The 207361-nt window shown below is 58.1% G+C and overlaps 54 protein-coding genes across 54 annotated transcripts; all 54 read left to right on the top strand.

The window, feature by feature from the left end:
• Positions 1 to 7344: 7344 nt before the first annotated feature.
• On the top strand, positions 7345 to 9342 carry LINJ_36_5720 (conserved hypothetical protein; the record flags this gene model as incomplete). Its single annotated transcript, XM_001469894.1, has 1 exon — positions 7345 to 9342. The coding sequence occupies one exon, from the start codon at positions 7345 to 7347 to the stop codon at positions 9340 to 9342; it is 1998 nt and encodes a 665-aa protein (XP_001469931.1).
• Positions 9343 to 15349: 6007 nt separating this feature from the next.
• Positions 15350 to 18262, top strand: LINJ_36_5710 (conserved hypothetical protein; the record flags this gene model as incomplete). Its single annotated transcript, XM_001469893.1, has 1 exon — positions 15350 to 18262. One exon carries the CDS (start codon positions 15350 to 15352, stop codon positions 18260 to 18262), a length of 2913 nt encoding a protein of 970 aa, XP_001469930.1.
• A 1102-nt stretch (positions 18263 to 19364) lies between these two features.
• Positions 19365 to 20933, top strand: LINJ_36_5700 (conserved hypothetical protein; the record flags this gene model as incomplete). The annotated part of the gene is made up of 1 exon (XM_001469892.1): positions 19365 to 20933. One exon carries the CDS (start codon positions 19365 to 19367, stop codon positions 20931 to 20933), a length of 1569 nt encoding a protein of 522 aa, XP_001469929.1.
• A 962-nt stretch (positions 20934 to 21895) lies between these two features.
• On the top strand, positions 21896 to 23173 carry LINJ_36_5690 (conserved hypothetical protein; the record flags this gene model as incomplete). Its single annotated transcript, XM_001469891.1, has 1 exon — positions 21896 to 23173. The coding sequence occupies one exon, from the start codon at positions 21896 to 21898 to the stop codon at positions 23171 to 23173; it is 1278 nt and encodes a 425-aa protein (XP_001469928.1).
• Positions 23174 to 23917: 744 nt separating this feature from the next.
• On the top strand, positions 23918 to 25765 carry LINJ_36_5680 (conserved hypothetical protein; the record flags this gene model as incomplete). Its single annotated transcript, XM_001469890.1, has 1 exon — positions 23918 to 25765. The coding sequence occupies one exon, from the start codon at positions 23918 to 23920 to the stop codon at positions 25763 to 25765; it is 1848 nt and encodes a 615-aa protein (XP_001469927.1).
• A 795-nt stretch (positions 25766 to 26560) lies between these two features.
• On the top strand, positions 26561 to 27721 carry LINJ_36_5670 (conserved hypothetical protein; the record flags this gene model as incomplete). Its single annotated transcript, XM_001469889.1, has 1 exon — positions 26561 to 27721. One exon carries the CDS (start codon positions 26561 to 26563, stop codon positions 27719 to 27721), a length of 1161 nt encoding a protein of 386 aa, XP_001469926.1.
• Positions 27722 to 28210: 489 nt separating this feature from the next.
• Positions 28211 to 29080, top strand: LINJ_36_5660 (putative branch point binding protein; the record flags this gene model as incomplete). Its single annotated transcript, XM_001469888.1, has 1 exon — positions 28211 to 29080. The coding sequence occupies one exon, from the start codon at positions 28211 to 28213 to the stop codon at positions 29078 to 29080; it is 870 nt and encodes a 289-aa protein (XP_001469925.1).
• A 501-nt stretch (positions 29081 to 29581) lies between these two features.
• LINJ_36_5650 (putative selenophosphate synthetase) lies at positions 29582 to 30778 on the top strand (the record flags this gene model as incomplete). The annotated part of the gene is made up of 1 exon (XM_001469887.1): positions 29582 to 30778. One exon carries the CDS (start codon positions 29582 to 29584, stop codon positions 30776 to 30778), a length of 1197 nt encoding a protein of 398 aa, XP_001469924.1.
• A 325-nt stretch (positions 30779 to 31103) lies between these two features.
• Positions 31104 to 32858, top strand: LINJ_36_5640 (conserved hypothetical protein; the record flags this gene model as incomplete). The annotated part of the gene is made up of 1 exon (XM_001469886.1): positions 31104 to 32858. The coding sequence occupies one exon, from the start codon at positions 31104 to 31106 to the stop codon at positions 32856 to 32858; it is 1755 nt and encodes a 584-aa protein (XP_001469923.1).
• Positions 32859 to 33993: 1135 nt separating this feature from the next.
• Positions 33994 to 35070, top strand: LINJ_36_5630 (putative phosphoribosylpyrophosphate synthetase; the record flags this gene model as incomplete). Its single annotated transcript, XM_001469885.1, has 1 exon — positions 33994 to 35070. One exon carries the CDS (start codon positions 33994 to 33996, stop codon positions 35068 to 35070), a length of 1077 nt encoding a protein of 358 aa, XP_001469922.1.
• A 1694-nt stretch (positions 35071 to 36764) lies between these two features.
• Positions 36765 to 38348, top strand: LINJ_36_5620 (putative NADH dehydrogenase; the record flags this gene model as incomplete). The annotated part of the gene is made up of 1 exon (XM_001469884.1): positions 36765 to 38348. The coding sequence occupies one exon, from the start codon at positions 36765 to 36767 to the stop codon at positions 38346 to 38348; it is 1584 nt and encodes a 527-aa protein (XP_001469921.1).
• A 2575-nt stretch (positions 38349 to 40923) lies between these two features.
• On the top strand, positions 40924 to 42405 carry LINJ_36_5610 (putative tyrosine specific protein phosphatase; the record flags this gene model as incomplete). Its single annotated transcript, XM_001469883.1, has 1 exon — positions 40924 to 42405. One exon carries the CDS (start codon positions 40924 to 40926, stop codon positions 42403 to 42405), a length of 1482 nt encoding a protein of 493 aa, XP_001469920.1.
• Positions 42406 to 46307: 3902 nt separating this feature from the next.
• On the top strand, positions 46308 to 47945 carry LINJ_36_5600 (conserved hypothetical protein; the record flags this gene model as incomplete). The annotated part of the gene is made up of 1 exon (XM_001469311.1): positions 46308 to 47945. The coding sequence occupies one exon, from the start codon at positions 46308 to 46310 to the stop codon at positions 47943 to 47945; it is 1638 nt and encodes a 545-aa protein (XP_001469348.1).
• A 457-nt stretch (positions 47946 to 48402) lies between these two features.
• LINJ_36_5590 (putative ubiquinone biosynthesis methyltransferase) lies at positions 48403 to 49269 on the top strand (the record flags this gene model as incomplete). Its single annotated transcript, XM_001469310.1, has 1 exon — positions 48403 to 49269. The coding sequence occupies one exon, from the start codon at positions 48403 to 48405 to the stop codon at positions 49267 to 49269; it is 867 nt and encodes a 288-aa protein (XP_001469347.1).
• An 897-nt stretch (positions 49270 to 50166) lies between these two features.
• LINJ_36_5580 (putative protein kinase) lies at positions 50167 to 53934 on the top strand (the record flags this gene model as incomplete). Its single annotated transcript, XM_001469309.1, has 1 exon — positions 50167 to 53934. One exon carries the CDS (start codon positions 50167 to 50169, stop codon positions 53932 to 53934), a length of 3768 nt encoding a protein of 1255 aa, XP_001469346.1.
• A 1768-nt stretch (positions 53935 to 55702) lies between these two features.
• On the top strand, positions 55703 to 58294 carry LINJ_36_5570 (conserved hypothetical protein; the record flags this gene model as incomplete). Its single annotated transcript, XM_001469308.1, has 1 exon — positions 55703 to 58294. One exon carries the CDS (start codon positions 55703 to 55705, stop codon positions 58292 to 58294), a length of 2592 nt encoding a protein of 863 aa, XP_001469345.1.
• Positions 58295 to 60384: 2090 nt separating this feature from the next.
• On the top strand, positions 60385 to 63606 carry LINJ_36_5560 (conserved hypothetical protein; the record flags this gene model as incomplete). The annotated part of the gene is made up of 1 exon (XM_001469307.2): positions 60385 to 63606. The coding sequence occupies one exon, from the start codon at positions 60385 to 60387 to the stop codon at positions 63604 to 63606; it is 3222 nt and encodes a 1073-aa protein (XP_001469344.2).
• Positions 63607 to 65178: 1572 nt separating this feature from the next.
• LINJ_36_5550 (conserved hypothetical protein) lies at positions 65179 to 67119 on the top strand (the record flags this gene model as incomplete). Its single annotated transcript, XM_001469314.1, has 1 exon — positions 65179 to 67119. One exon carries the CDS (start codon positions 65179 to 65181, stop codon positions 67117 to 67119), a length of 1941 nt encoding a protein of 646 aa, XP_001469351.1.
• Positions 67120 to 67955: 836 nt separating this feature from the next.
• On the top strand, positions 67956 to 69071 carry LINJ_36_5540 (conserved hypothetical protein; the record flags this gene model as incomplete). Its single annotated transcript, XM_001469313.1, has 1 exon — positions 67956 to 69071. The coding sequence occupies one exon, from the start codon at positions 67956 to 67958 to the stop codon at positions 69069 to 69071; it is 1116 nt and encodes a 371-aa protein (XP_001469350.1).
• A 2217-nt stretch (positions 69072 to 71288) lies between these two features.
• Positions 71289 to 74639, top strand: LINJ_36_5530 (conserved hypothetical protein; the record flags this gene model as incomplete). Its single annotated transcript, XM_001469312.1, has 1 exon — positions 71289 to 74639. The coding sequence occupies one exon, from the start codon at positions 71289 to 71291 to the stop codon at positions 74637 to 74639; it is 3351 nt and encodes a 1116-aa protein (XP_001469349.1).
• A 3128-nt stretch (positions 74640 to 77767) lies between these two features.
• LINJ_36_5520 (conserved hypothetical protein) lies at positions 77768 to 78355 on the top strand (the record flags this gene model as incomplete). The annotated part of the gene is made up of 1 exon (XM_001469882.1): positions 77768 to 78355. The coding sequence occupies one exon, from the start codon at positions 77768 to 77770 to the stop codon at positions 78353 to 78355; it is 588 nt and encodes a 195-aa protein (XP_001469919.1).
• A 1579-nt stretch (positions 78356 to 79934) lies between these two features.
• LINJ_36_5510 (conserved hypothetical protein) lies at positions 79935 to 83093 on the top strand (the record flags this gene model as incomplete). The annotated part of the gene is made up of 1 exon (XM_001469881.1): positions 79935 to 83093. One exon carries the CDS (start codon positions 79935 to 79937, stop codon positions 83091 to 83093), a length of 3159 nt encoding a protein of 1052 aa, XP_001469918.1.
• An 809-nt stretch (positions 83094 to 83902) lies between these two features.
• Positions 83903 to 86101, top strand: LINJ_36_5500 (endonuclease/exonuclease protein-like protein; the record flags this gene model as incomplete). Its single annotated transcript, XM_001469880.1, has 1 exon — positions 83903 to 86101. The coding sequence occupies one exon, from the start codon at positions 83903 to 83905 to the stop codon at positions 86099 to 86101; it is 2199 nt and encodes a 732-aa protein (XP_001469917.1).
• Positions 86102 to 87430: 1329 nt separating this feature from the next.
• On the top strand, positions 87431 to 89968 carry LINJ_36_5490 (putative adaptin; the record flags this gene model as incomplete). Its single annotated transcript, XM_001469879.1, has 1 exon — positions 87431 to 89968. The coding sequence occupies one exon, from the start codon at positions 87431 to 87433 to the stop codon at positions 89966 to 89968; it is 2538 nt and encodes an 845-aa protein (XP_001469916.1).
• A 2915-nt stretch (positions 89969 to 92883) lies between these two features.
• Positions 92884 to 103029, top strand: LINJ_36_5480 (conserved hypothetical protein; the record flags this gene model as incomplete). The annotated part of the gene is made up of 1 exon (XM_001469878.1): positions 92884 to 103029. The coding sequence occupies one exon, from the start codon at positions 92884 to 92886 to the stop codon at positions 103027 to 103029; it is 10146 nt and encodes a 3381-aa protein (XP_001469915.1).
• Positions 103030 to 104144: 1115 nt separating this feature from the next.
• Positions 104145 to 107609, top strand: LINJ_36_5470 (putative glycosyl hydrolase; the record flags this gene model as incomplete). Its single annotated transcript, XM_001469877.1, has 1 exon — positions 104145 to 107609. The coding sequence occupies one exon, from the start codon at positions 104145 to 104147 to the stop codon at positions 107607 to 107609; it is 3465 nt and encodes a 1154-aa protein (XP_001469914.1).
• Positions 107610 to 109437: 1828 nt separating this feature from the next.
• On the top strand, positions 109438 to 110901 carry LINJ_36_5460 (conserved hypothetical protein; the record flags this gene model as incomplete). Its single annotated transcript, XM_001469876.1, has 1 exon — positions 109438 to 110901. One exon carries the CDS (start codon positions 109438 to 109440, stop codon positions 110899 to 110901), a length of 1464 nt encoding a protein of 487 aa, XP_001469913.1.
• A 1044-nt stretch (positions 110902 to 111945) lies between these two features.
• Positions 111946 to 112683, top strand: LINJ_36_5450 (conserved hypothetical protein; the record flags this gene model as incomplete). Its single annotated transcript, XM_001469875.1, has 1 exon — positions 111946 to 112683. One exon carries the CDS (start codon positions 111946 to 111948, stop codon positions 112681 to 112683), a length of 738 nt encoding a protein of 245 aa, XP_001469912.1.
• Positions 112684 to 113847: 1164 nt separating this feature from the next.
• On the top strand, positions 113848 to 118455 carry LINJ_36_5440 (conserved hypothetical protein; the record flags this gene model as incomplete). Its single annotated transcript, XM_001469874.1, has 1 exon — positions 113848 to 118455. The coding sequence occupies one exon, from the start codon at positions 113848 to 113850 to the stop codon at positions 118453 to 118455; it is 4608 nt and encodes a 1535-aa protein (XP_001469911.1).
• Positions 118456 to 119308: 853 nt separating this feature from the next.
• On the top strand, positions 119309 to 122272 carry LINJ_36_5430 (conserved hypothetical protein; the record flags this gene model as incomplete). Its single annotated transcript, XM_003392786.1, has 1 exon — positions 119309 to 122272. One exon carries the CDS (start codon positions 119309 to 119311, stop codon positions 122270 to 122272), a length of 2964 nt encoding a protein of 987 aa, XP_003392834.1.
• A 708-nt stretch (positions 122273 to 122980) lies between these two features.
• On the top strand, positions 122981 to 126838 carry LINJ_36_5420 (putative helicase; the record flags this gene model as incomplete). Its single annotated transcript, XM_001469873.1, has 1 exon — positions 122981 to 126838. The coding sequence occupies one exon, from the start codon at positions 122981 to 122983 to the stop codon at positions 126836 to 126838; it is 3858 nt and encodes a 1285-aa protein (XP_001469910.1).
• Positions 126839 to 127957: 1119 nt separating this feature from the next.
• Positions 127958 to 129556, top strand: LINJ_36_5410 (putative aldehyde dehydrogenase; the record flags this gene model as incomplete). The annotated part of the gene is made up of 1 exon (XM_001469872.1): positions 127958 to 129556. One exon carries the CDS (start codon positions 127958 to 127960, stop codon positions 129554 to 129556), a length of 1599 nt encoding a protein of 532 aa, XP_001469909.1.
• A 1642-nt stretch (positions 129557 to 131198) lies between these two features.
• On the top strand, positions 131199 to 131828 carry LINJ_36_5400 (vacuolar protein sorting-associated protein-like protein; the record flags this gene model as incomplete). The annotated part of the gene is made up of 1 exon (XM_001469871.1): positions 131199 to 131828. The coding sequence occupies one exon, from the start codon at positions 131199 to 131201 to the stop codon at positions 131826 to 131828; it is 630 nt and encodes a 209-aa protein (XP_001469908.1).
• A 1204-nt stretch (positions 131829 to 133032) lies between these two features.
• LINJ_36_5390 (conserved hypothetical protein) lies at positions 133033 to 134730 on the top strand (the record flags this gene model as incomplete). Its single annotated transcript, XM_001469870.1, has 1 exon — positions 133033 to 134730. One exon carries the CDS (start codon positions 133033 to 133035, stop codon positions 134728 to 134730), a length of 1698 nt encoding a protein of 565 aa, XP_001469907.1.
• A 795-nt stretch (positions 134731 to 135525) lies between these two features.
• Positions 135526 to 137403, top strand: LINJ_36_5380 (conserved hypothetical protein; the record flags this gene model as incomplete). Its single annotated transcript, XM_001469869.1, has 1 exon — positions 135526 to 137403. The coding sequence occupies one exon, from the start codon at positions 135526 to 135528 to the stop codon at positions 137401 to 137403; it is 1878 nt and encodes a 625-aa protein (XP_001469906.1).
• Positions 137404 to 140051: 2648 nt separating this feature from the next.
• LINJ_36_5370 (conserved hypothetical protein) lies at positions 140052 to 141608 on the top strand (the record flags this gene model as incomplete). The annotated part of the gene is made up of 1 exon (XM_001469868.1): positions 140052 to 141608. The coding sequence occupies one exon, from the start codon at positions 140052 to 140054 to the stop codon at positions 141606 to 141608; it is 1557 nt and encodes a 518-aa protein (XP_001469905.1).
• A 4026-nt stretch (positions 141609 to 145634) lies between these two features.
• LINJ_36_5360 (conserved hypothetical protein) lies at positions 145635 to 146471 on the top strand (the record flags this gene model as incomplete). Its single annotated transcript, XM_001469867.1, has 1 exon — positions 145635 to 146471. The coding sequence occupies one exon, from the start codon at positions 145635 to 145637 to the stop codon at positions 146469 to 146471; it is 837 nt and encodes a 278-aa protein (XP_001469904.1).
• A 2723-nt stretch (positions 146472 to 149194) lies between these two features.
• LINJ_36_5350 (putative 40S ribosomal protein SA) lies at positions 149195 to 149935 on the top strand (the record flags this gene model as incomplete). Its single annotated transcript, XM_001469866.1, has 1 exon — positions 149195 to 149935. One exon carries the CDS (start codon positions 149195 to 149197, stop codon positions 149933 to 149935), a length of 741 nt encoding a protein of 246 aa, XP_001469903.1.
• Positions 149936 to 150933: 998 nt separating this feature from the next.
• LINJ_36_5340 (conserved hypothetical protein) lies at positions 150934 to 151728 on the top strand (the record flags this gene model as incomplete). Its single annotated transcript, XM_001469865.1, has 1 exon — positions 150934 to 151728. One exon carries the CDS (start codon positions 150934 to 150936, stop codon positions 151726 to 151728), a length of 795 nt encoding a protein of 264 aa, XP_001469902.1.
• Positions 151729 to 152877: 1149 nt separating this feature from the next.
• Positions 152878 to 155766, top strand: LINJ_36_5330 (conserved hypothetical protein; the record flags this gene model as incomplete). The annotated part of the gene is made up of 1 exon (XM_001469864.1): positions 152878 to 155766. The coding sequence occupies one exon, from the start codon at positions 152878 to 152880 to the stop codon at positions 155764 to 155766; it is 2889 nt and encodes a 962-aa protein (XP_001469901.1).
• Positions 155767 to 158759: 2993 nt separating this feature from the next.
• Positions 158760 to 159587, top strand: LINJ_36_5320 (putative protein kinase ck2 regulatory subunit; the record flags this gene model as incomplete). Its single annotated transcript, XM_001469863.1, has 1 exon — positions 158760 to 159587. One exon carries the CDS (start codon positions 158760 to 158762, stop codon positions 159585 to 159587), a length of 828 nt encoding a protein of 275 aa, XP_001469900.1.
• Positions 159588 to 161133: 1546 nt separating this feature from the next.
• On the top strand, positions 161134 to 162996 carry LINJ_36_5310 (conserved hypothetical protein; the record flags this gene model as incomplete). The annotated part of the gene is made up of 1 exon (XM_003392785.1): positions 161134 to 162996. The coding sequence occupies one exon, from the start codon at positions 161134 to 161136 to the stop codon at positions 162994 to 162996; it is 1863 nt and encodes a 620-aa protein (XP_003392833.1).
• A 1122-nt stretch (positions 162997 to 164118) lies between these two features.
• LINJ_36_5300 (conserved hypothetical protein) lies at positions 164119 to 165300 on the top strand (the record flags this gene model as incomplete). Its single annotated transcript, XM_001469862.1, has 1 exon — positions 164119 to 165300. One exon carries the CDS (start codon positions 164119 to 164121, stop codon positions 165298 to 165300), a length of 1182 nt encoding a protein of 393 aa, XP_001469899.1.
• Positions 165301 to 166239: 939 nt separating this feature from the next.
• Positions 166240 to 167562, top strand: LINJ_36_5290 (conserved hypothetical protein; the record flags this gene model as incomplete). The annotated part of the gene is made up of 1 exon (XM_001469861.1): positions 166240 to 167562. One exon carries the CDS (start codon positions 166240 to 166242, stop codon positions 167560 to 167562), a length of 1323 nt encoding a protein of 440 aa, XP_001469898.1.
• Positions 167563 to 168859: 1297 nt separating this feature from the next.
• On the top strand, positions 168860 to 169663 carry LINJ_36_5280 (conserved hypothetical protein; the record flags this gene model as incomplete). The annotated part of the gene is made up of 1 exon (XM_001469860.1): positions 168860 to 169663. One exon carries the CDS (start codon positions 168860 to 168862, stop codon positions 169661 to 169663), a length of 804 nt encoding a protein of 267 aa, XP_001469897.1.
• A 2177-nt stretch (positions 169664 to 171840) lies between these two features.
• On the top strand, positions 171841 to 173136 carry LINJ_36_5270 (conserved hypothetical protein; the record flags this gene model as incomplete). The annotated part of the gene is made up of 1 exon (XM_001469859.1): positions 171841 to 173136. One exon carries the CDS (start codon positions 171841 to 171843, stop codon positions 173134 to 173136), a length of 1296 nt encoding a protein of 431 aa, XP_001469896.1.
• A 1779-nt stretch (positions 173137 to 174915) lies between these two features.
• On the top strand, positions 174916 to 176082 carry LINJ_36_5260 (conserved hypothetical protein; the record flags this gene model as incomplete). The annotated part of the gene is made up of 1 exon (XM_001469858.1): positions 174916 to 176082. The coding sequence occupies one exon, from the start codon at positions 174916 to 174918 to the stop codon at positions 176080 to 176082; it is 1167 nt and encodes a 388-aa protein (XP_001469895.1).
• A 942-nt stretch (positions 176083 to 177024) lies between these two features.
• Positions 177025 to 179562, top strand: LINJ_36_5250 (conserved hypothetical protein; the record flags this gene model as incomplete). The annotated part of the gene is made up of 1 exon (XM_001469857.1): positions 177025 to 179562. One exon carries the CDS (start codon positions 177025 to 177027, stop codon positions 179560 to 179562), a length of 2538 nt encoding a protein of 845 aa, XP_001469894.1.
• A 976-nt stretch (positions 179563 to 180538) lies between these two features.
• Positions 180539 to 181279, top strand: LINJ_36_5240 (putative 40S ribosomal protein SA; the record flags this gene model as incomplete). Its single annotated transcript, XM_001469856.1, has 1 exon — positions 180539 to 181279. The coding sequence occupies one exon, from the start codon at positions 180539 to 180541 to the stop codon at positions 181277 to 181279; it is 741 nt and encodes a 246-aa protein (XP_001469893.1).
• A 2040-nt stretch (positions 181280 to 183319) lies between these two features.
• On the top strand, positions 183320 to 184378 carry LINJ_36_5230 (conserved hypothetical protein; the record flags this gene model as incomplete). The annotated part of the gene is made up of 1 exon (XM_001469855.1): positions 183320 to 184378. The coding sequence occupies one exon, from the start codon at positions 183320 to 183322 to the stop codon at positions 184376 to 184378; it is 1059 nt and encodes a 352-aa protein (XP_001469892.1).
• A 2514-nt stretch (positions 184379 to 186892) lies between these two features.
• Positions 186893 to 188581, top strand: LINJ_36_5220 (putative delta tubulin; the record flags this gene model as incomplete). Its single annotated transcript, XM_001469854.1, has 1 exon — positions 186893 to 188581. One exon carries the CDS (start codon positions 186893 to 186895, stop codon positions 188579 to 188581), a length of 1689 nt encoding a protein of 562 aa, XP_001469891.1.
• A 1605-nt stretch (positions 188582 to 190186) lies between these two features.
• On the top strand, positions 190187 to 191182 carry LINJ_36_5210 (conserved hypothetical protein; the record flags this gene model as incomplete). The annotated part of the gene is made up of 1 exon (XM_001469853.1): positions 190187 to 191182. The coding sequence occupies one exon, from the start codon at positions 190187 to 190189 to the stop codon at positions 191180 to 191182; it is 996 nt and encodes a 331-aa protein (XP_001469890.1).
• An 8756-nt stretch (positions 191183 to 199938) lies between these two features.
• Positions 199939 to 200979, top strand: LINJ_36_5200 (conserved hypothetical protein; the record flags this gene model as incomplete). Its single annotated transcript, XM_001469376.2, has 1 exon — positions 199939 to 200979. The coding sequence occupies one exon, from the start codon at positions 199939 to 199941 to the stop codon at positions 200977 to 200979; it is 1041 nt and encodes a 346-aa protein (XP_001469413.2).
• A 3438-nt stretch (positions 200980 to 204417) lies between these two features.
• On the top strand, positions 204418 to 207348 carry LINJ_36_5190 (hypothetical protein, unknown function; the record flags this gene model as incomplete). The annotated part of the gene is made up of 1 exon (XM_001469380.1): positions 204418 to 207348. One exon carries the CDS (start codon positions 204418 to 204420, stop codon positions 207346 to 207348), a length of 2931 nt encoding a protein of 976 aa, XP_001469417.1.
• Between the last annotated feature and the right edge of the window lie 13 nt (positions 207349 to 207361).

Genomic DNA, 207361 nt, shown 5'->3' with positions numbered 1-207361 from the left:
CTTCACGCGCTCTTCTGACGCATTTACCCTGTGTTTTTTTTGTTCTTTTTTTGTTTTTCAGTCTTCTTCATTTTCGTTTGAACCTCTTCTGGTGCTTCCACGCTCGCGCAGCCCTTTCTTTTTTGTGTGTTTCTTACTCGGTGGGAAAAGGGGCTCTCGTTCTCTCTCGTACGTTGCTACCGAGGTTGTTGTTTTTTTCATTTGTTGTTTTGTTATCCGTTTTTCCCGCTGCCTTGTGTGGGCACAGAATAAGAAATAAAAAAAAGGACTGCAGGGCACGAGAAGTACAAGGACAAAAGAAAACAACAAGTAGCACGACGAAGCTGAGCAGTAGCGACAAGAAACTCTGGATAACAACAAAGAAAGAAACCGAACAGAGAAGCGAAGGGATTTCGACCTCTGGACCAATATATGGGCACGCGGTGTGCGTGTGCGTGTAGCATCATTCAGCTCCTACGAAGCAAACACTTCTCTTCACTTCTCCCTTTATATAGCCAAGTACTCGTTTCTCGACTTGCTCTTCTTTGCTTTTTTGGTCTGTTTTTTTTTTTGTTGTTGTTGTTTTCTGTGGGTTTCCTTCCCTCCTCTTCCCCCCCCCCCTCTATGTGTGTAGTAGTCGTGTGAATGTATGTGCACAAGACGTTGGTCGTTCATTTTGAAGCACCCAAATCAAATCAGGTTCTAGAAGCTGGTGAAAGTGAAACGCAATCGGCAAAGCCGCGGAGAAACCTCGACGGCCACAAGCGCATACGTCACTTCAGCACAGCTACCTCCTTCCTGAAAGTCGCCTTCACCCGCCCCCCCCCTCCCCGTCTCTCTCAACGTTCCATACAAACACGCAAAAGGCAGGAGCACCACCCCTTCCAACACTGCCGCGCAAACTCCACGTCATAGGCATCCCTCTCACTCTCTTCCGCGTTGGTGTGCCGCCGCCACTCTCCCCCTCTTTGCGCGAGCACTTGTGTGTGTGTGTGTGTGTGCGTGGGCGCGCGTGTTTTTCCCTCCCCCGTGCGCTCTGCAAATTGTTTCTTGTTTCCCGCGTGAGCGTGTGTACCGCCATTTTTTGCCCTTTTTCGCTCTTCGGCCCCTATTCCTTTGCTTTTTTTGTTTCACTTTACTTCTCTCTCCTTGCTTGGCTTGTGTCTTGTCGTTTCTATCGTGTTTTTCTTTTTTTTGCTTCTGTTGTGTTCCGTTTTCTTTTTTTTTGTACTATTTCGTTTTCAGGTTTTGCGCCGCTTATTCGTCCTCTTTTTTTCTTTGCGTTGTGGTTGCTTCATCTTCCCTTTTTTTCGCCACCCGTGTCGTTCCTCGCGCCACACCGCCCAAACCTCCCTTCCCCACCGACTGTCCGTTTTCTTTTTTTTTCGAATTTTGAAGCCGAGATCAGGAAATACGCAGCCACTAAAAAAATAGAGGGCTGACAATTAAACGAGGCTAAAGAGCGGGAGGGCGAAAAAAAAGACTAGTAGCGTTTCTCACGTGCTCTTCTTGTTTGTTTCGTTCCTCGTGGGTGTGCACCTCGTGTCTTCTGTGTTGCTTCGCCTCCTCCTCTCTTATTCTTCTTTTGTTGCCCCGTTCATTTCCTTCTTTGTGCTGTTTTCCATCGTTTCGCTTCGTGCTTCCGTGCGCGCGCACTTTCCCTGTGAGAAGCTGTGTTCCTTATTGTCACCCCCGCCCCCAACGCCTCCCCCTTCTCGTCCTCTATTCCTCTCCCCTCTCCTGTACACATTTCTCCCCGTTGTTTTCTCCTTGAGCCGTTTCTGTGTGTGTGTGCGTGTGTGTGTGTTGCATGCCGTCCTTTGATGCAGAGAGAGCAGTGATCGTGGTACCAGATAGGCATCTTTTGTTTCTATGCATACGTGCGATCACGTGTGATTTACCTTCATCACCGCCGTTGTTTTGCTCGCCCCTCCCGTCTCCTTCTCCTTTGCCCCACCCACCCCCACCTCCCAATACGTCGGCGACTTGATCGCGTTGTCACGCTGCGACTGACGCCATCTTGGGCGTTTTTATTTCATCGAGGAAGCGCTAGCGTGTGTTCCACTGCACCCCTCTATCACCATCATCTACGAGTCTTTTTTTTTTTCGCGTTTGTGTGTGTGTGTGTACGCGGGGGATAGCATACGCTTCGTGCACTGCTTTGCACCTTCGCTCAAATTTCTCGCCGAGGAAAGGAAAGGAAGCAAAAAGGGGTCAGGTGGCGGCGGGTGAAGACAAAACACCGCCATTGGAGAAGTGGGAGCCTGAAAGGCGAACAGCAGGCAACAAGCGGCCACGCAACCTCGCTCAAGCCCCTTCCCACGGAGAAGCATCCGGAAAGAACAAGGACGTAGCGAAGGGGAAGACACGTAAAGTGGAACAGGTGAATGCGATTGTGTTTTGTCTTGTGCGCCTCGTTTGATCTTCCCTTTTTTCTGGTCTTCTTCTCGTTCTCCCCTCCGTTGGATAACAAAGGAAGAGACGAATTCAGCAGGCAACACGAGAGGGAGGCAAGCTCGATCAACCCCCCCCCAAGGAAGCGCTTGTTTTCGGCCCTGCTTTGTCATTCCTCTATCGATTTTTCAGCCCCCCCCCTCCACGTTCTCTGCAGTGCGGCGTTCCTTCTTTTTTTTTTCAATCTCAGAGCCTTTCTTTTTATTGTTGTCCCGTTCTTTGTGTTGCCGCTGTCTCTTTTTACTCGTGCCATTCTTTGAGGCACCGCCGTCTTCTTGCCTGTGTGCATGAATGTGCACGAGTTTCTTGATTTCCGCTATAGCACACTCCAGCCTCTCCCCCTTCTCTCTCCTCCACTCACTCTCCTACTTTTCCTTCAGCTCCTCAGCGATCCTAGCGGATCAAAGAGAAACAAAGGGTGAAGAACGTAGACCAGGAGGCAAGAGAGTGACGAAATCACGAGCACGGTTTTTTTTTCACTTACGTTGACGTGTCAAACCAAAAGAGGGTAACGCGCGCGCACGCTATCAAGCAAAAGAAACAAGCCACGGCAATCCAAGAATCAACTTTTTCTTCTTGTTTTATTGATTCATTTTTGGCTGTATGCACATTGAAAAACTCATTGCAGTCGTTTTTTCTTTTTTATTGTCCACCCTTTTGAAAGCCTGCGGACGTCCGTTTATTTGTGGATTTTCATGATCTCTGCCCTCTCCTTTCTAACGCCACCATCTCCGTTTTGCTCTCTCTCTGTCTCGCGATTCTCTTGCTTCTCACCAGACACGAGCGCTTTCTGCTCCCTTTCCTCACTCCCTGCGCCACCTTGCAGTCGATCGAGCAGCCACAGATCCTTTCTTTTTTACCCCTCCCGCACTTCCTTGCTCTGCCCCCTGTCCTTTCTGCCTCCGCAATCCCTTCGTCGCAGCATCGTGACACTTCTCAGCGGTGCACGGAGCCACGCCCCTTCCTTCTGCTTTTCCCCCGTGTTCTCCCCTGCCTTCTCTCTGCCTTTTTTGTACTGGCCCTTAAGACCATCGTCGTTGGCAGGCAGAATCCGCTGTCGTGGCTGCGTCGCACTCCAAACGAAAACGAGGTGAGGCATCGTCCCTTTCTTCTTTGTAGTTCCACCTCTCTGGGTCTCTCTGCGTGCGTGCATTCGTGTATACAGGAGACCGACGCTCTCCGTTTTTTTTCTTGGCTTTCTTTTTTGGCCGAGCTCTCTGTTACTCGGCACAAGGTAACTCTCCAAAGAGAGATCGGTAGAGGAGGAAAAAGAGCAACAAACGAAAGAAGAGGGCGAACTATCGAGGGAGATTCAAGTGCGCCCGACCATCCCCTCCCCCACACACACAAAAGCACACACAAACAGACCCTCATCAAACCCTCTGCATCTCACATTGCCTGCTGCTGCGCGCGGCACCATCACTGCCAGCAGCGCCACAGATCAATTCGAGAACGTGAAACTCATTTTAATCTGTTTTCGCGTGTTTTTCGTTTTGTATTTTCAGTTATTTTTCCAGTTTTTCTCCGTTTTTGTTCCCTTGTTTTTTTTTCTTATCATCCTTCTCGACCCTCAGCTCCCCCTTCCTCCTTCAGTGTGACTGTGTCTTTCTCTGCAGTACCAGCCACACCCATCCCTTATCACTGGACTCCCCGTTGTGTTCGAGAAAAAAGCAGGATAGGCTGTTTCGGTTCCTTTTTTCTTTCTTCCGCATTTTTTTACCTCTCCCTCGCTTGCTTCTTTTTGTTTTTTCCTTCAACGTTTTTCTCTTGTGTGTGCACTTTTTTGGTTGCTAGCTACGTTCTTCGTCGTATTGGTGTTTTTCGTTTCTCATATGTTTTTTTTTTTTTGCTTCTCTCTCACATTTACAAGGGAAAAGGTGATTAGAGAGGCACGCTGGTGCATTTTTATCGCTCTCGGCTTTGTGTGTGTGTGTGTGTTTGTCTTTGCTTATCCCCCCCCCCCTCTCTCTCCCTGCATTTTGCTCGCGGGACCTGGCTGTCTCTCACACTCGCTTCTCCCTTACCTGCTACCAAGTCCCGCGCACTCCCTTTCCTTCGTGTTTATGTAGTGGTGTGCGTGCGTGACGGTGCATTTTTTCTTTGAACAAACGTTTCTCGACTTCGTTTTGTACCGCCTCAACCGCTTTCTTTGTACAGCACTCCTTTCTTCTTCTTTTCAGTGTATCATCGATTTCTGTGTTTGGTTTGTTTTTCGTTTTTTGATTTCCTCGGGGCTTCTCGTTCGCCGATAGTGTGTGTACGTGTTCCACACCCACCCCCGCCCTTGTGCGTGTTCTCTGCAGCGCTGCATCGCTGTTTGGCTGACACACCACCCTTTTCCCTCCCTCTCCTCTCTTCCTGTGCAGAGCACCAGGACCCAGCTTTGCGCCCCTGCTGCTGCTGCTTCTCCCCCCCCTGTCCCGGCTGCGATCTTCTCCTATTGCACCACATTAGAGAAGAAAACACGAAGAGACACACGCCGGCACCGCGTCACTGTCCGCGTCTGCTTGATTCCGCTCTTCTTGCATGGATTGTTTTTATGATTATTATTCGCTGGTACCGTTCGTGTGCACTCAAGCGTCTTGTACGAGTTCCTCCCCCCACCTGACCGAGGAAAGCGAACAAGCAAGCGAATACGAAACCCCATTTAGTTTGGCTCGTTTTTTTTTGGTTGTTTCTTGTCGTTATTGGTTGCAGCAGTCGAGCAGGAGCGAAAAGTGAAAAAAAGAGAAAACTTGTCTTCGGTTGAATTCCCTTTTTTTTATCTCTTTTTCGGGGATAACTCGTCTTCTTTTTGTTGTTTGTCATCGCTTCTGGGTTGTTAATTTCCTTCCTTGCGTATTCGGTCAGCACACACCTTCTGCCTCCCCTCCCCACCCCACCATCGCTGCTTTGCACTGCTGCTTTCGCGTGCGTAAGTGCGTGTGCGCGTGGGCGGCGGCGTCTGATTGTGTGTGCAGTCTGTTGTTTTGACTAAATTGTTTTTTTTATCGTGATTCCTTTTCCCTTTCGTTTTCCCCCTTGTAAACAAAACCTTTGCAGTATATCATTGGTGACGTGTGTGTGTGTGTGTACGCGCCTCCTTGTGAGACGCTTGCACGCTCGCAGCTCGCTTCGATCCCCTTTTCCAGGGTCTTCCTCGTTCGCTCCTCCGATTCTCTCTTTCACTCTCTTCCTCTGTCCCTCCGGTGACTTCTTTTTTGCTTTTGCGTTGTTGTTTGCCCTCCCCCACCACCCCGCCATTTGGTCGTCATTCACCTACTTTGGTTTGTCTCATCGTTTTCACTCGATTGGTTCTAGGTATTCTGTTTTTTTTTTTGCCAGCGGCCTTGTACGCGTGCGGTCGTTGTTGTTGCTGTTGTTGCTGCCCTCTTTACAACCTACAGCGCACCTTTCGCTTACTCTTTCCTTTACGTAGCGCTCGCTTTTCTGCACGTCTTGTCGGGAAAAGTCCCTCTTGGTGTGGCGCGTCTCTCTCCATTTTCCTGTTTTTGTTTTCTTTCTGGTCGCGGTTGTTTGTTTTGTTTTCACGGAGAACAGATTCTTTTTTGTTGTTTCTTCGAAGAAAACACGCGTAAAGGGACGTCAGAGGCATCCGTGACGCAACGGTGACTCTCTCCATCTGGAAACCAAAAAAGAAGATAGGAAATATCTTACCTTTTCGGTTGTTGTTGTGCGCGAGAAAAAAGGCAAAAGGAAGGAAAGGGGAAGCGCGACTTCTTTTTCGTATCACTGATTGTACGTATAAGTTTATACGTACACACAAGATAAGCCGACGCCGTCTGCGTCGCACAGTGTGGCACGCATCACAGAAAAGACGAGACGAAGCAAAGAGGAGCTAGTTGGAAAAGTCACCCCTCCTTTGTTTGTTGTGCGTGTCTTTATCCGTGTGTGCAGTCTCGCTGTGTTTCACTCCGTGCTTGTGCCTCTCTGCCTCTGTGCAATCACCACCATCCCTTCCAGCATCGCCTCCTGCAGTTGTGAGTGTGTGCCGGTCTCTAAGCGTGTTTTCTCTCTTCTTCCCCCCTCCACGCTTATCATCCCGTTTTTTATTCGCGGCTGTCGTTGTCCTTGTCATCGTCACCTTTCGATCCTTTTTTTTGTCTTTCTTTACTCTTCGCGCCAACAATCTACTCTTCTCCCTTACAGCTTGCTCGTTTTTTTTTCGCTTCGCATTTTTTTCTGAATTCGTGGTGAGTGACGAAAGTGTAATTGCAGGTATCCCTCTGCGCGCACGCGGCTTTCTCTCTCTCTCGCGCTCTCGCACGTCTTCATTTTCTCCCGCTTTCATCGTTTTGTCTGTTCCCTCTCCTACCATTGTGTAGCGTATCAACGCTTACTTTACGGTTGCCTCTCTCACTCTCTGTGTTCGCTCATCTCTTACGTTTCGGTCTGCGGTTGTCCTTTGGTTTGGTTTACGTATGGTAGACAGTCGTTCAAAAACACTTACTGTTGTCTCGTTTTTTTTTTCTAGCTCCCCCCTTCCCTCCCTTCACGTATCATCTCCCGTCTTGATCCGTGCTCTCGTGGTTGTCGTTTTTTTTCGCTGCCTTTTATCTTCTCAATCCTACGATCGCTGGAATTGTCGTTTGACTAGCCGCGCCCTTGTCTACCACTGTTGTACCCTACTTTTTGTCATTTTCTGTTTTGTTTCTGTCTGTGTGTGTGTGTTTGTGTGTGTGTGTGTGTCTGTGCGGGCGTGCGTGTGGCAAACATCTGTGTCACGGTCAACAGCCGATTGAGTGCCGGCATTGGACTTGTCTTCTTCCGTGTGTTGTGGTCGTTGCTGCTGCCCTCTTTTCCTCTTCACGGCCGTCGAGCCAGGCAAGAGCGTACGGCGGAAAGTACACACAAACCTCTACCAAAGAGATATAAAAAAAACGTTCATACCTAAACACACACATCAGCAACATGGACTCTTCTTTGATAGACGTGGAATGCGAGCGGGGAATTATCGGCGCACCCATGTCCTTCTCTCTGCCCCAAGTATTCCAGAGTTGCCCCCCGGACACGTCGGTCACCGTCTCTCTCAACGCGTCGGCTGGACAGCACCAGCAGCAGCAACTGCAACAGCAGCCTCCATACCCCCAGCAGCCGCTAGGGCACCTTCACAAGACGCCGCTTCAGCTAGCGCCGCAATACGGAACCGCCAGGTCCCCATCAAAGGAGGGGGATGTGCGCATTGAAGGGTGGAGCAATAGCGGCTCCTCCGGGGTGCAGCCCAATGTCCCGGTCTCGGCAGCGCAAACCACGGAAGAGGCGAGCGGTGCCGTGACATCCGCAGACGCTCTGGTTGCCGCTAGTCACGTGCCGCAACCCGATGCTCTCCATCGCAATCCCATCGTTAGCGTCACCGCATCAGAGTCTCCTGCCGCCGCGGCACCGGAAAAAGAGGAATCGTCAGAGCGCGTCCACGTTTTAGTTGTCTTCGACAAGGTGTTCTGCGTTTGCTTTGTGCCGTCGGCACTGCGCGCGACACTCAAGGTTGGCGAACTGGTTCTCTGCGAGTACACCCACGGCGAGAATATCGGCACGATCGTCGCGGACGTGAGCACCCTCGTTGCCAAGGTGATGCAGCAGCACCAAAGCACCATGAGCTTGGCAGCGGTTGAGCAGGCCTTCACTCCGCCGTGTGAGCGCGTCGTCCGCACTGCCGGCACCCCCGTGTCCTCCGTGGTTGAGGGGCACTCGAGTGGTTTGTTTGTCGCGACCACGGCCATGTGCACCGAAAAGGCTCACAGCGGCTTGCCGGCGGATCAACGGCTGCGCCGTCTTCCGTGCGTCCTTCGGCGCGGCACGAACCGAGACAAGAAACGTATGTACTTCGCGCGACTTCGCAGCAATGACGCACTGGCTGCTGTGCTCCGCGTTCTCCGCAGCGAGCCGTTGGTCGCGCAGTCCGCCGAGTATCAGGTGAACTTCGCGTGCGTCACCATCTATCTCGGTGGTGAGCGCAGTCAGTGCGGCTGGTCGGCACATCAGTTTCAGCAACTCGGCAACACGCTGGTCGACCCTTTGCGCTCAGAGACGGTAGAGTTCCGCTTCGTGTGCGACCAGCACCATGAGGAACTCGACCTGACGCGCGCCATCACTGGATTGGGGCTGAGTGAGATTCTGTACGCTGTCGTGGCGGACCACCACAAACGTCAAAGCGGCAAAGGCGGGCAAGGCAGCCGTGGTGGAGCCGCACACGGAGCCGCCGTCAACCGGCCGGGTCCGTTGATTCAGCACTCGCAGCAGCAGCAGCAAGCCGGGCAGCTGTTTGGTGGTCAGTCGAGTACCGTGACGACCTACACAAGCTCTTCGATGTGGCCTCAGTCAGCGACAGCTCTTACCCCACGCAGCTGCGTTACTCCCGCCTCGCAGCAGCAGCAACGGCAGCAGAAACATGCAATGGGCTACACGCTTGCCCCCTGTGTGTACGTGCCCCAGCAGCAGCAGCAGCAGACGACGAATGTGCACACCATTACTCTCCCTAGCCACGCCGTCACGAATACACAGCCAGCCACACAGTCTCTTTCCTTGTTGCAGGTGCACTACCCGCCCATAAGCCAAGTGAACCCAGCACCGGGCATATACTGGGCAAACGTCTCGACGCAGCCTCAACCGCAGCGACTGGAGGCACCGCAGCAGCAGCAGCAGCAGCAGCTTTCTATCGCACACAGTGGAGTGTCGGAGCCGGCTTACTACTATGTAGTAAGCTCGTCACAGCAGCAGCAGCAGTCCGTCGCACCGCAACCCTCGTCGGCACCGCAAAGGGGACCAACGCTACTGCAGGCAAGAGCACTCGCTGCCCCTCCCCATGTTCACCCACCAACGTTTGTCGAAGTACCTGTTATGAACACAGAGGGCTACCAGGCAGTCTCCTACCCGTTCGTGTTGCCCTCAAGCACTACCCCTTACTCGTAGTATGCCTATTTACGTTTTCTCGCGCAGTGTGGTGGTGGTGGTGGTTCTTCTTTTTTTGCGTTGGCATCCGGGGTAAGGGGGATGCAGCACGCAAAACAGGTCATGTCACCTCTACACCACACCCCCTCTTGAGACCGTTGGGAAAGGAAGAGGTGTGGCCGCACCGAAAAAAAAAGGGCATGAGCTGTGTAGATCTCTGTCGCTTTTTGGAGCAAGCACCGCCCCTCACGTGCACCCGGCACACACTGACGAATGCGGCCCGAGTCCAGCACCCCTCCACCAGACCTCCATGTGATACTCCTTTTCTTGTTATGATCTTCCTTCATCTAACACTTCCCTGTAGATTCTCTGGTACTGCCTGCTTTCGCTCTTTCCGTTCGGCCACCACACCTTCCCCTTCTTCCTCCCCCTCCCTCCTCACTACTTCCACCCCTGGCTCTCTCCCTTCCTCACAAGCAAAGTACAGCGCCCCCTTTTCTTGTGTCGTCCGCCACATCTCGCTCTTTTTTTCCGCTCTTCAAGACAGTATGCATGTTTTGTTATGCATTTGTTCCTCTCTCGTTGTGCATGCGTGCAGTCTTCACACCACTGTTCAGCTCCCTTCCTCCCCCTCTTTGTTTCGCGTTCCTCGTGGCGCGACGCGCTTGCATCGCGGCGGCTGGTAGCCCTCAGCGGAGAAAAAAAGAAGGTTACGCACGTACACTGTACGCGAAGCTGTGGTAGACACGTTTTCTGAGCACCAGTAAAACAAAACGAAAATCATGAAAAACGAACATTTTCGTGCTTTCCATTTTCTGTCTCGCTCACAAAACGAAAAAGGATACGGCTCCTGCGAAGAGAGGCTGAGCGCGATGCATTTTGCCGTGGAGTAGCAGTGAATGGTGGTGCGGCAGAAGTTACGTTGAGGGTGTCGAACAAACAAAGACCGTCGTTCGCGCATCTTTTTTATCACCGTTGTTGTCTATCTCTCTTGTTTGTTTTCGATGCTCTCGTGATGATCTTTGCTCACACCCCATGTATGCGTGTCCTTGTCGACGTGTTCGTGGTAGGACAGGCACGGTGAGGAAAAGAAGCAAACAACAACAAAAAGGAACCTCTGCATGTGTTCTTCCGTATTTCGTGTGTTTTTTGTACGTGTCTGTGCGTATGATTAGATTTACGTTTGTTTGCTTGCTTGCTTGTTTGTTTTTGCTTTACTTCTCTCTCTCTCTGTTTGCTCTTTTTTTTTTATTTTTCGATTTCGTGTGTGCGTGTGTGTCTCACTCTTTACCTTTCACCTTTGTTCGTGCTGGTGTGTCTGTGCGTTTTTTTTTTGCGGTTTTGGTCTCTTCTCTCTAGTCCCTCTCTCTATATATGTTTCTCATTCAGTGTGTGTGTGTGTGTGTGTACTTCTCCTTTTTTTTGTCCTGTGTTCTTCTGATTCCACCGGCACTTTATGGTTTTTGCTACTGGCATGGTCTCTGCGCATGGCAGCAGGGTCGGGAAAAGACAAGGGGTTGTTGGTGTGTCGTCATCACCGCACCCGTGTTTTCTGTCTGTTGATTGTTGTTGTGCTTTCCGCACTCCCCTTTTCCTTCTTTGACAGTGCGATGGTGTTGTCGGTGTTTTTTTTTTCCAATGAACACGTCGATGTGTGTATGTAGATATGTGGGTGTGTGAGCTGCCCTTTTTTTTGCACTCTGAATTATCGCTTCCGCTTAAAAACCCCGCCTTTGGGACTTTGTTGTTGTGGACATCGATGTTCTCTTTCCTTTATCTCTTTTTCCTTTTTCTCACTCTCTGCCATCCTTCTCCGATACTTCGCTGCCTCTGTCTCTGCCTCTTCCCGGCCACCCACCTTCTCCTGAGTGGGAGAAACCTAGGGGACGCAGAGAAAGCGAGGGACATCACGCTGCGCCGCTGCGAAAGGGAGAAGAAGCAAAACAAAAGAGGTAAGAAAGTGCCAAAGACGAGAGAACTGAGCTGATGGAGGTGTACACCAGAAGACATTCCCGCTTCAGCAGACTCAGTGAGAAAAAAAAAGGTTGATGACTGGGTTACCGGTGCACAAAACACAAAGAGAGAAGCCGAACAAGCGAGGGAGTGAAAACAAAAAGAGTTGTACCGTCACGCAGCATGTCGGCACCAGGAAACACGGGAGAAGATAGCATCTGCGTGCCCATTCGTGTGTGTGGGTGTGTGGGTGTTTGCGCTCGTTCCTCGATGGTTCTCCGCTCCTCCACCTTTCGCACTCGTCCGTCTGAGAGTGAGCCGCCAGATTTGTACTCCACGCACGAGCAGTACCAGCAAGAACGAGAGCATCAAGAGCTGACGCAGAGGAGGCGAAAATGAGAGGCGTGAGTGGTGGACTTGGCAGCCTTCATCACACGTCGTGAGTGCGGGGCTAGTCTCCGTCAAAGCAAACGACGACCTCTCGCTGTCGTATTTCGTATTTGCATGATGCCCTCCTCACCTCCCTTCATTCAGTGCACTGGAGCGTTCTTCGATACCCGGCTTGATCGGGTTTTTTTCTATGGTCGACCCCTCCTCCCTCTGCGACGTGCGTCGCAGGTATTTCCCGTAAGCAGTCCTTATTGCTTCTCAGTGCCTCTTACCATTACTCTTCTTTTTTCGCTGTTAATCCTATCGGTTTCCCTTCAAGTGATGGTTTACTCCTTGCAATATGCTCTTGTTTGTTTTCCACGCTTGTTCTCCCGTCATGTCCGCTTTTGGACTCATCAAAAAAAAATGTTCCAATCAAGAGAGACGATTCAAGGCATCAACCACCTACCTCTCTCTTCTTGCGTTTGCTTGTTTTCTTTGTTTACTTTTATCTCTCCCTTTTTTTTTTCATGTATCCCTCGACTCTACTTTTTTTTGTGTGCGGCCAACCGGGTGGAGACGCCAGATTACTTTTTCGGTGTTTTTGTGCGTGTGTGGCGCGTGCGCGTTACGTGTCTTTCATTCACGCCACCTCCGTTGCTTTGTTGCCCCTCCTCTCCCCGCTCCTTCTTCCCTTCACAATTTCCCCCCCCCTCCCCTTTGCAGCGCGTGTGACGCCACCGTAGAGATCACAAGCTGCTGTATTCTCGTCCTTGCTGCACCCACCCACCCCCACCCCACACCGAAAAAAAAAGGAAGAGGAGAGTCACTAAAAGAAAAACTGGGCAGGGGGCTTTGTGCCCTCTTTCTTTCCCCTCTTTTCCTGTTCACTGCCTACCGCGTCCTTCTCTCCGTCTTTACGCTCCCTTCTCCTTTACATGTGACTCGATTCTTTTTTTTTTGCTTTTCGCTGGTATTTGTGAGCCTGTGCGTAGGAGGAAGGGCGAATAACTTCGACTCATCTCCTTCCTCAGTCGTGAGCGTGGTCACGAGGCAGTGTTGTGTGCGGGGGACGAGGTAAAAGGAAGGCGCTCCTCACCTCCTTCAGAGAGCGACCCGAAACTTCCAACACCAAAAAAAAAAAATATATTGCGCAGAACAAGAAGAAGGCAACAAAGCACAAGCCACAAAAGAAAAGGTTCATGGGGGCCCGCAAGCGCCTTTTATTCTTCTCCCTTTTGGTTTTTCCTCTTTTACGGAAGACAGAAATGGAAGCTGCAGACAGCGAGTCGCCCATGCAGCCGTGTCGTGCTGAAACAGCCCCCAAGAACTCTCCCACCACCTCTTCCGAAAAAAGAAGGCGAGAGCGCACGGTGCGCAGGCGCTGCCATGCACAGCTGGCATGGGTGTGCCGCATCCATGCAAGGCGTGCGGTTGTCCGATGCGCAAGAGTGATGGGCGAAAAAGGGCGCGAAGGGCACCATACGAATCGACGCCAGGGCGCATGTGTGCGCAGAGCATGCGGCGTCTCCTGCGTCCGACGCGGTGGGCTGATATGAGGGCACGGGTGCCGGAAGCATGGCATGCGGCCGGGTTGCAGAGGCTCTGAAGGGCTCTCACCGGAGGCTGGCCGACTTGTTCCTCGAGCTCATTCGGCACGCGTCTGGCCCACCACCACCACCACCCCTGCTACCCCGCAGGGCGGCTCGTTCTCGGCGACCAGGAGATGTCGCCGCCGTGCGGCCAGAGGGTTGGGGCGCTGTGGTTGCGGAGGCGTGTATACACTGTTGCAGACGTGTTCGTGGTGAGATGGACACGTCCAAGATCAAAAATGCCGAAAGGCGGCTGAGGTGGCCCTCGCTTTTGTTTCTGTTTTACTCTTGTTCTCTTTCCTCTCCCTATTTCTTTTTCTTTTTCTTGCTGTCTCGCTTCTTCCGAACTGGAGTTGCATCAACTCACTTGTTGCACCGTTACAGTTATTCGGGCGACGAAACAGCCGTGCGGAGAAGCGGCGGTGGCGGACGGGATATTTGGTGCCGAAGGTCATCAAAGGCTAACACGAACTTTGAAGTACTTCCACACTCATCGGCGGTGATGCGGGATATGTGGCTTTTTCGATGCACACCGTCGCGCTCGCCCGAGCGGTGCGTTTCATCGCGAAGGCAAGCGCACACGCACAGAGGAGGAGGATGCCGCTCTCGATCATGTGAGTGGAAGAGGCCTTTTTCTAACCTCCGTGATAAGAAGTCGAAATGCCGTGGCTAGATGCTAATTCCATCCGCCGCCTCTTCCTCACCCCCACCACTTCTTCTTTGCACCCCACAGCTTGTATCTTTTATGTATCTGTTCGCGTACCCTCTCACCACGGTCCTCCCACCGCACTTGCCGTTGTTGTTGTTTGTTGTTGCCTTTCTATTCGATTCTCAACTCCACGTCCTCGACAATCTGAAGAGCATGTCAGAGCGAAAAAAAAAGGGCAAGCAAAGAATAAGGAGCACTGGTAAATAAACGAATATGAAAGAATCATTACCCCCCTTCCGTCTTTAAACCGAAAAAGTAACTCCTCGGCCTTTCTGGTGCCATGGAGGCTTTCACCGACACGGTTCCGTATGTCTGTGTGTGCGTCTGCACTTCTGCTTGTTTTCTATTTATTTATTTTTTTTTTTGGCTTCCAGCTCTCTGTGCTTCTTTATCTCTTTACCACTCAAGCATCCGATCGCTTGCGTGCGTCTGATCGTGTTCGATCTGAATCCCCCTCTCTTCCCTCTTCCTTTACCCCTCCCCTTCTGTCTTTTTAAGTTCCTCTCATTTTCGTTTCGTTTTCTCACACAAGGTTGCCTTTCGGATTTTGTCCTTTTATTTGCTGCGTTTCGCTGCTGTTGTACGCATGTGCTATAGTGTCTCTCTTACCTTTCTTTGCCCCTCCTTTCGTATGTACTGCTCTTCCCCCTTCTCCCTCCTCCCTCCCCTCTCTCTCCTTACACAGGCGAAAACAAAAACGAAGAAATGCCGGAGTGGCGGCTCAGGTGAGACGTTGCTGCCGTTGTTGCGATTCCTGTCCAGCTCAGCTCTCTGTTTACTGTTTTTTTTTTGCTTTTCTCCTCTTTCCCTTCTTGTTTTGTTCTTTTCGTCGTCCTTGGCTTTGCTAATCGTCTGGTATCTCCCATCTACTTCTGTCTCTTATCTCCGTGGACAGACTTTCCTGTCCCCCGTCCTGGAGACCTCCGCCCCGCCTCCCTCCTCCTTCCGAGCCGCCCTCCGAAAGAAGTAGACGGTAGAGTGGACCGCGAGAAGACGGAGGGTCTGGGGGGAGCGAGGGACGGTCACACAGCGCCGTACGGGCAGTGGAGGCAAAGTGGAAAGAGAAGATGTTTCTTCTTTTTGTGTTCTCGGGAGTAAGACAGAACAAAGGAAAAACAAGCGAGCGACATGAGTGAGCAGCCCCTCATTTCTGTTTCTCCATCCCCGCGACGACGATGCGGCATCCACTCTGTGCATCAAGCATGATCACTCGTTTCATGAAGCACATGAAATGTGTGCGGCCTCTTCTGCAAGCCGCCTCCGGGTACCGGCGCAGGCGAATCACAGGCTCACACACCGGCACCGATCAATCCACCATCACATCTGACCCCCCCCCCTGCCATCTCTTTCTTCCGTCTCCTAACCTTCATCATAACCCTTCCTGAACTGCACACTCGCGCAGCAAATGGAGTTTGCCAAGCGCATTAGTGAGCTTGCTCACCTCGTACGTCGCTTGAGTCGCGTGCAGGCTGACGAAGCACGTTCACGGCGCCTCCTCGCGTCTGCACGCAGCGCGCCAAACTTGGTGGAAGATGAAGTAGGGCTCCGAATCTCTGCCGGCCAGCAACGAGTGCGCTCGCCCGCTTCAGTGCATCACCACGCCTTGTCGGGATGCGCGGCTGCTCAAAACCAGCTGTTGCTTCGACGCATTCCACTTTCTGTCTCACTGGTGGAACGCAGCTGGTGGAAACTGGAATGCCGCCAGCGTCAACGGGAAGTACAGCGAATCGCCGCGCAGGCGTCTGCCGGCGCAGCGGCTGGCACCACTGCCGGCTCGGCCTCATCACCGCCGGCTAGCAGCGCCACTGGCTCTGCCCCTTCTGTAGCACCTGTAATGCAGCCCGAGAAGAGCAAAACTCTATCGATAGTGCAGCCCTCACCTGCAGCGTCGCGCCAGCACATCGACGCTGTTGTTCTCCTTCTGAAGCTTCTCCACTCGGTCGAAGAGGCGCGTCGGCAACTGCTGTGGAGGAAAGAGGGGGCAGCGCGACGCAGGTGTACCGCGGCGGACGATAAGTGGCAGCAGTTTCAGGAGGAGTTCGCACCGCAGCTGCGCCGCCGCAATCGGAAGAGTGGAAAGCAGGACGACGTGCACAGGGAAGACAGTGTCGCGCTCCTTCGGGAAACAGCGAACATGTTGCAGGAACGCTGCCGCGCCGCTAAGGCGGATGCGTCCCTTCTGCGCGCCTCGCTGCTCGCCCGCTCGTTCGTCTCGGCACGTCTCTGGGAACTGCTGTTGAGGAAATCTGTGTGGACGGCGGCTGTCGTAGAGCACAAGCACGCGGCCGCGGTGGATGAGTCGTCCCTGGCGGCGCCTCATGCCACACGACTGCTTCTCATGTGCCTCGCGTTCACGCGCCTCTCGATGGGGGTGTTGCGCGACTACGTGGAGGGGAGGTGCTTCAGCCGGCACGCGCCACGCTTCGTCGTGTCGATGCCGTCGCGGTCGTGGCAGTCCCGCAAACGGAACGTAGACGCCCGAAGCCTCGACGGAGATGCCGCGCGGAGCGCGGCGGCGGCGGACACGTCAGTCGAAGCCGGCGACGGTGCGCGCGATTCCAAGGACCGCTCTACCGCCGATGCAACTCCGGGCAGCAACCAAGAAGACGCACTTTTTTCCATCCTGCAGGGGGCCCTGCAAGTCCCTAGCTCTGCTGCCGCTGACATCGCACTCGCGGCAAGCGCACCACTTGCCCGTGACTCCGCCTCGAAGAGCACCAGGCGCAAGCGGCGGCCGGGCAGAGTGGCGTCCATGCGATGGATTCCCCCTCACACGGCGCACGTGATTCCGCTCGCCTCGGAGACGCTCGCCCTCCATACTCTCGTTTTGCCAGAGATGGACGTGCCCACGCTGCTGCATCTCGGCTGCGCAGCGGAGCTAGTCGATCTCTGTGTGACGCTGCAGCGACTGGCCTCTTGTGTGCTGGTTTTGTCGCCGCAGCAGACGCCGTCGCTGGCAGACAGCAAGGAAGCCGCCAAGTCGCTGCAGCGCACTCTCCACTGCCTCGAGGACGCCATAGCAACGGTGGGGCGTCAGGTGAAGACACACCTCGTCGCTGAGCAAAACGTGCGTCTCTCTAGCCAGCCGATAGCGGCGGCGACGACGCTGGGGCGCCTTAAACCTGCGGACGCCGCACGGCTTGCGGTTCAGCTGCACACGCTCCGCCTGCTTCCCGTCGGCGACGCAGATGCCGCGTTTTTGCTGTCACAGCTGCTGCGCGACATGTTCCCTGAACTGCGAACCAAGACGAGTCGCGTATTGAGGGAGAAGGCACGACAGTCTTCCCTTTTGGCATTTGCCACGCGTCCGCACCGCATGAAGCTGTACGTGCAGCACGGCCGCCAAGGCGCAGAGGGCTACGTGCTGGGCACCATTGTGCAGCAGGCGCGACTGCAGCAGCGGCAGCTTGCAGCGGCACTCCGTGCGCAGCACATCTCCGAGGTTCATGTGCAGCAACTGGGTGTATTCGCTGAATCTCTGCCACCGAGTGAGCTTGTGCGACTGATTCAACTGTGCGCGAGCCACGCGAACAGAAGCCACGTAACGCAGCAGCGAGCGTTGTCCGCTGAGGCTTTCGATACTCCGGTGACAGGATGCCTCTTCCTTGCCGAGGCTCTGCTCATCTCGGGCGCGCTTCAAACAACTCCTGACCAACCAAGTACGCTCTCTTTGCAGGAGCTAGCCATCTTGTGGGATGCCGCGACGCTGTTGTACCCGCTCATTTGTGCTCGGAGGGCGCAGCAGCTCGTGGGTGGCGCTGGTCGTTTGCGCCTTTCACATGCGGTGAAGTCTGAGTTCGTCATCTGGGCAACCTTCGCCGAGCATGTGTTGGTGATGGCGAACGGGGCTTTGGCACAGCGCCTCCAGAATCTGGAGAAGCTGCGGCAGCATGAGTCTACAGCGATGCGGCGCGCTCGCATCACGAGCGAAAGGAAGGCAGCGTCAGATGTCGCCGCCGTGGAGCGTGAGACTGCCTTGATAGACATCCGAATCACGGCAGACGCTTTAGTCAGCCTCGCAGCAGGCGTGCTAGAATACGCGGAGCACGACGACAGTGTCTCCGCTCGCAGCGTCACCGCTAGCACGCACTCTTCCTCACTGCCAGTGCAGAAGTCGGTGCGAGTACTCGCTCGTCTGCTGCAAGAGCTGGTCTTTCATGATCGGCAACTCTGGCACTCGCTTCGCATTCTCCCCGCCACCCAGCGCAGCGCCGTGGAGCGTCAACTTGCAATGTGCTTCCAGACTATGGGTATGCTGGACGAAACAACGACTCGCGCGCTTGACGCGCTCAGCCGGCGCAGCCACGTCGAGTTGTAGAGGAAAAGCGAAATGTCGGTGGAGGGCTGCAGCTGCGTTTCTGTGAGCCGCGGCGCTTCCGTCGTGCCTCACACAGCGGAAGATGACGCAGTCTGGTGTATGGCTTCCCTCTCTGTGTGTCGCATTCTCCTCGTTCTTTCTGCCCTCCTCACATCCCGCCGTTTTCTTCTGCTTGCCAAACAGTATGGGGGGGGGAGGGCGGCGGCTGCATCGATCTGGTTGCCAGCGGCGAGCTCGTACAAGTTCGGTAAACGGGAGAAGTACGTTAAGACAGACCGCTAAGGAGCATCAACATGAACACGGTGAAATCCTGCCCACGCACGCGGGACTGAGTTGCGGAAAGAAGAGGAAGGTGAAATATTGGAAGAGGCCAAAATAAAAAAGAAAACAAGAAGCGAAGAGGACGGAAGCGTCTTTCGTTCTGTAAGCGTTGGCGACACGCTTATGCACGCACACAACTCTCCAGCCACCACCACCGCCACCACCTCGACTCCTCACCGCTCTTTGGATGTCCTTTACCCTCTCGCTCGCCGCGTTCCCCTCTCCCTACTAAACATACACACGCACGCACACCATCACTCAAACTCTCCACACTCGGGTGGCTGTGCGCTACCCCTGTCCTTTCATCCTTAAACGAATACGCGTACACACACTCAACACTTCACAGACGCTGGTCTACTCCACACCTCTTCGACATCCCTATCTCCTCGCTGTGGCCCCAACGCCCTCTCTTCTTACTGGTGCACCAACCTTTTCTTGTTTGCTCCGCTGCTCCATTCGCACAACGCCCTCGCCCCCCCCCTTTCCTCTCCCATACAACCCTCCAGGTCAACCGACAACTCACACGCAGTACGCTCAGTGATACATCGCGTTGCGGGTTCCTCCTCTTTTGGTGTATGTTGAGCTCTTGTCGTTGCCCACGCAACCCTCCCCCTCCCTGTCTTCTTTCGTTGTCGATATTTGCCCGTCACTGAGGAGGGTCGTCATCATCCCTTTTTCGTCTAGCTCGTCCTGTGTTGATCCCCTTCCCTTCGTGTTCTCTGTCTTTTTCCCTTGGGCGTGCTAAACCGTGGTCGCGCCACCACCTCGCGCTGCAACCAGCATGGCGTCTGTAGTTGGCAAAGTCTTCTCTGGCATGAGCCAGGTCGCCGTCGTGTGCGGGCTCGTCGGCGCCGTCTACTACCGCCGCGAGTACGGCAACATGGCCACCGACGACGCCAGCACCGCTCACTCGCTCATCACCTTCTCCAGGGACGACCGCCGCGACATTTACGACGTCGCCATCGTCGGCGGTGGCATCGTCGGCGTCGCCACGGCACGCGAGATACGGCAAAAGTACCCCAGAAAGCGCGTCATCCTCATCGAGCGCGAGGCCGATGTGGCGCAGCACCAGTCCGGCCACAACAGCGGCTGCCTCCATGCCGGGATGTTCTACCCGCCCGGCTCCGCCATGGCGCGCTTGTGCCCCCGCGGCCACAGTCTGATCATCGACTACTGCAAGAAGAACAAGCTTCCCTATGAGCTGTGCGGCAAGATTGTCGTCGCCACAGAGGACAGCCAGCGCCCAACCGTTCAGCGCATGTACGACTGGGGTGTTGCGAACGGTGTCAAGGGGCTCGAGATCCTTGAAGGCGAGGAAGCTATCAAAAAGAAGGAGCCACTGGTGACCGGTGTCTCTGCTTTGTGGTCCCCCGTTTCGGGCATCATTGACTTTTCGGAAGTCACGCGCTGCATGCTGCGTGAGCTGACGGCCCACGCCAAGAACAACTTCGCCACACAGTTCCAATTCGATGCTCAGGACTTCGTGGGCGTGTCGGTCACGAAATCGAAGGGTGCGGGCACGGAGGAGATGGTCCTCATTCGCGGCCGCGAGAAGAACCACCTGGGGCCGGAGAAGACCATCTTGGCAAAGAACGTTATCACTTGCTGTGGCCTCGACAGCGACGTGGTGGCGAAGCACTCTGGTGGCATTGTGGAGTGGCTGGGTAAGCGTGTGATGCAGACATATGGCTTTCGCGGGCGGTATTACCAGCTGACGCCGGAGCGCCGCGACATGGTGCGCATGCACGTGTACCCGTGTCCCGATACCCGCAAAGGCTTGAGCGTCGGTGTGCATTTCACTCCGACAGTGGATGTGCGCCGTGGACGCCAGGTGATTATTGGGCCAGGCTCTGCGCTGGCGCTGGATCGCTATGGCTACACCCCTTACGCGATCGACCTTGAGTACTGCTTCAACTGCGCCTTTAGCAAGGGCGGCTGGGTGAGTCTCGTCTCCAATTTCGATGTCATCTTCCAGACGTACTACATGGACATCAGCAAGCGGCAGTTCCTTCGCGAGGCACAAAAGCTCATCCCCTCCATCGAGGCGAAGGACATCGTGGACAGCTACTGCGGTGTCATGGCTGTCGGCGTGGCGGAGGATGGCACTCTCAGCATGGATCTCGCGATGGAGTTTGCACGGCCGCGTGTGACGGTACCGGCGACGATGGACAAGAAGATGCTGCTAGAGGCGATCAAAGATGCGCCGCACTCTGGCAAGGGCCTTGAGGCGTCTGACAGCTCAAAGCCGCTCATCCTGAACGTTCGCAACGCGCCGAGTCCGGCCGCCACTGCGTCCATGGCGATTGCTGAAGACATTGTGAAGGCCGCCAGCTCGCGATTCCAATGGTAGCGGTCTTGCAATGTCATGGCTTCACTGAAGTGTAACGCGAGTTTTTCTGTACATACTCCCCTTCCGCGTGCTTCTTTTTCTCTTCCTTTTTTTTGGGGGGGGGGTGAGGGGAGGGTGGGTATCCCTCTACAACTCAAACGTACTTCTGTGTGTGTGCGTGTGTGTGCTTTATTGTTGTTTTTTCTTTTTGCCTCCCCCCCCCTTGCTACCGGTGCCGTGCTACCTTCTGCTTTTCGAGTGGCGCGGTGATCTCTCCCCAACTTTCCAATGAAGAGTCCTTGATCGTGGCGCAAGGCTGGCCCCTTTTTTTTGTAGTGGTGGGGGGAGAGGGGAAGGGCGTTGGGGGTTAGGTGGTCGCTGGGTGGGTCCCGGGGTGCGCGAACCGTGCTGGTTTGAAGTAGTAGTAGGGCAGCTTACTCGCCGCATGGATGAAAGAGTTCGACAAGGGCACCGCCTGGACGACAGGTGGCAGGTGCTCTTTACTTGCCCGCCTTACACCCACCCTCGTAGCAGCCCAGAGGTCATACTCGCTTGAAAACCGGTCTTTCTCGAGGGAAAGAGCGCTTGGCGTATACCGGTGCACTTGGTGCGTCGTTGACTGACATGTGTTCTGCTGTTGTTTGGTTCGTTTTTTTTCTCCCTTTCTGCCTCTCGCTCTACTCCCGTTTCATGGCCAAAGGACAAATCCATTCCTAGCGCCTCCATTTCCCCCTCTCCGAGTGATGAGGAGAGGCATGATCACCTACGCGACACCATCGCAGGCATGCATACATGTGCGTCGAAGGTGGTTTCGAGTGCTCGTTTTCTTCTTCTATCGTTGTGGCAATGACACCTTGGACAGGCCGCAGATCTCATTGACGTCTGTGTTATGATCTCTCCTCCGCTCCCCCACCCTGGTCCCTTGCCCAACTCTGTGCATCTCGCGTTCCTCTCCCTCAGCCACGTTGCACTCACTCGCGCGCATGCTGGTCTCTTCTCCCCTTCCTTCCGCTGCGGCGCGTGCTGCCGTGGCGCTTCTCTTCTTGATGCTCGGTCTTGCTCACAGAGCGAATGGGTGGTCCGGCGCCGACGCCTACACGATAGTCCTGTTGAACGGCTTTGACACAGACATGGCTCTGCAGGATCAGTTCTACAACGCTCCCAACGGCACGCTCTTGACCATCGCGCGCAGCGGGTATCGCCTCATGGATAGAGATCTCGCGCCGCCGACCTCTGCGCCGACGTTGGCGAGAGAGACGGTCTTCATGCCCGCCGGTGCCCTGGACGAGCGCCTCTCCACCGCGATGGGGTATCAAGGAACGAAAGCCGTAGGTGGCCCACTCCCGTTTCGTTGTCGACTCTCTGGGGAGTGGGTGGTGTGGAGCAAGGAGCGGCCGCGCAGAAGTTGTGTGGGTGAGCAGGCTCGAGGAAAGGGCGCTGAAGAGGAACCAGTTCTGTTGCATTGCCGGCTCCCGCTGCCGCAGAACCGGATGGAGCAGGCGTTGCGGCAGCGTCGCTACATTGCGCGTAATCGCGCTGCCATGTCCGCCGCACTCGAGGCGTGGTGGCACACGGCTGCCAGCGAGCAGTCCTCCCGCTGTCTGTACGGAGACGGCGAAAAGGCACTGACCGGCAGGGAGCGATACTACGAACTGTGTCCCGCCGGCGTTGTGTATCGAGTTCAGCACCAGCGCCTGAAGCGCCTGCTACAGCCCCTCTCTCCGCATCGTGGCACTGAGGGTGCCTCCACGAAAGCCGAGGACACACCAAACGTGCTCGACTTCTTGCACACCATGCACCACAGCCTGTCGAGTCGCCAGGCCATATTGCAGAACCCACGGTACAGCGGCGTCTTTGAGCAGATAGGTCGGTACCACTCGCGCATTTCGAAGCCACGGTGGAACCCGGAGTACCTGGTGTGGGAGAGCTGGTATCCATCAGCGAATCCATGCGCTACGCATTACACAATACTCTCCGATTTCGCGGGAGCAGGGATCGCTAACAAAAGCGTCACTGCGCGAGCTCGTGGGGCGCCACATGCAGTGCGGCCTCAAGACGCCTACTGGAAGACCGTGGTGCGCTTCAGATGCCCGTCCCATCGCCCCGCGAACGAGACGCACAAGAGGTCGCTCTGGACGGTGACGGAGGCCCGTCAGCTGTGCGAGTACCATGTGGAGGTGATGAGCGAGCTGATCTGCGGCTGGGAGCAGGAGCTGGACAGTTTCCAGGTGAACCCGGTGCCGTGTGTGGTGGTGGATTGACGCCTTTGGCGTCGCAGAGGCAACGTACCAATGTGCAGCTGCTGCAGGGCCTCGGCGCCAGCCCGGGTGCACATATATATATATATATGTGTATGTGCGTCGTGGGCCGCTCTCCGTACTTCTCTTTTCCACACCCACCGGTTCCCCACCAAGGCGCGGAGAAAGGAGGAGGAGCTCGGGTGCTCCTCGGATACCACACGCCGCTGATCTGCTCGTCAAACACACGCTCGAAAAGCAAACGCGAAAGAATAAAAGAGTCGTCCGTGCGTGTGTGTGTGTGTTTATCACAAGTGTGGAGCTACTGTGACGATAGCGAGGGAGCGCAGCGCCGCCAAGGTTGCTCGACCTTCTTGCAGGCCCCTCACATGATGCAGCCGGCCTTTTTTTTTTCGCGCGTGCGCCAACAGGGTGACGTTGAGTATAAAGGCTTCCTTTCTGCGGTCTTGTGTTTCACGCATGTACTCGCTGCCCACACACATCTCCTCACTTCTCTGCTTGCCTTCTCTCCCTCTCGCATCTCTTCTTTCTTCCCTTCCGGGCATGGCAACGCCAACCATCAAGGACAGAAGCGGTACATGGGCACGCCGCTGTATCGTCGAAAACCTTGCTTGAAAAGAAAGGCAGGGTCCGTTTATGGAGTGGGTCACTGCTTGCCTTCCGGTCTCACGCTTCTCTGCTGTCCTCACCGTCTCTCTCTCTCTCTTGCTTGTTTTTTTTTCATGCACTTTCCTTAGTTTCGGTAGCATGAACAACGGTCGCCGGCGTACATCGAAGCCGTCAGGCTCGCCGCAGCTCTTTAGAGCGAGCCCACCAAAGAAGGACGGCGGCCTCTCAGACTCGCTTTTGCTTTCTCCAGACGTGCTCGACGATGCCACACGGAGAGAGCTGCTGCAAGATGTACTTCGCCAACGCCGCGCGTCACCGTCGTCGGTGGACCGGCCATCAAACTCGGGTGCGGTACCCGGAGGCACCGACACGGACAAGGAGCCATTTGCGCGCCAGCTCCGCACGCGGGTGCGCTCCGGCAGCAACTCCAACAGTGACATCCTTGTCACCGCCATGGCGGCACGACTCAAGGACTTGGAGTCGCAGCACAAGGCGTATCAGGCGGAACTGAAAGAACTGCATGCCAAGTACCGCCAACTCAACGACAAGTATCAGCGAGAACGTCAGCTGCGTGAGGAGGCGGAGACGGCGGTGTTGACTCTCTACGACGAGAAAGAACTCCTAGAAGCGGAGCTGCGAGAGATGGAGGTGGCACACGCATGCGCATCCGGCGCTAAAAACAATCACCCGCTGTCACCGCACAACCGCGCCGGGAAAGTGACTGACGACACCCAAGCCTCACCGTCGAACTCGCCGCCAGCACCGTCACGCGCCGTAAAGGTCGATCTTTTCAGCGGTGATTTCACAGACGGCAGCACCGGCGACGGTGCCAAGGCGACGGAGAAGAAGGGACCGACGCACTTTGTGAATACGGCGCGGCCCGACATCGCTCTCTTCAGTCCCCAGAGGGTCGGCGGTTTGCCGGGTAACCGCCAAGCCGCCTCTGCTGTCGCAGGCTCGTCCCTGCAGCCACCATGTCGTCGATACTCTGTCAGCTCCGTGGACATGGAGCTGCTCACCAAGAACGCGCGCATTCTATCCGATTACGTCGGCTGGAAAGGCGTTTTCAAGCAGGGAAACCAGGCCGGCATCCGCGAGCGCGATGTTGTGCGCGTCGTCGTTTACAAGAACGGCATTTGCGTGAATCAAGGGCCCTTCCGCCCGTACGGCTGGGCACTGTGCGACGCCTTCCTGGATGATCTCATCGAGGGCTTTTACCCTTACGAATTCAAGGAAAGGTACCCAGACGGCTTTCCCATCGAGGTGGTGGACCGCACCGGCGAGACGTGCGAAACAGTTCGTGCCGGCGCCGCATATGGTAATGAGGCCGCTTCCCAAGCGAATGCAGGACCGCTGTTCCCAAAGGAAGGTGGCCGGCGACTTGGTGCGGCACCGCAGAACCCCGGCAGAAGCCCGGAGCGAGTTCACACGCTCGACGAACAGAAGAATATCGGCTACACCCCTATCAGTGTAGAGAAGTTCCTGAAGAAGGTTCCGGCACAAAAAGTGACCGCGAGCGGTCAGCTGCTCTCCGTGCGCGACGGTGTGGCAGCGTTTATGGGAGTGGGGGCAACCGGCGCATCTAGCGCGTCGGCGCCCCGAGCTTTGGAAACAATCAAGCATGTCAGCGCTGCCGAGGCTGCGTATCGTCGAAGAGTGGCGCAGCAGCAGCAGCAGCATCAATCTGCTTCGCCCGTAACGGCGGCTTCCGGCGCGGTCAGTTCCATGTTCGTGGGCAACCTCATTGCCGTTCTCATACGCCTCCCCGATGGACAGAAGATCACGCTGCACATGGCCCCGGAAGACACGGTGGCCTCCTTGCGCGAAGAGTTCGTCGCCGCCGCGCCAAGCTTCCGGGAAGTCCGATACGAGCTGTGCCAAGCCTTTCCGCTGAAGCAAGAGTGGAATGAGCACCAGCGCACTTTTGCAAGCCTGGGCGTGGAGAAGAGCTGCACGCTCATGGTGAAATTGATGAAGCAGGCGTGACTGGGCTGTCTCTGCAGGCGCCGTGCATGCGGCAACGCGCAGCTCCCCGAGCAACAGCAGTAACGACAAAATAGATTCGAAAATTGACTTTTCTCTCTCTCCTTTTCATGTGCCTCTTTTCTATTGCCTTCGTGTTTTGCTCTTGCTCCGAGGACAGATGCCGAGCTGTCCCTGCAGCGCCGAGAGAGAGAGAGAAAAACAGATGTGTGGGGAGGCCAGCTCTGCCACGGCGTCCAACTCGCATCTCAAATTCTCCTACTCCACCCCTCCCCCTCGAACGCGTCCGCCCGTCGATCTCCCGTGTGTGGGGGAGGGAGGGGGTTGTTCAGGTCTCATTTTTTGCGCCCCGGTGGCATCCTATTAGATGTACACTATCCCTGACGCTGTCGTGACAGGCGATCTTTCAAACAACAAGGAAGCAAGAAATTTCTAAGAGCTCTGTGTACGTGGGTACATGAGAGCGCGCATGCGCGTCGTCACGTGGGCGCGAACCTCATCGCCTGGTGGCCATGCATTCAACGGGACGGCGGCTTTCTGTGATGAGCGCCTGCGTTGGCCAATTTCTCTCTCTACAGTGTTTGGGCACTGCGCACGGTTAGATCTTTGCTTTTCCTCCTTCTTGGCGCATCTTACATGGCACGTCAGCTGCGGTCGAGCGGCACATCGGCAACGTCACCTCTCGCTCTTTCTACGCCTCTCCTTATCCCTTTCATCTACGCGTGTGTGCAGCGCCTCTCCCCCCCCCGTCTCCCTTTCCGCATCCACCGAGCTGCCCACCAGGGCGCGACATCCTGGATGTGGCGCACGGCACCCCTCTGCTGCGCCGTAGCCGCCGCGACAGTGGAGAAGTGTCTTCGCGACATCCATCAGGGACGGATTGCGGCGGCGCTTCCTCGGCTCAACGAGCTCAAGGCCGCGTCGTGTACCGTGCAAGGAATAGACTACGCGCGTGCTCTGTGCTTCCTCTTCGACAAGGAGAAGGGCAACCTGCTAGCTGCGCGTCAGAGCCTGCTGGAAGAGCTGCGTCTCCATCCCCACCATCACGAGGCACAGACACTGCTGCATCAAATCAACGACACCGCGCGGCTCCTCTTGGCGCCGCCGACAGAGGTTCGAAAGCAATGCCCGCTGTTCGCCCTTCTCTTCGACGCCCTGCTAGACTCAACAATGCTGACGTGGCCTCGACTTCTGCATCTCTACCAGGCGACTGACCGTCTTGCACGCCTGGACGCGAAAAGCAGCGCGAGCGGGGACGCCGGGCATGTCGTGGAGTGCGGGACTGCAGGCGGTGGGTCAGCCGTACTGATGGCCGTTGTTCTGGCGGAGGCAGAGGCTTCAAGCGGCACTGGTACATCGCCGAAAAGGCGTGTTTTCGCCCTCGACAGTTTCACCGGTATGCCGCCTCCCACCGCGAAAGACTGCCTTGCCAGCGCCCCTGTCGGTGCATCGTCTCCCTCGCAGCTCAGCCCATTGCGGAGCCGAGACGAGGCGACGCCGTCGTGGGGAGCCGGCACGTGCCGTTCGCCGGCGGCGCACGTGCGGCAGCTCGCGCGACACTTTTCGGTCGAGGACCGACTTGTGGTGATTGAGGGGCTATTTACCGACTCCATACCAGCGCAGCTGCTGTCGCGCAGAGACGTCCAACGAGACGGCATTGCACTTCTTCACATCGACGCCGACTGGTACGCTTCCACGCGCACGGCACTGGAGCTTCTTGTGCCAGTGATGCGCCGTCGCACGGCGGACGATAGCGGTGTGGACGTCCGCCCTTGTCCCCATCGCATCGTGCAGGTCGATGATTATCACTACTGGCAAGGTTGTCGTGAGGCCGTCGACGAGTACATGGCGAAGTGGGGGGCTGCGTCTCCGCACATTGACGACGTCGACGACAATGCCGTCTGGTTCGCTGTTTCCAGAGACGGTGGCGACGTTACACACAGTACCGCCTGTCAGTGATGCCATGACCTTTGGTTGCACGTGTGAGTGGTTGAGGGCGAACACGTTTCTAGTTCCGCCGCCCTCACGTCTGCGCACTTTCTTACCTGAAGGGAACGCAACGTGCGCTGGACTCAAGGCCATTCGACGAGCAAATTAAAAGCAAAAAAAAAGAAGAAAGCACGCGTGCAGTTGGAGCATGTGACCAAGTGCGCTCAGTGATTGTGCGGCAGCACGCCAGCTGGCACGGACTGTTGTGTCGTTTGGCATGTGTCTGTGCCCAAAGAGGGAGCGAGCCACTCAAACCAAACGTGTTGCTCTGTTATCGATGGGCTTCTCCACGGTTGACGGCCCAGTCGCGCACTGCCCCATTCTCGTCCATTCTCCTTTTTGTTGTCCCCCTCACCTCTTTATCGCCACGCATCGCGTTTGTGTGTGCTTGTACTCCCACCAGGAAGCACGCGACGGTGCACCTCTCCCCTTTCTCTCTCTCTCTGCACAATCACACCTATGCCGAAGGAGACCGCATCCCGGTGGAGCGAGTCGCGCTACACGAACTTGCAAGTGCCGAGCTACGTCCCTTCCGAGGCCCTCATGCACGAAGATGGACAGTTTCTGCGCGCCTTTCTCCTTCGCGTGCTGGCGAATGATATGCAGCGCATGCTCGCCACCAACACGTGCGCTGCCTATTTCCGCAACATCCCGCTGGAACCGGAGTACGACGCAAGCGGCAATCGCACCAACACACCTGAGAACGTGGTGATGGAAAAGCGACTGCGCGTCATGGACGACATTAGCAAGTTGCTGCGCACCTACGTGGAGCGGGCCGAGTACGCGGCCAACAAGTCCAAGGACATCAATCGTCGCATCTACTTCACAGCGGAGCAGATCGAGACGGGCGACTACGGTGCTCTCATCGGGCCGCGTGGTTTGGTGCATCAACAGCTGGAGAAGGAGACAAATTGTCACATTGTACTGGTCGGGCGAGGCATCACCAATCCGCTAAAGGACACGAACCCGAATGCAGCGGCCATGGCGCTGGAGGACCCACACGTGCGCATCACCGCCACCACGGAAGAGGATCTGCAAACAGCCGCGGAGCGCATTGAGTGGATCCTGTCCGATGAGCCGGAGGCTGTCGAGTTCCGCGAGAACAACCGCCGCCGAATGGCCCAGGTGGACGGCCGCTACGACCCGCGCACGTGGATGACGGCGGCGGAGAAGCGGAAGAAGGCAGCCGCGGAGAAGGCGGCTGCAGCTGGTGGTGCTGCTGCGGGCGAGGACGAGACGGGAGCGGAGAAGGGTCGCAAACGGGAGCGGGAGGAGTCACCAGTGGAAGAGGAAGACACCGAGCTGAACGAGTTCCTTGAAGACCTGTAGGCCTCTGCTCTGCCACGGCCACTGCCTGAATGGAAGCAGCTGGGGGCATGTTGTGTGTGTGTGTGTGTGTGTGTTTGTAGCTGGTGCAGACTTTGGTATGGATGCTCGCCGCCACCGCGCGGTGGTGGCAATAATAATGAGAAATCCTCCCCCACTCACATCAAACAAAAAACAAGTACCTTCAGCAGGGTTGTGGAGAAGCTCGCCGCACTATCGGCTAAGTGCACGGCTCCCTCGTGGCGGCGGCGCAAAACGGGGAATATGACGTGGTGCGCTTGTCAATCTGCGCAGGACGACACCCTCAACAGATACCCACCATGCTGTCTACACTGCCTCCTTCAGGATGCATCTCTCCCCACCTCCGCTTCTTGTCCCCTGCTTCTACCGCTTGACAGAGCCCTCCGCTCTGTGAGGGTGCCCGATTTTTTTTTTCTGTGTGTGTTGTTACTGTTGTTCTGTTTTGCGAAGCGTGGAGAAGCCGCAGGCACCCTCACCCCCTTCATGCCCCACAAGCGACCGCAGTCCTCCGCAGGAGAGTCGAACGGGACGGCCGATCTCAAAAAGCCGCGTTTCGACCCCGTCTCACTGGGCCTCCCTGCTGAGTTCCAGCTCACCGACTACACACGCCTGAAGGGGTGCAGCTGCAAACTGCCACAGCCAAAGCTGCTAGCCCTGCTGCAGGAACTCTCGACAACGCCTGGGCAGAAGGACGTCGGCATGGACTGCAGCATTGTGCCGCTGCACCACACAAACCGCAAAGGTGAGGCTCTGTTCCTCGTCTCCACCACGGACTTCTTCTTCCCCAGTGTGTCAGACCCGTTCCTGCAGGGTCAGATCGGGGCTGCAAACGTCTTGTCAGACCTGTACAGCATGGGCATCCCGGATTGTGATACAATGCTGATGCTGCTCGCGGCCAGCACCGAGATGGACGAGCATGAACGCCTGATTACGACGCGCGAAATCATGAAGGGCTTTGCGGAGCGGGCGCGGCTGGCGACGACGACGGTGACAGGCGGGCAGACGGTCATGAACCCGTGGCCGCTGATTGGCGGGGTGGCCATGGCCGTCGTGTCCGAAGCGGAAATGGTGCGGCCAGCAGGGCTCTTGTGCGCCGGGGACATCTTGGTGCTGACGAAGCCGCTGGGGTGCCAGGTTGCAGTGAATCTCAAGCAGTGGCTGCTGCGGCCCTCGCCGCTGTACGAAGAGGCCATTGCAGGGCACATCTCCCCCGAAGAGATCGAGGAGCTGTACAACATGGCCACGGATAGCATGCGGCGTCTGAACCGCGAAGGGGCTCGGCTGATGCGGAAGCACGGCGCACACGGGGCCACCGACGTGACCGGCTTTGGCATTCTGGGGCACGCGAACAACTTTGGAGCAGCGCAGACCGTCGGCGATGCACCGCGCTCGCTCTGCCTCGTACTGGAACGGCTGCCGATGTTCAAGACCGCCGTCGCCGCCTCGAAGCGGATGAACGACAAGTACCGCCTCCTCGAAGGGTACTCGGCCGAGACGAGCGGCGGGCTGCTGGTGGCGTTCCCGAGCACCACCGCAGCCGAGGCGTTCTGCGCGGAGCTCACGGCGATCGATGGCGGGTGTCCGTCGTGGATTGTCGGGCATGTGGAGGATCGCGCCGCCAACGTCGTCGATGGTGTTTACGCTCGCCTCAAGGACGGGTATGAAATTGTAGAGGTGTGAGGCGTCGGCGAAGGGGTAAGCCGATGCGGAAAGCAAAGTCAGTCTCTGATGTGGAAGTTGCTGGGTGTTCCACCGTTCGTGCTTGTCTCACGCCTCGCGCTAGTCGCGTATGAGGACAACCTCGTTCTCTTTTTTTTTGCGAAAACCTAACCTAAATCTATGCACCTCAATCCTCCACCACATCATCACCACAGCCGCTCTGTCTTTCCCTTTCCTCTCTTTTTTAGCCCCCTGTTCGTTGAGCGCTAGCACGCTCGCGCGCAGAGAGCGTGCCGAGACACCCCTCCACACAACGAGTCTCACGCATACGTGATCGAAGACGCGCATGCAGCGGCACGGGCACGTGGCCGCGCGGTGCATCCGGGCGCCGGTGTGGCCACACAGCTCCTTCGCGCTGCGCATTGCAAGGAGGCGCTTTGGCATGCCGAACCCGTCCGACCTCCTCACGCCCCCGGCGGGGCTCGTTGCGCTCCTTTACCGTCACACCGGAAACGTGGGGGGCGACCGGACAGACAGCAGCGACGCACAGCCGCGGCGCGGCAAGGAAAGACGACGTGCACGGCAGCAACAGCTGGGTGGTGGCGGCCCTTCTACTGAAAAGTCATCGGACCAAGAACGCCACAGCGGTGAAGACGGGAAGGCTGGACCTAGTAGCAGCACCTTCGGAAGCAAGCAAGCGACGACGCTTGCCGTTGCCGTCTTCCTCCTTTCCATTCTGTGGGACTTCTTCACAGCGCAGAAGTCAGTTATGTGGCACGCCATCAAAAACACCTTCGTCACGACACTGGAGGTGCGCTCATCCTCGCAGGAGTTCGCGATGATCGTGGACTGGATGGGTCGTCAACCGCGTGGGCAGCGTATCCGAAACCTGGGCTTGAAGCCGATCACCGTGCAGGACGAGCAGAAGACGGTGTGGGGTGATACGCCATCGCCGCTGTCAGACGACGTCGCCGCAAGCGCGGACGTCGACGCGCGCGTCACGCTGGTACCGGGCTACGGGAGTCACCTGCTCCGCTTCGGATCAATGTGGGTGTACATTACGCGCGCGGAAGATCCATCTAAGCAGAAGGCCGCCGCGGCCAATCGCGTGGATCGCGAGAACGACAAGCTGACTCTGACCTTCTTCACGCGCCGCCGGGCTGTTGTGCAACAGTTCATGACACACGTGCAGGAGTCGTGGCGGGCAAATGTGCGCAACACGGTGCACATCTACCTCAGCGAGGGATACGGCCCACGGTGGCATCTCCTGTCCGAACGCATCCGGCGGCCGCTGTCCACTTTGTACCTCCCTGCGGACACCAAGACCGTTGTCGAGGAAGCGAGGCTTTTTTTGCAGCTAAAAGACACGTACGCGGCGCTGGGGATCCCGTGGCGTCGCGGATACCTGCTTGAGGGGCCGCCCGGCACTGGCAAAACGAGCTTCGTGATGGCACTCGCTGGCGAGTTGGGGCTCCCGGTGCACATTCTCTCCCTTCGCAGTGACAACATGGACGACGACGCGCTACTGTCGCTCACCAGCAGCCTGCCGCGCCGGTCGATTCTACTTATCGAGGATCTCGAAAATGTCCTCAAGACGCCACCGGAGATTGGAAGAAGCGCTCTGTCCTCTAGCGCAAGCGACACGGCCGCAGTAGCAGCAGCCGAAACAAGCGCGGCTTCCCCTGCATCGCCCTACTCGACAGACATTGGCGGTGGCCCTCGCTCTGCCATGTCCCTGAGTGCGTTACTGAATGCCCTGGACGGCGTTTCCAGCAGCGAGGGGCGGCTGCTCTTGATCACCACGAATGACACCAGTCGCATCCCGTTTGCCGAGGTGTTGCTGCGGCCTGGCCGTATCGATCGCCGCATCAGGTTTCAGCCACTGCACGCGGAGCAGTTGCGCGAGATGGAGGCGTCCTTTCAACAGGCGCTGCAAGCGTCCCCTTGCTCGGCAGTGGAGAACCTGAGGTTGCCCAGTGGGAGCCTAAGCGCTCACGAGGACGACCGCTCCATCACCTGCACGCCGGCACAGTACCAGCAGAGGTTGCTCGACGCCGTCTACGCGTCGCTCACGTCCAGGTCCCGACCGGGAAGCAAATGAGATTCGTGAATCCCTCTGACGCGGATGCGTTGCCGTCGCTGTGGGAGCTGCGTGTGCGTGTATGTTTTGTTGTTGTTGGTTGTTGCTCTCCTTGCGTTGTTGCCCGCCCTTCGTGCGGCTTACCCGCCGTGATAGTTGCTTCTCACAAAAGCAGCCCATCAACCAATAGCAATCATGCGGAGCACCGATGCATAAGAGCACGCCGCGCAGTGTACTGCAAGCCCCACCTCAGCACTCCTCTGCTAGCATCCTCTGAACAAAGACAACACCCGTGCTCTTCAGAGTCGTAGTACGTGGAAAGTGCAGGACCGCATCCATGCAGCACCTGTGTGTGGACTTGTGCGGAGGCTGGGGGCTGAGTCGCAGCGCTCTCCCTTCGTTTGCCCTCATTCTGTTTCCTAGCCCATTTATATCTGCGTGCGTGCATCTCCCACTCTCTCCCTCTCCACCTCTGTGCCCGTTTCAAGGTGGCGCTTTCCTCGCTCTCAGCGTAAGCGCAAGCTACTTGGCAAGTAGATTCGTTAAGCGTGGCGCTTGCACACGCACCCACAGACACAATATACCGTTTCGCACCCTTGCCCCATCAATAAGCCAGCGCTAAGGAGACCCTCACCAAAGTACGAAGGACAGGCAAGGCAAAGGGCAGAGCACTCCGTTGAATTGGACTTAATCATTTTTTTTGCTGTTGATTCTTTCCTCTCACGTCTCACTTCTCGTTTATCCGTGCCCGTCTCTCTCTTTTCCCTCACCTTCCCCCCCCCCCAGCCAGCATCCTCTCCGTTGCAGACGGAAGGCGTCCAAGCCGCGCACCTTTCGCACAGATACACAGTTGACTCGAAAAGCGTGCACGATCTGTGCGGGTCGCCTCATCAAAGCAGCCACAAGCGGAAACGGGGCAGTATTCCCCGCCACAACCACCACCTTCTGCTTCGCGTTTTTTTGTGTCTCTGCAGCAGAGCGATCTTTTATTATTTTTGACAAGAGCTGTCCAGTGAACCGATCGTTTTGAGAGAGAAGCATCCACGGCATCAACAAGACCCCGACCGGCCAACGTCCGCGCACCCTCGTCCCCCCCCCTCCTCCTAAGCTCGTGTGGGACATTTTTTTTTTGCGACCCCGCTCTCCCTCATTCACCATGGAATCCTGCAACAGCCGCAACGGCTCCCTCCGCGTAGTGCACGGCAACGCAAACCCGAAGCTCGCCGAGGACGTGTGCCGCTACCTCAGCATCCCCGTCACCGCCAGCCGCGTCGGAAGCTTTGCTAACGGGGAGACGATTGTGAAGATCCTCGAGTCGATCCGCGGCGATGACATCTTCGTCATTCAGCCGACCTGCGGCAACGGCGCCGGCACGAACGTGAATCAGGCGGTGATGGAGCTGTTGCTGATCATTCACACCCTGAAGCTGTCGTCGGCGCGCCGCGTGATTGCCGTGATTCCGCACTACGGATACGCTCGCCAGGACCGCAAGCACACGGGCCGCGTGCCCATCAGCGCGTCCGCCGTGGCGCGGATGGTGACGGAGATGGGCGTCAACGGCGTCGTGACGATGGACCTGCACTGTGGCCAGATTCAAGGCTTCTTCCACGGGTGCCCGGTGGCGGACCTCAGCCCCAGCTCTGAGTTTGCCGAGTACGTCAAACAAAAGAACTTCACTCCGAGCAACTTGGTGGTTGTGGCACCAGACGCCGGAGCGGTGAACCGGGCACGCCGCATGTGTGACCGCATCGGCGCCAGTCGCATCGTCACAATTCTAAAGCGCCGCGTCGTGGCCAACCAGGTCGAGTCGATGCAGCTGGTCGGCGAGGTCGACGAGTGTGTGTGCATCATCGTGGATGACATGATCGACACGGCCGGCACGCTGTGTAAGGCGGCGGAGGTGCTGAAGGAGTACGGTGCGAAAGAAGTGCACGCCTATGCGACGCACGGCATCTTCACCGACCCCGCGTGTGAGCGCCTCACGCAGTGCGATGCGTTGGTCGAGGTGGTGGTTACGGATAGCATTCCGCAAGAGGAGTCCCGCCAGAAGTGCAAGAAGATTAAGGTCATTTCCATCGCAAAGCTTCTGGCCGATGCCATTTACCGCATGCACTCGGAGGAGAGTCTTGAGACGGTGGGGCAGCCGGAGCACTTCATGCCGAAGCATGAAGATGACCTGCAGGTGCTCGAGTCCCTTGTAGAGGAGGATGAGTGGTCGCGTTGTAACGAGTAACACCCACGGAAGCGCGCGAAGAATGAAAAAAAAAAACGATAACACACACACACACACACACCTATGTATGTTTCGTTTTCTAAGCAAGGTGGTGCGAGAGAGAAAGAGACAACGACGGTGAAACGGGTGTGAGGACATGTCGCTTGTGTGACAGGCGTTGCACGTCTTCAGAGGAAGAGCAACCCAATACACACACACGAGGAGAAGGAACGCCTGACTGCGGGTTCTCGCTCTCTCTCTCTCCCCCTCCCCCCATCGCAGCATGACCTGGGCACACGTCAAAACAACAACAATGAAGCACACGAACAAGCAGAGGAGATAAAGCGCCTCATGTCCCTTTTTCGGGCGCCATTTCCACCAAGGAGGCGACCCCTGAGAGTCTCTTGTGCTTCTGCAGATGTGCGCGGGCGCCGGGGTAGGCGGCTGAGACTGAGAGGTTGTGAGGGGTCGCCATCTCCGAATGTAGCGCGTCATGCCTCCTCCTAGGATGCATTGCTTAATCATCCCTTTCTGCGGGTTGCTCTACTTGTCCTTCCATCACCACCGCTGGCTTCTCCCTTTGCTGTTCACGCCTGACCATACCGCACCACCACCCTCATCGCGATCTGCTCGGCAGTTGCTGGCATTCATCGACACTCGCCCCCTCTCTCCTCTCCCTCCCATTTACACCTCCGAAAGGCAACAAAAGCAAAAAGGTCTACAGCCCAACACATCAAAGTACACTGCACTCCTTAACTTTTCAGCAGTAATCTGTCACTGGAGAACGCCGACGCGTTGCTGGGCCTTCTCTTTTTCGGTTGTTGGTGCGCTGTTACTTGGCGCCTTGCTACCTACACCACCACCGCTAACACTACGCGCCCCTCCCTCCTCCCCCTCCCTCTCCTTGCCTTCTCTCTACTGCCGCGTACCGTTCTTAGTTTTACCCTCTTACTTGTAAGCACCATTCACGCGTTAAATCTACTCATTTTGTACGTGTGTCGCTGTGTTGTCTCGCTCTCGCTCTCTCTCTTCTTGGTCCTCTCTCCCTTCCTCCTCGAGCACAAAACACACACGCACGCCAGAAACCTAACAAGGCCACATACGGTTCTCTCTCCTTAATTTCTTTTTCGGATTCATTCTTCGTCTACGGTGTAAGTGCTTGCCCTGCATAAAACACGCAAGCGGCTATCCGTAGGGGAAGGGACAGCCATACACACACGCACACAGACACACACAGGCGCGCACGCCGAAGAAGGGACACGAAATCTGCAACGCAGCGGTGTCGGTCTCCTTCGACGAGGTCCTTCCCGATCTTCACCCTTAGACGCACCTTTTTTTTTTCGCAGGTTATCGGCCTCAGCCCTCCCTGATCGGTTATCTTCGCTTTTCTATCCGCCGTACGCGCACTCACACTCCCGCCTACGAGATCGTTTTGATTTCGAGGCACCCCTCTTGCTTGCTGTGAACTTACTTGTACTCTCCGTTGATTTCTTCATTTTCTGTGCGTGCTTCCTTTTTCACCCGTTCCTTGTGTATTGCTGTTGACGGCGTCTGTGCCTGTTCGTGTATAGGTCTACTCCCTCTCCCGCGCTTCGCCTTTTCCCGGTTGTTAGGTAGTCGACGGATTTTGTGGCTTTTAACGAGATCTGGATTCGCGGCCATTCTCGTGTCTCATCGCCCTCTACGCTAGGCCCACCCTCGCTCTAATCCCAGCCATGCTGCGCAGCACGTTGCGGCGGCTGACGAAGCCGAACGTCGTGGTGCTAGGCACGGGATGGGCCGGCTGCTACGCTGCTCTCCACGTTGACCCCAACTTGTGCAACATCCACGTCATCTCGACTCGCAACCACATGGTCTTCACCCCGCTGCTGCCGCAGACGACGACTGGCACGCTTGAGTTCCGCTCCGTATGTGAGCCCATCACGAACATTCAGCCTGCTCTTGCAAAGCCCCCACACCGCTTCCTTCGAAGCGTCATCTACGACGTGGATTTCGACGAGAAGCAGGTGAAGTGTGTGGGCGTCGGCGTTGTTGGCGGCTCGGAAAATGTGCCGGTTAACACATTTAGCGTCCCGTATGACTACCTCATCATGGCGTACGGTGCCCGCCCCAACACGTTCAACATCCCTGGTGTGGAGGAGAAAGCGTTCTTCCTGCGTGAGGTGAACGAGGCCCGCGGCATCCGCAAGCGCCTCGTGCAGAACATCATGACCGCTAATCTTCCAACCACCTCGATCGCGGAGGCGAAGAGGCTGCTGCACACGGTGGTCGTGGGTGGCGGTCCAACAGGTATCGAGTTTGCCGCCAACCTCGCCGAGTTTTTCCGGGAAGACATCAAGAACGTCAACACCTCACTGCTGCCATACTGTAAGGTGACCGTGCTGGAGGCGGGTGAGGTACTCGGATCCTTTGATACCGCGCTGCGGCGATACGGCCAGCTCCGGCTGAACCAGCTGGGTGTCGAAATCCGCAAGACAGCCGTAGTGGGTGTGACAGACGAGGAGGTGTTCACCAAGTCAGGCGAGGTGCTGCCGACCGGGTTGGTGGTGTGGAGCACCGGTGTCGGCTCGGGTCCGGTCACGAAGGCACTGAAGTGCGACAAAACGAATCGCGGACGCATCTCCATCGACGACCACTTGCGCGTTCTGCGCGATGGCAAGCCGATCCCGAACGTGTTTGCCGCTGGCGACTGCGCGGCCAGCAACGAGAGACCGCTGCCGACGCTGGCCGCCGTCGCCTCACGCCAGGGCCGCTACATCGGGAAGGAGATGAACAATCTGCTCAAGGGAAAGCAGATGAGCAGACCGTTTGTGTACCGCAGTCTGGGTAGCATGGCCTCCATCGGCAACCGCTCCGCCATCGTCTCGCTCGGCGACAAGTTTAAGTTTGACCTGAACGGCTGTGCGGCGCTGTGGGTGTGGAAAAGCGCCTACCTCACGATCCTCGGCTCGATCCGCAGCAAGCTTTACGTAATCGTGAATTGGGCCGGCAGCCAGATCTTCGGCCGCGATATCACGTACATTGGCGACCTTGCTGAGGACCGCATGTACTCGGCCCTGGCAGTAGAGGAGGTGTCGAAGGAGATGAGCCGCAAGAAGACTCCCGAGATGCTGCACGCTGTGAATCCAGAGAGCAACTATACCTCTTCTGTCGAGAAAGAGGGTGCTAACAAGGGATTCCTGCCTCGAAAGCTTGGGGAGTCGACACCACTGGCTCCGCATGGACAAGCCATCGAGGGCTCCCAGGTGGCTCACGCAGCAGCCGCTGCCACATCGGCCGAACCCGAAAAGAAAATGTAGTATGGGTGTTATGTTGACGTGAGCGTGCGGGGGAGGAGGATGGTTGAAAAGGAGGCTCGTAAAGCGGCGGAAAAGAAAGGGGCACCGGCTGATTTCATGCCTTGAGGTGCCAGAGTCATGGCCTTACCTTGGTGCGTCCGTTGTGCACGCAGAGGTAGTTCAGCGTGCACTTCTGTGCAGCAGCAGCGAACCGAGACATTGACTTCCGTCCAGCATGCGAAAATCGATAGGTTGCACGTCCCCCGCCCCCTTGTCCCTCGGCGCTTCTCGTTTGCTTGAAATCCTAAAAAAAAAAAAAACTACTGGCCTCAGCCACACCCCGCTCTCGTTGTGTTACGCGTTCGTCGAAACGCTTTTTCACGCATTCTACGCCTCTCCTCAGTCCCGATGTAGGCAGGCAACGCTGCGAATTCTCCTCTCAAGTGAGAGTGGCTGAAGCAGGCCACAGGATCTCGAAAAGGCGAGAGCGCACGGTGCGCAGGCGCTGCCATGCACAGCTGGCATGGGTGTGCCGCATCCATGCAAGGCGTGCGGTTGTCCGATGCGCAAGAGTGATGGGCGAAAAAGGGCGCGAAGGGCACCATACGAATCGACGCCAGGGCGCATGTGTGCGCAGAGCATGCGGCGTCTCCTGCGTCCGACGCGGTGGGCTGATATGAGGGCACGGGTGCCGGAAGCATGGCATACGGCCGGGTTGCAGAGGCTCTGAAGGGCTCTCACCGGAGGCTGGCCGACTTGTTCCTCGAGCTCATTCGGCACGCGTCTGGCCCACCACCACCACCTCTTCTACCCCGCAGGGCGGCTCGTTCTCGGCGACCAGGAGATGTCGCCGCCGTGCGGCCAGAGGGTTGGGGCGCTGTGGTTGCGGAGGCGTGTATACACTGTTGCGGACGTGTTCGTGGTGAGATGGACACGTCCAAGAGGAAAAAGCCCTTTTGGCTGCCTGTGTTCGGTGCGCGCATCACTTACGCATCTACTATTTCACCTATGTTCTCGTGCTTATATATATATATACGTGTGTGTGTGGTGTGTTTGTGCGTGCTTTTCGCGGGGTCATCACGCTCTTTATTCAGTGTGTGAGCCGAGAGGAAGACGAAAAATGCAAGCGGGTGATGTCAATCGGCGCATCCGTATGCCGTGGCGCGGGGGGGGGCGTGAGCGCACGCGGCGGACCAGGGCGGGGGGAGACCGAACAAGAAAAAAAAACGTGTTGAAGCGCCTTTACTGCCGCGCTCTGCGACACCGCCTCTCCGAAAGAGAGAGGCGCGCACGCGAAAGTAGCAGACATGTGGAACGTATGAGTGCCGTTCTACCCATCCACCCTGCCCTTCACTCTCTCCTTTCAGCTCGTTTGTGTTCCTTTACAGTGTTGCGTGGCTGCTGGCAGCGACACCGCGCTGTTCTGTGTTCGTGCGTGTCGCTCCGTGGACTCTCTGCAACTTGCGCTACGTCGCCCCTCACAGAGTAAAGCGGAGCATGCGAAAACGCGCTCACCAGAAGCGTAGATCAGCAGCTTCGGCACCATCCGCGGGAAGACGCAGACGCGCAAAAAGGCGATACAGAGGAACCTCGACCCCTTCCTCACTCTCAGCTCTGGAGTGCTCGTTTCAGCTGTAGGAGCCACGAGCTGCAGCGCGCGAGCAGCAGTCGTTTATGGTGGTACTCGTCGTCGTCGCCTCCCCCTCTGAAGCCACGTTGCAGCGCTGGCGACGACGAAGCTGTCATTGATCAACTGGTGTCGCCCCCTGAAGCCCTTCGTGCACCTGTCGCCTGGCATCACGTCGGTGGCGCTGGGGGTGTACGGAAGGTGTCTGTGAGAGAGCCGATTGAGTGTGTTATTCAAAGCACTGTTAGTGCGGTCAGGAAGCGTTTTTGTTTGCTGCACCCCTCCTTCTTCCTCTTACGTGGCGGACCTCTTTCACTTTTTGTTGCCCTTGGTTACGGTAGTGCCGTGTGCCGTGTGTCGCTCCTGTTGCGTTTGTGTGCTTCGTATTGCTCTGTGCTTGCTTAACGATCTTCTTTCTGGGTGGTGTGGACGGGTGGGAGCCTATTTCATCGCGGAGCCGAAGAGAAAGCCTCTCCAGGCACCTACGCGTCTTTATTGAAGCCGTCAGTGTCATCTCCTGAGCTGTGTGTTTCCCTTCCAAACGCACGAAGATCAGAAGGAAAAAAAAAAGAGAAACGGTGTTGCCCTTCTTGACTGGCGCGCCTCCGTGTGCTTTGCAGAAGTGGATAAGCACTTTTTTGGTAAGCACCCCCTCCCTCGTTGCCCCATCTGCGCTCTTATTATAGCCGCCTCAGTGTATGTGTAGAGGTTCCGTGTGTGTGTGTGTGTGGTTGCTTCTCACTATTGCTGCTCGTATCACTCGTTGCATTGTGTAGTTGTCGAGTTTTTATCATCCTCACCTTTATTTCCAGCCTCTCGCTGTCGTTGACTTTATGTGTGTTTCGTTGGCGGGGCCTCGTTCATTTCGACCGTGTAATCGCTGTGCTGTGGTGGGCCTGAAGGAGGGTCAAAGGTGCGTCGACGTGCCCAGGTCAGAAAGCTGTGGGGAGCAAGAGCAACGCCAAGAAAATGCACGAAAAGCAACTCAAGGAGAAGCAACGCTTCGATGTGCACCTCCGCCGCCTTGGCGAGCGTGTTTACCCCTCCATGGAAGATGGGTTTGATCGGGAGCTAGCGAAGCTGCGCCGCATCGACGCATATATCCGGAGCAATTTGGATGAGTACTATAGCGCGTCACTCGGTTCGAGCATGGCGAAGAACCGCTTCCCCGATGTGAAGCCGAACGAGGGCACGATCGTGCGCCTGAACGAGACCGGTTCCCAAGGAGACGGCACGTACATCAATGCCAACTACATCGACGCGCGCGAAAAGTTCAAGGTGCCTTTTGTGTACATTGCGACGCAGGCACCAATGAAGAACACTGTGCTGGATTTTTGGCGCATGGTGTATGAGAATGACTCGGCCTTCATTGTGATGCTCTGCGCGGTGAAGGAGAACGGCAAGATAAAGAGTGAAACCTATTGGCCCCCACGAGGCGCCGCATACGACATGGGGGTGCTGTCCGTCACCCTCGTCGCGGAGAACATGCGGCCGGACTCGGTTCATCGGCGACTGCTGCTCCGCAGCGTTCGTGGTGACGAAAAGGAGGTGTATCACATGCAGTACGTGGCTTGGCCGGATCAAGGGGTGCCGCAAAGCAGCGTCACACTAATGGAAATGATCAATACCATCGCCAAGTCGCCGCGTAGCACACAGTCGCCGATCGTGGTGCACTGCTCCGGTGGCATTGGGCGGACGGGTGTCTTTATTGGTCTGCACATCGCCCTCGCGCAGTTTCAACTTGGTCAAGCAAACATCAGCATTCCTTGCATCGTACGCCACTTAAAGGCGTGCCGCACCGGGATGGTGCAGCGCAAGGATCAGTACATCTTTCTCTACTACGCGGTGCAGCGCGAGATGGAGCGCATGATCCTATCCCAGAAAGCCGGCGTCAATCTGCTCGACAGCCGACCACGCTTGGCAGCCGCCGCGGCGACCCGCGCTGAGCCAGCCCCGACGCAGATAGCCTCCCCGCTGATCATGCCCATGCCCGTCCAGGCCCGCGGGCGGCACATGTTTTCCATCTCCACGCCGCTCCGCTCGTCGACGTCAGCCTATCCCACCGAGCTTCGCTCCACGCCGATCCATGTCCCAGAAAACCGGAACGCCGAGGACGACGCGGCCACCATGGAGAACTACCTGCAACGTGTAGGGTCGCCGCCCAGTTTGGGGCGTAGCCCAAGCCTGAGCTATCCGGTCGATTGCTCGTTTTCCGTGGAGACCTCACACCACCCATTTCGCCAAACCTCACTGTCGCCCCCATCACTCCCCAACTCCATCCCGCGTGAGCCGGACGTACACTGGCGCCAGGTCGGCACCTCTCGATCGAGCACGAGCTACATGTCAGAGAGCACGACACCACTGCTTCGGGCCACATCGCTCCTGCGAGAGGAACTTGCACGACAGCAGCAGGCAAATCGCGTGAAGCGCTTCTCGCCTTCGTTTGTGTAAGGTATTGGCGACTGCTTGAACGCTTCGTCGGCCGGGACGCCGTCGTGTGTGCCCAGAGCGCGCGCCGCGCCAAGTGGAGCTCTAGGCTTTGCAGTGCGCGTCGGCTCGCTGCTGCCTGTTGTAACTGCTACCTCCGCTTGCTTTCGTTTTGGAACCCAAAACCATGTTGACGATATAGAACGCCACTTTATCTCTTCATTTATTTTTCCGTTTTCAGTTGCGCTGTGCTCACCCGCTAAAGACATTGGAGGGGGGGGGGGGGGGCAAACCCCTCAGTGCGTGGTGGCATGGCATGGCACGGCTCCGTACCTCCCTCCATCCCCTTCCACTCGGTGTGGGGAAGCCGAGCAGCCCTCCCCCATCCCCCTGCCAAATGCCGAGCTGCTTCTGGCGATGAGACGGTCACGCGCCTACGAGGCAGGGGCGTCGCGGTGATTTATCGCTACTAATACCGGCACTAAGGTCCTGGATGGCGTTGCGTCGGAGCGACCGGCGACGGTGAGCACTCGTGTGCCATCCATATGATTAGGCAGAGTGCCCACCTGACTCGGACGCATCCCACCCCCGGCCCTCACGCGCTGCCCACTGGTGTCGGGGGAGCCTGAGTGCCACCGCGCGGGGGATGCGCCACGTGGCGACCGGCACGATGGGGGAGCGGCTATGGGGTGGTTGGGTATCGCACGAGGCAGAGGCCGTGCTCTCCGATGACTGGGTCGGCGCACTGCTGTTTCACGTCTGTCTGTGGCCGCTTCGCACCACGCGATGTGGAGCCTGTGACAGGGCCGCGGGAGCGGTGATGTAGCGTTTGATCTCGTGCTTCGTGGCAGCGAACGGGCACGTCGAATATGGCACGAAAAAAAAAAAAAAACAGAGAAACGCGGCTGCAGCCTCTCCTTTCTTCCGTCCCGGCTTTCTGAAAGCCTTTTTTAGTTGTTTTTCGTCGGTTGTCCCTATTTCTGGACTTTCGCCTCTGTTTGCTCGTGTATGACTGGCTGCACCTCTGGCTGTCAGCACCGGCAGGAAACAGTGGTCCATACACGGACCTGTGAGCACCTCTCGTGTATGATGCGTGCGTGCGTAAATGTACGCCTGTGCTTTACTTTTCCCCCTTTTCACTGCGACACGACGGCGAAACTCAGCATGCCGTATACTTCGGAGCACGTTCAAGAAGGGTTTTGTGTTGTTTTCATTTTTTGTTTGTTTTTCGAAGTTACAAGGAATCACATTTCACCGATTCCGCCACCCGCCTCGCGTCTTGCCTCTCTTCTTCACTCGTGAATCTCCTCGTTGACGGCCCCGAGTGGAAGTGCGGTTGCCGAGGTGCCCGTAGGTCGAGACCCCAAGGCACGGGCGAGTCATTTTTTTTTTCTATTGTTGCTCTCGTTTTTGCGCTTGATTCGCTTCGCAGGCTCATCTGACCGTGCAACTCTTTTTCCTCCTTTGGTGACACATAAAGCATCCGTGTATCCTGAGTGAGTGTGTGTGTGTGTGTGTATGCTGTGGTGGGTTCCTTTCACGCACGTACACGCACGGCACTCTTCGCAGCTTCGTGGATGCACCACATCCTTCCCTGACAGCAACGCTTTTCGTCCATGTCTCGTACTGCATCACTCTCCTTTGTTTTGGCTCCACTCCTAGAGCACGTTTTGCTGTATGCTTATGTCGTTTTCGATCTCTTCACATCTCCGCACGCGCGCACAGCCCACATGCGCAGCGGTCGCGCGCGCGCGCCAGCATATCACTCCCTGGCAGCTGCTGCGGGTGGGCTCTCCGGATGAGGAGAGACTAGCGGCGCGCAGGCAGCACCTCTCTCGTTTTTTTTTTGATTTGCTGCCAGGCTCCCCTAATCGCTACTGGCGGATGGTGCGGCACAGACAGACGCCAAATCAGCAGCACCCGCGATGCTGTACGCTAATAATACACCCATAGGCACGGCGGCGAAATGCTGCGGCCTCCGTGCTAGCAGCGACGGCGCCGAGGGCGAGGCAGTGGAGCTGGGGCTGGACATGCTTCGAAGGCAACTGGAGCAACCAAGGCACGGGAAAACAAGTGTGGGCGTTGCCACGGACTCGCTCTCCTTGCTCATGGCGCTCGGCGCGGGCCCTACAAGAGTGACAGATGGCATGCTGCGATGCATTGGGGCACAGGTGCCGGCGCTACTGTAGCCCGTCGCGTGCGTCTCTCACTTGAGTTTGTCTTTGGCCGCTGTGAGTTGGAGCGCAAGGCCGAATCTGGCAGGCTTGTGTGAATTGGCAGTGGCAGAGGCGCCGGCGCCAGCTGCATGGATTACTAACGGGCCTGGTGGTCACTGGCCGCAGACGCCAGGTCCAACATCCCCCGAAACCGCGCACCACGCGATGCGGCCCGCGACGGCAGGCCACCCTCCTCGCCCGGCTGCGCACATCCACCTGTCCGCACTTTGGATTCCTGCAGCGACAAGATGGCGCGCAGACGGTGTGCCGCCCACCAACTCTTCTAGCGCTGTGGTGCCCCCAACCCCGTCAGCGCCTCGATCCCCACCCGCTTTCTGCGGTGAGGGCGGCCGATCCGGCACTGTGCCGGGCATGCGACGCGAGACTCGCGGGTTGCTCGAGGCGCAAGGCGCACCTCGTTCCACGCTACGATGCTGCGCGCACCGGTGTGATGACGCACATGCTAGTTGCGCCGCATGGCCTTTCCGCGCCGTGTGTGTGTGTGTGTGTGTGTGTGTGTGTGTGTGTCTGTGGCTGCCCCCCTGTGCGCAGATACATGCTTGTCTGTTGGCCCCTGCTGCCACAGACCCATGGCAGCGTCCCCCCGTCGCGGCGCATGTGGGCCAACCCATTCCGACTCGCCGCCACGACATCGACGGAGATGGAGGAGGATGCCCGCCACCCGGACAGCTGCGTCGTGCCCTGAGGCAGGCCACAGGACCTGGATGAAAAGGCGAGAGCGCACGGTGCGCAGGCGCTGCCATGCACAGCTGGCATGGGTGTGCCGCATCCATGCAAGGCGTGCGGTTGTCCGATGCGCAAGAGTGATGGGCGAAAAAGGGCGCGAAGGGCACCATACGAATCGACGCCAGGGCGCATGTGTGCGCAGAGCATGCGGCGTCTCCTGCGTCCGACGCGGTGGGCTGATATGAGGGCACGGGTGCCGGAAGCATGGCATACGGCCGGGTTGCAGAGGCTCTGAAGGGCTCTCACCGGAGGCTGGCCGACTTGTTCCTCGAGCTCATTCGGCACGCGTCTGGCCCACCACCACCACCTCTTCTACCCCGCAGGGCGGCTCGTTCTCGGCGACCAGGAGATGTCGCCGCCGTGCGGCCAGAGGGTTGGGGCGCTGTGGTTGCGGAGGCGTGTATACACTGTTGCGGACCTATTTGCGATGGACTGGGACTTCGAAGAAAAAAATGTTTTCCGGCACGCGAGAAAGCGATCATGAGATTAGAAGCGCAGGGGCCTCCGCCCGCCCAGCGTTTCGTTTGCAAGAAATCGCCCACGCAGGCTGGCAGAAAAGCCCCGACTCTGCAGGAGAACCGCCCCACTCCCGTTAGCCAGGTTGTTTTGGGTGCGGCTTTCGGCTCTCGTCTCTGCTTTTTTTCCCCGCTGGCTCGCCTGTTGAGCTTTCCGCCCTCCTTCGTGCTTGGGCGTGGTGGCGGCGCTGGGGCCCGCGTCCCCTCCCCTCAGTGGCCGGGGGGGGGGGTGTGGGGCTCCCCGGATGGTCCCAAGGGGCGGCCCAGGAAAGAGCCGCCAACGCCCCCTCCCCGGCGCGGGCAAAAGGGCCACAAAAGGTGGCGCCACCCGGAAACGCCAGCAACCCTATCCGCGGCCCCCGCCTACGGCCCGACCCGTAATCATTGCCTCCTCCCCACCTTTCCTCTGCTCTCGGTTCTTTTTGCCAGGATCACCCGACAGGCGCCTATGCAGACCACCCTCTCCGGATTCATCGGCTCCGCCCAAAGAAGGGTGGGGCTGCCAACAAAAGGTGAAACAGAGACAAAATCCACAATGAAGCGGCGGCGCGACGGGGAATATGCGAACTCATATCCTATCGGTTCACGAACGGCCAACACACTGGCTTCGCAGCTTCGCCATCTTCGCCCACACCTCTGCAGTGGTTTTTTCGCGCACTCGAAGTATGGCCGTCGCTTGCACCCTTGCAACGCATTTGCACTTTGCAAGGCACCAGTAATTCGCACTGTTGTCTCAAGCCTACACCCTGCTCGCAACAGCGGCGATGGGGAGCTGCTTGTCTCACCACTGGACACCTTCAGATATTCCATCCTGAGCACTGCATGGGACCCCAGAGATGAGTACATCATTGCCGCTCAACGCTCCGGTTTTCAGCTTTTCGGCGCGTCCTCGTGGCTTGCAGATGGCAAGGTGCCATGCGAAACATCGAAGCCAGTTCTGGAGCTCAAATCGGCCACGGTGCAAGCACGACTAGGAGGAGAAAATAGAATCAGCTTTGGGCTCTTAGTCACACAGTTTCTTGGCAGCTCATTAAACACCATTTGTGGTTATAGTGGTGCTCAACAGCTCGATATTTTTGACCTGGAGGACTTGGATGAAGCAACAGGAGAGCCGCTCCGTACGTACAACCTTCGCGCTTTACGATTTGACAGCTGCTCTCCGCTTGTGAGTAGCGTCTCGGCAACCACCGCCGTAGTAACAGTGTCAGACGCCGTCGCTGTCGCTGCTTTGTCCAACGGCTGTACTGCACTTGTCGATGTGCGGACTGCAAGTCCTGTGCTTTGTACTGAGGCCCCGCCACCACCTGCAATTTTGAGTGCGTGTAACCCGGGCACGCGACGAGTTGCGCAAGGAACAGCAATCACGGCCGTTGAAGTAGCGGATCGTAGCAATTGCGTTGAGTTACTGACTGGTACCAAAGATGGAATGCTCGTACTCTGGGACTTGCGAAAGCGTAACGAGCCTGTTGCAATAAGTTCTGTCGGTGGAGAGATCGAAGCGCTGCACGTTATCGGCCCATTATCGTCGTGCAGGTGCGGTGCGCCAATGTTGTGGCTCAACACCGATTCTGGCGACATTGCTTGCTTCTCAATTGGTGCGTCGTCTTTTGAAGAAGTGACGCGCGTCAGCACCAGCGACTCACGCCGCACTCAACTTTCAGCCAACCTCTCACCACCAAAGCTCTCTGTTATGCCTCTGCTCGATTGTCTCATTTATCCCCATGTTTCGTCAAACAGTCTTTTGTTTTACGATATCGGCCGCCCTCCCTGTGCGACCGAAAGCCAATCAACCGCTGGTGTTTTGAAACGCAGCTTCACCGGTACGCAGAAAAATAAGCAAACATCCTTTATGGATGGCTTCATGGCTGCCAGAGTGCTTCTGCCTGAGGGTGAGAGCGATGACGACTGCGCGTTTTTGCCCTCTGATTTGAAGAAGAGCACATGGTCCCCGTCCCTTCTTTTCTCTTGCCCATTTTCTGAGTGGTCAGACCAGATATGTAGCGTTTCTGCGTCTAACAAACACAGCGCAGTTTGTGTCGGGGGTGATGACGGCGACTTGCATGTGCTCTCCGACTCTGCCTCATAGATCTAGAGAAAAAAAAGCCGCCTAAAAAAAGCTGAGTCTGAAGAAAACAAAGGTTTCTCTGGTAATACGGCTGTTTATCACTTCTCCGCGACCCTGCTACCGGGCTGTCTTATGTCGATGCGTGTGTTTGATCTTGTTTTCAGCTCGCACAGCTGTTGGGAAGAGTCCCCGCTGGGTAGCAAGGCCGAGCTTATTTTTTCTGTGAAGGACGTAGGTCTTTGAAGACCAAGACATCCTTTATGGAATCGCTAATCATTTCTATTTTGATGTACAAGACTCATTCAAGCTCCACTTAGTGTAGCCATGCCATCATTCCCACTTTTTTACTTCACTCCTATGCATATCGAGGACTTCCAGAAAACATAACTGATCACACTTAAGTAACACCATCGAGGCAATACAATTAACGCATACCTCGAAGGCTACATATATATATATATACAAGGCAGAAAAAAAAATGCTACATTACACACGATTGGGCCGCAACATGGGCCTTGGTGATGCATACGTGAAGAAAGTCTTCGACTCCGTGGCGACCAAGTACGACATGATGAACGATGTCCTCTCTTTAGGCATTCACCGCATCTGGAAGAAGCACTTTGTCGAGGATTGTGTTTGCCCGTTGCCTGGCAGCAAGTTCCTGGATGTTGCGGGTGGAACGGGCGATATTGCCTTCAGGATCACTGACAGTATCCGTGCCCGCGGGCAGTCGTTTGGCATAGTGCCGAAGACTCTGGATGGCACGAAAGTTGTTGTGTGTGATATAAACGCTATGATGCTCAAGGAAGGTCAGAAGCGTGCGGAGCGCGAGGGCTACATGGACATCGACTGGGTCTGCGCAAGTGGCGAGGAGCTTCCGTTCGAGGACGGCGCGTTTGACAGCTACACAGTGTCCTTTGGCATCCGCAACTTCAGCGATAGACCAAAGGCGCTGCGCGAAGCTTTTCGTGTACTCAAGGTAGGTGGTGCGCTGCACGTGCTGGAGTTCAGCAGAGTGACCTGCCCGCTTTTGAGCGTGCCTTATGAATTGTGGTCTTACGGCTTTATGCCGCAGGCAGGGCGCATGCTGGCGGATGAAGAGAGCTACCGCTATTTAGTGGATAGCATACGCGCTTTCCCGGACCAGGAGACGTTTGCGCAGATGATCCGCGACGCTGGCTTTGGGTATGTGCGCTATGAGAACTTGACTGGTGGCATTGCGTGCATTCATACCGGTGTGAAGACTACTCCTACACCAATAACCCCAACGACCAGCTCTGACATTCCCGCTCAGAATACTTCAGCGGCGACATGTGAGGTAAAACCAGAGCCGAATTCTGCGTAGACTCTGGAACACGCAGCACCGTGGCAGCAGCTCTTTCGAAGAAAACAAACGCTCTTGTTCTTCGGTTTGACAATGATGCCCAAAGAGGGGGCGAATAAACGACGAAAAGAGCAGGGTGAGTATTGAAAATTACAGAGAGGTGACTCTTGCCGGCTGCAGGCGCGGTCGCTTGTGTGATTCTATCTTCTCCATTCTTTGCCGCTAAGTAGCTCTTTTTTTTCCCCGCCGCACAGTTGTCAAAGTAGCTTTTTTTTTTTTGATCTGCCAATGCTGTGTTTTTCGCACCCTTTACGCGTCTCTCTGGCGTACTACATCCACACATTTTATGTTGATGTTGTATCGCCGCATCGAAGAAAACAACCAAAAGGAGTGTTCACCTTGTCTAAGGAAAGAGTTGATATTTTGGCGGTAACATGGATTTCGTCTAAGGACGTTTCGAATTGCGCCTTTGGGAACATCTGCAGCTGTGCTGAGCGTGCCTCGTAGCCTTCCGCACACTTCCCATGTAACATGCATCCAGTAACATGTTTCCAAGGTTGTTCAGCAAAAAAAAAATTAGTCGGTGCCTCAATCGATGACCTTCACGCTTCAATACGGATGTCCATACTTGCTTCTCCAAACAAAAAAAATGCTCTTATACGTAACAAAAAGTCGAGCGATCTCGACTACCACACGTTGCACGTAGTCGCGGCGTGTGGAGGGGAAAAGGTGAAATACTTGCTGACAAAGAAACAGAGGAGCCGAGGTACAACCACTAACGTGACCTGTAGCTGCTGTCTTCATAGAGTATTTTTTTTCTTTTTAGAAGCTCGCCCGGGCACCACCACGAACACCAACAGTGCCGTCTGCTAGACTCTGGTGTATCCACAGAGTAGACATTGGGTCGCTTGTCTTCTGATGTCGCACTTTTGCAGCTCGTTGTCGAGGACTCCACCACGGGGTGGAGCGATATCTATGCCGCGCGATTTGTCGCAGACCCCCGCCATCTCTCGACTTGGAAGCACCGTGAAGACGCCGCACATCCAAAAGTGTGTCGTTGACCAAACAGAGGACGACGATCATCCACTGGAGCACATGACGGTCTACTTCGAGGAGGAGGACCTTAGACTGGTTACTACCGGGCTGCTTGGAAAAGGTGGGTTTGGAAAGGTATTTGATGCCGTTTCGAACAGCGGTGAGGCCTACGCGCTCAAGGTGTCATCGAAGCGCATGAGCGAAAATGACTGGAAGCGACTGAAGGAGGAGGTGACGCTCATGAGCCATTTCTCGCGCCATCCCAACATTGTGAAATTCTATGCTGCTGGTAGGGATGAAGATCGCGCCTACGTAGTGATGGAGCGGTGCGCAGGCAAGTCGCTTCATGACGTCATAGCCAGCAGGGGTCTTGATGTGCCGGAGATTTTGTGGATTGGGTGGGCCCTGGTGAACACCATCTCCTACATTCATTCCAAAGGCTGCATTCACCGCGACCTGAAGCCACAGAATCTCCTGTTTGACCACGAAGGTAATTTGAAGATTACAGATTTCGGACTTTCCAGCCGCATATCAGAGGCGCATCCTCGCAAGACGGTTGCCGGTACAGCAATGTACATGGCGCCTGAAATGGCGACTGAGGTTTACAAGCGAATGACAAAAAACTCGGACGCCCCTTCACTGAGCTACGGGAAGGAGGTGGACACGTGGAGTATTGGTGTGGTCCTCTACGTGCTCTTGACACGCATGAATCCGTATCTCGAGGCGATAGAACAGAAAGGTATGCGCCAACTGGACAAGGAGCACAAGTCGCTTGCCCTCTTCAACGCTGTAGCGGGTGCTGCATGGAGTTGGCCAAGGGAGTGGAGGGGAGATCCACAGCTCTGCCGACTTGTGGAGCGCGTGCTGCACCGCGAACCGTCGCAGCGCGCCACGCTGATGGAGGTGCTCGAGGACTCTGTGTGGAACCGCCGGCCACTGTCCTGCCCACTCTCGCTGCTCCAGAAGCTCAACTTGCTGGAACCTTCGCCGTCGAGTGGCCTGCCTCTGAACAACCTTGCCGAGAATTTACAGTTCCGCCCGAAGCGATCGGCGGAGGCGGTGCTGCGCGAAGGGCTAGAGCGTATCGAAGCCACTGAGCAACGCGGCCGTGCGCAGCTGGAGCTTGAGTACTACGAAACCTACAATGTCCTCTGGTGCCTCCTTACTCTGGCGCGGGCGGAAGAGGATGCCAGGGCCGACATCCTCCAGTCCGAGGAGGTGCAGCGAGGAAAGCTGCGCAATCAGTCTCTGGCTCGCCAGTCTGCCCGTGGGAGGTGTGGCAGCGTCTCACTGGTGTCAGAGGTTGCCGATCGCGAGGTAGCCGCATCTCGCACGTCTCGATCAGTGCGTCGAAGCGTCAGCTTGACCGAGCAGGAGCAGGGCAGACTGGTGCGTTCCAGCCCGGTCCAGTACGCAGTGGTGTACCCGGGGCGTGACACCGCCACTCGTTGGAACCTTCGCGCCGTGGTATCGCTGCCACGCGACATGACGGCCGAGATCGAGCGCGAGTTCAAGTGCATGAACGGGCACGTAATGACAAAGTTGACCTCGATGCCGCACGGCTACAACGGCTTCGACTGCAATGTCTGCGATCGCGGCATTCTTAAGATCACGGGCGAGTCGCCGGCCTTCCGATGCTACAAGTGCGACTACGATGTTTGCATGAAATGTGCGTATTCCGGCAAGTTCAAAGACGTCAACTTTGTCTGTGTGACGTGCGCAAAGCGCTTCACCTCCACCGCAAAGCTGCAGGGGCATACCTTGCGCTGTCGCGGCCCGAGCGAAAGTCCCTCACCGCGGCGATCGTCTCGCATGAACACGATGCTCTGGGACGAGCCGAAGAGACCGAGCCTGCTGGAGGTACAGCTGCCTGAGGCTCCCCAGAGTGAGCCGAAGCTGCGCGCCAGCCGCTGCCGCTCCGGACGCCCCACATATAACCGCACATCGACCGGTGGCCGCATCAGCATTGGAGACCCGAATGCGCACAGTGTGGTGGACTTCGACGCAATGGTGGCCGAGCACCGCGAGGCTGACTTTCCCAAGGTGAGTGCACGCGCGTCCGCCACCGGCCGCGAATCCTCCCAGAAACGGGAGCGCGCAGGTAGTAGGCGTGGCCGACCATCCACCTCGTCTAGCGGTAGCCTTTCACTAGACTTGCCGCCCCAGGTGCAGGTACCAAGCAAGGAGTCGCGCGCACAGGTGCAGCCGCGCAGTTCCGCCGAGCTGCGCGATATCATGGAGGAGGTGGAGCAGCGGAAACAGGCACTGCCCCGTGACCCACTCTTGTCCGGGCCGGCCACACCGCCGCAGTACAACTGCAACGGTGAGATCATCGGCATTGCTGCTCGTCGCCGCGCAGAGAGCCTGGAGATGGCGCGCGCGGAAGTCATCACAATCCGCGCTGAGGTCGCGGACCGGCCCCGCGAGCTGCAGCATCAGCCGCGTGTGCCGCGCAGCGCCTCCTCATCGAGAGCGGAGAAGGGGCTTCAGGGTTCCCACAAGCGCCGTCGCGAGGAGTGGAAGCAGTCCGCGCATGCGCCGTCTCCATCCGGTACGGCGAAGCGAGCCGCCGTGGAGGAACACGTGGCGAAGCATGCCATCATGCCGCCTCAGGTGCCACGCGGGCGAGCACAGCAGTCGCGTGCCCCCTCCGTTAGCGGGCACACCGCACAGGGCGGCCCACCACTGCCGCGCCGCGGCCCAGCCGCGCCATTTCCTGCAGCCGCTTTGAAGGCCCACCTCGGTGCCTTCCAGGTCCCTGCTGCGATTCCTCCTAAGAACTTTGCCTCCATCCTGCCGTCGCGCTACTCCATGACGAACGCAATGGCGCCCACGTGCAACACTTCGACAACAAGGCCGGCGGACGGAGCAGGAGCTGCGGCTGCTGATCTTGGCCGGGGGGGTGCTCCGACATACAGCCATGTGCTGGGCCGGCCCAACGGCGCCTTTTTGGCGTTGCCGCGCGAGGAGCGGAATCGCCAGCAATTCTTGGACGACTTTCTTAGTGGTGGCTGGGTGCGTTTCTACTCTTTTACAAACGAGGACACCGTCGTCATGTACTACTCACTGCAGCCTGGTCGCTACGGGGCCATGTTTCCGACCGAGGCAGGCGTCGGCACTGCTGTGTTGGACGTGTACTCGAAACTGGTCCTCTATGTGCCGTGCATGAACAACGAGAGCACGAACCGCAGTCAACCCCACCCACACGTACAAACGTTCTACGACGAAGAGGCGCGCATTCTTAGCCTGCCTGAGGCGCAGCGGTACCTGGGCGGCGTACTACGCTGCATCACTGGATTTGTAGATGAGTTTAGCCGCTTGAAGGCCGAGGGACTTACTCCGGCGGCGGTGCATGCTGCCTACATCCACCACCGTAGCATGTCCCACGTGCCGCGGGATACGAAGTTCGTGTACATTCGCAAAGTATTCCCCGACCCGTCTGGGTCTTTCACGCTGTTCCGCCTGTCGAACCTGCGCTCGCAAGTCGTTTGCAACGCTATGGTGGACATTCGCTGGCAGAGTGACCGACGCCACAACGTTGGCCAAAAGTATTACATCAACGCAGACGGCACCGCTGAGCCTTTTCTCGTTGATCAAACCGGAATTCTGTCGCAGCTGGAGACGGTCCTCAACAACAATTTCAGGAGATGAAGAGGACAGCGCATCTTTACTTGGTTGATTTCGTGTTTACATGTATCTTTTTCATTGCTTCGCTGCGCTTTTTCCCACTTTTTGCTGTTGTTGCTATCCTTAGATTACCCTTGTGAAACGCCGCGCTAGATGTGTGACCACGACGAGAGCCGTGGCACTGCGGCACTGCGAGCTGGTGAAGCTTGACAGGAACGACAAAGGATGTCACGGCGACACCGATTCGCGTGGCGTTGTGGCCGAATTTCGGACTGTATGTGCACGCACGAAATGATGAGGTGTGTGCTGTGTGCCGTGCCAGAGCGCTACTTGATCACATTATTCCCTACTCCTATTACGATGGTGTCTTTCTTCGCACCCCCACCCCCTCTGCCGCAGCCACCACTTCCACTCTCGATCTCGTCACGCATGTATGTCAATGCCTGTTCGTGTTGCTTTACCAGTTTTTCTTTCCGCCTTTTCGACCGCATCCCCCTTCTCGCGTTTGCGTCCGTTTAAGCACTCGTCCTTCCTCATAGAACGAAGAAGCTACGCAGAGAGGCAAGCGGTGTAAGAGGAAGAGGAGGGAGAGGGGGAGGGGAGTGAGGGGTGTAGAAGCAGTCGACGTGCTCTCCGTTTCTCATTTCTGCTGGAGTTGTTGTCCCCTGTATTGCTCTTGTCGCGGCGTTCTTCGCGGCTACCTCTGCTCCCCGTCTACCACTTCCAGCGTCGCCTCCGCCTCTTCCTTTTCTTTTTTTTTCCAGCTTCTGCATCTTCATGGTTTCCAGTTTTGATATCTGTTTTGGCGCCATAGAATTGTGATTCTCTTCCGTTTCCGTTCCTTCCGGAACTTTTTTGTTGATTTGGGTTTCACTCCGTGTTGCGCTGAGCGGATCAGCTGACCGTACATACACTCCGCCCACCCCCTTCTGTGCTCTCCTGCGCCTTCCTGCCACAGGTGCTTTCCATGTGACTTGTCCGTCTTTCTCCCTGAACGACGACAACAAACAACAACATAAAGAAATGTGCGGGGGACGTCGCCTGCATCGAGCGCGTGCCCCCCCTCCCCCTCCTTCTGCGAGCCGCACTCGCGCACGTGACACGATGGAGCGCACTGCTTTTTTTTTCGCTTTGTCGCACGCTTCCATTTTGTTGGCGGCGCTCTCGCTCTGTAGGCGAGACGGCGAAAGCGCGGGAAAATGTCTTCGGTGTGCTGTCGTGTCCGCCAGATGATGTGTTGGCTCTCTGCACACTGGAGCGTTTCAACAACAAAAAATAGAATAATAATAATAATAAAAACAATCATATGTTCCTTGTGAAGGGGCAATGTCGCTGAGCTCACCTGGAAAGGTATCAGCAACGGAGCTACTCACAACACGACGCAGTATTGTGCATCTCCCTCCTCATCTATCTGTTCTGCCTTTTTCCTTCTCTTCGCGCTGCCACACGTTTCCATATCGCGCTTTTCTCATGCTTTGTGTCTTCCTCCTCCTTGTCGCGTGCCTCTTCGTAGAAGTGGCGACGAAGTACTAGTAGACATTTCACATTGGGCGCCGAGAAAAGACTGCACTATTCCAGTCTGTCTTTTTTTTTGCTGGACTGTGCTTCTTTCTGTTGTTGTTGTGCATTTCCCGTGTACGTGCCTTTGGCAGTCATACACTCCGCAGCTGCTATTCCCACATCCACACACCAGAAAGGAACCCGTTCGCTCCGTTCTTCTTTTTTTTTCTCCCCCTTCTCAGGAACCCGAGGCAGCGTTTGCAACGCAACGTTGTAAACCTAGAAGGCACACATGCCAGCGAAAAAGGCAGGCCGCGCCAAGTCGTCTCTGGCACTCGCTGCCAGGGAAGCGGAGCTGGCGCAGGAGGCCGAGCTTCTGCGCCAAGAGACGGAAAAGGGGCGTCTCCGCAACGAGGAGTGTGAGCTGCGCCAGCTCATCGAGGAGGAGTGGAGAAAGCTACTCGAGGCGCATCGGAATCGCGAAAGGGATGTGCGCAACACGTTAGCCGAGGTGGAACGCAAGGCCTACTACGATGCCAAGGAACGAGAAATTGCTGCCAGCGTTGCGCAGAAGGTGCAGGAGCTGCAGGAGGCTCAGGCGACGCTGGCGCTCAAGGTGCGGGAGAATGACTTGCTGGAGAAAGATAAAGCGTCTGCGTTGCGCCGGGTAGGGCTACTCACAAACGAATTGGAGCTGACGCAGCTGCGGCATACGGACTCGCAGCAGCGGATGGCCGCAGCGGATCAGGCGCACCAAGAGGCGCAGCGAAAGTGGGAGGCAGAGTACGATGCACTGCAGCAGGCTCACCAAGAGCTGGAGATGAAGTACGCTAGGTTGGAACTCGAGCAGGCGAAGGCGACGAGCGCTGCGGAAGCCGCTGCCGCCGCTGCCGCCGCCGAGGAGGAGGATACACGCGCTAAGAAGTCTGCGGCAGCGGCACCGCCAGACGATGAGGAGACAGTCATGCTCCTGCGCGTGATGCAGGCGGAGACAGAGCGCTACAAGGCGACGGCCACGGAGTTGCAGGAGGAGGTGGACCACGTCCGCAAGCAGGAGGAGAAGTCGAACTTGCTGGTCGGCATCTTGAACACGCAGCTCGAGTCTGTGCGTGAGGACAACAAGCGACTACACGAGCTTGCCCAGAAGCGGCAGGCGGAGCTGGAGGCGGCCGGGCAGCTGCGCCGCGACGCGGAGGTGGCCCGCCAGAGTGCGCTGACAGAGATGATGCAGGCCCTGTCGGCCGCTGCCGTGCAGCAGCGCCAGCTGGAGCTGGAGCTTGACGTTCACCGCAACGAGGCGGAGAAGCTAAATGCTGAGCTGTCCGAAGCGCGGCAGGAGTGCGCGGCGCTGAAGGAGGAGCTCACGTCAGTCTCGCATAAAGCCGCCCAGCAGGCGCAGACTGACCACGCCACCAACACGGCAATGCAGGCGGAGCTGGCCAATCAGAAGAAAGACCTCGAAATTGCTTTGAAGGCGAAGGAGACGGCCGAGGACGACAAGTTTAACCACAAGATTCTCACCCGTGCCGAGATTGACAGCCTCAAGACACGGCTGCAGCGGCTGCAGGAGACGATGGAGCGCAAGGATCGCGAGGCGTTCGAGACCATTGCGGTGCTCAAGGCAGATATCGCGAAGCAGGAGTCTGCCAGCGCTCAGCTTCTCCGAGAGCATGAGCTGGATACGAACGCGCTACGGACGCAGCTCACGACGACGGAGACGGAGCGTGGCTTCCTCCGTAGCGAGCTGGACTCGCTTCAGGAGTCTTCCAGTAAGCGGGAGCAAGAGCTGTACGAGCAGCTCACAGAAGTTACCGCCCGTCACACGACCGCAAGCGAGGAGCTCGAGCGTCTTCGTGCTGATACCGCGCGGAAAGACTCTGAGTACATCCACAACACCATCTACCTCAACGCCGAGTGCGAAAACCTCCGGACGAAGATTAATGAGATGACCGAGACGGCAACGCAGCAGCGGCGCACCCACACTAACCATGTAGAGCAGCTGCGCGTCGAGACGGAGCAGCTGAAGAGCCGACTCACAGAGGAGCTCCATACGCAGCAGTCTGCGCACGCGAAGGAGTGCGAGCGCGCTGACATGGCGGAGCGTAACGTGCGCCGTCTACAGGAACGCATTCGGGAAATGGAGCAAGAGGCGCGCTTGACCGGCCTGAAGCACGACGAGGCCGTGAAGGCTCTGCAGGCGGAGAGCCGCGATCTCCGCAGCGAGCTACTCATCGCGAAGCGCACGATTGAGCGCCTGGAGTGCGCGATCGGTGACCAGGCGGGGTACCGCCAACTGACGGAGCTGAACGACAAGCTCACAAAGGAGTTACAGGCGTACCAGCGCAATGTGTCAACGCTGAAAGATAAGACTGTCGCTCTGCAGGTGGAGGCGGAGACAATGGGCGGGTACAAGGTCAAGAAGGCGCAGGAAGAGAAGGAGCTGATGGCACGCCGGCTGCAGCAGACGGAGCGGCGATACCGTCTCCTCGTGCCCCTCTTCGCCCAGCTGCGAGATCTCGTCGAGAACTACCTTGCCTCTTACGTGCACCCGGAGCTGTACGCGGCTCTCAAGGATTACGACCGGCAGACGTCGTTGCTGCCGTTCAACTCCACCAAGGGCAGCTTCAAGGACGCTGGCGCCGCGCTGGACACCGCTGTGACAGCCGTGACCACCGAGATCATGGCCCCTGTGGCTACCGCAGCCGTTCAGGAACACTGCGCTGCAACTACACCGGCGGCGCTGCAGCCTTGCCGACCCTCTTCTTCCAACACAGCTTGCACGAGGCTCCACAAGAATCACTCGATTCGCTCTAGCATCGTCGTGACGGGCACGAACGTGGACTACGCCACATATGGCCGCTTACCTCCCATCTCCAATGTTTGAGGTATCAAAAGGAGAGTCTAGGCGGCGCACAGGAGTGCAGGATTGTGTGTGTGTGTGTCTCTCTAGCGATTTGGTGTGTGCGCGCAGAGTCCTTTCATATCTCGGGCACTTCTTTCAGACTCGTTCGTGCGTCTCTCCCCCTCTCGCTCGTCTTTATGGCTTTGTCGGCTGGCCTCCCTGATTTCTGACCCGCATGCAAAGGTGTTGATGTGGATGTCGTTACGCATGTCTTTGCGCGCGTGGTCATCGGTGCTGCATGCCCTCGTCTCCCTCTTCTTTTCTTTTTTTCGTCTTTGCCCTTTGTTTTTGGTTTTGTTCTGGAATTCTCAGGAGATCGTTGGATGATGGGCGTCTCTTGTACCCCTGCTCTATGTCTTGGACGTCTATCTCATCTCCCAACCATCTCTCCCTCCTCTTCTGTTTTTGTTTCTTGGCCCCATTTACTTGACTTCTCCGCTTCTTTCTCTACACCGCCCTTCCCTTCCCTTCCCTCGCGTTTTCGATGTTTTTTCTCCAAGAGCGGGGTTTTCTGTACCCAACTTCTATCTACCGCCTCCGCCCCCGGTGCCTCCCTCATCATCGCGCGTGACCACCCCTTCCCTTGCTCCCTCTCTGTCTCCCTCCGCGTGTGTGCGTCTCCGCCATACTTTGCGATGCCACCGCGCACGTGATTAATACCATTGCAGAGAAGGGAATGGGAACAAGTAACCGCGGCAGTGCGAGGCACACACACACAGAGAATGAGATTGCTGATGGTAACCAGTCACGAAGCCACTTAAGAGCCAATCAAGGGAACGATTCTCGAGACTCGTACGTTACCCCTCTCTCTCTTCTAGCTCGCGATGCATGCGACACGCTCTCTCGTACTCTCTGTTGTGCGGGTCCGTTCGTGTTTTTGTACACTTTCACATGTAAAGTAAGGTACTCCACGTTTTCTTCTTGTGCCGAGTCTGAATCGACTGCAGCCTCCCTTCCCACCTTCCCCCCCAAAAAAAAACAAAGAGCATCACAAGTTCCGTCTGTGCCTTGTGCAATGTACCCAGGCACCCAAAGCCGTGCAAGCGTTTTCGAGACGTGCATCCCTGCCTCTGTCCTGGGGAGCGGAGCGTGGATGAGCCAGTTTTCTCTTGCGGCGTTGTACATAGGAGCCGTCTCCGCGCAGACTCATGCCCCGCTCTCGCATACATGCGTACCTTTGTTGTACGGCGCAACTGAAAACATGAGCACACTCTTCGCTGTGAGTTCCCTCCTATCTAACGCCACTTTCCTGAACTCTTTTTCTTTTGGGTTGGTTGGGTGGGGGGGGGTACTCGGAGCACCCTCTCTCCCTCTATGTGCGCGCGCGGCTCAGAAGCTGCCAGCGTGCTGTGCCCTTGGGCAAGACTATCCCAAAAGAGGCCTACCCAAAGCCGCTACTTTGAAGGCTTGCTCAACCGCTGTTCGAGAGCAGTTATTTCGGTGAACACGGCAGGCATCATTCGTTTCATTTTTTTTTTCGTCGACCCAAGGCGCCTCCGCTATTCTATCAACTTTACCCCCCTCCCCCCCACACATAAGGACGCCTCCAGGCTATTGCACCCAGTGTTCTCACGGGTACTTCGGAACTCCGTGGTGTCTGCGGTTGCTTGAGAGAAGTCTCTGCACCTCTCGGCACACCCAAAGACACGCAACCGCCCACTGTGTTGGCCCCTCGCACCCACAATCGCTCCCCTCCCCTCCATAGACATGTACGCATAGACGTAAAAAAATATACATATATATACCAACCCTCAACCGACACAACGAGGAGGAGAGCAACAGGGCTTCCACTTCTGCGCTGCGCCACCCGCGAACAAAAAGACGAGAAGGCGTGTGCATATATACAGGGCATCCACCATTTCTTTAGTATTGTTGACGCCACCAGTAGTAACCAGGATCGGCCAGGTGTGCTGTGACGCATTCCCCTCTCTCTAGAGCATACATACACTCTTACCAGGCGGTTGCCTGCGTAGCCGACTGCCGTGTCTCTCCTCCTTCGGCTTCGAAGCTCCCTCACCCTGTGCTATTCCACCCCACTCACTAAACACACACACACACACATTGTCGCGCTAATGTCGGCCGATCCTCGAGCGCAGCTCCTTCCCAGCGGCACCGAGGTGGCTGTGGAGAAGTGCTTCCCAGTGGACGATGCCCCTGCGCGGTCGGCGGATTGTATTAGCTGGGGTCCTCACAACGTCTTGCAGGTGTGCACACGCTGGGCCGTTTCGATGTACCTGGCAAACCTGCTCACCCCTGCGTGTCAGCGAAGCGTTCGCCATCATCCGCTAGTTCACCGCAGCGACGGAGAATCTGTCGAGGTGGTCGTTGGCGCCAGGTGGAGCACCGCCTTACTGCCGGAGGTGTACTATCCGGCTACCGCTCGTCTGTGTGTGCAAACAACCAGTAATCTGGTGGTGTATCGCGTTTCTCGCCACGGGGCGAACCGCGTGGTGGCGAGCCACGGAATCGGTATTGCGTGCTCTCGCGGAGGGTTTGCCCGACTCTCCGCTCACAGCGACGGCACCGTCGCCGAAGCTTCACCCAGTGAAAGGCCTCTCTCTTGCTTCCCCGCGGCTGAACGGCCCCCTATCGGGAAGCGCCGCAGAGGCGCCTCAAAATCTTCCGTGAAGGTAACGTCAAAGCCAAAGACGAAGCCCGCGACGAAGAAGACATCTGCCGCAGCTAGACGGAAGAGAAGACAAGGGAGCTGCAGCACAGCGAATAGCAGCAGTGATTACGAGAGCGCCAGCAGCAGCAGCAGTGTCGCAAGCTCATCTTCAGGGAGCCAGCCTTTGGCGTCGCGTTTTGCTCCCCGGTCGAGGGCGTCGGCTGCTGGTGCCGGCAAGGGCGGCAGCTGGCATGACAGCGCGATGTCGACGCTTGTGAGTGCAGGTGACCCAGATCGCGCACACGCTGAAACTAAACCACTAGAAGCCGACAGCGCCTCGACGGAGAACGACGACGTCGGCTCTGTGGTGGACTACACGTGGCTCGACCAGGATGATCTGCTTGTTCTCACTAGCCAGGGCCTTCACCTGGTGGCACTCGCTGGGAACTTATCAGACAATGATGGACCTGTGACGCGCTCCCTGCCGCCGCCCTTGTATAGGTGGGGAGGCGAGGATGAAGTGGCGCAGCTCGGGTTTCGAGGGCCTGCTCCGCTATGCATGACACCCCTCTTTACAGATGGGCTTGTCGCCTCGACGGCGACCGCTGCTGCTCTCGCGCGGCTGCGGCGCATAGTAGTGATTGCTAGCCCGTACATGCTACGTGTCATCCATGTGATGCGCTCGTCACCGGCAAACGCGACTGCTGTGGTGCACCTCGCTTACACGGTGGAGGTGCCGTCGTTGACGTCGGTGCCGACATCCGTGTGCGCTGCGGCCGTGCAGCGCACAGAGCAGACGGCGGCGCGAGCGGCAGACCCGCCCTCAGGGCCCGAAGTCGACGTGGTGGTATTCGTGTCCGCGCCATGTGCGGTGCTACGGGGGCGCTTTGCACTGGCAGCGCTGTCGTCGTCTTCTGAATCCGCGCTGTCATCGCCCTGCCGCCGCATCGTATTTCAAGTCGACGCGCACTACGGCTCCGACATCCTCGTGGGCGAGGTGTGCCTGCGCCGGCTGATGGCGGTCCCGTTTGTGGCTGATTCAAGGGTCGCAAGTGCCGATGTCAGCAGCGAAGGTGCTCGCATCAACTCTTCGAGCACCGAGCAAGACGATGCAGCCGTCGCGGTCCTTGGAATCGGCGAAAAAACCGTGTACGAGTTTCTCGCCTGCGGTCCGTCCTCGACGGTGCTGCTCCAGTGCCCTTTTCTGGCGGGCTGTAGCGAGATGCCACCACGCAGGTGTGCCGGGATTGCGGGGGTAGCGCTGCACCCGTCTGGTACGCTGGCGGTGGCGGCTGTGCAAACAGGGCAAGCAAACCATGAGCCGACGCACCTGTGGCCCGTCTCGGTGGACACGCGCGGCGGGTGGCTAAGAAGACTGGTGGAGCTGGGCGCTCTCGTGCCCGACGCGGTAACTGGCAGGCCGCACGAAGACAGCGCTTTCGGAGGCGCTGTCGAACCATACGAGTCCTCGAGGAGCATAGTGCGATCTATGCTGCTGCAGCAGGCAAGCGCGTCTTTCTTTCTCTATGAACAACTTTTGCCGGGGTCCGTGGCGCAGTCCAGCGAGGTTCACCGGTATGCGCAGGCGCACCAGCAAGCACGCCAGCTGCCGACCACAGAGATGCTGCACGATTATCGGCGATCCATGATGCCCGGCTGCGTCGCATCCTCGCGAATGCCTTCTCTAGCAGACATGCCCGCGCGCCGCCGGTACCTGCATTTGCGGACACAGTACGGGGTAGACCTTTTCTTACGGTGGCCTTTAAAGCCGCTCACGGCTGCCGGAGATGCAGCGAGCGGCGTGTCATCCGTCTTTGCGTCGTCACCTTCCATGGAGGCAATGCAGGCCTCGTGGCCGTGGTGGCGGCTGCTGCAGCACATATGGGCAACCTGTCCGTGGGATAGGCCGGCGCTCAGCGAGCTTGTCCTCTCGAACGCTGTACGAATCCTCGCCAAACGCTATCGCTACGCGAACATGACGCTGGAGGGCTCAGAGAGTCTCCGCGACTGTGCAGCGACGGCTGCGGAATCGGCGCGCTGCTCGACGAAGCCAGACGCACTCGACGTTGACGGCGCCATTGCCTTTATGGAGGCCTACATCAAGGCACAGAAGATTGCCGTGCGCAAGGCCAACGGCAGCACACAAGCAGCGTCCTTCTCAAGCCTTCGCCTCATCACTGCTGCCGATTGCGCTGAGCCTGCGGGACCAGATGGAGACAGCGAGAGGCCGCCACGCAAGGCTGCGAGAGATGCCCCGCAACTGGCGACGCAGGTGCACTGGTGCGTGTCGCCGTCGTGGGTGGCCTCATTGGAGGCTTTTTTAGAAGCCACCGCCTACAGCCACCGACGGAGCGCTGGCGTCTCATCAGCCGTAGGCGGCAATGCTTCGGAGACCTCATCGCCGCACTTGTTCCCCTGCTCTCTCTGTGATCGTCCCACTTGTGTACCTTTGCTGCTGAGTCTCTCGAGCACATCGACGCACGTTCCAGCCGGTGACGATCCTGAAGTGAAGCGGGACGTATCTGTTACAGCTCCCGCGTCGCACACCACCCTCTTCTCTGGTAGCACGCTTAGTCCTCTCTCCTTTTTCTCCGAGGACTACGTGCTAACACGGTGTCTCGCATGCGGACTGAGTGACTTCGCAGACGGGCCGCGGTGCCGCGTGTGCGGCGGGATGCTGGAGTGATCACGTCTCCAGCTCTCTGCGGTTTCATCGTTGCTCGACCGTGGCTCGTCGGGTGCCACTCCCCAGCCGCGACACGCCGCACTCGAAAGTGGGCGGGCGCGACCACTGTACCGCGGCGGCTTCCCCCTTCTCACGTCGCGCAAGCCTTCAGGTTTCGCCTTCTCTCAAAGGAGTACATTGTCGGAACCGACACGGTGGTGAGGGCGCGCTTTGGGGAGTGAGTGCGGACGACTAACTCGTGCTCGCTCTCTCACTCTCCTCCTGAGCGCCTGACCCCCTTGTTATGCCGACAAACGAGTGTGCGCGAGTGCCTGCGGAGGGTACGCTATTTCCGGCCTTTTTTTTGTTTATGGTTGCACGCATTTCGAGGGACATGGCAGTGAGACGTGATCGGGGGGGGGGCGGTGGGGCTTTTCTTTTCGTTGACCAGTGGAGGCGCCATCTTTCCTCTACCTCTGCCGGCTCCTTCTTGTTGCCCTTATCGGTGCGAATCGGTCCCAGTGACGTCAGGGCCCCTTCTCTCTCGTTATTTCCGCTGTCCTTGCCTCCAGAATAAGCCTCGCTCACCCCGACCCCCTTCGTGTCTCCCCCCGGTGAGACAGGAAACTGGAAGGGCATGTGGCCCCGCACTCTCGCACGTGCACACAAGCACAGTCGCATGCGCGTATGGATACTCTTGTGTAAAAGACGTTCTCTGATCCTGTCGGTGTGGCCCTCGGTGTACGCTGCGCGAACGCGCACACGCACACTGCCCAGAAATCGGATCCACAGAGACGAATATACCGACTCGCTCAATGACCTCGGCGCAACACCCCCCACTGCGCCATCTTTCTCTCATGCTGGCCAAGGAGTGGAAGTGCCTACACGCGCACTTTTTCACGTATGCGCCTGTACGTGGTGTCCAGGTGGCATCACACTACGAATCAACGAGGGACGAAAGAAAGAACAAATATCGATGGCTCATCGGCGAATATCCTCTCTTGGATATTTGTGGCATCGCTGTGTTCGTGCAAGTCGTCGTCGACAGCATCCATCGCGTGCACCACTTTACGAATTTGTCGAGGAGATCCTTACGTGCTCATGACTGTGGATCTCGCTGTCACGCGCTGTGTGGCGCCTCCCATGAGCGTGCATGCTCCCTTTCTCTCTTGTGTCTACGTGCTGAGGCTTCTCTCCTCTCACAAATGTCACTCCCGATCTTGTGCTGCTGCAGCGGGCGCCTTTTTTTCCATGCCCTTCACGTTTTCTCTCTGTCCCACGGCCTGTTGCTGTTGTGCTCGTGTGCCATTTCACCCTATGCCTCGACACACATTCCACGTCAACACGTGCTGTGTGCGCGCCACTTCCTCGCTATGATCAGCCTCGTTTTCTGCGCTTCTTTTTCTTTCTGGCTTTCGACCCCATTATCGGTTGGGCGTTGGTGACGTCATATGCAGACGTGGACTAGCACGTAGTGCTGCCTGAGTCTGTGCCGCTGGTTGCAAGCCGCAGACAAAACGAGGCGCTGCACAGTCCTTCTCTCCATCAACATCGTCATCCGCCTCGTGCACGCCGCAAATCGTGCGCTTGCTCATGGGCGGTAGACCAACAGCGACGCCGTTTCGCGTGTTCGGCTCTCCCTACACGTTGTCGCTGCATCAGCATGTCACCTACCTCCGGCTCAAGCAGCTCCCTTTTCGGGTGTACTGCAGAAGTTTCACCACCACCTTGCTGTATTCATTGTATTTCCGTGCCCGCAGCGTTTTCTGCACGTTGACGCCAAGCGGCGCTTCTCCGCTGCAGGTTTGGCAGCTGGCAGAAGCGGCGGAGCTGGACGAGGACGTCGAGGCTATCGCTCGCACCGCGAAGGGCGAAGTCAGCTACACTGGTAAGGACAACTACGGTAGATGCGGCGCTCTGCACGCGAGTGGTGCTGCGACGGCAGCTCCGCGCACGCAGAGGCTCCTGGTCCGAAAAGAAACGCATCCGCAGCTGCACTTGGCTTCTTGGTGCGTGGTGGTGTACACGTGCTGGTGGCTCGCGAAGACGGGTGCCATGTTTCGCTACATCCGTGGCGACGCATTGGATGTGCTGGAGGGATACGTGCGCTACTTCTTCCCGATCCCAGGAATCGGATTCGCCCGCGCTATGGCACCACGGTTTCGCGAAGCGATGAAGCAGTTGGTCTCGGCGACGGGTGCGTCGGAGGTGACGGCACCGTTTATGGAGGACCACTTCCAGCGCTTCTGCGCGGCGCTCGAGGCACACCTGCGCGAGCATCCGAACGAACACTTTCTGCTTGGCACCCCGCACCCGACCCTGGCCGACGTTACGCTCGGTGCCGCCTTCTCCAGTCTCTTCCTCATGGACGACCCGCCGTCTTCGATGCTGGCGGACAAGTTCCCATGCGTGACGGAGTACGTGGAACGGGTGACGGGATGGCGTGGCGCCACCTTTGTCGGCACCACTGATGATGCCGCTCTCACAACCGAGGACGCATCCGTGGGCAGCGCGGCGCCCAACGCTGACACAATTTCCAACAGTGTCGCTACATCAACTGCTGACAGGAACACGGACTACCCTGACACGGTTCCCGAGTCTCTGGGGCCGTGCTTCGAGCTCATCGCAGAGGTACTTCCGTTCCTCATGTCCCAGTGTGCCTCCTTCAACGCCTTTATGGCTGGCGACGGCGTCCGCACACTGCGTCGTGAGCCGCTCGAGGGGGAGTGGAAGGGCTGTACAGGGTATCTGATGCCCCAACTCGCGAACGTCCGGTCTCTGATGATTGTGGACGACAATATCAGCAGCGTGCAGGCCCGCTCGCAGGACTTGGAGATCGCGTTTCTCGCCGCACGCGAGGTACTCGATGACTCGCTGCTCGACTTTGGAAGAAGGGAGGACGGCTCGCACGGCGCCTCGCCGCACGATGTCAACGCCCGCGGAGTCAACGAGCCCGCAGCTCACACCAGTGCGGCTGCAGCGTCAGTAGTCGCGCAGAACACGGCAGCATCCGCTTATAGAGACGCTGACGACTCCCAGCATCTTGTGCAGCCGGTGCGGGAAGGCGCTGCCGTCAACGGGGCTGCCACACGGACAGAGGAGTCTGAACCGAAGAGGCGGGCAGCGGAGGAGGGGAGCGCTGCGCAGTTTCGGCAGCAGCTGGATCCGCGCACGATGCGAGCTGAGGAGGCAGACTTCTATCGCGCTTACACGGCGGCAACTCGCCACAACATGGTTGGCACCGCTGCTTCCCTCTGCGATGTGGTGCCTCCTGCACGACAGGCGTCGAGCGCCTGCAGCACGGCGGTGGTCGTGCGTGGGTCTGTCAAGGAACACTTGCAGACGCTGTACGCAATGTTGGCGAAAATGAGCTGCCCACAGTACACCCTCACCTCGCTCCATCACGGCCGCCGAATCTACGTTGCTGTCATTCCCGAGTGCGAGGTGTCGAAGGTGCGTAAGGCGCGTCAGGAGGTGGCGAAAAAAAGCACTGCTGCTTCGTTAGACATGGAATGCGTCACTCGATCCGGTTAGGATTGCCAACAGTACAGCGTCGTAGGGGAGAAGGGCATACGTCGCCGACGCGTGTGGAAGGGAGAGGGGGGAGGCAGCGTCTTGATGCGTGTACGTGCTTGTATGTCGGCCAGTGAGTGCTGNGTGGTNGNGTCNGNAGCTATCANGNGTCCNNCTCNGAGACCCAGGATTGCTGGTCTTGCCCCTCTATCTCCCATTTGGCAATTCACGCCTTCACTTGCATGGGTGGGCGTTCGCGACGGCGGAGCGAAGCCATAGACAGACACACACACACAAACACACACATACACATACGCACGCACAGACACCGTTTGCCTCTTGCGTGGCTCGCCCATTCTCCACTTTGTGGGCCTGCGTCGGCAGCGTGGCGTCGACTTCACATGTACTCACGAATCAGGAATAGCCCCCTGGAACGCAACGGCAACGAAAGAAAAGTCTAGCAGCGTCCAGGATCTCTGTTTGCGCCATGTTTGTTGCGTGACTAGAGCACGCATGCGATGATGATATATGTGTGTACGTCTCTCTCGTAGCACAAGGGGGTGAAGGCGGGGAGGAGGGAGGCTACGATATTTCCGACCTGAATGCTCTTCCACCGCCACATTGCGTCTCCTGCTCTCGCAACCCTCTGAGCACCGCCTTATTTCTCTTTTCGTGAAATGCGAGCGCCTTTCCGCCACACACCGTCTCACTTCTCTACCTCCTCCTCTTATTGCGGGGTCTTGTTGCTGCTCTCTTGTCCTTAGGACCAACTTCCCCTTTCTCCTTGCTTCGAGCTCGGTTGAGTATTGCGTACGCGAGCGCAAGGCCATCCGGGATCTTTCACACGTTGATCAGCCATGTGGACCACGAGCATGGCACTCATGAGCAAGCACTCCATGAAGTATCAAACCAAGCTACGTCACCGATTTCGAAACCCATCCGTGCTTCCGCTAAAGCAGACAAAAGCGCAGCGTGACGAGACCATTCGCTCAGTGCTGCAGGTGCGCAACATCAACCCCGCCAACCAGTCGTCGTACCGTTATGTCGAGCAGCGCCTCTACTCGACCGGGTCTCGACTCGATCGCGAGGGCGTGAAGCTGAATACGACATACGCTCTTCAAGGCCTTGGCGACTTGGAGCCTCTACGCAACAGCAAGAGCTTCGGCTTTTCGGAGCGCGAGGCACTAAAGTACGACTCGCTGCAGCAAGCAGCCAAGTACGAGGCTCCTCCCGTGCCCTTCACGCCGCTGGCAGCGCGCAAGCTCGCCGAGGGAAAGCTGTGGCCTCGCGCGCCTGAGCCGGATGGGATGCTAAGCAAGGAGGTTCGCTATCTGCGCCACCGAGCAAACATGTCCCCGTCCGCGCAGACCTTCGCGGATAAGATTGCCTATCATCTTAGGCGCTCCCTCAAAGCCTGCCCTGCCCACATCGCCGAGCAGATCGACTTTGCGCAGCTGATCATCGAGGAGGTGATCGCGTCACGCCGCTCCAAGTCGGTGTACATCGTGTGGGCCACCGTTGACCCGGCCGCGCGCTTTGCGATGGAGCCGCAACTGCACCGCCTCAATCACTGGGTGCAGCGGCTCATCATGGAGCGCATTCGAACCCGGCCGAACATTCCGCAGATTGCATGGATCTGTAACGGTGGCAGGCTGGAGCGCGAACTGCCGCGTGAGCTGACGGAGGAGATGCACGCGTACGCCAGCGACAACTCGTCGACGCTGGAGATGCGGGTCAGGTATCTGAAGGAGATGGACACGGTGAACCAGCGCATGCGCAACATCCCATGGTTCATGCCGTACCTCTGGAGCAAGGAGGAAAAGGCGGTCAAGACGCGGCGCATGCGCAAGGACTTGGAGGAATATGAGCAGCGACGCCTGGCGGCGAAGAAGAATCAGCGGGAGTCGGAGCGGGACATGAGTGGACGAAGCGTGGCCCCGCAGATTGGCGCGCCTCCCGCCTACGTCCGCTAAAAAGGCTCATGTCCTACGATTTTGTTGCTTCTCCACTGCTGCGCACGCTTTTCACTTTTGCCTTCCCCATCGTTTCCTTTCGCTCCTTTCGTGCGCCGCGTCGCTGTGCTCGCCTCCTCCTTGCTTTTACTGTGCCCAGGCACGACTTAACTCGTCCGCCTTTTTCTCTCCGTCCCTGCTCGTCTCGGCACACTCTTTTCTTGCACGAGTGCCGAGCGCCCTGGCATTTGTGTGTGTTCTCCCTTCTCGGCCTTTGGCGCGATCACCCTCATGACCGAGGCTGCCGAAAGAAAAATTGCGCCTTCGCGTTTAAGGAGAGAGGAGGCGAGGGAGCCACCTCATCGCAGAGAAAGCTCACAAGTAAATGATAAAATGGTTGACGGGAGCAATCGTTGCACCGACATGCGATGTGACACACACACACACACATACAGACACGTGCCATGAGGAGGGAGACGCCGAGGCTGCTGGAGAGAGCGCGTTAGGGAATGGTGAGGGCAAAAGGCTGCCACCAACATGAAGCGCCCTCACGCGGAAGGGAGCTCAACCGTGCCGCCCTTCTTTTACTTATCACCGATGCACATGTAGGGGGGCATGTGCTTTTCTTGTGCTTTTTTTTTGGTTGCTGCTACCGCCTCAACACTGACGTGTGTGTGTGTGTGTGTGTGGCCATCACCTCCTCGCTGCTCAGCTCCTTCGCTTCCTTTTTGCATGTATTTCATATGACATGTTTCTCTTCTATTTTGTCCTCTTCTCTCTCCCTCTGCACCCTACGCGCCGCAGCGTGTTTGCTTTGTTGTGCTCCTTTTCTCCTTCCCTGTCCCCATCCCACCGCTTGCAGCCAGCCTCATCACATCAGTGTGCGAGTGCGCGAGTGCTTGTGCCTGGCAGCTCTCTTGTGCGTCCATACAAGCTTACCGCCGCTGCAACTCCGCTGCTTCATTTGTATCTATTTTTTGGTTTTCTTGGCGTGCTCTTTGCGGCTTCACCCGCCCTGCAGCTGAACCACAGCATCCGCGAGGCAGACACTTCTCTCTCACTGTGGGTGGTGCCTGCTGGTTTATACACGACCTCCCCTCTTATTTCGTACCCCCTTTTTCTTGTCCACTCTCACCACTCTACCTCACGCACACACGCACATACCCTTACTCATCCATATCCCAAAACTCGCTCCGATGTATACTATCCTCCACGCCTTGTTTTTGTTTCTGCACTAGGTAGTTGTGTCACGCGTTTTTTTTTTCGATTGGCGTTTCGGTGGTACCCCCGGTCACCTCGTGTCTCTCGCGCGTCTTTGATCTTTCGATTCCCTTGTGCATCACGAGAAGGGGCCGGCAGAGGCTTCTCGCTCAGCCACTCGCGCCTCCGCCGAGGCACCACCACACACACCTCTGCGTCTAGGACTACCCTTCCCTTCTCTCCGTTGCCTCCTTTGGAGTAATGGGCTCCATTATTCATGAAGCCCCTCGTGTGCGGGAGGCGGTGCTCGAGAACCCAGTGCAGGCTTTCTACATTGTCCCTCGACCACCATACCAGCACTCGCTTGATGCTCATGGTGGACGTCGCTTGATGCACGGAGGCACCTGCAGGAACGGATCACCACGCCAAGCGGACCTTCAGCCGTTGCCGCCTGCAGCTCGAAAAACATCGACTACCACCCACCTAGACTCTAGATCTGCATTTGCTGCTGTACGACCGCTGAACGCTCTTCCTGGTTGTGCGGCTGCTGCGCAGCGGTGCCGATACCGCTCGCCTCGCTCCGCTACGGAGAGGGAGGCGGCCGCAGCGGCCAACCAAACTCTGGCGCGCCTGCAAGCCGCGCCGCCTTCAGCATCACTCCGGCATGATCGGCAAGCGCATCTCTTGTCGCTCGAGGCGTGGCAGCCGCTTATTTTGACAGCAGCCCCCGATCGTGCACCTCGGCAGCCTGTGGCCTCCGTCTCGAGCCCGCAGCACTCTGAGTTTTCGACGTTCGGCCCAACATGGGCTGCGCCGGGTGGTAGCAGCTCTGGAGCAGAGGGGCTCGGCAAGATTTCGCTCCGGTGGCAGCTGCGTCGAGGCGACCGCGGCGCGGCGCCGTTTCCGCCCACCTTCGGGGAGCCGGATGGCCGCGCAGCCGAGAATCAGCAGCATCCGCTCCAGATACTTCACTTTTTAGGCGCCGCCGCCTTCAATGATTCCCCACTGTGCACTTTTCTTCCATGCCTAAGCCTGCGGATGGCGTCTAGCCATGCCAGCACCACCGCTCAGAGCACCGACCGACGGTCAACATCGCGGCCATCACTGCGTTCGTATGGCCGGCAGAGCACACGAGCGCGCCGTAGCCGATCGCGCGCAGAGACGCTGGCTGTGCACCTCGGCGACGTTGAGGCACGCACCTATCGTGTCGAGGTACCGCAGGGCGAAACAAGTCCACTGCAGCCTTTGCTGAAGGCGTACCCGGACTGCGTCTGGGACGGGTCAGAGTTTTTGCTGCTGCCTCTGTTAGACGAGCAGCGGGAGCCGAGCGAGGTCCTGCCATCAGCCATTGCACGAGAGCCGACGGTGCGCGTGCGCGGCGCGGTCGAGGAGAGCGACACGACTGCCACCACGGACAATGCACCGCTCTTGGGCTTCGGAAGAGAGGCGGCCGACGAAATGGCGCTCCCTGGCATGAAGACGTTCTTGTGCTCCGCCAATGCGTCATTCGGTGGTTCAGGCGGCGGCGGCACGGCGCTCGATGCAACGCCTCCTCCGTCGTCGCTGGCAAGTGCGTCCATGGGTGGTGGTGGCTCAGCCGTGAACAGCATGGGCACCGCAGCCCGCAACACGATGGGCATGCAGGCCGGACGGCTCGCGACCACCGCTGTCCCGGTCGTGCCTCGCTGGAAGCGCTTCAGCGTCACAGCCGCCCTGTATCTGGCCCTCGGCGATGCCGGCTGCTGCGATGTGGCCCACTTCCCTTACGCAGCGGTCCAGCTGTGCGGCTGGGACGACCTTGTAGGGCAGCAGCGGATCCGCATCGAGGCGAAGGCGAGCTGCTCCGCAGCGGCGATCAGTGCCCTCGAAAAAGGGACGCATGGTCGCCGCACCCGGCTCGTACCGGTGGCGGTTATGTTCCCCATGTCTCGCAAGGGGGTAATGCGCCGGCCGTTGTCGCTGACGACGCAGCCCTTCACGGATGCCGAAGTGTTTCAGCTCTTCTACCTGCAGCTACTCTTTCGCGCCTACTTCGACGTCCGCTTCCGCGGTATGACCTTCACGCTACCTGGGCAAGCAGCTCGGCACCTTCGCTCCGACCTTGTCGCCGCGCGTTCGAGTGGTGGCCACCACGTCGCCTTTGAGCACCCTACGAGGAACGATGAGTGGCTGCTTTTTCCCGCTCACACCCGCCTTCTGACGCTGCTGAACCTGGAGGAGGCGGTGGTGCCGCTCTACGCGACGCCAGCGGAGCTGCAGGAGACCTCCTCGCTCCCGCTCTTTGGCGCCGGTGAAACGTTGCCGTGCCTAGGCGTCGCGGGCCGCGGTGCGGCGCAGTGGGCGACAACGGTGGAGGTCAGCAGCCCCGAAACAGCCGTCCTGGCGCTGGCAGCACTCTTCGACAACATGAAAGGCCAGTTCGGGTGCACTCGTGGTGAGCTGTGGCGCCGCGCCACCGGGGACGCCCGTGCCGGCGCTTTGCCCTTCGCGCCGCTCCTCTTTCGCTGCGGTGAGGTCACTGCGGGGGCGTCGTTGCAGCTCACTGGGGCATCCCTCTCCCGCTTCTTCGTTCCGCCGAGCAAGCGAGCGGCCGCTGCCACCTCCGTGGCGGCTGCCGCTGGCGCACCTCCTGCGGGTGACGTCTTGGCCGACTCAGCTCCAAGTGGTTCGCTTCTTTCGGGCATCCCGGCGGGTGACTCGGCGCACACGACCACAGCCAGCTCCACACCCTCCACGTCCACTAGACCGTTGCTGACAGAAATCGGGCTCCAAGCGGAGACATTTGCGACCATGGACACGGTGACCGAAGTGTTACCAGGTGCTGGTGGTACGCGCGCCAGCTCTGATTGTGACCAAGACAGAGATGCAGGGCTCCCCAGCTGCTTGGATGCAGATGACCTGGCCGGCACGAAGTCATCGGAGGAGATGCTGTGCGCCTCCAAGAGCGCCCCACCCGTGGTGGTGCACTTGGGCCCTGTTGATGATACTGCCGGCGCCACGTCCGCGCAAAGCCCCGACATCGTACCCGCCTTAGTTTCTACTGTGGATTTGGCTCAGGAGGAGGATGCCAAAAGGGTCGAGGTGCCGCCACTCCGTGTCGTAGCAGACGCCGAAGGTGTGGGATTGGACGAGGCGACGACGCCCTGCAGCGAGTTGCGAAGCGCCTCCTCTGTTGGTCCGTTGAGCCCGTGTACGAAGTGGGAGGGCTTGATCACGCGCTGGCGTCATTACATCCACACCGGCGACTGCGCCATCTTCACTGGTGCTACGACTGACGTAGAGGTGCTACGGTTTCTCGGTCGAGGCGGCAGCGGCCTTGTATACAGCGGCACCTACGGCTCTCAGCGCCTCCCTGTGGCGGTAAAGGTGTTTGTCATACCCGAAGACATGGACCACGAGCAGTACGTGCGAGAGTCTCTCACGGATGTCGCGTTCTACGTCTTGTTGAATCAGCTGGAAGACTTTGGTGTGTGCTACGGCGGCCGCGCCCACGACTTCATTGTGAGCCAGCAGACGCCGAAGGGGCTACCAGCAGAGGCCGCGGCCGAGGCGAGACGCGGGGACGACGGCGCGACAACAAAGTTGTGCTACTTAGTCACAGACTTGATGGACGGTACACTGGGGCGGTTCTTGACGGAGCAGGACGCCGACTTCGACCCCTTGTACGACCAGCTGCTCAACTCCCCCCTGCGCGATGGTGAGCTTTTCCAGTTCCTCTTTATCCAACTCGCCGCCAAGATGCTGTTCGACTGGAAAGTGCTGGATATGATGCTGAACAATCAGCTCCGTGGGGACAACATTGGGTACCGCTACGTGGCGCGACCGCCAGCGCAAACCGCGCGCCTGAGGGAGAGCGCAGAGGAGGCTGTGGCGCTGGGCGGGTCACGCCAGTATCACGCTGGTATTCTGTACGGCTTCCAGTTTGGACCTGATGAGTCGTTACACTACCTGCGCTTTCCCGCCGAGACAGGTGTGGCAGATTATGCCAACTTGGGTCCGCTGCGCTTCATCTGCATCATCGATGTAGGACAAGGCATGCAACCGAATGTGGCAGAGCTCGTGCGCAACCGTTACATCGGTGAAACGGTGCTTGAGTCGTGCATCGAGGACGATGGCTTTGGCCGGTACTGGCCGCTTAACGAGCTGTACTGCCGCTACGTGGACGTCGAAGGAACTCTCGCTAAGGACGTGGCCGCGTGGGGCAGCGCGCGGCGAGTGACTACGAAAGAGGATGCCTTTGAGGCGCTACGTGAGCTCTTCGATTACTTCTACCCGACCTTCGGCATCGAGGCGCCGACAGAGGAGGAGCTGCACACGCACTTGTGTTTCTCGTGGACCTCAACCAACCTAGAGCACCTCAAAGCCGCGTACGTCTACCGGGGCGAGTGAGTACACAGTCGGATCCACCTAAGCGAAAGAAACAACAACAAAAAAAGAGACATCAGGCCCCAGTGACGTTTTATGTTGTCCCCCTTTGCCTGTCTTTGTGTGCGGCTGCTAAAGCAGAGGCAATACCATGCCCTGTAGCCATTATACCTTCAGCGCCGTACTTTGTTACTAGGTTTCTCCCCTCTGCGGAGGCGGGCCTGTCGCAGGGGATCGGTGTGTGCGTGTGCGTGTGTGTCCTGTACTGACGGCGTGCACCTCTTTTTTCCCATGTAAAACTCTGTTTATAACTTATGATTTTCGAATACCATCTAGTCCTTGGTGTGCGTGTGTGTGCGCGTGTCGGTTGCGCATGTGCTTCCACCGTTTTTCTTTTTTGTTCGCTGTTCTTTCTCTGGCTGTTGTTCGCTTACTCCCTTTCCCATCGAACTTCTTTTCGTTTTTCCACTCCTTTCTTTTTATGCGTGATATAGAAAAGAGACTGGGCCTGCTGGCCCTCGACTTCATTCGTGCTTCTGCGCCGCGCCCGCCACCATCTCTCGCGACACGCACGCGAGGGGGCTCCTTTGCGCACATCGCGCGGAAGGCGTACACGCCGAAAAGCATAATGTAGTCACACCGCTTCGGCGGCTTTCATGTGGATACGCAGTCATTGACACTTCTTCGGAAATCCGCACGCGCGCACAGCCCACATGCGCAGCGGTCGCGCGCGCGCGCCAGCATATCACTCCCTGGCAGCTGCTGCGGGTGGGCTCTCCGGATGAGGAGAGACTAGCGGCACGCAGGCAGCACCTCTCTCGTTTTTTTTTGATTTGCTGCCAGGCTCCCCTAATCGCTACTGGCGGATGGTGCGGCACAGACAGACGCCAAATCAGCAGCACCCGCGATGCTGTACGCTAATAATACACCCATAGGCACGGCGGCGAAATGCTGCGGCCTCCGTGCTAGCAGCGACGGCGCCGAGGGCGAGGCAGTGGAGCTGGGGCTGGACATGCTTCGAAGGCAACTGGAGCAACCAAGGCACGGGAAAACAAGTGTGGGCGTTGCCACGGACTCGCTCTCCTTGCTCATGGCGCTCGGCGCGGGCCCTACAAGAGTGACAGATGGCATGCTGCGATGCATTGGGGCACAGGTGCCGGCGCTACTGTAGCCCGTCGCGTGCGTCTCTCACTTGAGTTTGTCTTTGGCCGCTGTGAGTTGGAGCGCAAGGCCGAATCTGGCAGGCTTGTGTGAATTGGCAGTGGCAGAGGCGCCGGCGCCAGCTGCATGGATTACTAACGGGCCTGGTGGTCACTGGCCGCAGACGCCAGGTCCAACATCCCCCGAAACCGCGCACCACGCGATGCGGCCCGCGACGGCAGGCCACCCTCCTCGCCCGGCTGCGCACATCCACCTGTCCGCACTTTGGATTCCTGCAGCGACAAGATGGCGCGCAGACGGTGTGCCGCCCACCAACTCTTCTAGCGCTGTGGTGCCCCCAACCCCGTCAGCGCCTCGATCCCCACCCGCTTTCTGCGGTGAGGGCGGCCGATCCGGCACTGTGCCGGGCATGCGACGCGAGACTCGCGGGTTGCTCGAGGCGCAAGGCGCACCTCGTTCCACGCTACGATGCTGCGCGCACCGGTGTGATGACGCACATGCTAGTTGCGCCGCATGGCCTTTCCGCGCCGTGTGTGTGTGTGTGTGTGTCTGTGGCTGCCCCCCTGTGCGCAGATACATGCTTGTCTGTTGGCCCCTGCTGCCACAGACCCATGGCAGCGTCCCCCCGTCGCGGCGCATGTGGGCCAACCCATTCCGACTCGCCGCCACGACATCGACGGACATGGAGGAGGATGCCCGCCACCCGGACAGCTGCGTCGTGCCCTGAGGCAGGCCACAGGACCTGGATGAAAAGGCGAGAGCGCACGGTGCGCAGGCGCTGCCATGCACAGCTGGCATGGGTGTGCCGCATCCATGCAAGGCGTGCGGTTGTCCGATGCGCAAGAGTGATGGGCGAAAAAGGGCGCGAAGGGCACCATACGAATCGACGCCAGGGCGCATGTGTGCGCAGAGCATGCGGCGTCTCCTGCGTCCGACGCGGTGGGCTGATATGAGGGCACGGGTGCCGGAAGCATGGCATACGGCCGGGTTGCAGAGGCTCTGAAGGGCTCTCACCGGAGGCTGGCCGACTTGTTCCTCGAGCTCACTCGGCACGCGCCTGGCCCACCACCACCACCACCTCTTCTACCCCGCAGGGCGGCTCGTTCTCGGCGACCAGGAGATGTCGCCGCCGTGCGGCCAGAGGGTTGGGGCGCTGTGGTTGCGGAGGCGTGTGTACACTGTTGCGGACGTGTTCGTGGTGAGATGGGCACGTCGGATAACAAAAGACAATGTGTTTTATCCTTTTTAGTGTGTCGCGCTCTGATGACCTTTGTTTGACTTCACTCTCCGTCACACTCTCTGCCCCCCCTTTTTTTTTTCGCTCCTGTGTGCAAAGGCCCTAAAGGAAAAGGAGAGAAGAATGCGGGTAGGCTCGCCGCAGAATAGGAGGAGTCGCCGCTATGTCGGCGGCACTGAATGAGAACGTCTATCGTCACCTGTGGCGCTTCTTAGGGGTCTCGCGTTCGCTACGGTGCGGCTGGAGGTCCCGCTGTCTCTCTGTTTGTGCGTGTCGTGCAGCACATGTACCTTCTCCCCGGGGCCCACTACTTTTTTTCCGGCAGAGGTGACCTTCTGCCCAGGCATCAGCTCCATCGTCTCTTCTCCAGACGTTTTGAACTGCTCAGACGCCCCTCCTTCTCGTTGGCTCTCGTCTCGTGTTCGCCACCGTGGTGCCTCCCCTCTTGTCCCGGTTGCGCGTGCCTCATCATGGCCTTTTTTTTTGCCTGTCTTAGCTGCACAAGTGGTTGCTTCAAAAACAAACACACGCTGTCGACTTTCTTTACTTCCTTCATCGATTCTCACGTTGCGTGGGTCCATCACTACGGGCACCACAAGGTCGCGCGCACTCCAGCGTTGTGTTCGCTCCGCATTCGCCACGTCGACCTCGCCGAGAGGCTCTCTTTGCCCTTCACGCGTGCTTATTGCTGCCTCCCTCTTGCGACTCGCCTCTTCGTCCCCAACAGAAAAAAGGGAAGAACTACTGCAGCGTCATGTACACGGAGAGGGACTCCTACGCACCTACCAAGGTCATGACGGAAGAAGAGCTGCAGCGCAGCGTAGATCGTCTCAGCCGTAGTAATCGGCTCACGGTCGAGCTGAAGCCTCTTGCACCGCGCAGCATCATCACCAAGGAGGCTCTCGACAAGCGTATTCATCACCTGTACGACGAGTCTCTGGAGCGGCGGCAGCGTGAGCGTGAGGAGGTGGCGCGGCAGATGGACGCTGCGATCAAGAAGGACGCCACCATCACCGTGACCAAGATTACCCCTCTCCAGGAGGAGGCTCTTGTGCGCCACCTCTACGACGAGACGCTGGCTACCAAAAAGAGAAACTTCGACGAGCTTTACAAGCAATCGACCTCACACTACGAGCGCAACACTATAAAACTGACGGCCAAGAAGCAGTTGGCCGCGATGGACCGGCTCTACCGCGAGGGGATGGAGCGAGAACGTAATAAGCACATTGCTCTGTACGAGAAGTACGTTGTAGCTCGTCAGCCGCCGCCACCGCGGCGCACAGCAGCTGAGCTAGCGGCATCTGCCGACAAGATGACGAGGGGGGAGGGTTTGACTTCTTGACACGTGTGTGTGCACCCGCACAGCGCACCGACACAGCGAGCCACTTTTACCACTGGCCCAGCATGCATGTTTCATCTCCAGCTCATGCTGCTCCCCCCTTCCCCCAAATCAGCTTCTTCTGACTTATCATGCTGCACGGTGCTGCTCGATTTCTTTGCCTCGGCCTTTGCTGCCTCTTGATGTTTATGCAAGTTTTACTTACGCTGACGGCTTTTTTGTGCAATGTATTCCAGTGAAGGGCCGACTTGGACAGTGAACACATACGTCGGCCAAACGGCGCCTTCCTCTTGCGATCTCCTCTGCTTCCACAGCTCCTCCCCTTCTTTTTCCACAGCCAATCAGTGCACCTCGGATGCCGTCTGCACGATTTTTCCTTCTCGCTCTCTTCAAGGGTTTTCATGTGTGCTTTCCTTTTTTGTTGTTTTGGCTCGGCTTTGTATTTTGCCAAGACGGCCAGCGCTGGTGGAAGGCACCGGTCTCGGGCGCATGTGCTTGGTTGCTCGATTTGGATGGGGCTCGCAATCCTCTTTGCCCAGTTGTTCTGGGCGTTTTTCTTCATGCGTTCACTAGAATTCTCAGCTGCGCCTTCTTCCCGTTGTTGTGTATTAGAATCAGTTCCACCCATGCAAAACCTCCCGTTCGCGCCTCCAACAAGTGCGACCGGCAATGCGGAGGGGCAGGTGATCCAGCACTCTCGGGCCTATCGAGCAGATCCATTTGTACAGCTCCTTTTGTACTGCCGTGCGTAATGAGTCTTGATGTAAGCGACGCGGCCGCACACAACCACCTGATCGAATTCACGGGGTATCTGGGTGCTGCTGTTGACGAAGCCGACTCTCTTCTCTACAGCTTTCCTGTTTTCTCTCTACTCTCGGCTCTCTCACGCTGTTGAAGGAACGGAAGCATTATTCACCGTGGAAACAGAACAACCACAATTCTGCGGAATAATACCGCACCCGCCTACTCGCCGGCGGCAGCTGGTGGTGCGTGGGCATATGCCTATCTTAGGCGAGGTTCCGTGACCCATGACATCATACTTTTCGTTCGCGGTTTGTCTTTTCCGTGACCGTGCTAGCCCCCCTTGACCTCGCCCTCCCTCCTTCTGTTTGCATGTCTCTCTTTTCCTTGCTTTTGCCGCCCTTTTCTCATTGGCGGGCGCCTCTTCGTTTTTCTTTCGATTGTATTGCGTGTGCGCGATTCGCGCATCTCGTGATCGTCTCTTTATGTATTCATTTCGTGTGTTGCCTGCTCCAATGCATGTTGTGCATGTGTAGCGAATAACCTGTTGAACTTCAACGAGAGATGCCTCACTAGGGCCAGCGGCGCCTCGGCACACACACACACACACACAAACAAACACACACAAGACACTCCACACAAGCCCGCTTACCTTCTCTCGCTGCTGATTCATTTGCGCCTCGCTTTTCTCGTGTTGCTTTCTTTGTTATGTTCTCGCGTCTAAACGCAGACAAAAACAACACGCGGTAGAAGACAGCACGTCTGCTTACTGGGCTTCCCCCTCCACCGCCGTTTTCCTCTCTCCTCTTGCTCGTATGCGGTGGCGCTGCTGTGCAACGCAATGGACCCCACCAGCTCTTCCGCAGCGCTGGCGGAGAAACGTGAGTTGCCGGAGCAGGAGGTGCTGGAGTGGCTAATCCGCCGCGGGTTCGCCCGCGCCCACGCCGCGCTGGTGGCGGAAACCTCATCGCAGGCGCTGACGAATAATGACTCCCCTGCCAGGCAGCGCCTTATGCGCGACGGTGCCGAAGAGGTGACGACAAATGGAGCGATTCCGACATCCGCTGAGCTTCAGGCGGCGCTGCGCGACAGTGTCGTGGAGGCCCTGTCCGCATACAGGGACTTAGCGCGCGACGACAACGTGCTCACCCTGCTAGAACGTTGGGACCCTCAGATTTGCTCTCTTTATGTGCAGCGGGCCGCGCAGCGTAGCGAGGAGAACCGCAGCAGCCTAGAGAGGCGGGCTCAGGCGGCCGAGAAATCCAACGCGCAGCTTCGCACCCGCGAGCGCGAGCTGGACGCGCAGTTGAAGCAGACTGTAGGGATCATTGCGGAGCGCCTGCAGACTTTGGCCAGCTCGTTGGATCCGATGCGCAAGGATATTCTTCTTCCGCTGCTTCGTACTGTGGCGGTGCTGGGCTCATCCGGTACTGTGCGCGCTGCGGCGCGGCACATGATGCTAACTCTCTACAAGCGGCCGATGATGGAGCATCGAATGACCATCGTGCAGGAGTGGCTGCGCGTGGCTCAGGAGGCACCATCGCGAACGCTGGAGCAGGAGCTGATTCCAGAGCTGTACACCCTCGTCAACGCACAGGCGTTTGAGCGACGGTTGCTGGCCCTCGACTGCGCCGCTGCTGTGGCGCCGCTGTTGCGACACTCTCCGCAGGTGCGTTACTCGCTGTGCCAGGGATTGCTGCGGCCATTGTGCGAGGATGACACGTCCGCGGTACGCCGCGAGTTGCCACGCTGTCTCTCCTTGCTTTGGGGTGACGCCACGACCACCGGCACCACGGCCACCATGAACTCGTCTGCGTCGGCAGGCGCCATGCTGAGATCAAGCCTTGGGGGCGGACTATCGTCGGAGACAACCACCGTGCATTCATCCACACCGCATACATCTGTGGAGGGCTTGCCTGATGCCTGCACCGCGTCCATGTCACCAACGCAGCAGACGTTTTTCATGGAGCTTCTGGTGCACTTGGCGACTGACAGCAACAGCCGAACGGTGCGCCAGGCGGCGCAGACGCAGTTGTGCGAGGTGCTTTATCCGGTTTTTCTCCGGGACGGCGTGCTGCTAACGCAATTCGTGCCTCTGCTGCTGACTGTGATGGAGATGGAGGCAGCGCAGTGGCTGCTGCGAAAGGGACCAGACAAAGGCAGCAGCAGCGCTGCTGCTTTAGGTACTGCCAACGCGGCCCCCATCGGGGAAAGGCAGAAGGGCCCCACGGACGAATCCAGCGCGTCTGCGGCGGCGGCACTGTCTCTCAGCAACGTCATGACACTCATCCAGCTTCTTCACGCGGCCCTTCGCTGCGTCGCCGCAGAGTTGCTGCACAGTCGTGAGGCCGAGGGCCGCCGTGATCGCTGCGAGGCCAGTGATGGCTCGAAAACCTCGTCTTCACTGTCGTCCGCCTATGTGCGTGTTGTGCTTCCCATCGCGTACAATCTGCTCTCTAACCTCCTATCCAAGGTCCATCTCGCGTCACTGACCACAGATGGGGAAGGTGGTGCGCCGAGCGGCAGCGATGCAAGTACCCGCTTGTGCGGCCCGCTGTGCGCGCTGTGTGCTACACTCGCATCGTTGGTACCGCTACTTGGTTCGCAGGTGTGGCAGGAAGTGGCGCACTATTTGAAAGGGCCGCTCGCTTCTGGCTCTCGGCATGACGTTGAGGCTGCCGCCGTAAGCGAGGACACTTCCGAAATGACAGCAGCGCGGCCGACACCACCACCGCTACAGCCTCTCCCGCCGCAAAGCCCGGTGGGTGCCTCGCTGACTCAGCAGGATCTGGAGAGGGGGCAGCTGCTCTTTGTGTTTTCCTTCTTCCTCTTCCTCTGCGGCGACGCCGTGACGCTGCCGCAAGGTGGAACAGATGCCAGCGCGGCCGACGACGCTAAAGCGCCGGGGCGGCAGAGGCAGACCACCGACATGGACGCTTTCACCCCTTCCACGGCGCCGCCTTCCGAGTCGCTCACCCCCGAGCGCATCCGGGGGGAGAGTCTCCGCTTTGTCGCTTGGAGCATCTCGCTCGAAAGCGAGGACGTCCGCTGCCCCCGCTCTGCGCCTCTCATGGCGTGCATCCGGTGCGTGGCAGCCTTGACTCCCTTGGCGATGGAGAGCCACGAGGTGGCGTCTGGCATTTCAGGACTGGTGAAGTTCCTTGTGGCCTCGCCAGAGGTGCGGCAGCGATTGACGGCTGTGGTGCTGGCCCACGACACCTGCGCTGTGCTTGCAAGCGAGCGCCTCAAAGTAGCGTTGCTGGTTGAGCCTCTGTTGCCCCTTCTCGAGGACCCGCAGCCAGCTGTGCAAGAGGCCGCCTTGTCTGGAGTCCTGTCCGTTTCAGTTGCCCTGACCGAGCCGCGAGCGCAAGAGAAGGCCATTCGACCCGTGCTGCGTGTGGCGGACGCTACCGGATGTACCTCGCGTTTCACTCGCTGTCTGCTACAGCAGTTCTATCAGCTGATGCAGCGCATGCCGGCCGAGCCGCGCGAGGCGCTTCTCTACCCGCAGCTCTCCCTACTCATGGACTGTCTCGCCGAGCAGTGCGTGGAGCGGGTATCCCAGGAGAGCTTTAGTGCCGCGCCGGCGGCAGCGACGCCGTCGTCGTCCCTGGTATCGACGGCAGCGGGTGCACGAATCGCCCCACAGGGGCGTGCCGGCAGTGAGCAGCGCGACCTGGGTGAGCATGACTGGGAGGATACGATGCTCGTGCTTCACGCGCTGCTGAACAGCATCGTGAAGTGCGCTGTAGTGACTCCGACACTCGTCTATCGGCACCTCCTGCCCGGCATCCAGCAACTGTCCAGCGACGGTATCTTGTCTGCATGCAGCCCGTCACTGCGGTCACGCTGGCTGCGCCTGCAGAAGAACTACCAAGTCTTTATGGAAAACAACAACGCCAGCCGGCTCGCTTTGAGCGGTGCCGCCTCGGCTGGCGGAAAACCGAAGGTCGGTACATTGCTGGATCGCTTTAAGGATGAGCTGAGGCGGCGACTGTGAGCCAAAACCAAAGAACGAAGTAGAGCCGCGACCGCGTGTTGCCGACCGCCATGACCTTTTCATTTTGGCGCGGAGTTGCAGCTGGAGCGGAGCTTCGCTGCACTCCGTTCTCTTTTCTGTTCTTGCAAGGCACGCCAAGTGAGCGAGGGAGAGGGGGGGGGGCTGCGTAGTTGCTTGAGAGAAAAGATGAAGCATACGCGCGTTTGAAGGCGACTTGAGGTGGTGGCCTGCTATTCTCCGCCCTTTTCCCAGCTCGATCTTTTGCGGTGGTGGTGTTGGTGGTGGTGGGGAAGGGCATGTGTGCATATCGCGTTGACGCACTTGCGCTTAACGCCACTGGAATGGCAGTCGCGTATGCCCTACCTCGAACTGCCTCATTGCCTAGCGCGGTATACGACTTCCGATGGACCGGTTTGCGGGCTTGTTTTCTTGTTTCCTTCGTCAGTGTTTCTCCTCATCTGTGCTGCGCCCCTACCCCCTTTTCTCTTACCTTCTCTGAGCAGGACAGGCTCGCAGGCGTCCGTCAACACACTATCGTTTCCGTTGGTCTCGGCTGGAAGCGCAGTCGGCGCGGAGGCCAGCAACACCTGCGCGCGCACACGCACTCCTCCTCTTCGTTCATCAGTGCTGATGGACTCGCACGTGCACGCGTAGCGAAACGTGCAGAACGCCTTCATTGATGCATTGGTGAGTGCAGAGCGCCTTCGTTTGGGAAAGGAAGGAGAGAACACCGTTGCAAAACGGCGAAGATACCCCGGAACCGCCACGCGCACAACACAGGGGCGCGCGCGAACGACGCGTGAAATGGGATGTTCCTTATCAGCTGGAACGTGGCGGGGTGGTCGTCCACCTCGCAGGCGATTCGAGAGAGCTTTGGCAGCATCCATGACTTCTTCGCATGCACCGAGGCAGACATAATTTGTCTTCAGGAGTGCAAAGGCACGCTTGCCAAGCTGAGCGCGTCTCCCGTGGACATGGGGGCTAGCGATCCGCCCGTGAGCCGCCGACCCGTTGTCGCCCCCCTAGAGCGGCTGGCGGCTCAAGAGAAACGGCGACGGTTGGCTGGGTCGGTCGAGGGTGATGCATCCACCGTCAGCAGTGGCGGTGGTTGCAACGACGGCATTGACGGCTGGGAGTCGTTCTGGTCCCTTAGCGGCAAGCAGCACCGCGGCTTCAACGGTGTCGTGACGTTTGCGCGGAAGGGCCTCACGTGGCGATGTGACAGTCAACCCTTTTCAGAGGATGCGTTCAACGAAGAGGGCCGCGCTGTGGTGACGTACCACAGCGCCTTTGTGCTCGTGAACGTGTACGTGCCAAACGCTCGCGGCGGGGCCCGGCACACCTTCAAGCTCCGTTTCCTGTACGCCTTGGAGAAGAAGATGGAACAGCTGCGCAAGGACACAGGGAAGCCGGTCATCCTTGTTGGCGATCTGAACATGACGTATTGCGCGCACGACGCCGCCTGGTCTCTGCGGCGCATCCACCTGGGCACTCTCCTGCAGTTGCAGACGTTTGCCGAGGTCAAGGGAGACACGGCGTGGACTGCCGCGCTCCCCCATCTTTCGAAAGCGGCCGTGAAGCGAGTGGCAAACATGATCGCCAGTCATTTGTGTGCACAGGCGCAAGAGATAGCTGCGTCCATGGACAGCAGCGCTGCCACGGCTGGGTCGTCTTCTGGCACTGGCGTTGTTTCCGTTGATACGGAGGTCAACTCGAGTGACAACACGATCGATCGAGAAGCGCTGCAGCGGCTCTGCACACTTCTCCCGCCGCGAGGCTCAGGCGGAACTGGCAAGGGAGTGCACGATTACGAATCACCGCCAGTGTCGCTGCGGGCCCTTTACGACGTCGGCTTTCGCTGCGCGTACACCTCCGATTTCGTGAAAAGTTCCCCGTGTCTCCACAACAGTGAACTGTACGCGGTGGTGCAGTTCTGCGGACTAGCCCCGCACTCGGATGCGTCGGCGGAGTTCATGGGCCGGCTTCTCCAGCTCCGCCTGCCGGTGTCTTCCTCAGCAATGCCCCAGCGCTTGCCATGGACCTCGCCCACAGATGTGGCGGCTCGTCAAGCAGGGATTTCGCAAGTACGCATGTGGGACACTTTTCTGCTCACGAGAGAGATGATTGATGCGTACTCTACCGCTCCGGCGGACTCACCACTGATTGATGTGATGCTGCTGCGCGAGGTGGAGCGCCCAAGGCTGCGGCCCTACTGCCCGTGCCCGTACACGTGCTGGGATCAGTCACGCAACCGCCGTCTCGAAAACGAGGGCACGCGACTCGACTACATCCTCGTTGACTCCGCACTGCTCCCTGCGGTGGTGTGCCGCGCAGAGACAGCCAACAATGTCCTTGTCGGAGTGCCGGAGCGGAGCTCATCTGCGTCTACTGCGCCGGAGCCATCGGTGGATCGAGAGGACTTTTTCAGCGAACTGCATGGTGCGCGCTACCGGGATGGCGTGATGCGTGCGATGGCCAACGGCGCCTACCCGCCGGCGCCCTTCGATGGCACCGGGATGCCGGCGCTGAGTGAGCAAGCGCGAGAGCTGTGCTTTGCCGGCTTGCCCTCTACCGGTCTTTTTGTCACTCCACCGCAGTTCAGCGATCACATTGGCGTGGGCCTGCTCCTGGACTTGGCTGCACTCGGCACCGAGAGCGAGCTACTCCAGCGTTCCGGCAAGGTGATCGAGGACCACAAGTGCATGTATCGACCACCCGTCGGGCTGCACACCTTCTTTGCCGCCGCGGCCGCCAAGAAGGCTGTGGTCTCCGTCGCCACGCCGCCTGTGCAGAGAGAGGTGGCTGCCGATGACAAAGGCGTGCGCGAGGCGGAGGGCAGAGTAGCCGGACACAAGAGAGCTGCTGACAGCTGCGCACCGCTTTCTTCCTTCAGCGCTAGCACGAGCGCGAGGGCCGGGCCAACGGTAGCCGATTCTCGCACTGAAGACGGTGCCGCCGTTGCTTGTGGCAACGCAGATCCGTGTATCATTGACGTGGATTCACTGTGAGCAGTGCGGTCGACGGGGCGGGTTGATGTGTGCTGATTTTTCTGCTGCCAATTGTTCTGATTCGTGGCTGTAAATGGGGGAGAGGAGGGAGCAGCGCAGCGTCAAGCTACGCGAGCACGAACGCGTGTGCGTTCAGGTGACCAGGGCAGTGGTGGTGGGAGGGCAGGCGCTTCTGCGCACTCTGTTTCTCGTTCGCATGATAGTTTCACCTTCTGTGCAAGGCGCAAGCACCACAAACGACGACGGCTATCTAGACCGTCGACGGCCGTCCGTTGCGTCTGGTGCGCGACACGAAGGCGAGACGTGCAGAAAAGGAGCACAAGAAACCGACGAAAATGGCGGAAAATCTCCACTACCAAGCTTTCGCTTCGCACCATTGTGGTGCCACGCTCAGCGAGTTGCTCAGCGTGCGAGCACGTTTCTCCAGGGAGGAGGGAGGAGGGGTGCGATTTGTGCGGCATGAATGCGCGGCGTGTGCACGCGATGTAGCAAGACGCGTCCCCTTCTTCCTCCTACACCCCTCCCCCGTAAAACACAGAGAGACGGTGACACTCAACCCATCAACTGCTACTACGCTCCTCCTCGTCTTCCTTCTCTTCACGACGCACCTGCTTCTTACTTCCCTGCCACCTCTCCATCATCTTCGCTTTTTTATGTGTGGTGGTGGGCACTGCCTGAACGCGGCCCAGGAAAAAAAAAACAAAAGCAAGGACCCAAAACCAATACAGGAGGGCGAGCAAGCAGCCCTGAGCGGCGTTGGTGTCGGCGGCAGAGTCTGCATCAGTGCAAGGTTGACGCACGGTTGTCCAATTGTGGGCTTTGTGGGCGGGCCCGTTTTTCTTCCTCTTTCTTTTAGTTAGTGGCCCTTTGCTACTGGTGGCGGTGCTGGTGGGAGCTCCTCAAAGCCTCTGCATCCGTTGCCACACACATACACACACACACACACACTCAGGCAAACAGCCAGACACCCACCCACATCATCTATCCGTGCTGCCAGGGAGAAGAAAAAGTGTCTTTACGTGTGCCCACTTTGTTTTTATTTCCCCACTGTCGTGCCCGTTTCTTCGAAGTTTCGTCTCTGACCTTGCGCGTCGCCTCCGGTGTTCGTCTGCCCGCCTCTCCGCTCGCTTGTATACTCCCCCTCTTCCACCGAATAACTCTCTCTCTCGTTCCTTTGTGTAGCTGGGTGCGTGCGAGTGCATCCAATTCGTGATTCCCTCATCCTTACGCTTCCGACGAGGCAGCTAATCGGTTCGGCGGCTCTTTTTCGCCAACTTCGTCTTGTAGCGCTCATCCTCCCTCTCTGTTAGGCGCGGGTTTTTCGATCCAATGAACGGCGCGGCGCTTATTGAGCAGGCCACTTTTGTCACGGAGCGGGCGTGGGAATATGCGAGCAACACGACCTCCGTCTTCAACAAAGCCCGCTCGCTTGTCGCCGGGGATGCACAGTTCTTCTCGGTTGCACCTAGAGTCGATGATCTTCGACGCAGCCTGAGTTCGGAGTCGCTCCATGACAAGCGCGATGGCATGAAGCGCATCATCGCGCAGATGTGCAAGGGAAGTGACATGCGCCACTTCTATCCTGACGTAGTCAAGAATATCCACGTTCCCTCGATCGAGCTGCGCAAGCTCATCTACGTCTTCATCGTCTATTATGCTGAAGACTGCCCCAACGAGACACTTCTGTCTATCTCTGCCTTTCAGAAGGACCTGCTTGACCCCAGCATGCATGTCCGCGCCCTCGCCCTCCGCATGCTCGCATCGCTCCGCATTCTTGCCATTCAGCCGGTGGTGATGGTTGCCGTGAGGAAGTGCGCCGATGACATGGCACCGCTGGTGCGCAAGACGGCCGCCCTCGCGCTTGTGCAGATGCACACGGTAGCTCGCCAAGACCTGGACCGTGACACCGTGCGCCAGCTACTGCGAACGTTTCTGTCTGATCGCAACCCTGACGTGGTCGGCGCAGCCGCGCTGGCGTACACGCGGATCTGCCCGGATGAGTGGGACCTGGTGCACGGCGTGTACCGCCGCCTGTGCAGGATTCTCAAGGATTGTGAGGAGTGGGGTCAGGTGGTGCTGCTGCGCCTGTTGCTGCGCTACGCTCGCCGGCACTTCGTGGATCCCAGTGGGCCGTTTGCGGCCAAGGCTGCCCGATGCAGCCGTGGCTCCTCGAGTTCCAGCGGGGAAGGGACGGACAGTGACGACGACGATGCAACGTCCTCGTCTCGCTCCTCCTTCAACATGACACCGTCACGGGGGCGCGACGCCAACAAGAGCGACGCCGCCGCTGATGCACAGATGGACCCAGATCTGCTGCTGCTTCTCAACTCGACTCGGCCGCTGCTGTGGAGCATGAACAGCGCCACGGTAGTCGCGACCATCGCGCTCTTATGCCACTGCGGCACACGACGCTTTCAGGAGGCGTGCGTGAAGCCGGCGATGCGACTGCTGAATACGTGCACCGAGGGCCATATTGCCGTGCTGCATGTCGTCTACGCCCTGGTGTTGCTGCAACGCGATGAATTCCTTCCGTACCTGAAGAGCTTCTTTTTGCTCCCCCTGGACGCGGCCGATGTGCGGCACGTTAAGCTACGCATCCTCTCCCGCCTGGTAACGCCGGCCACCTGGACGGAGGTGTCTCGGGAGTTCCGGTCCTACCTGCGGCAGTACAACGACGCCGCCGTTGTCGAGGCGATTCAAGGGCTGGCGCAGGCTGTGCAGCAATACCCACCCTTCGCAGCACACACCATCCGCCTCGTGACCCCGCTGCTCTCAAGTCGGACCAGCTCACCCGCTGTCGTCGCGGAGGCTGTAGCGGTGCTGCGGGTGCTCGTACTGCAAGGCACCGACCCCGTGCGCATCTCTCGGCTTGCCTGCCAGCTGACACTTGACATTATGGAGCAGCGAATCACGGAGCCGTCGGCGGTGGCGACAATTCTCTGGTTGACCGGCGAGAACATATCCAAGCACCCCTCCATGGCCGCTGCGGCGCCGGACTGCTTCCGCGTGTTTGCGAAGCGCTTCGGTGGCCTCACTTCGGAGGTGAAGCGACAGGTTCTCACGTTGGGCTGCAAAGTGTGGGTGCACTTGCAGGGCAGCAGCGAACTCTCGGAGCGCTTCAAACGGGTGTACCACTACGTCGCAGAGCTAGCCAAGTACGACGATGACTACAGAATTCGTGACGAGGAGCGCCTCATTGAAGCGACGTTTGATCGGCAGAGCGACACATTCGCAGGTGTGCAGACCGCGCTGATGCGTGAAAAGCCGCTGCCAGACGTCAACGACCCATACGCCGATCGAGCCGGCCTGGAGATTGGTACCTTCTCCCGGCTGCTAGGGTCGGCCGTGCGCATCTACGACCCGCTGCCGACTTGGGCGACGGAGGCGACAGATGGGGCACTACGCCGCTCCATCGAAGAGATGAACGCGACTGCCGCCGCGGTAACCATGTTTGAGTCCACCTCCGGTGAGGAAGAGAGCGGCAGCAATAACAGCAGTGACACGGAAGGGGAAGAGAGCGACGACAGCGACGGCGCAGCCTCGCCGTCCGGCTCCTACGAGTCCAGCTACAGCGGCTCCAGCGACGTGGGTGATGTGAGCGGCAAGTCGAGCTCCGCGTCTGACAGCGATGCCGCGGCTCCGTGCGGCGCTTCAGCGGCGCAGAAGGCCGGCAGCGGTGCTGGCACAGTGAAAGCATCGCCGCCCAAATTCACGGTGAAGGTCACGATGCAGTCGGCGCCACCGCCCGCTCCTCCTCCAGCTCCAGCACAGGCGGGTGAAAAGACAGATGCCGTGCTTGCTGTCGTTTCAGAGCTGCCGCCATCGCCACAGACGGTCACGGAGCCTCACTCAGTCGTAGAGGCGTAGGCGACAAGTTTGTGCTTATTCTTTCCCTCCCTCTATTTGTGTGCCAGCTGTAGGTGGTTCAGTGCAGCAGCTCTCACATTGATACCGCAGTGGCGCGCTTGCGGAGGAGGGGATAGGACGAGAGGGCCGCGTGTCGAACCTGCTCGCATCTCTCTCTGTGCGTCTGTGGCCTTGCTGTTGCTGCCCATGTTGAGCCATCGACTGTCTTGATGGCGGCTCTCCGACCTCTGCTCTTCTTTTTTTTTGTTTGCTCATCGCTGCTCAGACGCTCGAGGGGGGAGGGTGGCGGCGCTTGCGGACCGAAAGTCGTCAACGTCTTTTAGGTCCACCAGCTCCCTTCTCTTTCGCCTTTGTGGAACAAGAGCGGAAACAGACTAAAGGAAAGGGAAAAGAGTTCACAGAAGTACACCCGCACATCCGCGTACCAGGAGACACGCTGCGCGATTCACTCTCCTCCCCCACCTGCTCTTTAGTAGCAACCGACTAAACCCAACAAAGTGGTATTCGAGAAACACACACACACACACACACACAGGCATACCCCCCCCCCCAGAAAAAAACGAGCGGACCCCGCGAGCAAGCACCCACAGCGCGCACCGCGGGCGAACGCCACCCTACAGCGTGCCTTCACTGCCTCTGTGAAATGAAGTGACGACAGTCGGTAGAGCCAGCCAAGGAAGCAGCCAAACTCATTCCGGGTATAGCCTGCACTCCATCGTTGAAAGTAGTCATTGGTGCAACACCCACCCCTTCTCTTTGCTCTGCACATCAGGGAACACGCCAGGATTCTGTTTGCATGAACTGTATGCGCTCACCCCGTCGATCTTCTTTGGCTTGACAGGCGACGGCGACAGGGTGGGGTGGCGTAGTGAGGTGATATCCGCGACCGTTCCAGCGTACCCTCGATGGAGGGGAGGGGTTCACCTTTCTAGGTCGTCAAAACGTTTGGATGGAAGGATTGACCTTCCGCAGTCATGTGATGGCCCTACACGCTGCGGTGAGAGGGAGAGATAAACTTCTGTTGCGCCAATCGAGCCTTTTCCCTTGGCCTCGGTCTAGGCACATATCACGGCTTTTAGGCATGTGGCACACCCGTGCTTTTTCTCGTACATGACGCACCTCCACGTCTAATCCTTTGTCCCTCCGTATCTCTCTCGCTTGCACTTCTTGGCACGCTTTTCTTTCGTTTCACTCTTGTTTGTTTACTCTGCCTTCGCTTCCGTGTGCCTTCTATGGTGTGGTATGGGGGTATGACGGATCGGTCGAGGGCCTGCGCATCGGTGACCCCTTGCCTCTGTTCGCCTCTTCCTTGCGCTATCCATCTCGCTCTCTTGCCGGGGATCCTCGCATATTCGATAGTGATGAGGGACCTGCCTTCCTTCCCACAGACGTACTCCGCTACATCAAAGCCTCTACCTCCTCGTAGGAAATCAAAGAAGAGAGAAGCGTCGGTTGTAGACGTTACTCGGCGACGTCAGCGCTGCCACCCTCACCACAACAGGCCTTCGCAATAGACATCCACCCCTCCCCTTGACACACGCACAACAGCGAGCGCATATCATTAGACGCGCAACCCGCCACAAAAGACGTTTTATTGTGGGCACGACAAGCAAGTGCGCGCCAGTGGCGGCGTGCTTGCTATACACGTATACCAACACACGCAGCCGGACGCCGACCCGATTTCTTCACATCAAAAGCTGTCGGGAGGGGGTGTGCGAGAGGAAGCGGGTGCGAGCATCGCCGTTGCCCGTCTCTCGTGTTTTACATGGTTGCCTACCTTGAGCTCGTAGGGCCAGTGCAACTCACGCGCCCCACGACCGTGGGCGCCTCTTCACACACACGCACATACCTATACATATACAGACACACTCACGCCGCTCCGACTCTCTCTGCACCTGCAGCGCTCCTCTGGCGAAAGAAGCTTCTAGTGCTGACGTGCATTTTCTTCTTGTGAGGCCTAGATTACTTTTTGATCTCCTCGCCTACTGACCTTTCTCGTCGAACCTTTTTCCTTGATTGGCTTATCACCTCGTTTCTTTCGGTTATTGGGCTTGCTTGTTGTTCCCGCCCCCTCCCCTCTGTGTCTTGTCAACTGCATCTTTCAGCAGCCTGTCAACTCTTCTGTACATAGCCGCCTTTCCCCGCTGAGGTCTCCCTCTCTCGAGGGCTTGCCCTTCATTGTCTGTTTTTTTTTTTGCCTGTCTCCTACAGAATTGCACTTGCCACTGCCGCGCACTCGCCCCCCTTCCTCCTTTCCTGAACTGCGGTGAAGTTCTGTTATTGTTGCTGTTCTCCTTTTTCTGGCTGCGCTTTCTCTGTGTATCTCTTTCTTTTTTCTCTAGGGTGGGGGTGCGTTGCCGGGTGGGGGCACAAAACCTCCGCGAAGTGTGTGTTGCACCTACGCCTACACCGTGCTGTGCTCCTCATAGCACCTCTCATTACCGCATTCGGCCCGGTTTGATTTTTTTTGTCTTGCATTGTGAGTGAGTTGTAGCTTCGTGCAGGTCGCTTCAACCTCACCTTACCTCACTCTTGGTGTCTGGCGGGGGAAGTTGCTTGACCCTGCTGCAGCTGCTGCATGTGCTGCGGTCTGCTGGCTCCTCATTTCTTATCTCATCAGCCAGCGCCTGGTCGCTGTGGTCGCACGCACTGGTGTTCTGCTTGTGTGATTTTCTGGTGAGTTTGTGTTGTTGAGCTGGCGCCGCTGGTGTTCTTTTTTTGTCGTCGTTTTGGTCGGCTATTTCTCAAAGCGCGTGCCCACTTCCGTTTGCTTCCTCATCCTCTCCCGTAACCCCGCTCCCGCTTCCCATCGCCTCGTGGAAGGGCATCTCGTTGTCGCCTATCGCTTATACTATCCAGCTCTCTGCGTGCCACACGGAAGAAGTAAAACGAATAACTCGTTAAGTGCATCGCTCATGTCGTTTATGGAGGAGATGAGTGATGCACCCGTCAGCATCACAGGGGAGATGTGGTTGTGCGCTGACAGCGCCGGTCCGTTGAAGGTTGGGGCTGGCCGCGGGCTCAAGAACTTCATCACCATCGAAAAAGACCGCTTTTGCGCCTACTCCTCCCGTAGTGAGCAGAGTAAGCAGATCAAGCAAATCGCCTTCCGTAGCATGAAGCGCGTCGCGTGGTTTACTCATCACCCTAAGCTGCCAGGGCGCGAGCTGGCAGCGAGCACCACCGCCGCCACCCTGCGACGCGGCGCCCGCAAGGACCCGCTCGCAGCGACATACTACTATCTTGTATTGGAGTTTCTGCGCGACAACACGATCCCTGGCACCGTGTCGCTGGGCAAGCGCGAGCGCATCGTGCTCTGCACAGATGACCATCAGGACTTTTCAATTTGGCGAAAATTTGCGGAGCTCTATGAGTGCCCGCCTGTCCACGAAGGGTTTGTGGAAGGCCGCGACAAGAAGACCCTGAGGGCACAGGCGCCTGCAGGTGGTGCGCGAGATCATGACGACACCACCTCGAGTGACGACGACGACTACGAAGGACGAGACCTCGGCGGCGGCAGCGCCGTGGGTCGTCGCTCGCTCGACCTGTGGAAAAATCGATGTGTGGCGCTGGTTAACGACTTTGCTCACTTGTCGAATCCGTCCTTGCAGGTCGAAAACGCTGACGTCTTCGACACGCCGGCGAGCTGTGGCGGGCTCGACTGGGACGTTCACGTAGAGTCCGTGCTGCACGCCATCGAGCAAGACATGCGTCCTTCGATGAAGGTGGTACCAGCTCATTCTACCAGGGGCGCTGCTGCGGGGCCGTCGTCCCTGCTCTCTTCGCCGTCGATCGCCCCGAGCAGCATCCATCCCTGTGCGGCAACAAAGGGAATAATGGAGACGGGCTCCGACGAGATGCATTCGCTGGCGAGCAATCTGCAGGTGGAGCTGGAGCAGTTTCAGGCGTTTGCGGCTGAGGTGGGAGCACTAGTAGAAGGCAGGGAGCTGAAGACGACAAAGATATCGCCTGACGCACTCAATGCCTACGTAGAGCGTCTGAGGAAGATGCCGACACCAGCAGAGCCAGCCGATAGCGTCGCGGCACAACGAGGAGACAAGACGGAGGCCAACGCCGGTGCAGCGGCCGCCGACCTTGCAAAGCTGGAGAGCGCCTGTGTAAATGCGGTACGGAGCTTTAGGGAGAAGGTGCACACAAGCGTCCTTCCTCTGTCACAGGAATGGAACCGCGAAAAAGCAGAACAGCAGGAGCGGGCGGCCCTTCCGCAGCGTGTGGAGACAACCGTTGCCGTTCTTATCGACGAACTCGCCCGCGCCACCGCGGATGTGTCTACCCTCAAGGAGTCTCTGGCCACAAGCATAATCCCCACCACGGTCTCTTCGGCAACAAGCGTGCCCCTGGAGCTGAATGAGCTTCGCAGGGTACTCAACCAAAAAGAATTGGAGGTGGAAACGTTGCAGCAGAAGCACTTCGACGCAAGCCGCCACACAAAGCAGCTCTCTCGCAGGCTCGAAGAGCTGGTCTTCTCGTATAGTGACGTAGCGCATGACATGCTGCGGTCACAGTACCGCGAATACGCGTCTCTGCGGAACCTGTTTCTCAGAGCACTGCGCGGCGAGGTGTCTCTAGACAATTCGACGCCCGCCGAGGCATCTTTGGGAGCGAGTGGCTCATTCGGCGGCATGAGCGAGGCCTGTTGCTCGAGTCATTTGTCTGCGTCTAGTGGCGTGCAGAAGCTGGTAATCTCTGCCGCTCACTTGGAGGCGATCCACGCCCTCGAGCAGGAGCGCGCTGCTGCCCGCGAGAGGCAACGCGAGCTAGAGGAGGTGGTGAAGGAGTTGGAGGTGCTAAGACAGGAGCGTGATGAAGAGATTGCCAACCTCAAGTGCAACTTTCTCGCAGCCGGGGAGGCGTGGGAGAAGGACGTCGCCATACTGCAGGCAAAGCTGTCAGCACTGCAATCTGCCATCCCGCGAGGAGCACTGCTGCTTCCCGCCTCTTCGCTGGCAACCAATACTGCAGTGAAGGCCGGCATAGCGCAGAAACTTCAATCAACGCAGCCGCACACTCCTACTGGGCCTGCAGGCGCCCTTGAGAGCACCGAAACCGTGACGCCGTTGTTCGCCGAGGGTCACAAAGCACTCCATAAACTGACGACGCTTCTCACAACGACCCCGAAGGAGACCGTTCTCGAAGCCGCTGTCGTGTCCCAGCGACTGCAGGCTTTCTACGATTGGGCGCTTGAAGCTGTCGTACCTCTTTCCTCAACTTCTGTGTCCGACGGCTCAGTTCTCGAGATGATAACCAATGTTGTCCACGCCTATCACGCACTCTTGCAGCAGACATCCACCATTTACACAGCTACCAAATCAGACACGGATGACACTCACGTGGATGTCCTCCGACTTATGAGGAACGAGCACGAGCAGTTTAGAAAGTTGTGGGGCATCCTGGAGGAACACCTGCTCATTCATGGGGCGGGAAGCTTTCACGACAGCGGCCACCAGCAATCGTCAGAACGCATGGCTCTCTCGTTTTCCTCACCTCCAACCATGGAGGAGCTCGATCAACTACCGCCCTTTATAGAAACGCTGTGCACCAATGCGGCTCTCTACTCCAAGCTAAAAATCCGTAGCGGAGGCGTCCCCATCGCTACTTACATTCAAGACCTTGAGAAAAAGTCCGCACAACTGGAACAGCAGCTTCAGCATAAAGAGCAAGAAGAGAGATCCCTCAGCGCGCTCATAGCAACGTTCCAAGATAACAACACCCCGCTATTCAGCAGCCACGCGAACTCCCCGCTTGCTGCGTTGGGTGCGGACGCGCCGGCGTCGCCGTCTGTCGCGGAGGCGATTGCGCGCGCGGCCGCCGATGCCGCGGAGCGCGAGCGTGCACTGCGCGCCGAGGTCGCCGCGGCGGAGGAGCGCCTGGAGGCGGCGAGCGCCGAGCAGCAGCAGCTGCAGGCGGACCGCGACGCGAAGCTGCGTGCCGCGGACGAGCGGCTGGCGCAGACGGCGGCTGCGCGCCAGGAGCTGTGCGACAGCGTTGCCGACGCGCTTGCTGCGTTGGGTGCGGACGCGCCGGCGTCGCCGTCTGTCGCGGAGGCGATTGCGCGCGCGGCCGCCGATGCCGCGGAGCGCGAGCGTGCACTGCGCGCCGAGGTCGCCGCGGCGGAGGAGCGCCTGCAGGCGATGGAGGAGCGCCTGGAGGCGGCGAGCGCCGAGCAGCAGCAGCTGCAGGCGGACCGCGACGCGAAGCTGCGTGCCGCGGACGAGCGGCTGGCGCAGACGGCGGCTGCGCGCCAGGAGCTGTGCGACAGCGTTGCCGACGCGCTTGCTGCGTTGGGTGCGGACGCGCCGGCGTCGCCGTCTGTCGCGGAGGCGATTGCGCGCGCGGCCGCCGATGCCGCGGAGCGCGAGCGTGCACTGCGCGCCGAGGTCGCCGCGGCGGAGGAGCGCCTGCAGGCGATGGAGGAGCGCCTGGAGGCGGCGAGCGCCGAGCAGCAGCAGCTGCAGGCGGACCGCGACGCGAAGCTGCGTGCCGCGGACGAGCGGCTGGCGCAGACGGCGGCTGCGCGCCAGGAGCTGTGCGACAGCGTTGCCGACGCGCTTGCTGCGTTGGGTGCGGACGCGCCGGCGTCGCCGTCTGTCGCGGAGGCGATTGCGCGCGCGGCCGCCGATGCCGCGGAGCGCGAGCGTGCACTGCGCGCCGAGGTCGCCGCGGCGGAGGAGCGCCTGCAGGCGATGGAGGAGCGCCTGGAGGCGGCGAGCGCCGAGCAGCAGCAGCTGCAGGCGGACCGCGACGCGAAGCTGCGTGCCGCGGACGAGCGGCTGGCGCAGACGGCGGCTGCGCGCCAGGAGCTGTGCGACAGCGTTGCCGACGCGCTTGCTGCGTTGGGTGCGGACGCGCCGGCGTCGCCGTCTGTCGCGGAGGCGATTGCGCGCGCGGCCGCCGATGCCGCGGAGCGCGAGCGTGCACTGCGCGCCGAGGTCGCCGCGGCGGAGGAGCGCCTGCAGGCGATGGAGGAGCGCCTGGAGGCGGCGAGCGCCGAGCAGCAGCAGCTGCAGGCGGACAGCGACGCGAAGCTGCGTGATTGGGTGACGGAGCGTTTTCTTTATGGGTGGCAGATGTGTTTGAGGGCGTTGGAAGCTGAGGAGTTGGAATCACGTTATAGATGTGTTGTGGGTTGTTTTGGTATTTGTCCTGATGTGGCGATCGCGTCATCGGAGGCTGAGAAGATGCTGGAGATTCGAGGGATGGTGGGTGGTAGTGCTGATGAAGTGGTTAGACGGGTGCGGGAACTGTTGGCGGAGCTTAACGGTTTACGCGCGTTTGCTAGAGAAGCTCAGGAGAAGGTTGTTTGGTACGAGGATGTAAGGGTTCGCGTTCCGTTAATAAAGCTTAGCGACTTTGTGCGAAAGCGTGACGGCACCGGCGAATGCTATCATCGGGATGACGCATCGGTTCCGTTTCTTGCAGAGACGCTGCGAAATAGCTTCCAAGCGCTACAGTGCTTAGATTCCGAAGCTCTGGCGCTGCGTGAATCGTTCTCCTCAATGAAAGCGTTAGTAAAGGAGTGTGGCACAGCGGTGAATGAGAGCGTGGAGGCCTTGCGAAAGGCGCTGCCGCGTGCTGCGTGTGTGGAAAATGCGTCGCCATCGCAGCCTCAGTCCACTCTGCCAGTGGAATGGGGTCTGCGTGTGGCCTGCCGCGGCCTAGCTGCCTCGGTTTCTGAAGCCGTACACTGGCAAGGGGAGCTGGCGAACATTGTAAAGGCGACTTATCGAATTCTCATCGCCTCTAGTGGCGGTACGGGGGTGCACGGCGCCCCTGTTAGCCACTGTGACAACCCGTCCTTCGCGGAATACAGTCAGTTGCCCCGACTCGCGGCGCAGGCATGCTCGGAGCGGTTGCATTCTCGTCGCTCTGCCTCTGTTGAGGATGAACTGGCTGCTGTTACGCAACAGCGAAACGATCTCGCCGGCACGGTGGGTGCTTGCTGCGGGTCCTTGCGTAGCGCTATTTCCGTCACCACCCCAGGCAGAGTGGGCTCTCTTCCGGCTACGGCGACGTCGCTGACGTGCGATGAGGCGAAGTCTGCTCTCAGAGACATCACGGCTCTCACGAGTAGTATCTTGCACGATTACGCCCAAAGCATGGAGCACACTTTGGCGGTACTAACCCCGCTTGCAAGCATCGCGGCGAATACAGCCGACGCCTCGTCCTCTTTCGAAATGCTGGCTGCAGCGACAGAGGCCGTGCGAGCCCGCATCAAGCACATGGAGCTGTGTCAGCTTCATCACTTACATGTGCGTCAATGCGGTGAGGAAGGGAACGCAAAGGCTAGGGGATCGATGCAAGACCAGTTGTTCGCACTAAGTGAGGTATTCGAGGCTGGGGAGCTCGCGCGCAGAAACGAGCAAAAGGAGGAAGCAGTTCCTCTGGCAGATGTAGCGCAGCAGCAGCAGCCGTGGGATGCTGTCGTCGAAGTGCTCAGCAAGTTCGCTGAGGATGTTGGTGCCACCGTGAGGGCACAAAACGGCTCCGAATCACAGAACGTTGATAACGCCGAGGTGCTTTCACCTGTGCGGCAAGCCATTTCACTGTCAGCCTCAGCTAAGACCCAGGAGGAGCTTCAAGGCCGTCTTTCGGGCATTCTGGATGCTTGCAAGCGGCGCGCTGCTGAGCACCATTGGGCTGAGGCGACGGAAGGTCGAATGGCACTTGATCGGGAAGATTTGCGTGCATCCGTCACGACCGGCGAGCACAGCCTTGAAAAAATGCAGGCTCAAGTAAATGAATATCAGAAGCCGATGGCGACGATGGAAGCGGCGCGTGCAGCCCTCGGGCAGTCTACAACGCAAATGCAGCTCGTCGCCGCTCGTGCACTCGAGGAGACTCTCGATTTTGGCTTGCGAGAACGGGCTGCGTCTGAGTCCGGCGCAAGAGCCCCGACAGGCATGGGCGAACGACTGGGAGAGGAGATGTACCTTGTACAGCCGCGCATGGACGCCATGCAGGATCGTCTCAACGCCACCGAGGTGCGCGACTCATCTCAAGTCATGGATGCCGGTGTGCTGCTTGAGGCGGCGGGGCAAGTGCGGTCTCTCGAGGACGTGATGCGCATCGTCTCCTCTTACAGCCTTGAGTACAAGACGAAATCTCTTGAGTTCAAGGAGTCGCGTCTCCGCAGCGAGATAGTGCAGGATTGGGCGGCGATGATGGTTCCGTCGGCAATCGAGCTGCGGCTGCTACGTGCCATCGTGGCAGGGGTGGACCGTCCACTTCCGGGTACCGCTCTTGCCGATCTCCCCGCGCACGGGTCAAGTATGCGTCGTGAACTTACAGAGGCAGAGCACTTGCTGGGGGCTGCGGTGTCAGACCCCTGCGCCGAGGAAGCTACCCGTGAGGCGCTTCTCGGGGCGATGGGCCAGGCCTGCCAGCTGCTCCTTGAAGCACCACCAGAGAGGGCGTTGGATACTGCAGCGCGACATGGAACGGCATCATCCGCGGAAGAGTGCCCCGCTGTCACGGCCGCAGACGCGGTATCCACGACGGATGTGGGCCGGGGCACAGCGCCCAACAAGCTTGCAGACACTGTGTATCCTGTAATAGAGGAATGCGGTGACCGCGCTGCTGCGAATGGTACTTTATGCACAGGCGAAGAGTGGTACAGCTCCGTCGCGCGGGTGACGCAGACGCTTTGTAGTGCCTTGTCTTCCGCCGGGGTTGCTGTTGCCGTTCCTGGTGACCACAGTTTGATGGCGGGCCATCCTTCCTGCGTTTCGCCGGCTTCACAGCCATCAATGTTGCACTCTCTTGTATCCGCTGCCGAGCATGTTTCGAAATACACGACGGATACCACTCGACTCCTTGAGGACTTGCGCGAGTCTTTGCAGGATTGTCTGTCGAGCACCGAGTGTTGCCTACCAACTCTCGTCGCGGCTGTGGTGGAGGAGGTGGCGAGTCTTCGTGCGGCGTCTCAGTTGGCTGCCGAGGAGCAAAAGCACCGCGACCACGAGCTCGACGCCCTCAGAACACTGCTGCAGGAAGCATCGGCTGTCTTCTCGGACACCTCGACTTTTCGTTCTACGCAGTCCCCTAACTTTTTGGCGAAATGCATGGCGTACGCGAAGGAGTGCGCGAGGCTGACGGCGCCAGAGTGCGAGTTAAGCAGCGCTTTTGGCGCCGCATCAGCGCAGAAGTCGTCGTTGGAGGATGCGCCCTTTTCACTGGGCGATCGGGCGGCTGAATTGCAGCGGGATGGGGTGGAGCTGCGAGAGGTGGAGGCTCTAAAACTGCAGGGGCTAGTTTGCACTCTGAGCGTCGAGGTACTACTCGCAGAAGAACGCGCCGCGCGTTCGATAATGGTTGCTGAGGAAGCTACGAGTCGTCTCCATGTGCTGTGCGATCCGCAACTCCGAGAACTGGGCTTCCTGGTGGAAAGGGTACTCGCGCGGGCAGCTACGACCGAGGCGCAATGCGCGCAAAAGACAGCTCAGCACTGCTCCATCCTCGCAGCGCAAGAGCCATTGGCTATCACTGCGTCTGGTTTGGTGTCCGTGCAGGAAGACTGTTGTAGAGCGCTCGTCGAGAGAGAGGGTGACGCGTCATGCGCTTCTGCGCCGACGCGCTTTAAACCAGAGACGTTGAATATCTTGGAGCAGGAGGCCGTACTCGTCCCTCGTGTTGTTCAAGCGCACGGGCGCTTGACGGCGACGTGCGCTGTGCTGCGCAGCGACTTGGACGCTGCGAAAGCGGTTTATGAGCAGGCGCTTGCGGAGGTACAGGCGGAACTCGATATTGCGCGAAGCAGGTCGACAGAGTTGAAGGCACACCTTGAGCATGTCTTTGACGCTATTGAGGCTCTTGGCTCCCTTCTTTTCCCCCATGAGGAAGCCTCTCTGCGGGATGCCTCCTGCTTGCCGCGCCTCGCGGAGGCATCAGGGCAGCTCGTGCGTACTGCTGCCGCAGACGCCGCGGCCCGGTGCCGCTTGGAGAAGGACGCTTGTGACGCTGCCGCCGCGTTTGCAGAGCTGCAGAGGCAGTGCGCCGCTGCTGAGGGTAATGTCGAAACGCTGAAGGAGACGGTCCGTCGCTATGAGCGTCAGGAGGCGGACGAGATACAGACACTGAAGGCTTCGGCGAAGACCGCGGCGGAGGCGTACGCCCGTATGGTGACGGCATTGTGCTTATCCGCCGAATTGGTGCCCTCGGCCGCGTCAGCTGCCGCGGCTGTAAGTGAAAAGCAGTGGGCAGCCGTGGTGCACGCGGTACAGGCGGCAGTCGAGGAGGGCGGGCGCCAGACGAGCGATGCGGCGGAGCTACGTGTGGAGATGACAATCCTGCAGTCCCGCATGGTTGAACTCAAGGCTGCGGTGCTGGAGGCGGAGGCCCGAGAAGGCAACCTGCTGCAGCGCCTCAACGCCCTCATGATGTCCTCAGGGCCGCTGAAGGCAGCTGTGACGGCGGTGATGGCCTCGCGCGAGTGCGACCTTGAATCACTGGAAGATGTTGCGCTTGCCATGCACGCTGCCGTGCAGCTTGTAGAGCGTCAGCAAGGCAACATGAATCAGCTGATAGCTGGCGGCGGAGATCTGCGCAGCGATGCCGAAAGTCTCCATGGCAGGTTGTGTGGGGTAGCGGAGGAGTGCGGCGTGGCAAGGCCGTCCCTGGCTTCGCTAGAAGAGACACATGGCATGCTGCAGCGGCGTATGGCCCAGCTAGAGCGACACGTCCACGACACCATTTCAACTGTGGACCGCCGAGCAGCGGCCGTGCTGGGTGAGGCGGAGTCGCGGCGACTCGACAAAGGTACGCCGGCGGACTGCTTGGATGGAATTGCGTACCTTGCTGATGCACTCGCCTGCAGAGCGGAGGAGTGCGATGCTGCAAAGGCGCAGCTGCTTGCCTGGAGGGCTGAGGCGCGCGACCGCGAGGAGGCGAACCTGAGGAACACCACAAGACTGTCGACCCTGTGGCATGCGTTTCGCACAGCTCTCCTTCCTCAGCTGGTAGACGAACCCGCAGACCGCGGCGGCTGTGGCGAGGTGGAAGTCTTTTCACCTGACGCCGTTGAGTTCCTCGCAAGCGAAGCGGAGACGAGGCAGGCGATTCAGATGATTATCGACACCGCCGAGCGACTGCGTAGCACGCACGACGATCTGCAAGCTGTGTACGCTGCACTACGCGGCCACTTTGGAGGTGATGCCACTACTGCTGTCTGTGACGGGACCGCCACGCCACACGCGCCGGCGCGTGCGCTTCACAATAGCGGCGTCACGTCGCTGCGCTTCGACGACACTGTGACGGCGACGCTCCATCTCGTGAGCACCGTCGTAAATGCCAAGTGTACCTCCGTGACGGAGTTCATCGATCTCGTCGTCTCCGATGTGCTGCGAGACACATCGGGGAGTGCGCGCGTTTTGTTTGCGACTCTTCGCCCTGGCGCCTTCGCGGAACGGCTTCAGGGTGTGTTGGCTAGTCTAAGAACATTGCGAGAAAGCAGCGATCAGCACGGCGATCGGGCTCGCCGCCTGCCCGCCTTCATGGACGCCTTGGTGGAGACCATCCACAGCCACGGTGGGCGGGTGGACGTGACGTCCTCCGACGCTACCGGCGATCTCACCATTGCGGACGCGACCATGCCGTACCGTCACGACTCAGCCACGACGTTCGAGGATTGTCAGGCACGGGAGCAAAGAGCAATCGTTCACGGCCTGCAGGCATTACTGAACCAGCAAGAGGAGCGTGCTCGCGCTCTCACAGCTGAATGGCAATGCGTGACGACGCAGTACCACCAGCTGTCTCAGGAGCAGGTCGCTGCTGAGGAGACGGTTGTGGAGCTGCGCCGCCGTGTGCAGTTCAAACTGCAGGAGGATTCCAAGCTGGAGGAGAGTCTTCGCGAGCTTGACAGCCACCTCGATCAACAGGCGCGCGAGCTCTCCATGAGGTACTTCGCCGATCAGGACGCCATTGTGCGACGCTTCACGCTGCTGAGAGATCAGATTCACGCAGCAATGCGTCTGCCAGCGCGGCGGTCGGCTTCTGCCATACCGCCGCGCACACCAGGTCGCGACACCTCGACCCCGCGAAGCTAGTGGAATCGTGAGGCCTTGGCAACCTCGTGTCCATGTTTGTCAGAGGAGCTGTCCCGGCGTCACTAAATCTGTTGCTGCTTCGTGTGGCGAATGTGAACATGACTTTGCTGCTTTTATTTTCGTGTTGCGTTTTGTGTGTCGTCCCCCCCCCAACCACTCCCCTTATTCTTTAGTCCTGCGAAGTGGGGGAGGAATGGCGCTTCGTCAGTCCCGAGTTGAGCAACAACAACAGCCGAAAACAAACAACAACCGGTCGAACTCTGGCGCATGCAACGGAGATGAACGAGATGCAGGCGGCGCGTCTCTGCGGTAGACCCGCCACTCCTATTCTTTCCCTACGCGCGCGTAGTGAAACGGAGACAGGGTATGCAAAAAAAGATATACACAGGCAGAGCTGCCGCCCACAAGCGTATCACCTCGGCGCTTCCGTTGCATGAGCGTGTCTCAACGAGCCGATGAACCTTTTCACGCTGCTTGGTGTGAGGCCCTTGTGTGCTAGCCCCCTCCCCCATGTCTACGAATGTTTCCTCCCTCCGATTTCGTAACGGCCACCGCTCTCTCTCTTTTCTTGCTGTGCTTGTCCTTGTGTTGTCTGCGTCTCTCTTGTTCGCTGCTCCGCACCACACCTCGTCTCCGCTGTCGCCCCTTCGCTCTCTCCTCCCGCCTTTTCCGTGCGGTTCCACGCCGGCCGACTTGCGAACTCCTTTGTTGCATGTTTTTTCTTTTCGTTTTCATTATTCCTATCTTCTTCGTGGACATCCTTTCCCATACCGCACTCGTGGGGCAGTACCCGAGCAATCATAGCAAACTCCCGTGAACTTGTCATCCCCACCCATCTCGCCTATTTCTGTTGGACAATCTGACCCTTAACGCGCTCGACATTGACTAGCGCGTGCGTCTGTATGTGCACAGGAGCGTCAACAGCAGATTCATTCTAGGTGGCATAGGAACACAGACACACACGCGCACCGTTGTTTGGATCGACCGCTGGCGTCCACCACCGCTTGTCACGCATTCTCACCGCGTCTTTCGGGCGGCTCATTTTTTTATTTTGTATTGTCTCCCCCCTCCGCTCAGTGTGTTTTCTCTGCACTTTCTGTTTTGTTTCATGCGTAATGTTATCAAAGGTCACTGAAGACGGAGCCGGCAGCGCGTCTGTCGGACGTCGCATCGATGCAACCATCAAGGTGGACCGATGGGAGCTGCGCGAGGACACCCTGCCGGTTGGCGGCCAGGCACTTGTGAGCGAGACGCTCTTCTCTCTCGGAAACGGCCTCGTCGGCGTGCGTGGGCATGCAGAGGAGACGGAAGCGGGCCAGAACCGCCACGAACGGCACAGGGCGCACATTAGTCGTCAGCGCTCGTATCACAACAGTCGTCGAGGTGATGATGAGCTGTTCAGCGACGTCAAGGATCGACATTCTCCTTTGGGTGATGGGGGAGACTGGCACCACTCGCGCGCGCAGGGCGGCGGCAGTAATGGCAATAGCGTCAATGGCCCTCGTGGACAGCGAGGAGTGTACTTCTCCGGGTTTTATGAGCAGCGTCCTCTCATGCATCCACGCTCTTTCTCAGCTGGTCTCTCCACCAAGGAGGGCTACCGCCTGCGCACGCCAGATCCCTTCTGCATCGACGCGTTCCTCAGCGGCGAGCACATTAGCGCCGCACGGGGTCCCACACGGAGCCACACTCGTCGCCTCGACCTGCGCACAGGGGAGCTGTATCGCCGCTTCGTCTGGTTCTCCAACCAGCAGCACCGCGAGATCACTGTCGAGACGCGCCGCTTTGTTTCTGCGGCGCGCAAGAACATCTCCGCCATGCACTACAAGATGAGCGTGCGAAACGCGCACAACACCGACGTGCGCCTCATCTCGCGCACATTCCTTTCAGCTGCCGAGTACGACGTCGAGACGATGCTCACTCAGTCGAACATTCAAGACGCCATGAGCGTCGTGCTCGTGCGAACGCGTAATAGCTGCCGTCATCTCGCCATCGCCTCTGTCGAGACGTGCACGTCCCGCTCCTACCCTGCTGGCATACAGACCTTCCCGACGAGGGACGCCAGCACCCCCACCCAAGGCGGCACCGGCGGTGACACGGGCTTTGGCACATCTCCATCTGGTCCCGCCCCGTCGTGCAGTGCTTCGCCATCGAGCCCGGCGGCCGCGTCTCCGACGACTCTCACCCCAAACAGTCGCGAGACAGAGTGGGGGACGGAGACGTCCTACACGAGCTGCATCTCCGATGGCGTCATTGTCGAGTTTGTCAAAGTTATCGGCCACTTCGGCGACGAGGATTCAACGACGGAGGAGTTGCTCGACGTGGCGACGCATCAGACTCGCAAGGTGGCAGCACTCGGCTACGAGGGGCTGCTGGCGGAGCACCGCGACGTTATGAACGCCTTCTGGGACACGGCGGATGTGCGGGTGGAACCGAGGGCGGATGTGCAGGGCGCCTTCCGCTTCAATATCCTGCAGACCTACATGTCGACCAGCGGGGACCCGTACTACTGCTTTCCGACCCGCGGTCTGACAGGCGATATGCTCCTGGGTGTACAGCAGTGGGATGTGGACGCGCTGATCGTGCCGTTCCTCTCCCACGCGTGTCCCAAGAAGGCGCGCGCGCTGCTTGAGTTCCGCATTCGTACACTGAATGAGGCAAAGGACATTGCGGCGGACTTGTCACTGCCCCGCGGCGCATTGTTCCCATATCGTACCGTGACTGGAGAGAAGAACCCCACGCCTTACTGCGGCGCGTTTCTCTTCGTGAACGCCGTCGTCGTCTACGCGCTAAAGGAGTATGTGACGGCGACGAACGACACTAGCATCCTCGTGCAAGGCGGTGCTGACCTCGTCTTCACGACGGCGCTTGTCTGGCTGCAGTGGGGCACGTGGGAGAAAGGCCTGTTTCACCTGCGCTCGGTGTCGGGCCCCGACACGTACAATGATGTCGCCGACAACAACTTCTTCACGAACTTGATGGCACAGATGCATCTGCAGTGGGCGGTTCAGCTGGCGGTGATGCTGCGACAGGAGAACCCGGAGATGTGGCACGGCATTATGCACCGAGCTCAGATGACGGAAAACGACATTGTTGCCATGGACCAGGCGGCGGCGAAGATGGTGCTGCCCTTCGACGGCACCCATCGTATCCACCCCATGGATCAGTCGTTCATGCGGAAGAAGCACTGGAACCTCACGTCGCTCAAGGACGGCGCGGAGGGCCCGCTGACATCGCTGTACCACCCGACAGTGGTGTACCGGCATCGAGTGTGTCACATACCGGACGTGCTGCTCGCAATCATGCTCGCGCCAGACAGCTTCTCGTTGGATGAGGCAAAGGCGGACTTCACGTTTTACGAAGCTGTAACCGCTTCGGACTCGGCGCTGCGGCTCGCCATCTTTAGCGTCGTCGCGGCGCAGCTGCGTCTGTCAAACAAGGCGATGAGCTACTTTCACGACTCACTCTTTGTGGACATCGACAACCTCATCGGCAACTCCGGCGGCGGCCTCCACTGCACCGCGGCGGCGGGGTCGTGGAGCTCCATGGCGGTGGGAATCTGCGGACTGCGCGTGGCGCAGGGCGTGCTGCACTTCAACCCCGTTTTGAGTGAAGAAATGGACGAGTTCGAGTTCCACGCGCGGCACCGCGGCTGTCTCGTGCGCGTCCTGGTGACAAAGAGGCTCGTTACATACACACTAGTCAGCGCTCCAGAGGGTGTGACGGACCTCATCCTGGTTCACGCCGGCGTAAACCGCATCACCTTGCGACTGAATCACCCTGAAACGGTGCGGCTCTTTAGAGAAGTGCGCGTGTTCGACTTCGACTGCGTCGTATTTGAGCTCGATAGCGTCGTCGAGGACATCGAGGGCGTTCACTACCATGCCTGGACACAAACGCTGGAGGAGCATTTTCATCAGCACGGCTTTTCGGACTTTTCGATGACAAAGGAGCTCTACCTCGCTTACCTACGGCATGTGAAGCCCTTCTACGGCCTGAACGAAATTTTCAAGAAATACAACCAGAACCCCCCGCCGACCGGCGAGGTGGATGACACGGCGGAGTCGAACACTCTCTACGGCCTGTGCCGCCGCAAGCTGCAGCTGTTCCGTTCTTACGCGACGACGCACGGCATACCGATGCGTGAGGGTGTTCTGCAGCTCATCTCCCTTCTCCGCCAGTACGGGATCGCCGTCGGATGCGTCAGCGGCAGCAAGAATGCGCGATGGGTCATCAACGAAACCACCAAAGGCAGCTCCATTTTCGACAACTTCCTGGAAGGCAAGGAGGGCGAGGAACTGGGGCTGCGCTGGCGGCCCGAAATGGACTACTTCGAGGCCTGCGCGCACCGCATGGATGCGGCGACAAACCGCGCCGTTGTGGTGATGGATGGCATCGATGGGTTTTCCAAGAAGGCGCTGGAGCGCTTCCGCATGGTTGTTGACGTGAGCCTGACTCCTGAGGAGACCACTCTGTCCATTCCGAGAGTGTTCGCGAAGAACCTTGGCGACATTACGATGGAGACGCTGAATGAGTACACTGTCCGCGGTGGCGTCGTCAATCATCTTCGGGAGATGTAGAGACGGCTGCATGCACTCACACAGCGGAAAGGAAAAGCAGCAGAAGCGTTCAGAGGGGTGGGATGCCGTTTGTGGACTTTATGTCTTTCGCAAATTCCCTTACATGCCGTTCTGAAGCGCATGCGTTGCGCTGGTGTGCGCTGAGCCCTTCCCTCCCCCTTTTTTCTTGGTGCTTTTTGGCTTCTTTGTTAGCTCTCCTGTTGCCTTCCTCTTATTCTCATATATGTATAGCGTATTGTTGTGTGGTGCTTTAGTCACAGCGAAAAGTGATGAGGCGGAGGAGTCTTGATATGCGTGTCTGTGCGTGTGCGGGATGAGCGGCGACCGAGGCCCTTTTCTTTTTCGTTTGCTTTTCAACCCACCCACTATCACCCTTTTCTCCCCTCCGTGCTGACGCTTTCGAAGCGGACGTGCTTCTTCTTTTCATATGCGTTGCAACAACGATGTCATGTCCTCACTTTCTATGGTCATGTTGTTATTGCGCGCTCCTGCTCGTTCCCTTGTTATTATTGTTGCTGCCCCTGTTCTCGCGTTTGCCTGGTGTTGTTGGGAACTTCGGTTTTCCTCGAACAGGGAGGCCATGTTCACACGCGCATGGGCGGCTGCTCTTGCGGCATTTCACTATCCTCTCCTGTCTCTCCTTGTCGCGCCATCCCTATCCCTGAAGCGCATTCCGTTGCCGCCCACTGGGCCGAAGGACTCGCGTGTGCCCCCTCCCCCGGTGATTCTCTCTCCTCTTCTCCCCACTTGCTTTTCGCTTGTCCTTTCCTCTCTGTGTGTGTGTGAGTGTGTGTGTCACTGTTCTTGCGCCTTGCTTGCGCTCGCTGCTTGTGCTATTGATGCCTGTACTTCTATAGCTTGTTATCATCACGTCATCTCGTGTATGTTTCCTTTTCGTTTTCGCGTCGGCGTTGCCTATCACCTGGTGCACTCCTTCCTTCCCTCTGCCCCTCATCTATATATATATATCTTTCCCCTCCTCCTCTTTTGTTCATTTCTCTTCTGACCCCCTTTCCTCGCTTCTTCTTTTTTTTTTGCGTGTTCGTTGGTACCTCCCCTCCGCTCCCGCTTCTCTTCTCGTTCTGTTCGATCAAGTTCAAGAGGGGGGCTGAAGCATACAAGCCTACACACACACACAGAGACGCACCATACACGCACACATACAGTTCATTCCTATTATAATTACTACGATTATCACGAAGAAAATAAAATCAGGGACGCTGCGAAAGACACGCACACGAGATGATTCTGCCACCCTTCTCCCTCCCCTCGCTGTCGTAGGAGAGGGGCTAGGAGAATATAGAAGCGTGGAGAGGAGGCGCGGATAGTGGCACACTGTGGCGCGCGCACACACCTTCGATGTCTGAGGTGCATCTTTCTTCACATCCACGTGCACTCCTCGCAAGCACTTTCTCTCTGCGGGGAAGTACGACTACACACACACACACAAGTACGCAAGTAATGCAATTGCAGGCCTGCGATGGTCAATAACGGCAACGAACAAAAAAAACAAGGAGAATATTGCCGTGCAGAATACGGAGATGCTCGCCTGGAACTGCAGCGCAACACACTTGTTTGTGTTTACTGGCGCTCGAGCGCCTCTATGCGCGAAGCTGACGCTTTTCGTGCCGAATGTTGCAACGCGGCATAGAGTGCGCGGGTTGTATAACAGAAGAAAAATCCGTGCTGACCATTGAAGGAATGGGCCTGTTGATCACTTGCATCTCCATCCCTTCACGTCCCACGCTTCCCGCATTCCACGGCATCTTCCTTTCTCCTCCTTTCGCTGCACAAACACCTCGCTCTTGCCCCTCGGCTCTCGCCTACAATGTGGACGACATTTGTGCAACAAAGTCACACAGCAGCGCCGGCATTTCACTGTTCAACTTGTACTTGTTTGCTGAGCGCGCGCCTTGTGCACATGCGGCAACGTCGTTTCAGTGCCCGGGTCTCTGGAGCCGCCTCGTCTGCCGCTGTCGCCCGAGATTCTGCAGTAAAGAGCCACTCGAGATACTGGCGACGATGGCGCGGCTTTGGGATCGCATCGGGCTGCTTCGTTCTATGCGTAGTGCTCTACGTGTGCCTGGGTAACTCGATCATGTTTCAATCGAGTGGGCAGCAGCTGCAGCGTCGCAGGCCGGGGAAGTACCCTGTACTGGCTGAGCGTGATGTCGTGGCGCTGGAGGTGGCCACCTCGCAGGTGGCGAACCTGGCAACGTTGCCAACCCTGAACGACTTGGTCAAGTCAGCAGCTGAGCTGGGAGCGGTGTACGCGCAAGTGCTCGAACAGGTGGTTGCTGCGCAGGAGGTAGAGGACGGCGGGCGTGTGCTTCGCGAGCTGGGCGTTAGTCAAAACCACCTTTCTAGTGGCTGCTCCTCCCTGCGACGTGCTGCCGATGTGTGCTACGCGAAGCTCAAAGCCATGCTGCTGCAGGAAGCGCATGCGGAGCTACATATGGCTCCGACCTCACTCGTGTGCACCACTTACGGCTGGATGCTGGGAAACATCTACCTTTACAGCGCAGTGTTGCCTGAATACTACCTCCTTCGGGACGATAGCACTAGCCACGCCCTGGTGCTCCTGCGCAGCATCAACGTGCTCTCCTGGAGCCCACGCGTGCACACGGTGCCGTCGTCGGAGATGCGCGAGCACCGCGCAGCGGTGGCGACCTATGACTTGTTCAACTGGTCTGGGGGAGCGGCGTGCAGACGAGGGCTTCTGAGTCACGTGCCGCACGCGAAGCGATTTTGTGAATCGTCCTTCTCCTCCTGGTCCGCCGTAGCGCGCCGCGTCGCAGCCACGTACGAGGAGCTCATTGTTCTGCACCCCACCTACGCACCACTGCGCCTGCACTATGCGATTTCGTTTGCCTTTCTTGCGATGGACACCGCAGCTGACGTGGCGGCCGGTGGCACACAGGCTCTTGAGGGCCACCCGGCAAAGGCGCTCAAAGTAATCCGGAGCGACCGCTCAAAGCTTGAGCGAACGTACAGGCACGCCGACGCGGCCCACGGGCCCGTTTTGGCTCTCCTGGAGGCGTTTCTCACCCCAGTAGCGTTGCGCACCGCAGACCAGGATGCTCAGCTCGTGGCGGCGCTCCGTGAGTGGGGGAGCTGTGCTGAGGCGCAGGCAGCGCTGCTGGAGGCTACCTCTTGGCCTGGAGGCGTCTTTCCTGGCGAGTACCGTGCGCCTCTTCTTCGAGACGCGCAGCTTTTGCACTTGCTGGCTAAGGCGCAGCTTCATTTGGGCGATGATCATGCAGCGCTGCAGACGTTGCGCTTGTGCTTGTGATGGATGAGCGAGAACGGCTTACTATTTCACATGCTATCCAGCCATGCGGGGGCTTTGCAACGCTCGGCTAGCATTGCAGACGGATCGGCCCCACGCGGCTTGCGACGACAGGGTAGTTTCGGACCATTTCTCCAAGCCGCGTGCGTGCGCATGTGGCCGGCCAGCGAGTGCATTACCCCCCTCCCCCAGTGTGTGATAGACAACGCGCATCCACACGCATCCGCACACTCAAATACCCACATCCATGAGCTTGCATAGAATGCCTTCACGGCACGCTGCATCGAGTCGGCGAGAAAGGCAAAAGACCGCTGTGTCGCTTGTGCGCGCTGGGGGTGATTTGAAGAGATTGAAAGGAAAGGGCAGGCGGTGGTGGTGGGGAGCCCACCTCCAAGACCGGCTGGATCGGTGACGACGTGGATGGCACCGAGCCCATCCACCAGGCTGCCGCCCTTCTTCTCTCAAACGACAACGCGAATTGAGAATTAGTGAAACACTCATCATACGTATCCGTCGAATATGCACCTCACGCAACGACGTGTATGTGTGTGTCTGTGTCTGTTTCTGTGTATTTTCGCCGCCACCTCGTCACGTCCTGCGACGTACACTCTCGATCGTTCTTCTCGCCGTTGTTGTGGCGCACTCGCAGGCTTCCTGCACGAGCCATGTCTTTTCTTGCCCTCTCGTCCTCTGCTCTGCTCTCTCGCCGCATTGTGCTACCTTTGAGCGTGCGGGCTTTTTTCCTTCGGTGTGTTTACATCAGGGAGCTGGTGAACACCTCAACGAGCCACGAGGCGCCGTTGCCTTGGCCGCTAATCCACCGAAAGTTGCTACTGTTCGCGTAGACACGTGCATTCGCACAAACTCTCACCCACATACGTGCCCCCTCGCCTCTACTTGGAAGGCACAGGCACCAAATATCGGGCCTCTAAACCGAAAGGAAAACAACATCAGCAGCTAACGACGGCGAAAACAGCCGAGAACGAGGCGTTGCGGCCGCCACCCATAGCCCTCGCGCGTGCTTCCCACCCCGCGTCTCCAATCAAAATGGGGTGCCGCAGTAGCTGTATGCTGTGGCTTGCTGTCGCAGCTTTGGCCGTTTTGACACTTCAGCTGCGTAGCGCTGCCGCAGCGCCCATGGATCTTTCCAACCCTGTCGAGCACAATCATTTTCTTCTGTTAGCACCCTATGGCGCTAGTCATCGATCGGGCACCGGCGCTGACGGGGAAAACACAGCGCGATATGTGCAGCTGAGCAACGGCTCTCGATTTGTGTGCGAGACCGCGAGCACAAGGCGCCGTGAGCCCCTCGACGCCAAAAGCTACCCACTGCGACATCAAATGGAGTCCTTGATGACCGTTATGCGGCGTTCCGACCATCCGTGCGTGCACTACGCAGAGGAGAACTACGTGACGGTCTACTGCTGGGACAACGAGGTGCGCGAGGATGCTCTTTCAGAAAACAAAGGCCGCTCCCTGGGGAGGCGGCGGATCGACGGACCTCAAATCTACTGGACCTCCAACGACGCGTTCGGCCGGTACGTCGCAACCGTCTACGGCGACGGTGACGAGTGCCCCTACGACAAGGGACGCCGCATAGAGACGGAGGTGCGCTTCCACTGCCGGTACTCCGAGTTCGAGAACCCGATTCCGTACATGAGTCTTCACGAGTCGTCGCAGTGCCGCTATATGCTGCGCCTTCTGTCAAGTAAGTTCTGTTCCGTGCCCCAGCTGGATCACCCAAGCGAGGAGGAGACGGTGCGGTGCCAGATGTTGGATGATTAGCAGATCATCGGCGCGCGCGTCTGTTTGTGACTTTGCCGATGGAGAGGGCGAGCTAGCTCTCCGACGTATATGTGCTGCTACTGTGGCTCTCTCAACTCTTCTTTATATCCTTGCTGTGGCGTGCATTAGCTGCGGCGCACTACTCGAGTGCTGCTGTAAGGTTGCTGCTTGTCGCGTGTGTGTTGTGTGTGCATGCCTTCCTCTTCATGAGCGGCAGTGCATCGGCATTTTGTCTGGCCGATTGCCGCTTTTGCGGTCTGGTGAGCAGCCTGATGTACAATGCCCCTGCTGGTCTGTGAGGAGAACGTGTGTGTAGTATGCGTGTGCTTGCATATCCATGCACATCTAGCCATCAACTCTTTTTCGCTTGAGTGTCTATGCAGCCTCTCGACACTGATTACGTGGGGGAACACCTCAACGGGGCGTCTCAGGGTCTAATACGCCCCAAATCTGTGTGAGGGAGGCCAGGCAGCCCCACCTATCCCTGGCAATGCTCAATCGCTTCACGTGGTGACAGGGTCAGGCCCTGGACGGTGTTGCGTCGGAGCGACCGGCGACGGTGAGCACTCTTGTGCCATCCATATGATTAGACAGAGTGCCCACCTGACTCGGACGCATCCCACCCCCGGCCCTCACGCGCTGCCCACTGGTGTCGGGGGAACCTGAGTGCCACCGCGCGGGGGATGCGCCACGTGGCGACCGGCACGATGGGGGAGCGGCTATGGGGTGGTTGGGTATCGCACGAGGCAGAGGCCGTGCTCTCCGATGACTGGGCCGGCGCACTGCTGTTTCACGTCTGTCTGTGGCCGCTTCGCACCACGCGATGTGGAGCCTGTGACAGGGCCGCGGGAGCGGTGATGTAGCGTTTGATCTCGTGCTTCGTGGCAGCGAACGGGCACGTCGAATATGACACGAAAAAAAAACAGATAAACGCTGCTGTGTGAGAGATGGAAAGGCGCACACAGCCACACATCATAAAACTAAACAAGATTCGAAGTAAAAACGCCTCCGAGACGGCGTCGCGATGGGGCGGACGCACGGCAGCGCCGAATCGACTCGTTAGCGAAGAAGTGTGCGACGACGACGTTCGCGCTTGTTCAGACGAGTGCGCTTGGCATGTTGCTGTCTCTCTTCTTGTGGTCAGAGGGGACAGCGTTTTGTTGAATGGGATGCCACAAGGGGGTGCTGCCCATGCCATGCTTTGCCCCTCAGTTTCATTGCCCTCGTGTGCACCGTGTTCATCATCCCGCCCTCTCTCCCCCGTTCCTGCCCCCTTTTCCTTTTGGCTTCCTCGGCGACCGCACCCAGACACAACAGAAGCCGTTCGGCCTGCTGCGTTCACGTCCTCGCCCTGCCCGTATGTCCTGTTCGGCGTTCTCTTCGCCTTCGGCACCCATGCGCTGCGACGTGTATGATGCACCTATCACTGCCGTTGTGTGCTCTGGCGGTCGTGGTCAGGTGTACTTTGCCGCGGGCAACACTGTTCACTGCAGTCGGACGGAATCGTTAGCCTGCAGTACATCGGTGAGCGAGCCGCACGCTTCTTCCGCCAGTGGGCGCTTTGCCACAGCGCCGCCGGGCACAACCATCAGCGCAATCGACGTGGCGCACCCATCGTCGCCACTGCCAATCGTGTTCATGGGTGCGGCAGATCGCGTGCTTGCCCAGCGCGGCGCAGCTGCCGATCCGTCAAGGTGCTCTTGCAGTATCGTTCTCCATGCCGACGAAGGCCGTGTCCTGCGCATCGTAGTTGACGAGCGGAGAGGTGTCGTGCGTGTACTCACCGCCTCCAATGATTTGTTCTGCGGCGCTTTGGACAGTATTGCGCAGGCGCTGCGCGCACAGCCGACCTCCAGCGACTACGACGTGTCAGCTCGCTGCGTGTTTGCACGCGTAAGCGGTCCGCGGCTAGGCGTTGTGCTCGCCGCGGATTGTCTAGTGCAGCATCCGCTCTTACCAGAGGGGCATGAAGGTGGCCCCACTGCAGTGCTGGAAGGGATGGTGTGTGCGTCATGCCGGTTGTTTTCGGCCACGTACGCGGGCGAGGTTGTAGAGTGGGAGGCCGAAGAGCAGGATTACTGTGCAAAAGCGGCGGGCACAGAGTCACAGCAGTCGCGCGGGCAGTGTGCGCGGTCGTGCTCTGTTGTGTCTCGCGTGCAGGCCCATCCGAGCGGCTGCGCCATCTTCGCAGTTCGCGTGAAGGCGACGTATTCCATGTTGTGCGGCACTGACAGTGCGCAGGACGGCGCCACAGCGCTCGCGCTCGTGCACCTCGTTACCTGCAGTGACGATCGGTCTGTGGCGCTGTATGAACGACGCCGTCCGATAGCGTCCGCTGGCAACCACTTGGAAAGGAGAACAGAGCCGCAGGAAAGCGACTGGGTGCTGCTGTGGCGTGGGAGCGGTGCTGGTTTTGCCCGCAGTCGCATTTTCGACGTCGCGCTGCACGCCGCATCGTGGCCGTATGCGACAAAGAGCCCTGCGCAGCCTTGGCGAAGCTGCATGGTGTACGTTGGCGTTGCCGGCGAGGATGGCGCCGTGCAGGTGGTCGAGGTGAACGCCAGGGAGGACGGCGACTTGGTTGCGTGGCCCTTGAGTCACCAGACTCAGTCTGAATGCCGGAGGGCTTCTGCAACGCCTCGTCTCGTACGCCTTCATCAGCACCGCGGCCACGGCGCGTATCGCGTGGCCTTCTCCACCTCTTCACCAAATTCCGTGACGCTCATCTCTGGTGGCTTCGACGGTGCGGTGTTTGCCCACACACTACCGTCCGCGCTACGGCACCAGGCATGCGATGTGGGCAGAGCGGTGCAGCTGCGACCACACGACGTAATGCTGCAACCTCCGATTTTGGCGACTGCAAAGGTCTGCGACGGCATGGCCATCGAACGTGAGGAGTTGCTGCAGCCTCATCCGTCATCAAGCTCATCGGCTAAGAAAACGGATCAGGTGCGCGCGTTGCACGTGGACGGCAATGGGCTTTTACTCGCCTGCACTAGCCGTGCCTTGTGTGTGCTGCGCGTCGATGCATCAGCGCACAGCTGGTGGATTGCGCTGCCAACGGTCGCTTCGCGACGGCGCTGTGGAGTGGCCGGGGATGAGCCCGCCTTGGACTGGGGTGTGCCAGCAGCCTTGGAGAGCGCCGTCGCACGGTGCTGCGTATCCTCTGTGAGAGGGTCGAAGCTTTCGTCCGTTGGGTGCGCCTTGATCGGCACGACAGCTGGTGTCCTGTGCGCTGCACCATACGGCTACACACACGCAGAACTCGGCAGCTCCTTTCCTGTGGCCTCGTTCGCGGCAATGCACGCCAAACGGCCAGATGCGGACGCGTTACCGTCAACGTCTGCTCTGCAGTCGTTTGGCAAAATCACCAAAGTGTCTGCTCTTCACATGCACGAAGGCAACTTGGGAGCCATCACACACGCTTTTAGCGGTGCTGACGATGCAACAGCACTCCGCTCCACTGGTGCCACCACAAGCGAGTTCGTTGTGGCGACGAATCACGTACGCGGCACCATTGTGCTCTCGAGGCTGCTGCTAACCTTGTGCAATGTGTGCAGCAGTGGTGAGCGCGCTATTGGGGTTGACCGGCCCGTTGGGCTTTGCGTGAGCGCTGTGTGGCACACCCTCATCGTCTACAGTGACTGCCCGGGACCTCTCACGACGGCCTTGTCGCTGATGCCGATCCGCTGCGGCCGATATGATGCGAGTGAGAGCAACTACGGCTGCTGCTGCTGTCTGGAGGGTAACGTGGCTCTTTCGCTCTGGCTTCTCGTTGGAGATAGAAATGGGTGCCTCTTGGGAACACGGTACGAGGTAATGAACCGCGCCCTTGAGTCGGCGGCCAATTCTCTTGATTCTTACAAACTGCCCTTTGCTACCTCCCTGAAGGCGGTGGCCACGGTTCACCGCTACGTCTTTGCCGAGCACCTGCACACTGCCATTTCTGCTCTCTGTGCTGAGAACTGCAGCTCTGCGACTTCTGTCGGTGGTGCGTGCGTGTCATCGGACACGCTCATCACAGTTGCTGGAACCGGTGGTGTGGTGGAATATGTGTACCTGGATGCCTCGACCTCTTCGAGCAAGGCTGAAGCAGTGGGGTCGTCTCCGCTGCCATCGCGCGCGAGGGAACCTTTGCGCCTTCCCTTTGAAGTCTCCTCTGTGCTCTCCGTGTCGCCGTGCCTGTGGGTGGTGCAGTGCGGCACAACTGTCTCGATCCTTTATCGCATCCCGGGGCAATCGTCGTGGGTGCCGGTGGGCAGCTGCGACGGGGTTCGTGCTCCACGGCTGCTGACCGCACGCGTCGTTGCCGCCTCTCCCGCCGGTAGCCCAATGGCGTTCTTCGCGCACTGCTCCGACGGTCGAACCGTGGAGCGGATGATGGTGAAACCAGACCCCAACGTATTGCTGCATCCAGCACTTCCGCTCTGTGGTGCCCAAACGGCTCTTGTGCACGGGGTCGGCTTCCCAGGCAAGGACTACAACTGCGTGGCGTACGCACCAGCGCCACTTCACTGCCTTTTGATGGGTAATGAAGACAGCAGCGTCGCCTTGTATCCGGTTCTGGCTGCGAGTGCTGGCATGGGGGTGCCTAATGCTCATTCGTTGTTTGGTGGTCTTCTCACTCCGTTGAACGTGTGTGGTGCCCATCACTCGAACATCCTGGCGATGGCCGTGCTTCCCCGCACCGAGGCGGATGCGTTGCGGTTTGTTTCGGTGGGCAGTGGTGCCATGGTGAACTTGTGGTCCGCTGGTCTGATTGCCAGCCCCCTGCAGCTGTTGGACTGGTGGTGCGGCAGTGGCGCCCCGTCGCCACAAAACACCGCGACATCGCCGCCGGATGGCGCTCCGTCACCTGATGGGAAGAGTGAAGGCGCGCCATGTGAGCTTCGCATCAACAGCGCGCGCTTCCAGAGGCGGCGTGAAAAGAGAGTTGTTGCGGCATCCATGTCTGTGACGCTTACAGACCGCATCCCGCGATTTATGGCGGTGACGGCGTTGAGCTCGACGGACATCGCTGTAGGCAGCAGCGACGGAACAGTTCTCTTCTTCCGCGTGCACGAAGACCGAGGCGCTGAGGGCGGATCGCCGCAGCCAGCAGGAGCCACGCTGCAGCTGAGATGGCAAGGGGTGCTGAACACAGAACGGCCGAAGCCGGTCATGTGTATAAGTAGCACACACGACGGTGGCCCAGACGCGTTGACACGCTCCGTAAACGCCGACCGCGCACCACGGTTGGTGGTTGCTGGCGACACGAATGGAGTGGTGTACGCAGTCGACGCCGGATCACACATCGTACGCTCGCACACGCGATTGGAGCAGTCGTGCGTGAATGCGATCAGCGAGCTGCAGCGGATGCTGACCGTTTCGCCATATGATGCAGACGCGGCAAGGCACCAGTGGCGGTTTGCGGCGTTGCATGACTCTGGAGTTGTGCATTTGATGGCACTCGAGGTGACTGCGGCGCAAGGCGGGAGCATTCGGACTGCTGAGCTGCGTCGGCTCTGCAGTGCGTCCACTGGCTTGACTGCAGGGAGGAGTGCGCATTGGCCTGCGCTTTCATTACCGCTTGTTGTAGTCACCGAGGAGCGCATCATCGAGTTTGATCCAGAGGCGGCGCAGCGCGGGAAATTGCGTCTTTTGCGTACACAGCGAGTGAGTGTGCGCTGTGTGAGTGGGGCCGCTTTGGTGAGCGAGGCGTCCAGCAATAAGCGGTTACCACCTCAATCACGAGTGGCCGTCGTTGGCCAGGGGTTCGAGCTCGTTGGCTGAGAGAGGAAGGGGGAGCAAAAAAATGAGGGGTCATCGGTATGGCCGATGGCAAAGGTCAAGCGTCGGGTGAGTGAAGGATGTCATTGCTCCTCTGTGCCGCAGTCCGAGTATGCGGCTAGGTAGCTGCTGCCCGCACGCGTAAGCCAGCACGCGAACGCACGCAGATGCGCATGTATGTGTGCTGTGACTCCGTCAGCGTGGATGCAAAGCAAACGCGGACGCTGTTGCGTGTGGTCGAGTGCGTTCTGAACTCACGACGCGTCTCACCTGCTTGTCGACATATTACTCTGTCTTCGGAACGTGGGGCCTCATGGCGCGCGGCGGCGACGTCCTTGACCCCAGTCAGCCACGATGTCGTCCGTTTGGCTCTTTGCTGTGGCTTTGGTGGGAGTCGATGTGAATCCTTGGCCACGTGCGCAGTTTGTGTGGCCCGCTGGGCCCGCTTTTTCCTTTCGGCCCACATTTTATCTTCCCCGAAGGTTATCAAGTTCCCCTTCCTCAAAAAAAAAAACTTGCCGCGCTCAACGCTTTCGGTTTGCAGTAACGCGCGAGCGGGTCGGGCCTTTGACGGAGTTGGGCCCCGAATGGCAAGGTGGAAGACGTCAATCTGCCCATCGCTTGTGTGCCTCGTCAACCATCTCCAGCGTCTCTCCCGTAAACGTCTCCACACACCCCCTGTGCCGATCTCTTGTCTTTATGATTTTGATTTTCTCTCGTCTTTCTAATACTCCCTCTCATGACTTCATCCCACATGTGCTGTGATGCCCTTCCTCATCGTTTGCGTGGCTGGTGTGCTTTGGACGGAGCGCCGCGCTTCGTGTGATCGACCTCACTTGATACGAGGCGGCCTCCCATGTCGGCGCTGGTGTCGCTTGTCCAACGGGCGGCTGCCATCACGAGGCCGTATAATTCGCAGGACGCGCTCCTACTGATTAGGGCACTAAGCTCGCTGCGGCTCAGCCGACCGGAGGTGAGGCTTATATGCGAGAAGGCCAGCTTCTCGCTGGCCTCTTCGCCAGCGGAGGTGCCCGCAGCGGTTTTAGTAGACGCTGTGAATCGGCTCTGCACGCTCCAGTCTGCGCACCTTCCCGTCGTGCAGCGCGTTCTGCTGAAACGCTTTTGTGAACTCCAGAGCACGTGCAGCGCACAAAGGCCCTGCTACCCGACACCGACGTCGTCGCTCGCCGTAGATCCGCGCACTGCTCAAAAGGCGGCGCTTGTGCTTGCCAAGTTGGGCCGTACTGCGGGGCAGGCGGAGGCTACCGAGCACGTGCTTCGGCTTCTCCATACGCTGCTGGAGCACAGACCTGACGATGCCGGTCTGCACATCGCGTACGTCGCTCTTTACGTCAACTCTTCGAGATACACGACCCAGCTGCGATGGTGGGCGACGACGGCACCGCTCAAGCGATCCGTACAGACCCTCCAACGCAGTGTTAATTTTTTGCTCAAGAACCAGCAGACGCTCAAACGCGCGTCGGGCAATGTTGCATGGCAGCTGCTGCACCTGCTGCTTGTGATACCTCCCTCGACGCAGTCGGCAGTGGCATCACAGGGGAGCAGTGCACCTCTTCTGCACGGCCAACAACGCGAAGGCTTTGAAAGCTACTTTGCTTCCGGCGCGCTGGCGCAAAAGGTGAGTGCCGGGGCATACGTGCAGTTCGTGCACTCCTTCGGCACAGACGTGTGCCAGCTAGACCTGCAGCGAACAGTCGCCCTGCTGACGCCACTTGCAAAACCAAAAAAGGAGGCTGCTTTTGCAGCGTCGCAGACGCAAAAGCGGTTGAACGTGTACGACGCAACAAAGCTGGCGAGCGCATTGGCGGCCATGTTCTCAGTGCTGGCAACCCACCCGTCGCGTTCGGCCTCCTTTGCCGCTCTGGGAGGCCCTCGTGAGCAGCATCCTGGCGCCCAAGCTTCTCAGGCAAGCCGCCAAGCCTCTGTGGGTGCACATGAAGCGTGGCGCCGGGCCGTGCAGCTTTGCTTCACGATACTGTGCGACTTGGTGGAATGCGAGCAGGCGCGCCTCCGCAGCACCCATGCCAACGATGACGCCCTGATGGACACGGTGGTTTCCCCGGATCGATTCCTCGTTGCAGCGCTGCTCGACAGCTACTCACGGGGCTGCGCCGTCTTGCTGGAGTCTGCCGAGGCACCGAGAGGCATGCGCAGCACCGCCTCGCCGTGGTTCATGCTTTCAGCCTCCATTTCTGCGCTTCTCGAATTCGTGCCGCAGCTGTCCGAGACGTCACCGACCATGATATCGTGGATGCTGCGATCTCTTGCTTCACTGAGGCGACGAAGCAGCTGCGCCGACGGCGATCAGCTCGAGCTCAGCGCTGCCTTTCTTCTTCGCCAGTATCTCTGCGTTCCGCCGAAGAAGCGGTGCTTGCGCTCCGACGTAGAGACGCTGTACGCTTACGCGCGTCTTATCGGGTTGAATGGCGACCCTCACGTCAGCAGAAGCTACACCACCACCACCGCAACCGTGACGACGCCGGGGAAGCCGCCATCTGGCCGGCTTCCACCGCTTTCTGCCCTTGATCGTATCGTTTGCGAAATCGCGTCACGCCTGCGTGCGAGCCCGTTTGCCGCCGATGACGAGCCGCAGATGGAGGATGCGGACATGCTCCTGGCGACACTCCTTCATCTTTACAAGAAGACGGTCTCCGCCTCAGCGGCAATGACGGACGCCTCTAAGGGGACGATGGAACTCCTGCCGCTTCTCGATGAGTTGCAGAGCACCCTCGCCGCATACTATTGTAACAGAATTGCGGGCACACCAAGTGTGCAGATGAAAGGTGATGTGGCGGTGCGCGCCGCGCGTCTGCATGTGGTGGCGGGCCTTCTGCATAGTTCACAGTTTTCTTCGTGTCGCTCTGGCGCTGCGTTGGCGAGGGCGGCAGAGCGGACCACCGAGCAAGTGACGATAACCGGGGCGCCTGTGGCGTCGTCGTCGATGCTGCGTGTTCTCGCAGTACTGGCCCGCGGCCAACACACTGGGGTGGCGGCCTCATTGCCCCCCACGCCCTTCGACGTCGCCCTTCTCTCCACTCTGTGCCATCGGTATCAGCAATACATGAACGAGATTGTGCGGACGGGCGGGCGGCGCGAGCACGTATCCGAGGTGGTGCGCGTCTTGTGGCGTGCACGGCAACTCGGTGTGCAACTCGTCTTCGCGGAAGCGGCAAGCCAGGGCGTCCTGCTTGAGGCCAGCGGTGTTCTTGAGGGCGGTAATGCTAGTCAGCCGCAGCTCTGGTTCCCTGCTAGCCTGTGCTACCTTGAGCACCTCACCTGCTGTGCCGCAGCCGATCTGTTGCAGCTGATCGCGGAGTCGCAGCTGAGAAGTTCAGCACTGATGCAACTTCAGCCTCACATCGTCCGCCACCTGCGCATGACACTTTTCGAGCAGTTGACGGTTATTGCGGATGTGGAGTGCGTCACCCGACTCCTGCAGTCGAACGCGACGGCAGCGGTCTCGCAGGTGATCTTGCCGGAAAAGGAAGATTTGCATCGTGTGGTGCGCTGTGTAGATGCGTGTGTGTCCACTCTACTAGACTCCGCGCTGAAGGGGACAAGCGAGGACGCTGCCAAGACATCCCGACACGGCGACTTTCGAGAACAGGCGGGTAGATTTCTTCATGCTCTCGTCCAGTCGCAGTTGTTTATCCGCATTCCCGAGATCTTCTCGAGTGCGGAGGGTGGCGTGCTGCGGCGGCGGATGCTGGAACTCGTGCCGTACATGGAGAGCAGTGCGCGCGAAGCAGACGCGATCGCGGTGCTCAAGATGAAACTCTTTTGCGGCGCCGTTCTGTGAAGTAGAAGCCACGGCGAACCTCGAAAGCAGGCGTATTTGTGTGTGTCTTGGACGCGTGCTTTCCTCCACCGGCGACGAGACGCGCTCTTCTTTCGACAAAGATCGAATGGAACGACTTGGGTAGCGTGCTGGCACGTGCTAGCTCCTTGTCTTGGAGAGGTGGATACGCGACGGCCGGGTAGCGGCGGTTTAGACCGCCAAGAATGTCGCCAGTGGTGTGCGCCCGATGCGTGCATCTTTTACGTGAATCTCTGATAAATCGAGAGAACTCTTCTGTCGCCGCGCAGGCGCGGATAGGGTACACATCCACAAGTGGTAGACGCCATACCAGCATGATGCACATCACATCGACGGAACCTGCAGGGTACTCTCTCATGGTCGTGGGCCGCGAGTGCAAGCACTGCGGACCCTTTTCTCAACCCTGTTTCTCAGCACCCTCAATCGTGGTCTCTCCGGTGCCCATGCCCTTTACGACAATCTCGAGGCTTAATCCCTTTTTTTTTCCGGCTCTCTCCACCGCCTGCTACCCCCCCACCCACCCACCCTCCGCGCATGCTCCGGCGTGTGGCGCGCTGCTCACCCTTGATGCGTGTGCCACGCCTCTGCTCTGAAATAGGATGAAACGCACCCGCAGGTGTGCACTTTTGCCTCTCTCTGCGTGTGTGGTATGCACGCGCATCGACACATAGGAAAGCGTCACCCGCACAGATGGACGACGTGAAGAAAGACGATGATTGCTCAACTCTCCGTGCGCTGGTGTCATCGACCAGCGAGCTACACCCAGGTGGTGGTGCGAACAGAGATGAGGACGACATGTCAGAGCTAGTACCGCTTCTTCAGCGCAGCCGCTCACAGCGATTTCCTCCGCCGTCTTTTGCGCTCGCTCCCGCGGTGCCGCTGCCTCTGTGGCAGCGTGTAGCCCTCTCCTCTCTGCAGTCGCGTGAGGCGTCGCTCCTGTCGCAGCGCAAGTTCAGGCACATTCGCCAATCCCTCGTCCGAGACCTCGGCCGTTACCACGTGGAGCTTCAAGAGCGCGCGGAGAAGCAGCGCCAGCAGCAGCGTGAGGCGCGAGTACGCGCTGGCGAGCGCGTTGCGGCCGGGGTGCGCAGGTACTGGTCCAGGCGTGGCGACGCGTACCAGCAGCTGGCAAAGGTGGAGTTCGATGTGATGAAGCACCAGCACGACCGCCGCAAGCAGGAGGACCTACTGCGCGAAACGGAGGAGCTGACGCGCAAGCTCCTCGAGAGCATTTTCAGCGCCGCCCGCAAACAGCCAGCCTCCGCATCTGCAACCGCCGTGGAAGGTGGGGTCGTCGACTGCAGTGCTAATGGAATGCACCACCGCACCCCCGAAGCGCCTCTACGGGAGACTACGCCGCCCTTGTTCCCGGTGACCGCGCCGTCACACGCGTCCTTCTGGGACAAGGTCGGCGACGACGACGCCGCCCCGATCGAGGCGGCGCTTTCGCTGCTGGACACGGAGGGCGGACAGCGACCGCTGCGGCACTATCAGCGCTCCGCCCTACGATGGATGGTTCACTTGTACGAAAACAACCTCAACGGCATCCTCGCTGACGAGATGGGGCTGGGCAAGACAGTGCAGACCATTGCACTCCTCTGCTACTTCGCCGAATACCACAATGACTGGGGGCCACACCTGATTGTGGTGCCGACGACTGTCGTGCTGAACTGGAAGGCGGAGCTGGAGCGGTGGTCACCGGGGCTCAAGGTGCTCACGTACATCGGGTCCACCAAGGAGCGCCACCTGCTGCGCAAAGGGTGGACAAGCGAGGACGCCTTTCATGTGTGTGTGACTTCGTACAACTTGGTCGTGCAGGACCGTAAGGCGTTTCGCCGCCGTCCGTGGGGGTTTCTCGTCCTCGACGAAGCCCATCACGTCAAGAACTTCATGAGCCTAAAGTGGCAGTCGCTCTTTGATCTGCAGGCAGAGTACCGCCTATTGCTAACCGGCACCCCGCTGCAAAACTCGATCATGGAGCTCTGGTCCCTCTTCCACTTCCTGCTCCCCTTCGCCTCGGCGTTTCGCTCCAACGCGGAGTTCAAGGAATGGTTCAGCAATCCGATGGACGAGATGATAACAGGACGGTCGACGTTGAATGAGGACATCGTGCGGCGTCTGCAGGCCCTCATTCGGCCATTCATGCTGCGGCGGCTCAAGAAAGATGTTGAGACGCAACTACCTACCAAGACGGAGAAGGTCGTACTCTGCCACCTCTCACGTCGTCAGCGTTCCCTGTACGACGACTACATGCAACTCGCCGAAACACGGCAAAAGCTGCGTGGTGGCGGCGGCGCTGGCGGCGTGCTGAGCGTGCTACTGGCGTTGCGCAAGGTGTGCGACCACCCTGACCTCTTCGAGGAGCGACCCACCACCTCTCCACTGGTTCTCAGCTACGACGCCGTCGTTGAACAGCGGGTGCCGCGTGAGGCACTACTCCTAGACAACGATGACCGAGGCCGATGGCGTTTTCCGTGCTTCCACGTGCTTGATGTAAACGACGACGGCGGTAGGGTGAACAGCACGCAAGGGCAGACAGAGGTGTCAGGCTCGGACTGGGCGGTCTGCGAGCGCGAGCGCCGATCAGATCTGTTTCTCTCTGGTACTGGAGCACCCGCGCCGTGGTGGCTCTTTCTCACCCACGTAGAGCGACCTGATGCGCCGTCGGAGGATGCAATGGCGTCGTTTGCGAAGCGTTTCAGCCCCACCTTCCTCGAAGGACCGTTAAGGCGCCGACGCGAGCCGGCACCGGATGCTTCTCAACTGTGCAACTGTAGCGCTGCCCTGAAAGCGGCCTTTTTTAGCGTCTTGGCACAGGCCAGACAACAGTGCCGCTCGCGACACCACCACACCACGGCCGCGCAGTGGCAGCGCTACCACGCTATTCAGACAGCGCGGAACACATATGTGCCACCTACGTGTCGGCTGTCGCTTCGACAAACCGTCTTAGCGCAGCGGCACCCGTCTCTCTGCCCCTCCATCGCCGTGCGCGCCGCTGCCCTCCTTCCTGTGCTCGAGCGAGTGTGCGTGTACGTCCCGGCAGTGTTGGCGGCGCACCCGCCGAGGCTGCAGTGGTCGCTTCCGATTCCTCACCCCGGCCCGTTCGAGGCTCTCAGCCGTGAAGGGTGCGCGCCTCTGATCGGAGCCGTTGCCAAGGCTCAGGATGCCGCTCAGTGTGGTCGCGCGCCGCCTCGGCGGCGATACGATGCCGCCTTTTTCCTGCAGGAGATGTGGCCCATACAGGTGCGGCGCAGCTTTCTTTTCCCCGACAAGCGTCTCCTCATCCACGACTGCGGCAAACTGCAGTTTCTCGAAACAGCGCTGAAGAAGATGCGAGACGACGGGCACCGCATGCTCATTTTTACCCAGTTTGTGCACATGCTGAACATCCTCGAGCGTTTTCTTGCCTTGATCGGGATCGTGTACACGCGCCTGGATGGCTCCACAAAGGCGGAGCTGCGGCAGCAGTACGTCGACCGCTTCAACGCCGACCCGCGCATCACGTGCATGATTCTCTCCACGCGCTCTGGTGGCATTGGCCTCAACCTCACCGGCGCCGACACCGTCATCTTTTACGACAGCGACTGGAACCCAACCATTGATCTACAGGCACAGGACCGATGCCACCGGATCGGGCAGACTCGCCCGGTCACCATCTACCGCCTCATCAGCGAGCACACCGTCGAGGAGAGCATCCTGGAGAAGGCGCGAGAGCGAAAGAAACTGAACAACGTCGTCATTCGGGGCGGCCAATTTCACACGATTGCTGGAGTCAGCGGGCAGTATGACGACAGCGCCGCCGCCTTCGCTGCACTTTCGAACCCGGTGAACCTGCGCAGCTTCTTTCACGACCTCGATGAGGACGCCACGGTGGCATCCGCGCCCTCTGCGGTTCCCATCGATGCCAGCGACAGCGCTGGTGCGGCATCATCGCGACTGGACGTTCTTGAGGCGATGGCAGACGTCGAGGATGCGGAGGATCGCGCCGCGGGCCAAGAGCTGCAGCGCGAGATCGCTGCCCATGCGGCGGAGGAAGCGAAGGGGGGCGGCGACGATGACTCCAGCGGACTGCCTCACCAGGGCGGCACCTTGTACAGCTGTTCTGAAAGAGAGAAGGAGCTTGGCCCGTCTGCTGCGTGTGTCGTCAACGAAGACGCCAAGTGGCAGACGCGGCTGCCGAACTCGTTTCTTGATGCGCTGTTGTTGCCGTCCACCCGCCTCGGGAGCGGCGCAGCCTTCCACGGAAGCGAGGGCAGTTCCGTGGACTCCGTGTCCTCCGCCCAAAGCTCGTCGGCCGCTGCGCTTCTTCTCGCGGTGCGGAAACGGCAGCGCGAGATCGCCACCAAGGCGCACGCCCCTGTGGATCAGTTTCTTGCCTTTCAGTATGCACGCTGCCACCGCGCAGACGCCGAGGAAAGGTACAACGCGTTGGTTTTGTCGTACGGGCCGCACGTGAACGAGAGCGTCGGTGACGACGCCGACCTCGAGAAGGCGCGCATGGGCCTCTTTCAGCCGCGATTCCGTGTGGAGTACCGGCTAGGCCCCTGAAGGATGGGCGAAACAACACCAGGGTCTACACATTGCTCCGGCGCTTCTGCGCAGCTCGTACAACCCGCCCGGGCAGAAAGCGGCATCCGTTTTAAGCGTCTCTCTGTTCTCTGAGTTGCAGCGTCGCTGGATCGTCTTTTTGTCTCAGTGCCGCCCCTTGTTGCTCTGCTTCACGCTCGCTGCTGCGCCATGGACACGAAGGCGACGATGCGTGGGGAGAGGTGTCTCTAAGACGCCAAAAAGAAAACTGGAAGGAAAACCAAGCATCAATACACGGCTTCGCGTCCAGGGAGGCGCCGACACGGACGCTAATGAACACATGGCAGCTAGAACAGCACCTGTGTGAATTCCCTGTACGATACCCAAGCGCCCGTATGCCGACTCACCAGCGGGCGTCTGCGCGGCAGCGTGACACCGACATTGCCACCGCGCCGAAAAGGTAGTGACCACACTGTGTCTCCATCTGTTGCTCTGCCTCACTCGACGTGTTGATGCTCCTGCTGCATGCGGCCCCCGCAAGAGCCTCTCTCTCTTTCCCTCCCTTTTGCTGCCTCGCTTCGAGCGTGCTGCACGCTTCCTCTCCCCTCTCTCTCATAAACATCCACACGCACACACACGCCCGGGCTCTCATGCTGGCGGACTGCCGCGCCGAGAAACATGGCTGATCTGTCGTCAGTCTCTCAATTCACGCGGGCTGCGCTTACTCGACCCACTTCACTCGTGCTCGAACATTGGCAGGGTCTTCTCTGCCTCTCCGCGGTTTTTGCTCTCTCCGCTGCTTCAGCGCTTTCCACCCACGCTGTAGTTCTTCGTATACTTTTTCGTTTACTTTTTTCTGTTTTTGGGCCCTCTCCTCGCCCCCCCCCCTGGCTGCACCCCCACTGACAGAAAGACAGGCATAAACACACACACACACACACACACACTCGGGCACACCACAAAGAAACGCTTGAAGCACGTTGACGAGGGGGCGGAATCGGCAACAAACTCGAAAACACACAAGCAAGACAAACAAGCGACCAACGTCTTGGCGTCAACGCCGCTCGTGTGTCGCTGTAGTGACGGGCTCATCGACTGCGAATACTAGCCCACAGCACAAGAAAAAGACAAAGGAAAAGGATGACGCAGTACTTCGAGGTCAAGAACCCGGCCACGGGTGCGGTAGTGGGCAAGTACATGCAGCAACAGGCATCCGATATTGCAAAGGCTGTCGAGAACGCACGGGTGGCGCAGAAAGCGTGGGCTCAGCTCACGTACGACCAGCGAGCAGTGCACCTGAAAAGGATGAAAGCCTTCCTCGCCGCCAACGCCGAGCGCGCGACCGACGTGATCGTGTCTTGCAGCGGTAAGACTCGCCAGGATGCGCTCGCGACGGAGGTGCTCTCAGGAGTTCTGGCGTGCGACTGGTATGCCAAGAACACCAAGAGGGTGCTGGCACCGCAAAAGCTGCCGGTCGGCTCCATTTTATTCTCTAACAAGTCGAACACAATCCACTACGAGCCGGTGGGCGTTGTCGGCATCATCTCTCCGTGGAACTACCCCTTCTCCATCCCGTTCGGTGAGGTACTGATGGGGCTGATGGCCGGCAATGCGGTACTGCTGAAGGTGGCTACGAACTCCACTCCTGTCGGCTGCTTCATTGAAGAAGTGGTGCAGGCGGCGGAGTTGCCGGTGGGACTGTTTCAGCATCTCATCGTCAGCGGCGCCGAGGCCGGCCGGGCGCTGCTGGAGGCTGGTATCAACAAGCTCTTCTTTACTGGCAGCGTCGGCGTTGGCAAGAAGCTCATGGCCGAGGCGGCCAAGACGCTGACCCCGGTGTCCCTGGAGCTCGGCGGCAACGACCCGATGTTGGTACTCAAGGACGCCTCGATTGAGCGTGCCGTAAACTGTGCTTGCTGGGGTGGCTATCAGAACGCCGGCCAGAGCTGCGGCGGCGTGGAGCGCATCTACGTGGATGAGTCCATCTACCCCGAGTTCCTTGCCCAGCTGAAGGCAAAGACAGAGGCGCTGCGCCATGGCCCGGACACCGGCGCCTTTGATGTGGACATAGGTTGCCTCACAACCAAGGGTCAGTACGAAACGATTGCTGCGCAGGTGAAAGAGGCGCTGGCGCAGGGTGCCACGATTGAGGCGCAGAGCCGCCCTAGCGCGAACTGCCCCAAGGACGGTCTCTTCTACCCAGCCACGGTCCTCAGCGGCTGCACGCCATCGATGAGAATCATGAAGGAAGAGACCTTCGGCCCGATCCTCCCCGTGGTACCCTTCAAGACGGAGGAGGAGGGCATCCAGATGGCGAACGACTGCACCATGGCCCTCACGAGCAGTGTGCACTCTCGCAATATGAAACATGCCAAGGAGGTGGCGATGCGGCTGGAGAGCGGCGTAGTCACCATCAACGATCACCTCTACTCTCACGGAATGTCGGAAGCGCCGTGGGGTGGGTGGAAGGAGAGCGGAATCGGCCGTACGCACGGCTACCTGGGGTTGAAGGAGATGGTGAATGCAAAGTGCATCAACTCGGATCTGATGCCCTCCGGCTTGCTGCCCCGCAATCTCTGGTGGTACCCGTTCACTCGCGAAACAGACGCGATGCTCCGCAACGTGCTGTCCTTTGTTGCCCCCACGAGCATCTGCAAGATGCTGTCGAGCCTGTGGTACATCATCACGCACTGCAGGTATATGTTCCATCCATGGGAGATAAAGAGCACGCCGAAATGAACAGCCCCGCAGCACGCACGCACACTCTACCATGAAAGGCGTGACGGATCAGGAAAGAACGTAAACAGACACACACCGAGACCGCTCGGCAGGACGGTTGTTATGAGTCATCGGCAGCGACCCGAACACCGCACACGTGCAGGTTTGGGGTGGACTGCCTTCCTTTTTTTTTCTTGCTCTTCGATTTCATTCTCTTTCCCTGATGAACCAGGCCACATAAGCGCGCGGTATCCGGACCCACTGCCTACGCTTTCTGGGGAAGCCAAAAAAGCCTGCCGCCTGCCCTCAGGTGTGCCTGGCGGTCTCTTGGTGTACGCTGGCGGGGCTTGGCGGACGCTGTGCGGAGGAGGCTTGCTGTCATGAGCACGGCTGTGCCAGCTTGCCAGGAATCATGTCGAGGATTCAGTGCGTATTGGAGAACAAGAGGCACACCGATCAACTCCACAACGCATTTGTTCGAGGCGTACGGAGCCTCTGGGATTCCGACGCGGTGGGCTGATATGAGGGCACGGGTGCCGGAAGCATGGCATACGGCCGGGTTGCAGAGGCTCTGAAGGGCTCTCACCGGAGGCTGGCCGACTTGTTCCTCGAGCTCATTCGGCACGCGCCTGGCTCACCACCACCACCACCTCTGCTACCCCGCAGGGCGGCTCGTTCTCGGCGACCAGGAGATGTCGCCGCCGTGCGGCCAGAGGGTTGGGGCGCTGTGGTTGCGGAGGCGTGTATACACTGTTGCGGACGTGCTCGTGGTCGGATGGACAGGCTAGCAGCCAAAAAAAAAAATTATTGCTCATGCTGAAAAGTGTGCTGCTTGCTTTGCTTTCATGCGGTGCGCAAGCCGCGATATGCATATCGATGGCTCTCTCGTTGACAATGGGTGCTGCTGTCGCTCTACATCTCTCACCGAAGCGAAGGCGACACGGGAAAGAAGACAGTGCGTGGGCTTGACTGCCGTTTTCTCAGCGAATCACAAAAGAGGCTCTGTTGAGGTATTCCTCTGGATGCAGCGGCAACAGGATGCCAAAAGGACGACTGGTGATCAGTGGATCGTGGAAAGCCACACAAGCAGAGATGGGACGCACCCTTCTTTTTTCTAGGTTTTCTGGCAGCATAGAATATCTCGGTGATAAGGGCAATCGACCAGATGCACTGGTGTGTGTGTGTGCTTGGGGGGGGGGACGGTGTGTCTTGTGCTTGCGGTGTTCTATCGGTGTTGCCATGATATAGCACGTATGCGGTGGCTCGTGCAAATCTATCCGTCGTACTGCACCTCCAGTCTGACTTCGCATCTCGTCTTTTTCTCTTCCCTCTTCCCTCTTTCTGTTTTTTTTTGTTCTTGTTCGAATTACGTGGCATGTGCGAACGCGTGTGCTGGTGCGCTTAGGAGTGAGCATTGCGCCGTTTCGGGAAACGTTCTTTTGTCAGCTTGCCCCCTCGTTTCATCGCCGAGTGTTTGTGTGCACGTTTTTTTTTTTGTTTGCCTACCTCACCTGCGCCACTCGAAGCGCTCACAAGCGCCAGCCGCTGCAACAGCACAAGCCGCTGCGTGTTTTCTTACGCGTGCACGCATACACATATATGCATATTTGTTTCTGACATCCACTTACCTGCCTGTTCCATATAGCCGGTAAGAAGATACGAGATGGCGTCGATTGAAATTCCGCCTGAGGATCGGCAGCATATCGACTACCTCGCCGATCTTTTTGCCGTCATCGTTGCCATCGAGCAGATCGAGAAGGCCAACCGCCGAGACCTGATCAATCAAGACCAGTACGACACCACAGTTCGTAGGCTTCTGGAGAAGTACAAGAATACCGTAGCGCACCTGCAGGGCGCACGCAACCCGTACTTCACGACGATCGATGACTTCTTTGACAAGTACTGCGCGCGCTTTCTGGCGGCACGGGCGACGATCCGGGACGGTCCGATGAGCAGCCCGAATGAAAACAACGCTCGCTTTCTCGCGCGTCAGTCGGTGGAGTGTAGCGACCACTTCATCACCTTGCTTGACTCTCTGCGCCTCCAGCAGACCTCCGTCGATGTTCTTAACCCACCTCTCGGCGACCTTCTGCAAGTCTTGCGAAAGCTGGGCCTGAGCAAGGAGGAGTTCTGCGTGCGCCTGCAGAATTGGCAGCGACGTCTGGACAGCATGAGCGCCGCGGACATGTTGGACGAGTCCGCGGCGCGTGACTTCGCCTACGACCTAGATCGCGGGTATGCCTGCTTTAAGGCGTTCTTGGAGAGTGATCCGACGCTGTCCACGCGAAGGTAGGAAGAGAGAGGGGGGCTTTCGTTTGCCTTGGACTTCTGCACATGCGCGGAGTGGACGATTGACGTCTCTCGCGCTCTCTCTCTCCGCTCTGCTGATGCTGTGTTGAGATACAGACGGGCCTCCAACAGTTCGGGTGCGCTGTTATCGTTGTTCTCACTCCGTGGTGCCTCTGTATGTGGAATAGTTGCCAAGCTGAGTTTGCGCGTGATTGTCATCCTCCTATGCAGACGGCTGCTGGAGGCAGTGATAGCGATGGCAGCGGAGGCCACCATCTGGGCGCGTGTTGGTGCCCCTTTCTCTGTGATTAGCGTGCCTCTGTCTCCGCTCATTGTGGCCGATCGACTTGCAGTTCTTCTCGGTCCCACCACATCGTGGCACCTTCTTAGTCCTGTTGTCTCCTATGCCTCTCGATACCCTCTATCTTTTCGAATTTTTTTTCTATGACAGGCAAGACGTATATCCATCCGCACACGGACGAAAAAAGAGATACACACGCGCAGAAACATGATGGGGGCTCGGGAGTGAGCATGCATGCCTGCATGCACATGGGGAAAGCGAAACCGTTTCCTGCGGTGTGAGACCTGGCGTGGACGGAAGTATCTCCCTGCGCCTTGACTGCCAGCTGTGTCTCTCTCGAAACGAGGGACACCGTTTTCGTTCCCTGCCCCTTATTTTCTGCTGTTTTTCGAAGTCGTACTTCTGCAGCGTGCGCGCGTCACCTCGGTCCTCGTCTGAAGAGTACGGAACACCGTTGCGGATTCGTTACACCATCCCATTTTTCCATTTTGGCGCACACTAATGTGTGCTTCCAGAGTGTTTTCCTGCTCCGTCCCTCACTCGCTGTGCGCCTCTCCGCACCTTAATCGTCAATGCTCTGATCTCTTTCTCTCCCTCTCCTCTACCTCTCGTCTCTCGCCGGAGCTGGCTTACCGGCACACTCACTCACTCTTATTCTGGTGATGCAAGCCACCCCCCGGCCACATTCGAGCAAGCGCACTGACGGAGACATCAACACCCAAGTGCCCATAGAGCTCAAAAGGGGCAGCGCGCACGACGGAGGATTTGCGGCAACTCGTGAGGCACTCGGTGCGCATTTTGCATTTTTTTTTCGGTTTCGCATAGCCCATCCTTGGTTCTGCTGCTTCGAGCAGATCAGCTTCTTCACGCACACAGCCGCCTCAGACGGCTTTCGCGTCGCTTTCCCATGTCTCGCTACGTTCCTCCTCACCGACGTGAAGCAGTGGCCTCGTCCTCCGACGACCTGACCTCTACCGGCTCGGTGGCGTTTCAGCAAGAGGCATGGCGCGCGCTAAGCCGCAGCATCACCGGCGTGGTGAACAGGGTGAACAAAGACAACCTGCAACAGTCAGCCGTGGAACTCCTCCGTGAAAACCTCATCCGCGGCCGTGGCTTGTTTGCCCGTAGTATGATGCGCACGCAGCAGGTGGATCCGGATCTTACGCCGGTGCTGGCCGCTTTGACCAGCCGCATCAACAAAGATCTTCCGACGGTGGTTGAGCTGCTCTGCAGGCGCCTTGTGGTGCAGTGGAATCGTGCCTACCTGCGCAAAGACTGGCGCTGCGTCGAGAACGCAAGTCGCTACCTGGGGTGGCTCTTCCTGCTAAACGTTGTCGAGGTGGACATCATCTATCAGCTTTTACTGAAGCACCTAACGTCGGAGAAGCGGAGCGACGAGGACATTGATCAAGCGGCGAAGCTGTTCAGGGAGACGTTTAAGGTGATGTCGCTTAACGAGCGACGGTCCTTCCACGAGCAAATCCTAACACCCTTTCGAGATTTGTTGGCCATGGATGACGAGGAGCTGCGGCTGTCCACCCGCTCCCAGGCGGTGCTCGAGTCGTGCCTGAAGGAGGTGCAGGAGTGGGAGCGGCGCAAGGAAAGGGAGGAGGCGATTCCGGACTACCTCGTTCTCTTTGACCTGGAGATGCAGCAGAAGCATGAGATGGACCTGGACGAGAAGTACCCGACGGAGGATACGCTGGACCGGTACGCGTTCGATGCCGAGTACGACACTCACGAGGAGCAGTACGAAGCGGTGCGCAAGGCTATTCTCGGCGAAGACTGGGAGGTGGAGCTGCTGCAGCAGGTCGCAGACGCCGAGGGGGATGAGGATGAGAAGGGAGGCGGTGAGGACGGCGAGGAGGCCGCCGATGGCCCATCTGCTGGGGCAGGTGCGGCTGCATCCGAGGCCGCTTCGTTGCCCACGAGTGCGGAGCTGGATGCATCCAAGACCCTCATAGACGCCGAGGAGCGCAAGCTCCGGCGTGAGGTGTACCTGGCGATGCGTAGCAGCATCCGCGCCGATGAGGCGGTACACAAGATTCTGAGACAGATGCAGCCGCAGACGGAGCGGACCATCTGCTTCATGGTGATTGAGGGCTGCTGCGAAGAGCGAGCCTACCGCAAAATGTACAGTATGGCAGCGGAGCGACTGTGCAAGAGCAACGCCCGTTTTCAGGCCTTCTTTGTGGAGGCGTTCCACGCGCGCTACGAGAGCGCGAGCGAGCTAACGTTGAAGCAGATCGAGTACACATGCAAGGTGTACAGCCATCTGCTCCGCACCAACTCGGTGTACTGGAGCCGCTGCCTGAGCTGTCTCGATATAGTCGAGAACAGTGAATCGCAGCGTCTCATAATCCAGTATCTCTTCAAAGGAGTGGCGGAGGAGATTGGCATGTCGGGTATCATGGAGCGGTTTCAGAAGGACGAGGAGTTGCGCTGGCACACCCAACGATTGTTCCCGCTCAATCAAGGAGTCGAGGCGCTGAAGAGTGCGGTGAACTTGTACGTGGCGATGGGGCTGCCCGAAATGACGGCGCCTCTACGAGCTGCGCTTGAAGAGGAGCGGGCGGCTCAGAAGCGTGCGCGCGTGGACTACTAAGGTAGCACCCCCTTTTTTTTTTGTGCGCTCTTACTGTTGTCTTCTGTGTGCTACTTTTCAGTTTCTCCAACGTGCACGACCGCTTAAACTACAACGCAGGCACGTAAGGCTGATGCGAAGTACGGTTTTGACAGGAGGTATGACGTGCCAGATGTGTATCTCCTCTTTTTCGGGAGGGCGGAAGTGGGAGAGGGCACGGGCATGTTCGCTTTTTTGTTGTTCTTGCTGTTGCAGGTGCGGGTCTCTCGCTGCTTCCTTGACCCTTTTGGGTCCCCTTGTTGGAAGCACTGTGTCCCTCCATGTGCATGTGTGTGCGCGTCGGCAGCTCACTTCATTCACGAACCACCACACGCGCAACAAGGCAAACGGCTGCAGCTGTTTCTATTGGTGCGCATTGGCCCTTGAGGAACTGTGCAGAATGCCATATTGCATACGTCTCATCTTTTCGTCCTCTATGTGCCTCTTTCTCTCCTTCGTCTCCTTAATGCCGAGTGGGGCGATTTCTTCAACCGCCGATCCGCCACGGACAGGATATCCGCGCCGCGACTCTACCGCATCCCCTTCCCTCCCTCCGTTGCCCGTACACGGTGCACGTTGCCATCGCCTTCTTCTCGCATACAACAAACACCTGCATACATATATTTATATATACGCGTGCAAACGCTTGCAGTGATATCGCGTCGCTCACCCGACAACCGTAGTGGGTTTCGACTGCTTTGCATTGCCTGTGTGTGTGTTTTTTTTTTCTCCCGCGCTTCTCTCTAATCTTCTTCCTCCTTTGCGTTTAACGGAGCCATGACGATGAGTCTGAAGTCCAGCACGTGCCGCAGCTTCGTGCGCGTGCGCCCCTTCACGGCGTCTGAGGCGAAGGTGTGCCCCGAGGACAGCGCCATCCCCCGCGGCATCCTCCAATGGGACGGCAATAACATCATCTCTGTCCTCGACCCTCAAAACTACTTTGAGGTGCGCCGCAACGCCGTATTCGCGGTCAGCGAGGTGCTCTGGTCATTTCAGGAGCCCGGAGAGGAGGCGTTGAAGTCTTCGAATAAGAAGAGGCCCGCCACACAGCAGGATGTTTACAATCGTGTCGTGGCGCCGATGATACCGGCGATCGTGGAGGGCTACAATACCGCCTTCTGCGTCGCCGGTGCCAGCAGTAGCGGCCGCTTCTACACCCTCTATGGCGGCGAGGCCGAAGGCGCCCACCGCGGCATTTTGCCCCGCTTTGCTGAGGACATCATTTCCTCCTTCAAAATGAACGCGCAAACCAACAGCTCCCTCAGCGTGGAACTGGAGGCGGTGGACATCTCCGGTGAGACCTACGTTGACCTCCTCGCCACGGGCCGGCACGGCGGCAGCATCCAGACTTCCGCAGATTCACTGAAGCTGCTATCGACCCCCAGCGGGCCGCGGCTGGTGGGTGTCAACAGCGTCGATGCAGATAGCACGCCGGAGCTGCTAAAGGTGATTCAGCAGCTCTACCGCATTGTGGAAAAGCGGAACAGCACACACACCGTCTCCTTCCGCTTCACAGAAACGTTCGAGTTTGAGGATCCGGAGAACGTGAACCAGTCCGTGAGCAAGTCACGTCGCGTGCAGGTGCTGTTTGTGCTCCTGCGCAACATGCCGTCCGCCTTCCAGCGCTGCATCGATGTCGCCGTGGAGCACGACAGCGGGGAGAATCCGCTGGCGAAGGTGCCGGTACGCGAGAGTGCCTTCACGAAGCTGTTCCCATCGCTGCTGCAGCAGGGCTTCCATCTGAACATGATCTCGTGCGTCAGCCCGTATTACGAGCATATGCGAGAAGACATCAACACGCTTCAGTTTAGCGTGAAGGTGAAGAAGCTGAAGGGCAACCCGCAGCTGCTCCACGATGAGAGCTTCGTGGAGATGCGCCGGCTGGCGGACGAGGTAAAGGACCTGCAGGTGGAGGAGAGAAAGACGCATGAGGCGCTGTCGGTCGTGCAGAACGAGCTGAACGTGCGGGAGGTGGAGTTGATGAAGCAGGAGGCTAACTATAACAAGACGACGAACGAAATCACTGAGTCGCACAAACAGGTAAAGCTGGCGACGATCGGCCGAAACATGGAGGCCGAACGCTCGAACCGTGCGCGCAAGCAGATGAACGCGGAGCTGAACAAGAAGCGGGCAGAGATCAAGGAGTTCCAACAGATGCAGATGTCCCTCGACGCGGCGTCGAAGAGGCAGATGCGCGACGCGGACGACGCGAAGGTGCGCGCGGAGGCAGTGGAGGCCATGTTGAAGAAGCAGAAGGCGAACACTGCCATCTACGAGGAGCGCCTCAACGAGTACAGGGAGGAGGACAGGAAAACAGAGAGCATTGAGGCCTTTAACGTTGCCTCTCCTGATGAGCAGCGGAGGATGCTCATCAGCGAGTCGGATGAGAAGAAGAATGCGGACGCCGAGATTCAAAGGATCGAGCGAGAGCGCTCCACTGCGAGGGAGCTAGACAAAACCGAAGAGCGAATGCGCGCAATTCAAGCAGAATACGACATCGCCTATAAAGCTGCAGCGCCGAGTCGGGAGAAGGCGGAGCTGGAGGAGGAGATCGCCAAGTATGAGAAAGAGATATCCGAGACACAGAGCGAGATTCGCCGCCTGCAAGATGAGATCGACAAGAAAAAGTCGCAGTGCCAGTGCAACCTCATGTAGTGCGGCAGTTCTGACGTTCTTTCTTCGAGTACTCCGCGTGTACGAGTCTCTGTGCGTGCACAGGCACACACGCACACAAAGTCCCCTGTACATTCCCCAAGGCGCATCGTCGACTTGCCTTCGTTCAGTGCGTTGTCGCTTTTTTTCATTATTATGATTGTCGGTAGCTTGCCCTTTTTTGTTGTTTGCGTTTCGCGTTGTCTCTCACTTTCTTTGCTGTTGTTTCGCCACATCTGTTGAGCATTCACGAGCAGTACGGACATGAAAATTCGAACAGAGCACGGGGAGAGCGTGCTCAGATGCACTCGCTCGGCATTCTTGATGGCCGTCCGCTAGTCCCGTTGCCCCTCCTCCTTGATGCTCCTGGTCGCTAGAGTTGGCAAATCGCCGGCGCAAGACCAGTAATGGAAGGTGCGGCACACGTAGACGTGGAGGTTTCTTGCGATGATGTGTTGTTTTCTCCTCCTTTTCCCCCAACGTGTCTGTAGTGATGCCGGGGCTTTGCCGCGCCCATTATGTGTCTCCTTTTCGTTTGTTTTTCGTTGCTTGCCTTTCCTCGTCCTCGTGGCTTGCTTTTCTTTTTAGGTTTGCTTCCTGTACCGCTGCCTCTCTCACCTGTACGCATTCATGCATATGTTCTCGCTTTTATTTTGTCTTCTCCGTGTGCGCGGGTGTGCAATGGGGTGCCGATTGCTTGCCATGTCGGCAGCTTTCACTCACTGTGCTCCTTGTCTCACCTCCCCCTCACCCCCACCCCCTTACCACATCCTCATCTAGATGTGGTCGTGTGTGTTTTTCTTTGTTCAGTTACGCAGAAACCATCTAGGCACACACACACACACACGCACGCACACGCACGCGCGCACGCACGAGGAGAGCGGAATGTGCAACAGCGCATGTTAAGTTTTCTTTTTTTTTCTGTCGCTGATGCCTTCGTGATTTGGTGGTGCACACACCTTCTCTGTGGACTCGACAAACACTGCGTCCTCCCGTCTCTATGTGTCTTTTTTTTATTCTGGTTCTTCTCTCATTCTCCTTCATCTGTGCCTCGGCTTTAAGAGTAGACCGCGTCGCTGCGTCGGCGTGTGTGCATGTGCGTGTGGGCGTGTGCGTGCGTGTATGCTTCGAGTGCCCGCTCCGGCTTTCCTCCTTGCCGTGGATCCTTTTTGACTGTTGTGCTGGGCTAGCGGGGAGGAAGCGGGGGAGATGCGCACAGACAAGAAAAGAAAACAAAGGCGCATTTGATTGTTTCTCGCTTGGCCTGTCGTTTTTTCTTTTTTTTGTGTGTGTGTGTGTCACATTCGGACTTGCGTGCGGGGCGCATTGTGCGTTGCGGCTCAAGCACGTTTCGCTTTCTTTCGATGCTTCGGCTTCTTCGCAGAAGAGCCACAAAGAGAGGGAGAGGGAGTGATACGCCGATGTGTGGAGGGTGACAACACACAGGTGCCTCCGCCCTCACCCTCACGCCGTACACAAAGCATTTATGCCTTTCTTTTGCCGAGCTCTCTTCCCATGTTCCCCCCTTTCCTGCCTCACAAGCGGCCAAGATACATCCACAAACGCGCACGCACAGACCTGTAGCCCTATTTTTGTCTTCACTGTCGTGCGTTTTTTCTTGGGCGCAGCCACCACGCCATCATTCTTTAGAGAGCGCTTCAGCGTGTGTGCGACTACATTGAATAGAACGTATCCTCACTTCGAAACAACACCCTTCGTTAAGCGCGAAACGCAGAGTTCTGTAGAGGTGATGTGTGGGTCCTCACACGCCCCCCCTGCCTCAAGTATGTAGACGAAGGAAAGGACTCACAGTCCTTCGATGGGGGACGGGACCACAAGCAGGTGTGTCGGACTGGCTTGTTTTTGTCGTCTGCATTGTTCTTCTTCGGCTGTGATAGAGGGCTTTTCGATTCTGGCGGGGTGTCACCGTTGGCCTAAAGGCTCATGTGAGGTGTAAGGCGAGACTTGAATGATGTTCCGCTGTGTTTCCCTGCAAGGTAGTGGTAATGCCGTTGTCTAATGGAGATTTACTGGGATTGGCCGAACCAACAGCGAGCACAGCTGCTGTGTCACTACGCAACTGATTTGCATCTGTCCCTCTTCAATCACCTCTGGTCATGACAAGACTGTCGTTTCCCTCTCCAACCCCACTGTTGCGCTTTTTTTCTGTCCTGTTTCCGCTCCTCGTGTCTTCACGATGCGCCGCATTCTCGAACGTCTTTCTTGCTGTCGCCACGGTCGACTGCGCCACCGCACGATTAGAGAGCGCGTATAGCTGACACTTCGTTTCTCCCTGTTCCCTTTTCTTACGCCCATTACAGCTCGCCCGCGGTCTCGTTGCTTGGGGAGCTTTTGCCGCACCCATCACCGATCTCCCTACTCGTCAATCTCGACGCCACTGGGCGCCCCCTTGCCCACATCGAAGACCTCCCCGCCATACCACCCTATTCCCTTCTTCACATTTGTTGCGATTCCACCGTAGGCGCCTTTTTTTGTCTCGGGTTTGCGTTTGTTCGAGATCGTTGCGTTCCGCATCAACATACACGCAGACACTCATATCCTCATACGCGTCCTGTGCGACCGTGCTTTTCGGACCCTCTCTGTTCGCGAGGTCGGCCACCAACGCAAACAACCCCCCAACCCGCCCAACAATGGTCCAACTGTCGCTCATTGAGGAGATCAAGGATAAGGCGTTACGCCTTATGCCGAACCCTTACGCCGACATTGTTGAGGAGTGCACCGCCCCGCAACTCCTCATTCCAACCTACGAGCACGTCAAGTTTCTCTGTGAGACGGTGAACAAGAAACCCGAGTCGACCGTTGACGTTGTGCGAGCAATCCGGCGCCGTATCGCGGACTCTCATGTCGCCGTCAAGCACCTGACGATCCAGTTGCTGGAGTCGATGATCAAGAGCTGCTCAACATGGTTTCATATCGAAGTGGCGACGCAGAAGGGTCTTCTGCGCGATCTGGTCGCCGTCGCGTGCGTGCAGCCGACGACCGGCCGCGCGATGCAAGCGAAAGAGTCAGCGCTCTTGCTGACGCTCAACCTCAGCATCTGGTTTCGCGGCCACCCCGCCGAGGAGTGCTACATCCTCACAACGCTTGCCGACGACGTCCGCAACCAAATGGGGCCGAATTGCTTCGAGGGCCTCGAACCGGAACGCAACGCACGCATGAAGGTGGAGGTTCACGCCCCCAACCGCAATCGACGACAGCCAGGTCAGCGCTCGGATGCTGGCCATGACTACCAAGGGGAACGCTCGCATGGTCATCACCGCGACAAGCGCAGTGTCGTGGACGCCATCGCAATCAACCTCCCCACCTCTGAGCGTGTGTCGGCGATGCTGGAAATGTGCATGACCTTTTCTGATTACGTTAACAACACCGAGACGAATCCCAATGTATGTTTGCGCGATGACGAGGTTGTGCAGAGCTACTTGTCGCAGCTGCGTGAAGACCACATTTACGTCACAATTCTACTGTCCTCGAACCTGCAGCTGGACCGCGACTTACTCCGGACCGTCTCTGACAGTCAGTCGGCTGTGCTGGCGAAGGTTGAGAAGTCGATGGCACGGCCGCGCGCTGACGCCACGCCCGAAGGGTCGTCAGCGTTGCCGCCAGCACTGCAGCAAACCCTAATGCGCTCCGCTGTTGACACGGAGCAGAACAGCAGCGGCGTCTCTGCTTTTCAGGAGACGGGGATGCAACAACGCCCGCCACCACCGCGCGCTGAGGTGCCGAGCGGGAGCGTGGGCATGGCGGGCACCTCTCCGGCGCCGGTGTCTACTCCGCCCCTCGCCGCTGCGCCAGTGGCGGAGGACTTGTTTGGGAACGGGCAGTCTGCGCCACAGGCTACGCCTTCAATGCCCAAGTTACCCGTGCCATCAATGGAGGAGCCGGGGTCGCCGCCGGCGCGATCTCCTCCGGCGGCGTCGCCTGAGGAGACTGCCGACGCCGTGGAGCCTGCTGTGGGCGACTTCGCGACAACCGCACCGACTAGTTCCAATGCTGCGGCGCCGTCACTCATGCGTGCAGAGGCAGGTGACGCGGCTGGGGCGGAGGAGGTGCCTGCGCCGCTCCAGCATGCAGTATCACAGTCCACCTCGGCAGCGGAGGCTGCAGCGGCTCCCGCCCCCCCGACCGCGGACTTATCAAAGGACGCGGATGACTTCGATGCCTTCCTTGAAGGTCACGGCGTCAGCTAGACGGAAAAAAAAATGCGCCGGTGCGTGAGGTACCTGCTGATCCTCTTGGCGCTATCGGCCTCCCGATGTTTTCGACGTCCTCATATCAGCTCAGAAATGGGATTGGTCGGTGCTGCTAGAAGGAGGGGCAGACTTCTCCGTTACTTTGTTGAGCAGGGATGTGCGAGCGGCTTCTGTGCGGCTTTGCCAGTCAGTCTGTGTGCATTCGGCCTTCTACTCCCCTCCCCTCCCCTCCCCGGACTTCCCAGCCTCACCACCATCCTTCGGGTTGCATTTTGCTTTCTCTCTCTTCTCTGCGACTGTTCACCACCGCATACGCGTGATGGCTTTGATGGCGGTGGTGGCGGCGTCTCTCTGCGTCTCTCTATCTGTGCCTGTACCCGGGCGCTCCGTTGCTTTTTCACCGTTTTTCCTTCTTCCCGTTTTCTTTTTTTTTGTCTGCATGTGTGTGTGTGTGTGTGTATGCGCGTGTGCGTTCGGTTTTCTCGCTCGTGTAGCCCGATGCACGTCGCCTTATCTCTCGTCCTCTCTCCCCGGCTTGTTGTGACTGTAACGCTCACGTCGGTGAGGACGCCGATGTACGTGTATGTTGTTTTTTTCGTGTGTGTGTGTGGGGACTTGGGCGGCCTTCACGGGTTCACTACTCCCTTCTACCATCCCTCACCCCTTCATACAAGCCAGAGATGCACACAATCGCCAACCTACTCTCGAAAGCCCCCCCCCCAAACAAACAAACAAACAACAGACACCTACCTACGCGATGATGCGTGGATGATACACAGGTGGCTTTCCTAGCGTCGCGTTCTCTGCCTCGGTTTCGTTTTTCTGTCTCTTGACGTGTGCCTGTCTCTTCCCCTCTCCCCGTCTCTCTCTCTCTTGTGCCGTAGTGGATGTCACAGCTGCTTGTACGACGCTACGCGTTGCGTTACCGGGGTTTGCTCAGTTCATTCGTTGGTCGCCTCTTTTCTCTCTTCTTTATTTGCTGTATTGCGCTCCCTGATGACGGGAGGGGAGCTCCTCAGTGCGCAGCATCACAGGTCCAGTACCCCCCCTCCTCCTCCTCCCACCCTCTCTACTCGAAGGCCACAGCAGCCCTCCCTCTGTCCCTGCCAATGCCGCGCCACATCTGGTGGTGACAGGGTCAAATGCCTACAACGCAGGGAGGCCAGAGCGATGTATCGCTACGAGTGTCGGCGATCCGGTCGTGGATGGTGTTGCGCCGGAGCGAGCTGCGACAGTGAAGATGCTTGCGTCATCTGCGGGATGGGCGAAGGGCCAGCGCGACTCGAACGCATCCTAGCAGGTCCTGAGTGTCCAGTGATGGGTGCCTGAGTCGTCCCGAAGAAGATGCATCGCGTGGCGACCGGCAGGGTGGGTAGCTGCTCTGGGGAGATCTTCGAGGCTGGGGGGAAGGGTTAAAGTTCGAGGCCGCGGCCGTGCTATCAGATGACTGAGTCGGCGCGTTGCTGTACTGGCGTGTCTAGCGTTCCTTGGCACCATGCGGGCGAGCCTGCGACCGGTGGGGTGGAGTAGAACCCAAATCATGTGCTGTGGCAGAATGGACACGTTGTAAATGTTGCGCCTCATGGTAAAATCTTGTCACAAGGGGGGGCGGCCAGCACCCCGTCACATCGTGGCTCTCCTTCTGTTTCAAAATCTCCGCGGGTTCTTGGAGAAGGGGGCTCGGAGGTGGCTCGCACGCTGGTGGGCTTGCTTACAGACTGAGCAAGTGGCCGACGTAGAGAACACCCGCATCATGCCGCCTCCTGAGGGCCCAGGGGCAGGGCCGCGATGTGTGCAGTCTTATGATCCAACTATCCCCTTCTCTTGCGCGCATGACCTCTGCGGTCGATGCTATTCTGTGCTCGCACAGCATGGCAACTGCAACGCACACGCACGCCCCTCTCGCTCCCTGCACTCTTTCCTTCCCTCTCTTTCTGCAGACGACACGCCAGCTCAACGGAACGAGTGTTTTAGGCTCATTGCTTCACCAGTCACCACCCCGACAGAGACCGCCACCGTCAAGCATGTTGGGTGCACCGAGTCCGGCAGCAGGCGAATTCAGACGCCGTCTTGCACGGCTTCAGGGGTGAAGGGCAGACTAGGCAGCAGAGGCACTAACGGGCCGAAGAAGATCCTGGCAGCCCTCTCCGCGCCGAGGGGCAGCACCATCCGCGAGAACCCTCAAAAAACTCGGAAGACAGGGCTGCCCGTCGGGTAGCCGGTGGAGGGACAAGACAATGAGATTGCTCACAGGGATGGCAGTTAGCCACGCCGGAAGACGAAACGCCACGGAGCTGCATTTTCTTCTGCTAGAGTGCATGCTAACGCAGCTGTGCTGCACGCGCACACGGACTGGCAGCTTGTCGGCTTGGCTGCCCTGATTATGCGCATACGATGCGCACAACGAGACTGCATCCAGCCGCCACACTCTCTCCAGGACCTTTCCGGTGCAGACGTGGAAAAAGCGACCCTTCGTTATCAGATTCAGAGGGGTCCCTCACACTCCCACGCGGCTGTGCCGGGCCGCGGCACTCGTGCGAGAGCGAACGGAGGCGCTGACTATGGAGGGGGTTGGGGCTCGAGACCGCATTGCCACAGCAGTAAGTGGTGTGCCGAGCGTGACGTGAATGAGCGGGAATGTGTGTGTGTGTACGCCGGAGAGAGAGTTAGTCTCTAGGCGACTCACGACCAGCATCAGAGAACGCACACTTTCTTCTCTACCCAGTCCTCCATGCTGAGCCGAGGGGGGACGAAAGCGAACGATCGCCGATGCGATGCGTGAGAAATGGCAACACTCAGGAGTTCTCCCTGTCAATATCGCAGCGCCGCCTAGCGCTGCTGCCAAAGTCTCAGTCACTCCTCTCTTCTCTCGGTGTGCGGGCATTGGGGTGCTGTGTTTGGACCCGTTGCTCGCGTCGACGACATCTTTTGAGTCGACACGCCTTTTCGAGGGGCATGTGTTCCTATCCCTCGGTTGCGTTGCGGCCAGCCCATGAGTGCGGCGCGCTCTTCATTCTACGAGACTTATTTGCTCCCTCTCTTTTCCCTGTCTTCCTCTCTCTACCTCTGCCACTGCAACTGTGCCGCGTGTCGGGCGGTGATGTCGCCGCCTTTATCGTATGCCCACCTCTGCATATCTGCATACGCGATGCTCCTGGGTGTGGGTGTCTCTGCGTACTCGCATCTGCATGTGTCACTTTCGTCGTCGCAGCTCCTCACCTGCGCTCTCTGTCCTGTTCTCGCTCGCTGCACGACCTGTTTTCTCTTTCCGGTTTGCATCGGCCCGTTGAACCCCACCTCCTCTCCTCCCTCTTCCCTTCTCGCCAGGCTTACACATTCCTCTCGGTCGTTACTTTTTGGTCGTTCTAGCGGCACCAGTTCTCACCCTCACCGGTGCACCTTCTCTGTCTGCGCGATTGCCGATAGGCGACGGACCACTTCGTTCCCTGAGCACGTCCCCCTCCACACGTACGTGCGCGCGTTCACTTTACAGACAATTTGTGTGTGTGTGTATTTTCCTCAAATACATGTTTTTGTGTCGTTTTGCAGCTGCTCGTTTGAGACGAAGTGAACGTTCTGTGTGCATCTTGAGAGTAGCAGCCTCAACGCTGAGTGGACGCCTCAGGTACCCGCCCCTGTCTCTCCTCTATCTTTTTTGCAAGCCTTCTCCGCACCGACAGCGGTGAGCAGTAGCGCCTGTGACACAAACACGAGCACACCTCACTTGTCTCGCAACTCCCTTCACATCGCGCTCTTCTTTTCTTCCTTCCCCGTTCTCACGCCACCCCCTCCCCCTTTTCCGTTTTTTCTTTTGTTTTCACTCTTTATTTGCCGTTGCCCCCCCCCCCCACCCACCCACCCACCACCGAGCTGCTGCGCATCGTCTCTTTTCAGTTTTCTATTCGTTGCGTAACGCACGGGTGCCATCATCTCCAGCCGCGCAGCGCGTGGGCCGTTACGCTTTCTTGCTGTGCTTTCGCTCGTCCGGCCATACTTACCCACGAACACAAAAGAAAACCGATCATGTCGGCTCCGCCGAGCTACACAAACCTTGCCAACGTGGTGAAGGACTACTTGACGAAGGGCAGCGATGCGCGCGGGTGGCAGCTGGACGCGAACGAGAACGGAGCGCCCACGGGTTTCAACGCGTTCCCCTTTGCCAGCCCCAACGCTATTGGCGCTCACCTCTCCTACGAATGCCCGAGCTACCACACGACCGTCAAGTCGAAGGTGTCCGCCGCGTTCACGTCTTGGCGTGAGTACCTCCCTACGATCATCTATCACACCAAAGTCAACAACACGTCGAACGAGATTGAGGTGGATGCTGCTGCCGCCTCCGTGAAGGTGACATCCAAGCATTGTGTCTTCAACGCCAGCTGCAAGTCGTCGCCGCTCGACGGGTTTGTGACGGATGCAAACGTGACGACGCGTGTGTCCGATCATGTTTACGCTGGCGCGTCGCTGCAGTACGATCCCAAGCGAAGCGGAGTGCGCGACTTCACCGCCCTCATGGTTCGCTACGCCTGCCCACACCTCAGCAAAGGTGATCTGCTTGGTCAGTACAGTCTGCGGAACGGCTTCTCGGTGCACATTCGCGTCCCTATTCACACTTACATAGATGCTGCCGTCATGGCAGAGCGCAGGCGCTTTATCGCCGGCGTGCAAGCCCGTTCGCCGTGCGGCGCTCGCCTCATGCTCAACGCAAATGTGTCAGACGGCACTTACACCATGACAGCTATCCGAAACATGAGCGACATCTGGAAGCTCACGGCGACGATGACGGCTCCGTTCGCCTCCGGGGAGGGTGCTGCAGCGCCGCGCTTCGGCCTGAAGCTCACCAACATGGACGCCGCTGACTAAGGTCGAAATTGGAACATCACCGTTGAGTTCTCGCCAAGAACCGTGCTAGAGGATGACGGCGCGAGGCCCAATCAGGATAGAGTGAGTAGGCTGGATCTATTCAGCGTCCTCGATAAACCAGCGCGCAGTTGTCAAGGAGCGAGTACACGGAAAAGCGTGAGCACCGGTAGGGTGCGTTAAGTGCAGCGCACAACTCGTTCTTTGACCCCCTCCGTTTCGGCGCCGGCGAGCATCGGACAAACATGCTGTTGCTTGTTTACTTTTTCCGTGATTCCTTCACTGGTTGCCCTATGCGCCCTCCCTTCACGTACCTCCCTTTCCCTCACTCAACCCGCTCACCTACTAGCCTTCTGTGATGCTGCTTGTATGTGTGTATGAGTGTGTGGGTGGGTGTGTCTTCGGCCACCGCACGCGCGAATCCTCGCCCCCTTCCCCATCTCGTGATCAGAGGCAGTGTCGGTGCAACCGCCCCAGTCTCCCCTTCCTTTCCTCCACCCGCGACAAGCGCAAAGCATCCGGTGAAAGTCACACGCGGGAAAGCGCACATCAGATAGAGGCCGAATCATAAACGGACGCGCGACTACCGCCGTGCCGCTGCCTTGCTCGTCAGTGCCTTACCTTCCGTGCGTGCGTGTTTGTCTTCAGAGTCGTATGGAAAAGGCCAAAGGCAAGGGTGACCGCAGCAAGAGAAAATCAAGGCAACCATGACTTGCAGAGGGGACCCACGCGTGACTCCGAAAGGTGAACTGCACCGGGCACCGTTACTGGTGGTCTAGGAGAGGTAAGCGAGTCTCTTCGACGGTCGAGGTGGATCCAGCAAACGGGAAAAAAGTGCGCGATCAACAGCGAAGGTGCCACGCGTATCTGCCCTTCTCGAATCAACGAACAAGTTTGCTCACTCTCCCCGTTGGTGTGAGTAGGTGTGCGGCAACAGATCGAGGCCGCTCCAGTCCGCCTCTCGGACAGTCTCGGTGGAACCTTTCGGCGACACGCCCTGCTGCGTAGTTTGCTTTTTACTGCGCGTTCGTGTGTCTTGTAGGCCTGACCCTCTCTTCTCTCTTCCTAAGCCTCTTCCATCTGCTCTCCACAAGTGTTTCCGCATATGTGTGATGAACACACGCCTCCTTTGATCTGTTCTGTGATGTCTTCACTACACACGCCGCGTCGTTGTGCCGCTAGAGGGTGATGACGGCGGATTTCCGTTGAGTGGCTGCTTGTAAAAGAAGAATAAAAAACGAAGCCAAAAGACGTGCACAGACTGTCGCTTCTATCCGCTGCGCCGACAGCGAGGCGCACACCGCGTTTTTTTTCCCTTCTTGCTCACTTCAGGCCTCTTAGTGATCCCGGTGTAACGGGTGTCGGCGCGGAAGAGAGGCTCCGTCGATGATGTGCGCGCCACTGCGAATACCACACAGACAGGCAGCACAGCCCCTGCACAGCCATCGCCGCCGCTGTTCACGTCACTGACTCAGGTAGCGAGTCTCTTTGACAGTGCCTCCCATCGCCTTCCTCTCGTTAGCGTTTCTAATAGCAGTGCTTCGAATGGATCCTACGTGCCCGCTCACCGGTTTTCTCGGCATGTGCCGGCAATCCTTTCATCTCCGTCGGCAGGCTTCGAAGGAAGCGGTATCGTGATGGCTGTTGCTGCCCCGACGCTCAGCTGGGCTCCTTACCAGCACCTTGTGGCGAAGAAAAGAGCCCTGTGCGACAACGTGGAAGCATTCCAGGCACTTCTCCTGCGACTGGCTGCGCTGCTCAGCCATGTTCATGAAGCGCACAGCTACTGGAAAGCAGGGCCGGCACGCGAACGGTGCTGCCGAAAGAGCTGGGCACCTTCGGTGTCGATGCGGCAATGCCGTCATCAGTAGTAAGGGCAGGCTCCTTTCCACCTAAGGAATTCGATGGAAGGGAGATCCAAGTACTGTTAGATATGGCCGACAGGAAGGACACCGTGATTTCGTCCGCTCAGCAGCTGTTGCGGCATCAAGAAGGTCATTCCGATGAGGTACTCGATAGCCTCGTAAAGAAGAAGAGCGCACTTATCGAACGGATGATGCTGAGAATTGACGACGAGAAGCGTCAGCAGCCGAAAAACGTTAGTGCTTTTGGGCAGACCTACGCTCCCAGGAGCTGATTTCTCTTGCGATGTGTGACACGAGTCGGCCGGTAAGTGCGCACACCCAACACATGCACGCACAAGGACAAACTCACTCGGTCCTCCTATCCGTATTCCGCCTCTTTCTCCCCAATTGCTCTTCTCTGCTATGTCGACGTGAAAACTTAAAGGAAAAAGAGATGACCGTTTCCCGTCTCGCATCCTTAGCGTTGGCGCGTACGCGACCCCTCTGTCTGAGCCTGTGCTGCGCAAGGACGCGTCACGCAGGACGCAGGAGGGCACGGTAAGTCGTGCGAGGCCGCTTCCGACATCAACAATCTTGTCCCAGCGCTCCCCTCTTCTCTGCCTGCTACACTGGTGACGATGGGTCTCTCTTCATCGCATCGACTCGACTCTGTGGCGGAGAAATTTTTCCCAGGATCACCCTCCCTCTTCTTTCCTTCCCAATACTCTCCTCTTCTCCTTTACTCATATCACATCGACTCGCGCTGGCACTGCAACTGCTCATGCACCCATACCCGCACGCACCTTCGTCAACGGCGCAGTCTTGCTTCCTCAAGGCTTTCCTACACCCTCCCACCCCACCTTCTCTTCGCGACCCGTCACCATGACCGCTGTGGAGTCTGGCTCGAAGGTTCTCCGGATGAAGGAGAGCGACGCGCAGAAGCTGCTGGCGATGCGCTGCCACATCGGCACGCGCAACCAGAGCAGTGCGATGAAGAAGTACATCTACGGCCGCACGGCGGAGGGTAGCCACATCATCGACTTGCACATGATGTGGGAGAAGCTGATCCTCGCTGCTCGCGTGATCGCCGCTGTGGAGAACCCGAAGGACGTGTGCGTGTGCTCGTCGCGCCTGTACGGCACGCGCGCCATCTACAAGTTCTCGCAGCACGTGGGCACGAGCTTCCACGGCGGCCGCTTCATCCCTGGTACGTTCACGAACCAGATCCAGAAGAAGTTCGTGCAGCCGCGCGTGCTTGTGGTGACGGACCCGCGCACGGACCACCAGGCCATCCGCGAGGCGTCGCTGGTGAACATCCCTGTGATTGCGCTGTGCGACACGGACGCGCCGCTGGAGTACGTGGACATTGCGATCCCGTGCAACAACCGCGGCATCAAGTCGATCGGCATGATGTACTGGCTGCTTGCGCGCGAGGTGCTGCGCCTGCGCGGCACGATTGTGCGCTCGGTGCCGTGGGAGGAGAAGGTGGACCTGTTCTTCTACCGCGACCCCAACGAGGCTGCGGAGGAGAAGGCCGCCGCGGCCGCTGCGGCGCCCGCCGCGGAGGCGGAGGAGGGCTTCGGCTGGGTGGAGCGCAACGACGACAACGCGTGGGAGGCGTAAGGCGTTGTGACGACGGCGTGGACGACAGGAGCTGTGGGAAACTGGTGGGATGGCGACACTTTGTAGCTCTTCTGTGCCCCTCTTCTTGTCGTTGTCCTTGCACTCTTCACGGCCCCTCCGTTGTGCGCGCCTGCTGCGTCTCCAGTGAGGTCAGGCTGTGCTCTGTGCACACGACGAGGTGCTCTATAACAAACTGGTCTAGTTATTTCTCTTTTTGGGCCTTTGCAGGGGTGAGTGATGCCGCGGAGACGGTTCAAATGCGTGTGCTGGGTGTCTGACGTTCGACGAGGGAATCGACCTTCTTACAACGGTATGCCCACAGCACCGCCCTCTTGGTGGTCCTCATCCCCCCAAAAGCGCCTTTGCTTTTATAACTTCCCCCTTCGTCGAAGCAAGCCAACGCACACGAAAACGAAGCAAGCAGTCCCGTGAAGGGGCGCTTCCTGACGCGCGTGGAGTAGCAGCTGAGCAGTTTGCCCCTCCCCCCCCACCCTCCTCTTGCGCTGCAAGGGCGTATCATCATCAGTAGTCGATGGAGGATACCCATCAGCTTCGGCCGTGGCTGTGATGGAAGCCTCCTCATGCACGCAAAGAGGGGAGGCAAGCATCATGTGCTCGTCTTCTGTCTTGTAAGAAGGGTCAGTGCAGTCTGTCCCGTCTCCGATTGTATCCTTGGAAGTACCAGCCTCATCACCTTCGCTTGTACATGGTCTTCCACTCTACCTTACCTGTTCGCTTTACGTGTATATCTCGCCCATCTCTCTCAGCTGGCACGCTGCCTGTGAGCTCGTTTCTCCTTGCTGAAACATCACTCAAAGTCTCGGTGACTGATAGAACTTCTAGACACACTCCTTGCCTCAAGATAGAGCACTCGTGGTGTATGCGCGTCTCCTGCGTTACCCTCGCACTGAGCGCAGGATCCTTGCTCTTGGCAGCAGAAACGCGCCCGCAGTTCGCCTTCACTTCTTTTCCGTGCACCTCGCCTTTGCTGTGTGCGGATGGAGCACTCATCGTCATGCTCTGGCCGTGCTTGTCGCGGCTGCTACGGCGAAATAGCGGAGATTGTGACTCTCGTGGATGGCGTTTACATGCTACAGACGAAGGGGCAGGGCACAGCACACCAGCTGAACGTCGTCTGGCGTGTTTTAGGTGAGCAGTTGGAGGAAATGCTCATCAAGAAGCGGTCCGGAATTGTGCTTGACTTTCTGCACGCCAGCATCAAGGTGCAGCGAGTCATGCTGTTTGATAAGTCCGTTGCCATCGAGCTGAAGCCGCAGCTTGTGCTGCTGCCGGACTTCACGTCGAAGTTTCACCTCAAAAATGTGCTGGAGATGCACGATGCGCACTACCACGCAACCGTTGCCAGCACGGTCAGCTATATCACCATCGCCTCCATCGTTGGTACAGACCGCTTCGTTGTCGAGGCGGCTGTGAAGGACTCGGTGCGCGAGATCGGCAAGTACCTGCAGCGCAACGCCGCCTCGACGCTCACCATCGACATTGGCGTAGGCTTCTTGGAGTTCCAAGACAGAACGTACCGCATGAAGTGGAGCCGAGAGTTCCTCGCTCGGATGAGGGCATCCGTTGGCGCGGCCGAGGTGGTGACGCCCTACGACCCGCCGTCGAGGACGATTGGCGGCCCTGCGGCGCCGTGCCGCTTTCAGAAGGGATGCACCTCAGAGAACCTGCTGCAGACCCAGGTTCGTGAGACCGTGCTAGCTGAGTCACGCTTAAGTGCTGCGGAGTTGAACGATGGCATGGGCAGCTCCTCGTATCGCAGAACTCACTGGTAGGCAGCGGTTCGGGGGAAGGTGCTTGCCTGCCACGTCTTGCCTCCATAGCTTTCCTTCGACTTTGTCGCGCTCGTTGATGGTGGCACTTGTCCGTGTCAAAGAGCAGGCGAATGCCACCCCACGAATTCAGCAAGTATGTGCGGAGGCTCCGTCGCACTCAGGATTTGCCCCCTCCCCCACCCCCAACCCACCCACCCACACACACACACGCACACACATCGCATCTCCTCCTCTTCATCCTCCAATCCTGCGCTTCTCATGCGCCTCTGTCTGTGCCTGTGTGCTGAGGTGCTTAGCCATCCTTTGTATATATATATACGTGTTTTTCCTTGCTTTTGGCATCTATGTGAGTTGTATGCACAGACGCCGTATGTAAACCAGACTGTGATGTGCTGGCGAGGTGAGTTGGCGGACATTTCGTCGCCACCACCCCGTACTTTCGCACTTTTTTTTTCGTTTCTCAACTCCGCATCATCGATCTCTTCAACGTGCGGCTTTGCAAGGTGCGCACGCGCTGCAGGGACTGAACGGCATCGTGCATCAGCCGTGGATCATCTCGCTTCAGTGCACGCCTCCAGTCATAACGCGAACTGCTGGTTGCCGTTTGTGCTGAGGTCCCGGCGTGTCTTGCCAGACTCACCATGACCGTTTTTTGTGAGGTGTCGTACATGTCCACCAGATGTTTTTCAGAGCGTACTTCGCTCACCCTAGGGGGGCGCCTTCTCTGGCAATCCTCTAAGTACTGCCTTTAGTGGGTGTGTCACGTCATCTCTCTCGTTCTCTTTCTGTCGTTTCTCTTTTATTGGCTGCTGTTCTTGTTGTGCTGCTCTCTACGCGTGCGTGCTCCTCTCTCTCGATGTGCCACACTGCGACTCATTCGGGTGTGCGCACTTCATATCCATTGCTGTCTGCCGCCCGCGCACGTGCCTGCGCGTCAACCCCACATACACCCGCGCACTCACACGTTACTGTCGTGGTGTGCGTGTGTGTGTGTGTATTGTGCCCTGTGCACCGGGAGATCACGGTAGAGAAATCCGTACATTTCGTTTATTTGATCTTCGTTCTTTGTCTGTCCCTCCGCTCGCCGTCGCCTTTGTTCCTCGTCGTTTTGTTGGCCCCAGCACGCGAGTTTCTGGATACGAAAAAAAAATGCAGGGAGGTGCACCGAACAACGGAAATCCGTACGCCGGATACCAGCGCGGCTACACGCCGCAGGATGTTATTCAAGGATACCCGCAGCAGGCGGGCCGCGGCGGTGGCGCTGGCTACTATCCCCCGCATGCCCAGCAGCCGCCGCAGCCGCAGCAGATGGCTTCCCAGCCGCCCCAGCAGGTGGCTGCGCAGCAGTACGGAGGCTACAGCCAGGCCTACAACCAGCCATACGCTGCACGTGGCGGCTACCAGCCGACACCGCCTCAGCAGCAGGCACAGCTGCAGCAGGGCTATGCTTCTCGCGGTGGCTACTACCAGGGCGGTGGCGCCTACGGTGGCGCCGGTATCCAGCAGGGGTACCCCGGTGCTGCGGCTCCGATGGGCCGCGGCGGCTATGGGCAGGGCTACGGGCCGGGCTACTACCCGGTTCAGCAGCAGCAGGGCTACTACAACCAGGGCTACAACCAGAACCCCAACTACGCGCCGGCAGCGCGTGGTGGCTTCCAGGGCGGCGCGTACGGCGTCCAGCAGCAACCGCAGCAGCCACAGCGACCACAACAACCCCAGCAGCCGCAGCCGCAGCCGCAGCCGCAGCAGCAGCAGCAGCCCTTAAGCCAGCAGTACGGTCGCGGCGGGCGTGGCGGGCCGAGTGGGTTGCAGCGTGGCGGTCGCGGCGGTGGCCGTGGTCGTGGTGGGCGTATGCTCGAGTCGTATGCCGTCGTCCACCTCGACAGCTACGCGCAGCTGGAGGAGGTCGGACGCAAGGGGGCGACTGAAACGATCGTCGCACCGGAGGTGCTCTCTGCGATGCGTTCGCGTGTGCGCGGTAGCACGATTCGGGTACTCGTCGTAATCCAGAAGAAGTACGCTGCCGCCTGCCTGTCTATCCCGCGCGGTCCCGAAGACACTCTCCTGTCGGAAAAGACAGCTGAGACGTTCGTGGGGGTCCCATGCGTGATTGTTGGCCATGCTGAGCGCCTCGTCGACCTGGCCAACGGCGCAGCTATCCAGGGCGCCGTGTTCAGCACTTTCCGCTCCCTCATGATGCTCCTGACGGCCTTTGACAAGCCACAGACGACGCCAGCGGAGGGCGAGCAGCCTGTAAACGTGCATGAGAGGACCCGCGATGAGCTGCTGGAGGCCATCACAAAGGACATCGCAACGTACGAAGCGCTGATGACCGAGATGGCGGCCGACTCAGATGAGTCCACGAGGCTTTTCAGCCATCTGATGCACCTCTCGGATGCTGAGGAAGATGGTCCACAGCAAGGCGAGGCCCACGAGGAGGGCGCGGACGCTGAAGTGGGCCACAATAAAGACGAGGAGGGCGAGGAGGGCGAGGAGCAAAAAGCAGCGGCCGCTGAAAAGCCCGCCGAGGGCTCCGCTGCACCAAAGAAGATGGTGAAGCGCACGCTCATGTCATCGCCGCAGGGTATCCGCATCCTGCGCGCTGCTCTCGCCGTCAGCAGAAAACGACAGGTCTTCTTTGAGAAGATCGTGCCGCCGCCGCCGAACCCGGAAGCCAACCCGCTTAACCGCATCGAATGGAGCGCCTCGCTGCGGCTCATCGACCCGCTGTTGCACTACCCGCTTCTGTCAGACCTAGTCTTCCAGTTTTTCGGCGTTGTCCCGGTCGGTAGGGAGGCCGCGAAGCCGGCGAAGGCGAAGGCACAAGAGGTGAAGGCGTTGTGCGATGCAATCGCCCGCTACGGTGTGCAGCTGACCAGCTCCGCCAGCTGCGGCAACACCATACTGGCCCTGCTGCAGGCCATGGATCCTCAGCACGCCAAGATCAGCGTGGCTGAGCGGGCCGCGGAGGAGATCAACAGGAAGCCTGGACTGAAGCGCAGCCGCGAGGCGGAGGAGGGTGACGCAAATGCCGACGACGGCGCGCAGAAGGCAAAGACGGAGGAGGCACCAGAGGGGGAGAGGGAAGCGGCGTCGGAGTCGCCGGCGGCGAAGCAGGCCCCCAGCAGCCTCGCAGAGTACAAGGCCTCGGTTGGGCCGGTGGACTGGCGTCTACACTACGCCGTCGCCGAGTCGTGGTGCACCGGCGAGCAGCCGGTGCCGGGCCGCAAGCGCACGCGCTTCACCACGCAGGCGCAGCTGGACGCCGACGCTGCTGCGGCGGATAAACCCGCAACGGTCGAGTCCCGCCTGCGCTACGTTGGCCACCACCTGATCGGTTCTTTCGTTCTACGCTACATGATCCCTATCTTCGCCGACGTCATCCTTTCCTCGCTCAAGAACCCCGCTAGTCGCAAGAAGAAGGAGCACGATGCATTTGTGCAGCAGTGCGAAACAATTCTGTCCACGATGGCAGGCGCATGGTCGACCAATGACGCCAGCTTCATAGGAGGAAACGTCTACCGAAACCTTCTGACAAGCCTTGCCAGCCGCGCTGTGCCCGGCACCCCCATCGAGGCGTATCTGCGCAAGCTGCTTAACGGCATCGTCAACACAATCTTCGAGTCGTCGAAGGAGAAATACCTCTCTCACTGCGTGCAGGAGGCGCTGACGGTGGCTCGACAGACGAAGGATGGCGGGCGGTTCACGCTGGAGGTCGCACGTGCGTTGATGGAGAAGGCCGACGAGTCGTTCATGAACCTCGCCATCAGCCCCTCCGGCAACTACGTGGTGCGCCACCTGTGCGGACAACTGACGGACTACGCCACGGGCAAGGTGGCTGCCGAGTCGGAAGTGGTGGCGGAAGCCAAGGAGTTGGAGGCGAAGTATTACGCCTTCATGACAGCCAACTTGGGGAAGCTCAGCAGAATTCAGTACGGCAGGGGTCTCGCCGGCTGGCAAAGCGAGCAGTCCGCCCGCCTCGGTGCCGCAAGCGCCCCGGGTGCGACGAGTGAGCCGAGCTCTCCCAACGCTGAGTAGCCATGCCCACTTCCTTTTATCTTGACTAAAGAGCAATGCGCCCCCGCCATTATAGACGTCACCTCTCGTCCTTTTGTGTGTGTGTGTGTGTGGGTGTGTGGGTGGGGGGGGGCGTATCGCCTTGTCTTTGACTCATGATCTTCGTTCTCCTCTCATTTCTCTGGCTACCGCGGTCGTCCGTCTTCTTCCCTCGAAGCGGAGTCGCGTGTTTTTGTATCTGTATGTGTATTTACGTGTGTGTGTGTGTATGTATGTCGGTGTCTCTCCGAGGCAGTCTCACAGCTGGAAAACAAGTCAAGGAGCCGAGAATCGAACTGTACACCCCCTCCCTCTCTTCTGTACCTGCACTGAGAAAGCAGCAGCAACAACATAGGAGCACGTGCTCGGCGCAAGAAGGAAGAGGTGAAGCTAACGTATGCCATGGTGGGGCGTATTCTTTACACGGCAGCGGTGCAAAGAAGGCGTGTGCAGACACACGTAGGCCAGGGTGGAGGCGATATTTGTAGCGAAACGCTGGGGAGGGAAGGGTGGTTTTGGCCGTGGACGAGCGGCCTGTAGCGCAAACACGGGGGAAACGGAAAGGGGCGTAGTGCATTCTTTCCTCGTCTCGGTGTAGCGACACTGTTCTTCCTGTGATGTTCTTTTTGTTAGTTTGGCGTGTTGGGTGGATAAACCGCAGGAAACGAAGGGGCTCTTTGGATGGCAAGGAGAGCTGCAAGTGTTATGTAGCGCTCTGAGCACCCGTTGTTTGTCTGTCTCTCTCTGTTTGTCTTTTTTCGTTGATTTTTTGCGCACGCGCGTGTGCTGACGTCGGTATACATATAGATGTATTTATATATACATGTATGCATATATAAATATGTATGTATATATATATATTGTTGTTGGTTTCCTCTTTTCCTCTTTGCTCTTCTGTTTGTACTCGTGAAACTTGGGGTGAGGTGGGAGAGAGGAAGCGGAGGAGGACGACTGGAAAGAACAAGCACGAGGACCTCCTCCTGCAGCTCGTCGGTGCTCCCTTACTATTATTTATTTAGTTATTATTATTTTTCCTTTTGTGTTCTTGAGGGGGCGGGGGATGTTTGCTCTTTTTCCGTCGCATATGCGCGTGCGTCAGCGAGCGTTCCAGCTTGCACTTTGGCCTCCTCGCCTTTTCAAACATCTCTGTGTGTGTGTGCGCGCGCGCCTTTGTATCGATCTCGTTTTCTTGTCTCTCTGCGTCTCTCAAGAGATGCTACTGCATGCCACATGAACAGTCTCGCTGTGTCAGGGGAGGTAACGTGTTGATGCAGGTGGTGTATGCGTGTGCGTGTCTGTGTGTTTGAGTTTGTGCTTGTAAGAAGATCCATGTGTTGTCGATTGTGTGAGTATGTGTGTATGTGTGCTATGTGTCTCTCTGAGCACTCAGGTGCGCTTCTTGGTCTTTTTTATTCTGCCCTCCTCCCTCCCCTCCGCCTGTTCCCCTCTTCTCCACGTTCGCAGTGTGCCCCCCCTCTCCCTGCCGCTACCGCTCCTCTCTCCCGTTCCCGCACCGTCGACGCGTGTGTGATGCATTGGATGTGTGGTTGCAAGAGGGGAGGCAAAGGGCGGCAGAGGGTGGCAGTGAGGCGCACATGCAGGCGTTTCGACACACACAGCAACACACCCGGTCTGGCGAAGGAGGAACTGGGGGAGGGATGAGAGAGCACCGTTGTTTTGTTTCTTCATGGTGTTTATTTATCTTGAATAGAGGATCTTGTAGGGAAAAAAATTGTCCAGTGAAGCGTCGACAGGGCGCACAAAAAAGAAAAAGATGAAGGATTGCTTGTTTGGCTGTACGCGATATGCAGTTCTCTTTCTTGTGCTCATGTGAGCCTAAGGCGTTAAACATGTGAGTCGCTGTGAAACTGAGAAAACCACCCTTGCAACAAAATAGAATGCGGGGATGCTTAGGGAGAAAGTAGGGAGATGGGCAGACGAGCGGCGTTGCTGCGGGTTAATGGCGGTGTGCGCCATGCCCAGGGTGATATCCTCTCGGTTGAGTCTGCATGTCTCTCTCGCTTCGCCCTCCTCCCGTGCGGACGCGTTCACTTGGTGTCTCCCAGCACTCTGAAGGCGCATGCGCACAGTTGTGGTGCAGCCACGATGCGCACCTACGCGCTTGTGCGTGCGTGCGTGCGTGTGTGTGTGTGTTCTTCTGGCGTATCCACGAGGGTGAGAGCGTCTCCTGCTCTCCTGTTTTCCTTGCTGGATCACTCTGACCTCCAACGGCCTCAACCCACGCACAGGGCGGAGGCGTGACGGCGTGCGGCTCATGCCAGGCCCGGTGCCTTGCTGGAGGAGACAGATAGAGAGAGCTACACAGAGGGAAGAAAGCTCTTTTGTTCGACTGCCCTTTTTTATTTTGCTGCCGTCCAAGCAGTGCTAGGCGAGTGTTGGGCCTCTTCGGCGCCGGAGAGCACAAACGCCTTCAAGCGTGTGGGCGCGTCCAGCAGCGGGAGCGATCACAACATGGACGGGAACCGAAGTTCCGACAACGCATGCGCCCGACATGTGCGTCCGCATCATGCGGGTATTGCTCTCTCAAGCAACAGCTGATGCCTCGCCGCGCCGTCAACCATGCTCCTGCTCCGTGTGCCACCTTCTTTTCTACAGGATGTTGCCCAACTACATATCTCCGGTCTTTTTTTTTCACCCCTGATTGCACGTTCTTTGTGCGCGGCACTCCGACACGGGCGCGCAGTAGTATAATACCTCACAATAGGGAGCTCGTTCTTGCTAGTTTGAGTTGCCGCATCGGCTGGCTCGCCGCGCTCTCTTCTCGCCCACTTGTTGTTCGGCGAGTGTGTACGTGCTTCCGTTGGCTGCGCCGACGTGATTTACTGCCGTCATCTGTCAACGTCGCAAGACCGCCGTACCGATCTTTTCAGACTGCCAGGGGGACTCCAGAGCGGAAAAGCAAAAAGTAAAGCATATACGCACGCACACACGAAAGCCCCTTGAAGAACATCAAAATGGATGAGGCGTACTCCCCAGAGAACATGGAGTACGAGTACGAGGATGAAGAGCTTGTGAGCTGGATTACGTGGTTCTGCGACTTGAAGGGCAACGAGTTCTTCTGCATGGTCGACCGTGAGTTCATCACAGACGATTTCAACTTAACTGGATTGGCTCCCATAGTGCCATTTTACCACTACGCATTAGAACTGATCCTCGACGTGGAGTCGATGGAGAGCGACGGCCTTACCGAGCAGCAGAAGCGTCTCGTCGAGAGTTCCGCGGAGATCCTCTACGGTCTTATTCACGCCCGCTTTATCACCACCGGCCGCGGCCTCAAGCTGATGGAGGAAAAATATATGCAGGGCGAGTTTGGTAGCTGTCCCCGCGTCTTCTGCGAGGGTCATGCGCTGCTCCCGGTGGGCCAGAGCGACGTGGTGCGTGAGAGCTCCGTGAAGCTCTTTTGTCCACGCTGCGAGGACATTTACCACCCTCGCTCCGTCCGCCACCGTAGCCTCGACGGCGCCTTCTGGGGCACCACGTTCCCTCACCTGCTGCTCATGCAGCTACGCGAGCGCGGCGTGTCGATCCCGCCGCCGAACCAGCAGTACGTGCCGAAGGTGTACGGCTTCCGCGTTCGCAAGCCAGGCACGCCCCTCATCACGAACGGCGCGGGCGAAGAGGAGACCGGGGCCGCCTCCGCAGGCGCAGGGGATGTGTCACACAAAGCCGAGGCCGGGCTTCACCACAAAGAAGAAGAGGGCGCCGTCGCAGGGTCGAACGTTTTGGATCAGCGGCTGCCCGCAGAATCCTCAAGTTCTAGCTCAAAAGGAAAGGCGGAGTAGGCGGGCACTCGAAACACAATAGATGAGGAGGGGAAGGAGGATACGCACACACGCAAACATACAAAGTGTGCCATGGCAACGACGTCTGTACCGACGTGCTGCCCGTTCCCCGCGTCGGCAGATGCTGAACACCAAAACGCATGGCCCTCCCTTAACCTCTTCGTCTTTCCACAATACAACGCTTGGTAGATGGGTGAAAGGTCGACTGCTGCGTTGCAGAGGTGCATCGCTTGTGCGTTGCGCTCGTTTCCTCGCCGACCGAGAGTGTAGCCCCTCGATGCTGACATCCCTCCTCTTTGTGTGGCGGCAGAAGCCCTCTCTCACCACCATGTCCCAGGCTTGCTCCCCCCCTGTCTTTGAGTTGAGGCTCAGCGGTGATGGGTGGCGTTGTTTATGTGTGTGTTTGTGTGTGTGGCAGATGCATGCGGCATACGAGCTTACACGCGGACAGAGAAGGGCCTCTGGCAGACGCGTAGATCCATGCTGAATCTCCTGCTGGGCACTCTGACCTTTTTTCTTTTTTTTTTTGTTTGTGGATGTTTTGCTTTTTGTTGAGGTGCGGAGCGTGCGTGTGCGTGTGTGTGTGTGGGGGGGGGGTTCTTGTCTTTTGCTCCGGCCGGGCTTCCTTGAACAAACAAAAATGAACATGAACAGCTACCTCATGGAGACTTCCTGTACTCGCTCTCTTTGCGTCCTCGACGACAGAAGGAGGGCCCATCGTCGTCTGATACCGGGACACATGTATATGTATATGCGTGTATGTCCCTTCCCTCTTGTATTTTCGAGTATGCACTGCTCATACGTCGGTGGTGTGGGATGTGTGCTTGTTTTTTCTTCGTGTCCGTGTTGGGAAGGGACTGTTTTTCTACCGGTGCTTTTTTTTTGCGTGTCGTAGCTCAAGATCCCTCTCTCAGTGACCATGCAGCAGCGTGTCTCCTATGTGCGGAGGAGCTGCGCCATCTCTGCACGTGAGTCTAAGCGGCGGCGCGTATCAGCGAATCACGCCTTCAAGGAATGCCAAAAGAAAAATAGCGATGCTAAACATCACATGAAACAGCCAGGCCGAGCCACCAGTGGGCGTGTTTGCATCGGGCAGCGCACAGCTTTGGGCGTGCAGTCTCGCGCATGTGTGTGTGTGTGTGTGTATGTGTGGCGCCTTCGAGAAGGAAGAAGCACCACCACTAGAGCACCGCGTAAGCGCTGTGTGGGGGTTGTGACGGCGATTGTCGAGAGAGCTGTCCGCCACTCTTGTAGCTCACCGTTTCGGGCCGGAATCTCGCAGACGACAACACGAGAAACGTGCGTGAATTTGTATGGGTGACTTCTGCGCGTTTCTAGGCATGCGTTCGCCCCTCACTTTCCCCTTCTTCGTCTCCGTTCCAACGCGCATCTGCACGGGTGCGCTGCCTGACTGGCGCGGCCACTTGCTTCACGATTAGCTGTGCTTGCACCGCGGACTTTGCGTCATTGTCGCGTTCGTGTCGCGAACGGTGGGGGCCATCCCTGTACTTTCGGACTGCCACGTCTACTGCCAAGAAGAAACCTCATGGAGGCCCCCGTGTCGTCTGCGAGCGCCCCAGCAGGGAATGCTTCCTCGTCCGGAGGGGCCGGCCGGGGCGGGCGCGGTATGTTTCGAGGTGGTCGCGGCACCAATGACCGCCGCGGTCGCGGTCGCGGGTGGTCGCACGGCGGCCAGGACGCCTTCCGAGGGCATGGCAGAGATTGGGGCGATGCTCGGGGTCGCGGCGACACTCGCGGGCGAGGCCGACGCAACGGGCCGCCTGAAGATCGCGGCTTCATGCCAAAGAAGTTCATGCGCCACCGCTCTCTCTCGGGGAAGCACGGCTCTCACTCACCACTTCATGCGGAACGGACGGCGAAGCGCGCGAAGAAAGATATGAAGCCCAACTCCAACTTTGCCCTCTTGCGCTCCACGCTGGGCGACGCGGAAACGATCGCCGAGTACATCCGCGATTACCACGCAAGCAAAAAGTTCCGTGAAGTCAAGTCCGTCAACACTTTCCTGCAAGCCGTAAGCCAGCGGCCCAAAGCAGTCTACGTGGAGCTCATGTCACAGTACAAGGACGAGGTTTTTACGACTCTCGAGCGCCTCTTTGCCTTGTACGCGCTTGGCAAAAGCCCCATGATCCCGCCAGCGCATGAGTTTCTGATCCGCTGCGAGCAAGAGGGTGTGCGCAAGTCGGCGTGGGGTGAGGGTGTTCGTACACTGCCCGTAAAGGCGGCGGAGGCAGATGCCGCCATCCCTGCGGAGGGCGAGGCGGAGGACTTGGCGCCGCCACCTCAGCCACCGGCGCCGGTGGCGCCTCCGCTGGACGCAGAGGCGGCATCGCTTCTCTCACCTCGCGAGCTTCTCAAGAAACTAGCCTCCCTTGACGTTGTTGGTCGCCTTCAGCGGCTGATCGAGATGTCGACGTCCGTCGCAGATATTCAGGTGTGCGCCAAGAAACTGACAGCCTTGATCACCGACGCGCAGGACGACGTTGAGAAGGACAGCGTGATCCCCACGCCCTCCGCGGAGAAGTTCGACTATGCAGCCAAGTGCCAGCTAATCAGCAAGCTGCTGTCGAAGGCGCGTCGACTTGTAGAACCGACGTTTGCACCGCCGCCAAGGGCTGCAGCAAAAGGCGCCTCGGATACCCACGTCGAGGAACCGGCCGAAGAGGCGACAGTGCGGAGTAGTGAGCAGGTGTTCGGCGGGGACGACGAGGAGGGGCTGCCACGGACAGCAGCCGAAGCCGCTTCCTCAGGCACTTCTGCCACCGCAGTGGACCATGCAGCCCTCGCCGTCACTCAACGCCGCGTCCCTCTTACTGACGACGAGATCGAGGGCTTTCAGGCGGCCATCTCTGCGGCCTTTCATGCGTTGGAGACGGTGCTGGAGCAGCGCCCGCCGAACGTCACGCAGCAGCCCCTCTCCAAGTTTTGCAAGGTGCTGGAGTGGTGCAAGGAGAAAGGCCTGCTGGCCGCTGCGGACGAGCGATTCGCGACGCTGCTGGAGCAGCAGGCGGAGAATGACATTGCGGAGCAGGCGAACCAGATCGAGACGGTGATCAGCCTCAAGTCTCTGACACCCGGTGACACAGCCGCACTGCGCGAGGTGGTCGATCAACTGTGGGAGGCCGGGGGCACGCTTTGCTTCTCGCCATCAAGCATGGATGTGCTCTCTGCCATTGCCGTTGCCGCGTCTGCCGATGACATCGATGCTGATGTGAAGCGGCTGATTGCGAACCGTCTTGTGCAGACGCAGCGTCATCTTGCGGACACGGTGGCGCTACCGCGCCGAGCACTGCGCTTCGTGAACGGCGAGCGCAACAAGGTGAAGCAGGCCGCCATCGCAAAGCAGCTGCAGGTGGAGGCAAGCAAGTACAAGACAGAGGGCCACGAATGAGAGCGAGAGGGATTCCGGTGATGTGGCGCGCGTGCGCGCCGCGGCGTTTGCGACCTTTCACACCCGCACATAAACGCGCGCGTGTGTGTGTGTTGGGGGGGGGGGAATAGGCGGTGCGCGGGTCGAGCGCATGCATTTCCGTCTCTGTTTCTCGATGGCTGCGTGTCGAGTGCAGCGCAGGTCTCCCTCTTTGCTTCTCTGGGTTTAACTCGGATGAGCAGACGCGTAACAACCGAAAAGGAAAAATAAAACTAACGGGCCGGAGAGCTTTCTTTGTTGTTCCCACTCGTTCGGGTTGGGTGTAGGCGTGTACGAGAACCTAGAGAGGCTATGAGCCAACGTAATACAAATAACCACAGCACCAAGGCATGCATCTGTCTGCTAGCATTGGCTTCTTTGTTGCCGTGGGTGCTCGTAGATGCTATCCTGCAAGGAGAGCGACGCAGCCCTGGCGCGCGCGCAATGAAGGGCTGCGTTGCCACATTCTCGCACCCATGAACTCACGCCGACGTCCCATGATGTAGTCTATTCGATGGAATCTCCGCCGCGTATTCGGCTCCCGCGGCAGCACAGCGACGTGCACCCTTCCCCTGCCTCAATTTCTTCCGCTCGCTTCCTTCATATCTTTTCATGTTTTTTTTTTGTTGTTGTTGCCCCCTCTCCCCCTGCACCCCTTTTTTTATCATTTCGCCTCATTTCTGGGCTGTTTCCACCCCCCCCAACGCCGGCACACTCCGCATATCCTTGGCATGTGTGCGTCTTTGTGCGCGAAACAAACGACGCAGGCTTTTCGCGTTGTGTTATGCGCGTGTTTGTGCATGCGTGTCTGGTGTAGGCTTGCTCCGTGTGCAGGTGAAAAGAGGTGCGGTTGCAGACGCCACCTGCGTCCCACCCCTATACAACTTCCTTTCGGTCCTTTTCGGTGTGAGCGTGCGTGGGTACGCGGTGGAGGCGGACAACAAGTGTTGTTGTGGGTCGGCTCATTACGACGCAACCGCCTCCGTACGTCGTGCTCTATCGGCTCCCTCCCCTCTTTCTTTTTCTCACTCCGCTCGTCTCGCTCGTCTCGCTCTCTGCATAGACGCACAAAAGAACAACACGCAAATTCACCAATAAAGGGAGATGAGTTTCAATCTTGAGAAACTGAACAGGGGGCTCACGCGACTGGCGAGTGTGCGTCAGTACCCGATCGCGAAGAAGCAATACGTGGCGAAGCAGACAAAGGGCCGCGTCTTCCGCGTCGGTGTACTGCACAAGAAGGAGCTGACGGAGGCTGCGCTGCTGCGTAACCGGCGCGGCTTCATCAACGCACAGCTCAACACCGTTGCCCATGCCCCCTCCCTGTATCACTGGCTCTTTCACCGCTGCGGCATCCCGTTTGCGGAGACGCAGGCGCTGGCGAAGAGCGGCCGTTTGAAGGTGAATGAAGTAATCGTATCAAGTGCCAGCGACCTCGAGAGCCAGCTTAGTTGGGAGACGTTTCAGCAGCTAGACATCCAGGTCTGCTCTTCTCTGCCAGCGCTGCAGTCGAGCTCGTCGACAGGCGCGCACGTACGGGAAGCCTCACGCGCTGCTCAGGGTACGTGGGTGCCCGCGCTAAAGCGTGCGCTGCATCGCACCTACACCTTCATCTATCTGCACCCTGGCGTGTCTGTCTCCTCGGAGGAGAGCGATCCCCGCAGTTTTGTGCACCGCATGGCCCCGATCGTGGGCGCGGACCCCAGCCCGCTGCTCGGGCTCAATGTGCTCCGGCCAATAGGGTTCTTTGATGGCATGAAGGGCATCGGCATTGCAAGCAACGACGTCTCCATGGTACGGTACTGGAACAACGAGAGCCTCGGCAACTTTGGCGTGTACGACGTACGCTTTCCTCGCGGGACACCGCTGGAGGTGGTGCAGCACGCCGCAAAGGACGTCGAGGCGACGCTGCAAGCAAGAGTGCAGCCTCAGCTCTCGACTGACGTCGGTGTGTCGTGCTCGTGCGTATGCTGCCCACCACCGCCGCCATCACGCGACACCGTGGCAAACCAGTTGTTCTCCGCGATACCGCTGCTCACGGAAGAGCGACTGCTCGTCACAACGCCTCTACTGCCGTATCGCGCGGCGCGCAGGCTCCAGCGCAGCGGTGCCGTCATCTCTCTTGTAAGGAACGGTCCTTTTGTTCTGCCATCCTCGCTCGTGCAGGAGAAGCTGCGGCCCTGCAACGCTACCGATCTGGCGCTTCTCTTCACCTTCGAGCGTCGCTTGAAGACAAACCGCATGGTGCTGAGTCTCCGCGAGTTTGATGTTGGAAAAAAAGCGTAACGGCAGCGGCACAAGGAGAGGCACGGTGATACTGACGGTGCGGTGCTCGATTCATCAATGAGGTTTTATGGAGAAATGAATGCTCAGGTGACAAGTTTTTTTTTTTTTGGCGCCACACGCGCTAACAGATGTCTTCAGACACCACGCATGCCTGTCGGCTGCCGTTTTCGTTTGCCCATTTTTGCTACACGCGGCCGGTTGTCGGGATCATATCCCACCCACCCACTCCTCTTTGTTGCCCTCTCTCTATACATAGTGATAGAGGGTTTTGTTTGCAGGGCACTTTTCTCACACCTCGGTAACGCACGTAAGGTCGCGCAACAGGGAGACGAAGGGAGGAAAAAAACCTCTCGAAGAAAAATGAGCACCGATAGACAGCAGGGGAACTATGCCGGTTTCGAAGGAAGGCCAAAAGCCATCAGTGACTGGTTAGTGTAGGGCGAGGGCACGGCACGTGTGTGTGTGTGTATGTGTGTGCATATTTCGATGGAAATACACATGCCTGCGTTTACTTCGCGCAGCCGGCAGTGGTGCTGTAGCCCATAGCCTGCTTTCCTCGGGCCTGCTTTTGGGCCTGAAACGGGCCCGCGCCCGCTGCCTCGACCCGACGCCACCCTCCCACCTTCCACTTTATCATCTTTGTGCTCTCACCCGCATTCCGACGTTCGTCCCGCTGTCCGCCCTGTCTTTTCCGCTCGGCCGAATACTCATCTCCTGTGCTGAGTGGCACAGGGGGGCTTCTCTCACACAGCTCGCAATCGAAGAAAGAGGAACACTTCTCTTTTCGTCCTATTCGTTTTTTTTTTGAGTTCGCGTTTACGTGTATGTGTGTGTGTGCATGTGCGCAGCGCGCAGCCTCTCTCTTCCTTATCCGCCCGCACCAAGTCGCTTCACGTATCACCCTTTCTTCAGGACCACTTGCATTGCAAGAGAGGCCCCATGTCGTGGGCAGCACTCGTGAAGAGTATAAAGCCGGAGGAGGCGGCCAACTTCACGGCCAAGCCGCGAGCCACCGTGTTCGCCGTCGACCCATCGCAGAATGATGCGGAGAGGCAGCTGCGAAACCCGCACCACGAGACGGCAGAGGTGAAGCTCCCGTCGTTCTCCAAAGGTCTTCTCATCTTAGATGCCAACGCCATCATCAAGGGCATGGACAACTTTGTGTCCACCGCGGACGCGCTGGTGACGACGCCGCAGGTGATTGTCGAGATCAAGGATCGCGCGTCGCGCGACTTATTGGAGCGGCTACCGCACCAAGTGACGGTGCTAGACCCTACCCCGGAGGCAGTCGCTGCCGTGGTTGCCTGTGCGGAGCTCACCGGTGACTTTGGCGCCATGTCCCGCACCGACATCCGCCTCTGCGCCCTCGCGCTCGACTGCTGCAAGGTCGGTGGGTTTCTTGGCGAGCCGATCGAGCCGCGTCCGCCGCAGGTGAACCCGGGAAACGCCGACAAGGTTCAGGTGATGACAGAGGACATGAACGAGGATGGCTCAAATGACGAGAGGGAGAAGTCGGAGCCAGCTCACGCACAGAGCGCCTGGCTGGGTGCAATGCCGGGGTCGGGTGGCTGGAGCGATGAGGCGAAGGAAACGGATGGCGAGGGCGGTGCAGGTGCTGCAGAGGAGGACGATGGCGAGGGGGAGTGGATCACGCCGGAGAACATCCAAGATGTGCAGAGCGGAACTCGCGGCGCCGGGCGTGCCTTTGAGGCTGGCATGGCCTGTGTGACGTCTGACTATGCCATGCAAAACACACTCATGCATCTCGGCGTCCCGATCGTGGGCACGAATGGCATTCACATTCGCGAGCTGCGCCTGTGGATGATGCGTTGCACAGCTTGCTTCACCCTCGTCGTCGACACAACCCGCCAGTTCTGCCCTGAATGCGGCTCCGGTGACACTCTGCGGCGCGTCAACTACGTGGTGAATGACCAAGGGGAGAAGAAGCTCTACATCAACTTTCGAAAACGCATCAGCACGCGTGGCACCATCTACAACCTGCCAAAGCCGCGTGGCGGCACGCGTGGCACGAACCGCAACCTTGTGCTCCGCGAGGATCAGCTGGCGCACGTGATTCGCGGCACGACCAGTAGCAAGGTGAAGGCGCATCAGGTCATGCAGAATGACGACTGCGCCCTCGCCACCTTTGGAGAAGCGCCGAAGCTGAAGAAGAAGAACTTGGCCGACCCACGTGCGTATTCATCCTACCATAGGTACAACGTCAACGAGAAAAAGAAGGTGCGCGCAGCTCACCGCAAGTGAGCAGAAGACGTGGAGGCATGATAGCAGGAATGGGGCGCGTTCCTGCCGATTCTGGGAACCCCCCTCTTCCCTCGCCGACAGTGCCGTAAGACAAAAACCGCTACCTACAAGAACATGCCTGCACATATTCACACGTGGCGACGAGGTAGGAGGTACCCCGAAAATTGTATCTCGTTTAAGCGACACCGGTCGCTCTCTTTCAGCGCGTGTACGAAGGGAGGAGGCGAGCGACAGGGCGCATGACTGCATTTGAGGGGGAGAAGTTGCACCGTTTTCTTTTCCCATGCTGAGGTGTCTTCTTTTTCGTCCTCACTGCTCTTCTTCGCGTCATAAGACGAGGTGCTTTTCTGCCAAGACTTCGCTGAGGGTTAATGCGTGATAAGGGAGGAAAAAAAAGAACACATATACCTGCACCGCAACGCGCGCCGTTGCGTTAGACGGCCAGCGGGAACTTCCTTGCTGCACCGAGCGGACGTGCACAACCTTTCGTGTACTGTGACCACCTTTCTTTTTTTTTTCATGTGAAGGTGCGCTCTTCTGCATATGAGTGTAGGCGCCTCCGCACCTGGCCCCACGCGCTGCCCGCGCAGCACGACTCTCTCCCTTTGCCTTGACACACACCCTCTCCTCCCTCGCACACAGACAAGCGAAAGAGTGCTGGTGTTTCCTGGAGGTGCGGCTGCGTGCTCGCCTACTCTCTTTCTTTCTCTCGCTCTTTCTTTCCGTTTGTGCTGCTGGGCCGCAAACACCCGTATTTTATTTTTTCTCTCGTCCGCACTTTGAACTCCACGTTTTTCTACGACGCGTGCGCGGACAACCGTTGTCTACGGTCGGCTGACGCACTCTTGTTTTTGTGTTGGCACTTCTTGCGGCACACGGCACCCCTCCTTTCGTGGCTTGGCCTCCTCTCTCACTGGCGCCTTCCGCGCTCGGACAAATGCCCCCTCTTAACGTGCGCATGCGTGACAGTGGCACACGGCGCATACACTAACCGAACGAGAGACACTTATATACTCCGCTCACGCACACGCACACACTTGCTAAGCAAACGGCTGCCCCAATCTCGCGCGTTAACACAGGGTGCTAGGGAGAGCGACGGCATTTCTCGTGAGTGGAGGGCGGCTTGCAGAGGATCAACTCTACCAAGAGAGGGACAGAGCGAAGGCTACGCACCTGCTTGCTACTGCTGCTGCTGCTGCTCATTCATTCCTCTTGCTTCTCAGAGCGTCATACGCAGCCCTTCCACCTCCTCGCTCCGTCCCTCTTACTCAGCATACGCGTCCACACGCACACGAACATGGGCACACGACTTCACTTTACGGTGGGCCGCGTCTGCCTCGCCATTGTTGGCGTGCACCTCGCCATGTCCTCCTCCCTTTTTCTCTGCTCAGCCGTTCTTCACGACCGCGCGTTTGAGCAGCACTGGGACTATAGTAAACCCACCCTGCGAAAGCGGACGCACTACTTTGACTTCTGGAGATCCGCCTTCTACTCCCCTGTGCTCTCAAGAGAAGAGCGCGAGTGCCTCGACGTGTGGCTGAGCATTCTAGCGGTGCATTCACCAATGTTTGCCACGATTCAACTCTCTCCGAAGGCGATCCTGCAGGACTCGATGGCGATGCTGCAGGGCGTTAGCGAACTTCGCGATGGCGTCTACCTTCTCGAGAAGTTGCCGATCCGCGTAGAGCCGTATTTGCAAGAGATTCGCCGCGAGATACAGGACGAAGTTGTCTTCTTGCACGGCAAAACCCGCACCGACATCTACCTTATCGTTCCCTTCACGAGCTACTCGATTCCGCTCTTTGTCTTTCCAGCCTCCTTTACTTTGCAGCTCGAGCGTACCCACACAAACGGTCACCTGCACATCACCACGGCGGAGCATCGCTGGTTTAGCGGATTGATCTGCTCCCACCAGACCAACTCCGTGGCATCGCCGTGGGGGGATGTGGGGGACCTGTGCCGCCGCTACAATGGCTTTCTGTGGTCGCTAATGGTGACCAAGAAAATCTCACTGGACGAGCGACGGCGCGCACTGGCGACGAGGGCCGCAGAGATCGAGGCTGATTTGAGGGAGCAGCAGGAGCGGCAGATCAGCATGTAGGATGCAGGACGAAGCACGCACGCACGCACACACACACACACACACACATGCACATGCACATGCACAGAAAACGGACAGGTGAAGAAGGGCAGAGGATGCGCAGGGAGTGGAGTACATGACTGCAGCGCAAGCATGCGCTTATCGTAGCAGGTGATCTCTGTACTTTGTGTTGTGCAAATCGGCGCTGGTGTCTGGGACGGGAAAGCCTCTGCATAGGCAAGGGCCAGCGCACAGCGCTATTATGGCCTCGCTCTACCGTTTGCGCAACTACCGCGCGCCCGCCTTACAGCGCCGACGGAGCGCGTGCCCGACTCGCGTCTCACAGCTACACATTCGTGCACTTGCCGGCGCGCGTTCTGCTGTTTCTGTTACGTGTACGCTCCTGATGGCCTTTTCCCTCTTTTTTTTTCGCTGTTGCGGTGGTACACGTAATCTGTGGCGCCCGGTTTTTTTGTTCTCTCTCATTGCCACGCAAGTGTGCATCACTCGACTCACCGTGCGAGAACGTGAAAGAGCCACTTCCTCCGCTTTCTGTCTGTCTCTGCCGGTATTGAGGGCTGCTCCTGTGCCACGGAGGGGAATTGGAGCACACCCTACTCCTCTTCCCTAGTACTATAGACTTTACTCGATTTTTGCTCTCTCCACCTTCCCTTCATAGTTCCTGGGATAGATGGAGGGCTTTCGCGTGCGTTTCTTGTTGGTGCTTCCCCCTCAATTGGCTGTCGCACTGGCTGTGCCTGCGTCTTCCTCTCTATCACACGGTAGGCCTCCTCTCCGTCACTCCTTCGGTCTCCACATGCACATTGCTGTACTGCTTCCGCTCCTCCGGTCTCTTTTCTCGACCCCCCCTCCTCGCTTGGGTGTCGTGCTCACATGTTTGCCTTCTCTATCCCTCCGCCTACCACTTCCCTGTGTCAGGCACAGCAGGCGCATGTTCTCACTAAGGGACTCTTCCCCCCTTCCCCTACTCACACAGAGACGAAAAAAAGGAGTGACTGTAACGCTCAAGGCTGATGAAGCCTTGATTACCCTTATCGCACGTGTCCGCGTGCATGCGTGCGAATGTTTGTGCGTAGATGGTGGCACAGCCCACGAACGGGGTGCCCCAAACAGAATCCGAGATCGACAACGAACGTGGCAAGTGCGCCTCATGCTCACCTTACAGAACCATGTTGGCGGCGCTATGAGTTTCGGCAAAGGAGAGAACGGCGCTCATCTCGGGCTCTGTCATAGTAGCGTGATCGCACCCTTGACCGCCTCCCTAGATGCACCGCCCTGCATGCCTCTCTTCTCCTCGAAGCGAATGTGACACTGCCATGCATCCGATGGCATCTTCCTCCCGCTCTCCATCTCTCTCTCCGTCTGTCTTTTCTGCCCCTTCCTCTCCCTCATTCCACCGATCCACTGAGTTCGTTCTAGTGCACCGACACAATCAGCTGCACATATCTTGTTGTGTGCGCGCGTGTGCGTATCTAGAGAAGTAGCACTCAGAAGACACTACTCGAGTAGCTCGAGTGCTTCTGCCTTATTTTCCCATCATCGATACTGCACCCCCCCCACAACCTCGACTCTTTCCCTTCTTTCCCGCTCCTCGCCCGTTGTGGGGACCTCTTCTCGCCTTGTCTAGCCTCTGTATAGTATTAGATTTCATCCTAGCTGCGAAGCCTTCCTCTCCCCGCCTTCTACCGCCCACCTCGTACCTCGCTGTCGCCGCTCTCCCTCCAAATCCATATCGCAACATTCGAAGGCAAAACGAAAAGCGTGAGAGGGAGGAGTGCGTCCCTCTTTCACTCGCACATATACCCACGCAAGCATTGGAGACGGCTGTATAGTGCACCCTAGTCTTTTTCTCTCGTTCTTGTGAATCGCTTTTTTTTTATCGTGCGAGGGTGTGTGTGTGTGCGTGGGTTACACATGTGTGTATTCTGCTGCTTTTCGAACACAGTCGTTGGTTGCCATTTCCTGGCAGCACATCTCTGGGGCACCACTCACTAACCAGGAAAAGGAGACGAAGATCGTCGCGCTTGGAGTCGCGTCCCTGTCTATCTCTCCCTCCTACTATCCCTCCGTGTGTGTGTGTGTGTGTGCGTGTACTGCTGCTTTCCGTAGCACAGCTTTTTTTTTTCGTATTTGCTTGCTTGCTTCTAGTTTTCTTTCTCAACACCTTTGCCACCGTCATGCTGCGTCGCACTCTCCGTCGACTGATGCCGAGCGACGCCATCGGCAGCGTGCATCCGGATGTGCTGTGGGGTTATCAGCAAGGCCAGTACGCGGGACCGGGCTGGGCCAACCTCATCAAATCGCTTCCGCTCGAGACGCTCGCGATGCAGGGTGGTAGCACCATGGCGAACCTGAACGATCGCACCGGCACCTTTCTGGACCCCGAGGACCCGCGCCACCCGCTCGCCCTCATGCAGTTTGGCATCATGGGCAAAATGGACGGCACGTTTCATCAGCTCGCCTACGGTGACTTTGGCCGCGTACCGAAGGGGTCTCGTCTGATGCAGGTGCTCTACGAGAACTACCTCGAACCCTTCTCCATGAATCGTGTGTGCGCGCAGCTCTACTTTTACCAGAAGGTGCCGAACAACTACCACGCCTCCGTGGACGCGACAGCCGAGTACGTGGGACAGACGGCTTCTCTCGTTGGACAGGTGGTTATCGGTCTTGGTGCCTGCATTATGGAGGGGGTCACGATTCGGGCAGACACGAACTGTGTCTACATCGCTGAAGGCGTGCAGATCTTGGAAAACACCTGCATCATGAGCGACGCGCCGACGGATCTGCTGGCGTACCAGCGTCATGAGCTGCTTAACCCGTACCAGCAATGGGACGGTATGGATGGCGTCACACGCATCATGCCAAACACAATTATCGAGTCGAACTGCTACCTCGATGGCTGCTCCATCGGCTCCTTCAACCGCATTGGCCACAACACCAAGATCATGAAAGGCGTGACAACGGGGATCATGGTGCACATCATGCCTGGCAGCGTGGTGACGGCTGATACCAAGATCGGCGACGGCGAACTCTGGGGCGGCGCACCGGCTCGCAAGATCGGTGAGGTCAGCAAGTTTGAGTACAAGCGGCCATACTACGCATCATTGCTACATCGCGAGAGCGTCGCGGAGTCGTATCGCAACATGTCCCGCTACGGCGACCAGTTCGTGCATTACAGGAACGCGATGGGCCAGCTGGAGACGCTCATGATTCATTACGAGGACCACATTACCCCAGGCATCAAGGCCAAGGTGCGCGACTTTGAAGAGGGCCGGGAGCCGTTTCACCACACAATTACCCGCATCGCGCAAGGGTGGTCGCCGGCGAACCGCCCTGATGACAAGAACTTCGCCATGGCCCCACCTGCTCCGGGTGTGAAGCTGTTCGCTGAGCACAATACAGACTCGTCACCGAGCGAGTGGAACGGCTCGTACGCCAACATCACGAACATCTTCAACGACTTCCGCTGGTAGATGCAGCATAAAGCCAAAAGGAATGAACCAACCAGCGAAGTGGAGCGCAGAGATGAAAAGCTGCTGCGCGTGCCAGCACTGGATCTTCGGCTGCGTCGTCTGCTCAGACTCGTTCTCGGGAGTGCAGACTCTACTTGCACTCTCTGTCTCTCTCTCCGCTTCCTTGTGTAGTCGCACCTTGCCTTTCTCCTCGTAAGGTTGTTGACGCGCCGCAGTTTTTTTTTTCGTTTTTAGTGTTGTTTTGCTTTGCTAGCCGCCGCCCCCTCCCCCCCCCCACGTCCCTCGGCGCCTCTTCTCTTTCTCTCCCCTGCCCTCCCGCTAGCGTTCGTGTTGTCCTCTTCTTGTGAGTTGGTAAGTGTGTAGATGTATCCATGGGTGCCTTTCACTTGGTTGCTCGCCCTCCTCGCCTTGCTATCCTGCAGCGCACGGGTGCCCATGCGCGTGCTAGCCAGCTCTCCCCCTTTTGCAACCGTGAAGTCGACGCATTTGCCATAGTTTCTTATCTCGTTGGCTTCTCTTGTTCGGAGCTCTTCTGTTTCTCTGTTGCCCGAGGCGCGCTTTTCTATGACGTTGAAGTCGCTCCCTCTCCCTCTGTTTCTCTGCAGCCTTTCGCTCGGTACTTCTCTCGTCCTTTTCGTCACCCCATGCCTCCCTCCGCGTTTGGTGGTGTGCGCATTTTGCCTTCGGGGTGCGTCTCTCATGTCACGGTGAGGGTGGGGTGGGGGTGACCACACGTGTGATACGAAGGGGCGGCGAGGGATGGAGGAGTGAGACGAAGAGGAACAGAGAGACACGTCAATTGCCCATCCTGCACAAACGAAAGAGAAATCAAAGCAGGAAGATTTGAAGGAAAGAGAGAGGGGGAAGGCGGTACATCAGGGATGGACTAGGATGCACGTACCTCCACCTCGTGCATCCTGTTTGTTGCCCACCAAACGTGCGAAGCGTGGCTTGCGTCACTCAGCCATGCGTTCGAAGGTTCCGCTGCGGGCACCGTGAACAGCAACGGTAGCAAAGAGTACTACCAGGAAGCCTCTGGGCCGTCCTCGTGGTCCTCGCGACTCTGTGCTATTTTCCTCGCTCTCTATCTCTCGAGCTTCTCTTTCGCGAGAACGGATATGCTGCACGCTCGTGGCTGTACCTCTTATTCATCTCCGCATTATGTTCATCGCATGGACCTCTCGTACTCCTCTCACTCTTTCTTCCGTACTTGTTTTTCATCTTCGGCTATTTTTTCGTGTTTTTCGGCCTTTGCGTGTCCCTCGCCTCCCTTCCCGCTTCTCACCGGGGCGCGAGCACCGCAACGTGGAGTGGCCAAACCCCTTCTTCTCGAGCTTCTATCTTGCCCTGCGCAGCAGTGAAAAGTCGTGAACGAATAGAAAAAGAGGGGGGGGTTCTGGATAGGAGTGGCGGCCATCAAACCGTTCTTCGACCGCTTCGTGCGGATGACGGCCGTCATTACCGAGAACAACGAAACTGCACAAACGAGAACCGGGCAGCCAGCACTGCGTACTCCCCCATAGATAGATTCGAACCGCTCTGGCGTCTTTGGTCTAGCCGAACTACTTGCATGAGGTCTACTGCAGCGACGACTAGCGTCATAGAATCGCACTAAGCACGCCTGCGCCACCCTTCGTTCGCCATTTCTCACCCATTCTCGATTGCTGCCAACCGTTTTTTTTGGTGTGCGTGCGTGTGTGTGTGTGTATGCTGGAGGTCCACGACGCCACGGTCCCCTCAGTTTTCAATCGTCTCTGTCCGCGGGTAAAATTCACAATCATGTCGGCGCTGAACGATAGTCGTACTACCAGCGGGCGTCCACTTCCAGGCGGGAAGCCACACGCACTGCGACCGCAGGGGATACCTCCCTTGTTGTGTGGCGACGATGTGGGGGCTAGCAGAGGCGGTGGTGACATCGGCGACTTCGAGACGGCGTTTGAGCAGCTTCACAGCATACGTAGCGAAGAAGAGGGCGACGTAGAAGCCTCTTCCTCTCCCGAGCTGCGTCTGCGCCGTGTTCAGCGAGATGTATATCGTCATGAGCGTCAGATTGCTTCCCTCCTCAGTGAAAAACACGAGCACTGTGAGCATTTAGCGACTGTTTACGAGGAGCTGGAAAAGGTGCTTCGCAAGATCCAGCTGGCGCCGCTGGAGGACCTTAAAGAGCATGCCGCGTCTCCCTCTGCGTCGACGTTCTGTGCACCGAGCAGCGACGAGGACGGCTACGCGGCGTCGAGTACCGTTTCTGCGCTCGCGTCTTCCCTGCAGCAACGCTTTCACCAGGTGCTTCAAATGCATCAGGATCGTGTTTACGACGTTCTCGTTGACTATCGCCAGCAGATCGACAAAAACGAGTACGAGACTGGTCGGCGTCTGTGCGCCTTAGAGGACGCCATTGCGCAGATTCAGTCGGATGTGCGCGAACTACAACACACAGCCAGCATCCAGGTAGAGGAGCTGCGGCACGTTCAGCAGGACGTGCGTCAATGCGTCGAGGCGGTGGCCGCGCAGCAAGAGGCGCAACGCGCCGCCCTCGACCACACCGGGGAAGCGCGAGACACGAAGGCAGCGAAGCTGCTAAGCAAGATTCAAGACGACGTTGCTCGACTGAGGGCCGACGCAAAGGCTGTGCGGACTCAGCAAATAGAAAGCGGAAAGGACGTCGAGGAGCAGATTCGGTCGCTGTTATCAGCCCAGCATAGGGCAGAGGAGGCTTTGGAGGTACATAGTGTGTCTATCGCGCAGCTGCAGAACCAGGATTCGCTTGAGGGGGCTTTTCATGAGGTGAAGGACTGGCTCGGCGACCTCGAAAAGCGCATGGTCAGCCGCGGCGAGCTACTGCAGTGGACAGAGTCCCTGCAGAGTGAAATTCATCAGATGCGGCGTGTCACAGGTGGGGTACTCTCGCACACGATTCAACCGACTGCGCCTGGTCACGACGCTTAGCGAAGAGAATGTTTTGCTCGTGAGTGTGCGGCATGCATCCCCGCCCCTACATCCATGAAGGGAATAGTAGAGTGGTTTACTGCGACTCCGCGTACTTTCATGCCCCTGCCATCATCTCTTTGTGCCCCCTCCTCTGCATTCTTGTCTCTGCAGGTCCTGCTGTCGTTTGATTCAAGTCGTGGCAGTGGCGTTATGAGTGCACCGCAGCTAACACTAGGACATGCTTCGTTGCTAAATAATGAGGTATGCTACGCCTGCGTGTTGCTTGCGCAACGCGTTCGGTCATGGCAGGCGCCCAGACGAGGATGGACGATGCGGCGTAGGAGGAGAGGACTGCGCAACTTTTTTTTTCGCTCCTCGGCTCTGTTTCGGTCTTCGCGTCCATCCACCATTCGACTCGAATCGACAGCAGCGGCTCCCTGCCTCTCTCACACGCGTGTGTGCGTGTGTCTGTGCCGCGGCTACGCGTGAATGCCGTGGCAACTCTGCTAATGCAATCAATAATAGCCTCACTTTCTCCTCTCTTCTCTCTCGCTTTTGCTTGGTTGCGTCTGCTCTGCCCTTCGCGCTCCCTGCGATTTGGTCATGTGTGCATCCTTCTGCCGACCTTCACGTTCACGGCACCCATTCACTGCACAGCAGTTGCGCAAGGTACGGGCATTGCCCTGGAACACACTGAGGGAGTGCAGAGTCCTGCTGAAAGGCTTCTTTCACAGCCCCCTGAGCTTGAGGTCTTTGCGCCCGCAACTCCTCTCCCCCCGAACTCTCTCCCAAACTGCCAGTAGACGGAAGAAAAGCTCGCTGTGCGCCTTTTCTGCTTAGACTCTTGCCCCGCCCTTCCTTCCCTCCCTCTCTCCCTTCTTCGGTGAAGGATACAGGGGCCCCTGTATTCGTCGTTGTCCTAGGTACCCCACAAAGACAACGCCACCCCCTTCTTAAACCATGTCGAGCCCCGTCAAGCCCACGACGTCCGCCTCGGACAACCTCTTCAAGTCACTGGAGAGGGACTTTGAGGAGGCCATGCGCGCCTTGGAGGGCGAGGAGTCCTTGGGACACTTTCGCCTCGAGTACGATAAGTTATACCGCGCCCTCAAGAAGAGTCACGCCTCCGAAAATGAGATTGCCACACAATGCCAGCAGCTGACGCAGGAGCTGCTTTCTAACGCTGCCAAGATGCAAGCAGCAGTGAAGCTCGCGCAGGGCGACCACAGCACCATCGAGTCGCTTAAAAAGGAGATCGAGAAGGCGTGGCGCGCCGTGGACGTGGCGAACGAGAAGGATCAGCGCGCGCGCGAGATGGTGAAGACGCTTAAGCAGGAAATTCAGTCCTTGCAGAGCATGATCCACGATGGCACCTCTCTGTCTACCGACCACACGTCGACGCTGGAGCAGCTCAAGATCGACAACAAGCGTCTCCTGACAGAGAGTGAGGATATGACGAAGCAGATGGATACCTACACGAAGGAGATGGCGGAGCGGACTGCAACTCTAGCGGCATTGAAGACGTCGACGGAGGAGGCTGTGCAGGAGCGTAAGTTGTTGGCAAGCCGCCTGGAGCTGGTGCGGCAGGAGTACAACCGTGAGCGCAATGCGCGCGAGCGAGCCGAGTATCAGTGCTGCGAGCTTCTATTGACGCTCAAGACGCGTGAAAAGGCGCTACAGGAGCGGCAAGAGCGCCTCACCTTGATTCATGCGCATGCAGAGACACACAAGGCGGAGCTAGAAAAGCAGCAGCGCCGACGGCAGGCACTACAGCAGCAGCTTGAAACAGCCGAGAAGCAGCTCTACCACACAAAGCAGTCGTACAACGACAGCGTCGACACCACCGTCGAGCTGAACGAGCGACTGCACGCGATGGAGAAGCAGATTGCGGCCACTGGGAAGACGATCCTCGAGACGCGTGACGAGTGCGCGCGAGTCACTCGCGTCGAGGAGCGCGACTTTCGCGAGTTCGACCGCCTCAAACAGCAAATCGACAACATTCGAAAAGACGAGGACCGAATCGCGTACGAGGAGGAGACGGTGCGCAAACGCATCGCTGCGGTGAAGCAGGAGACGCGGAGTCTGCAGGAGGCGCTGGAGCTGCTCGAACGGGAGTGCAGTGCCCTGGAGAAGAAGGGCGCCAGGGAGGAGTCTCTGCAGACCGCCACGCAAGCGCTCGTTCAGAACGAGCTCGCTCAGCAAGCGGAGCTGGAGGCAAGCATCTCGCAAGAGACCGAAATCGGGCGCCGTCTCCGAGACACGTTGCAGCGTTTGGAGAAAGAGCGGGAGAACTGTGTGAACGAGGTGTCGCAGATGAGCGGGCAAAGCAAAAGCGCTTCAGAGGAGCTCAAGATGGCAGTCTTTCAAGTTGAGGAGGTGCAGCGGAAGCTGGACGAGAGCGAGCGTCGTCTGACGCAGCAGCAGGCCAAGTACGAGCACATGCGGGCAGAGCGAAACCAGCTATCGAAACGTCTCGTCGACGCTCAGGATGAGATTGTCGAGTACCGACAACGGGTGAAGGTGGTGGATCATCAGGTACATCAGTTCAAGGAGGAGCTGGCGCTGAAGGCGCGCAAGTGTCAGAGCGACAAATCGCAATACAAGATTAGCAAGGAGCGCCTCATGAAGGCACGCCAGCTCGTCAACGACAGCACGGCTAGCTTCGACGCAACGATGGAGGAGGGGGAGCGTGTGGGGCAGGAGATCAAGCAGCTGCTGAAGGTGGTGCAGGAATGCGACAAGGGCCTCTGCGGACAGCAGCGAGAATTTACGAAGATGAGCAACGAGCGCGATACCCTCGCCGCACAGCTGACTCGCCGCAACGACGAACTTGCCCTACTGTACCAGCAGCTGCAACTGATACAGGACACCGTCAACGCCGGCGAGGCGGCGTACCGCGACCGACTTGATGACCTGCGCCTCCTCCACCTCAAGTTGCGAGAAATTCAGCATCAGTCTATGCTGGCGCAGGTGCGCGGAGGTGAAGTGTCCACCGCGAAGAAGCGGTTGCGAGCCAAGCAGAAAGAGGTGCTGCTGGAGCAGGCCCAGGTGGCCGCCCTCGCCGAGGAGCTCGAGAATCCGCAGAACGAGTCGCGCTGGCGACGCGTTGGCGGTAATTATCCGTCCATGGCGGAGCTGGAGTCGAAGATGAAGCTGCTGCAGCGCGACCTCCTCACCAAGTCTGAGGAGTGCATGAAGCAGGAAATGGCACTCGAGGAGAAGCAGCGGCTAATGATGGAGATGCATGCCATGGCTGCGCGTCAGCCGGGCCCGGAGGTGGCACAGCAACTGAACGCCTACCAGAAGGACTTGCAAAAGAAGAATGCGCAGATGAAGCAGAAGGCATCGGAACTCAACATGACGGCGACACACAAGGCTGAGTTACGGTACGAGGTGGCGCGCCTGCGTCGTGCAGTCGACGAAATGCGCCAGAAGTACTACGAGGTGAAAGTGAAGAACGGGACCTTCTCGGCAGCCGAGCTCGTTTCTCCTTCGTAGTCCATGGTTGTGTACGATAGATGGATGAACTCTGCTTGCCTGTTATCAAAGACGCACCTGCCAGGGTGAGTCCGTGCTCTGCGTGTGAAGATTCATGGCTACTCTCTCGTTTCCTGTGGTCGTTCCTATATATCTGTGCTTGCTATTACACGGCAGCTTTGGATGCGCTGCTCTGGAGTCTGTCGCTGCGTGAGTGCAGGTGTGTGCGCGTGTATTTTTTCCCCCTGTTGCTGTTAGGACAAGTGTCCTTGTGCCTGCTTGCTTCCTCCATGTACATTACCAAAGCCAAGCCGCCGATGCCTTCTCTTCTACGGCGTGCGGCCGACTTGCGCCTCTTCTTTTGTTTATCGTCTGACGCATACGTCCGTCTTCTTCTCTCCGCAGCGATGGACGACTATGTGCGCCGCACGCACACCCAAACATGGTTCGCTAAAGGACAGGAAAAGAGTGTAACGCCAAGGTGCACTGTCTGCCTCTGTGTACACAGGACAAGGGATGAGCAGCTCGAATGCGTAAAACGGCCGGCCGCCTCTTCCTAGACCATACCACATCACCTTTGAAGGCGAATGCATGCTTGTGCTGTCTGAAGAGCTGATGTGGCCCCCTCTTGCTCTCTCGGCACTCCTCGTTCGGCGCCTCGAGTCTGTTTGCTGTTGCTGCTGGAATCCTGATCCTCCTCTCCACCCACTCTCTCTCTTCGCGCTCTCGCGAACTCTCAACGGTGAGCGTTGATGGGTACTTTTTCCTTTCTCTGCATCGCGCATCCGCTGCTTCGTCGCGCCTCACCTCCTCTCACTCACCCCACCTCTTCCCGCCGTGCTCTATTCGCACATGGCGGGTTGCGCGCACACGAACCACAACACACGCGCACGTGCATCTTTTCCGTTCGTCGTCTTCCGCTAGCTTTCACCTCCTTCCCCTTTTTCGCTCTTCGATACCCTCATCCCACCCCACTTTCTCTTCGCGACCCGTCACCATGACCGCTGTGGAGTCTGGCTCGAAGGTTCTCCGGATGAAGGAGAGCGACGCGCAGAAGCTGCTGGCGATGCGCTGCCACATCGGCACGCGCAACCAGAGCAGTGCGATGAAGAAGTACATCTACGGCCGCACGGCGGAGGGTAGCCACATCATCGACTTGCACATGATGTGGGAGAAGCTGATCCTCGCTGCTCGCGTGATCGCCGCTGTGGAGAACCCGAAGGACGTGTGCGTGTGCTCGTCGCGCCTGTACGGCACGCGCGCCATCTACAAGTTCTCGCAGCACGTGGGCACGAGCTTCCACGGCGGCCGCTTCATCCCTGGTACGTTCACGAACCAGATCCAGAAGAAGTTCGTGCAGCCGCGCGTGCTTGTGGTGACGGACCCGCGCACGGACCACCAGGCCATCCGCGAGGCGTCGCTGGTGAACATCCCTGTGATTGCGCTGTGCGACACGGACGCGCCGCTGGAGTACGTGGACATTGCGATCCCGTGCAACAACCGCGGCATCAAGTCGATCGGCATGATGTACTGGCTGCTTGCGCGCGAGGTGCTGCGCCTGCGCGGCACGATTGTGCGCTCGGTGCCGTGGGAGGAGAAGGTGGACCTGTTCTTCTACCGCGACCCCAACGAGGCTGCGGAGGAGAAGGCCGCCGCGGCCGCTGCGGCGCCCGCCGCGGAGGCGGAGGAGGGCTTCGGCTGGGTGGAGCGCAACGACGACAACGCGTGGGAGGCGTAAGGCTGACTAAGAGAACGCGGCTGCTGCGAGACATGTTCCACACTGCTTTTCTTCTCGGCACATCTACCGCCGCGGGCGTATTGCTCTTCTGTTCGCTGTCACCGTTCTGGGCTGGACTAGACGTATGGAGGGTGACGTGTAGAGGCCCTAGCCAACTGCGTCGACTGCCGGACGTGTGCGGCGAGGGAACGGTCTTACCAACATGGCCAGCACTGGATGCGCGCACCCGGCACTGTTTTTCTTGTGCCTCGTAGCACTCGTCAATCGACGCAGTATCACCCGCCGTCTTTTGCTTGGTGCACGGTGTTTAGTGTGCGTTGACTGAGTGAACGAGTGAAAGGCGATGGGAGAACATGGGGTGCAGTGCGCTCCCGCACGCACGCGTGGTCTACCCTACCGCAGAGGAAGAGACACGCACACACACCGAGGGTGTGGCGTAGGTGAAGCACACGCTATTTTCTTCATTTGGGTCTGCGGTCTTTTCTTGTTTCGGTTCTTTGAACGGCTAAAAAGAAAACGAGAAGAAGAGGTGCGCAGTCGACTTCGGTTGTGAGTCGGTTGCACACCCTCAGCACAAGCTTTTGCGGAGGCGGCTTGTCGGTGTAGCGTAGGCTAGAGAATGGGATGGGTCACGACAATTGTGCTGCCGGTGCTGTCTGGCATAAGTGAGCGGGGGTGTCGGTCTGCTCCCTCTCCCGCCCCGCCCCTCAGCTTGCTAGCTGGCATCGCTACAGAGGAAGAAGGTGCTGTGCTGTGTGAATTCGCGGCGTGCCCATGGAAGAGCTGGGAAGCTTAAGGTATGAGGTTTCACACACGTGGCTGCGCGTGCGCGGTGCTGCGTATTCATGTTTGCACATGCTTTGAGCCTTTTTCCCGAATTGTTGCGTTACTCTTCCCCCTTCCCCCCTCTCCCGCGATGCATCTTTCGTTGTCGTTGTCTTGACGCGCAGCCACGTCCGCGCAGTCGATGTTCCCAGGCGCAGTCGTGAACTCGGAAAAAGCGCAAAAAAAAAGAAGCACCGGGCGAGTGCCTCTTCTTACATTTCGATCTGTCCTGTGACTTGAACGGGCGCTGTCGTGCTCGCTCTGTGGCGCGCACACGCACCGAGGGCGGGAGAAATACTTTTTCTCTCTGTCCCTCCTTCAGTCACCTTGCATGCGCCTGGTTACTCCGTTGTACCGTTGCTGCTCATTGGTGCGTCGCCCCGTGCCTCAGGTCGACCCTCTCTACGTGAGGGCGTAGTCTCCTGCTGCAGTGTCCGACGGCCATCTTCATCTTTTGTGTGGGGGAAGGGGGTTGTACGCCTGACTTCCGGTACTATAGCGAGGGTGCTGTACCCTTTTTCGACTCTTGTAGGTGGCATCTTTATCATCCCTTTCAATCTGATCGTCGTTGCCGTGGGCGTCTTGTTCTCCTTTTTCGTGCACAGCTTCGCTACACAGGCCAAGTGAACAGTTGTACGAAAGGCGGAATCAGAGAAGCGAGGAAGCCACCACGACGTTCACAGAGCATACCTGACAGCGAGTGCATGCCTCTCTCGCACTATCGAGCGAAGAGTTTTGTCGCATCGACTCCTCTTGGATCTTCTCTCGTTTTGTGTGTACACCGTACGGCGTCTTGTCCATCTGCGCCGCAGCTCCGTTCCGCCCCCCACCCCCTTGGCCTCGTGCACTTCGCACTCAGCGCTTATCTTTTTTTTTCCTCTTCCTTTTCTAGCGTGAACGAGCAGTACTCTCGCCTTGGACGGATCGGGAGCGATCGTTTTTCACTTTGACCCTCGCCTGGTTCCCGTCGTCGATCTTCCTATTCGTGTGCTCGTCGGTTCCACTCCCTGTCTCTCTGTGTCTGTGTGTTTGTGTTGATCCGGCTGTGCGTGCGCTTGTTGTGGTGGTTCTTGCGTGTGTGGCGGTGCGCCGCTGTTTTGGTTGTCCTCTCCGTCTGTATCTGCTTTTTTCTCGCTGTTCTTCACGTGTCTGTTTTCTTGTTCTTTCCGGGATGTGTGTGTGCGTGTAGGGGGAGGGAGCTCTTTTGTGTTCAGCATGTCTCTTCTGAGAGGATCTGTGTCCATTAATCGCACCCTTGTCACGATCGTCCTGCTCTTGACACTCCCACTGCTCTTGGACCTAACGCGGTTGCCGGACAGCTCAGCAGCTCAGGAGTATGTCTTCTCCCTTCTGACCCCCTGCGATGGGGTCGGGCTCTGCAACCTCTGTGGGGAGGTGCTGGAGATGGTAGACCTCGTGCAGCGTGCACTCGCGAACCCGTTTCAAGATAAGTTGACGCTCTCGCCGGAGGACTGGGATGCGCATGGGCTTCAGTCATATCAGCGATGTCTGCAGGAGCCGTTCCTGCGCGGCTGCGATACGCTTCTTCACAAAATCAGGATGCAGAGAATCGATTTTGCGAAGGGAATTCTGGAGCAGGTGGTCGAGGATGTGCAGTTTCGGCAGAAGTGGGGCTCTTTAGGCGAGGACTACGTCATCGACAACGCCGTGCAGCTCACCACGTACATCTTCGACTCACAGGAGCGCTCGCTCGGCGGGAGGCGCGATCCACGCAAGGAGGACGGCGCCGCCCGAAATATTGTTTACCAGCCATCCACACTTAGCCTCGGCGGCGACCCCGAGGTCGAAAGCCTGGTTACGCGCGTGTGGTTTCTGCGGCGCGATGTTCTGCTTCTCCATCAGGACTTCTGCTACCCCGTCTGTGAGGGTAGGCTGACCGTCTTTGGGCGGGTGCAAGTGGCGCTTCTGCGCTTCTACGTGCGACACGCCATCAAACCTCGTCTTCTTCTTCTGCGGCAGCAGCATCGCGGTACACTAGTGGTGGCGGAGCTCATGATGATCGGCTTAGCCTTCTGCGTTGAGAGAGTGATGCGTCCTGGTCTGACGTGCAGCGGCACCGTGGCGCGCCGTAGCGGGCGCGTGCATGGAGGTACAGCATCCTCGACGTCCACTGGCAGCGGCTTGGTGAGTGGGGTCCATGGGGAAGATAGCGCGGCGGCGGCAACCAGCGGCGGCGGTAGCGGTGATGGCGGTGGCGGTGGTAAACTTCACTGTCGACCAGGTCGACGACGGCGCTGGGTTGTGGTGGTGTAAACTCCAGAAGAAAGATGCGATATTCTGAGAGTAGGGGTGGGCGAGTGGGATGCAGTGTCCACTGCTAACAGCTCTGTTTGGGAAAGGGGTTCTCCCGTCGTGGCGCACGCGCGCGCGTATTTTGTGAGGGTGGTTCTTTTTTTCAGCAGATGGCTGAAGTTGAGACGGGCGGCTGCTTCATATTCTGTGCACGGGGCATCGCTTCCTTTTTCCTCTGGTTGGCGGGCACGCATCGGTAGGCTTTGCTGCGACGCTATAGCGTTGTCGGCCGCAATTTGGTCAGTTGTTGTTCTCGTGGCTGCGGTGCTTCTTGCTGTCCAGGGTGACTGCCCATCAGCAGCCCCGAAGCGAGATAAAGGGGTGCTGATTTGGCAGTCGTACACGAATCGTTGAATCCTTTTCGTGTGAGACTCTGCGTCGGCAAGCTGTCTCTTTTCCGTTCCTCGTTGCTATCTGCTTCAAGCCTCGCTCACCCCAGTCGCTCAGTCTACTTTCTCTCCTGCACCCTGTCGTCTCTCTTGACGCCCTCCATCTCTCCAGGATTGCTTGGTGGTGTGAGTCTCTCTGTGTTCCCGATGACGGGGAGCACTTCGGCGCTGTTTCAGTGTCCAGAACCCGTTCCGTGGATAAGGGAAGGAGTCCCCTATTGCTGAGAATTCCGAAACCGCCTTTGGTGGCCACAGGGTCAGGTACCCGACGAAGTGGGGGCCATCAGAGCGATGCATTGCTACGGATGCCGGCGGCCAGGTCTTGGAGGACGTAGCGTCGGAGCGAGCTGCGACAGTGCACTGGTTCGTAGCATCCACAGAGGATCGGCAGAGTGTCAGTGTCACTCGAACGTATCTCACCCCCGGCCCTTACACCGCCCACTGATATGAGGAGTCTGAGCCACCAAGTGGTGAGCGGGATAATGGGAAGCGGCTGTGGGGCGACCTGCGAAGCGGGTGAGTAGGTACGGTTTCAGGAAGAAGCCGCACTCAGATGACCGATTCGTCTAAATGGTCTAGCACGCGTGTGTATAGCGCTGCTTCGCACCAAGAGGGTGAGCCGGTGACGGGCCGGGTCTGGGGAGGAGTTAAACTCATGCTTTATGGCAGAGACACGGACACGTTAGCGCGAACAAGTCTCTCTCTTTATATGTGTGTGCCCCACGAGTGTACGCGGCGCATGTATGGGGAGGAGAGAAGGCGCGCCGTCTGCCTCTCCGTCTCCTCATTCTTCTTGCGCCGGACTTCCCTGTGTGTTTCTTCGTTTTGGTTGTTTCCGCACCGTAACGCAGCTCGCCTCTCCTTTTTTCTTTGCTTTTTCGTGTTGTGCATTTTGTGTGCGTGCTGTAGGCTTCGTACTTAGCGCGTCAGTAAACGTTGCCGTCTTTGTTCCTCCTCCCCCTCCCCCTCCCCCTCCCCTTTTTCCTTTTTTTTGTCGCATGGCCTGAGCGCTCTCGTTCTCTCTCCCTTGTGCCACCTGGCATGACGATATCCACAGGCCTCATGGGGAGGGGGATGGGTGGGCGTGTTCGCCGGCGTGTACGCGCCCGTGGCTTGGAGTAAACGGAGGAAAGACGGCTTGAAGGCAGGTAGGCATAGCAGACAACTCGTCCGCTTCGGAAAAGGGGAGTGCTGGGGGTGGGGAGAAGGCGTTGCTGAAAAAAGTGACCCCCTCTCCTGGAAAGCAAAGACATTTGCAACCGAGAAGCCAGTGCTGCTGTCTCATCGCCGTGAGGTGGATGGGCTCTCATGATCAGCGAAAAGGCACCTATAATGAAGAACGCGGGTTGATCGATTCTTCATTCCGGGACTTGAAGCGGAGAATAAAAACGGCTCGCTGACCACCGACTGCTGCGCTCTGCACACCTCATCTCACTCTCTGCACCGCTTTCACCTCTTTCGGTGATCATCATCGTGTGTCGGGCAGTAGCCCACTTCACTCCTCTATCGCAACAAGCACACATACACTCAGCGGCATCCTTGTCTCGCGCCACGGTCCATGCCGATCACAGGTAAAATCGCTGTACTGCGTGCTCCTTCTTTGGCCCCTCTACAAAGACAGGGGCAAACCCGTTCTTGCCTACCGGGAGAGCGGTAGGCACACGCGCGCGCACATATATCGTAAAGGGAGCTGAGAATTTCAGTTGTAACGGGACGTCGTACACCACTTCAAACGTGTTCGTGGTACGACTGCTCCCATCTGCTTTCCTTTTTTTTTTCATCTTCATAGAAGGGGGCACGTTCGAATCGTTGCTGGCATCATCTGCGTATTCGGAGATCAATTCTTGCCTTCGTCGTTGCGGGTACTCGCACCTGCGCACACTACACACACGTACACGCACAGAGAAATAGACACATAAACGCGTACGCAGAGATATGCGTGCAGAAAACCCCACCATTGCTCACGTTCTTCCTTGAGTTAATAGGCTCCTCCAGCACTCGCGTATGGTGTCCCACCTTTGCATCTTTTCCTCCTCGTTCTGCTTTTTTTCCCCACTCTGCGTGTGTCCTTCCGGGCCTTGGGAGAATGGCCACTGTTCACGTATTTGTAGGACAGTGCGGCAATCAAGTTGGAACGGCATTTCTGGACACGATCGCATCCGAGGCGGAGGCTAGCGTCGATGAGGGCTACCAGATGCGTGTGTCAGCCATGGACTTTCGACCTGCGCTGCGACCGCCGCCGGCGCGGCCCCACCATCAGCGCTCAGCGTTGGCGGGCTCAGCAACGGGGCCGTCACGTGAGCCGTCCGAGGTGGCGAGGCGGATAGGACACCAACAGTACTACTCCTTATCATACTACGCGCAAGAGAAAGAGCGCGCGGCTATCGACACATCTCTGCCCCAGCCGCGGTGTGTGTTGGTGGATATGGAGCCCAAAGTGATTGCCGCCACAGTGCAGCGTGCTAACGGGCAACGCGAGCAGCACGAATCCTCTCCTTCGTCCTCTTCTTCACCGCAGTCTGCGTCAAGGCGCCTTTATTCCCTGGCGCCGCAGCAGTGTGTGACCCGCGGCGAGGGCAGCGCCAACAACTGGGCCTTTGGGTACCACCAGCAGGGACAAAGCCGTCGTGACGCCATCGTGGAATGTCTTCGGCGCGAGAGCGAGCAGCAGGGTACCGTCGTGTCGACCTTCCACGTGCTTCACAGCATCGCCGGCGGCACCGGCTCGGGTGTCAGCTGCCTCGTTGCGGAAGAGATCAAGACGATGTTCCCACGCTCCATGTTGCTGCACTCCGTCGTGTGGCCGTTCCGTTGCGGCGAGGTCGTGACGCAGTGGTACAACGTTGTCATGGCGGCCAGTACTCTTGGTGGGTTGGCGGACGGCGTATTCATCGCCTACAATGACGCTATCGCAGAGGAGCTGAAGGGTGCACGGGCGAATCGCGGCTTCAAAGATGCCGGGGAGGTGTCCTTCCAGCTCATTAACCAGCGCATCAGCGGGGTGCTCGCCCCGCTTCACCTACCGCAGCTTCTCTACACTCTCCCGTCTCCCCAGAAAGACCTGTCGAAAAACCGCATCCTCGGCACGGGTAGTGGAGCTGCCCAAGGCATCTTGGGGAGCGGCCCATCTGGCTGCGTCGCGGAAGGCGCGGCGCCGCAGCGGTACGCCACTGCCAGCGACGTCGTCGAGGCCCTGTCGCTGGACCCGGCGATGAAGTTCTTCACAGGCTCACTCGCGCCGCAGATGGTCACTGGCTCCACGACGTGGGCTGCGGTGCTCGGCGAAGCGGCTCGAACGGCGCAACACAGCTTCACTGCTCCGAGTGCGCTGGCTTCGTCCGCCGACACGGGCTTCTCGTGCTCAGAAGGAAAAGCAACGACTGGTAGGGTAGCTGACGCCTCCGCGTTTTACATGCAGAACCGAAGCTGTTTGTGGGCTATTCGCGGGGTTGCGGCGCATACAGACGGCATCCGTGAGCTGCGCCACCTCATGGCCGACACCGCCTCGTCGCCATTCCCGATGACGTCGCTCTTTGTCAGCCCGGCGGAGGAGTGGCGCGCGACACCGTCATACACCCGGCCGGACCACAGCGTCACCTTGTACGGCCCCACGCCCATGGTAGGCGCGTCGCTGGCTGATGCCGCTGGCCGCGCAGAGGAGCTGCTCCACGTCGGCGCTTTTGTGCACCACTTTGAGCGCTACGGGGTCTCCAAAACGGAGCTGCGCGATGCCGCGGCCGTGTTGTACGACACAGCCGCTGCCTATCATCTCTAGAGATTCACCATGGAGGGCTGGGTTAGCGGAGCGATGCGGCGTGATGGCGAAGAAGAATGTGCGACAGACTCTCCGCAGTGTACCTATCCCTCGAACTCGTTTCGTATCGCTGTGCTGCCACTGTAGGCGGGGCCGGTGCCGGAGAGGTCAACTTCTACGGAAAGCACGAGGGAATGGACACCTGCCGGCGGTGGCGCCAACGGCGCGAAAAGAAAAACAAAGCATCCCACTTCTACAGGCATATGCGCGTCACGTACGCAGGCACCTCTGTAGACGCTACCCGCACTTTCGCAAGGCATGGCGTATACCTTGCGCACACATATCATGTAGTCTCTGCGCATTTAGGGCGGCGAACTGTGACCACATCGCACCCTGCCCAGCTCTACGATTCGCTCGCACACTTCATGAACGTCCATGATGCTGCGCACGGTCTCTTCGTGTCGTTTCTTGACTTTCTCTCCCTCTCTCTCTAACTCATGTTCCTTCCTCTCGTCTCGTTCTCTTTTCTCTCCTCACCACCATCCTCATAGAGGTATGAGTCGAAGAACGACCGTTGTGAGATAGAATCCGCACGCCTTTTCGATTTGGCTCTGTTTGCGCGCACCTCTCCTTCACTGCTCCTTCACGTTGACACCCACTGTTGTCGGTGGCCAGGGACGTCTTTCTCGTTTGTTTTGTTGTCTGTGTCAGCGCTGTTGCTGCGTCGCCAGGCGCTCACGCTGACCCTCTACGTCGTTCCGTGAAGACCGCTTGTCCGCCAACTGCACTGGGCGTTGTTCCAGCGTCGAAGGTAAGCATCTTCGTAGCGACAATAAGCATCGCAGGCAAGCTCTGAAATTAGTGGAGCGTTGCCGTCCCTCTTGCCAGAGAGAAGCTCTGCTCTAACGTCTCGTGCTACTCTCACAGTGGTGCGACGCAGATATACGCAAACGCCATTGAGAAACGGCTCTGCCAAAAGGCAAGAAGCAGCAGTAGCCACACAGCAAAAAGAGAACAACGAATAACGCGCTTTCTTATCGCGATCGTGGCACTTGCACAGCGCACGCCCACGAGTAGTGCAAATACGTTCCCCTCCTCCCCCAAAACACAAAGACGAACACAAACACCGACAGAAAAGGAAAGAGCAAAAAAAAAGAAACGCGAGGAGGAGGACCTGGATATTGAAAGGAAGGCGCTCTATACTAACGCACCCCGTGCCTGCGCCGTTCTTGCCTCTTGTCGTCTTCTCTCTCTTTGGCGTTTTCCGTTTGTCCCCCTCGCGTGTCAGCGGCTCCTCCGCGTGTGTCTACTCGCCCCATCTTTTTCTTGTTTTTCTTTTTTTTTCGCTTCAATCTTGCCCTCTCTTTCGTGTCTCTCTCTTGCGCTCTGTACCGTGCCTGAAGGTGACTGCCTCTCTCTGCCTGTGTTTCTACGCCCCTCTCCCTCCCACCTTGGAAATACGTGCTTGTTCGTCGTCGTACTGGTGTAGTTTGTATGCGCGCTCTGTAGATTTTCTTTCTTCCTCGTTCTCGTCGTCATCTGCCGTGCCACGAAGTCTCACTGTGGTTCGGCACCCCCCCCACACACACACACACACATCAAAAAAAAACAGAACAGTAAAGGTGCATGGAAACTATGGCCACCACCGTGTCTCCCAGCGCTCTCTGCCTCTCGGGAGGCTTGCAGACCCTCTCAGCGTCCTGCTACCGTCATAACCCTTACGCGCTCACTCTTCTCCAGGAGAAGGACCGCGAGAGAGCCGTCGAGTCGTTTGGCTACATCTACAGTGTCCTGACAGACGAGGGCAGGGCCTTGCCCTCCCCGCCACAGCAGCGAAAGAAGGCGAGAAGGGGCGTTACCGGGAACAAAGGCAGCAGCAAATATGACTCCAGCTGCCGTGACCCTGAGATGCAGCAGCTAGACTCGTTGTTCACAAAGAGCGGTGCCGCGGCAGATAGCAGCAACGATGATGGCGTGAGCGAGACGAGTAGCGACTGTGGCAGCCACTACGCAAAGGAAGTGCTCGCGACGTACCCCCCTGGGTTTTCTGTCACCAGCTCGCAGTTGCACCCCGGCACCAGCTCTGCCACCGCTGCCGTCCCAGCTGCCGTACAGTCCGTCATCCGCTACGCCTCGGTGAACTTCCGCTTCGGCTCCGCCTGGTTCGTCGCTCCGTTCCGCACGTTCACGGGTGACATGGTCGTGGTCCAGTACCCGGGCAACAACAGTTTGCACATGGGCCTCGTTAGCGCTATCACCACCGCCAAGCCCATCACCTTCTACACAGAGGACAACATGGATCCAAACTACCTTTCTCCCGAGGAGCTGCAGACGGTGCCTCGCTTGCTTCGCCACGCGCGCGACTTCGACAAGGAGACGAAGCTGGACCTCCGCAGACACGACTTGAGCTCACTTGCGAACGCTCGGAAGCTCGCGGCGGAGATTGGTGCCCCTGTCCAGTTCCTTGATGCAGAGTGGTTGCTCGACCTGAGCGCCGTGACGTTCCTCGTGAAGGTGTTTGGTAACACGGCCCTCGCGGATAAGCTTGTGGACGAGCTGGCGATGCAGGAGGGAGCCGAGGTCGTCTTTACGTACCCGGTTTCGTCGGCGACGATGTACTAATAGAACGTTTTCGGCCGGAGAAGAAAAGTGAACCCTGAGGAACACACGGAAAGATATGCGTGCAGCGGTTAAAAAGAAAAGCACTGCGAACAGCGCCGGGCCAGATGGGGTTGGTGGCGGTGTGCCGGTTGAACACTGCCGTCTCCTCCCTAGCGGACTGCGCCCCATTTGCTGCGCGCGTGCGCGTATGCGGACCCCCACCCCCACCCCGCGTTTCTTGCACGTGTCTTTCCAGTCACTGTGGCTGTTTTGCCTCACTTGCGCCTTTGCTGTCGTCTTTGTTAGAACTCCACCGCGCGTGCGAGAAAAAGTTACGACACATGCGGTGACCGCCCCTCGCACACCGCGACGTGCGCAATAAGCGTACACCACGGACGTTTGTTTTTGTTTTCTCGGTCTCTCCTCTCGTGGATCCGTAACGTGTCGACTGATGGTGTGCTGCTTAGTGAATGCTTGCTTTGTGTACGAGTATGTATATATATATATATGGGTGTGGGTGTTTCTTAGCTGTGCCTTTTTTTCACGACAGATGGCGCTTTATGGTACACACACACACCTCGAGAACTGTGGCAAGCGTAAGAAGCAATAACGTCACTCGCCGCCTCAGTCGTTGCCGCGTTCCGTGCAATTTTAGACCCCTCGCTACCAACCGAGACGGTCTTATAAAGCAGGAACTGTGTGCAGGCGTGCACTCTTGCGACGACGTGCTAGAGGATGGGCACATTATAGATGTATATAGAGCAGGAAAAGAATCAAGATCGTCTGTGTGCGGTTGACGTGTCGTGAGGGTCTTACTCTACGCTTTTTTTTTTCGATGCTTCCCTCCCCTCCCTTCCCCCAGCCACATCGCCGCCCTCACTTGCTACCTCCCCTCTTGCCCTAGGTTTTGGTCACTGTCAACCGTATACGTGTTGAATTTTTTCTTTTTTTTTTGCTTTCAGTGAGTGCGTGTTTGTGGTGGGGATTGAGTGTCGAGATGGCGCTCCAGCGAGACTTTGAATGCATCGCTCCGTCATGCCCGCCCCCTCGAGGAAGGAGGAGTAGCCGGAACCCCTGCAGGTGTCCCCATAAACTCACACGCGGACGTAGGTGTCTACTAGCTTATGAATGCACCAATTATGTATGTATCTCTCTCTCTCTCTTTGTGTGTGTGGGAGTGTGTGGAAATTGTTTGTTTTGTCGCTTTCTCACCGCTCCCCTTCCACCTACCTCAATCTACCCTCGCTCTCAGAGACTCGTCCTCGGCGTCTCCGTTCACGTTTCTCTTCCTTCTCCATTTCTTGTTTTCTGTGCTTTTAATAGAGCAAACACTGAAGCAGCTAGGTTTCTATAACTCTTCCCCCCTCCTCTTTACATTTTTTTTCGTTTCCCTTTCACACGCATACATTCGCAAACATGCACTTGCGACTCTTACGGCTTTTTGTTTTGCGCGTTCCCCCTTGCCCCCCCTCGAAACGAAGCATCGCTCTCTTGGCTTTCATTCCTCCTCTATAACAAGCATGCCCACTTCTTAAAGTATGATCGTTTATCGCCACCCCTACCTGCGACTATTTCCGTCTCTGTCTTCAATCTTGTCATGTGGAAGCGCTCACAGGTGTGACCCCAAGTTTCCAGAAACTCCACCTCCCATAAATTGCTAACACGAGGTACGGGCTACACAGGGACGTCTTCGAGGGACTCGGGTTGCTTCCGGAGACGGCGATTGTGGATGTGCGTATACTGCTATGAGGAATGAGTGCCACCGATGGCGGTTGCTTCGTTGCGAGTCGGAGAACGAGTCGAATGCGTTTGCGTCTCTGTTTGCGTGTGTTCGTGTGTTTGTCTGCCGTGTGCGCGTTATTTCATTGATGTTCTCCGGCTGAACATCCCCGATGTCTCAACTTTCGCAGTGATCTCTGTTCCGCACCGACCTGTTCACTTTTCATATTTTTTTTCTCGGCTTCTTAGAACTCTTTCACTTCTTTTTGTTTCTTGCGCTTCTAACTTGATTGCGGAGACTCTCTCTCTCTAACACTCTTTCGCTTGTACCGGCCCGCTTTTGCTTGCAAGAGGGAGAGAACAGCGGCAAAATAAGAAGAGCAGTGGAAAGGCCCAGGCGAAGGGGGATGCACATCTGCATTCGACACTGATAACGCAACTTCAAAACCAAGGGAAGTGAGCGAAAAGATGGCGGCTACGTGCCTACGTGGTCCATCGGAGTGATGTGAGTAGGAATAGTTGGCATGGTACCCTGCAAAGTGTCCCGCATAACGCGTTGATGTTAGTGTGCGATGGCCAACAATAAAGCTGCCGCTCCCTCCGCTCCTGAATATCGTCTACGTTCTCCTGTGAACACAAGGGATTGCCCACGAATCCTGTCATTTGATTTCTTCGCCTTGTCTCGTTCTCCATGGTCTCTGTGGTGATGTGGTCACATCCGCTCTCTCTCCTCCTAAGGTGCCCTCCCCCTCTTTCCTGATTGCCTTCATCCCCTCCCTCATCTCCCTCCCTGCACATGTTATTATGCTTACCGATGAGGTCATCATGATAGATTTTGTATGTGGTTTCTCTCGCTTTTGTTTAGTCTTTCTTTGCTCTTGGTTAGCGTTGGCCCTACACGCTCTGCTCACCTCTTCTGTTGTTTGCGTTTCGTTTGTTGAGCCATCCTTGTTCCCTGCCACCCTTTTTCCTTTTCCTCCCTTCTCCTCCTCTTTTTTCTTTTTTCCTTTCCTTTTATGCTTTCCTTCAAAATGCTGCTCTCTACTCTCCCTTTCTCTCTGATACATCTGACCATCCAAAATCTTGATACCCTGAGAGGGTACGTACGTATATGTGTATGCGTACATGTGCATGTACGTGTGTGTGTGTTTTCTGTTTGCATCTGCGTGTCCTCCTAAAATACACAAAATCACCATCTGTCTTGTTTTCCCTTTCGCGCGCATGTTCTTTTTGGTTTGTTTGTTTTCCTCTGCCACTTCTCCCCTCCCCCATTCTCCCCCCTCTCCCGCACACTGTGCGTGTATCTCTTCCTTGCCGTTGTTTCTTTTTTGCTCCAGTTTCCTTTCTTTAGTTCCCCTACACCCCTGTGCTTTTCTTCGTGCTTGATTCGATATCTCCCCCCCCCCTCCCTCACGCCGGCTGCTTTTGTTTGTTTTCTGTCGTTTTACGCCCGCACCTCACGTAGCTTGCGTAAATCGTCAACAGCAGCGGCGGTGGCACTCGCTTCATGGATCACGGACCTGTTAACAGGTCGCCGACGCCAGGCCGACATCCTCCGCAATGTCGCTACGAGGTGCAACACGAAAACCACAGGCGCTCCTTGGGCGGCGGCCGCCCTGCACCAGAAGGGAAAGTATGTTGTGATCACGAGATGCTGTGAGTTTATCCTCGCCTAGCTGCCCACGGGCACCTGCCCGCACTTGGGATTGCTGCAGCGACAAGATGGCGTGCAGATGGTGTGCCGCCCACTGACTCTTCTAGCGCTGTGGCGCCCCCACCCCCGCCAGCGCTTCTGACCCGCCTGCTTTTTCGGTGAGGGCGGCCGATCCGGAGCTGCGTCCGGTATGCGATGCGAGAGTCGCGGATTGCTCGAGGCTCGAGGCGCACCTTGTTTCACGCTACGATGCTGCGCGCACCGGTGTGATGATGAACATGCCAGTTGCGCCGCATGGCCTTTCCGCGCCGTATGTGTGTGTGTGTGTGTTGCTGCCTCCACCCCTCCCCCCCCGTGCCCGTCGGAAGGACACGCTGTGAGCTCTCTGTGCGCGGGGGCATGTCTGTCGGTGGGTCCCCTCCGCTTGAAACGCCCACGCCTGTGAATGGCGCGCGGCCTCAGGGGAAGTTGGAGGTGACTGTGCTGTCGCAGACTCGTGGCATCGCTCGACCTGTCGCGGCGCATGCGATGAAGCCACGCGTCCGCCAGGAGAGCAAGAGTGACGGACCGAAAAGAGCGCGAAGGGCACCATACGAATCGGCGCCAGGGTGCGTGTGCGCGCAGAGCATGCGGGGCGTCCCGTGAATCCGACCCGGGGGGGGGGGCTGATATGAGGGCACGGGTGCCGGAAGCGTGGCGGCAGCGCCCCGAGCTCGAACCATACTGCGATGGAGACTGAAATGGGAAAAGCTTCCACACCAGATTACGGAACTCCGCGGCGTGAAGCGACTGAGGGCGGAAGGCGACACAGAGGCCGGCTGTGCAGGGTCTCAGAGGACCCGGACCGGAAGCTGGCCTGGCTCCTCCCTGAGCACATCCGGCGTGCACCTGAACCACCCCTTACTACCCGGCCCCGCAGGCGCCACGGCGTCTTCCGTCGAGCAGCACCCTTCGCCGAAGCCCGCTTGAATCAAGTCATGCAGCCCGCAGCCGAGTCCGTGTGGCGACAGCCGCGCGGCACTTATGCTAGGAGGGGACGAGTAAGAGCGAGAAGAGCCCGCGGGACGCGTGGCCCGAGCCAGCGGCAGACGGTTTCGCCCTAGTCGACCAGGATTGAGCGGCGGCTTAGCAGCGGATAGAGAGCTGTGGGTGCGCATGCGTACATACGTCTCGCTGGCGTGTTCGGGGGAGAGGGCTGGAAGTGGGCAGGTTGATGATGGACAATAAAAGGAGAGAAGAAAAAGGGTACTTCCCCAAACGTACCTTACAAAAATACTTAGAGAAGAAAGGGCCGAGTGTCGTTCAGAGATGCACCGATATTCGAGTATATCGGAAAAAAGGAAGAAGAACGGGCGACCATATCGCTGATAGCAAGGGGACGACGCACACACGCGCGCATCTTTAGCCGAGGAACAAAAAAGAAGCGGAAACGTTGACGAAAAAGAGGCATTTTTTTTGGTTCGGTATAACCGAGATGGACCAAGGCTTAGAGCTCTTTTGAAGGTTTCGTCCGGCCTCCCTTTTCGATGAGATGCGCTGCTTTCTCTTGATGCTTCCTCAGGAATGCAGCAAGCAACTGATGCCTCTTTTTGCCATCGTCTTTTTTTTCCAGACGTTGGCGGGATGGGCATGTTCTCACCAGATTCAGGAATGCTGGGCGTGTGAAACAGCGAGGTCCAACGCACGCGCACACGGGCTGATCGATGCACACAACAGGAGCCACTTTGCGCACTGGCACACCCAGTGTGCCTAAATTGATGCTTGCCAACAAAGAAAGGGAAGAAGAGCGGAGAGGGAATAGCCGAGATGCCTCCCTTTCACCCCAGCCCCTGCCTGTGCGCATGCATGCACTCGGCCTCACACTCAAACACAGTGGTTATCACCTCTGACGTGTGAGCGAGAGGTTGGGGCGGGAGGGTGGTTGGGCATGAGGTCGGTCGGTGTCTCTGGACGCTTGGCACTTGGCCACCATGTATGTCATGTCTGCAGGATGTGTGCGTGTTTGCGTGTGTGGGCTTCGCCTTTTTTCCCTGGCTTAGATGCGTTGATCTCCACCTCTACCTCCATTACACGCGGATAAAAGTGTGTTTCGAGGAGTGTGTGTGTGTGGGGGGGGATGAAGGCAACTCTGGAAAAAGAACAAGGTCAGGTAAATCAAGAAAACTGATACACTGGTGAGTAGTGTTTTTTTGTTGTGCTTGTTGGCTTTGTAAAACATGATTGACGTTACCCCCCCCCCCTCTCCTCAACCTCGTCTCTCGGCTTCATTCAGCGGCGTATGGGCGGCCTCGAGTCGGATGTGATGCGCATGTGCTTCTTGTCTCTCCTCCCATACGCGCAGCTTTCCTGGAAGGCACTGGGAGGGGTCTTTCTGTGCCATTTGTTGCTCTTTTTCTTTCTACGCCCGTCTTTGCCGATGGCGCCTACGGTATATGCATTTTGGATGCTGAGCATGAAACCTTTTTTATCGCTTTCTGTCTCTTCTGTTTCCGCCCTTGGATTGTTTTCTCGTTCTTCTCACTTCTTTTCCGTAATTTCTGGTTGCTCTTTGGTCTGATGGAAAAAAAAGCAGAAGGACTCTGCGAGGCGTATCTGATTGTCTGCTTCGCCAACGTTCGCATGCCTCTCTGCCTGCCGATCCCCCTCCCTCTCTCTCTTGTGAGCGTGTTATGACATTCTTCGTCGGCACGTGAGAGCATCCATCCCCTGTGTCAGGTTGACCTTTGTCGTGCATGCGATGGAGGAGCGGGAGACATAAACACAGACACACAGAGAGGAAAATGTGGCCATAGCGTGGAGGTGCTGTGTGTGTGTGTGTGTGTTTGCTATGCTTGCACGCGTTTCTTTTTTTATTGTTGTTCTTTCAGCCGTGGGTGTGCATGCGTTTCGCTTTGCGGTAGATGACGCACGTGCGTCCGTTGCTGTTGTTGTGTGGGTGACGTGGCAGGCGATGCCATGTGATAGTTACCCTTTTGTGAGCATGATTATTATTATTTTCTTTTTGTGCGCCTCTGTCTGTGTTCCTCTGTGTGTGCGCCCTTTTTGGTTTTGCGTTTCTCGCGTGCTCTTGCGCTTCTACGCATCCTACGAGTATCTGTATCTATATATGTATTGTGTGTGTGTGTTTCTTCCGTTTTATGGTTATGATTTGCGCGCCCCGTGCTCTGTGCTCGGTTTTTTCATGTCTTCCTAAGATTACATGTGTGTGTGTGTGTGTTTACGCCTGTCGCATGCCGGTTTGGCTTTGTGGTGTGCGTGGTCTCCACTTCGATGATGGGCACAAAAAAAGGGGGCTCTCCTCGACCCATTTTTCCACGAAGGGGATGGCACGACCAGAGACCGCGAGACAGGCATGCGTGCGCAAACATACCAAGGAAGACATACTAGCATCTATCCATAACGTTTTGGCCTGTTGCAGCAGAAGCCCCAGCACGGGCAAAGGAGGAGGGATCAATGCCAAAAAGAAAACATCAGCAGACAGTCAATCATGTATAGTGCAGCAGAAATAGCAAGCGAGGGAGAATTCAGATCCCTGTGTGTGTGCATGTGTGCGCGTGAGCACTTCTGTTACGGTATGCGTTTGTGAGCCTCTTTTTTCTGCGTAGCTCAAAATGTAAAAAAAAAAGAAGATAAAAGCTTACCGAAACCACAAAAAAAAGGAAACGGCGCGCGGGGTCATAGTAATCTATCCTCGCTATATTCCTCGACCGCATCTCGAGCAGCACGACTTCCGACTTGCTCCGGGGATGCGCTTCGGTTACAGACGAGTGCCCAGCCAAGCCACTACCCTGCTCTTTCGCTTCTTTCCACTTGTAAGGTTAGTAGACGAAGAGCCCGGAAAAAAGAGAATACGAAATTTCGATTAGTAGTCCGTTTCACGTTCTTTTTTGTTTGGCTTCGTCCCTGTCGTGCTGATTGCGCGTTTCACTGGATTCTGGGGAATGCGCGGAGAGAGGGGGACGAAAATGCACTCAACACGACACATATGCAGAAACGGAGAGACTGAGCGCCGGCTGTGTGGATACGACGAAAGAAGGAAAGATAGATCTGCGTTTCGGATGAATCGAGGGCACACGCGTGCTTTCGCAGCGCCTCCTACGTGCACCACACCATTCCGCGTCTCCATTAAGTAAGTTCGTGGCACGCTCTTTCGTCGTTGTCGTCTTGCTGCTCCTGCGCCCGTCGAAACCACAGCAACGTATATTTTGTTTCCCTTCAACTCTGCGTATGCACATGTGTGAGCCGACTCTACCTCTCCGCCTTTGTGATGCCTGCGCGTATGCGTCTTGGATGACATGTTTTTGTGCGTCGCTGTCTCATGTTGTCTATTTACTTCCCTCCCTGTCCCTGCACACTTTTTCTTTTCTGTGTTTTTTGCGTCTATTGTTTAACGAGGATTACGCCTTTGATCGCTTTTTATTTGCCTGTTTTGGTTCCTCTTTCCCTTGTGTGTTTCTCTGGTTTTTCGTATGTTTTCTTTCCCCTTCGCCTTTCATCCTCATTCGCGCTTGGACCCTCCCCCTCCGTCCCTTCCCTCCCTCGTTTTGTGTTTCTGTTGTGTCTCCGTCATCATCATCGCCTGATAGTGCGCTCTTCAGTCGAGTGTATGAGGCGAATGCCCGGCAAGAATGAACCACCACCGACAGCGAAACAAACAAAGCAACGCCAAATGGAAAATACGCTCACCACGGCAAGCACATGTCCACTACAGAGAATGCGACCTTCTGCATTCAGTAGGTCAAGCTAGGTGGTGCCGCGGGCACACTCGCATGCAACCGCGCCATCCTCAAGGCCGACACCTGAGTTGTGATGAGTGTCCCCCGTGCAGCGTACCGGATTACTCTCGGCGCTCAAAGTGCGGCGAAAACAACAACAGCAACGTCTGTCCCATAACGCAGATTAGTGATCGGGAGGGAGGGTGTGCATGTGGTGGAGGGTGGATGTGGGAGATGACTCATCGATGTTTTCTTCTCAGTAAAAAAGCTGTCCTTGCGCTGTAGGCGGCGTGCTCCTCCCCCTCCTTCAACTGCTCACTTGTGTGAGCGAAAGAAGAGCGAGCAGCACGTTGCTGTTTGGAGCCCTTCCATCTTCCGCCCTGCATCGTTCTCTCTCCGCATCTTTACTGTGTGTGCGTGTGCCAAGAGCCTGCTCACTCCTATCGGCAGGAGTCCACAAAGCACAGGTCTGCTTTTGCACAGGGGGACGGGCTGCGCGTGAATGGTTCATGTCCCGCAGCGCTCACCGCAGTTTTGGCTTTCTTTCTTTTCGTCTGTGCTTGCGTGTGCCTCTAACGTCACCGCAGGCTCTGCTCTAACTGCGCTCGCTCCCTTTTTGGACGCCATACAGCTTCACGCCTCTTCTCCGAAGCAGGGTAGCCCACCCAATCTCCCCTGCGCGTTTAGCCATGTTCTCTCGCACGGTCTTCCGTTGTGCCCCTGCCGTCGAGGACATTGTGGCTGCGTTCAAGGTGCTCGGCCTCACGTACAATCCACGCGCACCGGCATCTAGTCGACCCGGAGTGGACGACGTGCGGCGGCAGTACCTCGAGATGGCACGGCTGCACCACCCCGATTTGAGCAGCGGCGATGACAATCGCATGAAGGTGATTAATACGGCCTATGAGCTTATTCAGTCCAGCGGCATTTTGCACAGCGCTTACGACGCACCGGCAGGTGCAAGAGAGGGCGTAGCCGGACAGCAAGGTGGCGAAGCCAGAACTGCGACTCGCTTTGCACGCAAGGCTGGCGCGCGTCGACGCCGCATGCCAGACGACTTTGCCAGCGGTGACGACTCCTCCTGGTCGATGAAGACGTCGCTGGACTGGCAAGCGATTATGAACAGCACCGAAACCCTCTCCGAGGAAGAGATGAAGAACCCTGCCAACCACCCTTTTAGTCACAGCAAGTTCTTCACTTTCGAGGATGATCTCACAATCTACCGCATGATCCGTGGCGGTGCCACCGTGCGACAGGTGTCCAGGTCGCTGGGCAAGCCAGCGACGTTCATTGAGCGACGCCTTCAGAATGCGCAGTTCAAGTTGCGAGTACAGTACGTCCTTCGACAGGACAAGCGCAAATCGGCTGCTGCCTCGTCGGGCTCCATGCGGCAAACCACCTCGACCCCGATCACGGAGCCAGCTACACGTCGCGCGCTTCGCCGCTCTCCGTACGAGGACGCGCATGTCGGCAGCACCGCTGCCGCATTCAGCAGCCCCGTGCGAAAGCGCGAGTGGGAGCCATCGTACCCGGAGTGGCGGGCGCCGCGCTACCGTGATCAAATGACGCTGGAGGAGCAGGGAAGGCTCGACGGCCTCCTCCGCGAGACGCCTCGCGCCGCCCATGCGGCCGGTAAATCAGCATCATCGCCGCACTGTGCCGTGCACTGTGCTGCTTCCAAGATGGGCCGCTCGTACGAGAACTACAAGCGGTTGAGACCCAACTTGTGAAAAGGTTTGGCAACGCTGGTTGGTGCTGCTCACGGGTCTCTCTCACGTGCACGTTTGTGTGTGTCTGCCTGCGTGCATGGTGGTACATGTCACTGAGGCGGAAAGCAGGAGTTACCATAGAAGCAGACGTGTGGGGTGCTGCTGTTGTTCACATTTTACATAAGCCAAGCTATGGTGCACGATGAAGAAAAGGCCGTAGTATTGGGAAACCTTTAGGCGGGGCCTACGTACTGTCAGGTACGTTGCACGTGCTCCGTGCCAGGGACTAGGACACCATGCCAGGAGTGCCCAGCGAACCGCCGCATGAAAATAAGGAGGAGGGGGAGGTAGATGTGTCTCATCAGCTGAATTTCTGGTACTGACACCCACTCAGCTCGCACGATGGTCTGACAAGAGAAGGGGTACGGACATTCACAGCGACTTTTCCTCATTTCCTTCTTTTTTTGCTACTTATCACTTGCATCTTTCCTAGACTGATCGCCTTTGGTTTTTCTTTCGGCTGCATCGACTGATTGCGTCCTTCCGACAACGACACGTGCACGAGCACACACACACACGCACAGAGTACATGCACACTTCCATATAGGCCCGATTACTCGTTGCACGTCAGCATTCGCCCCGCGTATCAGCATCGTCACCCATTGGCATTCACATTCTTCACCGCTTTGTTTTTGTTATGCCCCGCCCCCCCCCCCCCGCTGGCCGGTGCCTCTGCTCCAAGGGAAGGCGTGCGCGCACGAGCATACACACAGGAACAACAGCATCCTTTTCGTTGTTGTTCAACGTGCTCATTCTCTGCCATACGACATGAAATGATACTTCCCTCTACCGCCCACCGGCTTCCGCCTGCGTGATGCGTCAGAAGGCGACGGCAAACGATGCAGTGCCTCTCTGCCCGCAGCATTTTTGCCACGATGGCCTTGTCATTGTCGTCGCCGTCACCGTTGGAGTCTGCAGTTGCTTCGCTTCTGGATTAACAGCAATCATGGCTCGATTCTAATGATTTTCAACTCTCGAGTATGCCGCTTCCGATTATGCGCGTCCACGTGCGCCGACGATGGATCCATCCCGCTACAGTACCGTGATGCCCATGAGTCGCTTCATCACATGTTGTGGTTGGCCCATGCGGGACCTATCCGCCCCGTTCTTGGGCAGCAATACACAGGACAACTGCCTTCTTGCGTTTTCGTCCACTGCAAAGGGCGCCGACATTCCTGCGGCCATGTCCACCTGGACGGTTAGCGTACGGAACGTGCTTGGAATGCTGGCGGTACGGTGCCGAGGGATCCGATCCTCTTGGTGTCGCGATGGTGCGTCTTCTACACGGCGTAATGCCGAAGGCACAGCGGTGCTCCGCTATGTGGTTGGTGCACAGCCGAGGTCAAACCCGACATATGTTCACTAGGCGTTCATATGAGCCCGAGGAAGTGTGTCCTTTTATGTAGGGCCGACTCTCGTGGCGCGTCCGCTGCAGACACTCCAGGATGAGCGCTAAGCTCGCCTTTTCCGGTAACTGCAGCGCACCATTTCCTCGGATTTGAGCAGGGCATTTTTTCAGCGTAACGCGCCTGACGCACGCCGTTGCGTGAGCTCGTTGCAGCCGCAGCCAGGATGCCCACGTGGGCAGAGAACGGAGGTTTTCGCGCTGAAGTACGTACTCGACGGCGCAGCGCACACGACGAAGACCGAAGAGGCGGTCACCGTTGTTCATCATCTTCACAAGCGCACGCCGGCTCGTCAACAATGAAAATTATGCTGGGGGACGAGGGGGGGCTTCTGCCGTGTCTTGTCTCTGCTCAGCGCTCAGGAGTGTGGTCGTGCTTTGCGCTGTTTGCCGGCAGCGCAACGGCAGCGTTAAACGAGTCGCAGCAGCTCTGTGGATCAGCTCCCCCCGTTTCCCCCTAAAAAAAAAAAACTACACTAGCGATGTGGACTTGTGCCACGCTCATTGATGTCCAACGAGGGTGCGGAGAGAGCGTTTGACGGCCGCGTGGCACCGCTGAGAGCGGGGATTGGCCGCATGCACCTCTCTCTGTGAAGGCGCTGTGCCCAACTCCAGAGGTATACCGCAGCGGTGAAACAGTGTTTTCACCTCTGGTTTCCAGCAATCGCGCCCGAAGAGCGCAGTCGATCGAGACGCCTAACTTCGAGTGCGCACCTCCCTGCGTACGAGTCTGTGCCGTCGTGGCTGCGCTATGGGGCGGCTCAAACGGATCTCGCTATCGAGAAAAGCTCTTTAGCTCGCAAGGGACTGCACGCTCAGCTTCGCCTCAGGCAGGTACAGCCAGAGCGCATGGCAGCGGTACGCGCGCACGTGCCTGCTGTCTTTTTTTTTTTCGCAAGTGCATCGCCGCTGCTGATGTATCCGGCGACTTTGTGCCGATCCCATCCGCAGAAGCAAAAGGCTGTGTCGCATACTAGAAACACTTCGCACCCGGGAAACTCGGCTGGCTGTGATGGAGGCCCATGCATGCGGGGACCGTCCACGTTGATTGCAACTCTTTTCGCTCGCTGTCGACGCTTTTTGGGAACGACGTGAGAGCTGCTCTTTTGGTGCGGCCGGGAAAGGCATGAAAACAACACAGAGAGAGGCAGTGCGATGGCTCGTTGGACTTGCACACAAACTGTGCTGGTGTGTTAGCTGTTCTGGTGTGGCGCTGGTCTCACACATGTCTGTCTTTTCTCCCGACGCGATCCTCAGACGTCGCAGTTGATGACAGGTCTAGGATTCATCTGAGTGGTGCCTCTGCTCTCGGTGATGCGTGCGCGGCACTGTGTGTCAAAAACTAGATCATGGTCAAGCCTCTGTACTGTTCGAAGAGTTGCGGCTAAGGTGAGATTCATTCCGATGTAGCGCGGAAAACGGCGCCGTGTGCTCACTTCTCGAAAATTTTTTTTTCGCGGCAGCGCTGCGTTGGTGCATCGAGTGGCAAAACTGCCAGCATGCCCCCTACAGCATCCATTTTCTGCATCACCTCTGCGCAGGTGTGGCCTCTTGCTCCCTCTTTCCTGTAGACTTCGGTCTCCCTTCGATTTATTCGATTTTCTTTTGTGTCTGCGACCGATATTATGACACATGAGTAATGATGAACTCCCCCAACGCAGGGCGCATTACTCACGTGTGATCCACACAGCAGCAGCAGACGCTTTCCTTACCGCCGCTTTCGTTTCCTTCCCCATTGCCGCAAGGGTGCACGCGTAAGCGTGAACGACTTCGCGAACGGATTTGCAGCAGTATATTTGTTTTGCTGTTTTTTTTTTCATGCTGTACGGCAACCACTTACTCATCCCCCACCTCACCATCGCTACCACACAGATACGCACACATTTCCACCTGCGTTCTCACAGTTTTTTTTTTCTCTTGAACACTGAAAAGAGCGTGGGCTCAGTGAGCTCGAAAAAGAAACGCAAGGACGGGAGGCGCGGTGCATCTCTTGAATGCCCATCTCCTCTGATGTGGATGTGGTGGCAGCAGTGCCGGTGCTGAAGCCGCTTCTTGCACTCGCCGGCTCATCTCCTGTTTCGTGGAAGCATCTTTCTACCCACGACGGGTACAGTGTCTCAGAGCTCCCTCCGATCCCTGCCCTGGGACTGCCTAGGAAGTGCTACCGCACGCAGTTTGTGGTGAACGGGGACCTCGACTCGTTTCAGCGCGTGCTCAGCGATGAAGCTTCGATTCGCGAATTTGACCCTGCTCTGAAGGAGATGCGCATCTTGGAGCGGCGCGCGTCCAAGACGCTGCTGTACACGTCGTACGTGTCGCCATCTCCGTGGCTCGTCACCCCGCGCGACTTTTGCGTGTGGTCCGCAACGATCTTCACAACACTGGAGCAGCTGAAGCGCGTGTGCTCAGAGGCAAAGGAAGGCAGTGCTCAGACATCCAACAGCTCTCTGGCCGTGAGGAAATTCTTTTGCACATGTCAACAATCGGGAGAGGCTCCCGATCCTGGTCAGACGGTGTACCTGCAGAACAGCGTGACGGCGCGGGTGTCGGACTCGGCGGCAGTTCCGACACCACAATGCGGAAAGCTGTTTGTGCGCGGAGTCGTCTACTGCTTCGGCTACGTGGCGTTTGCGGACCCTTCCATTCAGGGCAAGTTGCGTGTCACCCACTACTGCTGCGTTGACCCGGCTGGCCAGATACCCACGTGGCTGGTGGTCGCCGCGGTGGAGGAGAATACAAAGAAACTGAGGAAGATGGCAGAGCTCGTCGAGGCTGCCGCCGCGGCTGCGGCGCCGGCAGCTGAGCCTACCTCGGCTTGCCTCAATGCGCCGTCAGCTGATCCGCTGCCGGCAACAGAGCCGCAAGAGCCAGCGTTTACATTGGCGGGTAGTGCGGAGAAACCATCCGAGGAGGTCAAGGGCGAAGGAGTCTCAACTCCACTTTTCACAAAAGCTCCTTGTGATGAAGCTCCATCGCTTGCGGTCCCAACCGTGGAGGGCGCTTCCGACCGCGGTGCGTACCCGTCACCCGATGCGGAAGGTAAGGCGGCACTTTCTATGCCTTCTGAATCCACGGACGTCTCCCCTTCACCGCAGCCGATGCCAAAGGAACAACGCAGCTTCCCACCGCCGCCAGCGACGTGTAGAAACACTGCCACGCATGATCCCTCTCTCACTTCCATGCCACCACAGCCACCCGGCACGGCAGCAAGTGTGGATCCGAGGGTGGAGATCCTCAGCCTGCTTGCGCGCTCCAATGGCTGGTGCACGCGGCGCGAGGTTGAAGAGATACAGTACGCGGAACTGCGCGTCTTGCCGGAGCCGCTGCGCTCGAAGGGCTCGCTGTGCATCGCGATGCGCGTCAGCGCAGTGGTCCGCTGCACCCTCGACACGCTCGTAGCAGTACTGCGCGATCCGGCACTTTTTCCGGAGATCGACCCGGAGCTCGTGCGAGTGGCTGCCGCCTCAACGTCGTCTGGTGCGTCTAGCCGGACAGCGAGTCGCGAACCGAGCACACCTGGCCACGGTACCGCGTCAACTGCGGGCGAGCTGCGCCACTATCAGTTCGATGCCAATGAATCCTTTCGATGCCCATGGGAAATGATCCTGCACTGCACCGACTTCGAGTGGACGCAAATCGACGGGGGACGGCACGGCTTTCACACGCCTGGCGTCCCCGCGGCGACGCACGTGTGGGTGAGTGCAGACAGCACGACTTTCTGCTATCGTGGCGTACGCCCGGACGGATACCATCAGCTTATGCAGGTGCGCGTGTTTGGCGTCACGGCCGTTGCCGTGCCCCGCAGCGCCGAAAGCGTCCGCGTGTCGCAGTATATGCTCTTCGATGCCTGCGCACCGCTTTCGCCCATCTCTCACAGCTCTTGGCACATCTCCTTTCAGAAGAAGTGCCCGACGGAGGAGTTCGTGTCGGGCGTCTCGAGGTGGATGGAGGGCCGCATGAACCGTCTTCGGCGCCTAAGCGAGGAGCGGCATCGTCGGCGCAGCAGCAGCGCCATGGTGGCGCTCGACAAGGTGCCGCTCTTACGCTTTCTTTACGCGGTACACTGTGCTGAAGGCGGTCGCGCGCTCGAGAGCCCTGAAGCGGCGTGGTATGGCGACGTCCTCGCTCGGGCTATCCGATGGACTGGCGAAGGCGGCTGCTCATCACTCAGGACGGAAGCGGGTAGTGGCGACCCGCCTATGGTGGTCCTCTCAACGTTGTTTCCGTGTTCTCTGGCGCAGCTACGCGACTACATGCTATTCAGCCCGCCTCGCCATCGCTACGCTCTTGAGAGTGGGGTCCACAAGTACGAAGAGTTGGCCGCTCCACCTGACTTCACGATAGTGCGCGTCGAGTACGGCGCCGCGAGCGCTTCCTTCCCTCGGGTGCGGCTGACGGTTCTGGAGGCGTTTGGCGAGCTCCACGGGGTGAATGTTCCGTGCCCGACATTAGTGCTGAGCCGCGCTGGGGTTGACGGAGATGTGGGCGACGAATGCGACGAGCTGGACTTCACTGAAAGTTCTGGCCACCTTCGCGTTAGCGCCGACACGCGGTTCGAGGACGGCCGCGTCTTCTGCTCCGGGTGGGTGGCCACGACGCTCGAAGGCAGTGGCAGCCAATCGTGCGCGAATGGCCCTTGGGCGGCGCTGAGGAGCCCTCACAGCGGCCCCGCGCCCGTCTCTCCAGAGCTGTGCACCGAGCAGTCGACTTCGGATGGCAAGGCTGAGGAGGCTGCCCTGCACCAGCTGGAACGGATTGTGGTGACACAGTACCTGAGCATCGGTTTTCCATCAGCGCACCAAGGCGATCTCGACGCGGATGGGCTACCATGTGGGTGCATAGCAGAGCAAGCGGCACTGCTGCAGCGCTTTCGCGATTCGGTGTGCACATGGGGTTCCTCTATCGCAGCCAGGAGATCGGAGTAATCGCTCGAAAGAT

This window comes from Leishmania infantum, chromosome 36 (genome assembly GCF_000002875.2).
Source record: "Leishmania infantum JPCM5 genome chromosome 36".
NCBI lineage: Eukaryota > Euglenozoa > Kinetoplastea > Trypanosomatida > Trypanosomatidae > Leishmania > Leishmania infantum.
This window is presented reverse-complemented; position numbering and strand designations above follow the sequence as displayed.